The 239,304-nt window shown below is 43.1% G+C and overlaps 3 protein-coding genes and 2 long non-coding RNA genes across 8 annotated transcripts in view; 3 read left to right on the forward strand and 2 right to left on the reverse strand.

Annotated features, from left to right (window-relative positions):
* LOC109899675 (myozenin-1-like) overlaps positions 1 to 17,401 on the forward strand; it is a 17,492-nt gene extending 91 nt beyond the window's left edge. Inside the window, exons 1-6 of one of the 3 annotated variants that reach the window (XM_031835800.1) lie at positions 1 to 221; positions 7,600 to 7,693; positions 13,536 to 13,717; positions 14,588 to 14,717; positions 15,910 to 16,090; positions 16,314 to 17,401. The exon at positions 1 to 221 is cut by the window's left edge and continues 91 nt beyond it. In XM_031835800.1, coding sequence (XP_031691660.1) covers positions 7,609 to 7,693; positions 13,536 to 13,717; positions 14,588 to 14,717; positions 15,910 to 16,090; positions 16,314 to 16,551 — 816 coding nt within the window. In that variant the 5' untranslated portion in view covers positions 1 to 221; positions 7,600 to 7,608 and the 3' untranslated portion in view covers positions 16,552 to 17,401. Of the gene's footprint in view, positions 222 to 7,599; positions 7,694 to 13,535; positions 13,718 to 14,587; positions 14,835 to 15,909; positions 16,091 to 16,313 lie in introns of all 3 variants that reach the window. The other 2 variants (XM_031835801.1, XM_020495109.2) reach the window with 2 other exon arrangements.
* Positions 17,402 to 71,187: 53,786 nt separating this feature from the next.
* On the reverse strand, positions 71,188 to 78,473 carry LOC116376230 (uncharacterized). The gene is made up of 3 exons (XR_004211631.1): positions 78,376 to 78,473; positions 76,919 to 77,155; positions 71,188 to 71,239 (listed from the first exon to the last, which is right to left on the reverse strand). It is a non-coding gene; the product is annotated as an uncharacterized LOC116376230 (long non-coding RNA).
* LOC109898841 (inactive ubiquitin carboxyl-terminal hydrolase 54) lies at positions 75,268 to 139,115 on the forward strand. 2 transcript variants are annotated; one of them, XM_031835802.1, is made up of 21 exons: positions 75,268 to 75,921; positions 98,875 to 98,967; positions 103,017 to 103,151; positions 104,502 to 104,615; positions 105,052 to 105,134; positions 113,029 to 113,134; positions 114,930 to 115,076; positions 115,521 to 115,670; positions 118,027 to 118,195; positions 118,473 to 118,658; positions 119,497 to 119,673; positions 120,106 to 120,700; positions 120,844 to 120,977; positions 122,532 to 122,693; positions 123,296 to 123,415; positions 125,518 to 125,719; positions 126,568 to 127,541; positions 127,678 to 127,799; positions 134,378 to 134,509; positions 135,282 to 135,513; positions 135,851 to 139,115. In XM_031835802.1, exons 1-21 carry the CDS (start codon positions 75,775 to 75,777, stop codon positions 136,480 to 136,482), a joined length of 4,812 nt encoding a protein of 1,603 aa, XP_031691662.1. In that variant the 5' UTR covers positions 75,268 to 75,774; the 3' UTR covers positions 136,483 to 139,115. The 2 variants fall into 2 exon arrangements, with proteins under 2 accessions (XP_031691662.1, XP_031691663.1); XM_031835803.1 differs by lacking the exon at positions 135,282 to 135,513.
* Positions 139,116 to 150,650: 11,535 nt separating this feature from the next.
* Positions 150,651 to 153,688, reverse strand: LOC116376138 (uncharacterized). Its single transcript, XR_004211525.1, has 3 exons — positions 153,653 to 153,688; positions 150,956 to 152,846; positions 150,651 to 150,857 (listed from the first exon to the last, which is right to left on the reverse strand). It is a non-coding gene; the product is annotated as an uncharacterized LOC116376138 (long non-coding RNA).
* A 1,588-nt stretch (positions 153,689 to 155,276) lies between these two features.
* Positions 155,277 to 219,735, forward strand: opn4a (opsin 4a (melanopsin)). Its single transcript, XM_020494137.2, has 10 exons — positions 155,277 to 155,740; positions 177,504 to 177,649; positions 178,369 to 178,502; positions 189,797 to 190,000; positions 193,452 to 193,623; positions 193,797 to 193,961; positions 199,871 to 199,978; positions 206,413 to 206,608; positions 206,701 to 206,871; positions 218,665 to 219,735. Exons 1-10 carry the CDS (start codon positions 155,552 to 155,554, stop codon positions 218,896 to 218,898), a joined length of 1,719 nt encoding a protein of 572 aa, XP_020349726.2. The 5' UTR covers positions 155,277 to 155,551; the 3' UTR covers positions 218,899 to 219,735.
* Positions 219,736 to 239,304: the final 19,569 nt, after the last annotated feature.

The raw sequence follows: 239,304 nt of genomic DNA on the forward strand, positions 1-239,304 counted from the left end.
CCCTCAACCTCACCTCGCCACCACCGCCCCCGCTGCCCCCCCCCCCTCCCTCAAAGATCTGCCATCCAAGCTCTGGGTGGATTTCGCACTCCCTGGGATCTGAGTCCAACCACAGGTCAGAGGCACCCTGTGATTTGTAAACTTCTGACTGAGATTAACCTGAAGCCTTCATCTCCTAATGGTATTAATAGACCTCTGAACAGAAGGATTACAAAAACTGGGTGAGTGGATCATCATCTGGATTTTATTAACCAATTACACGCAGGACTTGACCGTCAACAGCAACCTGGAAAGTAAATCAAATTCTGCAAATAGCTTCACCTATAGCATTCACTTAGGATACAAATAACTGCACTTGAGAATTGAATTCATGGTTGAAGATGTTGACTCTATGAGGAAAGCATTATTTCAATTTAAGGGATATAAAGTGCTTTTGACGAAGGCACGGTGAAGTGGTCTTGAAGTTCCTTGATTGTTTTTAGAATTGACCCATGTCTTAAAGGCGCAGGCAGGCAGGCAGGCTCTGAGGGAATGTGCTGACCGCTCCCTTCTGTCCAACTGCACATTTTATATGGTGTGCAAAGCCTGGAGGGGGGAGGGGGGGGCCTGAGGTTGTGCTAATTTTACAGATGCTTTACATCTGTAAAGTCCTCCCCCACAATTCTTTCTCTAATCCCCCCAACCTCTCAACATCTTAATTCAACTTCTTAGCTAAATTTGATCATTCTCTTCACAATTGCGCCATGTGTATGTGTTTGTATATGAATGTCCATTGCGTCTCACACATCTGATAGTCCACTGACGCCACTACTAGTCGATAAAAGGTCTTGGCTGAAAATGGCGCTTAAAAATAGCTCTGGTGGATTGGGTTACAGTCAGTCAATGTGATGCGAAGTTTGCCATTGACAGGGTCTTAAAGAAGCTGCAGACTCTCAGGACATGCAGGACCGTATGGCTCAATGGAGAACTACAGTATAGAACTACAGCATATAGAAAGGGATCTGTAAGACATTAACTTCCTAGGTGGCATGGAGCTTACCCACATGAAAAAATGCTATAGTATACTACGGTATAAATACTATAGTATTCACTGTAGTGTTTTTGCCGACTTTACAGTAGTATTAACTGTTGTAGGGTTTTTGCGGACTAAATACTGTAGTATTTACTGTTGTGTTGCCGTACATGACTGCAGTATAATGTAGTATTTACAGTTTACTATAGTATAAATACTGTAGTAAAGCAAACGTGAGTAGATACTATAGTCATTACTGTGGTGTTTTTGCAAACTGTAGTATACTGTAGTATTTACTGTAGTGTTTTTGTTTTATTGTCTTTGACATAGCAGTGGGGGCTTTCTCCTTGAGGAAACCTACTGGACAAAATACACAAAGAGCTCATTTTCCATAACCTGAAGGTACTGCAGGTACAGTGCCTTTGGAAAGTATTCAGACACGTTGACTTTTTCATAATGCTGTTACCTTACAGGCATATTCTAAAATTGATTAAATCATTTTTCCCCTCATCGATCTACACACAATACCCCATAATGACAAAGCAAAAACATGTTTACATTTTTTGCTCATTTGTATATAAAAAAAAAGGAAATATCTTATTTACATAAATATTCAGACCCCTTACTCAGTACTTTGTTGAAGCACCTTTGGCAGCGATTACAGCCTCGAGTCTTCTTGAATATGACGCTACAAGGTTGGCACACCTGTATTTGGGGAGTTTCTCCTATTCTTCTCTGCAGATCCTCTCAAGGCCAAAGCGTTCAATCTTGGTTACATCAGACCAGAAAATCTTGTTTTTCAAGGTCTGAGAGTCCTTTAGGTACCTTTTGGAAAACTCTGTGTTGTTGGGAACTTTCAATGTTGCAGACGTTTTTTGGTACCCTTCCCCAGATCTGTGCCTTAACTCAATCCTGTCTCGGAGCTCTACGGACAATTCCTTCGACCTCATGGCTTGGTTTTTGCTCTGACATGCTCTTTCAACTGTGGGACCATATATAGACAGGTGTGTGCCTTTCCAAATCATGTCCAATCATTTGAATTGTACCACAGGTGGACTCTAATCAAGTTGTAGAATCATCTCAAGGATGATCAATGGAAATCAAATCAAATCAAATTTTATTTGTCACATACACATGATTAGCAGATGTTGATGTGAGTGTAGCGAAATGCTTGTGCTTCTAGTTCAGACAATACAGTAATATCCAACGAGTAATCTAACCTAACAATTACCTTATAAACACACAAGTGTAAAGGAATGAATAAGAATACGTACATAAAAAAATATATGAATGAGTGATGGTATAGAACGGCATAGGCAAGATGCAGTAGATGGTATAGAGTACAGTATATACATATGAGATGAGTAATGTAGGCTATGTAAACATATTAAAGTGTCATTGTTTAAAGTGGCTAGTGATACATTACACCAAGATGGCAAGATGCAGTAGATGGTATAGAGTACAGTATATACATATGAGATGAATAATGTAGGGTATGTAAGCATTATATGAAGTGGCATTGTTTAAAGTGACTAGTGATACATTTATTACATCAATTTTTCCATTATTAAAGTGGCTGGAGTTGAGTCAGTATGTTGGCAGCAGCCACTCAATGTTAGTGATGGCTATTTAACAGTGGCCTGATGGCCTTGAGATAGAAGCTGTTTTTCAGTCTCTTGGTCCCTGCTTTGATGCACCTGTACTGACCTCGCCTTCTGGATGATAGCGGGGTGAAGAGGCAGTGGCTCGGGTGGTTGTTGTCCTGGAAAGCAGATAGTTTGCCCCCAGTGATACGTTGTGCAGACCTCACTACCCTCTGGAGAGCCTTACGCTTGTGGGCGGAGCAGTTGCCGTACCAGGCGGTGATACAGCCCGCCAGGATGCTCTTGATTGTCCATCTGTAAAAATGTGTTAGTGTTTTTGGTGACAAGTCAAATTTCTTCAGCCTCCTGAGGTTGAAGAGGCGCTGCTGCGCCTTCTTCGCCACACTGTCGGTGTGGGTGGACCATTTCAGTTTGTCCGTGATGTGTACGCCGAGGAACTTAAAACTTTTCACTCTCTCCACTACTGTCCTGTCGATTGGATAGGGGGATGCTCCCTCTGCTGTTTCCTGAAGGCCACGATCATCTCCTTTGTTTTGTTGACGTTGAGTGTGAGGTTATTTTCCTGACACCGCACTCCAAGGGCCCTCACCTCCTCCCTGTACGCCGTCTCGTCGTTGTTGATAATCAAGCCTACCACTATAGTGGCGTCTGCAAACTTGATGATTGAGTTGGAGGCGTGCATGGCCACGCAGTCGTGGGTGAACAGGGAGTACAGGAGAGGGCTGACCCTTGTCAGCCCTGTCAGGGGCCCCAGAGTTGAGGATTAGCGGGGTGGAGATGTTTCTTCCTACCCTCACCACCTGGGGGCAGCCTGTCAGAAAGTTGAGACCCAGGGTCTTGAGCTTAATGACAAGTTTGGAGCATGCTGAGCTGTAGTCGATGAACAGCATTCTCAGGTATTCCTCTTGTCCAGATAAGTTAGGGCAGTGTGCAGTGTGATTGCGTTTCCGTCGTCTGTGGACCTGTTGGGGCGGTAAGCAAATTGGAGTGGGACTAGGGTGTCAGGTAGGGTGGAGGTGATATGGCCCTTGACTAGTTTCTCAAAGCACTTCATGATGACGGAAGTGAGTGCTACGGGGCGGTAGTCATTTAGCTCAGTTACCCTGTTTCTTGGGAACAGGAACAATGGTGGCCCTCTTGAAGCATGTGGGGACAGCAGACTGGGATAAGGATTGATTGAATATATGTCAGTAAACACACCAGCCAGCTGGTCTGCGCATGCTCTGAGGACGCGGCTGGGAATGCTGTCTGGGCCTGCAGCCTTGCGAGGGTTGACACGTTTAAATGTTTTGCTCACGTCGGCTGCAGTGAAGGAGAGCCCGCAGGTTTTGATAGCTGGCCGTGTCAGTGGCACTGTATTGTCCTCAAAGCGAGCAAAGAAGTTGTTTAGTCTGTCTGGGATCAAGACATCCTGGTCCGTGATGGGGCTGGTTTTCCTTTTGTAGTCCGTGATTGACTATAGACCCTGCCACATACCTCTCCTGTCTGAGCCGTTGAATTGAGTCTCTATACTGACACTTAGCTTGTTTGATTGCCTTGCGGAGGGAATAGCTACACTGTTTGTATTCGGTCATCTTTCTGGTAACTTTGCCCTGATTTAAAGCAATGGTTCGGGCTTTCAGTTTTGCTCGAATGCTGCCATCAATCCACGGTTTCTGGTTTGGTAATGTTTTAATAGACACAGTGGGTACGACATCGCCGATGCACTTGCTAATAAATCCACTCACCAAATCAGCATATTCATCAATGTTGTTGTTCGCCGCAATGCGGAACATATCCCAGTCCACGTGATCGAAGCAATCTGGAAGCATGGAATCCGATTGGTCGGACCAGCGTTGAACAGACCTGAGCGCGGGAGCTTCCTGGATGCACATGAGCTCAATTTCTGGTCTCATAGCTAAGGGTCTGAATACATATGTGAATAAGGTATTGCTGTTTTAAATTTGTTATAAATTAGCAAAAAAATATAAAAACCTGTTTTTGCTTTGTCATTATGGGGTATTGTGGGTAGATTGCTGAGCATTATTATTTATTTAATCAATTTTAGAATAAGGCTGTAACAACATTTGTAAAAAGTCAAGTGGTATGAATACTTTCTGGAAGGCACTGTTGGTAGGTAGGGCTGAGGTCTGAACAGATATTTCAGCGCTTCTGCTCTTTTCTATAACCTATATGGATCACAATATATGGTCTATGCTTGGCATGTAGGTTTCTCACTCATGAGTGGCACAAATTGGAACATGGGGGAAGGGAATATGCTAATTAAAAACTATAGTAATGACTGTAATGATGGTCCGACCATCATCATTGCGAACAACGTAACAGAATATCTGTCACTCCTTGACCTTAGATATCTTTTTAATTCTCTATTTGGATAGGTCAGGGTGTGACTAGGGTGGGCAATCTATGTTTTCTATTTCTTTGTTGGCCGGGTATGGTTCCTAATCAGAGGCAGCTGTCTATTGTTGTCTCTGATTGGGGATCATACTTAGGCAGCCTTTTCCCACCTGTAGTTTGTGGGATCTTGTTTTTGGTACTGTGCTGTTTAGCCCTACTAGACGTTACATTACTCGTTACTCCTCGCACTCTCCCTCAAGGGCGTTTCCAGTCAGGTGCGTCCGTTGCCTGCTCCTCGCGCTCGCCCTGAGGTGCGTGTCACCAGCCCGGTACCACCAGTGCCGGCCCCAGCATTTTGTCCACCTGTGGGTTATGGGATATTGTTTATGTTTAGTTGCTTGTAACACTGCATTGTTGCCACTGTTCGTTTATTCTTTATTGTTTTGTACTTGCTTAAGTTTCACTTTATTCATTAAAAGTATGTGGAACTCTATGTAAGCTGTGACCATTATTATTACGAACAACGTGACAACTGTAGTGTTTTTGAGGACATTATTGTAGTATTTACTGTAGTGTTTTTGCGCTCTGTAGTATACTGTATTTACTATAGTATTCTACAGTATAATACACAATTCTATAGTAAGTACTACACATGGTTGAGGGATACTACAGTGTGTATATAGCATTCTCCAGTATACGACAATTTACTACAGAATTCTATAGTAAGTACTACACATGGTTGAGGGATACTACAGTGTGTATATAGTATTCTCCAGTATACGACAATTTACTACAGAATTCTATCGTAAGTACTATAGTATTCTATTGTAAACTAGCAACCGAGACTACAGAGTTCCTGTGGCAGATTTATATGATTACAGCCATGTTCATCTCATGCATCAAATTGGATTGATCTGTTTACTGCAAATTGGATTGATCTGTTTACTGCAAATTGGATTGATCTGAAAGTCTTGGTAGTTTGTTCTAATAGCCTTATGCAGAGGAATGTGTTTACTGCACCCACCGTAGGTCTATATACTGTATGTGTTAAACCAGTGGCGTGCCGTGGGCCTGGGGGCTGGGCCTTCAGTGAGGTCCTACACAGTCCCACCCGAATTAATCCACCTCTTATTACCATCATTATGATGCCATGGCTCTCTAGACACTATACATTTAGACAGAAACGCAGTATAAAACCAGGCATTGCGTCACCTTGAAATTGACATTTTTATTCATAGAATTGCAGGGGAAGAGTACAATACCTTTTCATTGTGCAGCTCCCGTTGCCCTGCGCGCTTGTTCGTTGAGCTGTAGACCCACTCCGGTGTCCCCAAAAGTTTTCAAAAGCACCATTGCTTGTAAGTGCCCAGCCGTGTCTCATTGCTGCCTTGGTTAGACAACTCAAGTTTGCAATGCCAGTGTGGCTCCAAACACCAAATCTATCACTTGCAAATAATAGGCATTCCCAGCAGTACAGTTTGCGTGCTTCTCGGAGCCTGTGAGCCATTGATAGCGCTCGTAGTTGGAACTTTGAAAGTGGCGAACGAACCCCTTTCCCGCCTGTGACAGGCTTTGTAGCGTCGGCGTCGGGCGACCTCTCCTGACAATGTCTAACTTATCTTGAAAAGTTTGTCTTGAGAATGGCGTTATAATTATATCCAAATCGATATCTTCTCCTCCTTCCGCCATTGTTGGTTAAAAAAACAGCTTAGTAGTATGCAAATTATTAGTTTATCAAATTCAGTTTCCTAGTTCTGAGGTTTGCATAGACCTGCCCATATAGGACCTGCCTCTCGATATTGGTAATCCAATCAAAAGACATGCACGCACTACGCCTGCTAGCTGGCTCCTGTGTAACACTGGAGCCAGCCAGCAGGCGTACAATAGCCAACTCTAAAGCTGATTGGTTGACACTAAATTTTCATTTCCATTCACTTTAAGCTACAAGCGCCCGCACTGTTGATTCTGAAGGCCTGAGGGCAGATTTTAGACCCCTGGCAACACATGATGGCAAATATGATTGGATAAAAGATCTAACATAAAGACCAGCCCTCCAAATCTCAACCTGGGGCTGGAAGCAGTGCAACCAAGAGGAAAGCTATGAAATGAAGAGTATAACTCTTACTCTGGGGAATAATTTAATACATATTTGTGGGAAAATATACTAAAAAAATATATATATTCTGATGATGTTTAGGCCAGCAGAGAAGGCCTTGCTGGCCCTGACGGCCCACCACTGTGTTAAACCTATCTAATGTCTTGAGTGTTCAGACCAAACAGAACTGAAACCTACAGCGGTCTATATGTTTCCTCTTGGACAGACATCTGTTGGTTATGGGAATGTTAGGACTCTGAAGACATTGACGTGCACTTTGAACAATGAGCAAGGTGCAGTCTGCATCTAGTCTGCATGGCCTCATAAGTGTCGGTCCAAAGCAGGGTTGGTGGTTGGTTGGTCTTTAAATGGTGCAATGGTTAGAGACTATCACTAGAGGGACTCCTATCTCCTCTCTCTGTCTCCTTTCCACAAGTAGTTTTTTTAAACTATTGAGTGGCTACATATATATATTCTAAATCGGACATATTATACAGTAGCTTGGTATGTTGTGTGATCTTTTCTAACTTCCTGTTTACTTGTGTTCTCAGTCTGCAGTTATGCCTCATGGAAGACCTGCCCCACCTAACAAGAGGAAAAAGCCCTCTAAGATCATCACTGACCTGTCACATGTCACTCAAGATGGTAAGGCACAAGCATGTGAGCTCAAAAACACAATTATAAACTGGGTAGTTCGAGCACTGAATGCTGATTGGCTGACAGCCGTGGCATATCAGACCACATACCTCGGCTATGACAAAACCTTTATTTTTACTGCTCTAATTACATTGGTAAGCAGTTTATAATAGCAATAAGGCACCTCTGGGGTTTGTGCTATATGACCGATATACCACAGCTAAGGGCTGTATCCACGCACTCCGTGTGGTGTCGTGCTTAAGAACAGTCCTTAGCCATGGTATATTGGCCATATACCACACCCCCTCGTGCCTTATTGCTATATTTCTCGCATATCATTAAAGATTATAGGGACATCTTCAAAACTATGTGAGAGACCATCTAGTACCATACATTAAACTCTGCTCAGTAACATTGATCAATATGAGCCTATGGCATTATCAAGAGTAACATACTGTACTAACTGGTAAACATAGAGGGCAGGCAGGAAGACACCTTCCGAAGGTAAGAACTCTCAGGGAGGCCTGGTCTCCCTATGGGCCAGCAGCTGGTCCAAGAGACTGGATCCACTGTTGACAGCTTTTTTGGGTCACATCACAGAGAATGAAAAAAGAAGTTATTTATAGCCTAATTATTTTGTTCATTGGGGACTTTGTCAAGATCTCTGTGCACTTGTCAGAGAAGCTCCTCCACATGTTTGCACTTAACATGTCCTAATGACTAGCGCCCTGTCACACACACAAACATGTATCTCCTAGATTCCACAGCACAATTACAATCTGTCCTTTGCAGTCATTGCAGTAATGGTTTACCCTCCCCTCCCTCTCAGCTGTTGAGTCACACGATCCATACTTCAGGCGATGGCATAATGCATTTTTATGAAAATGATGACAGGTGTTTTCCCCTCCACCCATTAAGTGGTAAAAAAGTTAATATTTGTGCTGCTCTTACACTTTTTGTGTCAAGTGTCCTGACAGATATAGCAATAAGGCCTAAGCAGAAAGCTGTGTTTTAACACAATGTGGCACTGCATGCTGCTCCAAGCTGACCAGTGTTCAAACGCATTCCCCTCCACGTCTGTTAGAACTTATAACATACATAGACAGAAATCATCTTTGAATTACGTAACTAGTGTTGGATTTTAAAGGGATAGTTCAGGATTACAAATTGAAACACAAGTATTGTCCTTTTTGAACAGCAAATGTCATTGGCATGAAAACAAACAGGAATGGTAAATGATTAAATCCACCAAATTATTGAGGTTGAGTGCAGTCAAAAATGTGATTTTTCTGTGGTTTGTACAGTACCAGTCAAAAGTTTGGACACACCTACTAATTCAAAGGTTTTTCTTTATGTTTACTATTTTCTACATTTCTACATTGTAGAATAACAGTGAAGACATCAAAACTATGAAATAACACATATGGAATCATAATAACCAAAAAAGTGTTAAACAAATCAAAATATATAGCCACCCTTTGCCTTGATGACAGCTTTGCACATTCTTGGCATTCTCTCAACCAGCTTCATGAAGTAGTCACTTGGAATGCATTTCAGAAGATATCCCTATTTGGTAAAAGACCAAGTCCATATTATGGAAGGAACAGCTCAAATAAGCAAAGAGAAATGACAGTCCATCATTACTTTAAGACATGAAGGTCAGTCAATCAGGAAAACGTCAAGAACTTTGAAAGTTTCTTCCAATGCAGTCGCAAAAAATATCAAGCACTATGGTGAAACTAGCTCTCATGAGGACCACCACAGGAAAGAGAATAAGTTCATTAAAGTTTCCAGCCTCAGAAATTGAAGCCCAAATAAATGCTTCACAGAGTTTAAGTAACAGCCACATCTCAACATCAACTGTTTAGAGGAGACTGTGTGAATCTGGCCTTCATGGACAAACTGCTGCAAAGAAACCACTACTAAAGGACACCAATAATAAGAAGAGACTTGCTTGGGCCAAGAAACACGAGCAATGGACATTAGACTGGTGGAAATCTGTCCTTTGGTCTGATGAGTCCAAATTTTAGATTTTTGGTTCCAACCGCCGTGTCTTTGTGAGATGCAGAGGAGGTGAACGGATGATCTCTGCATATGTGGTTCCCACCGTAAAGCATGGTGGATGAGGTGTGATGGTGTGGGGGTGCTTTGCTGGTGACACTGTCTGTGATTTATTTAGAATTCAAGGGACATTTAACCAGCATAGCTACCACAGCATTCTGCAGCGATACACCATCTGGTTTGCTCTTAGTGGGACTATCATTATTTTTCAACTGGACAATGACACAACACACCTCCAGGCTGTGTAAGGGCTATTTGACCAAGAAGGAAAGTGATGGAATGCTGCATCAGATGACCTGGCCTCCACAATCACCCGACCTCAATCCAATTGAGATGGTTTGGGATGAGTTGGACCGCAGTGTGAAGGAAAAGCAGCCAACAAGTGCTCAGCATATGTGGGAATGTGCAAAGCTGTCATCAAGGCAAAGGGTGGCTACTTTGAAGAATATTAATCTAAAATATAATTTGATTTGTTTTACACTTTTTTGGTGACTACATGAGTTCATGTGTTATTTCATAGTTTTGATGTCTTCACTATTATTCTACAAAATAAAAGAAACCTTGAATGAGTAGGTGTGTCCAAATTTTTGACTGGTACTGTATATATTTCCACACTATGAGGTAGTTATAATACTGTGAAATTGTGAAAAGGATGATAATGCCCTTTTAGTGTAAGGGCTGTTTGAAAAGACCCCCTTAAATTTCAGCCTGTTTAAGTGGGATGGAGTTTTAGTCTGCCTGGTGACATCACCACCTACTGGGCACATACTGGTTAAATCAACATTGTTTCAATGTTTTTTGTCAACTTATTGGGAGGTGGAATCTACTTGGCAAATACATTGGATTATGCGATCATGGTAACCCATTTTCATCATAGACAAACCTTGTCAAATCTTCATTGTGATATCCACTATAAGAAAACAATAGGCTGGGCAGCATCTCCAACAGGAGAGTTGATCTATCTACGGCCATACCTTCGGTCTCCCATCCATGGTTTAACAAGGCCCAGCCCTGCATAGTTTTGATATGTTTCACTGACTATTACCAATGTGCTATCGTAAGAGTGATTGTAGAGAAATCTACACTTAATAGATTCACTGTTGCTATCGAAGTCATTCCAAATAGTATGTTCTGTAGAGAAAATGAAATTTTGCCATACTTTATCAATCATATATCATCAAAGATCCTATTTAGGTCTATACAACATTTGGAAAGTCATCAACAGCTATTGTTGAAATTCAGATTCAACCATAACATGATAGACTGACCAGTTGAATCCAGGTCAAAGCTAAATCCACTCCAATTAGCGTAGATGAAAGGGAGGAGAAAGGTTAAAGAAGGATTTTTAAGCCTTGAGGCAATTGAGACATGGATTGTGTATTGTGTGCCATTCAGAGGGTGAATGGGCAAGACAAAATATTGAAGTGCCTTTGAACAGGGTATGGTAGTAGGTGCCAGGAGAACAGGTTTGTGTCAAAAACTGAAACACTGCTGGGTTTCTCACACTCAACGCTTTCCCATGTGTATCGACAATGGTCCACCACCCAAAGGACGTCAAGCCAACTTGACACGACTGTGGGAAGAATTGGAGTCAATATTGAGCCAGCATCCCTGTGGACTTTTTTTGACACCTTGTAGAGTCCTTGCCGCGATGAATTGAGGCTGTTCTGAGGGGAAAAGGGGGTGCAATGCAATATTAGGAAGGTGTTCCTAATGCTTTGTACACTCAGTGTAGGCCTAGAGAGTGATTGTGAGTTAATGAAAACATATCGATTCACATCTCCATCTCAACCAAAAATCTAAAGTTAAAGAATAGGATTATGCCAGTGGATCAGATGGAACTATCCAAACTGTAGATATATGTCCTTTTAAATGTTGATAGTTGGTAGTTGTCAACCAAACACAGTTCAATAAGCTATTACATTTGTAAGACAGTAAATTGCCTAATATTAAGGCTACCTTACAAACAACTAATGTAATGTTATTCATTCAAACTTAAAACGAGTAACACATCAATGGACACATTTTGAGGTTAGTGGGACAGTAAATGTCTTCTGATGTAATCATAGAAAACGCTACATGTTCAGGGTCACAGGTCTGTGGAAATGTTCACAATTGCTATAATCATCTACACAGAATCTCAAACGGCGTTGCTCACTTGCACCATGTAATCTCAAATAATTGCAGTCCAGGTCATTTAGTTGTGCTATTAGATTAAACACAGTGCTAACACATTAAGTTGTTGTATAAATAAACAAAATATCTGACATTGACATATTCCCATTTGAACTTTGGTGTGCTTTGAAATGGTTGAAGGCACCGTGAGAACGAAACCAAAAATCAGACTTTGATTTTCCATTGGAATTTGGTTGTGCTTTTTTTGATGGTTGAAAGCATAGTTGACAACACAATGGGAATCAAAATAACTTTTGATTGTCTTTTTGAGTGGCTAAAAATTGGGTTGGATTCTCATTGCTCAATGTATCTACCAAATATTACTCAATTCTCCCTGTTAAAATGACATGGTGTGCTCAGTGGGCACTCGGGTAAATGAGTTAAAACAAGTCACGTAATAAGTTGCGTGGTTCACTCTGTCTAAATAGTCCAAAAGAAACAAAAAAAAGCTTATTAGCAAATAGCAATTTCTCAAACAAGAATTTTGCAAGGATTGTCTGGGAGTGGTTTGAGTGGGGAGGGGAAACTGAAAATTACCGCTTATTGGCAGAGGGGTTTGGAACTCTTTCTTACTGGCCTATTAAGCATATTTTTAATCCTGAACTTATTTAGGCTTGCCATAACAAAGGTGTTGAATACTTATTGACTCAACACATTTCAGCTTTTCATTTTATATTCATTTGTCAAAAAAACTAAAACAATCATTTCACTTTGACATTATGGGGTATTTTGTGTAGGCCAGTGATACAACATTTTAAATTCAGGTTGTAACACAACAAAACGTGGAAAATTCAAGGGGTGTGAATACTTTATGAAGGCACCATATACGTGCTACCGTAGCTTTAGAGTTGATGTGGAACCTGTGCAGTGTTATGCATTTTAGACTCTCTCCCTTCACCCATCCTCTCTGTTTCAACGCCCTGTGACTTCTGACAGATGGATCATAAGCACTGAGAACAGAACAAATGGAGATAACACAGATATGAAAATGGCTCAGGCCTTACCTCATAAAGCTTCAGTCAAAAGCTAGTCATTCTCAGCCAGGCCCAGACTTAGGGAGGAGCTGTTCTCTGCTCTCTCTCCTTCTCTCCACATTGTTGAAGAATGGCCAGTTCATCTTTGAGCAGAGTGATTTATGAATTTTCCACCGTAATGACAGCAAGAATCTGAGAGCAACCCCCTCCTACGCAATCATCTGCACTGAGCGTAATTTCTGCTCTGATGTAAAGATCACATCACATCGACACAGATGTATTTTCTAGGTGAAGGATAAATTATGCACATAAAGTACTGTAACATTTATTCAAACAATGATAAGCAAACCATGGGACCAATTCAAACCAAACAGGTAACCAAGGTTTACAGAATAAGTCAAAATATGATTCTTTCTGCATAGAGAGATACATTGTTGAGTGTCTTTTTTGTATCACAATGCAGACCTTTTTGAGTCCAGAATTCAAACTTGAACAATTGCTGCACCAGAAGAATGATGTTTTTCCATTTACCTAGTCACCTAGTTTAATTGAATAGAGCCTTATACAGAATGTGCATCCAGTATACTATAGGAAATCAATATGAGAAATCAATAGACAATGTATGAATTTCTCATCTGCAGAGTTTGAGCCTGAGGATTCAGAGTTTAACCTGGGGATGAAGATCAAGACTCCCAAGGACACCATGCTGGAGGAGCTGAACCTCTTCACCAACAAGGGCTCCAAGATGTTCAAGATGAGGCAGAAACGTGTGGAGAAGTTCATATATGAGAACAACCCTGACCTCTTCGGCAGTGAGTCTATGGTAAGAAAATGGTAAATCCAGCTGTGCCACCAGAGACTCTGGGTTCGCGCCCAGGCTCTGTCGTAACCGGCCGCGACCGGGAGGTCCGTGGGGCGACGCACAATTGGCCTAGTGTCGTCCGGGTTAGGGAGGGGTTGGCCGGTAGGGATATCCTTGTCTCATCGCGCACCAGCAACCCCTGTGGCAGGCCGGGTGCAGTGCGCGCTAACCAAGGTCGCCAGGTGCACAGTGTTTCCTCCGACACATTGGTGCGGCTGGCTTCCGGGTTGGATGCGCGCTGTGTTAAGAAGCAGTGCGGCTTGGTTGGGTTGTGTATCGGAGGACGGATGACTTTCAACCTTCGTCTCTCCCGAGCCCGTACGGGAGTTGTAGCGATGAGACAAGATAGTAGCTACTAAACAATTGGATTGTTAAAATGGATTGATAAAATTCACAAAAAAAAAGAAAATTAAAATGGTCAATCATCCAAGTCAAAATTATAAACTTGTTTTAACAATAATAAATGTTAGTGTTATAGTATAATTCATATAATATAAATGCTGTCCAAAGAGCTTTAACATAAAACAATTGCAGTGAAAATTGGTAACGGATGAGGTAAAAAAGTTATCCCATGGATAGGCTACCAATGTATATTTCAACAACCAGTAGGATTGCGGGCCGAGAGTACTTAGCACCTCTGAACAGTGTCGGACATAATTTGCACAAACCGATTCTATACGTTGAAATCGGCAGTCGCCCACCTGTGGGTGGTCCCTATAACACACTGTGCCAACAGCAAGCAAACGAATGGCGAATTAACGGCTCCCCTACTGTACAGAATGACAATCAGTCTGGTGAGTTTTCTTCTTTATATGCTTGTGTGTATTTCAGGAGAACTTCCAGAAGTTGGTCCCCAGCCTGGGTGGCACAATGATGTTGGATGCTAGTGGCCACGTGGTGGACAAGCAATCAGGCCCTCCTGCACCCCCTCCCAAACCAGGCAAAGATGGGCATGGTCATGGTAATGAACATGGTCATGATCATGAGCATGGACATGAGCATGGTAATGAGCATGGGCGCCATGGATACCAGGGACATGTACATCATGATGATGTTGCTCCAGGAGAACATGGTCATGGTCAGTATCCATTCAAATTAGCTCATGATCATAGAAAAAGTGATTTTGGAACGAGTTCTATGGACCTGCAGTCAGGGGTGTCATGCCCATAGGGGGTAAAAAGGCACGTGCTCCCTCAGATATATCCTGTTTTAGACATTTTTTGACTTAATCATCACCAGCAACATATGGGAAAATAGCTAGTTTCTATGATTTGTAGTCAAAAAGATAGAGGAAGATAAGTGTTTCTAATGATCACTATCTTTTTTATAGAATATAGAAACACGCCATTTTCACATCTGTTGATGTTGGGTTGATGCTGGAGATGATGAATATGATGATGATGACATTTTACAAATGACCTGTTAAATGAATGACTAAACAAAATGTTTAAGCCCAGTTTTATCATAATTATTCATAAAAATATCTGACTGGACGATTTTAGCTGCTGTTGATGGCCAGGAGTTATGTTTGTAAATTGATGTGATCAAGCTAAACTCAGCAAAAAAAGAAACTCCCATTTTTCAGGACCCTGTTCTTCAAAGATAATTAGTCAAAATCCAAATAACTTCACAGATCTTCATTGTAAAGGGTTTAAACACTGTTTCCCATGCTTGTTCAATGAACCTTATATGTTTATAGGTTCCCAACCTCCCAACTTCATAACTAGCTACCAAGCCATTTCAGGCTATCAATCAAGTTAGAGTAGCTTGTCTATCTATCTTAGCTGGCATGCCTGCTGGCAAGGTTGCTAGGCTTTATAAAAGCTAGCAATTACTAAATGTACTGAAAAAGACCCATCTCTTTCAACCTAGATTTTAGCAGAGATGCAGAGAAGCACGTTTTTAAAAAACAAAAAAACATTTGTTTTATTTAAAAAATATATATAATTAGGCATAATGATTATGGCTGTAGATTGCAGGAAAAAGCCATTTCAGGTGTTTGGGATATGTTAAATTATTCAACTTCCACCTACACCCCCCCTCCAACCCCATGTACTTCGTGCCCCCTCTAAAATAATGGCTGAATGATGCCATGCCTGTAGTGCAATCAATATATCAAAATTGGATATCATCTCACTGTTTTCCTCCTACAGGTAGTCATGGAGTAGAGGTTGCCTTAGACAAAGCCAAGAAAAGGCATGATTATGTTCCCTCATACGTATCACCGTGGGAAAAGGCCATGAAGGGCAACCAGGAGCTGACATCCAGCATGAGATATCATATGCCAGTCCCCCATGCCCACCTTGATTTGCCCAAGTACAAGTCCTTCAACAGGTACAGTCCCCTCTATGCCTTGCCTGGTCGACTCCATAGCATTTTAAAAGGATTTCTTTGAAATTAGTGTGAAATAGTGGAGCCCACCCATTTCCTGTAAAAATCGGACTCTTATATTGTCCATCCAGGTATGTGAGGCACATCGACAGAAGTTACCCATACAAGATCCATTTCACTTATCAGTCTGATCTTCTTTTGTTGCCCATCACTTTATCTGTCTTAGGAGTGCTACACCATTTGGGGGCTTTGATAAGGCCTCTCAGCTCATGACCTTCCAGCTGCCAGACACCCATGAGGTGGCCCATGAGGAGCCTGAACCAGCTGTGGTATACCAGCATGACATTGGCGCTCGACCCTCCTTCAACCGTACTCCTATAGGCTGGGTGGGAAGCAGTGAGCCCAGCAGCATCCACATGGAGTTGGATGCCCTGCCCTTCGATGGGGAGACTGACGACCTGTGAACAGCATGCCCCACAGACCCAGATGTGCAGACAGAGACCGCGCACAATATATAAATCTACATAAAGAAAAAACATACACTTTTTAGAAAGGTTTGTGAGCCAGTCAACTTTTCCTTGAGTTCAATTCATGAAAGAAATAGTTTATGAAAACAAACCACAAAGCTCAATATTGGGCTCTTTAAATTAGAATGCAAGATAGAGAGAGAGAGAGAGAGAGAGAGAGAGAGAGAGAGAGAGAGAGAGAGAGAGAGAGAGAGAGAGAGAGAAAGAAAGAGGGGGTGATTAGTTAGTATGTTTGCAACAAAGAAATCAATCATGAACAAAGACATCAATTGTGAGCCTATTGTTTTCAACTTCCCAGTGAACACAGGAGGCTACCATAACTGTGATTTATGCGTACTCTTATTTTTTTCCATTATGATTCATTTAGTAGGCATAGTATATTGTTCAATCACACAAGTCTCCAGCTCAGTCACGAAGCAGCAGCATAACATAGTTTGTCCATGAGGAGAGACAAATAAACAGGACCGAAGGGTTGAACTTTGTTTCGTTTTTTTTCTGTGTCAGCATGTTGCTGTGTCCACTGCTCATCCAGAAGAGCTACAAGTTGTTCCTCTAGCTATAGCCTTCTACCATCATGGTTTTTACTGTATTTCTCTGTTTTCTGTGTTTCTGTGCCACTTTGACTTTTGACAGCTTTGTCATGGCCCTGCAAATCCAGCAGCCTAGCCTAGGATGCATGCAGTAAGCGTGAGGTGTGCTAATTTCTGTTGCGTGATAGAGATTGTGATGAACTAATACAGTACTGCATCACCCAAGACTTCTCCCTAATAAACTTTTTCCAATTGTAGTTTATGTCTGTTGTACTTTGTATCTCCAGTGGAGGCTACTATAATTGTTATCGGAACAAATAATGGAAGTGACATGGGGTTAGTTTAATGAATGTGTGGGGCCCTAAAGAGGCCTCTTTAGGGCTCATCAGTGCAATTCACTTGATGGTAGACAGTAACATGGATGCATTTCAAAGGATCCTTACCTGTGACAAACAGTCTTGAAAATGTGAAATAGAATCATCAGTCTACCCCTTGCTTTCCTCCCCGGTTGCGCACTTGGCTATCGCCTTCTCTCAACACCCCGAGACAAAATATCGCGAGTATTGGTTGCCTTGGCTGCAGCACAGGGTGTCGCTAGAGGAGGTTTGATTGGGATTTAGCGGCAGAGCGTTTGACACCGAGTCACTCCGGATAAGATTACCGTTCTCCTAGCAGCGGGATATTATGCTGGCAGCAGGATATTATGCTGGCAGCACGATCGCGATTGTATTTTTCTAAGTAAGAGTCGCCATGCAAAGCCATGCTAAACTTAGTGACTATTGTTTTTTTGTGTTTTTTTTTTACTTTAGTGAAGTACAACTGTTTTTCTCAGCATCGCAACCACCTTGTAAAAAAATAAATGGAGCATTTTATGTTGTTTTATTTATTAATACCAGCATTTATTTTAAAAGTTTACAAAAAGTACAGGTATGCTGAAAGCACAGACGTCTGGGGAGGGGCTCATAGTAATGGCTGGAATGGAATGGTTAAAATGTGGAAACCACTTGTTTGATACCAATCCATTAATTCCACTCCAGCCATTACAATAAGCTTGATCTCCCCAATTAAGGTGCCACAAGCTGCCTGTGGTTGAACGCTATTGTGTGTAGGCTATAATTAAAGACATACTTCAATATCAATCTCAGCACTTTTAAAAATACACTTTTACGTCGGGAAAAGTACATGTTTTTTCTCTATAAGCCAATCTGTAATTGCTGATTTGCATTGTGACCAATGGAATGGGTGGAGTAAAATCTCAGTAACACTCCGTATTATCCAGTCCCCAATGAAATTACACCATTTATACAATGGGTGGATCTAGTCCTGGATGCTGATAGGTTAAAACTGCGTTCCAGCCAATGTCTATTTCACAAATGACCACTGGCTAAAGCTATGATGTTGAAATGCCTACTTACAGTTCCATCTCACTGTGCAATCCACCGTCCCATCAAGTCCAGCCAGGCAATTTATAAAATTGATCTCCACTGTAAAAAAGCATCTAGACATGATCTCCCCTTGCTTTTGGCTCACATTTTGTTTTATACAACAGAGATTTGCATAAACCTTGCTAACAGTGACACGAGAGCAAATGTTCTATGCCAATGATGCAAAATTATTGCTCTTTGTTATGGATGTATCCAAGTAAATGGTACTAGAAAACAGCTTAAACTCAAGCAAATGCAGCAACATTTCTGTTATTCTGGGTGGACTGTTTGATGTGACTGTGTTAACCATCGTTGGCTAGCGAACAAGCAAGGTGTAAGAGTACTCCCAACCCCACCTCTTATGGAATGAAAAATAGTTTTTTTCTCTATAAGCCAATATGTAATTAATATACAGTGTATTGCATTGACGGAAATGGAACAGGTTTATTAAAAGCCTAGCAACACTACATATTATTAGGTCCCCCATAAAATACACAAATTATATATTTTTTCTCTACAGCCCAATATTGTGAACATTTGAATATGAATGTGTAGATTGATATGTATAGCGTATATTGATGTGCATTGATACATATACAGGGCTAATAAATCAAATAAAACAGTCTGAACATTGTATTTTTCAATAGTGGTCTTACATTTGGCCCTTTAAAACAAAAACATTAATTCCTTCTTGCAAGAGCGCAGACAGTCTCTGATCATTTATACATTTGCTTATGACCAATATAACATGGCCTTTGATTACAATTTAATATATTTTTGTATGGGTTATTAACGTTGCAGTTTTGAAATTTGAGCTTTTATTTTGAAGGTTTCGTCATTACTATACAAAGTGACGCCCTCATTTGTGCTGCAGGCAGAATAGTAGTCCGGACAAGGCACAAAACAGCATCGGGACTGAAAAGGTAAGTCGGCTACCTACAAACTTGATAAATAGCCCAAATTATTAACTGGAAGGATTTACTTCAAAATACATATTTAGCGCACGATTTAACATGAACATAAACAGTCTGCAATTGCGTGTAAGTGCACGCTAGTCCTGTGATAAATTGAGAGTGACGTTCACCGCATAGGGATGCCTTGCAAGAATCCAATGTGCTGCCTTGCAAGAGAGGATGCTCTGCACCGTATCCACAGCACATTGGATTTCGACTCTGTTATCTAACTGGCTCACTTTTTGAATAGGAATGCACGCACATAGCCATAGCCAAACACTGTATATTGTAGCCACATTGCTTGCTACTACCAAGTAGTCAATCTACATGCACGATGTGCTAGCCTTGATACAGATCATCTCCAACGGTGTTTACCAGTTGAACAGGACAGGAGTGATTCACGGATACATTCCGGACCTTTTAGATTTCTTGCAAGCAATGTTGATTTATTTTAACTTAGATAGCTATAGCTAAAATCAATTCAATATGCTACTTGCTGTTATGAACACATAATAATCAAGATGCATGGACATACATACACTCTAAAAACAAAGGTTCCACGAGTATCCTTTAGGGGTCCTTCAAATTGAAACTCTGGGGGAACCCCTATAAGTTATTTCAAATAACCCCTTTTAATGGATCTTCAAATAACCTTTTGAATAACCTTTTGTGGTAAATTTGTGATCTACCTCCCTCCCCTAGTATTATTAATAATAATAATACGCATAACAATTTTAACACAATATTTGAGTTGTTAGTGTTTATTATGATTTTAGTGACAAAGGAGAATAAAAACAATCCTAAAATGATGCACACTCCCAGCAGAGCCCCAAGTCCAACGGGTATATCCTCTGGCGTGTTGATGTTAATGTGTTGATGTTCTCCGTGTCCATAGCCAGAATTATTTTAGAGTGCATGGTGATCGAATAGGTTTCCTGTGAATCCCCCCAAAAAGTGTGATACAGATTATTAACAAAACATGCACACAGCAGTATTCATACCTTGGTTTTTGTGGTAAATGTGAATGAAAAAAACTGTTTTGATAATGGTTTTCATAAACATACCTTGTCCATAATGTAGAGGCCTTTGGGATTTTCATTGAAGAGGTAAGGGAGGAGGATGGTACATGTGATCTGCAAAACATACTCATACCAATTGACATACCTTTGTATGCCTCCTCGTCTGTATACCTGCAGACACAGAAGTGAGCAGTTCAGTCATCTGCACCCAATACAGCTAGCCTTCAACATATTCTTATAGCCTACAGTACATATTCTTACCTTTTTGTTGTTGATATCCATTGAATTGTGTCCATTTTCTCTTTTAGAAAGATTTGCACGAAAATGAAAAGATAGATGGTATCCTCAAAAAACAACATAAATTTAGATCATACATACCTTGTCGTAAGTTAAAGAAATCTTTACACTTTTCAGTTAAGTGCCTGCACCTGCTGTCCTTTCAAATTCAAATCCCAACATTCCAGTTGAGCAGTTAGGTTCCTGCAAGAACCCCCACCAACTAAGGAGGTTCCTCTATGAACCCCACCTCCTATGGGGTCCTTGGATGAACCTTTTGTGGGAAATTTTCAGTGCCAGAACCTTAAGGTTCTTCTAAGAACTTTGAGGATCTTAGAATAACCCTTGTTGAACCCCTAATCAAATCAAATTTAATTTGTCACATACACATAGTTAGCAGATGTTAATGTGAGTGTAGCGAAATGCTTGTGCTGCTAGTTCCGACCATGTAGTAATATCTAGCAAGTAATCGAACAATTTCACAACAACTACCTTATACACACAAGTGTAAAGGAATGAATAAGAATATGCACATAAAAATATATGGATGAGCGATGGCCGAACAGCATAGGCAAGATGCAGTAGATGGTATAGAGTACAGTATATACATATGAGATGAGTAATGTAGGGTATGTAAACATTATATAAAGTGGCATTGTTTAAATTGAATAGTGATACATTTATTACATCCCATGTTTAATAATTAAAGTGGCTAGAGATGAGTCAGTATGTTGGCAGCAGCCACTCAATGTTAGTGATGGCTGTTTAACAGTCTGATGGCCTTGAGATAGAAGCTATTTTTCAGTCTCTTGGTCCCAGCTTTGATGCACCTGTACTGACCTCGCCTTCTGGATGATAGCGGGGTGAACAGGCAGTGGCTCGGGTGGTTGTTGTCCTTGATGATCTTTTTGGCCTTCCTGTGACATCGGGTGGTGTAGGTGTCCTGGAGGGCAGGTAGTTTGCCCCTGGTGATGTGTTGTGCAGACCTCACTACCCTCTGGAGAGCCTTACGGTTGTGGGCGGAGCAGTTGCCGTACCAGGCGGTGATACAGCCTGACAGGATGCTCTCGATTGTGCATCTGTAAAAGTTTGTGAGTGTTTTTTGGTGACAAGCCAAATTTCTTCAGCCTCCTGAGGTTGAAAAGGCGCTGCTGCGCCTTCTTCACCACGCTCTGTGTGGTTGGACCATTTCAGTTTGTCTGTGATGTGTACGCCGAGGAACTTAAAACTTTCCACCTTCTCCACTACTGTCCCGTCGATGTGGATAGGGGTCTGCTCCCTCTGCTGTTTCCTGAAGTCCACGATCATCTCCTTTGTTTTGTTGACATTGAGTGTGAGGTTATTTTCCTGACACAAAACTCAGAGGGCCCTCACCTCCTCTCTGTAGGCCGTCTCATCGTTGTTGGTAATCAAGCCCACCACTGTAGTGTTGTCAGTAAACCTGATGATTGAGTTGGAGGCGTGCATGGCCACACAGTCATGGGTGAACAGGGAGTACAGGAGAGGGCTGAGAACGCACCCTTGTGGGGCCCCAGTGTTGAGGATCAGTGGGGTGGAGATGTTGCTACCTACCCTCACCACCTGGGGGCGGCCCGTCAGGAAGTCCAAGACCCAGTTGCACAGGGCGGAGTCGAGACGCAGGGTCTCGAGCTTAATGACGAGTTTGGAGGGTACTATGGTGTTAAATGCTGAGCTGTAGTCGATGAACAGCATTCTTACATAGGTATTCCTCTTGTCCAGATGGGTTAGGGCAGTGTGCAGTGTGATTGCGATTGCGTCTTCTGTGGACCTATTGGGGCGGTAAGCAAATTGGAGTGCGTCTAGGGTGTCAAATCGGGTGGAGGTGATATGGTCCTTGACTAGTCTCTCAAAGCACTTCATGATGACGGAAGTGAGTGCTACGAGGTGATAGTCATATAGCTCAGTTACCTTAGCTTTCTCAGGAACAGGAACAATGGTGGCCCTCTTGAAGCATGTGGGTACAGCAGACTGGGATAAGGATTGATTGAATATGTCCGTATTTTATCTAACGGGTGGCATCCACACCAGCCAGCTGGTCTGCGCATGACACACATTTTTAAAGTGTAGTTTATCTTGTCTTGCCAACCCGCCTCTGTTTGTCACAATCACTTGCTGGTATAACGTTAGCTTCTGAAGACAGAAGAAAATGATAGCCTATATGGTGCATGCTCAAGAGATATTCTGTTTTATCTTTAACATTAACTAGAGGTCGACCGATTTTGATTTTTCAACGCCGATACCGATTATTGGAGGACCAAAAAAAGCTGATACCGATTAATCGGACGATTAATATATATTTTTTTGTAATAATGACAATTACAACAATACTGAATGAACACTTAATTTAACTTAATATAATACATCAATAAAATCAATTTAGCCTCAAATAAATAATGAAACATGTTCAATTTGGTTTATATAATGCAAAAAAAAGTGTTGGAGAAGAAAGTAAAAGTGCAATATGTGCCATGTAAGAAAGCTAACGTTTAAGTTCCTTGCTCAAAACGTGAGTGCATATGAAAGCTGGTGGTTTCTTTTAACATGAGTCTTCAATATTCCCAGGTAAGAAGTTTTAGGTTGTAGTTATTATAGGAATTATAGGAATATTTCTCTCTATACCATTTGTATTTAATGAACTTTTGACTATTGGATGTTCTTATAGGCACTTTAGTATTGCCAGTGTAACAGTATAGCTTCCGTCCCTCTCCTCGCTCCTACCTGGGCTCGAACCAGGAACACATCGACAACAGCCACCCTCGAAGCAGCGTTACTCATGCAGAGCAAGGGGAACAACTACTCCAAGTCGCAGAGCGAGTGACGGTTGAAGTGCTATTAGCGTGCACCCCGCTAACTAGCTAGCCATTTCACATCGGTTACACCAGCCTAATCTTGGGAGTTGATTGGCTTGAAGTCAAAAGCAATGCAATGCTTGAAGCAGTGCAATGCTTAAAGCATTGTGAAGAGCTGCTGGCAAGACACACGAAAGTGCTGTTTGAATGAATGCTTACGAGCCTGCTGGTGCCTACCATCGCTCAGTCAGACTGCTCTATCAAATCATAGACTTAATTATAACATAATAACACACAGAAATACGAGCCTTAGGTTATTAATATGGTCGAATCCGGAAACTATCATCTCGAAAACAAAACCTTTATTCTTTCAGTGAAATACGGAACCGTTCCGTATTTTATCTAACGGGTGGCATCCATCCAAGTCTAAATATACATTGCACAACCTTCAATATTATGTCATAATTACGTAAAATTCTGGCAAATTAGTTCGCAACGAGCCAGGCGGCCCAAAATGTTGCATATACCCTGACTCTGTGTGAAATTAACGCAAGAGAAGTGACACAATTTCACCTGGTTAATATTGCCTGCTAACCTGGATTTCTTTTAGCTAAATATGCAGGTTTAAAAATATATACTTCTGTGTATTGATTTTAAGAAAGGCATTGATGTTTATGGTTAGGTACAGTCGTGCAACGATTGTGCTTATTTCGAGAATGCGTTTTTGTTAAATCATCCCCCGTTTGGCGAAGTTGGCTGTCTTTGTTAGGAAGAAATAGTCTTCACACAGTTCGCAACGAGCCAGGCGGCCCAAACTGCTGCATATATCCTGACTCTGTTGCAAGAGAAGTGACACAATTTCCCTAGTTAAAATAAATTCATGTTAGCAGGCAATATTAACTAAATATGCAGGTTTAAAAATATATACTTGTGTATTGATTTTAAGAAAGGCATTGATGTTTATGGTTAGGTACACGTTGGAGCAACAACAGTCCTTTTTCGCGAATGCGCCACAACATCGATTATATGCAACGCAGGACAGGCTAGATAAACTAGTAATATCATCAACCATGTGTAGTTTAGTGATTATGATTGATTGATTGATAGTTTTTTTATAAGATAAGTTTAATGCTAGCTAGCAACTTACCTTGGCTTCTTACTGCATTCGCGTAACAGGCAGGCTCCTCTTGGAGTGCAATGTAAGGCAGGTGGTTAGAGCGTTGGACTAGTTAACCGTAAGGTTGCAACATTGAATTCCCGAGCTGACAAGGTAAAAATCTGTCGTTCTGCCCCTGAACAAGACAGTTAACCCACCGTTCCTAGGCCGTCATTGAAAATAAGACCGTGTTCTTAACTGACTTTCCTAGTTAAATAAAGGTGTAAAAAATATATATATTTTAAAAATCGGCCAAATCGGTGTCCAAAAATATCGATTTCCGATTGTTTTGAAAACGTGAAATCGGCCCTAATTAATCGGCCATTCCGATTAATCGACCGACCTCTAATTCCAACAACAAAAATCTGCGTGACAGATGTATACATTTTTATTACATACTTGTGTGTGCTTCCATCATTGATCCTAATGTTGATTAAGATAATGAATGTCATTTCACATTCACAATAATGCAGAACATTGTAGTAGAGCTGTGTTACAAAGTGTTACATAACATTGTAGCGTACCTGAGAAAGTATAGCTTAGTTGAGCAACCAGGACTCAGCGGCAGACATAACTGTCATCTGGGAATGTATGATATGTTACGTTTCATATGGTATGCATTCATTTCTGGATGTCCATCATCCATTTTATATGATATGTTACAAATTACAATTTGAATGATATGTTACGAATTGGAATTAGTATTTGCTTATCTTATGATATGTTACAAATTACAATTGGTTGTGGCTATCGTTAGCTAGGTGGCTAACGCTAACATTAGCTACGTGGCTAATGCTAACATTAGCTAGGTGGCTGACATTAGCTAGGTGTTAAGGTTAGGAGTTAGGTTTTAATTTTTTTCTATTATTATTTTACCCCTTTTTCTCCCCAATTTCGTGGTATCCAATTGGTAGTTACAGTCCTGTTCCATCGCTGCAACTTCCGTACAGGCTCAGGAGAGGCGAAGGTCGAGAGCCGTGTGTCCTCTGAAACACAACCCAGCCAAGCCGCACTGCTTCTTGACACAACGCCTGCTTAACCCGGAAGCCAGCCGCACCAATGTGTCAGAGGAAGCACCATACACCTGGCAACCGTGTCAGCGTGCATTGCGCCTGGCCCGCCACAGGAGTCGCTAGTGCGCGATGGGACAGGAGCACTGGTGCGGCTGGCTTCCCGGACGACGCTGGGCCAATTGTGCGCTGCCCCATGGGCCTCCCGGTCGCGGCCGGCTATGACAGAGCCTGGACTCGATCCAGGTTCTATAGTGCTTTAAACCACTGCGCCACTCGGGAGGCCCCAGGAGTTAGGTTAAAGGGTAAAGGTTAGGGTTAAGGGAAGGGTTAGCTAACATGCTAATTCGTTGCAAAGTAGCTAAAAAGTAGTAAGTATTTGCAAAGTTGCTAATTAGCAAATATGCAAAAGTTGTCCATGATGAGATTCAAACACTAGACGTTTGCGTCATACACCCGACAAACCATTCTACTTTAGTTTTTGTCTTCAGTAACCTTCTGTGTCATGTAGCCACACCAAACATAACATATCATACTAATTTGATTCAGAGACGTTGGATTAAATGCGAAAAGACACAATTCAGTTGAATGCATTCAGTTGTGCAACTGACTAGGTTGCCCGGATTTACTTTTATTATGTTACCTCTAGTCGATGAGACCAGGCTGAGTTGAGCGGTTTTTACACCGTGGAATAGTTTAGGCTGCATAAAGTTTAGAGCAAGGTGCAAAAGCAGACACTTGACAAAATGATGGATTTAAAAAATATTATAATTTACTGACAGATATTAAAATTCTCATGTCTTGTTGCAAAGTGGAGGAATAGAGATAATATAGCCTATACTTGTGTGGCTACGATGTCCTGTGGGTGGGGGAAATATAGACGCTTTTATGTGTCACCTATTGGGGGATAATCTGCCCTTGTCTACTGTAGGCTGCTCTTCACTTTCTCTTAACAGAGCTCTGTCATTGAGAAAGTATGTTCAGTAACATGCAGCTTTTCTGTCGTTTCATCCATTTTCAGTTGCATGTTATTGAATATCATTTCAATGACATGTATTCTGGGTAGGACTGTGGGAGATGCTGTATGTGTGATGTGGGTGTGAACATTCACCCCAGTAACATGCTCTTCCCCAGCACCCAAATTGATGTGTGTGGCACATTTATAATCAATCATTGGATTTTCTATATTATTCAGCACAGGCAGTGTTTTCTTACATAACATGATTGTAAATCTATTTTAAGCCCCCACTCTGACTAGACTCTGCTGTGTTTTCTGCTGAGGGAGAGAAAATAACAGGATTTTATCATTTCATCTATGATAGGTGGGAACGTATATAAATAGTCTGGAGAGAGATCTGAGGGATATACAGGTGTGGGATCTTAATTTGATCACCCTGTTGCAGGAGAACTTTCCTGCTATGCTGGAAATTCGAAACGTATAGTGTATTTGAGGTTTAAAAAGGCTTCTGAAATGTCTACTTGGAAATTTCAGACTTGATTTTCCCCTACAAAACCCCTACAAAAATGTCCATTAATTATAATCCACAAAATAATTCACATTTCCTGTTGCTGCAGGATTATTTGTCTGATGTAGCAAACTGGCTCAAATTAAGATTCCTACATCAGTAGCTAGGCTGACTGGTTGTGAATTGCTGATCTGTTACAACTCAAGATCTGCAGAAGTTAGACAAACACAGAGAGACTTAGGCTAGAGAAGGAGAGAGAGTTTTTCTATGCTCCCACCAAAATGTAAAACACCAGACAGTTTTTTTCCTTCCTTTGCCTTAAGTGCTTATCCCATGTGAACGCAGCATAATGAACGAAATCGTGCAGACATGCATATCTTCGTAATACTCCTCTCAACCTGTAACATAATGCATCACATAAAAAATAAATAAAAATATTTAAAAAATAACACAAGCTCTGTAAAGTATGGAGAGAGAGGGGGTGATTAGATTAGTGCATGCTTTGATATCTCTGACCAGCCCCTTCAGCTCCCTCTCTCTCTCTCTAGCAGAGATTAGCTGTGAAAATGAAATGTGAGTCTTGGCCTGCATGCCAAATTAGGCCATGGATTGTTATGTAAAATTTGGAGATGAATAACTTAACATACTGATTGGGTGTTCCCATGCATTCTTTTAGAGAAAGGGTGGGCAGGAGTGTTTGTGGATTGTTTTGGTAGGTGGTATAGCGTGCTTGAAAGTTGCAGGTGCAGCCGTTTAACTTTTATTAAAGTTCTTGCTGGAGGGGCCAACACAAACCCAGGGCAGACTATAATGTTCATTTCAAGGAGTTGAAAAAAAATATTATTCAAAGCGGTTAGGCCAAGCCTATGCTCTTGGGAGGAAGGTCCCATATGAACAAATACTATAATATACTATGCTATAAATACTATAGCATTCATTGTAGTGTTTTTGCTGACTTTATTGTAGTATTAACGGTAGTATTGTCACGTTCTGACCTTAGTTATTTTATTATGTTTTGGTCAGGGCGTGAGTTGGGTGGGTTGTCTATGTTCGTTTTTCTATGATGTGATTTGCGTTTGACCTGGTATGGTTCTCAATCAGAGGCAGGTGTCGTTAGTTGTCTCTGATTGAGAATCATACTTAGGTAGCCTTTTTTCACCTGTGTTTCGTGGGTGATTATTTTCTGTTCTGTGTTTTGTATTTCACCGTTCAGGACTGTTTCGTTCTCATTGTTTTTGTTTTGTGTTCATATAATAAATACAATATGGACACTTACCACGCTGCGCATTGGTCCTCCGATCCTTCTACTACTCCTCCTCAGAAGAGGAGGACGTGAATCGTCACAAGTATTTACTGAAGTATACTGTATTATTTACAGTTAATTATAGTATAAATACTGTAGTAAAATAAAACTATAGTATATACTATAGTGTTTTTGCAGATTGCACTATACTTTAGTATGACATCATTGTAGTAATTACTATAGCATTTTTGTTGTATTATTTTGTTTGACATAGACATGGAGGATTTCTCATTTGGGAAACTTACGGGAAAAATACTAAAGGAGCAGATGTTCCGTGAACTTTTAGTAGGTAGGATAGTTTAGAGCTTCTGCTCTTTTCTATAACCTATGGAGAACAAAATATAGTCTATACTTGGCTGGTAGGTTTCTTACTTATGGGTGGTACAAATTGCGACATGGGGGAGGGGAGTGGGCAGGGTATATGCAAATTAAATATTGTAGTATTTACTATAGTTTAAAAAAGTGTAGTGTTTTTGTGGACTGTAGTGTTTTTGCAGACATTACTGTAGTATTTACTACAATGTTTTTTTGTGGATAATACTGCAGTATTTACTGTAGTCTTCTACAATATACTACATAATTATATAGTAAGTACACACATGATCGAGGGATATTACAGTGTGAAGTACAGTATTCTAAAGTATACTACAGTTTAATATAGAATTCTATTGTGCTGTACGATTCTTTAGTAAACTGTAGTATTTTTTTCCTGTGTGGTGCCTCTTATGTTTGTGATTAGAGGATTGTGCCTATTTGTTTTATAACATGCTACTTTCTGAGGGAAAAAACAAACAGATTTTGCTTTAATTATGAAAATGCTATTCATAACATTTTCACACTCAGTCTAGGTAGTTAGATCACTACTCAGACTGAGCTTTGGGTGTCTAGATTCAGCTCCAATGCTCTCCCCTCTATTAACCAGGACCTCAGTGACCTCCATCAGGCAGGCCCGTCCTGGCAGACAGCTTTCTGTGCAAACTCAGATAAGCAGGAGAGAACACCCCATGTTGTGATGTGCTATCTACACCTATTTATAATACAAACAAGCCTGAGAACAGTGGATTAAAAAGCATCATCTCTGTGAACGTCGGCCGGTGATGCAAAAGCAGTAGTGCAAAACAGTACTGCCTCTCTTTTTGAAACTTAGAACACTCAGCATCTCCTTTGGTTTTGGATCTGTTGTATTTCTCCCATTAAAGTCCCACAAGTTATTTAATTGGAATTCTTTGGTCTAACAGATCTGAAATATGTGGCCACCCTTTTCAATTTGTCAGATAAGTGAGGATGGGTAGAAACGGGGGTAAATTCAATTCCTTTCCCAGCGGGAGGCTAGCGATGCACCTCTCTATAGCTACTGCTGCTCAGTCTACTGATCACCTGTTCCTACTGCGTCATGCTCCCATTAGACCCTCTGTGGCGGAGCGAACCAATGCCTGACACATCCATGGACCCGGAGCCAAGTTCCCTCCCCTCCCTCGTCCTGCACTCTATGCCCAGGCCTGCTTATTTTCACCAACAGCAGCGGCCGTATGTTTTCTATCAGCTGTAATCTTTGCTGCAGAAATGGAACACAGCTAAGCATGATTTCTGAGAGGGGAAGTGCCAGAAATGAGAGTTGTTGTTAAACAGGAGTAATGCAGGCAGGTTTTCAGATGGTAATGGAGAGTGTAATACAGATGTAGCCTCTGGCTCAGTCACCATGTAATGCCTAATGCATTGAATCTGTGTGTAAGCAGTTAAGCTGAGGCAGTCTAGACTGGCCATTATGTAATAAGCTAGTCTCACCCAATGATGTATATATAAACCATGGTTTGCTGATGCTGTTGGCACATGAGAGGCTTTGAAGCCACATTGGTACTCCCCAGAAGGAGTGGAAGGAATGGAATTCTACAGTATTTCAATCAAATGTTTCAAGGACAAAATTCAGTGTATTTTAGTAATACATTTGTTGAAGTGACGACAGTAATATAAAAAAAAATATATATACTTTAAGGAACTGTTTAAAAGTAATTTTAATGTTCAGTTCACATAAAATAATGTATAAGTATAGATTAAGGTGTCTGTAAAATAGATTAATATATTATATAGATTAATATACTTGCATTTCCATATCATCCAACATCTTATTTACAATGGGGGAGTACCAAAATGGCTCTGCATTGGCTTCAATCCAGCGCCATCCAGTGTTTATTCACATCATTGGTCTCACCACCTCATCCATTACCCTTTCACTTGTTCATTAAACTCTTTCTGATCTGTTGTTGTAACTTGTTTGGGTGGGATGCAGAGTGATTCCGTTTTCATTATTTAAGTATCTGCATTATTGAGAGGTCAGTCCACCTGAGCACAGGAGTCAGCACTGACATCACTGTTAAATGGATTCAGAAGAAGCTTGTTCTGCCAAATGCCTTGCCACAGCTGTTTTGTGTATGTGGAGGGAGGGAGAGGAGGGGTGCATTTAATGTTCAATGTTGCACAGGGAATGGAGGGGTGGATGCCCTCAGGCACTTGGGCTTGTGTCTCAGGCTTTTGTCTGTTTCCAGGTCACTGAACCATGCCCTCACAGGCTACAACACAGCTCCAGCCGGATCTCATCAGTGGACCATTGGCCATTTCTACTCATATCTACGTTAATTAATGGAGACAAAATTACACCTAGGTTCAGTAATAGTGCCCCCAACAATCAACCAGATTACATTATGTCCGCGACTCCCCGGGGATATTGACCATTTGATGATATGCAACACATAAAATCAGTAAAATAGGGGGCCTCCCAAGTGGCGCAGTGGTTTAAGGCACTGCATCACAGTGATAGAGGTGTCACTACAGACCCGGGTTTGATCCCAGGCTGTGTCGCAGCCGGCCGCAACCGGGAGACCCATGAGTCGGCACACAATTGGCCCAGCATCGTCCGGGTTAGGGGAGGGTTTGGCCGGCATGTCTTTGTCCCATCATACTCTAGCGACTCCTTGCGGTGGGCTGGGCGCATGTATGCTGACCTCGGTCGTCAGCTGGTGTGTTTCCTCTGACACATTGGTGTGGCTGGCGTCCGGGTTAAGCTATCAGTGTGTCAAGAAGCAGTGCGACTTGGTGGGGTTGTGTTTCAGAGGACAAATGGCTTTTGACAATCGCCTCTCCTGAGTCCATATGGGACAATTTTGATAAAAAAAGTAATAAAACAAATAAATATTTTCTGTAAAATAATTACATCAGTTACGCATAGGCTTATTTAACACGTGCCTGAAGTGCGGAGAATATGGTGGTTTATGGCTAATAGTTAGTGAGGCTGGCTCGTATGTCACATCACTGTTTAGAAGGATTGTTTTGTTTGGACCTATACAATTAGCCTTAATCACACTGCTGTTAAACATGTACTAATGTCAGCTGTCCTCTCAGTGTTAGAACAGGCAGAATGGATTAAGGCTACAGCACAACACATTACAGGTTTGAGATTTACAAAATGACAGGCAAAATGTAAGACTTTTTTTTTTTTTTTTTCCCCACTCGCTTTTCATGTGTGCTCTTCTTGTAGGAAGCAATCAAATCAAACTTTATTTGTCACCTGCGCCGAATACAAGTGTAGTCCTTACCGTGAAATGCTTACTTGCAAGCCGTTAACCAACAGTGCAGTTCAAGAAGAGTTAACAAAATGTTCACCAAATAAACTAAAGTAAAAAATAATAAAAATTAACACAATAAAATAACACTCCCCCATTGGTGACTACAAATGATCAATATCTGGGATAATAACTCAGTAACTAGCAAAGGATATGAACAAATCTGCACACATGGCTACATGCAGCTCTCGCTTTCTCAAAACAAGCACGTCTACTCACGACCGCTCATGCTGTAAGCATGGTCCACATCAAAGTGAATGGCACAGATCCTTATGGCAATGGTATATTTGCATATGGCTGTAGGCCTACTGCAGCTCTGATTGGTTATGCCACACTGGTCTGTGTAGAGTAGGATACAAATGGCTGTGAGACATAGGTTTAATTCTGGACACATGAAAAGTGGAATGTATATGGAGGATACGGTGCAACAGAAGACAAACAGCAGAAGGGCTAAGGATCTTGGAGATGGGGAAAGGGCCGATAAAATGGGGGGACAGTTTGCGGGACTCTACCCGGAGGGGCAGATCCCGAATGGACAGCTATACCCTCTTCCCAAGACGGTAGCGGGGAGCAGGGATCCGGTGGTGGTCTGCCTTTCGTCGGTACCTGGAGGTGGTCTTGAGAAGAGCGGCCCAGGCTCTCTTCCAGGTACGGCGACAGCAATGGATAAACACCTGGGAAGAAGGTGTGCTGACCTCTGCTTCTTGCTCCGGGAAGATTTGGGGCCGACAACCTAGGGAACACGAGAACTGGGGACTGCGATCGGAGACCATGTCGACTGGCAGTCCATGGATCCGTAAGACATGCTGCACCATGAGCTGGGCCGTCTCCTTAGCTGGGGGCAATTTAGTAAGGGGAATAAAATGGGCAGCTTTGGAAAACTGGTCCACCACCATAAGGATGGTGGTGTTGACATCCGACGGTGGGACGCCCGTGACACAGTCCTAGGATATATGGGACCAGGGGCGGTGAGGGACAGGAATTGGTTGAAGGAGGCCAGCAGTAGCTTGCCGCAGAGTCTTGTTCTGCGCACACACAGTACAGGTGGCAACAAGTGAGACATCAGGAACCATGGTGGGCCACCAAAACCGTTGTCGGATGAAATTCAAGGTCCGAATCCAAGGTCCGTGGCCAGGATGACAGGTGAGTCTTGAGGAATGGGCCCATTCCAGAACAGAAGCAAGGGCAGAGTCTGGGACAAAATCCGGTTAGCTGGGTGTCGTACTCCCACATCGTAGTTCCTCTCGGCAGGGTTAAGGCGATGGGAAAGGAAGGCGTAGGGATGCAGAGCGTTGGGACAGGACAGCCCCACTTCGACGCCCGAGGCGTCAACCTCCACCACGAACTGACTGAATGGGTCCGGATGGATTAAGATGGGGGCTGTAGTGAATAGCTGCTTGAGGTCAGAGAATGCCTGGACAGCTGCTGGAGACCATATGAACGGCACCTTGGGAGAGGCGAGTGCAGAGAGGGGGGAATCAAGGGTGCTGTAACCTCAGATGAAATGACAGTAGAAATTGGCAAACCCCAGCAAAGGCTGCAGGTACACTCTGGACGTGGGTTGAGGCCAATCCAACACTGCCCTCACCTTGTCACGGTCCATCTGAACACTCCCTGCAGCGATGACGCATCCTAGGAAGGAGATGGTGGTGCGATGGAACTTGCACTTCTTCACCTTCATGAACAGCTGGTTCTCCAGGAGATGCTGGAGGACGTGCTCTTGAGCTGAATGGGCATAAATGGGGATGTCGTCAAGGTAGACAAACAAAAATCGGTTCAACATGTCTCTGAGCAAATCATTGACCCGGGCCTGGAACACTGCAGGAGCGTTGGTCAGTCTGAACAGAATCACTAGGTACTCGTAGTGCCCACTAGTCGTGTTAACTGCTAGTCATGTTAAAGGCAGTTTTCCACTCATCCCCTTCCCGTATCCGAACCAGATGTTAGGCGTTTCCTGAAGGTCCAACTTGGAGAAGATGGTTGCCCCCTGGAGAGGCTCGAAGCTGAGAAGATGAGTTGTAGCGGGTAAATTTTTTTAACTGTAATGTCATTGAGAACCCAATAGTCGATACACGGACGCAGGGTCTTGTCCTTCTTCTCCACAAAGCACAACCCTGTGCTGGCAGGGAAGGAAGAGGGATGCATAAACCCAGCAGTGAGAGAGTCCTCAATATACCCTTCTATCGCTTTGGTCTCCGGACCCAACAGGAAATAAAGTCATCCCCGAGGAGGTGTAGTACCCGGGAGAAGGTTGATGGTGCAGTCATAGGGCCGATGCGGAGGAAGCGAGGTGGCACGGGCCTTGCTGATAAACTCCCGGAGGTCCAGGTATTCCGCGGAACGGCAGAGATGTTCAGGGCTTCTCCCAAGTCCACAGGAAGACGTCCCAGGGCAGGCAGTGCCGACTTCAGGCAATACGCATGGCAAAACGGTCTCCAACCCAGGATAGAACCAGTATCCCAGTCGATCAGAGGATTGTGTCTCTGGAGCCAGGAGAACCCCAAAACCACGGGTGCACGAGGGGATTCAATGGGCAGGAACTGCATACTCTAACTGTGATTGCCCGACACTCTCAGGTTAATGGGAAACGAAGTGTGGGTGACTCTGCCAATAGAGCACCCATCCAACACTCTGATGTCCATGGGAATGGAGAGGGGTTGTGTGGGGGTTGTGTGGGGTTCCCAGCTCCGACACCAGTGTAGTGTCCATAAAGCTCTCGTTGGCCCCAGAGTCAATGAGCGCCCGAAGAGATTTTGACCGGACACCCCCAACAGGGTAACATGGAGAGGGATACGAGCAATGGAGGATAGGAAACTCCCCGTACGGCTCAACAGAGTACTCATACCTACTTGATGAGCCTGGGTTTTTAAGGGCAAGTAGCTAAGAAATATTCTGTAGAGAATCCGTGAAGGAACATGTCGAACAATGCTTCTGAGTTCCAGGCACTCTCAGCCGCCAATGTTCGAAAATCCATGGTGTAGTCTGCCACACTACAAGAGTCTTGACGAAGCTGGAGCAGCTTACGAGCAGCCTCTCTCCCGGACAATGGAGAATCAAACACCTTCCGTACTATCGCCACGAACTGTTGCTCCCACACCGCCGTAGCCCAGGCGAGTGCCCTCCCGGACATCAGCGTTATGAGGTACGCTATCCTCGAGTGGTCGGAGGGGAACAAAGAAGGCTGCAGAGAAAGCCCTGGCAGGTTCCAGAATCTCCAGCGTAGTGCTCCGGAGGAGGTAAGTGTGGTTCTCGGGACACTAGGGTAGGCTGGGAAGAAACGCCGCTGGTGGAGGGTTTGCTGAGAATCTGGGGGATTACTGGTGTGGCCTGCTGCCTAGTAGGGAATTGCTCCAGCAATGTATCGAACATCTGGTTATGTATGGCATTCTGCCAGGGTATGGTCCCTCCATAAGGCATTGCTGAAATTCCTTGTGTCTTCCAATGGTGGCTCCTTGCTGGGAGACAGCATTGTGGGGCTGGACTGAGTCTGCTGGGTCAGTCATGGCCAGTTCGTACTATCACGACTCGGGATATGACCCAGATGCAGACACAGGAGGCAGAAAGTACAATTCTCAGATGATTTATTGTAAACACAGGGCAGGCAAAGGGGAGGTCGAGGACAAGCCGAGGTTCATGATCAAGTCTGAGTCAGGCAGGTACATGGAAGGCAGGCTCGGGTCAGGGCAGGCAGAGGTTTGTAATTAGGTCAGAGTCAGGTAGGTACAGGACGACGGGCAGGGTGGGGGTCAGGGCAGGCAGAATAGTCAGAACCTGGAAAACTAGGAAACAGAACTTGGAGAAAAAGGAAGACGGGACTCGAGCAGGTCCGGATCTAGAATTCGAAATAATGTCACGGGTCTCGTCGGAACTGATATTATTGTCACGGGTCTTGGGTATGTATTATTTTAACTGACTTGTCCTGAAGGGCCCGTACAGATCCAAACACGACTGCTGCAGTAGAGAGAGGGAGAGACATTTTATAATTTATGCTGCTGCTCTTACTTTTCACAAAAGTGGAATGTAGCGTGTGTAGCTTGATGTTGGCCAGTCATCAAAGCAGCAATAGGCTACAGTCATAGAGCCTCTAACCATGTGTGGCAAAAGTTGAGATACACTATATGTACAACAATACAGTGCCTTGCGAAAGTATTCGGCCCCCTTGAACTTTGCGACCTTTTGCCACATTTCAGGCTTCAAACATAAAGATATAAAACTGTATTTTTTTGTGAAGAATCAACAATAAGTGGGACACAATCATGAAGTGGAACGACATTTATTGGATATTTCAAACTTTTTTAACAAATCAAAAGCTGAAAAATTGGGCGTGCAAAATTATTCAGCCCCTTTACTTTCAGTGCAGCAAACGCTCTCCAGAAGTTCAGTGAGGATCTCTGAATGATCCAATGTTGACCTAAATGACTAATGATGATAAATACAATCCACCTGTGTGTAATCAAGTCTCCGTATAAATGCACCTGCACTGTGATAGTCTCAGAGGTCCGTTAAAAGCGCAGAGAGCATGAAGAACAAGGAACACACCAGGCAGGTCCGAGATACTGTTGTGAATCAAATCAAATCAAATCAAATTTATTTATATAGCCCTTCGTACATCAGCTGATATCTCAAAGTGCTGTACAGAAACCCAGCCTAAAACCCCAAACAGCAAGCAATGCAGGTGGAGAAGCACGGTGGCTAGGAAAAACTCCCTAGAAAGGCCAATACCTAGGAAGAAACCTAGAGAGGAACCAGGCTATGTGGGGTGGCCAGTCCTCTTCTGGCTGTGCCGGGTGGAGATTATAACAGAACATGGTCAAGATGTTCAATGTTCATAAATGACCAGCATGGTCGAATAATAATAAGGCAGAACAGTTGAAACTAGAGCAGCAGCACAGTCAGGTGGAAGTTGAAACTGGAGCAGCAGCATGGCCAGGTAGACTGGGGACAGCAAGGAGTCATCATGTCAGGTAGTCCTGGGGCATGGTCCTAGGGCTCAGGTCAGTTGAAACTGGAACAGCAGCATGGCCAGGTGGACTGGGGACAGCAAGGAGTCATCATGTCAGGTAGTCCTGGGGCATGGTCCTAGGGCTCAGGTCCTCCGAGAGAGAGAAAGAAAGAGAGAAGGAGAGAATTAGAGAACGCACACTTAGATTCACACAGGACACCGAATAGGACAGGAGAAGTACTCCAGATATAACAAACTGACCCCAGCCCCCCGACACATAAACTACTGCAGCATAAATACTGGAGGCTGAGACAGGAGGGGTCAGTGAAGAAGTTTAAAGTCGGATTTGGATACAAATTCATGAAAATCGCAAATGAAATGAAATTAATATGCTAGCTCTCAAGCTTAGCCTTTTGTTAACAACACTGCCATCTCAGATTTTCAAAATATGCTTCTCAACCATTGCAAAATAAGCATTTGTGTAACAGCTAGCGCGGCTAGCGTAGCATTTAGCGTTAGCATCAGCAGACAACATTTTCACAAAAACCAGAAAATCATTCAAATAAAATCATTACCTTTGAAGAACTTCAGATGTTTTCAATGAGGAGACTCTCAGTTAGATAGCAAATGCTCTGTTTTTCCTGAAAGATGATTTGTTTAGGAGAAATTGCTCCGTTTGGTGCATCACGTTTTGGCTACCAAAAAAAAACGAAAATTCAGTCTTCAAAACGCCAAACTTTTTTCCAAATTAACTCCATAATATCGTCTGAAACATGGCAAACGTTGTTTAGAACCAATCCTCAAGGTGTTTTTCACATATCTCTTCGATGATATATCGTTCGTGGAAGTGTGCTTTCCCCTCTGAATCCCAGGAGAAAATGCCTGCGGCTGAAGATTACGCACCAATTTACACAAAGGACACCGGGCGGACCTGTGGTAAATGTAGTCGCTTATGGCCAATCTTCCAATGATATGCCTACAAATACGTCACAATGCTGCAGACACCTTGGAGAAACGATAGGAAGGGCAGGCTCATTCCCGGCGCATTCAGGAGACAATAGAAAACAGAGCTTCGAAAATTCTGCCCATTTCCTGGTTGAAGTATCATATTGGTTTCGCCTGTAGCATGAGTTCTGTGGCACTCACAGATAATATCTTTGCAGTTTTGGAAACCTTAGAGTGTTTTCTTTCCAAAGCTACCAATTATATGCATAGTCGAGCATCTTTTCGTGACAAAATATTGCGCTTAAAACGGGCACGTTTTTTTATCCATAAATTAAAAGAGCGCCCCCTATATCCAAGAAGTTAAAGTGACTAGTGTTCCATTTTTAAAGTGGCCAGTGATTCCATGTCTATGTACTGTATATAGGTCAGCAGCCTCTAAGGTGCATGGTTGAGTAGCCGGGTGGTAGCCGGCTAGTGATGGCTATTTAACAGTCTGAGGGCCTTGAGATAGAAGCTGTTTTTCAGTCTCTTGGTCCCAGCTTTGATGCACCTGTACTGACCTCAACTTCTGCCTCCTTGATGATAGCGGGGTGAACAGGCTGTGGCTCGGGTGGTTGATGTGCTTGATGATATTTTTGGCCTTCCTGTGACATTGGGGGCTGTAGGTGTTCTGGAGGGCAGGCAGTGTGCCCCTGGTGATGCGTTGGGCAGACTGTACCACCCTCTGGAGAGCCCTGCAGTTGCGGGCCGTGCAGCTGCCGTACCAGGCAGTGATATAGCCCGACAGAATGCTCTCAATTGTGCATCTGTAAACGTTTCTGAGGGTCTTAGGGGCCAAGCCAAATGTCTTCAGCCTCCTGAGGTTGAAGAGGCGCTGTTGCACCTTCTTCACCACATTGTCTGTGTAGGTGGACCAATTCAGATTGTCTGTGATGTGTACGCCGAGGAACTTGACACTTTCCAGACACTTTCCACCTTCTCCACTGCAATCCCATCAATGTGGATAGGGGCATGCTCCTTCTGCTGGTTTCTGAAGTCCACAATCTGCCCCTTCGTTTTGTTGATAGGAATGCTGTTACTGTTATTGTGACTTGGAAACGTCTAGGAGCAACAACAGCTAAGCCGCGAATTGGTAGACCACACAAGCTCACAGAACGGGACCGCCGACTGCTGAAGCGCTTAAGCACGTAAAAATGATCTGTCCTTGCTTGCAACACTCACTACTGAGTTCCAGACGAATAAAACATTAGTTAGAAAGAGAGAAAGTCCTGAAAACTGTAGGGGAAGTAAGATAGTTTGCTGTTTTTTGTTGAATAGCCTAATTAGATGGCAGTAGTGAAGCTGTGTTGATTTCACTTCCCCCGTTAGCCACACATTGAGATGAGTCGAATCTCAAAGAAAACCACACATAATCCTTCATTTTCCAAATGTGCATATTTTAATAATTCATTGTGTTCATCTTGTGTAAGGGAGCTAAACTTGTAAATTGCCTCGTAGGGTTTTATGATAATGCACTGATCGTTTATTGTGCTTGAGGACCTGCGCTGGTTTAGCCTATTACACTGTTGGCAGAGAGCAGATTGATAGAGTACGTTGAATAATCAGCAGAGCACACTGAGATTGTGTTTTCCCCCTGGATAGACTGTGACTCATTGGGATTCATTGGGTAGTAGATGTGCCTGTGAAAACTCCTGAAGGGGAAACAACAACAGTAACAGTAGCCTCTCATATCTGGACAGATTATTTACTGCCTGTTGTTACTAAGCGTCGAATTGGATAATTTTTGCCAAAAATTCCCAACTAAGACAGAGTGAACTTCAACAGCATGAGCAGAGAGAAAAAGGCTTGCCAGAATATGACACATGGCACTCCAGTCTTTTATCCCACAGTCTATATATGCTAATTGTTCTACTGCGTATTTTTGTTATCTTTCCAGAGATCCTATTTCTTCCTCAAGGCTCTCTATCGCTTCTTTTGCATTGCTTGTGTTTTCTTCTATTTCGTTTAGGGGAGCTCTCTGATTGGATGCCTTTATCAAGCTTTTAGGACCTTGTTTCCATTTCCCTTTGCATTGCCATTGTGGGGAGCATGGAAACCAGGCTGTTTCTGGGGAGAATAACACTGGCCTACATCTAGCTGGGCTTAATATTGAAGCAAACAGTCTATAAATGAATCAGTACTTTTTGTATTCATTTTCTATTAGTCTCTGTATTGCTATTACATTGTTATTACAATATGTGCCTCAGTGGCTGATGTAGCTTACCATACCGTTCCCTAGTCACAGGATCAGGATGTCCCCCTGTTTCACACTGCGGGATTAAAGGATGAAACAGATTAAGAATGATATCATAATTATCATCACCTTCCACTGCTCTGAAAACTCTTGGCCGGTGACAGATGAGTGACATCCACTATGTGTCCAGATCCCAGATTTTTATGAGACTGTAGGCTAATGAAAGATAAATGGTGCGGGCCGGATACGGATTTAGCTTTATAATGAGTCACAAGTTCACATGACAAATCAATCATGACATTGGCCTTTCTAGCAGCTCTGAATTTAGTCATACAATGTGAGATGTATAGTAAATTTGTGTTCAGCCAAAGACCTATCACAGGAGGGTAATTTTCTTTTTTTAAATTAAGTAAAAAATTATGCAAAAACAAAGTGTTGGAGAAGAAAGTAAAAGTGCAATATGTGCCATGTAAGAAAGCTAATGTTTAAGTTCCTTGCTCAGAATATGAGAACATATGAAAGCTGGTGGTTCCTTTTAACATGAGTCTTCAATATTCCCAGGTAGGAAGTTTTAGGTTGTAGTTATTATAGGAATTATAGGACTATTTCCCTCTATACCATTTGTATTTCAGTATCCTTTGACTTTTGGATGTTCTTATAGGCACTTTAGTATTGCCAGTGTAACAGTATAGCTTCTGTCACTCTCCTCACTCCTCCCTGGGCTCGAACCAGGAAAACAACAACAGCAGCCACCCTCGAAGCAGCGTTACCCATGCAGAGCAAGGGGAACAATGTCACGTTCTGACCATAGTTCTTTTGTGTTTTCTTTGTTTTAGTGTTGGTCAGGACGTGAGCTGAGTGGGCATTCTATGTTTTGTGTTTCTATGTTGGGTTTGTTGTTTGGCCTGATATGGTTCTCAATCAGAGGCAGGTGTTTGTCATTGTCTCTGATTGGGAACCATATTTAGGTAGCCTGTTTTGTGTTGGGTTTTGTGGGTGGTTGTCTTCTGTCTTTGTGTCTATGCACCAGATAGGACTGTTTTCTTTTTTCACATTTGTTGTTTTGTAATTTGAATTGTTCAGTTTGGATTAGTATTAAACATGTTGAACACTAAACACGCTGCATTTTGGTCCTCCTCTCCTTCAACGGAAGAAAACCGTTACAAACAACCACCCCAAGGCTCAGAGCGAGTGATGTTTGAAACGCTATTAGCGCGCGCTAACTAGCCAGCCATTTCACATCGGTTACACCAGCCTCATCTCGGGAGTTGATAGGCTTGAAGTCATAAACAGCGCAATGCTTGACGCACAATGAAGAGCTGCTGGCAAAATGCACTAAAGTGCTGTTTGAATTAATGTTTACGCGCCTGCTTCTGCCTACCACCGCTCAGTCAGATACTTAGATACTTGTATGCTTGTATGCTCAGTCAGATTATATGCAACATAGGACACGCTAGATAACATCTAGTAATATCATCAACCATGTGTAGTTAACTAGTGATTATGATTGATTGTTTTTTATGAGATAAGTTTAATGCTAGCTAGCAACTTACTTTGGCTTACTGCATTCGCGTAACAGGCAGTCTCCTTGTGGAGTGCAGGTTGTTATTGCGTAGTTAACTGTAAATTTGCAAGATTGGATTCCCCGAGCTGACAATGTGAAAATCTGTCGTTCTGCCCCTGAACGAGGCAGTTAACCCACCGTTCCTAGGTCGTCATTGAAAATAAAAATGTGTTCTTAACTGACTTGCCTAGTTAAATAAAGATTAAATAAAGGTGTAAAAAAAATAAAAAAATAAAAAATAAATCGGTGTCCAAAAACACCGACTTCCGATTGTTATGAAAACTTGAAATCAGCCCTAATTAATCGGCCATTCCGATTAATCGGTCGACCTCTACACCATACATTTGAAGCTCTGACTCAATGAATCCTAATGTGTGAGATGGATATTAAAATGATTTAGACTGAGCTTGTACAAATAGCTACTTTTGAATGGGGCCAGTAGCAAACAGCAGTATCACATATGTATTCAAATCAAATCAAATCAAATTTATTTGTCACATACACATGGTTAGCAGATGTTAATGCGAGTGTAGCGAAATGCTTGTACTTCTAGTTCCGACAATGCAGTAATAACCAACAAGTAATCTAGCTAACAATTCCAAAACTACTACCTTATAGACACAAGTGTAAGGGGATAAAGAATATGTACATAAAGATTTATGAATGAGTGATGGTACAGAGCGGCATAGGCAAGATACAGTAGATGGTATCGAGTACAGTATATACATATGAGATGAGTATGTAAGCAAAGTGGCATAGTTAAAGTGGCTAGTGATACATGTATTACATAAAGATGCAGTAGATGATATAGAGTACAGTATATACGTATACATATGAGATGAATGATGTAGGTTATGTAAACATTATATTAGGTAGCATTGTTTAAAGTGGCTAGTGATATATTTTACATCATTTCCCATCAATTCCCATTATTAAAGTGGCTGGAGTTGAGTCAGTGTGTTGGCAGCAGCCACTCAATGTTAGTGGTGGCTGTTTAACAGTCTGATGGCCTTGAGATAGAAGCTGTTTTTCAGTCTCTCGGTCCCAGCTTTGATGCACCTGTACTGACCTCGCCTTCTGGATGATAGCGGGGTGAACAGGCAGTGGCTCGGGTGGTTGTTGTCCTTGATGATCTTTATGGCCTTCCTGTGACATCGGGTGGTGTAGGTGACCTGGAGGGCAGGTAGTTTGCCCCTGGTGATGCGTTGTGCAGACCTCACTACCCTCTGGAGAGCCTTACGGTTGTGGGCGGAGCAGTTGCCGTACCTGAGGTTGAAGAGGCGCTGCTGCGCCTTCTTCACGATGCTGTCTGTGTGGGTGGACCAATTCAGTTTGTCTGTGATGTGTATGCCGAGGAACTTAAAACTTACTACCCTCTCCACTACTGTTCCATCGATGTGGATAGGGGGGTGTTCCCTCTGCTGTTTCCTGAAGTCCACAATCATCTCCTTAGTTTTGTTGATGTTGAGTGTGAGGTTATTTTCCTGACACCACACTCCGAGGGCCCTCACCTCCTCCCTGTAGGCCGTCTCGTCGTTGTAGGTAATCAAGCCTACCACTGTTGTGTCGTCCGCAAACTTGATGATTGAGTTGGAGACGTGCGTGGCCACGCAGTCGTGGGTGAACAGGGAGTACAGGAGAGGGCTCAGAACGCACCCTTGTGGGGCCCCAGTGTTGAGGATCAGCGGGGTGGAGATGTTGTTGCCTACCCTCACCACCTGGGGGCGGCCCGTCAGGAAGTCCAGTACCCAGTTGCACAGGGCAGGGTCGAGACCCAGGGTCTCGAGCTTGATGACGAGCTTAGAGGGTACTATGGTGTTAAATACCGAGCTGTAGTCGATGAACAGCATTCTCACATAGGTATTCCTCTTGTCCAGATGGGTTAGGGCAGTGTGCAGTGTTGTTGAGATTGCATCGTCTGTGGACCTATTTGGGCGGTAAGCAAATTGGAGTGGGTCTAGGGTGTCAGGTAGGGTGGAGGTGATATGGTCCTTGACTAGTCTCTCAAAGCACTTCATGATGACGGAAGTGAGTGCTACAGGGCGGTAGTCGTTTGGCTCAGTTACCTTAGCTTTCTTGGGAACAGGAACAATGGTGGCCCTCTTGAAGCATGTGGGAACAGCAGACTGGGATAGGGATTGATTGAATATGTCCGTAAACACACCAGCCAGCTGGTCTGCGCATGCTCTGAGGGCTCGGCTGGGGATGCCGTCTGGGCCTGGGACCTTGCGAGGGTTAACACGTTTAAATGTTTTCCTCACGTCGGCTGCAGTGAAGGAGAGTCCGCATGTTTTGGTTGCGGGCCGTGTCAGTGGCACTGTATTGTCCTCAAAGTCTTTTACAGTGTTGTGTCGCCTACTATGGGGAGTTGGGGGCACATTTTTCATAGCATTTAGCATTACAAAATGCTTGCTGCATATTTAAAAGTGAAAAACACCATCTTTTCAGGAGAAATGACTCTTCGTACATATCCCAACCAGAAGCCATGGATTACAGGCAATATCTGCATCGAGCTAAATGCTAGAGCTGCCGCTTTCAAGGAGCAGGAGACTAATCCGGACGCTTATAAGAAATCCCACTATGCCTTCAGACGAACCATCAAACAAGCAAAGCGTCAATACAGGATTAATATTGTATCCTACTACACCGGCTCTGACGCTCTTTGAATGTGGCAGGGCTTGAAAACTATTACAGACTACAAAGGGAAACCCAGACGCGAGCTACCCAGTGACGCGAGCCTATCAGACGAGCTAAATGCCTTTTATGCTCGCTTCGAGGCAAGCAGTAATGAAGCATGCACGAGAGCACCAGCTGTTCTGGATGACTGTGTGATAACGCTCTCGGTAGCCAATGTGAACAAAACCTTTAAACAGGTCGACATTCACAAAGATTTTCAAAATATGCTTTTCAACCATAGCCACACAAGCATTTGTGTAAGATAATTGATAGCTAGCATAGCATTAAGCCTAGCATTCAGCAGTCAACATTTTCACAAAAACAAGAAAAGCATTCAAATAAAATAATTTACCTTTGAAGAACTTCGGATGTTTTCAATGAGGAGACTCTCAGTTAGATAGCAAATGTTCAGTTTTTCCAAAAATATTATTTGTGTAGGAGAAATCGCTCCGTTTTGTCCATCACGTTTGGCTAAGAAAAAAACCCGAAAATTCAGTCATTACAACGCCAAACCTTTTTCCAAATTAACTCCATAATATCGACAGAAACAGGGCAAACGTTGTTTAGAATCAATCCTCAATGTGTTTTTCACATATCTATTCGATGATAAATCATTCGTGGCAGTTGGGTTTCTCCTCTGAAGCAAATGGAAAAATACACGCAGCTGGAGATTACGCAATAATTTTGACGGAGGACACCAAGCGAGCACCTGGTAAATGTAGTCTCTTATGGTGAATCTTCCAATGATATGCCTACAAATACGTCACAATGCTGCAGACACCTTGGGGAAACGACAGAAAGTGTAGGCTCATTCCTGGCGCATTCACAGCCATATAAGGAGACATTGGAACACAAAATCTGGGGCATTTCCTGTTTGAAATTTCATCTTGGTTTCGCCTGTAGCATCAGTTCTGTGGCACTCACAGATAATATCTTTGCTGTTTTGGAAATGTCAGAGTGTTTTCTTTCCAAAGCTGTCAATTATATGCATAGTCGAGCATCTTTTCGTGACAAAATATCTTGTTTAAAATGTTTTGATCCAAAAATTAAAAGAGCGCCCCCTATATTGAAGAAGTTAGGGCTTGTAGGGTAAGCATTTCACGGTAAAGTCTACACTTGTTGTATTTGGTGCGTGTGACAAATAAAGTTTAATTTGATTTGGTTTGAAACATACATGTTAATGTTAAAACTGGGTCTTAGAAGTTTCTGTTTTCCACAGTTCCCTTTATACTGAAGCACAGAGTGAATTCTTCACCTTACGTAATGCTTTGTGTATCTCAGCGCTTGTAGAGGCAATGTAAACAGACTCATTGTATGGCGAGCCCTGTCAAGTTCAGTGTGTTTCCTTTTTTCCTGGGAGCCCCGCTGAGTGTCTGTCTCTTTAATAAGTGTAGGGAGGGAAGGGGAGGTGGGAGGGAAGGGGAGGTGGGAGGGGCTTCCTGAGGAAACAGGTGTGTGCTGACAGGGATGATGTCCTTGTTTCAGTGTCACCTGGGAAGACCTACATTGTAGCGGATCCATTATCACAGCTCACAGCTGGTAGAGAGACCAGAGTGCAGATGCCTCCCAGGCAGCATGTTGATATAAGTAAGTAAAAAAAAGTGTTGCCTGTTAATTGAAACTGCACATTTTTCAAGGTAAGGGGTTGTCTTACACCCGGGATAGCCTGGCAGTATGTTTCTCTTCCAGTAATCGCTTGTGGGGCGTGAATAAAGTATTTTTGGGGAAAGCATATTTTAGTCATAAGTATAGGTGGGATGACTACAGCTGTCTCCTGAATAAGTAACTGAATGCAAATGTGAGTGTTCAACCTTATTCAAAAATATTATTTTCAGACTTAATGTTCTTTATGTCCCTTAAAATAGTAACCTGAAGTAGAGGAGTACATGGGCCAGCTGCAGTACCCACACAATGCTCCCAGCTCACTGTACTGGGCTTCATCCAAGATCTGATTATTTGCATATTAGTAAATGTATGAAAACGTGGAAGCCAAGGAATTTCTTCCCCAATCTCAATGTTGAAAACTCTTTGTTGAGAGACACCTGCTGAGTCTATTGTTCCATTATTGTGATGAATATGGTAATATCGTTTCCTTACATTTACATACAGAGAGGAAACTAGGACACTAGGCAACTTCCCCTTGAAAAAGTGCCTCATGGGAAACCTTGAAAGAGTCTCTATGTCTGTGTAACTCAAATGACTGAGAAAATTTGTTATGCAAAAGAGTCAGAGGAAAACTCCACTATAGTCTTCTGTGTTTGCTCTGAATGATAAGGTACCTGCCAGAAGGGCAAGTGTTTTAGTTAGGCCTAATAGTAAGGCCTTTGGGGCTCCCGAGTGGCGCAGCGGTCTAAGGCACTGCGTCTCAGTGCTAGAGGTGTCACTACAGACCCTGGTTCAATTCCAGGCTGTAACCACAACCGGCTGAGATTGGGAGTCCCATAGGGCGGTGTACAATTGGCCCAGCGTCGTCCAGGTTAGATTTTAGCCGGGGTAGGCCGTCATTGTAAATAAGAATTTGTTCTTACCTGACTTGCCTAGTTAAATAAAAGTTTACTTAAATAGAGATAATAGGTTTGTTGTCTGTCATTTAGCTTATAATTGTTATGGAGCAGGGTGGTATTGAGTGACTGAGAACAGACCCAGAGTGTGTGTTTAGATACCATCATATGACACGAGGAGTTAACAGTGTTTCAGCCACGGTGGCTGACTAAGAGCTAGGTCGCATGATGTCATTCAGGAAGTGGAGTCTGTGGACACAGTAAAATAAGGTACTGTACTGTAGGTCTACGGTATCATAGGTCCTTTCACAGAGTCATATGACACATATCTCTGTTTGCAACGCTTGAGAGAAGTTAACCTGCTCATTTATTTTTTCCAAAAGCAGAACTAGGATGAGTCAGAGATGAGTTAGTATTTTTTATGACATTTTACTGTGAAATTACAGTCCACTTACTTGCAAATTTTGTGTAGTAAAAATACCCTCATTTTTGTTTCCTCACACTGTTGTTACTATTAATAATTTTGAATGTCCAAGTATTGGATTTTTATGACACAAAAGGTTCTGTGTTTCTGTTATTACATAGCGGCATATGGGCATTTCAAGTATGCTTTTCTAAGTTAACTGGAACAAACTTGTACAGCATAAAAACAACCAACATCCATCCTCTCTGCCACACACATACACACGCACACAAACACATATTTGTCCTGAGGGAATTTCCTGAATGCCGAGTTGAAAAAGCAAAACAAAATTCTTATTCATTGGTCTGGATGTGGACCCCCCCTTTGTTAGCGGGCCGAGTGGGGGCCTTTGGTGAAGAGGAAGCTCATGTTTGTACAGAAAGCCAGTGCATTGTTACGGGGCATAATGCTTTGTTTTCAAATAACAGCTATTGTCTTCTGAATGAATGGCCTGTTGTTGGAAAGTGTTCTAATTCCCAAATCAAAGCTTGCTTTCAGAGTCTCTTTTAATCTTTATTTGAAGTAACCAATGCCTTTCTTGGAATAGGGGACTCTTCTCTGTAACAGTTCTCACAGGACACATAGTAGTGTTCACACGGTACATGTTGTTTTCTGGGTTGTGCGTGTGATGTTCTCTGGGCTTTATTTCATAAATGTGCAGATTAGAGGCTGTGTTGCAGCCTTCAAAAGTCTATATTTGATCCTAGTGATGGATGCAGATAAAGAGTTGGAGCAGGCACCAGTTGTTCTGTAAATGAGCTGGAAAAGGATCAAAAGTCGACCAATCTTCTCAAAGTACAAGCCCCCAACAAAGGATGAAAGCAAAGATTTTTAAACTAAACCAAGATGGACCACAGCCTGTTGTTTCAAACGGGAACAAATGAGTCAGAGTGGGCAGAACAAGCAAGAAGGTGGGCAGAGCCAAGCACTAGCTAGCAAGATCCTATTAGTGTGTTTTAGCACAAATTAGCATATTTCTGTTGGGGAACACCTACTCTGTAGAGTGCACGTGTTCAATTACTCAATTTGCCTTTGCACTCCTTCTAAACAAGGCCATTTTTAAAAACTTCTCCAAAGGGCTATGTCTACAAAACTTAGTCCACTTTGTTCGTAATCGATTTTAGTTTTGGGACAGAAAACTGTATTGAGATCAAATGTTTCATCGATAAGAAAATGTGTAGAGTGTTGGCCAAAATCCATCTCTTTCTGTCTTCTCCCACTGCCGGCCACTTGGCTTCTTCTCACTACCATATTTGGTAGTGAGTGTCAACGCCAAGCGGATGCTTCACATTTATGCATCTTGTGAAATATCTGTATCATTGTTCTGTCTGTGATGAAAGCTTAGAACAGAGTCGAATAGGCCTTTTTTTCATGATCACATTGATTCACACAAGTGTGGCTTTTTCAATCATACTATTGTTGTTCTCAGAGAACTATGAGAAATGTTACACACAAAGTAGCCTAATGTGACTTATCACGGATCAGATTATGTTGATAAATAGTGACCATGTTCCTAGTGTGAACACTGACTTCCTAGCATTAACTCCATGTGTTTTCTCAATAGTTAGAAATATTTTGGCCTCATTTCACACCACATATAACGCTTTCTATACTCTGGTGCTAGGGAATTGTAGCAAGGAGAGTGTAGTATTTGTTGATTTAACAAGATTACTGCCTTTAACCAATCAAAATCTAATCAAATTGTATTTGTCACATGCGCCGAATACAATAGGCGTAGACTTTACAGTGAAATGCTTACTTACAAGCCCTTTCCCAATGATTCAGAGTAAAAAACAGAAAAATAAATAAATAACACAAAAGGAATAAAAATACACAAGAAGCTATATACAGGGAGTACCAGTACCATATCAATGTGCAGGGGTAGGAGGTAATTGAGGTAGATATGTACATCAGTGGAGGCTGGTGGGAGGAGCTATAGGAGGACAGGCTCATTGTAATGGCTTGGATGGAATAAATGGAATGGATTCCATATGTTTGATGTGTTTGATACCGTTCCATTAATTAAATTCCAGCCTTTACAATGAGCCCGCCCTCCTATAGCTCCTCCCACCAGCCTCCACTGGTGCCAATGTATATTTGTGTTAATTTATATAGGTCACTTAGTCTGCACTGTGTGTGTGTGTCTGTGTGTGTGTGTGTGTGTGTGTGTGTGATGTGTTTGTGTGCTCAGGCGTGCGTATGGTCTTGTCTTCCAAATCTCACCAGTGGGAGCACCCTGCTGTTGTAATCCAATTACGGGAGCATAAGCGATTTGTTAGACAGTTTTCATAATGGAACAGTTTCCCAATCAACGCTGATGTACATACAGTTGAAGTCGGAAGTTTACATACACCTTAGCCAAATATATTTAAACTCAGTTTCCAAATACATCTAAACTCAGTTTTTCACAATTTCGACATTTAATCCTAGTAAAAATTCCTTGTTTTAGGTCAGTTAGGATCACCACTTTATTTTAAGAATGTGAAATGTCAGAATAATAGTAGAGATAATTATTTATTTCAGCTTGTATTTCTTTCATCACATTCCCAGTGGGTCAGAAGTTTACATACACTCAATTAGTATTTGGTAGCATTGCCCTTAAATTGTTTAACTTGGCTCAAACTTTTCAGGTAGCCTTCCACAAGCTTCCCATAATAAATTGGATGATTTTTGGCCCATTCCTCCTGACAGAGCTGGTGTAACTGAGTCAGGTTTGTAGGCCTCCTTGCTCGCACCCGCTTTTTCAGTTCTGTCCACACATTTTCTATAGGATTGAGGTCAGGGCTTTGTTATGGCCACTCCAAAACCTTGACTTTGTTGTCCTTAAGCCATTTTGCCACAACTTTGGAAGTATGCTTGGAGTCATTGTCCATTTGGAAGACCCATTTGCGACCAAGCTTTAACTTCCTGAATGACGTCTTGAGATATTGCTTCAATATATCCTCATCATTTTCCTTCCCTCATGATGCCATCTATTTTGTGAAGTGCACCAGTCCCTCCTGCAGCAATGCACCCCCACAACATGATGCTGCCACCCCTGTGCTTCACGGTTGGGATGGTGGTCTTCGGCTTGCAAGCCTCCCCCTTTTTCCTCCAAACATAACGATGGTCATTATGACCAAACAGTTCTATTTTTGTTTCATCAGACCAGAGGACATTTCTCCAAAAAGTACGATCTTTGTCCCCATGTGCAGTTGCAAACTGTAGTCTGGCTTTTTTATGGTGGTTTTGGAACAGTGGCTTTTTCCTTGCTGAGCAGCCTTTCAGGTTATGTTGATTTAGGACTCGTTTTACTGTGGATATAGATACTTTTGTACCTGTTTCCTCCAGCATCTTCACAAGGTCCTTTACTGGTTGTTCTGGGATTGATTTGCACTTTTCGCACCAAAGTACGTTCACCTCTAGGAGACAGAATGCGTCTCCTCCCTGAGCAGTATGACGGCTGCGTGGTCCCATGGTGTTTATACTTGCGTACTGTTGTTTGTACAGATGAATGTGGTATCTTCAGGCGTTTGTAAATTGCTCCCAAGGATGAACCAGACTTGTGGAGGTCTACAATTTTGGCTGATTTCTTTAGATTTTCCCATGATGTCAAGCAAAGAGGCACTGAGTTTGAAGGTAGGCCTTGAAATACATTCACAGGTACACCTCCAATTGACTCAAATTATGTCATTTAGCTTTTTATGCCATAACATCATTTTCTGGAATTTTCCAAGCTGTTTAAAGGCACAGTCAATTTAGTGTATGTAAACTTCTGACCCACTGGAATTGTGATACAGTGAAATAATCTATCTGGAAGCAACTGTTGGAAAAATTACTTGTGTCATGCACAAAGTAGATGTCCTATCCGACTTTCCAAAACTATAGTTTGTTAACGAGAAATTTGTGGAGTGGTTGAAAAACAAGTTTTATTGACTCCAGCTTAAGTGTATGTAAACTTCCGACTTCAAATGTATAAAAAGCTAATGGTGTGTGTGTGTGTGTGTGTGTCTGTGTGGGTTTGTGTGAGAGTCAGTGTAGAGTCTTGTGAGTGTGCATAGGCAGTACAAAACAAGGTCAAGGACACACAGTCCGATCGTGACGCTGCATGGAAGAACCTATAAGTTGTATATCCATAGCGTCAGTCAGCTAAGTCTCTGTAAGTGTAAAGCATAGAATATTAGAGCTTTTCAAGTCTCTTTGTGAAGTTTTGCAAATGTCCCTTGCGATTTCTGTTTCAATTGTGGTGCAGTGGAACTTTCATCCCTTTATTAAAACGTTTCAAGTAAAGCCTCACACCCTGAGGGTTCCCACAACTATTAATCCGGCAATTTAAAGTTTAATGTTGGCCGGTCACTCTCCTCCCTTCCTTCCTCTGTGGAATTTACAGAAAATCATCCTCCACCTTTTTAGTCATGCACAGTTTCGGGTGAAATTTGTTTTCTGTCATGTTGTGTGAATCAACTCACGCTTTCATCACTGACTCCTCTCAAAGGTCAACATCTTGTTATGGTTTCACTCTCGGTTGGACATTTACCACCTTCAAAAACAACCACTTTGGGGTCCTTCTTTCGAAGGACATTGCTCAAACTCCGATTGAGCAATGTGACTGTGTTATCGCATCAGTGACACACAGGCACTGTGATGGCTTTAATCCAAAACAGAGAAACTGCAGTGTTAATTCATTTCTAATGAGCACCACTTCATACTATTTATATCGAGAAAGGCATACTCTCAGAAATAAAGGTTTAGATTAGTTCTTAAAGGGGTACAACCGCTTGTCACTGGGGTGGTATCCTGTAAGGTCATCCTTTATACCTTTCAGTTATAGGTACATAGTTGCACCCCAGTTCCTACCTCAGATAGTACCTTTTTTAAGGTAAATAAAAAACATGCTTTTAGAAAGGGTACAATTTGTCTTTATAGGGAATCACCACACTGACAAAGCCATATGTTTCTAGTAAGTGACAAATATGTACCTCTACCATGGCCACATATAATGGTACAACACTTCTACTCACGGGTGGCCAAAAATAACAAACTGATAGCCACACCCCCACTAAACCATGCCGCCAATATAATTTTCCAGTGTGCTTTGCCTTTTCGAGTGAATTGTAGTTGCCAGCCCTAATGTATTTGTTAATACAGACATGGTTGTTGAATTAATCTATCAATCAATCAATTAATGTACATGCAAAAATACAGATATTAAAAACAATTCTTAAAACACAACCTCCAGTATAGAATACTGGGAAATATGATAATGATAATGATTATGGTACATATGTGCCTTTTTAGGGTACCACTTTTTTTGAGAGTGAGAGTGAGATTATTGTACCTTTTTGTATTCAAAATATTTAGATTTTATTTTTTACAATTATACTCTTTATCAGTACCCTAAAAGGTACTGAACAACACCATGTGAGATCATTATGTGTACCTCTGAAGGTACATTATGTATATTTGTATATTTTTGTACCCCAGGGAACAATACTGTATCCTAACCTTACCTTTGTTTCCAAGAGTGTAGAGTACTCATATGGTGCAGCCACCTTTTTTTCAGAGTTCCCTGTCTGGCAGCACTCCAGCTTAAGCTGTAACATAGCCCTGTTAATCATCTATGGGTGGAGGAGGGCTATGTGGTGCATAGACACCTAGGGTCATTCCTATTATCTGGTGCCTTTTGGGACCTCGTAACTTTTGGGGAGAAATTATTATTTTTATTTATTTGATTTTTTATCAGAAAAAGGACAGGTGTGCCTTTCAGAAAAACATATTGGTTAAACTCAGGCACTTAAATCCCCGTTAGGTTCATAATCCCATACAGTCGTTGCATAATCCTAACAGGTTGGGAGCTAACAGGGTCAAAATTTGGAGCCTAAATTTGCTGTGGGTGATTGAGATTAAGCTAGTATAATGGTAAACACTTGAATATCATTTTAACCTTTACATGAAATGTATTTACAATGTATTTACAATGTATTTACATTTTAAATATATTCATTTTCTCTATAATTGTGCCTAAAATGCTGGAAATGTATGAGTGAGCTAGACTAGCATCATTAAACATGGAAAATAGATGAAACCGAGTGAGCTAGACTAGCATCATTAAACATGGAAAATAGATGAAACCAAGTGAGCTAGACTAGCATCATTAAACATGGAAAATATATGAAACCGAGTGAGCTAGACTAGCATCATTAAACATGGAAAATAGATGAAACCAAGTGAGCTAGACTAGCATCATTAAACATGGAAAATAGATGAAACCAAGTGAGCTAGACTAGCATCATTAAACATGGAAAATATATGAAACCGAGTGAGCTAGACAAGCATCATTAAACATGGAAAATAGATGAAACCCGAGTGTTTATATTTATTTAACTTTGCACCATTGTTTCCCCACCCACTTCCTGGATGTCATTGTGGGAAGGGGCTGTTTTCTTAAATTAGAATTACTACAAACTAAAAGGGTGGAAAGTGATATCAGGGACACACAGAAAATGTTAAATACAATAATAATCTTCAGCCACTCAGCCTTGTTAAAATATTCCAAACCAGGTGGCAGTAGCATTGTTTGGCAATGCATGTCTGTGTGTGTTGCTTATGGTCTAAATTCCAAGTTAGCTGGGCTGATGTTGCTATTTTGTCGAAAGCCCTTGTTTTTATTAACCAGATGGCCACAGCTAGGTAACTACCTACCAAGATGACAAAGAAACAATTGAATTTACTCTCCATATTCCCATACTGCCAGTGCCAGCCCAGAGCCAAATGTTTAGGTAGCTAACGTTAGAATATTCAGTAGCTAGCACAACATAGATAGCTAGCTAGCTAAGGACACTGCACTCGAGGTTACATTTAAAAAATACTATAGTAAGTGGCTATTAAGTGCCAAATAAAGTAACAGGATTGATCACAACAAGGTTTCTGATTTAATCTTAAATCAGCTATGAATCCCATTGTGACAGGGTGTATGGAAGCTTGTTGAGTGCAACAGGAAGTGGCAATTGAATGTAAGCTTCAATAAAGATAAACTATTGTTAAAACATTTCTAGCCTCTCTATCTAAGGATATGCTCGACCCGCTCAGTTTTCTATCACCAAACACCAGAAAATGGCCCAAAAAGAGTAGATCTAGGCCACCTGCTTTTACACTATGATTTGACTATTAGATGTATTCAATGTTTGTTGATGTCAAAATCTGAAAATACATTCAGTAACATGACAAGGCTATTCCTGAAAAATGTGGGGTAGGTGCAACATAAGACCAAATAATTACAGTGGGGCAAAAAAGTATTTAGTTAGCCACCAATTGTGCAAGTTCTCCCACTTAAAAAGATGAGAGGCCTGTAATTTTCATCATAGGTACACTTCAACTATGACAGATAAAATTAGAAAAAAAAATCCAGAAAATCACATTGCAGGATTTTGAATGAATTTATTTGCAAATTAAGGGTGGAAAATAAGTATTTGGTCACCTACAAACAAGCAAGATTTCTGGCTCTCACAGACCTGTAACTTCTTCTTTAAGAGGCTCATCTGTCCTCCACTCGTTACCTGTATTAATGGCACCTGTTTGAACTTGTTATCAGTATAAAAGGCACCTGTCCACAACCTCAAACAGTCACACTACAAACTCCACTATGGCCAAGACCAAAGAGCTGTCAAAGGACACCAGGAACAAAATTGTAGACCTGCACCAGGCTGGGAAGACTGAATCTGCAATAGGTAAGCAGCTTGGTTTGAAGAAATCAACTATGGGAGCAATTATTAGGAAATGGAAGACATACAAGACCACTGATAATCTTCCTCGATCTGGGGCTCCACGCAAGATCTCACCCCGTGGGGTCAAAATGATCACAAGAACGGTGAGCAAAAATCCCAGAACCACACGGGGGGACCTAGTGAATGACCTGCAGAGAGCTGGGACCAAAGTAACAAAGCCTACCATCAGTAACACACTACGCCGCCAGGGACTCAAATCCTGCAGTGCCAGACGTGTCCCCCTGCTTAAGCCAGTACATGTCCAGGCCCGTCTGAAGTTTGCTAGAGAGCATTTGGATGATCCAGCAGAAGATTAGGAGTATGTCATATGGTCAGATGAAACCAAAATAGAACTTTTTGGTAAAAACTCAACTCGTCATGTTTGGAGGACAAAGAATGCTGAGTTGCATCCAAAGAACACCATACCTACTGTGAAGCATGGGGGTGGAAACATCATGCTTTGGGGCTGTTTTTCTGCAAAGGGACCAGGACGACTGATCCGTGTAAAGGAAAGAATGAATGGGGCCATTTATTGTGAGATTTTGAGTGAAAACCTCCTTCCATCAGCAAGGGCATTGAAAATGAAACGTGGCTGGGCCTTTCAGCATGACAATGATCCCATACACACCGCCCGGGCACCGAAGGAGTGGCTTCGTAAGAGGCATTTCAGGGTCCTGGAGTGGCCTAGCCAGTCTCCAGATCTCAACCCCATAGAAAATCTTTGGAGGGAGTTGAAAGTCCGTGTTTCCCAGCAACAGCCCCAAAACATCACTGCTCTAGAGGAGATCTGCATGGAGGAATGTGCCAAAATACCAGCAACAGTGTGTGAAAACCTTGTGAAGACTTACAGAAAACGTTTGACCTCTGTCATTGCCAACAAAGGGTATCAAAGTATTGAGATAAACTTTTGTTATTGACCAAATACTTATTTTCCACCATAATCTGCAAATAAATTCATAAAAAATCCTACAATGTGATTTTCTGGGGTTTTTTCCCTCATTTTGTCTGTCATAGTTTAAGTGTACATATGATGACAATTACAGGCCTCTCTCATCTTTTTAAGTGGGAGAACTTGCACAATTGGTGGCTGACTAAATACTTTTTTGCCCCACTGTACATGGGTTTGAGTGAGAGGACTAACTGGTGTCTCCAAGTGGCCACACTCACCTCTCCAAAGTGTGCACAGTTCCTAAGCTATTTCAATGCACTGTTATGACTCAGCTCTCCTTGCTGTGCTGTTGAGTAACTAGAGCAAGCACACTTGTTTGGGACACAATGCTGCATCCCCACCATCACACAAAAACGGTCCATTATAAATTGCGATCTGGGTCAGGTGGGCATAATTTGAAAGCTTGTTCTATTGCACATAGAAAGGAGTCATGAGTCCATTCAAGTGCGTGTGCCACAGCAAATTTTCTTCACAATAAACAAACCGGCTCATTCTGTTCAAAACAACCCAGGGTATTATACCAGTTCATCTTGTAACTGTACATCCAAGATAGTGATCATAAACATTGACACAGTATATTGCATGAATTTTATGATTTGGAAGTGTGAAGTGCACGTTTGGACTCACGGGTGTTTGGCTTACTTGTATGATATCAAAGCGGTATTTATTATAATCCTCAACGTCTCATCTTTCAGAATATATTGAGTCATCTTAATCTACAGCATTTCGCTAAGAGGGAGAGATGGGGGCCACTTGTTGTCGTGCGCAGTGCTGAAGTTCAGAATGGCTGTCAGTCAAAACCCATACAGCGCTGTGAAGCACAGAGACAGAGCTCTGACTACTGTCCAGCAACTACGTTCAAATTTAGGTGCTTATTAGTTCCCAAATCTGCCATTTTCAATGGGCAGACGTAAATTAATCACTAGTCACGGTAAATAAATAATAATCTTCAGAAATGACTTTGTCAAAGCAACAAAATATCTAGGGCTTTACAAGGATTGTGAAATTTTGGGATTACGTGGGTTAACATCATTGTAATCAAATTGTATTGGTCACATACACGTGTTTAGCAGATGTTATTGTGGGTGTAGTGAAATGCTTGTAAGCAAAGTTCTCTAAGAGCTAGTCCTAGAAGTCACAGAGGGACATGTCAAAAATGCTGAATAGCAAGTCATTATTCATATAAAATGAAACAGATGTATTGAATTCTCCATACATGTAGTCTATATTGAAGGGCACTTAATTTTAATATAACAGGCTTTTAAAGTTCCGTATTGGTGCACAATTTCTATACTTACAATATCAAAGGGACACAAAAGGCACTCTTTTCATGGAATGAATCAGGGGCCAGTTGGTTGCCATCTATTGATTTTAACATGTGCTGCCTCTAATCATTAAAGAAATCTATAGAGTTCCCTCCATACTCTCCACTGAATACACATTAGGCCTGTGGCTGGTTAATGTCACTATCCAGACAAATTCAGATGGGTATGGTGAGACTCATAGTATTTGAGTGATCAACCATGTTCAAATGTTTTTATTTTAGTTACTCTATTTCAGGTTTACTAATATTCTTTCATGTAAAATTCTTCAATAGCCTATTTCAAGGTCGATAAGGCTACAAACTGTATCGTTACGCCTTCCTCCAACTATCAAAATCGCATATTCATTATTAGGCTACAAAATACCAACATATAGCAGAACACTACTAAACTGAGTAATATTTGTTCAGTACATATCTTGCACTGCGGTCTGCGAGGTCGAGTGTCATCAAACATGCAAAAAAAGTGTAGACTCGCCCCCTCCACTCTGATTTTAGGGAGGCGGCCTGTCATTGTTTCAGACTGCAGGTAATGGCGCCATCCTCCCCCCCCCCGCACAGCTTCCAACTCAGCAGAGACTCAGAGCACATTATTAGTTCAATGCCTGCTGAAATTGGTATGCGGAATATTAGAGGGTCCTGCAGCTGAAGCTAAGGTTAGCATGGGGGTCTAAATTGGGAAATACCGTAGGCTATCCGGATACATTTTCCCTTTGAATGAAAAGGTAAATTGTTCGTGCTACTATTTTAGAGTGTGTTTGATTTGTTGTTTTCAAAAGGAATTGAAATACATTTGGGCAAGTTGTTATTACACATGACCGTTACTGTCATACAACGTTACAGTCTTTGAAGTTTCTAGGAATAATTATCTCCGGTTTTTATCGGTGGAGCTCCAATGAGAGGAAGCGGAAACACTGAATATAAGTTTTAGCCCTTGCATTGTCTCTGAATAACGGTAGGCTAAAAGAGCTTTGGAAGTGAGCCCCGGGATTCTGCATTGCTCGGGGTCTGTTCATTGTTCTCTGGGAGATGAGTTGACAGTCAAGCCGCTTTAAACCACTCGCGAGGAATGTTTCGCAGAACTATTACATGTATCCGTTCATGAATCCATCCATGTGCACATCGCGAAATGTTACAATATATCGGTGCGATTCACAACAAGATAACGATGAAGTAAGTTATTCGCTCTGAATGAGTGGAGACTTCTGGTAGGCTACACTTGATTTGCAATTTACACAGTTATTATACTGGTAATGTAAACGTTTACCTTCGAAATAACAGAATAGCAGACGTGGCTGAATTGAGTTCGCCATCCTCTCATGTTTTCATGCACCTGCTCTTAACTTCAATTATATTTAGTGATCGGAATGAGGACAACATTTATTTTGTTTATTTTCATTCATTTTATTTGATATTATACTGAGTCCCCTGGATGCTGCATTGTACAGTGTACTCACGTAACATTTGACAGAATTGTTTGTGAAGTTAATTCAAAATAGTGTGATAATAATGTGATTATTAGGATCTTGTAGATAACAGTGTGATCTTGAACCATGATTCTTATTTTATTAGGCTATTGCTATACATGTTGACCAGTCATCTCTTTACAAATACTGTTCATAGATACAGATTGAGGGTCACTATCAGTGGGTGAGATGCTCTAAAAGCTGTCACCTCAACATCAGCACAACATCAGCACATCAGTTACATGAACTGATTTCACCATCACACGATGATTCTTCATCACGCCAGACCTAAATGTGTGGATTAACAGGCTTTGGTGCCCATGACAGGATTCGCTGCACTCTGGCCCACCCCTCCGTTGTAGTGGGGTGATGGTCTATGTGTCCGAGTAGAATAGTGATGTAATTACATAGTCATGGTGTGTACAGAGTTCCCTTTGATGAACTCTAGGCTGACTTTTTTTCCCATAAGCTTTCATAAACTCAACTTTATCATCTGACAGTGCAACTGTTGCATCAAGTGTCTGGATTATTGTCTCAGGATGACAGAAGGCATTTGGTTGACCCATATGATGACGTCACCAGGTCATCTGAAAGGCTGGGTAGAATTTCTGCCATATTGCTCAAGAATTAAGAATTTGTCCCTGAGGCAAGACGTGTCTGTGGGTTTTGGCCTTTTCATGACCAAAGCAGTTAGAGTTCTGGGTGCCAACATCATGGCATCTCTCTATCTCAACTATTCTATTCCTCACCCAGTTTTCACCCCCCTTTTATATAATGCTGATCATTTGAAGGACATAATATAGGCCTACCATTTTATGACTGACATGGTTCATGTGGGATTTCCCAAGGATTATTGTTATTGGTGGTTTATAGGAACCTTTTATTGCACTGTATAGGCTAATAGCCATCCTATTGGTCACAACGGGAAGATTACTTCCACACAAAGTATTTGTTGCTTTTTGTGATGCACGCAATTTTTTGGGTATTTCTTATGTTGTGTTTGTTAATCCAGGCAAAAAAGCAGGGGCTAGCTGTAAACACAGAAGACGCCAATTTTCCACTTAATTTATGTTATCCTCCACTGCATTTTATATGCCCTATGCGGGTTCAGAAATGGTTTAGGGTATCGAAGCAAATGTAAAAGAATTACAACTGTGAATCCATCACTTAGGCCTATATACACATAAAAAGGTATAAAAAGACTACAAAAACAATGTATTTACACATTCATCATCATTAAGCTTCTTTTGAAGTGTGGCTCCCAATGGAAAAAGTGCTGTAGGGCTGCCTTGGAAGTGTGTGTTGCCCCTGTGTTTGGGCTGTTGTGTTTCTGATGAACCTACCACTGTTGTTTTTTTGAGCTGATCCAATGTTGTGTTGTCCCATCAATCCATCCTACCCCCTGCTGTGCTGAGAGTTTAGTTCACATGGCTGCGTGGCCCGGGTTCAGGTGACCCTTTATCATGCAGATGGTAAGATGAATAAACAGGCCTAGGAGCCAGGACAAAGTGACCCGGAGTGCTGGATGCCTGCTGGAGAGAGAGTGAGAGGCAGAACCCCTCTCTCTAGTTGCAGCCCAACTCGTCTCCACTGATCTGGCCAGAGTGATTGCTGCCATTCCCTCTGCTCATCCCTCTCATCACTGCCCTGCTTTCTCTCTCTCTCTCTCTCTCTCTCTCTCTCTCTCTCTCTCTCTCTCTTAAATCTTGTATCCCATCTCTTCTTGCTACATAGCTAGGCCTATGTCACCTACCTCTCTCTTACTGTCACTTGAAACTATTGAGTGTTCTCTCACTGTTTCCCACTGCTCTCCTCTCGCACATGTATTTTCTTGGAAATATTGATAAAGAGGTAGACAGAGGTTGGAAGGGACAGAGGGAACGGGATGTTGGTACTGACCAGTGTGTCCCCATGGCATGTGTCATCATGTCTTGTGTGTTTGACCATCCACCCCACATATCCACACCCTCTCCCTCATCACAAAAAAATAACTCCGCCTGTTTCCATGGCAACGGACTACATCTTTATCTCCCCTGTTTTCTTTGGGCGCAGAAATGTACTGAATCACCCCTTTTCCTACGTTTGCAGGCTACCCCTACCCCCTGCTGTCTGCCAGAGCTCTGCTAGTGTGCAGAGAAGCAGCCAGGAAGGGGGGGGTTCAATGTGCACACTTGTGTTGTGTGTCCTCACATCACCCCACAGGATGCTTATAAATTCTCCAGCGTCTCCACACCTGTACCCATCTAGCAAGTCATCTCAATTCTAAATCACAAGTGTGTGTGAATGACTGAGAGAATCAGGTGTCAGCCATAAAAGGGGGAATTTCCCTCTGGGGGAATCTGGGCTTGTTTTCATAGTCTGAGGCATTTCTAGGACAGTGAAATGTGTTTCACACATAATTGCCCAGGAGGAAGGCAGGTCAGGGCTTTGAGTACTGAATGATACACTCTATGATGGCTTCCGGTGGGGGGGGGGATCTAAAAATGAATGTAGTCCTGCTTTGTGGCATTTTGCAAAGGCTTACAGGTTATAACATTCTTGTTGTAATACCTAGTTCTCTTGAGTTAGCATTAAAGAGTGTATTCTCCCCTGTATTTTAGAATTTGACAAATAAACAAACATTCTTTGGATATCTGAATGTCTAGCATCTGTTTGATGCTACAGAGCCCGGTACAGCTTATATACATATCTCCTGTAAATCCACCAGGGCAGACACATTTTAAAGATTGATAGAAAATATCCATATTTATTTTATGGTGGTTTTAAATCAGGACTCTCCAACCCTGCAGAGCTACCATTCTGTCGGTCTTCACTCCAACCTAAATCTAGCACACCTGATTCTAATAATTAGCTGGTTGATCAGCTGAACCAAGTTAGTTACAACTGAGGTTGATGCGAAAAACCTACAGGAGAGTAGTTCTCCAGGAACAGGGTTGGAGACCACTGTTCTACCACAGGAGGTTGGTGGCACCTTAATTGGGGAGGACAGGCTCGTGGTAATGGCTGGAGCTGAAATAGTGGAATGGTATCAAACATGATTTCTATGTGTTTGATGCCATTCCATTCACTCCGGTCATTATTTTGAGCCATCCTCCCCTCAGCAGCCTCCTGTGTGTTCGACATTGTCTTATACTGAGCCACACTGGCTGCGTTTACACAGGCAGCCCAATTCTGATATTTCTTCTAGTAATTGATCTTAATCACATCAGATCTTTTTCAGAACTGGTCAAAATTGGGCTGCCTGTGTAAACGCAGCCATAGTCCTTTACCCAACTTCGGTACACTAGCAATTATGTTCGGCATGGTGGGCTGGGGAAGCTGAGACTGTTTGTGCTTATGGCGATGGGCTTGTCCTGTCTGCGGTAAATGGCCAACCGGATAAGACTCTGCTGAAAATGGTGTAGGGCTTCTTAACCACCAACTGTTTGGTCCTCTTCGAGAAGATTTAGGAGCAACGTAGGGCAAAACGCTGGCAAGGGTAACACATTGGTAAAGGTACTGTATCAACCGAATGGGACTGGCTAGTGTATTGTTTAAGGACAATAAGGGGACATTGGGAGTTGCTTTAGAGAGGAAAATTCAGCCAACAAAGTGAATGGGCTAGGGGGCTAAAGAAGGTGTGAGAAGTAGGAAGGCAGTTCTTACACAGTATGGAGTGTTGTGTATGGGAGAAATGGCAACTCAATCGCTCTCACACACACAACAATTCATTTTCTGTCTAAGCAGAACCCTGCACATCAAAACCCCCTTCCTCATCTCAAAGTACTGTCTGTAAATCTCCCCCAGCCAATTGACTTCAACAGATCATTCTTGTCAGTAGTAGCCCTTTGCAGGGGAATTTTGTAGGCATGTCTTCAAAATCAAATCAAATTTTATTGGTTACATACACATGGTAATGCGAGTGTAGCAGTGCTTGTGCTTCTAGTTCCGACAGTGCAGTAATATCTAACAATTCCCCAACAACTATCTAATACACACAAATCTAAACGGGTGCATGAGAATATGTACATATAAGTATATGGATGAGCGATGGCCGAGTGACATAGGCAAGATACACTAGATGGTATAAAATACAATGTATACATGTGATATGAGTAATGTAAGATATGTAAACATTATTAAAGTGGCATTATTTAAAGTGGCATTGTTTAAAGTGACTAGTGATCCATTTATTAAAGTGGCCAGTGATTGGGTCTCAATGTAGGCAGCGGTCTCTCGGACTTAGTGATTGCTATTTAACAGTCTGATGGCCTTGAGATAGAAGCTGTTTTTCAGTCTCTCGGTCCCAGCTTTGATGCACCTGTACTGACCTCGCCTTCTGGATGATAGGCAGGCAGTATGAACAGGCAGTGGCTGGTTGTTGTACTTGATGATCGTTTTCCTGACATCACACTCCGAGTGCCCTCACCTCCTCCCTGTAGGCCGTCTCGTCGTTATTGGTGATCAAGCACACTACTGTTGTGTCGTCTGCAAACTTGATGATTGAGTTGTTAGCAGGCATGGCCATGCAGTCGTGGGTGAACAGGGAGTACAGGAGAGGGCTGAGCACGTACCCTTGTGGGGCCCCAGTGTTGAGGGTCAGCGAAGTGGATATGTTATTTCCTACCTTCACCACCTGGGGGCAGCCCGTCAGAAAGTCCAGGACCCAGTTGCACAGGGTGGGGTTGAGACCCAGGGCCTTCAGCTTGATGATGAGCTTGGAGGGTACTATGGTGTTGAATGCTGAGCTGTAGTCAATGAACAGCATTCTGACATAGGTATTATTTTTGTCCAGATGGGATAGGGCAGTGTGATGGCAATTGCGTCATCTCTGGACCTCTTGGGGCAGTATGCAAACTGAAGTGGGTCTAGGGTGGCCAGTAGGTGGTGGTAATATAATCCTTGACTAGCCTCTCAAAGCACTTCATAATGACCGAAGTGAGTGCTACGGGCAGTAGTCATTTAGTTCAGTTATCTTTGCCTTCTTGGGTACAGGACTGGGATAGGGAGTGATTTAATATGTCCTTAAACACACCAGCCAGCTGGTCTGCGCATGCTCTGTGTATTGTGCTTTGAGAATCTGCAGAGAGAAGAATGAGGTGGTTGTGTCAATACAGTTGTAGTTTTGATTTTATACATTTCAGTGTCCCTTGCTGTTTTCTGTCCCATAATCTTGTTGTGTTCCATAACCGCAAGGTGTGTCTGCTCCCTCATGCTTGTGTACCCAAACGGCCCTTTCAGCAGGGCACTGTGGAATGACTCCAGATAACCTGGGTTTTACAAAAAGAAAAGGTAAAAAGAGAAGAGGGGTAGACTAAATTCATTACATGGTCTGGAAGGTACTCTTCGGTCCTCAGGCAAACTTTAACCACTTGCAACCCCATAACACAAACCATACAAACACTACTCAATTCATGTGTATGTAGCCGATGCGAAATGGCTAGCTAGTTAGTGGTGGTGCGCGCTGGTAGCGTTTCAATTGGTGACGTCACACTGACCTTGAAGTAGTGGCTCCCCTTGCTCTGCACAGTTCTGTGGCTTTTGTGGAGCGATGGGTAACGATGTTTCGAGGGTGACTGTTGACGTGTGCAGAGCGTCCCTGGTTCGCGCCCAGGTCGGGGCAAGGGGGCAGACGGAAGTAAGTTATACGGTTACATTTATACCATGCTTACTGTAAATTGAGCTATCTTAGCCATCAGCTTGTAAATATTTTGGCCAACTTACCTTCACCTTGTCCAGAGCTAGGGTTGGAAGCACATTTTGGTGGAATGAGACTGGCTAGCTAAGAATACTTAACATGGACATTTCAATATTGTCAGCTTGCTGTTAGTTAACTAGTGTCACTAAATTGGCAGCGAGACTGCTAGCCATCTGAGACTGGCTGAGAACCAACCATAGACGATGTATACACATTCATCATTGCTTCCAACACACAGAGAGTGAGTTAGCTATATCGACACTTCTATTTTTAGTTATGGAGTGTTTTACAGACACGGGTGGAATCGATGGCTACCAAATTGACATACCAAATAAGAGTAGCTTGAAATAGTTTACGGTAGCTAACGTCAGTCAAAGATAGAACAAACAAACATGTTTACTCTGCTGAAGGTAGCTACCACTTCTCAGCTGTTGTAAAATGGATTCCCCATCAGTTCAGCCTGAAAATCCCTCTGATAATCTTTGGTCACCGCATCATTCTTGATAGCTGCAAGCCACAAGCAGAATCAGGGGGAATCTCTGGTAGGTAAAATGGTAAAATATTTTTGCTCTTGTTTGTACATTTTTTATTTTACTCAGCAAGTCAGTTAAGAACAAATCCTTATTTTCAATGACGGCCTAGGAACAGTGGGTTAACTGCCTGTTCAGGGGCAGAACGACAGATTTGTATCTTGTCAGCTCAGGGATTTGACCTTGCAACCTTCCGGTTACTAGTCCAATGCTCTAACCACTAGGCTCCCCTGCCGCCCCTTAGCACAACCAGGCACAGAACACCGCACCGGCATGATGACAAACAATGAAAAGCAACCATTCAAAGAAATAACTTGCCTAGAGAAGTTCTTAGAATACCTTGTTGGTCGTTCGAAAGTAAACAACGATATTATTCACATTTGTGGGCACGCCCCTTTTACCTAGTGGGCGGTATCAGCTTCCGCTATGAATGTCGGACTTTGTGGTTCACTATGAGCAGTTGTAGCTTGTGGTTTGGACAATTGTGATGTTTATGATAAAAACTCTATGTAGTTAATATAGTAATGACTATATGCCGTGGCAGAGCCAGGGTGAAATTCCCCTTTAAGATTTTAACAATAAACCAGACCCATTAATTATACAAGGTTATTTCAAGATACATTTTGCATGTCTCTTTCTCCCCCTCTCATCCTATGTTAGAACTATCTTTCAGGCCAGGTCATTTGAAATGGTTTTGTGGCCAGTACTTAATTTGAGACGGATCCTGCACCTCTCCGTTTTGGACTGTTTTTTGTTCCGTTACCTATTTGGCCGGATCAGGTACCTCTCATGGCATGAATATAATTTTCACTTTTTGCAATGTAAAAATTCCAATAAAAGGAATCAAAGTTAATTTGAGTTGCCTCTTAGGTAATTCTCCTGCCCCCACAAAAAAATACATGTGAAAAAGTAGATTTTCAGCCTAATATTCTAAAAGTTTATTTGGGTTGGGCCAGCTGAGTTTATGGTTTGCGCAACATTGTAACCAATGTTTGAGACCAACGGGTGGCGGTGGCTGTGTGAGAAGCATGCCAGCATCTCTCACATAACTAGAATGAGATTCACTTTCTATGATCTCTCTACTCTGATAGACATGCAACTCTCATCTCTCCAGCGTTGCACTTCATCATTTATTTCTTTATAGAATCATAGCCACGCGAAGGGTTCTGCACGAACTGCAGCACCCCTGATTAATTGAAATACATTAGCCAAAGTTATAGAATTACTGCTGTCTGTTCAGAAAATAAATTAAATCATTCTGAATAGCCTACTACACCACGAAAATGCCTATAATTTAGCGACAGAGGCCCAATAGTTGTGGATTGAAGCCCAATAACAAGGAACAACCTACAGTCGGGAATGTGGGGCAAATATGTCAGTGAAAAAACAGCACCGACAAAACAGGCTTTTCGCAATATTTCAAATACAATCGAGGGAAAACGCAGGTTGGAAAGCAGACTATGCTGTAGACTACCAAAATATTTGATCAACTTCCTTATATTGTTTTACAAAAGAGAGAGAGAGAGAGAGAGGCTTTTGGTACGTGCGGCTCGGCCATCACCAGCGAGTGATTGGGTGAGTCAGTGACACTGGAAAACATTTTTAGGACTATAATTTCCTCCTCATATTGTAGCCTACAATATGTCTCCACACACCTAGGCCTAGACTATTGATAGATTCAAGACAGGTTTTTATTGATCTCAGATTCTCAGTTTGTCCGTGTCAAAGAAGCCTGCCATTTCCATCATTTGTGCAGTATTAAATAAAGGTTCTGCCAAAGTCTCCAGTCATGTCAAATGACGTAAGAATTGCATGACAGCGTTTATAAAAGGCCAACATTTTACCGGACCCTAGGCTACAATTTTTTTTCTCCCATGTGTGCAACTTCTAGAAGTGACTCTACATACGTTTGGTGAAAATACGCAAATGTGATATGTTTCATTAGAAAGCTTCTTTTTTCTTCATGCGTTCCAATACCTCAACTCCCCAGGTCACCCCTCACTTTTTGTTCCGGCACCTCTCGATTTACAAATTAAGCACTGACTGTGGCTGATTACATAAATACAGTAATTCCACATTAAAACATTTATGAGGGCAGATTAAATGACCAAACAGCCCAGATTTACCAGCAATGTGAGCCGGGGACAGATGTTTTATCATTTGGCAGGTCAGAGGCCAGTTATTCAGGTTAGGCTGCTGGAATAGTTTTTCTCTACTTCAAGTGACCCTTTTCTTCATTGTGCAACCAACGTTTCATTGGCATACTATCCCACATTGAGTCTCGAACTGTTCATGCATTGATTTGCCTTTTGACTGATTCTCAGTAGTCAAAGCCAGAATCTTCCAGAGCCTTGGCTCTTGGTTTAATGGTGGTTTGATTCTCACCAGCAGGGCTCTTGTTTTCACGTGTCACACTGTTCGTTCCTAAAAAGGACTGCTTGGCAGTAGTAGGCTGTGATAAAATCACCAGTAGCTGATGACGTTACTGTCAGACTAGGGTGCGAGTTTGCTCGACGGTGAGACTGCTTACGGTCTTCATTAAGGATAGAATGTCAACGCCAGCATGGCCAAACTGTCCTCCTCACTTGTCTCTAATGAAAGTGAAACAACATCATGGCATGCCAATAGCAATTTCACATTGGAAGAGTTTCCTAAGGCATAAACCGTTTCTGGTGTTCAGACTAGGGCTGTTGCGGTCATTACATTTTGTCAGCCAGTGATTGTCAAGGAAATAGCTGTAAGTCTCATGCTGATTGACTGTTAATTAATATAAACACATTTAGCATCTCCTGGCTTCCACACATGATGCAGGCCTTTGGAACATATACGTTTTAAAAAGTCTAATAAATCCATGTAATATAGCCGACACCTTCACAATAAATCCATTATTTATTTTAGACAGGTCTAAGAAGCCCAATAGGAAGAAAATGTAGTCTGTTTCAGAAGAACAGAATAGCATATATGAGTTGTCCTTATGTTAGGTCCTGATCTGGCTATGCCATATGGCTGTGGGCTACACCAGTTCATTTAGCAGACAAGATTTGCTTAGAATTTCGTGGCATTATTTTATAATATAAAGAATACAATTGAACAAAGCTGAACAAAATAGAAAGGATATTTTCACCAAACGATTTGAGGGAGTGCGCACATGCGGCTATTCTGTGTTGAGTGGTTAACAAAGAAATATGTATTCCAATATGCTTAATTTAGAGTTATTAATCTAACTTTAGTTGTTCTACAAACGTTGGGCTATATGTTTGGATTTTTAATACATTGTAAGGCTGCATTTCATACTCTTCATGGTGATGTATCCTGAATAGGTATATGAAGGTATCAATATGCAATATCCTTATTTCACATATTTGGATATTATTCTACACACGGGCTATTATTTGAATGCGCTCCGCCCCGTAACAAGACCACATTCGGTTGTTCCGGCCAGACCAAATCTGAACCAATCATAGACGTCTATGTTTCACAAGTTTGGGCATCACAGTACAGCACAGTAGAGTTCAGTACAGTAGAGTACAATACTGTACACTGTACTGTACTGTACTCTAGTGTATTCTACTTTACTTTACTGTGCTCTGCTCTACTGTACTGTACTGGGCTGTCCAAACTTGTGAAACATAGACGTCTGATTGATCCAGCTTTGGTCCGGCAAGGGCGGACTGACCAAATTTAAACTACTTTTCAACGTCCATGGAACGTCCGGTGTCAGCTCGGTGGGTGAGGATGCTTGTTACAGTAAATGGGAAGAGGGTAGGTGGAAGTTGTCATGGTAGGTGTCAGTAAGAGCCTGGAGAGGTGACATTGACTGGATAGAGACAGAGAAAGGAGAGAGAGAAAGAGAGAGGGAGAGAGGGAGGGGTTGTGCAGACGACAGAAAGAGAAAGAAAACAGTTATGAGCTGAACATAACAGTATCCCAGTAGAAGATGAGGACAGTAGCAGGTGACCCAACTGTGGTTTGTGACAACTATGATTTCCCATTGTAACCAATTCAGTTGCAGTAATTCTGTTGCCAATTTAGTAACAGCGTTATTAGTTTTAATAATTCATAAACAAACTTGAAATCAGTAAAAACATTGGTAGGGCTACCTTTACTTGTTACTTCTGTGAACCTTCATTATCCTCCCTCCTCATGAAGGAGATACATTTGAAAATACCTTGAAAATATATGAGTTTTTGGTTACGTAATTACAAGGCACAAGTCAATGTTTCTTAAATGTACAGAAGGCAGATAATGTATCAGAAACTAAATATAAGTGTTGGATATTAGTTGGCAGGGTTCTTTACTTCAACAATATTGGTTTTGATGTATTTCTAATAAATGTTCATCATTTCGCTAGTAGATGTTGTCTAAGACCCCTTTTGCAGGTGCCTTGGTGGAAGAGTGGTGTAACATCTCACATTAAGAACTGGCAAATCTGGTGCAGTCCATGAGGAGGAGATGCACTGCGGTACTTAATGCAGCTGGTGGCCACTCCAGATACTGACTGTTACTTTTGATTTTGACCCCCTCCTTTGTTCAGGGATACATTATTCCATTTCTGTTTGTCACATCTGTGAAACTTGTTCAGTTTACGTCTCAGTTGTTGAATCTTGTTATGTTCATACAAATATTTGCACATGTTAAGTTTGCTGAAAATCAATGCAGTTGTCAGTGAGAGGACGTTTCTTTTTTTTGCTGAGTTTATATATTTTAAGCTCTTGCACTAAAAGGGTATTATCATAATGTTCACAATTTCTTAGTGTTATTTTGACCTCATAGTGTGGAAATATCATTTAAAAATCAGTGAAATTACGTGTTTGACTGCACTGCCCTTTTAAGCTTGAATTGCAACAAAGTGTCTCTTCAGGCTACATTTTCTTAATCAGGCAGTATAGGGTTCGAGGAAGTGTAACGCTCTTTAAGCTTTAACCAGCTTTTTACTCTTGTTGATATTTTTCAAGCACCCGAATGGTCTTTCCCTGGGTCATAAAGCTGTTTTCATTTCATGGGGAATCTTTGAAGATGTCTTTTCCCGCTTTATGTGTGTGATGTATGGTAGACAGAATGGATGAAATGACTGTTGAATGGTCCATTTAATGTCTTTAGGTGGTATTCTGTCTATCTAGAACTCACCTCAGTCATTTTGCCTCACGGAGTTCATTTAAATTAATAAAAATTGGCGGGTCACACTGCCACAAATGTCCAGCTTCATCCTGTGTGGTTTGCATTAGAATGGATCTTTCTTATGAAGGACCATGATTCATTTTTATGCAGATTTATGGGTATTGATTCCCTTTTCTACTTTTGATTCTCCTAATCGTTCGTATGTAGACCTACTCAAAGGCATGTAGGTTAATCTTACTCTGACTACAGAGCTCCCACTCTGGGACTTTGATATGCCATAGAGTATATTATGTTCAACAAAATATTGAAACATTTCCCAAATATTTCTTTGGGGGAGGGGAAATCAAAATACCACTCATATTTCGGAGGAAGCGGTAACACTTCATATGACACCAATTTTTCCATTGTAGCACCTACATATGAAACATTATGGAGTCTTAAATGAGGCATGGGTAAGGCCAAAATATCATAAATATGCTCATTTTAAAGAATTATTCTCAATTAGGCTTTATACTGAACAAAAATATAAACGCAACATGAAACAATTTCAACAATTTTACTGAGTTACAGTTCATATAAGGAAATCAGTCAGTTGAAATAAATGAATTAGGCCCTAATCTATGGATTTGACATGACTGGGCAGGAGAGCAGCCATGGGTGGGCCTTGGAAGGCATAGGCCAACCCACTTGGGAGCCAGTCTCACCCACTGGGGAGCCAGGCCCAGCCAATCAGAATGATTTTCCCCCCACAAATGGGCTTTATTACAGACAGAAATACTCCTCAGTTTCATCAGCTGTCTGGGTGGCTGGTCTCAGTCGATCCTGCAGGTGAAGAAGCCGGATGTGGAGGTCCTGGGCTGGCGTGGTTACACGTGGTCTGCGGTTGTGAGGCCAGTTGGTCATGCTGTTTAATCAGCTTCTTGATATGCCACACCTGTCAGGGGAATGGATTATCTTGTCAAAGGAGAAATGCTCACTAACAGGGATGGAAACAAATTTGTGCACAACATTTTTGAGAAATAAGCTTTTTGTGCGTTTGTAACAGTTCTGGGATCTTTTATTTCAGCTCATGAAACATGGGACCAACACTTTACATGCTGCTTTTATATTTGTATTCAGTACCTACAAATGTCAAATATCTGTCAACAATCCTTTATCCAAAGGACCATTCTATGGGTTAAATGTTGTGAAAATCCCCCAAATAATGGTATTTCCCCCCCCTGGTTTCATGAGGAATCACACCTATGGACTGCTAGGGCTATGCTTGCAGTGTAGTTTCACAATATACACTACATATCCCAATCTAGTGTCCCAATTAGCCTACTGGTTAGGAATCATTTAGCTCTTGTGGTCACTTCTGTGACAATGATGGCTTTTTGAGAACATTTTATCTGAGTGGTCTGTAATGAGCTCATGTGCAGGCAGCATGGACGGAGGGAATCTGATCTTATTCCATGAGTATCTGAGACTAGCTGCATGTTTACTGGCTCCCTGGGGCTGTCCCTGGCCATGAGGTGTTGTGTACCACTGCAGAAACACAGTGGCCATGGGCTATGCTGAGGGAGCCTCCTACAGCCCAGCAGACATGTGTCTGTGGTGAAGCTAATATGGGCTTCATGTCAGCGTAGCGGATAGGCTAGTCAGGTCTTCTTCCCTCCCAGGACCAGACAGATCCCTGAACAACGGGACAGACTAATCCTACGCATTGTCTGATCAGGCTAATCCACCCGCATGACCTGCCTCTTAACTGAACTCTCTCGCCCACCCCGCAGACAAAACGGTAGTTAGCTGTATAGCATGCTACGAACCCCCTTAACCTCTCCCTTGGTGGGGAACACCCAGCTGGGACGATAACGACACAACACTCCACCTATTAGAGCACCCCCAGCCGTCCTACACACTCGCACCCAGCATTGCTGATAACAAGCCACCTCATTACAGGAAATGGCTAAGCCTCCCTTTGAACCCTCTCCTCCCTGCGCTGGTGATTAGGCTGCTGCACAACCGCCCACCTATTGGGAAACGCCTACACAAGCCCTCAGCCCAGCCAGACAGTCTGTGTGTCTGTCTGACCTTCAGCTCTGGCCTACACTTACTCCTACCACAAGCGCTGAAAGTGTTGTTTTTGTCTGGCAGAGGAACTGTTTTGGACTCTTTCAGCAGCATTTACTTGGCTTGTGGGATAGAGTGGACAGGAGGGGTGTATGGGTTGTTGATCCTCCTCCTTGTAGTAAACAAGCACTTCTTACGCAGGCATGGATGTGCAGAGTAGAAACACACCATAATAATGGCTGGAACAGAGTAAAGGGAATGGCATCAAACACTTGGAAACCATGTGTTTGATGCGTTTGATACCATTCCACTGATTCCACTCCAGCCATTACCACGAACCCGTCCTCCCCAATTAAGGTGCCACCAATCTCCTGTGAGACACATACACATGCCTTAGTCTTGCTCTCAGAATTTCCTTAAGATCATCAAGTCTATGCTTTTTGAATAAGCAATGGTGATTTTATCTTTACTTGCTGACACAGTCACACAAAAAAATGTGTTGGAAAAGCATATTCATTTAGTGTGTGGAAGGCGGACATTTCCTCCCACATTTAACAGTAATAGTTTATGAATGACTCATTCGTGAATATTGATGTTTCTCTGTAAATACAAAACTTAAAACTTTGTCTGCGAGAGTCAGATAGTCTGTACACCACAGGTTGGTTGATCCTGCCAGTCAGTGCCTCGGGTCCGGGCTGTAAAGAGCAAACACAGACAGACTGTGGTCTGGTGACATCATGAGTACAGGTCAGCCTGTGACTGAGTGCTGGGTAAACACACCCGGAAGAGAGAAGAGAGGAAGAGGAGCGGAAGAGGAGGCTCGGTTCAACAAAGACAAAGTGATTGGAAAGGAATGTACTGACTCTTGCACTCCTCTGTACCTCAGCCTTATTACCTCTTTCATTGTTCTCTCACTCCTTCTTTATCCCTCTCCCATTTATCTCACTCAATGCTCTGCCCTCAAGTCAGAGCATTAAAAGCACATTGTGATGATGGTGGATATGGAAGGACTTGTGAGAAAGAGCCTAATTACAGATATAGGATGTTAATTTGACCAGTTTCTCACACCCGGACAATAATCCTGCAGTAACAGGAAATGTTAATTATTTTGTGGATTATAATTAATGGAGATTTTTGTAGGGGCTGGTCCATTTTTTGGCAAATCAAGAGACATTACAAACTTATAAAAAAAGTCTTTTTTTAACCTGGAATACACTACTAGTTTGTGTTTCCTGCTGTGCCGGACATTTTCTGCAACAACAGGGTGATGAAATGAAGATCCTACATCTGTAAAAACCACCAAGAGCTCAGAATTTCAGCCACCGAACCTCATAAATGTTGCATAGTATCATAAATGTTACCATGGGCATTAGGGTTTCATAACATCTTATGCAGCAAGCTAAAATCCTATATTATCATCACCTTTTATGTGGCTGCTCAGAGTGTGGGTGTTTTCATGCAGTGTTACTGAAGTGTTTGATTGCATTTGAATGGATGGCTGAATAAGATCACCTAATATAAAGCCCCCTAACTTGTCTTCCGTCTCATCAAGGACAATGGGACTTAAGCTGAGATGTATCATATTCACCTGTATGACAATGATAGCAAGGCTTTTTTTTGCAACCACTGTGGAATTACCACTCTCTCTACGTTGTCATCCTCACCATCACTTTCACGCGTGTGGCCGTCCACCGCGCAGACGGCGCACAGCTGTCTTTAGCCTGTCTGTAGAAGTCTGATTAGAGTGCAGATTGACGTCACACTACCACATCTCCGCAAGGCATTAGCCGTACGGGTGTGTGTGTGTGTGTGTGTGTGTGAAAAGGGGATGGGTGTCCCAGGCACATGTGCAGACAGCGTGCGGATCCCCAGTTGGCTTTGACTGAGCTGTTCCTATTCTCCTACTTTAACTCTCCACAAATGGGATGAATGTCAGGAAATCTACTACCCTTCCACCATGGTGACAGGGGAGACATCTGCATACGGCCTGTGGACATTGAGGGGGTGAATACAGAGGCCGGGAAAGGACAGCACTGGACGAAAAATGGGTCTCTGACTTGGAGAGAGGGACTTGATCATAAATATACAATCAGGTCCAAAATTATCGGCACCATTGATAAAGATCAGCATACTGTATGAAATAAATAATACAAACACTGAGCTGTATTGTATGCACAAAAAAAAAGTTGAATTATATTATTTTCTACTAATACAATCGCACATATAAAGACATTCTGTTTAACAAGTGATACAACGTAAGTGGTGGGTTTGGTGTCGAAAAACAGATACCTCATACCCACTGTAAAATATGGTGGTGGATCTTTGATGTTATGGGGCTGTTTGGCTTCCACTGGTCCAGGGGCCCTTGTTAAGGTCATCAGCATCGTGAGTTTTACTAAGGACCAGGACAAAACCCGGTTGCCTCTGCCATGAAGCTGAAACCTGGCCGCAGGTGGCTCTTCCAGCAAGACAATAACCCCAAGTACACATCAAAATCCACAATGAAATTGGTAGTTGACCACAAAATCTCAGTCTCTGGACTGTGGTTTGAATTGAAAAGGGCAGTCCATGAGCGCAGACGAAAGATAAAGGATCTGGAAAGATTCTGTCCTTCCCAAAGTGTTCTCCAATCTCATAAAACATTTGAGGAAAAGGCTCGGTGTTTTTATCCTCTCAAGGGGAGGGTGCTAGAGTATTAAAAACAGGGATGCCAATAATTTTGACCCGTTTTAAAAAATAAATACTTTATAGAGTATTTTTTGCTCATCTTTATCAAGGGTGACAATCATTTAGGACCTGACTGTATCTCATTATATTGTGACTTTAGTGCAGAAGGGTGATAAAGCCAGTGAGGGGAGGTGGTTGGAAGAGGCGACGGGGGGAGCCCACTCATAAACATATTTTTTCTTGTCCCCCTTCAGATTTGCTGCAGAACTGGGAAGCTCCGCTCCATTCAGACATTCAGGAGAGCGGGAGGGAAGATAAACTGACCCCTGACCATTTCACTTCTCTCCCCCATCTGTAGAGAGCTTCTGTCGTTGAGGAGCTAGGACCCGGCTGTACTTGGCTGTGCAGGACACACCAGTGAAGGTCGACACACATGCAGCAGAAACAACAACTACTACTGTCACCAAGGTCCCCTATTGTCAAACGTCTGGGAGTGTGAAAGGCAGAGGAGGAGTGTTGAAGACTGGACACAAGCTGCCTGATATTACGATAGGGACATTAGAGTCTCTGGACTCCATCAGACAAAGCAAAAAATTTGAAAACTGTCCCACTACCCCTTTTTACACACCCACTGGTTTTCACTCTCCGTTTTTTGTTCTGCCACTCTGCAAAGATGGCCCTGTATGTTTTGTCACGGGGGCGGACTGTTGAGTGTTGATCCGGGGGGAGAGGTGACTCACAGCCAGGACCATGTCTTGGAAGAGGAACTACTTTGCGTCCGGAAGCGGCGGGCTGCAGGGGATATTTACCCCACGCACTATGACGTCCATCGCCCCCAGTAAAGGACTCAGCAACGAGCCGGGCCAGAACAGCTGCTTCCTCAACAGCGCACTGCAGGTACGGGCACACACGTACACACAAAAATGTATATTTTTTCTTATTCGGTTTATTTTCCGCTTAGGTCTGAAGTGTTTGTGTTGGTCTTGTTATGTGTGGGCTGCAGGGTGGGATGTGTCTGTTGACAACAGGTATTCAGTGTGGTAGAGTGGAGGTTGATCTCATCACTCTGCATAGAGTCACAGACTGCTGTGAGTTTTCTGGGGAGGAGCAGCGATTACCGACATCAATTGACAGTAATAGACAAGTCCTGTGTGGCACCCTAAGGAAACTATAGTGCAACACAACTTCCTCTCGTCCTCTCTCTCTCTCTCTCTCTCTCTCTCTCTCGCTCTCTCACTATCCTCACTTGACATGACAGAGGGGGAAGCAATAACTTTAATGTAGCATGATATACACACCGAGTATGTCCCCAGATCTTCATGCTCTAAGTGTATCTTTTAAATATTTCAGTGTGGTAATGTTTTCCACTCAGTCTGCTTCCCATATTTTTGTCTTCTCATGCCCACATTCTCAGGGTCATTTTCACAGGGTTATAGTCCAATTTCCAAGCTGTCAGCGATATAAAACTATTTGATAGATCTCATTATAATCAGCCTTTGTTCTAGACTAATCCCTCTACTGATGCAATAACGTAATTATAAATGTTCATTTCGACCCAATTTAGAGATGAAACGGTATGAAAATGTCACATCACGACTATAGTGACCAAAATGATCACGGTTATCAGTATTATCGCGGTATTGTTCAATTGTGCTGGAAATGTTCAAAAGGTTTTGATACGTGCACTGAAATCATATCATCGAGTTTTATATTGAAAACCAACAAACAAATAAAATTAGCAGCACTATGCACTTTGTGTGCATATACATTAAAATAATAACATTAAAGATGGCACCATGTGGCCATGAGAGGTAAACGTTTCCCTAGTGCAGGTTTAAATGAACACAACCTTGAGTAAGCAAATCAAATGATTTTTTAAATGATCAGCACTCACATTGTAGTGAGGCACAGCAACCTCCATCAGCCACAGAAAGCCAGGCCTCTCAACAATTTGAAATGGCATCATGTCCTTTGCAATGTAATATAAAAGGGCTGCAGTGAGGTCTTGAGCATTTTTTTTGATGTGGGTGCATAAGCAGCCTGCCTTTTTTAAATGCCGGAGTGTCTGTGTCACAACCGTAGATGAGGAGGGACCAGTAGCCTCACTGGGTTTGTCTGCTGCACGCCCACTCTGTAAACAAAGGAATAACACATGTATTATTATTATTATTATTGGTGTTGTTACATTATAATAATAATTATTATTAATATTCACTTACACACACAATCTTCTGTGTTGAATTTGAGTATATGCAATGACCCCATGCACAATTGACGTAAATATAAATGAGTCTTAAGAAGACAGTGATAGTAATTGCAATGAGCCCAACAATTTGCATAAACACAGGAGTCTTGTATAGGAGTCTATAGTATTTCTCACTTTTACAAACAAGTCGACTTCTGCCGGATTTTAAATGAACAAAATATGTTGGTTGGTGATTAAACTACATAACGTGTTATCGTGTGCAATGGGCGAATAGAATCTGCAGACATACGACGCATACAGCAGCAGAACAACCTGTAGTGTTTTTACAACAGTAGGTGACACTGAAAGTGTCATTTTACATTATTGGCAAGCTATTAGCAAGTTAGACAGACAAAACATGACATTTTCCCCCATTCCGAAGTCCCCACATCATGCATTGAGCTAAAAGTTAACTTAACTTGCATTCGCTATAAAGTAGTGGGTGGTGGTCACGAAGGTGACTCAAGAGATTTGAAATGTTGCCCCCTTTCGCAGCAATTTTTTTTGTGCCTGTTCTGCAGACAGGGTGACCGTCTTCGATTAAGTTCTGGTAAAACCCAAAATACGACCACACTTCAGATTTTGTCCTCTTAGAAGGCTGAACAATTTCCCGAGCGCTGCCACTGCCTTCCGCCATGTTTTCACACAAAACAAAACCCACGTTGAATGCTGCACCTGCGTCAGACAGTTGCTAACTTTGGTTGATGCTGGACAGTATTTACTGTGTTTTTCAAACCGTGGTAATCGTTAATGATATTTCAAATATGAAATGGTAAAACTAATCTTCGGGAATTTTACAGTGGTTTATCGTGAAACCGGTAAACGTTTCATCCCTAAGTCCCAAACAACAATAACAACAATGAATTAGTTCTACAGTAAAACTATCCATTATTTAGTTGTCTTAAAATTCACCACACCAACAAGGACGTTAAGTAAATGACTGGCGAAGTAGGCTAGAGTCAAATGAAATGCCTGGTTAACCAGCTTCTCATTAGTGTACTCATAGACCCTTTACTTGACATAGTGGTTGGGAGGCTCTCGTCCACTCTCTCATCCAGAAGGATTCAACTTGAACAAGCACACAAGTGGCTTGAGAAAATGCTTACCACTGCCTTCCATGGCAACTGCTGCCCAGTCATTGACAGCTTGACTGGGAGGACCCACTCACACCGTACTTCTGAGAAAATGGGAAAGGCATTTCCTCAGCTTAATATGGTGCCTGCCAGGCAGTCAGTCGCCTCACTCGCCTGTGACTTAGGCCAAGCTTTTAGACCTCGTAAACAACTGTCAAACAGATGCTGCCACACACCATAATTACCCAGCCAAACAACCTGTCATTTAGTTTTCACTCTATTTTTGGATTACCATATAATCAACCATATAGAAATAATGTGGCTTAGCTGACTGATAATACCTCCAAAGCTACATATTAGTGTCAGTTATGAGTCAGGAGACAGATGGGGGGGAGCTGATATTGTATTGTCTGCTGCTGGAAGCCATAACAATATGCAGAGACAGCACATCGAGAGCCCGGGGGCGAAAACATTCATTTTTTTTTTTTTTGTCTGAAATTAAATGTTGTGCTTTAACTAGGCTTCATTAAGTTCTTCTCTAGTATTGTCTCTTTTTTTGCCTACACATGGCTTAACAGGCATAACTTTGTTGAAAAAGTAATAATTCTTTCAACAAAGTTTGAATATGGGTATATAGAAAGGATTCTAGGAAATAAGTTAAATTCCGAGTTGGGCGCAAGCCTACTGAATGTCAGAAGGATTGCAACCCACTGTGCATTTAAATGGGCAATCTAGAAATGTGCATATGACTGTATGGTATTAGAATGGTTTGATTTCAGTCTATTTATACTTGTTAAGTATGATTTAGCCTATTGTACTGTATCGTAATGTTAATTTGATGCAGCTCAAAACACTTACCCACCATCTTAACATTTAAAGTTCAGCCCAGAAACCACTTCTGGTAGCTGTGGTACTCTGGGTTTAATTTAAAAACCCTAAATCCCCGTCCCTGGGAGGAAGGGTTTATTGAAAGCTGAAGTACCGACCTACCTGCCATACTGCCTTAGATAAGAGGGTCTACCATGTTGCCTTAGATAAGAGGGTCTGCCATGTTGCCTTAGATAAGAGGGTCTGCCATGTTGCCTTAGATAAGAGGGTCTGCCATGTTGCCTTAGATAAGAGGGTCTGCCATGTTGCCTTAGATAAGAGGGTCTGCCATGTTGCCTTAGATAAGAGGGTCTGCCATGTTGCCTTAGATAAGAGGGTCTGCCATGTTGCCTTAGATAAGAGGGTCTGCCATGTTGCCTTAGATAAGAGGGTCTGCCATGTTGCCTTAGATAAGAGGGTCTGCCATGTTGCCTTAGATAAGAGGGTCTGCCATGTTGCCTTAGATAAGAGGGTCTGCCATGTTGCCTTAGATAAGAGGGTCTGCCATGGTGCCTTAGATAAGAGGGTCTGCCATGGTGCCTTAGATAAGAGGGTCTGCCATGTTGCCTTAGATAAGAGGGTATACCATGGTGCCTTAGATAAGAGGGTCTGCCATGTTGCCTTAGATAAGAGGGTCTGCCATGTTGCCTTAGATAAGAGGGTCTGCCATGTTGCCTTAGATAAGAGGGTCTGCCATGGTGCCTTTCAGTTGTAGGAGGACAGGAGTGCTTCCTGCCCTCCTGTTAGAAGCTCCGTGCTCCCCACACACTGGCAGATAGAATTTGACACAAGCTTTGGATAGAGGAAGGGGTGATACAAGGTCTCTTCCTCTATCTCTGTATCTCTCGCCTTCTCTCTCTCTCTTTCACACACACACACACACACACACACACACACACACACACACACACACACACACACACACACACACACACACACACACACACACACACACACACACACACACACACACACACACACACACTTCTTGAAGAAGACAAAATGGATCCATCAAACACATTTGGTCTGTCATCCTAGTGGTCTCTGAGTTGTGGTCAGATTCGTTCAAGTCAAACAAAGAGTATCCAATATCCTTTCTGAACTTAAAAGTAATCCAAGAAGTAGTCATTTCGTTTTTCAAATGTATCTGTAATCTGATTACAATCATTTTGCTGGTTACATAACTGCTTACAGCTAAACGTTTTTTATTTATTATCAGATTACATGTAACGATTACATGTTATCAGCTATTACCCCACCCTGGTTGGCAGTGTGATAATGCTGAGCGATAAACCAAAATGTAGATCATTTTTTAAACAACAAATTGACCAACATCAGTTCAATTATTTGAATTCCATTTCTTTCTTTTTTTCTGTGAGCTCAATTCGCACAATGCACAGTTTCTCTAGAGATAAATCAGTGCAATCTGGTAGGGAGATGAAGTTTCTAACAGGCCAATATTCAACATAGTTTAGCTCAGAAAACTTGGTAATTAACTACCCTGACCATAACCCGCCTGCGACGTAAAAGAGGCATAAGAATGTGCAATCGCGAGGGATAGAAAGCAGTTGCTTTGCGAGGTATTTCTACCTGAAAATACATGATCTAAGTGGTTGATAGTTGGTATTCGGCAGTCATAAAAGTATGCCTTATTTACTTTGAAGAACTACTACAATTGTGATTTTGTCAGACAGCATAGCCAGCAGCTCTATAGAGATGCAATGACTTGGAATGAGTAAATAATAAGTCATCAAATAAAACAAATGTAATATACACAATTGAAATATTTTATTCAAGTAAATTCATGTGAATAAATTATGATAAGTGATAAGCAGTAATGGGCAGTCACTACCATCATGGGACTTGTATTAATTGTTTTAGTCTGTGTTGCCACAGCATTCAACCCACATAATGTATAGTGCATTTAATGTTTATGTTGTTTTTTTCAAATCGAACAGAAACCGAACCTAATCGCTCAGCACTACAGTGTGAATACCTGCCTGACCGAACAAATATATTTAGCTTTACACCTCTCTAACATCACTGTTACAGTTTTATCTCATCATGGTCTTTTGGGTTTTTGAGGCATGCAATGCAGGGACACACAAACGGCCATTGTCTTTGAGTTCACCTTTTCCATCAGTCCCCACAGATGATAATAATAATGAATGATTTATTACATTTGTAAAGAGCTTTTCATTATACAGAATCATCTCAAAGTGCATAAAATAAAAAATGTAAATAAAAAACACAACTAGAAGAAAGAAAATGGACACAACTAGACAGGGCAACTGACACGAAGATCCCCGCTGACACTACATGTGGCGTGGACACCAAAGAACACAGCTATCAACAGAAAGCCTTCCTAAAGAGAAAGGTCTTTTAGGCTCATTTTAAAGTAGCCCAAAGCCTGTGGTGCCTTCAGGTGGTCCGGGAGTGCATTCCAGAGGCTGGGGGGGGGGGGGGGGGGGGGGGGGGGTCAAGCTGAAAGCCCGATTCCCCCAGGGAGCCCATATCTCGCTCAAATGTTTGAAAGTGAAACCTGCATACCAAGGCACATAATAAGAACCAGTCGAGTTGTACGAAATGGGAGACGGGAAAACATTAGAGGAGGAGAAATGTAGCGTCTAGAGACTGACCCCGTGTGTTTGTAAACACCTATTTGAGTGTAACTCACACCCATGACCCAGTTTAAGACTACGGACGGACCTTCTGGCCTTTTAAGTATTAGCTTCCTATCATACGAATGGAATCCAAAATGAATGTCAAGACTGATATGTACTCTTTAAACAGGATATAATAGAAACATGTCTAAAGTATCTTTAGATTGATTGCAGCCTTCTAGTGTCTCGTTTCCAAACACCCGGCATTGAACATCTACAGTGCCTTCAGAAAGTAATGACACCCCTTGACGTCTTCCACATGTTGTTGTGTTATAGCCTGAATTTAAAATGGATTAAATATAGCCGACACACAGTACCCCGTAATGTCAGTGGAATTATGTTTTTCCACATTTTTCCAAATTAATAAAAAAATGAGAAGCTGAAATGTCTTGAGTCAATACGCATTCAACCCCTTTGTTATGGCAAGTCTAAATAGGTTCAGGAGTAAAAATGTGCTTAACAAGTCACATAATAAGTTGCATGAACTCACTCAGTGTTCAACACAAGTGTTTAACATGATTTTTAAATGACTCTCTCATCTCTGTACCCCACACATACAATCATCTGAAAGGTCCCCTAGTCAAACACAGATTCAACCGCAAAGACCCGGGAGGTTTTCCAATGCCTCACAAAGAAGGGCACCTATTGGTAGATGGGTAAAACAAAGATATAAAAAAATAAACATTAAATATCCCTTTGAGCATGGTGAAGTTATTAATTACACTTTGGATGGTGTGGCAATACTCCCAGTCACGACAAAGATACAGAAGTCCTTCCTAACTCAGTTGCCGGAGAGGAAGGAAACTGCTCAGGGATTTCACCATGAGGCCAATGGTGACTTTAAAACGGTTACAGTATTTAATGGCTGTGATAGGAAAAAATCCTGAGGATGGATCAACAACATTGTAGTTACTCCACAATATTAACCTAATTGACAGAGAGAAAAGAAGGAAGTCAGTACAGAATAACAAATATTCCAAAACATGCATCCTGTTTGCAACAAGGCACTAAAGTAGGCCGCAAGACCTGAAAGACCTGACCAACAACCAATTTGACAGAGATTGAAGAATTTTGAAAAGAATAATGGGCAGAAAATATTTGCTGTATTTAATTTTCTATACATTTGCAAAAAAATGTCTAAAAGCATGTTTTCACTTTGTCATTCTGGGTTATTGTGTGTAGATGGGTGAGAGAAAAAAATATTGAATCCATTTTGAATTCAGGCTGTAACACAACAAAATGTGGAATAAGTAATATCAATGGTTTTTGAAGGCACTGTATTTAATTCACAACCTATTATGTACAGTTGAGACCGCAGTTTGCAAGGACTTATTCATTCATTTGAATATGTTAATGTGTTCTACAAAAAGATTTGCCACTCAGTTTTCTGTGTTCATTTCTCCCTCGCTCCCATCCAGACTGATCAAATGCGTTGGCTGACTATCACAGTAAATGGTTTGCTCTGTGACTGTCTGCACAAATAATTGGTTGTAAGAGATGCATTGAGTAGCTCCTATTAAAGCAATGTTGGGAAAAGAAAGGGACATGGGAGCATGTAAGTCACACTGTGTTGAACGGCTCATTGAATATCCCATAAATCCCAGGGGTAAATCATGTCACATCATAAGCTGTCCAAATTTAGCACTGAAGGACCCAGTTCCTTTTGAAATAGGAAATTCCATTTGCCAAAGGACTGCTCCACAATACTCTCTAATATTCCATATTGGAAAAGAAGTAGCCCATGGCTTCCCTCTGTCTGATTGTTTTTCAAAATTGAAAACCTCATCAGATGGAAATCTGTCCAATCTAATGGTCCTGTGTGTTGGGTATTTGGCCATCTGTCTTTCATGGGTTCTAGGGCTTGAGATGGAAGGGAAAAAAACAACTATTACTTAACCCATTTCCCGTCACGATTCACGACTGAAGCAAACAAAGCAAAGCATGCCTACTTCCTGGTGGCAGCTCAGTACTTCCTGTGACCTAATCATCCCTTGAGTTGAGCATTTGTCTGCTGTTCACAATTGCCTCGTGGTGCTTGTTTTGATTACAGTAATTACTTGCACAATATGTCTCTTTTGGATTTCGCCATGTTTCCAGCCTAAAGTTGCTTTGAGCTGTAGTTCTGATTAAGTGTTGGGAAAACACGAGGGTCACACTTTATTTGGATGGTCTGGATTTTCCATCTGTAGTTTCTCTACAGATGGTCGTACTTTCAGCAAACAATCTGTTGATAAGCAACTGCTTGCTAAGGTTCCAGTTAGGCTTAGGTTTAGAATAATGGTTAGCGTAAGGGTTACGTTTAGGGTTAGGATAAGGGTAGGTCATGGTTAGAGCTAGAGTTAGGTAGATAGTAAGTTGAAATGTTACTGATAGTCTGTAGATGATCTATAGAGCAAATAAAGTGTTACCAAACATGAGTAATATATCACCTGACATCCCATCTCAGGAAACAGATGTCCTGGGGTTCAACAGAGCCCTTCTGCCTCTCTCCCTCTTCCCTCCCTCCCTCCCTCCCACTTTCCTTCCATCAGTCCCTCTCTCCTTTCTGCCATCTCTTTTTCACATGCACTTCATGACAATTCAGAAATGACAGCGGCTCTTTTTTTCTGCTGGGATATCACTTTTCTCCAGAGCTGTCCAGTTGGGATGACTTTGTCATGCTCTCCTGCCTCTCTCATTTCCATAGAATGTACAGAACCAGGCCCGGACAGGCAAATAGGAGAGCAGCATCTGTGCCGTGTGCCTCCCTATCAACCCGCTCCACAGTCCAACAAGGACATGCAAACCTGCGAACGAATTTGTTGAGCTTCACTGACCCTGTTTACAATGGCATGCAAGTGTTGTATAATTGTGACCAAAAGTGATCAAGACGATGTATGCTTGGAATACCTCAGGGCCAAAAGAAATGGCACGTTTGTGAATTGTAGTTGTTGGGCCTGTGCTCAGATGAGGAGTAGAGTTGTCGTGTTGTTCTGACATCTGAACCAGATGAGGGAGCGGCCTGAAACATTGCAGCAACATGCAGCTCTGCCCCATGTTATCATACAGACAAACACCTGTCTTCCTTTGGCCCTCTTATCAATCCCATGTGGAGAGGTTAGGTACTATATCTTCATTATCGGCACTCTGCATTGTGCAGGACAGCTGTGGACTGGACACTATTTCCATCCTGGCCAGTGGCCTGTAAAACAAAAAGACCACCACCAAGTGAGAAGGGTTCACATACCTGGGAAGGATGTGTCTGTGTGCGTCGGTGAAAATGCCATGGTCTTGCTTTGCACTCTGCAGCGGGAGAACAAGCAACTTATTGGACCTGGGGCAAAGGTCAAGAAGGAAAACGCTAACCAGGAATTGTACTAATTGCATATTTTACATTTTAGTCATTTAGCAGATTATCTTATCCAGAGTGACTTACAGGAGCAATTACGGGTTAAGTGCTTTGCTCAAGGGTACGTCGACAGATTTTTCACCTAGTCGGCTCTGCTAGGCTACCTGATTGCTTGATATGCACATATGATCCCATTCTCTCTTTAGGCAAAATACACTCAAAAGCTATATTTTCTGTTATTCTTAACTTAGCCCTCTAAAATAACTGCAGTAACACATACTACTTGCACACAGACACAGACACCATACCAAACCAGTAAGGCAGGCACCGATCCGTCATGGGCTAAAAAAGTCATCTGTCATGCCACATATTTGGTCCTAAATCTTGGCTGAGGTGTAGGCCTGGAATGAGTTGGTTCCCTGGATGTTGTGGCACTCACCCTTCTCCGACTGTCAGTGCTGTTGGGTCTCTGGGGTGTGATTGATTGCAGAGTGTTGTATGCCTCCCTGTCTCTGCTTCAGTGTAATCTGCTAATGGTCATTTTCATGTAAAATTGGACAAATTGGGTATCAAATGAAAACTAAGAGTCTATATTTTGGGGAAATTAAGGCGTAGATACATTTTTCAACCATTTAAAAAAGAACATCTCAATTTTAAGCATTGTAAGTCTTAAGAATAAGTCTTAAAAGGTATTAGAAATATATCAAAACACTATCATGTTGAAGTAAAGACCACTAACTAATATCAACACTTATATTTAGTTTTGGATAAATTATTTGCCTTCTGTAAGTTTACAAAACATTGCCTTGTGCCTTGTAATTCCATTACCAAAGACCCACATATCTTTGTCACGTTGGTAACAATGTTTCGGGAGACAGGCGCAGGAATGCGAATAGGTTTATTTTATTACACCCGAAATTACGGTGTGCCGTGTAACAGACACGTAACAAAAACACAGGGTTGAAACCCAAACAAAAGAGCGAGGAGTACCTCGAATAAATACACACGCGCACAATGATTAACCCACGGGACGAGACCCGTAAACATCTGCGCAATCCACAATGGCACGAAAGCCCAAAACACACAGCACAGGTACTCACACGCACCAGCGGACATTGTAACATGAATCGACCGCACCATGATGCACAAAGGGAACATACAGTGCCTTGCGAAAGTATTCGCCCCCCTTGAACTTTGCGACCTTTTGCCACATTTCAGGCTTCAAACATAAAGATATAAAACTGTATTTTTCAGTTTTTGATTTGTTAAAAAAGTTTGAAATATCCAATAAATGTCGTTCCACTTCATGATTGTGTCCCACTTGTTGTTGATTCTTCACAAAAAAATACGGTTTTATATCTTTATGTTTGAAGCCTGAAATGTGGCAAAAGGTCGCAAAGTTCAAGGGGGCCGAATACTTTCGCAAGGCACTGTATATACAAATACAATCAGTGGGAATAGGGGCCAGGTGTGCGCAATGAAAGTTCCAGAGGGATCCGTGACAATCTTTAAGATATTTTCTCATTTATCTCCCTCAGGATAATGAAAGCTCACAGAAGTAACAAGTAAAGGTACACTCACACACTTAAAAAATAAAAGGTGTTGTCCAAAATGTCAACCCAACATGTAAAGTGTTGGACCCATGTGACACGAGCTGAAGTAAAAGATCCTTATTTCTCTCATATTTTGTGCACAAATTTGTTTACATCCCTGTTAGTGAGCATTTCTCCATGATAATCCATCTATCTGACAGGTATGGCATATCAAGAAGCTGATTAAACAGCATGATCATTACAATGGTGCACCTTGTGCTAGGGACAATAAAAATCCACTCTAAAATGTGCAGTTTTGTCACACAACACAGTGCCACAGATGTCTAATCGACCTGGCCGGGGTATCCTGGAAGGATATTGATCTCATCCCGTCAGTAGAGGATGCCTGGTTATTTTTTTAAATGCCTTCCTCACCATCTTAAATAAGCATGCCCCATTCAAGAAATTTAGAACCAGGAACAGATATAGCCCTTGGTTCTCTCCAGACCTGACTGCCCTTAACAAAAACATCCTATGGCGTTCTGCATTAGCATCGAACAGCCCCCGTGATATGCAACTTTTCAGGGAAGCTAGGAATCAATATACACAGGCAGTTAGAAAAGCCAAGGCTATCTTTTTCAAGCAGAAATTTGCTTCCTGCAACACAAACTTAAAAAAGTTCTGGGACACTGTAAAGTCCATGGAGAATAAGAGCACCTCCTCCCAGCTGCCCACTGCACTGAGGATAGGAAACACTGTCACCACTAATAAATAATAATTGAGAATTTCAATAAGCATTTTTCTACGGCTGGCCATGCTTTCCACCTGCCTACCCCTACCCCTGTCAACAGCACGGCACTCCCCACAGCAACTCGCCCGAGCCTTCTCCATTTCTCCTTCTCCCAAATCCAGTCAGCTGATGTTCTGAAAGAACTGCAAAATCTGGACCCCTACAAATCAGCCGGGCTAGACAATCTGGACCCTTTCTTTCTAAAATTATCTGCCTAAGTTGTTGCATCCCCTATACTAGCCTGTTCAACCTCTCTTTCGTGTCGTCTGAGATTCCCAAAGATTGGAAAGCAGCTGCGGTCATCCCCCTCTTCAAAGGGGGGACACTCTTGACCCAAACTGCTACAGACCTATATCTATCCTACCCTACCTTTCTAAGGTATTCTAAAGCCAAGTCAACAAACAGATTACCGACCATTTCGAATCCCACCATACCTTCTCCGCTATGCAATCTGGTTTCAGAGCTGGCCATGGGTGCACCTCAGCTACGCTCATGGTCCTAAACGATATCTTAGCCGCCCGCCATCGATAAGAAATAATACTGTGCAGCCGTATTCATTGACCTTGCCAAGGCTTTCAACTCTGTCAATCACCACATCCTCATCGGCAGACTCGATAGCCTTGGTTTCTCAAATAATTGCCTCGCCTGGTTCACCAACTACTTCTCAGATAGAGTTCAGTGTGTCAAATCGGAGGGCCTGTGGTCCGTGCCTGTGGCAGTCTCTATGGGGGTGCCACAGGGTTCAATTCTTGGACCGACTCTCTTCTCTGTATACGTCAATGATATCGCTCTTGCTGCTGGTGAGTCTCTGATCCACCTCTACGCAGACAACACCATTCTGTAAACTTCTGGTCCTTCTTTGGACACTGTGTTAACAACCCTCCAGACGAGCTTCAATGCCATTACAACTCTCCTCCCGTGGCCTCTAATTGCTCTTAAATACAAGTAAAACTAAATGCATGCTCTTCAACCGATCGCTGCCTGAACCTGCCCGCCCGTCCAACATCACTACTCTGGACGGTTCTGACTTAGAATATGTGAACAACTACAAATACCTAGGTGTCTGGTTAGACTGTAAACTCTCCTTCCAGACTCACATCAAACATCTCCAATCCAAATTTAAATCTCAAATTGGCTTCCTATTTCGCAACAAAGCATCCTTCACTCATGCTGCCCAACATACCCTTGTAAAACTGACTATCTTACCGATCCTCGACTTCGGCGATGTCATTTACTAAATAACCTCCAATACCCTACTCAATAAATTGGTTGCAGTCTATCACTGTGCCATCCGTTTTGTCACCAAAGCCCCATATACTACCCACCACTGTGACCTGTACGCTCTCGTTGGCTGGCCCTTGCTTCATACTCGTCGCCAAACCCACTGGCTCCAGGTCATCTACAAGACCCTGCTAGGTAAAGTCCCCCCTTATCTCAGCTCGCTGGTCACCATAGCAGCACCCACCTGTAGCACGTGCTCCAGCAGGTATATCTCTCTGGTCACCCCCAAAACCAATTCTTCCTTTGGCCGCCTCTCCTTCCAGTTCTCTGCTGCCAATGACTGGAACGAACTACAAAAATCTCTGAAACTGGAAACACTAATCTCCCTCACTAGCTTTAAGCACCAGCTGTCAGAGCAGCTCACAGATTACTGCACCTGTACATAGCCCATCTATAATTTAGCCCAAACAACTACCTCTCCCCTACTGTATTTATTTATTTATTTTGCTCCTTTGCACCCCATTATTTCTATCTATACTTTGCACATTTTTCCACTGCAAATCTACCATTCCAGTGTTTTACATGCTATATTGTATTTACTTCACCACCATGGCCTTTTTTTTGCCTTTACCTCCCTTATCTCACCTCATTTGCTCACATTGTATATAGACTTATTTTCCTACTGTATTATTGACTCTATGTTTGTTTTATTCCATGTGTAACTCTGTATTGTTGTATTTGTCAAACTGCTTTGCTTTATCTTGGCCAGGTCGCAATTGTAAATGAAAACTTGTTCTCAACTTGCCTACCTGGTTAAATAAAGGTTAAATATTTTTTAATTTTTTTAAATGACATGCTGACTGCAGGAATGTCTACCAAAGTTGCTGCCAGAGAATTGAATGTTAAATTCTCTACCATAAGCCATCTCCAACGTCGTTTTAGAGAATTTGACAGTGCGTCCAACCGGCCTCATAACTGCAGACCACGTGTAACCACTCCAGCCCAGGACTTCCACATCCGGCTTCTGCACCGCGGGATCGACTGAGACCAGCCACCCAGACAGCTGATGAAACTGAGGAGTATTTCTGTCTGTAATCAAAAATGATTCTGCTTGGCTGCGCCTGGCTCCCCAGTGGGTGGGCCTATGCCCTCCAGCGCCACCCATAGCTGCACCCCTGCCCAGTCATGTGGAATCCATAGATCAGGGCCTAATTTATTTATTTCAATTGACTGATTTCCTTATATGAACTGTAACTCAGTAAAATCGTTGAAATTGTTGCATGATGCATTTATATTTTTGTTCAGTATAGAATCCAAAAGGGTTCTTCCGCTTCCCCATAGGAGGTCCCTTTGAAGAATCCTTTTCGGTAACAGAATTACAGAAAAATCAGTAATGGAATGACTTCAATTCAATTGGCTGCAATGGGAAATCATAGTAGTCACAGGCCACAGTTGGGTCACCTGCTATTGTCCTCCCTTCCACTGGCATACTGTTATGTTCAGCTCATAGTTGTTTTCTTTCTGTCATCTGGTGGTCAAAGCGGGAGTGTGAAGACAGTCTTGACAACCCCCCCCCCCCCCCCCCCCCCCAAGTTCGGACCGGCCTTGGACAAAATCTGAACCAATCATTGTCTATGTTCCACAAGTTTGGACAGCATAGTACATAGTACAGTGAAGCACATAGAGTACAGTACAGTAAAGAAAAGTAGAGTAGAGTATAGTTCAGTACAGTACATTTGAGTAAATTAGAGTTCAGTACAGTAGAGCACACTAGAGTAGAGTACGGTATAATGTACTATACTGTACTCTTCTGTGATGTGCTGTGCTCTACTGTTCTGTACTGTGATGTCCAAACTTGTGAAACATAGACGTCGATGATTGGTTCAGATTTGGCCTTGTTTTGGGGTGAAGTTCATTACAATATTAGCCAGTGTATACAGTGCCTTGCGAAAGTATTCGGCCCCCTTGAACTTTGCGACCTTTTGCCACATTTCAGGCTTCAAACATAAAGATATAAAACTGTATTTTTTTGTGAAGAATCAACAACAAGTGGGACACAATCATGAAGTGGAACGACATTTATTGGATATTTCAAACTTTTTTAACAAATCAAAAACTGAAAAATTGGGCGTGCAAAATTATTCAGCCCCTTTACTTTCAGTGCAGCAAACTCTCTCCAGAAGTTCAGTGAGGATCTCTGAATGATCCAATGTTGACCTAAATGACTAATGATGATAAATACAATCCAACTGTGTGTAATCAAGTCTCCGTATAAATGCACCTGCACTGTGATAGTCTCAGAGGTCCGTTAAAAGCGCAGAGAGCATCATGAAGAACAAGGGACACACCAGGCAGGTCCGAGATACTGTTGTGAAGAAGTTTAAAGCCAGATTTGGATACAAAAAGATTTCCCAAGCTTTAAACATCCCAAGGAGCACTGTGCAAGCGATAATATTGAAATGGAAGTAGTATCAGACCACTGCAAATCTACCAAGACCTGGCCGTCCCTCTAAACTTTCAGCTCATACAAGGAGAAGACTGATCAGAGATGCAGCCAAGAGGCCCATGATCACTCTGGATGAACTGCAGAGATCTACAGCTGAGGTGGGAGACTCTGTCCATAGGACAACAATCAGTCGTATATTGCACAAATCTGGCCTTTATGGAAGAGTGGCAAGAAGAAAGCCATTTCTTAAAGATATCCATAAAAAGTGTTGTTTAAAGTTTGCCACAAGCCACCTGGGAGACACACCAAACATGTGGAAGAAGGTGCTCTGGTCAGATGAAACCAAAATTGAACTTTTTGGCAACAATGCAAAATGATATGTTTGGCGTAAAAGCAACACAGCTCATCACCCTGAACACACCCTATCCCCACTTTCAAACATGGTGGTGGCAGCATCATGGTTTGGGCCTGCTTTTCTTCAGCAGGGACAGGGAAGATGGTTAAAATTGATGGGAAGATGGATGGAGCCAAATACAGGACCATTCTGGAAGAAAACCTGATGGAGTCTGCAAAAGACCTGAGACTGGGACGGAGATTTGTCTTCCAACAAGACAATGATCCAAAACATAAAGCAAAATCTACAATGGAATGGTTCAAAAATAAACATATCCAGGTGTTAGAATGGCCAAGTCAAAGTCCAGACCTGAATCCAATCGAGAATCTGTGGAAAGAACTGAAAACTGCTGTTCACAAATGCTCTCCATCCAACCTCACTGAGCTCGAGCTGTTTTGCAAGGAGGAATGGGAAAAAATGTCAGTCTCTCGATGTGCAAAACTGATAGAGACATACCCCAAGCGACTTACAGCTGTAATCGCAGCAAAAGGTGGCGCTACAAAGTATTAACTTAAGGGGGCTGAATAATTTTGCACGTCCAATTTTTCAGTTTTTGATTTGTTAAAAAAGTTTGAAATATCCAATAAATGTCGTTCCACTTCATGATTGTGTCCCACTTGTTGTTGATTCTTCACAAAGAAATACAGTTTTATATCTTTATGTTTGAAGCCTGAAATGTGGCAAAAGGTCGCAAAGTTCAAGGGGGCCGAATACTTTCGCAAGGCACTGTAATACCCATACGTGCAAATAATGATATTGCGCAGTTCTACCTTTGTGGACCAATTCAGGATACATCACCATGAAGAAAATGACATTCATATCCATAATGATGATGTAGTACAGATCAGGGACCCTTGATGTAATTCTGTTACCGTAATTCTGTTATTGGGTGTAAGTCCACTTCACTCACTGTAGTAGTTCAATAACCCAAATAGATTTTTTCTTCAAACTCAAGGTGTCTATGGTTTGTTTAACTTAGAAATCAATGTTTTTTGTTTGGCGTATATATATATTTTTTTTATATATATTTTGAAAAATCTGAATCTCACCATAATTCCGTTATCGTTGAATTTCCCTAATCCTGCCTTGAGTGCTGTCATCATGGCAGTGTTAAGGCTGGAATTGTGCTCATTTTGTTATATCATCGATTCCCTTCTCTTCCAGTCAGCTTATCTCTGCCTTTCATCACGCTTTCCTGCCTCTCGCTCTTGGATCAGTTCCTTGGAACCCTTTTTATCACAAGTGATGGCTGGTATGATTGACAGATTGAAGGCCTTATCAGGGACAGGGTCACGCAGAGTGGCAACACAGCAGGGAGGGCTTATAAATAAACTGATCATACATTCCAACAATTCTGGTAAAATAAGGTTTGGGGTATTTCACACACACAGTACCATTTCTAGGTTTTACGTTGCTGATGTTTGGAATGTTTTGTGCAATGCTAGAATGTTCTGGCATATAGATTTATGGGTAGTACTTTTTTTTGTCTATCTGACGGACATTGAACCCCAACTCACAGCTCTTTTATTCGAGGTGGACCTGAATAGCAAAATATTCATCAGATAGAGGTGCTCAAAGTTGACCCATTTTGCATAACCCACCATACTATGAGACATCCATGTCTTCATCACTGGAAAAGATAAACAGTTTAGTTTAATATAATTTAAAAGCTTACGAACAGGGTTGACAACCTATTTAATAATTTCTTGAAATATATATTTTCAACCTTCAGCGTTAATTATCTTCAAACGTGTTGTGTTGTGTCCGTCATCGATTGAAACACAACATGCTTTTTTTACAGGGTGGGTAGAAATTTAAATCATAAAATGGACCTACCCCTTCAGACCACTGCAGTTTAGCTGGTACGCCATTTCAATTGAATTGACATTTTTACTTTTTCTAATTACTTCCACAAAGATGTGTATATTCTATTTTCTGTATTTCTATGATTTCCATAGGTTTCCTATGGAGGATTGACAGTATTTTTAAAACAGATATTCCCATTCAAGTAAACATTCTCTGATGTGTGGACCTCCAACCATCTTTGTGGTATCATTTAACAGTCAAAATGTCCATTTGATTCCCATTTTAGTACATTCATCAGCCAAAACACGAACCCCACCCTGTATTCAGGAGCATGTTGTGACTCAACCGATGGCGGGCACGACACATATCATTTTTAGGGCTGTCCCCAAATAAATAAAAAAATCTTGGTTGATTGCAAGTCATCTGTTCTTTCAACCAATCGATTGCTGGAAATGATTTAACGTGTATTTTTCCATATATAAAGACATGTGTTTTAATAAAATCAACTTTGTGCATTGAGTTTGTCTGATGCTTTAAGCTTACGGTTTGATGCCTCAAGAGGGTGCCAGAGATATAGATAACCAGAAGAAAATAAACTTGACCTGACTCAACTATTCTCCTCCAACTCCTGCTGGCTTTCGCATATTCTGCCATTACTGTCCTGAAGTTACTGGTACTAAGTAGATATGCTATAAATGACATTGGCTACACATCTGTCTGCAACTATTAACTTGGATCCGGCCCAAAGCTTGCGAACTTGCAACGTAAAAAATATTCTGGGCCCTCAGTTTCCAGCGCCAGTGAGCTTAATGCAGACACAGCTGTAGGCTATTTGCGCAAGGGATAAGAAGCCGTGCTTAACTTGGGCTGGAGCTCACTGGAGTTGAGTACCGGCACCTCAAATTTTCTACTGCTTGAGCTCTTGTTCCTCTTATACATTGAGGAACTATCGTAATTCTCAATGGATGTAAAAAATATACTGTTTGCTTGCTGTTTTAGGTGAAGAAAAGATGACTTTGAGAATCTCCACAGGTCATCACTGGTGGTGTGTTAAGGCATTCAGAAATATTTTTGGCCCCCAAATGGGCACATTTATATGACTACATTTGTGTGCAGGCCAGGTAGCCTATAGACTCAACACTGAAAGGAGCGCTCCAAACAAAAGACAATGAATAAATTGACACAACTCGTAAATGGAATTAAATAAACCAAAACTTGTTTCTCACAAGTGTAGCACAGGTTCTGCATTCTGCAAACAATGTGTCCACTCTGACAATGAGAAGAAGAAGACTGGAATAATATTGAATGCATAAAAAAAAATGACCTTAACCAAAGTAACAAACATTGTAGATTAGAAATTATAGGAATTAACAGTAAATGTACTACTGGTGATATATGTAATGGGGAATTGATAGACACTAACATTCAAAGGCAAACCATTCACACAATGAAGTTATGAAACAATGTATGTGCACAAATTGGTAGGAGAGAGCGCATTTTGGAGAGAGAAGTGCATTGTGCATCTGGTCAATCTGACATCTGCATTGGCCTTGCAGCATTTACGGTGATATGGCCTCAGCAGAAGTGAGGGCATTCATACTTCTTGCACTTCACGGAGCAATGCAAAGATGTTGTCATGGAAGTGAGTTTATGTTTATACAGGATGTACCGCCCCCACGTACCGTCAACCAATCATGTCAATGCGGAGCTATACAAAGCCCTCAGCATTGTTAAAAAATTTGGGAGGTGCATTCCGATGTGATACAGAGCTAGATTTAACTTCAGACGCCTCACAAGTCCTCAACTGGCAGCTTCATTAAATAGTACCTGCAAAACACCCGTCTCAACGTTAATAGTGAAGAGGTGACTCCGGGATCATGGCCTTCTAGGCAGAGTTGCAAAGAACATTTTTATTTTCCACCATAATTTGCAAATAAATTCATAAAAAAATCCTGCAATGTGATTTTCTGGATTTTTTTTCTCATTTTGTCTGTCATAGTTGAAGTGTACATATGATGAAAATTACAGGCCTCTCTCATCTTTTTAAGTGGGAGAACTTGCACAATTGGTGGCTGACTAAATACTTTTTTTGTCCCACTGTAGATATTCCATAACATTTTTTGCAGTTTCCAGCTACAATAGTCATTTACAACATTAACAATATCTACACTGTATTTCTGATCAATTTGATGTTATTTTAATGGACAAAAATTGTGCTTTTCTTTCAAAAACAAGGACATTTCTAAATGGTTTAACTTGGATCAAACGTTTCGGGTAGCTTTCCACAGTTTACATACACTAAGTTGACTGTGCCTTTAAACAGCTTGGAAAATTCCAGAAAATTATGTCATGGCTTTAGAAGCTTCTGATAGGCTAATTTGGACTGACTTGGACTGAAATAGATTGTGGTACTCATTTTGGGTGCTAGTACTCTTTATATTTAGGAGCAGGAGCTCCACAATACTTTTTAGCTAATATTCTATAAGAGGAACAAGAGCTCAATGAGCTCCTGCCCAAGTTAAGCACTGCTTCTTATCCCTTGCGCAAATAGCCTCAAAGTCAACTTAGTGTATGTGTAAACTTTTGCCCTGCTGGAATTGTGATACAGTGAATAAGTGAAATAATCTGTCTGTAAACAATTGTTGGAAAAATGACTTGTGTCATGCACAAAGTAGATGTCCTAACCGACTTGCCAAAACTATAGTTTGTAAACAACTAAACAACTATAGTTTGTTAACAACAAGAGTGGTTGAAAAATTAGTTTTCATGACTCCAACCTAAGTGTATGTAACTTCCGACTTCAACTGTATGTATTTGTTACTGCTCGACTAAAACAATCAAGGTTTGACCAACAGCCTAACGACCAAACAATCGACCAGCCGACTAATTGGGGTCAGCCCTAATATTTGTTGTATGTTTTCCTCAATAAATTGTAAAATAGTTTGACAACTATATAATTTAAGATTTTAAATGATATTATTCTCAACTGTATGTTTTTAAACACATGGATGTCTGTCTCATGGTCTGGTGGGGTATGATCAATAGATCGATTTGGAGCAACATTATCTTTTAATGTTTTGGCATTCAGGCCCAAAAGGGGTTCTGTCAATAAGTGATGGAGTTATAATGGATTTACCCCTGATCCAGGTGCCATCCTTTCACTTTCTGGAAAGCTGCTGCAGTGCAGATGGTCTGGTGTTATGAAACCTCTGGCTTCTTTCTGCCTCAGTCAGGACCTTTTGAAATCTGGAGGTTTTAATGTGTGTGTGTGGCTGACAGCCTCCCTATGGTTGTCATGAGGAGCATTACTAGCAACTTCTCATCTTAAGATTCTTCTCAAGATGGCATCCTCCTCACTTTGGGATGTTTTGATCTCAATTCAGGTATTTTCCAACCACCAGCCAAAATGTTTGTCCATAGTGTCCATAATGACAAAGCTCTGGAAGGTTACCATTTTGGGAATGTAGCCTAGTAATCAATCTGAATTTATAGGCCAATTCAAAAACCTTTTTGGGCCGCTTAAATCATGTATTTGACACATTGTCTTTTTACAGTCAGGTTGTGATTGTTGTTGGCAATTGTGAATCACGGCACATCTATTCGTTTTATAGTTCAACCTCACAGCTTTTGTACTTCTGAAATCTCAGGCAGCAGTGTCAGAACATTGTCTTCAAACCGCCTGAGCACTTTTTACTACTTCTCCCGGCAACCATCTTATACACCAGCTGTAAAAAGAAAAAGAAAAATCGAATGTACTTTAAAATGTTGTGACCATGATAGGGTTTTATCACACACGTTGACAGATTGTATATTGATGCCTGAGGAGGCATACACCGGTAAGAGTCATTGGTTCTCACTGTGCTGGAGAAGTCCTGGAGGAATCCTTTGCCTTGCAGAAACTGTCAGAGGTCAGTTATATTGACATTTGGAGTCACGATCAATGCTGTTTGATTGCTATTAAGCTGCTTCGCTGCGTACTAGTGCTGAAACAGATGCTCCAGACTTGCTGCTCGCTGAGACATGACACATGCCTGACCACGCTCACTATATCTCTACTAATATTGTTTGAGTTTAAATTGAAGCCATGTTTTAGTTTCAACACCCATGGGAAAGTTTGGATAGCTGTTTCTATCGCTGCAGAAATGTATCGGTGCACAGTATAGGGTGACAATTGGGTGGATCATGATTGATGTTTCATTTGATTGAAACCGTGTTTTAGTTTGAAATTCTTATGGAAAAGTTTAAATAGTTTTTCCACGACTGTAGAAACTAATGAAGTACTGTAAGGTATAGGGTGACTATTTTGGGTGGATTGGGATTGGTGGGAAGATTGTCAAGCATTGTTTGGTGGAATGATAGGCGAGTCGATGAGAGGCATTTTTAGGTAAAGGGATACTGCACATAGGTAGTGTCTGGGACAGGGGGAACAGAGAGAGAAGATGGAAGTTCAGGTTAACAGAGACTGACAGGCCTGTCTATAATTCAGCTCGGTGGTGTGTGGACGTGGCAGCAGGACCATGGCGTGGGCGCTGTGAGGCCGAGTTAGACACTGAACAGGTGGGGTTGGGCCCTGGACCTCCGTTCCCCTTGGGCTGCTCAGGCAGGGTGCCAGATGGAAGATGGTATGCCAGGGAGCCTCCCGACGGGAAACTGCAAGGGCCACGTTTGTTCCGCTGACACCCAGCATCTCAGCCCGACCTGGGCAAGCGTACATTCCTCAAAGTGATGGACCTGGTGCTCTCTCACACACACACTCTCTCTCTTTCTTTCTTTCTATCTCTCTCTCTCTCTCTGTCGCTCTCTGTCTCTATCCCACCTTCTCTCCTTTATCCCGCGCTCTATCACATACTCTCTTTCTCTGGCTCCCTCTCTGTCCGTCTCACTTCCCCCTCTCTCTTTCTTTCTTCATCTTCTTCCCGTAACCCCCGGTGAGGCGTGCAGGATTCCTCCCCTGCTGAGGGGATTAAGAGTCTGGGAGGCATCAGGGATCTGATTGGACAGGACCTGCTCTTGTTCCTATTGGACGGGCTTGGGCTAGTGCAGCAGTGGTGGGCTCTCAGAGCCAACAGGGGATTGGACAGGACAGCAGTGGGCTCCACTGTGGTTGTGTAACAAACCTCAAATTCAGGGAGGGACATCCTTTAGCATCAGGTACGAGTTAGAGAGGGAATTCCACTGGCTTTAGAGAACTTTAGATTACCACAGATAGACATGCCGTGCTCTCTCTAAGGGTTTTGAATCTGCGAAAAGCTTAGACTTTTGGAGCAAAGCGTTGGCACTTATGGAGGGTGGGAAAGTCAACAGCAGGCGACGCAGAGAAGCAAATGCTTGTCACACGCTCCTGTAGCGTTTCCTTCACAGCAGCTTTCTGTTGTTTGCTCAGGAGATTCCATTTAGAAATCAGGTGATCCGGAGTTGTGAGGTCCGACTTGAGGAGCATTTCTATGTCATTTTGTCTCACTCTTTCTTCTCGCCTTTTCCACAGGTCCTGTGGCACCTGGACATCTTTCGGCGGAGCTTCCGGCAGCTGACCACACACAAGTGCATGGAGGACTCGTGTATATTCTGTGCCCTGAAGGTAATTGGCTAGACCTGTGGGTGGAGATGAGAGGGAGGCCTGGGGGTGGAGAACAGGTGGTTCACTTATTAATGAATCCTTTCCATGTAATGCCTACCAAAGAATGCAGATAGAGGATGGTTATTTTGGTATTGGACTATTGTATTTTATATTCAACAGTAAATTGATCAAATACGTCATTTTTTTCAAGTTACTTCTGTGAATTTAGTTCTTAAGCATAGCTGTGCCCCCTGAGAGATGACCATGATTTTGAATGGGAGTTCTGGGATGTGAATATTTGTGTCTTCACATGTCAGTAATTAAGCCATCTCCCCTGGTGTGGATAGACAGTGGTTATGGATTATTATGGACCATTGATCTCTCTCTGATCAAGCATTTTGCAATAACATCTGCTATGTGACCAATCAAATTGGATTTGAATACATTTTATTTGAGCTGGACAGGCCACTGAATGTAGATCATTGGCTTTAGCCCCCCCCCCCCCACACACACACACACACACACACACACACACACTCTCTCTCTCTCTCTCTCTCTCTCTGTTATTTGCCAAATGACTGCGGTAATCGTAATGATCGTTCAAATAGCAAAACCGGGCCACCCCTAGTGACCAATGACCATCTCTATATGTCTCACCGCGTCTGTCTGTCTGTCTGTCTGTCTGTCTGTCTGTCTGTCTGTCTGTCTGTCTGTCTGTCTGTCTGTCTGTCTGTCTGTCTGTCTGTCTGTCTGTCTGTCTGTCTGTCTGTCTGTCTTCCTGTCTGTGTGAAGGTGGTCTCTCTAACTTTAGTCTTACTGTGTAACTGACTCTCTGTTATTCATTCCAAATCAATTTCTGATTGTCTGTCTCTTTGGCTGGCTGGCAGAACCAGACTAGCTTTGCCACTAAGCTTACTTCCATTACACCACAAGACTCATCCTGTGGGCCAGCAGGTTTTTTTTTCCTGGTTTGAGTCATTGATTCCATCTTAATGAAGAGGCAAGTTTCACGCTCTCATACGTACCAGAGGAGACAGTCGAGGGTGCGGAAATGCCTTTTGAGTGGCTGAGTGGCACTCAACCGTGTGCAATTTTCACACCCAAATGCAGATTTAAATGGGCTCTTCTGAAACTGAGTGGTTTGATGATCTGCGATGCTTAGGGCTGCATGGCCCATTGCAGGGGTTCGATGGTGATATTTGAAGGCATGTCTGGTTCCTCTGTTTCACACACGGTCTGCGTGGCAGGCATAGCTAAGAGCAGCTGGATCTGGCTAGCAGGCTGGACTTGGAGAGCGACAGAGCCCTGTGAATTTAACGAGGCCATCCTTTTAGCTACCGACTGACTAGGTCTGGTCCTTTTGACTGTGACAGGTTATTTGATTTCACACCAGTGTCTACCTCAGAGTCATGGTCAGAAATGTAGGTCTAAGTGTACTTCTGTTGCTCCCTCTGCCCTTGCTCTCTCTCTTTCACTCCATCTCTCTCCCTCTCTCTGCTCTTTCATTCTCTCTCTCCATCTCTCTCTCCCTCCCATTCACTCTCCCCTCTGCTCTCTCCATCTCTCCCTGTGCTCTTTCCCCTTGCCTCCGTCTTCCTCTCCCTCCCTCCCTTCCTGCTTCTGGTCTTTCTCTCTCCTTCTCTCTTTCTCTCCCTCTCTCCCTTGATGTCTCAACCTTATCAGAATTCACCAGGGCTCATTTGAAGGGTCGATTACAGGGCATTTCGGCCAGGCATTTAATTTGAGCAGAAGGCTATGATCATTTATCCTCTCCCCACCTCCTTTTCTGCCTCTTCTGTTCTCTCTCCCTCAGCTCACTTCACCCACCTCTTCTCTCTCTCTCTCACTCTCTCTCTCTCTCTCTCTCTCTCTCTCTCTCTCTCTCTCTCTCTCTCTCTCTCTCTCTTCCGTATGCAAGATAAGTTGAGGTGCAGCGGCAGGGCAGATGTGTGTGTACGTGTGTGCGTGCGCACATGTTTGTGTTTGTGGGTGCGCATGTTTGTGTGCCTTTGTGTGTTTATGTCCGCTTGTTCAGGGTGTTCTTGTCTGAGTAAATGGAAATACATGATTTAAAACAGGGAAGACATATTGAGACCTAGGTCTCTTTTTCAAATGTGCCCTGCAACATAAATATAGACATTATACACAAATGTGTGTGTGTGTGTGTGTGTGTATACAGTTGAAGTCAGAAGTTTGCATATACTTAGGTTGGAGTCATTAAAACTCATTTTTCAACCACTCCACACATTTCTTGTTAACAAACTATAGTTTTGGCAAGCCGGTTAGGACATGTAAACCCCATGGGACCGCGCAGGAAGGAGACGCGTTCTGTCTCCTAGAGATGAACGTATTTTGGTGCGAAAAGTGCAAATCAATCCCAGAACAACAGCAAAGGACCTTGTGAAGATGCTGGAGGAAACATGTACAAAGTACCTATATCCACAGTAAAACGAGTCCTATATCAACATAACCTGAAAGGCAGCTCAGAAAGTAAGAAGCCACTGCTCCAAAACCACCATAAAAAATACAGACTACAGTTTGCAAATGCACATGGGGACAAAGATCGTACTTTTTGGAGAAATGTCCTCTGGTCTGATGAATCAAAAATAGAACCGTTTGGCCATAATAACCATTGTTATGTTTGGAGGGAAAAGGGGGAGGCTTGCAAGCCGAAGAACACCATCCCAACCGTGAACCACAGGGGTGGCAGAATCATGTTGTGGGGGTGCTTTGCTGCAGGAGGGACTGGTGCACTTCACAAAATAGATGGCATCATGAGGCTGGAAAATATTGACGTTTGGTCGCAAATGGGTCTTCCAAATGGACAATGACCCCAAGCATACTTCCAAAGTTGTGGCAAAATGGCTTAAGGACAACAAAGTCAAGGTACTGGAGTGGCCATCACAAAGCCCTGACCTCAATCCCATAGAAAATGTGTTGGCAGAACTGAAAAAGCGTGTGCAAGCAAGGAGGCCTACAAACCTGACTCAGTTACACCAGCTCTGTCAGGAGGAATGGGCCAAAATTCACCAACCTATTGTGGGAAGCTTGTGGAAGGCTACCCGAAACGTTTGAGCCAAGTTAAACAATTTAAAGGCAAAACTACCAAATACTAATTGAGTGTACGTAAACTTCTGACCCACTGGGAATGTGATAAAAGAAATCAAATCTGAAATAAATCATTCTCTCTACTATTATTCGGACATTTCACATTATTAAAATAAAGTGGTGATCCTAACTGACCCTAGACAAGGCATTTTTACTAGGATTAAATGTCAGGAATTGTGAAAAACTTTAAATGTTCATATGTATTTGGCTAAGGTGTATGTAAACTTCCGACTTCAACAGTATACACTACCGTTGAAAAGTTTGGGGTGTGTATGTAAACTGTGGAAAGCTACCCGAAACGTTTGATCCAAGTTAAACCATTTAGAAATGTCCTTGTTTTTGAAAGAAAAGCAACATTTTTGTCCATTAAAATAACATCAAATTGATCAGAAATACAGTGTAGACATTGTTAATGTTGTAAATGACTATTGTAGCTGTGGGTTCGATTACAGGCTCCAAATAGCCAGAAACAAATAACTTTCTTCTGAAACTCATCAGTCTGTTCTTGTTCTGAGAAATTACGGCTATTCCATGTGAGAAATTGCCAAGAAACTGAAGATCTCTTACAACACTGTGTACTACTCCCTTCACAGAACAGTGCAAACTGGCTCTAACCAGAATAGAATGAGGAGTAAGAGGCCCCAGTGCACAACTGAGCAAGAGGACAAGTACATTAGAGTGTCTAGTTTGAGAAACAGACGCCTCACAAGTCCTCAACTGGCAGCTTCATTAAATAGTATCCGCAAAACACCAGTCTCGACGTCAACAGTGAAGAGGTGAAATTAGTGTTAACTTGATATAAAGGATATTGACCCCCTTCCAGTTGCGATGAACCCTATGTGAACCCTATCATTTCGTTGTACAATCCGTGAATATTTTCTGTTGAGTCCATTCCTGTTATTCCAGAGAGTGTTACGCTGTTGTTGACCCCGCTGTGTTACTGTGTCTCTTGTTGTTTCTAGAGTATCTTTGCTCAGTTCCAGTTCAGCAGTGAGAAGGTGCTGCCATCTGACGCGCTCCGCAGCGCCCTGGCCAAGACCTTCCAGGACGAACAGCGCTTCCAGCTGGGCATCATGGACGACGCTGCAGAGTGCTTCGTAAGAGACAACCCTCCCTTTGCTCCTCCACTTCTTCCTACTTTACCCCCTCACTATTACTCTCTCAGCTCACTTATTCCTCCATTACTTACCTCATCCCTCACTTCCCTACGACGTCCATTACCCTTCATTCTTCCACTCCTGCTCTCTCTCTTCTAATACACCTACACGCTTAGCAAACAGAACAGAGCTAAGAGATCAGCTAAAAGTGATCTCATAACAAAATGTTCCATGTTTAAAAATCTGACTTTTGCAGTGCCGTAACATTTAGAAAACAATGGCTGGGGACACTATTTACTTTGGGAGAACAAAGGAAAAGTGTGGGAAGTGTTTTTGTCTCTGGGAAGTTGCAGTGCAGAGCTCTCTACAAGGCTTTTACCCTGATCCCAGTGACAGTAAGCAGTCCATCCAGCCTCTACCACACTACCACAAAGAAAGAAACGTTGCCATTTTTCCCCCCTGACTAGCTCATTTTATAAGCAACACAGCTAGGCAGCCAGCCAGAGGATTGTTCCATACCCTGTACCCTCTCTGGGCCTATTCTCTCCTCTCAACCTCTCTCTCCACTTCTCTTTATGTTCTGCTGACAAGCGAGAACATACGGAAACTGCAACTTGGGTTGTTTTTTTTTATTAGTATTATTCTGGGTATTTGGCTGCGGCTGCATTCCGGAGGTGGTGGGATGGTGGGCTGAGGCAGATGCTAAGTGTACATTGGAACCTCCCCGTGGTGACCCTCTCTCTGCAGTGCTACAGAACTCCCACCGCTCTGAGGGCTCCTGCCTGCAGTTAGAGTGATAAATCACCCAGTAAATGAGCTCAGGATGGCCAACCAGAGCCTCTGTGTGTTTTGCAGAGCAGCACCTTGCTGCTTCACTGAGTTTAAAACAGTAATCCACTCAAAAACTATATTTGTGTTTATTAGTCCACTGTTGATGCAGTCCCAAAATGTTTTCCATGTCAGTGATCAAGTTTTCAAGATATAGGACTTTCAAAAATCGAATTGTAGATGCATCATCATGATGATGTGGCAAGTTACAATTTGCATTTTGAAAGTCCTATGTCTTGAAGACATGATTGCTGACGTGCAAAACATTTTGAGACTGAATCAACAGTAGATTAATTAAAAATATATATATCAAAAGATAGTTTTTATTTTTATTCCTTTAAGCAATATAAGTTTTCTCCAGATTTTCTCGAGGATATTTTCTTTGTGTGTTGGATTTGTCATGACGTAGTAATGTGATTCAGTTAACAACACATGTGGGCAAGCGCATACACACTTACTTACACACACAAACACAAACAGGAATAAAGCCAACATGACTGTCTCTAACTGTTGCCCCCACAGGAGAACATCCTAATGCGGATTCATTTCCACATCTCAGACGAGACCAAAGAGGACATCTGCACAGCCAAGCACTGCATCCCACACCAGAAGTTTGCCATGACGCTTTTCGAACAGGTCAGCACAAACACAAGCCTCAGTACAAACACGAGCCTCAGTAACTTATTTAGATGATCAGTCAATCCATTTTCTTTTCATCTCAGAATTGAGATGTCATTAACTGAAGTCAAGCCAGCTGTGCTTATCTTAGTGGTGTAACTCTTTGTGTGTTTGCAGTGTGTGTGTAGCAGCTGTGCTTATCTTAGTGGTGTAACTCTTTGTGTGTTTGCAGTGTGTGTGTAGCAGCTGTGCTCATCTTAGTGGTGTAACTCTTTGTGTGTTTGCAGTGTGTGTGTAGCAGCTGTGCTTATCTTAGTGGTGTAACTCTTTGTGTGTTTGCAGTGTGTGTGTAGCAGCTGTGCTTATCTTAGTGGTGTAACTCTTTGTGTGTTTGCAGTGTGTGTGTATAGCAGCTGTGCTTATCTTAGTGGTGTAACTCTTTGTGTGTTTGCAGTGTGTGTGTAGCAGCTGTGGGGCCTCCTCTGACCCACTGCCATTCATTCAAATGGTGCACTACATCTCCACCACCTCCCTCTGGTGAGTAATCCTTTGACTTGGGAAAACAGCATTTGAGCTGACTGGTTCTGCTTAGATCTGACTGATGTTCTGACTGGTTCTGCTTAGATCTGACTGATGTTCTGACTGGTTCTGCTTAGATCTGACTGATGTTCTGACTGGTTCTGCCTAGATCTGACTGATGTTCTGACTGGTTCAGACTAGATCCGAGGGGGTTCCTTCTGACCAGTTCGGACTAGTTGACTAACACCATACATAGGCGCACATTTTATACGAAAGTGAAAATGGATGGGCACTGCTCTCCAATTGAATTTTGCTCCATTCACTCCACAAACAGATGATAGAATGAAAAGCTTTTCCGGTCTCTTTTCCACGGAGCAGAGCAACAAAAGAAATCAACGCTCTCTCGGCCTAGAGACACAATGGTGACCGAATGTGCTTTCTCTCTCCTCCTCTAAAGAGAAGTAACCCGCTAGGTTAGATATCAGGTCGCCTAGGAACGGGTAATAGCTTTCTTCATTGTGGCAGTATGAGCTGTCCACCAAACCTCTCTGGGCTGTGGGAGGAGGAAGGAGGGATGAATCACCTGCATTCCCTCCGTTAGGCTGCGGACTAGCTGTAGTGAGCCAGGGGCTGCCTGCCTGCGTCTCCAGCTGTGGCGATGTCTGCAGCGAAGCCCTCAGGAGAGCCCAACACCAGTCTCAGTCTCTTCGTCTGCTGTAGCAGCCAGCCAGTCAGCCCAGAGTGCTTGTTATGTTATGAGCAAACTTCTTATGCAAAAGTGATGAAGTGTCTACAATAATATTCCATGTGATTAGTCTGTTAGGTGTAATGTGTGGGCTCTGTCTAATTCCTCAACACTATTTGGCCCTGATATGAGCCCAACATCCCCAACACCAGCCCCTCTCTATCTGTTAGAGACACACCCACACAGACACACGCGCGCACGCACACACACACACACACACAGACACACGCACCCACTCCCCACCACAACCCTCAGAAGAGTATGTTGTATCCTGACAACGGTTTATATGCCAATAACAGGCCTCTCTCCTGCACCAGAGCACAGAGTTACAGTATAACCCTGGAGTGTCTTTGACAGAGCCCCAGAGAGACCTGGAGAGAATGGGAACAGAACAAAGAGTCACCTTGTAGACAAAGGACTGGTCTAAGGCCCTGCAGTCACATGATCTCTATTTTAGAAGGATGTTTTTATCTGAAAGATGCTTACATTTAACACAGGCTGTAGGGTGGAGTGGGGTAAGTTGAGCCATTTTTTACATTCAGCATCACTACGTCAAGGGAAATATAGTGTTATTTCTAACAAAATATATCTACATTTGAGCCACCTTGGGGTAAGTGGGTGATAGTGTCCTGTGACAGGGGTTGGTGGTGCTGCTAGGTCAAAGTTGAATTCATGGACTGGGAGGTGTGGTATATTGTACATCTTAAATGTATGCCTACATTCAGATATACATGTCGATCTCTCTGTTCAATATCTCTTCCCCCTCCATTTCTCAACCAGTTGTATGGGACAGGGATGTTGTTTCGATGTGCCAATTCATGCATTTGAGGCTAATAGGCCCATGAAACTGGGCCGCAAAATTCTGGATATGTTTAGCAAGCTCAGACTCCATGTCATAAGACATTGTGTGCCTCTGCTACAAACATATATATACATAGCCTCTCTTTCGCACAGGTTCTTGTTCATAATTTTTGTTGTTGTCAATATACAGTGCATTCGGAAAGTATTCAGAACCCCTGACTTTTTACACACTTTGTTACTTTACAGACTTATTCGGAAATATATTAAATAAATAAAAATCCTCATCAATCTACACGCAATACCCCATAATGACAAAGTGAAAACAATTTTTTATAATATATATATATATATAAAAGATACCTTATTTACATAAGTATTCAAACCCTATGAGACTCAAAACTAAACTCAGGTGCATCCTGTTTCCATTCATCATCCTTGAGATGTTTCTACCTCTTGATTGGAGTCCACCAGTGGTAAATTCAATTGATTGGACATGATTTGGAAAGGCACACACATGTCTATATAAGGTCCCATAGTTGACCGTGCATGTCAAGAGCAAAAACCAAGCCATAAGGTTGAATAGAGCCGTAGAGTGCCGAGACAGGGTTGTGTCAAGGCACAGATCTGGGGAAGGGTACCAAAACATGTCTGTGGCATTGAAGGTCCCCAAGAACACAGTGGCCTCCATCATTCTTAAATGGAAGAAGTTTGGAACCACCAAGACTCTTCCTCGAGTTGGCTGCCGGGGGAGAAGGGCCTTGGTCAGGGAGGTGAACAAGAACCCGATGATCACTCTGACAGAGCTCTAGAGTTCCTCTGTGGAGATGGTTGTCCTTCTGGAATGTTCTCCCGTCTCTGCAGCACTCCACCCATCAGGCCTTTATGGTAGTGATCAGACAGGAGCCACTCCTCAGTAAAAGGAGCATGACATCCTGCTTGGAGTTTGCCAAAAAGGCACCTAAAGGACTCTCTGAGTGATTCTCTGGTCTGATTGAACTCTTTACATATGAAAGGAGAGCCGCACACTCTAGGAGCTCAGATGCAATCATTTAATAACCTAATATCCAACGTTTCGACAGACAAGCTGTCTTCATCAGGGACATTATTAAATGTTATTAAATTATTGCATCTGAGCTCCTAGAGTGTGCGGCTCTCCTTTCATTTTTCAATTGTTCTACTCCACTAGCCAGCACCTAGCCTAAACAGGTGTGCGTTTCTTTCACCTCCTGATTGAACTCTTTGGCCTGAATGCCAAGAGTCACGTCTGGAGGAGACCTGGTACCATCCCTACCGTGAAGCATGGTGGTGGTAGCATCATGCTATGGGAATGTTTTTCAGCGGCAGGGATTGGGCAACTAGTCAGGATCGAGGGAAAGATAAACAGAGCAAAGTATAGAGAGTTTCTTGATGAAAACCTGCTCCAGAGAGGTCAAGACCTCAGACTGGGGTGAATGTTCACCTCCCAATAGGACAATGACCCTAATCAGGAGTGACTTTAGGACTAGTCTCTGAATGTCCTTGAGAGGCCCAATCAGAGCCCGGACTTGAACCCGACCGAACATCACTGGAGAGACCTGAAAATAGCTGTGTAGCGACGCTCCCTGACAGAGCTTGAGAGGATCTACAAAGAAGAATGGGAGAAACTCTCCAAATACAGGTGTGCCAAGCTTGTAGCGTCATACCCAAGAAGACTCGAGGCTGTAATCGCTGCCAATGGTGCTTCAACAAAGTACTGAGTACATTTGCAAGTATTTATATTAAATAGCTTTGTCATTATGGGGTATTGTCAAATCAAATCAAATCAAATTTATTTGTCACATACACATGGTTAGCAGATGTTAATGCGAGTGTAGCGAAATGCTTGTGCTTCTAGTTCCGACAATGCAGTAATAACGAACAAGTAATCTAACTAACAATTCCCCAAAAAAACTACTGTCTTATACAGAGTGTAAGGGGATAAATAATATGTACATAAGGATATATGAATGAGTGATGGTACAGAGCAGCATAGGCAAGATACAGTAGATGATATCGAGTACAGTATATACATATGAGATGAGTATGTAAACCAAGTGGCATAGTTAAAGTGGCTAGTGATACATGTATTACATAAGGATGCAGTCGATGATATAGAGTACAGTATCTACGTATGCATATGAGATGAATAATGTAGGGTAAGTAACATTATATAAGGTAGCATTGTTTAAAGTGGCTAGTGATATATTTACATCATTTCCCGTCAATTCCCATGATTAAAGTGGCTGGAGTAGAGTCAGTGGCATTGACAGTGTGTTGGCAGTAGCCACTCAATGTTAGTGGTGGCTGTTTAACAGTCTGATGGCCTTGAGATAGAAGCTGTTTTTCAGTCTCTCGGTCCCAGCTTTGATGCACCTGTACTGACCTCGCCTTCTGGATGACAGCGGGGTGAACAGGCAGTGGCTCGGGTGGTTGATGTCCTTGATGATCTTTATGGCCTTCCTGTAGCATCGGGTGGTGTAGGTGTCCTGGAGGGCAGGTAGTTTGCCCCCGGTGATGCGTTGTGCAGACCTCACTACCCTCTGGAGAGCCTTACGGTTGAGGGCGGTGCAGTTGCCATACCAGGCGGTGATACAGCCCGCCAGGATGCTCTCGATTGTGCATCTGTAGAAGTTTGTGAGTGCTTTTGGTGACAAGCCGAATTTCTTCAGCCTCCTGAGGTTGAAGAGGCGCTGCTGCGCCTTCCTCACGATGCTGTCTGTGTGAGTGGACCAATTCAGTTTGTCTGTGATGTGTATGCCGAGGAACTTAAAACTTGCTACCCTCTCCACTACTGTTCCATCGATGTGGATGGGGGGGTGTTCCCTCTGATGTTTCCTGAAGTCCACAATCATCTCCTTAGTTTTGTTGACGTTGAGTGTGAGGTTATTTTCCTGGCACCACACTCCGAGGGCCCTCACCTCCTCCCTGTAGGCCGTCTCGTCGTTGTTGGTAATCAAGCCTACCACTGTTGTGTCGTCCGCAAACTTGATGATTGAGTTGGAGGCGTGCGTGGCCACGCAGTCGTGGGTGAACAGGGAGTACAGGAGAGGGCTCAGAACGCACCCTTGTGGGGCCCCAGTGTTGAGGATCAGCGGGGAGGAGATGTTGTTGCCTACCCTCACCACCTGGGGGCGGCCCGTCAGGAAGTCCAGTACCCAGTTGCACAGGGCGGGGTCGAGACCCAGGGTCTCGAGCTTGATGACGAGCTTGGAGGGTACTATGGTGTTGAATGCCGAGCTGTAGTCGATGAACAGCATTCTCACATAGGTATTCCTCTTGTCCAGATGGGTTAGGGCAGTGTGCAGAGTGGTTGAGATTGCATCGTCTGTGGACCTATTTGGGCGGTAAGCAAATTGGAGTGGGTCAAGGGTGTCAGGTAGGGTGGAGGTGATATGTTCCTTGACTAGTCTCTCAAAGCACTTCATGATGACGGATGTGAGTGCTACGGGGCGGTAGTCGTTTAGCTCGGTTACCTTAGCTTTCTTGGGAACAGGAACAATGGTGGCCCTCTTGAAGCATGTGGGAACAGCAGACTGGTATAGGGATTGGTTGAATATGTCCGTAAACACACCGGCCAGCTGGTCTGCGCATGCTCTGAGGGCGCGGCTGGGGATGCCGTCTGGGCCTGCAGCCTTGCGAGGGTTAACACGTTTAAATGTCTTACTCACTTCGGCTGCAGTGAAGGAGAGACCGCATGTTTTCGTTGCAGGCCGTGTCAGTGGCACTGTATTGTCCTCAAAGCGGGCAAAAAGGTTGTTTAGTCTGCCTGGGAGCAAGACATCCTGGTCCGTGACTGGGCTGGGTTTCTTCCTGTAGTCCGTGATTGACTGTAGACCCTGCCACATGCCTCTTGTGTCTGAGCCGTTGAATTGAGATTCTACTTTGTCTCTGTACTGGCGCTTAGCTTGTTTGATAGCCTTGCGGAGGGAATAGCTGCACTGTTTGTATTCAGTCATGTTACCAGACACCTTGCCCTGATTAAAAGCAGTGGTTCGCGCCTTCAGTTCCACACGAATGCTGCCATCAATCCACGGTTTCTGGTTGGGGTATGTTTTAATCGTTGCTATGGGAACGACATCTTCAACGCACGTTCTAATGAACTCGCACACCGAATCAGCGTATTCGTCAATGTTGTTGGCTGACGCAATACGAAACATCTCCCAGTCCACGTGATGGAAGCAGTCTTGGAGTGTGGAGTCAGCTTGGTCGGACCAGCGTTGGACAGACCTCAGCGTGGGAGCTTCTTGTTTTAGTTTCTGTCTGTAGGCAGGGATCAACAAAATGGAGTCGTGGTCAGCTTTTCCGAAAGGGGGGCGGGGCAGGGCCTTATATGCGTCGCGGAAGTTAGAGTAACAATGATCCAGGGTCTTTCCACCCCTGGTTGCGCAATCGATATGCTGATAAAATTTAGGGAGTCTTGTTTTCAGATTAGCCTTGTTAAAATCCCCAGCTACAATGAATGCAGCCTCCGGATAAATCGTTTCCAGTTTGCAGAGAGTTAAATAAAGTTCGTTCAGAGCCATCGATGTGTCTGCTTGGGGGGGGATATATACGGCTGTGATTATAATCTAAGAGAATTCTCTTGGTAGATAATGCGGTCTACATTTGATTGTGAGGAATTCTAAATCAGGTGAACAGAAGGATTTGAGTTCCTGTATGTTTCTTTCATCACACCATGTCACGTTGACCATAAGGCATACGCCCCCGCCCCTCTTCTTACCAGAAAGATGTTCGTTTCTGTCCGCGCGATGCGTGGAGAAACCCGCTGGCTGCACCGCTTCGGATTGCGTCTCTCCAGTGAGCCACGTTTCCGTGAAACAGAGAACGTTACAGTCTCTGATGTCCCTCTGGAATGCTACCCTTGCTCGGATTTCATCAACCTTGTTGTCAAGAGACTGGACATTGGCAAGAAGAATGCTAGGGAGTGGTGCACGATGTGCCCGTCTCCGGAGTCTGACCAGAAGACCGCTTCGTTTCCCTCTTTTTCTGAGTCGTTTTTTTGGGTCGCTGCATGGGAACCATCCCGTGGCGCTGGTTGTAAGGCAGAACACAGGATCCGCATCGCGAAAAACATATTCTTGGTCGTACTGGTGGTGAGTTGACGCTGATCTTATATTCAGTAGTTCTTCTCGGCTGTATGTGATGAAACCTAAGATGACCTGGGGTACTAGTGTAAGAAATAACACGTAAAAAAACTAAAAACTGCATAGTTTCCTAGGAACGCGAAGCGAGGCGGCCATCTCTGTCGGCGCCGGAAGTACGGAGTTGTGTTGTGTATAGATTGATGAGATTAAAAAATATATATATATATTTTTTAGAATAAGGCTGTAACGTAACAAAATGTGGAAAAAGTCAAGGGGTCTGAATACTTCCAGAATGCACTGTACCTCTTCAGTGTCATTCAGTCCATTTTTTCATCCCTTGCCGCTGCTTGAATGGACTTCTTCCCTTCTCTCACTTCCTTGGCTGCTCTCTTCCTTGCTTGTTTTACGTTTGTATACATGATGATGTCTGCTCTGTAACAATAAAAATGCACTATCTTGAGTTCAAGACACATTGCAAAAATATGTAATCATCATTTGTACGTGGAATGGCGGCCATTCGCTCAACTTACTCCATGGCCATTGGCTCAACTTACCCCATGGCCATTGGCTCAACTTACCCCATGGCCATTCGCTCAACTTACCCCAAGGCAAACATTTAGACTATATTAGCTCACACAGCTACAAGGATGCACTTTCCGTGCTATTTTTAGAACCGCATATTGTAGCTTATAGAGACCCCAACTGATGTATAAAACAATATTAAAACTCTACTTTGGTTTAGATATAACACAAGGCATTAATTTGACTTTGTGAAAATCCCTTTTTTGGACCTAACATGCTTGACACTTTTTTCCAATTGTTTTTTTCCTTCACACGAAATGATGACCTCTTCCTAAATATTTGGTCACATGATTCATTTTGTGTATGGTTTCCTAGTTATAAGGGTGGCTCAACTAACCCTTTGGCTCAACTTACCCCACTCTCCCCTACAATCTATGTGGCCCACAGATCATAGCCACAACCCTGGTGTTGCAAGGATTAGATGTCTGAGTGTGTGTTGTCTCACACTGTAGATGTCTGAGTTGTGTGTTGTCTCACACTGTAGATGTCTGAGTTGTGTGTTGTCTCACACTGTAGATGTCTGAGTTGTGTGTTGTCTCACACTGTAGATGTCTGAGTGTGTGTTGTCTCACACTGTAGATGTCTGAGTGTGTGTTGTCTCACACTGTAGATGTCTGAGTGTGTGTTGTCTCACACTGTAGATGTCTGAGTGTGTGTTGTCTGTGTATTCCCCATGTTACAGTAACCAGGCGGTGAGGATGCTGGAGTGTAAAGACAAGCCCACACCAGACATGTTTGGAGAGCTGCTCCGCAACGCCAGCACTATGGGAGACCTACGCAACTGTCCGGTGAGTTGGTATACAAGAACCCTTTACCACACCGTACCATTAATGTACATTTACATTTTTCTCATTTAGCCGGCGTTCTTATCCAGAGTGACTTACAATTAGTGCAGTCATCTTAAGATAGCTTGGTGGGACAACCAGATAGCACCGTCGTAGTAAGGACATTTTCCCTACAATAAAATAGTTATCAACAAAGTCAGTACTAGTAGGAAGAGACAAGTGCAGGTAATAAAGTATTTTTGCGTGGGGGTGCCGTGGGGTTTATTTAAGATACTCTTTGAAGAGGTAGAGTGTCTGGCATTTTTTTGGATGATGAACAGGGACTCCGCTGTCATGCTGTTAGGGGAAAGCTTGTTCCACACCATGGACTCTACGACAACTGTGATAGCCACTATATTACACTATATTACAGGCACAATAGATATTACACTCCCACCAGAAATATTCTTACTTATGATGGTGGAAAAAAAGTTAAATATTCATGTCCTGTAGGATTCTTTAGTCAAGAAATATATTATGACTTTCACGCTTGCGTACGCGCACACACACACACACACACACACACACACACACACACACACACACACAATCTAACTCCGAGGCTTGTGTTGAGTGTGGGCGGACTGGTTCAGAGGGACTTGATGGCGTCACATGGGCAGTAAACACCATTCTGAGGTCAGCCAAACTCACTACGGAGTCCTCAGTGCTTCGACTGTAATATCTCTGGGTTAGAAACGGAACTGAAAGGACCAGGATGGATCAACATGAGCAGCTCAAAGTATTAGCGTTTTAAAATGTGAAATCTCCCAGTCAAACATGACTCTTATAATTCTGATACTCCCTCCCAGCTTTATATTTATCAAACATTAAAGCCTCTGGTCATTCTAACGGTCAACTCCAGAGTCGACATAATCATAACGAGCTGCCCCAGTATTGTACAATTACAGGCCTTTTTCAGAAATATGTTTTTATTCGCTAAGTATAGGCTGACTTTGATGCTTCTCCCGCTGGTCTGTGTGTGAGAAACCCCAGTGCTCGCCGGTGCTGTGAGAAAGTCTCCTCTGTTTATGTCAAATTTGGCGCGTGCACAATCGTTGCCCTTCCGGGGGCCTGCCGCCCGCTTGTTTCCAGCCTCACTTCTGGGAAACGCACAAAAGAAGGGGGAATTTTGCCCCTCTCCGGCAAAGGAGGTCAAGATGGCAGGTGCATGTGGTGACATGCGTCCTTCTCCCTCGCAAACACACACATACAAACAAACAAAAACACACACGCTGTACCGCTCTGGCCCAAATCAGCTCTGAGAAAGGAGTCCTGTGGTAACCTTCTATGAAGGAACCCCACATGCTGCTGGGCCCAGTGTGTGGGTAGAGTTTCTGTCTAAAGGAAGGCTGTCTCTCTGTGATGGGCATAGAAGTGACACTTGAATTGGGGGTTGTCATTGGCCAACAGCCAGCTGACCTTTTCAGACACAGCTCACTATGAGGGGTGCTCTGAATTGAATGTAGTCAACACTGAAAAAGCTAAATGGATGAAGATCACTGTCAACTCAGAACGTAATGAGTAATGAGTCATGGTAGACTTTGTTTGAGTTTTTTTTCCATTTGTTTGAGGATTTTGGGTTTATATTTGTGATTTATTACGCTCAATTTACGTCTCCCTTTTGTCCCCCTCTTTCACTTCCCCCTTCTGTCTCTCCCACTCCATCTCTTGCCCCCTACCTTTCTTCTCCCCCTCCTCTTCACACGCTCTCTTCATCATGCTCGCTCGCTCTCTCTTTCTCTCTCTCTCCCTACCTCAGAGTAACTGTGGGGAGAAGCTGCGTATTCGTCGGGTACTTATGAACTCTCCAGAGATCATCACCATAGGTCTGGTGTGGGACTCTGACCACTCAGACCTGGCAGAGGACGTCATCCACAGCCTGGGCACTTGCCTGCGCCTGGGGGATGTAAGATGCACACACACACACACACACACACACACGGAGACACACACTCACTCTTACAGTTTTCTTCAGAAGATGCCACTAAGTTATGCCATACTGGGTTGTGTGTGCTGTAATGTTTCTAGCCACCGACTACCAGAGTGGATAGAAAGCAGTCTGATGTCTCTATACTCTGACACAACACACACAGTCAGGCACCATCTCCCTCACTAATTAATTTTTCAAGGTGTTTACCTGCTGTAAAAGCGAGCTAACCTTTGAGAACCTCTGGAGCGTTTCTGAAGTGGTACTTCTGCGAGTTGTGTTATGATCTGATACCAATATTCCCGACGTCTGTTTGGGTACCCTGGGGGGAGGGATATGATTTAACTATACAGTATTGCAGGACAGTGTATTTTTTGTTTCCCTATGGGGCTGAACATGAGTCCTCTCCGCTGTCCCCCTCAGCTCTTCTACAGAGTAACAGATGATAAGGCCAAGCAGGCAGAGCTCTACCTGGTGGGCATGGTGTGTTACTACGGCAAGCACTACTCCACCTTCTTCTTCCAGACCAAGATACGCAAGTGGATGTACTTTGACGACGCACATGTCAAAGAGGTAAAAAACAAAATAAATCAATCCATCCGGGTGAATGGTTAGAGAAGTTGCCCTTATTCACTAATGTAGGATGGGATTCCTTTACCCCTAATCCTGACCATGAACATGAACCATTTGTTTTTACTGTGTAGTTGCTGTGTTTTATTCTTCCTACGGTATTTTGCAGTTGAAAATCACACAGGCTATGTTTGGCTATACATTGCTCCTCACTTGGGTGATGTTACTGTGAGAAAGAACATTGAGCCATACACGTGTCTGTGGAATCCTCTCAGTTGAGAGTCCTCCACTTTTACAGCTTATTGTCTTTGTCTCCATCTCTCTCTCCCGTTGCTGTGTCATGTAGGAGAGGACATTCATCTTTTAACAGTGAATTACCTGATGTTTTCTTTCATTGCTAAACAGAAGTGTGGCCCGTCGGGCTCTATTCAAAGCCCTCTCTCTCTCTGTTTGTCGCTAATTTCACCCCGGCGCCATTAGTTTACATTATTCACCCGCTCGTTGACTCACTGGCGAGCTGGGGTTGTTTTTGCTCAATTTTTAATCGATGACACAGACTGCGTTGTCATCACAGCCCAAGGAGGAATAGTTGTCATAGGAATAGTTTACTTTACTTTATTATCCTACTGGGGATATTTAGGCCAGACAAAATTTACATCAAAAACAACAATCAACATGTATGTACAAAAATTCATGGAGAGACACATGTAACCTGCCACTGTCCTTATCATGGACAATGAGAGGTCTGCAGAGTTGCTGAGGAACCCAAAGCCTGTCACATCAGGTCATCTGGATGAACTCTGATTGGTGGTTCACACTGCGGCTGTGTTGTGGCCAGTCATGGGTGCGAGTTCTGATTGGCTTCTCCTTTAGTTCCAGGTCAGGTCCCCCTCTCTGTGTGACGAGGTGTGGGAGCATTGAGCAGAGGCGTTAGTTAGTTAGTTCCACATGCCTGGCCTGCTGGCCCAACTGTGGTGTGTGTCTCTCGCCACCCCTCTCCTGGGAGCGGGCGGAGGGAAGGAAATGACACACAGCTCTGTGGGCACCGGGCCTTCTCTCACTGCTCTGGCTCGCACCTATCCTTTCTCCCGTCTCTCTCTTTTCCTCTCTATCTCTCTACCTAGTCCCCCCCCCCGCCCCCCAGTGGCATGGCTCTTTCACCTTCCGTCCATCCACTTTCTTTCAAAATGTCTCCCCTCTTTCCTCTTCCCACTCCTCTATCCTTTTCTTCTCTCCCTTTTCTCCCCTTCCTTTCTCTCTCTCTCCTCTCTCGCTCATTTCCCCTCTCCCCTCTCTCCTATCATGGCTTTAGTCACATAAATGTCTGTGCTGTACGTTCACTCCTGGGCAGTGGCATACAAAGCAGCTTCTCTCTCTCTCTCTCTCTCTCTCTCTCCTCTCTCTCTCTCTCTCTCTCTCTCTCTCTGTCTCTCTCTCTCTGTCTCTCTCTCTCTGTCTCTCTGTCTCTCTCTCTCTCTCTCTCTCTCTCTCTCTCTCTGTCTCTCTGTCTCTCTCTCTCTCTCTCTCTGTCTCTCTCTCTCTCTCTCTCTCTCTCTTCCTCTCTCATCTCTCTCTCTCTCTCTCTGTCTCTCTCTGTCTCTCTGTCTCTCTCTCTGTCTCTCTCTCTCTCTCTCTCTCTCTCTCTCTGTCTCTCTCTCTCTCTCTCTCTCTGTCTCTCTCTGTCTCTGTCTCTGTCTCTCTCTCTCTCTCTCTCTCTCTCTCTCTCTCTCTCTCTCTCTCTGTCTCTGTCTCTGTCTCTGTCTCTGTCTCTGTCTCTCTCTCTCTCTGTCTCTCTCTGTCTCTGTGTGTGTAAAGCCAGCACGTGAGCCAGTGAGGGTTTGGACAAAAGTGGCCTGAAAACAAGGATATCCCTCTATTGTTTATCTGGCCAGCTGGACAGGAGGGCGTGGCCAATAGAGAGCTAGAGCAAAGCGGCCACCTCTGTAGACCCACGCACACATTTGCGCTTTCAAACACACACACATACGCTCATACGCATACACACACACACACACTTTTCTGATATGATAGGGCTATCGGGACTTCCTGTCACAGATTCCTGTGCTGAGCGAGGGCAGAGCGTTCGTTGTGTATTCGGGAAAACCAGGTTGGGGTAAGAGGGGTTGGAAAATGGCTCCTCTGGCGCTTACAGAGTCGTGTTAATGTTAGCCGTAGCTATTGTACTGTAACTGTGGTCTCCACTAACTCGCATTCTCTGTGTGTACTTTTCTGGGTGTCTGTTTGACTCTTCCTGAACAGTTTGAGATTTCACTTCAGGGATGGGCCTGAATGCGCAGGTCTAACCCCTTTTTTTGAGTTTCCTGGAAAGTCGTGACATAGTTTCCTCTCTTCCCGGCAGATCGGGCCCAAGTGGAAGGACGTGGTGTCTCGGTGCATCAAGGGCCACTACCAGCCCCTGCTGCTGCTCTACGCTGACCCCCGGGGGACGCCCGTGTCAGTGCAGGACCTGCCCTCCCGCCTGGACCTGCACCACTTCAACAGGTCCTACTACGACAGCGAGGACTCGGGTACGAGACGCCTCGCGTCACACAAGATCACTTGCTACACGCACAGAGTGGCTGTTGCATTACCACACCTGTGTTCAAATAGTATTTTTTTTCCTTCTTCTTTCAAATGGAACTAGTAGTTAAAGTAAAACAAATGCAATTTATACACCACGTGTTTCTCCTTCTTGAAGCGGTTGTTTCCTGCTCTCTGTACTGTTCTGATTAAGGGCTTGTGTGTTCTCGTTATTATCTCTGATGGCTGTCTGCATCTGTTACGCTGTCATGCTGTTGTCTTCAGGCCGCGAGCCGTCCATCTCCAGTGACACGCGCACCGACTCGTCGACAGACAGTTACTCCTACAAGCATTCCCACTCCCACTCTCACCATGAGTCCATGGCCAGCCACTTCTCCTCCGATTCCCAGGGAACCGTCATCTGTAACCCAGACAACGACACAGCCTCCCGCAGCAGCCTGGAGACCACAGGTAGTGGTAGATATATATGCACACACACAGACAGGGTAGATATAATGCACACACACACAGACAGGGTAGATATATATGCACACACACAGACAGGGTAGATATAATGCACACACACACACAGACAGGGTAGATATAATGCACACACACACTGACAGGGTAGATATAATGCACACACACACAGACAGGGTAGATATAATGCACACACACAGACAGGGTAGATATATATGCACACACACAGACAGGGTAGATATATATGCACACACACAGACAGGGTAGATATATATGCACAAACAAACATGAATATGGTCTGTAGCTCACTCAAACACATAAGTATGCACAGACACACACAGTCACATACATGCACGCAGGCGCATGCTTGCACGCATACACACACACTGACACACACACAGAGAGTATACTCCCAAGCCTATGCACCAAAAGAGGCTGGTGGGAGGAGCTGTAGGAGGATGGGCTCATTGTAAAGACTGGAGTGGTAGATTGGAACGGTATCAAACACATGGAAACCACGTTCCATTGAATCCATTCCAGCCATTACAATGAGCCCGTCCTCCTATAGCTCCTCCCACCAGCCTCCTCTTATATACACAGACTAAACTGTGTATTAATTAATGCTTTTACCTTGCATGTATGCACACGTGCAACTACTTAGGTTTAAGCATGTACTGCTCACCCAAACATACTCTAGACAGATTTGTATGTACTGTACAGAGGGTTAAAGCCACAGCCATTACCCAATCATGTTCATCATGAATTATGTGTCATCATTTTTCACATGTCGTAACCATGTAAACGGTCATAAAAAAATCTCCTCCCTAAGGCCAAGTGACGGACAGTGGGCCAGTGCAGTGCCACTCTCTGAGGAAAGGCGGAACAGTGGACAGGAAGGGCGGGGCCAGTGACAGGAAGCGGAGCTCTAGTCGTCCGAGGCGACTTGAGGAGAGGAGCCGGGGCTCTAAGACTGACGAAGCCTCGTCGGCAGGTTACCACAGCGAGGGTACGAAGGAACCAATCACACGGCAGAGCCAAGAGACTAGGGACCAATCACACGGCAGAGCCAGGGATCAAGTGACCTATGACAGAAGAGCATGATGACTCAGGAGACTATACTGTATCTAGCAGCTTAGAGCTCATCAGAATCAGTGCCTCTAGTCTTTCGCAGGTAGTTCATAGTATTTGGGTTTTACATATTTAACAAGAAGATCAGGTACAGGTACAGGAGTAGGGTATCTTGTATCTTACCATTTTTCTCTTGTCCTGTCCAGTTAGCCGTTATCACCAATGTTGTCACTCGCGTTGCACTTTCATCCTATTATTTTTTTGCTTTTTCCACCCCTCCCCATCAACACATGACATCACACCACTAATGTATTTATCTGTCTCCCTCCCTCCATCTCCCTCCTCTCTCCTGTCTCCCTGGCTTCTATAGGGGAGACTCTGAAGGAGCAACAAGCACCTCGCACCGCACCCAAGTCCTCCTCCTCCAGTCGACTGAGGGATTTCAAGGAGACCATGAGCAACATCATCCACAGTCGCCCCCTCTCCGCCTCCTCTTCGGGCTCCGGGGCCCTTGGGGGTCTAGGGGCCGAGTCAGGGGCCACCACCAAGGCCAGAGACTGGGAGGCCGACAGCACCAGCAGTGAGTCCAAGTCCAGCTCCTCGGGCGGACGATACAGACCGGCTTGGAGGCCCCGGAGAGAGGTCCTCAATATAGACAGTATCTTCAGTAGGGAGAGACGTAGACAGGCTGGGTATAGTCCCCTAGGGGCCACTCTGCCTGAAGACAGTGGGGCCCCAGCCGAGGGCCCCACAGGGTCAGTCACTGGACAAGGACAGGGGCCCTTTGGTAATATGGCCTCCTCCTGGACCCTGCCGACCCCCAGGGGCCATAACATGGAGCAGCAGCCCCCCAGGCTCATCCAGAGGATGGAGAGTGGCTATGAGAGCAGCGAGAGGAACAGTAACAGTCCTGTTAGCCTGGACATGCCTCTCAGCGAGGGACCCAATGCTGCTAATACACATAGGTACAGTAGAGTATATACAAACTGCTAGGAAAGATTCTAGATGAGAGTAACTCACATATCCGAAAAGGCTAGACTCACAAATACGGACAGCTACATGATGAACTGTGTATTGTATGACTGACTTCTCTGTCTGTCTCTCTCAGGGACACCGGTCTGAAGAAGCCTTCCAGCTCCAGCTCAGGTCCATCATGGCGCACCGTGCCCAAGTCTAAGAGCAGCAGTGCTCTCCTGCAGGATGTCAAGGCTTCATGCAGGGGCAACAGCCACATAAGCCTGGGTAGGTCTGAGTCCGTGTGTGAGTGAGTTTCCCACAATGTGTGTGGGAAAGTGTCTTTTTAGGTGTTGTGTCTGTTTTGGGGTGTATACAGTGCATTCGCACTTCTCTTTTTCCACGTTTGATACAGCCTCATTCTAAAATGGATTCAATTATTTTTTCCCTCATCAATCAACACATAATACTCCATAATGACAAAGCGAAAGAGGTTTTTAGAAATGTTTGCTCATTTATTACAAATATAAAACAGAAATTCCTTATTTACATAAGTTTTCAGACCTTTTGCTATGAAATTGAGCTCAGATGCATCCTGTTTCCATTGATCATCCTTGAGATGTTTCTACATCTTGATTGGAGTCCACCTGTGGTAAATTCAATTGATTGGACATGATTTGGAAAGGCACACACCTGTCTGTATAGACAATGTCCCACAGTTGACAGTCCATTGCAGAGGAAAATCCAAGCCATGAGCTCTGACAGAGCTCCAGAGTTTCTCTGTGGAGATGGGAGAACCTTCCAGAAGGACAACCATCTCCAGACGAAAGCCATTCCTCAGTAAAAGGCACATGACAGCCGACATGGAGTTTGCCAAAAGGCACCTAAAGGACTCAGACCATGAGAAACAAGATTCTCTGGTCTGATGAAATCAAGATGGAACTCTTTGGTCTGAATGCCAAGCGTCACATCTGGAGGAAACATGGCACCATCCCTACAGTGAAGCATCATGCTGTGGGGATTTCAGCTGCAGGTACTGGGAGACTAGTCAGGATCAAGGGAAAGATGAACAGAGTAAAGTACAGAGAGATCTTTGATGAAAACCTGCTCCAGAGCGCTCAGGACCTCAGACTGGGGCGAAGGTTCACCTTCCAACAGGACAACGACCCTAAGCACACAGCCAAGACAACACCGGAGTGGCTTCGGGACAAGTCTCTGAATGTCCTTGAGTGGCCCAGCTAGAGCCTGGAATTGAACCCGGTCGAACATCTCTGGAGAGACCTGACAATAGCTGTACTGCGATGCTCCCCATCCAACCTGACAGAGCTTGAGAGGATCTGCAGAGATAAAAGGAGAGAAACTCCTCAAATACAGGTGTGCCAAGCTTGTATCGTCATACCCAAGCAGACTCGAGGCTGTATTCACTGCCTAAGGTGCTTCAACAAATTACTGAGTAATTGTAATATGTAAGATTTCTGTGTTTTTTATTAAATTTGTCAATTTCTAAAAACCTGTTTTTGCTTTGTCATTATGGGGTATTGTGTGTTGATTGATGTGGGGGGAAAAAACATTGAATAAATTTTAGAATAAGGCTGTAACGTAACAAAATGTGGAAAAATTCAAGTGGTCTGAATATTTTCCGAATGCACTGTATATTCATTATGAACTCTGAGCAGATGGTTTATGTTAATTCATCTCTGTATCTCTTGTGTGCTCAAAGTGTGATGAAGTGTACACACTCTCACTCCTCACACCTCTTCCCCCTGCCTTGTCTTGTCAGGCTATTGAACAGGGACCATTATAGAAAGCTACGATATTAACGTGTGTGTTTGTGTCACACAGCGGGAGAAGGCCGCAGCGAACTGGACGAGCTGCAGGAGGAGGTGGCCAGGCGAGCGAGGGAGCAGGAGTTACAGAGGAGGAAGGAGAAGGAAAAGGAGGCCGCCTTGGGGTTCAACCCCAGACCCAGCAAGTTCATGGACCTGGACGAGCTACAGAACCAGGGTAAGGCCCCAGACCCAACCCCAGCATGGTTGCTCAGCTAGAGGAGTTCCAATCTGAAGCCCATGAGTAACAGGGTTGGTGACCACTGTAGTACAGCATGTGAAAATCAGAAGAGAACAGGGAGTATCAGTTGTTCTCCGGAGGCAGCCCTGCCCCACATCGCCTGGGTTTGGGTGTGTGTCTCTTTATGTAGCAGGTGTCTGAGTGCTCCATGTTGAAAGCACCCTGAGTGGGCTGACTAATGGGACTGCATTGAAAAAAAAGAGCATTGTTCCCCCACCCACACAATTGGAAGTTTCCTCATTCAGATGGTTAGAATGTGTGACTGGCCAGTGGCCCAGTCACAGCGTAGAAGGGTTAAAAAGCGTGTTTGAATGTTCGCTGCATTTTGTAGTGGAGAGAAATCGGATTGAACTAGTGGGGCTTGTACATGGATTTAGGTCAGGCGATCCTGCAGTGAACAATAAGTCCTCCATCTTCAAAGGGTTGCAAAGACATATCATTAACCCCCCCCCACGGTGTGCCTTTTTTGTTTTAAATATCTTTCTGGGTGTGTTTAAAGAGCTTTGCTTTTGGTGTGTGTGCATATCTGTGTTTCTTAGGCAAAGGGGACGGCTATGAACGCTGCGTGTCGGACGCTGAGCTACTGCTAGACCAGTCTCTGCGACTGGAGCAGGCTGGCGAGGTGGCCGCCGCTCTGTCTGTGGTTAATGAAGCTGTATGTAAGTAGCCCTGACCTGCCTCCCTGTGCCTGCTGCCAGCCTTGCCGACCAGCTAGAACTCCATACCACTACCTACCTGTGTGTCTGTCCATGTGTGTCTCTGTTGGCTTCACCTGTAGTCCTTACCACTATTGTGCATAAGACAGCTATGCTGCAAGAAGGGTGTGGTCATTTGACCTTTGGTGTGGACTGGAGGGTCCTATATGACAAAGACCCACTTTCAGGCCACAGAGTCACTTGGTTTGAACCAGTCATTTATTTATTTTTTATTTTACCTTTATTTAACCAGGCAAGTCAGTCTTATTTTCAATGACGGCCTGGGAACAGTGAACTGCCTGTTCAGGGGCAGAACGACAGATTTGTACCTTGTCAGCTCGGGGGTTTGAACTCGCAACCTTCCGGTTACTAGTCCAACGCTCTAACCACTAGGCTACGCTGCCGCCCCAACTATCTATACCCAAAAGACTAAAGATGACCTCCAGCGATTAAACAAATATTTTTTACTGTTGAAAAGCGATATCCCAAGTATAAATACAGTAAAGTACACACTGCAAAGTTCAAGGAGTAGGGCATTCAAGGAGTTGGTCTGATGGGAAGTTGTGATTTCACCGGCCTCGCCCTTTGCTTGAGGAGCAATAGAGAACAAAAGAGGGAAGGCCCACCCCACCACTTGTGTCATAACCTACCTGGTCCACCTGTTGAGATGTGCCTTTTGTTAAGTAAATGAGGTGAAAATGAGACTGGAGTGCCACTTTATGGTATTGGCAGAATACTTGCTGCAATGCGCGTGCAACACGATGCTCTATCGTCTCCTAGCAAAACCCTTTTAGTGGCCGCAACTATAGCTCTTGTTTTATCCAAATATCTTGACATTTGTGCTTTCTGTCCAGTCAGACTTACAACTAGAGTCCTGAACCTAAAATAACCCCCCCACCCCGCAAACATGAGCAGGAGTAGTCTTGAATGAGTAATGACTAGGGGAAGAGACTATTTAGTCTGTCTAAACACAAGTTTGGGATGGCTGATAAGGTCAGCAGCCCTCTGCCTACCAACCATCCCTGTCTGATGATAATGAAACGAGGCGAGTCGCCGGGATGTTTACCCATCACCGTGGTTATTATCCTGCCTGGTAGCACAGAGAGGGAGGGGTCAGGGTGGGGAACCCAGCTCTATGACAACCAAGTCTTCCCAGGGCTCATTTAGGACAATGTGGCCTGGGTCTGTTATGTCAACATGGCAGTGAGTCTGTTGTTAGTGTGGTCTCTCTGTCTGTGTTTGTCCTCGTTTCCTAATGTCTCTGTGTTTCGATGTGACTTTCACGGTTTCACTGTCTCTGTCGTGAGCGTCTTGAATGTGTGTTTGAATCTCCTGACTCGTCCACTGAGGAATGCTTACACACACACACACACACACACACACACAATTACCCTTGTCTGGCACCCCACTATCCCCTCGTCTCACAAAGCCCATTCCTCCATTTCTCCCTTTAAGATCTACAGCAAGTCAAGTCGATTACTAAAAATGTCTGAACTAAAGATATTTCGCCCGCTAACGAAGACAAAGTGTTTTAAAAATAGCCGCTATATTTCTCCGTTCAGCCGCCGTGATATGAGTCGAAATACAGAGGAACAGCCATTATTTTATTCTCAGTCTTCTTGGATATATTGCGCCTAGGGAAGGGCTCAGCTTAAAACTATCAATTGAATTGTTTTTCCTTAACACAGTTCACTTTGATTTGATTAATTTAACGTTATTCTATATGATTTAACCATTTGCCAAATGAACAGAATATTTTGTAAGGAGTCACTGTGGATCTTAATTTCCCCCGTGTGTATCATCAGCCTGTGTCCATTTTAATTTACAACACACACACATCCATTTTACTCACCAAGCGTGGTGCCTGTTTGTGTCCTCCCCCACCCCAAAACCCATCCACCCACCCACCCCTCCCAAACCCACGTCATTATTTCAACAGTCTAATCCTATGATTTGATTTTGTGCCAAGTGTTTTTGCATGCATCCCCATAACGCAGCTCTTTATTTTCTGCATTTTTCTATATTTCTTTCTTTTCTGCTTTCCTTCCCTTTTTTTCACCCTGTAGCTAAACTCAGGCTTCCCATGCATGAGGGTGGCGCTAACACCCATAGCAGGACAGTGGCTGAGGCCCGGCTGCAAAAGTGCATGAGGAGAGCGCGGGGCCTGCAGCAGCGCATGCAACAGCAGGAAGACAGACCCCAGCAACAGGATCAGGAGCAGACAGAGAAGCAGGATCAGCCCTGTCCCTCTCCCCAGAGCCCCCCCAGGTACCAGCACTGTCTCCTGTCTGTGTCCTGTGACTCCCATCCCCCACCTGACCTCACCTGTGGCTGAGCTCCTCATGTGACTCTGGAAGGAGTGGAACAAGGGATCACACAGTCCTGGTTTATTCTTTAACATGCAACATGCTTTGCAGGTAGTATAGGAAAGACACCATTGATTTGTAAGTATGTGTTCAATGTGCATACAGACAAAGGGAGAAATGCTGTTTTGTTTTCTTTAACCTAGATTCTTTACAGTAGGTCTATGTGTGCTAATCTGATTCCTACATCTAACCATTAATACAGCATAATTTTTTCCAAACACAATTTTACCCTGGTGTTTTAAGGTTTTCAAATATTTGCTAATGCCGTCTCTTATTCAGTGTAGCTCATGCTGCTGTGTTGTTTGGAGGGTTGTGTGTGCGGGTGTTTACTCTTTAGTTATTGTGGAGGTTGCTGTGAGTCCTGGTCCTAGGGGGTCCACAGACACGAGTGCCTCTTCCAGGGGTCCGGTTCTGAGCCACCCCCGTGGCTCACCTGTGCCGAAGCTCGAAAATGTCCATCTGTTACAGGAACATCACACACACACACACACACACTAACTCGCACGCATGCACAGTCAACTCACATACCCGCACACACGGACTCCCATGGACACACTGACATGCGCACACACACACACCAACTAACATTTTAGACCTAGAACATGTGTATAGTATAAAAAGTAGTATTTAGTAATGTATTGTAAACAATACAAAATCCTCCTCTGTTTCAGAGCAAAGACATGGGAGAGATGCCTCGTCATCAATCACTAACCAGCCCATAACATGAGCCTCTTTCCTCCTCCTTCCTAGTGAACAGCCTGTCCCAATCCAAATACTGTTGACAGACGCCCAGGAGGACCAACCACAAGCAGTCCCGGAAGCCACCAGAAACACGCCTTCTCCTCTCTACGTTAAGCCCCTCCCATCCAGCACAAACTCACTCCCTGAGCCCCTGAGCCACCCCCCTGTCGCTATGCCCCCGAGCCCTCACACAGGGTCACCCACGGGGGGGTTCATGGCGGAGGCGTGGGGGCGCCGGGAAGGACTGGAGATGTCAGGCGTGCTAGATAACTCTTGTACTCATGTGAGACCCCTCCACATGCACGCTACCATGTCCCTGCCTGCCCTGTGTGTGAATGGCCGGGACGAGAGCTTTACTGAGGGAGGCCATGGCCAGACTCCAGCCCTGCCCAACCACCAGCCAGCTGCACCCTCACACTGGAACAGTAACCCCCCAACCCAGACTCTGCCCACCCCACGCCCGCACTCCAGGACACCCTCTCCAGTCAGCCACACCTCAGAGGAAAGGGGCGACACCAACATGGAGGATGCCTATTCCAGACCTCCAGCCCTGGGCCCCTCTCAGCCTCCTCCAGCCCATCAGAACCACAGCTCCCCTGTCCCCATCTCCTCCAACACCTCTAGGCTCGGCCCTCCTCCTCCCCCTCCCACCCGTAACTGGTCCGGCTGGAGCCTGGACCAGCCGGCCGCCTTTGACTCCCCCTTCTACGCCCCTCCTACAGACTCCCACTGCCCACCTTCCACCCCCATCAGACCAGGGTGGACCCCTTCTCCAGCGTCTGGGAACTACAGGCCAGGTGCTGCCATGCCAGTGGAGCGCTGGGCAGAGAATGTGACCCGCTACTACAACTCCCAGGCGGTGGTTGGGTCACCCTGTGAGGAGCTGTCGGAGCTAGACTCTCTGTACCAGGCGAGCCTTCAGGCCACCAGCCTGCCCCGGGCCCCAAGCGGAGTTAGCCCCCAGCCCACTGCCAACAAGCAACGTAAGTATACTCACTGACCAGTGATGTATGGTACAACTGTAAAAAATAAAAACAAGCTCGATATGATGAGGGATAAAAATGTAAGTGGGTGAGACCTGTCCATGACTAATACTGTGTCTCTGTGTTGTATCTGCAGCGGCTAGAAAGCTGTTGTCTGGGCTGACTGCACCTGGCCGCTCCAAGACTCCCACAGCCGAGTTAGAGAGATATGCTTACAGAACGCCAGGCTACACCAGCAGCCCCACACAACACAACAAGGTTGGCATCCACAGGGTGTGTGTGTGTGTGTGTTCATTGTCCTACATGTGGCTGATTGTGAGTTTCAGGGCTGGGTGTGGTGATGCATGTTCCAAGCTGTGTGTGTTGAGGCTCCTTGGTGATTTGGTGCTGATGTGTGAAGGTTGTATCTGAGTGACGTGTGTGGGCGGACTGGCGTGTGTTTGCGTCAGTCCCTGTGTCTGTACATGCATGTTTTTTTGCAGGGCTTGACATTCAGGCAAATTTACCAGTGGCACACCGGGTCAATGGCTTTTCAAAGTTACTGGCTCCAACATTGTAACCACTGGCCCATATTGTATTGGTGTGGTGATGCAGCATAACAAAAACGGATATTCATAACTGTTTTGATTGGATGCGGTCCAAGAAATAGAGTTTACAAGAAAATATTTACAAAATAAACAAAGTAAAAAATATAATAAAATGTTACACAATAAAATAACAATAGCGAGGCTATATACAGGGGTTACCGATACCAAGTCAATGTGCGGGGGTACAGGTTAGTCGAGGTCATTTGTACATGTAGGTAGGGGTAAAGGGACTATGCATAGATAATAAACAGCTAGTAGCAGCGGTGTAAAACAGGGGGGGTCAATGTAAATAGTGTGGGTGGCAATTTGATTAATTGTTCAGCAGTCTTATGGCTTGGGGGTAGAAGCTGTTGAGGAGCCTTTTGGACCTAGACTTGGTGCTTTGGTACCGCTTGCCGCATGGTAGCAGAGAGAACAGTCTATGACTGGAGTCTTTGACAATTTTTGGGTCCTTCCTCTGAGACTAGTATATAGGTCCTGAATGGAAGCTTGGCCATAGTGATTTACTGGGCTGTACGCACTACCCTCTGTAGTGCCTTACGGTCGGATGCCGAGCAGTTATACCAGGCGGTGATGCAATCGGTCAGGATGCTCTCCATCTTGGGACCCATGACAAATCTTTTCAGTGTCCTGGGGGGGAAAAGGCATTGTCGTGCCCTCTAAACGACTTTCTTGGTGTGTTTGGACCATGATAGTTTGTTGTGATGTGGATACCTGGGGCAGGAGGGTAGCCTAGTGGTTAGAGCATTGGACTAGTAACCGAAAGGTTGCAAATCCCGAGCTGACAATGTACAAATCTGTCATTCTGCCCCTGAACAGGCAGTTAATCCACTGTTCCTAGGCCGTCATTGAAAATAAGAATTTGTTCTTAACTGACTTGCCTAGTTAAATAAAGGTAATAAATAAATAAATATTTAAAAAATACCAAGGAACTTGAAACTCGACCCACTCCACTACAGCCCCATCGATATGAATGGGGGCATGTTTGGCCCTCCTTTTCCTGTAGTCCACAATGATCTCCTTTGTCTTGCTCATGTTGAGGGAGAGGTTATTGTCCTGGCACAACACTGCCAGGTCTCTGACCTCCTCCCTATAGGCTGTCTCATCGTTGTCGGTGATCAGGCCTACCACCGTTGTGTCGTCAGCAAACTTTATGGAGTCGTGCTTGGCCAAGCAGCCGTGGGTGAACAGGGAGTAAAGGCGAGGAATAAGCACGCACCCTTGAGGAGCCCCCGTGTTGAGGATCAGCGTGGCAGATGTGTTGTTGCCTACCATAACCACCTGTGGGCGGCCCGTCAGGAATTCCAGTATTCAGTTGCAGAGAGAGGTGTTTAGTCCCAGGGTCCTTAGCTTAGTGATGAACTTAATGGGCACTATGGTGTTGAACGCTGAGCTCTAGTCAATGAACAGCATTCTCACATAGGTGTTCCTTTCGTCCAGGTGGGAAGGGGCAGTGTGGAGTGCGATTGAGATTGCGTCATCTGTGGATCTGTTGGGGTGGTATACGAATTGGAGTGGGTCTAGGGTGTCCGGGATGATGATGTTGATATACACCATCATAAATAGTGTACAGTGCCTTCGGAAAGTATTCAGACCCCTTGACTTTTTCCACATTTTGTTACGTTCCAGCCTTATTCTAAAATTGATTAAATTGTTTTTTCCCCCTCATCAATCTTCACACAATACCCCATAATGACAAAGCAAAAACAGGATTTTTTTTGCAACAACTATTTATTTAGAACCACAGATGGACAAAATGGGAGTTAACGTTAACTGGGGAACATCTACAATTTCATAAGATTGGTGCTTTGAATCCTGCGTCGTTAATGCCGTTGCCTGAGGAGGGTGAATAGCACACATGTATCCCAGATCAGATTACTCCAAAACCTAGGCCTGATTTGCAAGAGACAGCATTGGAATGGGGAAAAGTATTGTATCCAGATGGCTCTAGTTACATGACCACAGAAGGGAAGAGAGTAATGGGGTACGCTGTGTGTGATGACAGAGGAATAGCGAAGGCTGGCCCACTGTCAGCCTCGGTGTCAGCCCAGGGGGCGGAGTTACATGCATTGGCCGAGATGGACAAAATGGGAGTTAACGTTAACTGGGGAACATCTACAATTTCATAAGATTGGTGCTTTGAATCCTGCGTCGTTAATGCCGTTGCCTGAGGAGGGTGAATAGCACACATGTATCCCAGATCAGATTACTCCAAAACCTAGGTCTGATTTGCAAGAGACAGCATTGGAATGGGGAAAAGTATTGTATCCAGATGGCTCTAGTTACATGACCACAGAAGGGAAGAGAGTAATGGGGTACGCTGTGTGTGATGACAGAGGAATAGCGAAGGCTGGCCCACTGTCAGCCTCGGTGTCAGCCCAGGGGGCGGAGTTACATGCATTGGCCGAGATGGACAAAATGGGAGTTAACGTTAACTGGGGAACATCTACAATTTCATAAGATTGGTGCTTTGAATCCTGCGTCGTTAATGCCGTTGCCTGAGGAGGGTGAATAGCACACATGTATCCCAGATCAGATTACTCCAAAACCTAGGCCTGATTTGCAAGAGACAGCATTGGAATGGGGAAAAGTATTGTATCCAGATGGCTCTAGTTACATGACCACAGAAGGGAAGAGAGTAATGGGGTACGCTGTGTGTGATGACAGAGGAATAGCGAAGGCTGGCCCACTGTCAGCCTCGGTGTCAGCCCAGGGGGCGGAGTTACATGCATTGGCCGAGATGGACAAAATGGGAGTTAACGTTAACTGGGGAACATCTACAATTTCATAAGATTGGTGCTTTGAATCCTGCGTCGTTAATGCCGTTGCCTGAGGAGGGTGAATAGCACACATGTATCCCAGATCAGATTACTCCAAAACCTAGGCCTGATTTGCAAGAGACAGCATTGGAATGGGGAAAAGTATTGTATCCAGATGGCTCTAGTTGCATGACCACAGAAGGGAAGGGAGTAATGGGGTACGCTGTGTGTGATGACAGAGGAATAGCGAAGGCTGGCCCACTGTCAGCCTCGGTGTCAGCCCAGGAGGCGGAGTTACATGCATTGGCCGAGGCTTGTAGGTTGACGGAAGGAGAAAATGTAACAATATATACTGATTCTCAGTATGCATTTGGAGAAATTCATGATTTCGGTACATTGTGGTCACAATTGGGCATGTTAACAGTGACAGGATCACCAATAAATAATGGTCTGTCTCAACTATTCCAGCACCATTTCAACTTCAACATTTCAACATCATCAAATCACCTCTGCTTAGTCTATTACATTGACAACTAAAAGATACCAAAAACAATTGAGCCCAATCAACGTAAGCTAAATATAATGTGGTTGTCCATGCTTCTGATTTGTGTGTGTGTGTTTGCACGTTTGTGCAAGTAGAAACTTATGTTGACTCACCCTACATGTAGAGAAACGCCAATGCCATCCTCCTCTCTTTCATGTTGACGAAACAGTCTATCACTCTGTCATACAGTACACGTTTTATTTTTTTGTTGTCCTATGCTAACTGGCTAAAATACTTGCTCACTAGCCTAACTTCCATTCATGGGCAATGTTAGCTAGTTAACATTAGCATTCTACATATTGAACTTCCATCCTCTCAGACCAGGGCCACAGCAATGTATTAATTAATGGAGAATTCATGTATTATGGAGAATTAACCTCTCTGGGATATGTGGGACAGTAGCGTCCCACTTAGCCAAAAGCCAGAGAAAATACAGAGCGCCAAATTCAAATAAATTCCTATAAAAATCAAACTTTCATGAAATCACACATGTAAGATACCAAATTAAAGCTACACGTATTGTGAATCCAGTCAACATGTCAGATTTCAAAAAGGCTTTTCAGCGAAAGCAAACAATGCTATTATCTGAGGATAGCACCTCTGTAAACAAAAGAGAGAAAACATATTTCAACCCTGCAGGCACGACACAAAACGCAGAAATATAAATCACGCCTTACTTTTGACGAGCTTCTTCTGTTGGCACTCCAATATGTCCCATAAACATCACAAATGGTCCTTTTTGTTCGATTAATTCTGTCCATATATATCCAAAATGTCAATTTATTTGGCGCGTTTGATCCAGAAAAACGCTGGTTCCAACTTGCACAACGTGACTACAAAATATCTCAAAAGTTACCTGTAAACTTTGACAAAACATTTCAAACTACTTTTGTAATAAAACTTTAGGTATTTTTTAAAGTAAATAATCGATAAAATTGAAGACGGGATGATCTGTGTTCAATACAGGAAGCTTTCTGGTCATGCGCCTCTATCAAACAGTACACATGAAGTGACCCTCGTTTTGAACAGGGCTACTTGTTCATTTCACAAGGGAAAAACCTCAACCAATTTCTAAAGACTGGTGACATCCAGTGGAAGCGGTAGGAACTGCAAGCAAGTCCCTTAGAAATCTGGATTCCCAATGAAATCTCATTGAAAAGAGAGTGACCTCAAAAAAAAAATCTGAATGGTTTGTCCTCAGGGTTTCGCCTGCTACATAAGTTCTGTTATACTCACAGACATGATTCAAACAGTTTTAGAAACTTCAGAGTGTTTTCTATCCAAATATACTAGTAATATGCATATCTTATCTTCTGGAGATGAGTAGCAGGCAGTTGAATTTTGGCATGCTTTTCATCCAAAATTCCAAATGCTGCCCCCTATCCTAGAGAAGTTAAGTAATGCATTTTGGAGAATTAAGTAAAACCACAAGTCCAAATCCCTATCCCCATCCATGGCTAATTTAGGAAAGGGATAACTAGCTAGCTAGCTAGACACCAGAGGACAACACAATGAGATGCAACAATTCAAGTTGTTTCTGTCAATGATGTATGCTCTCAATGCGATATTATAGGAGTGACTTCAAAATCCACGCTGGCTTCCCTTGACACTTTTTTTGCTGCGTCAGGATCATTTAGTTGAGCTCGCTCAGTTTAGCTCAACGCTGATGGGCAAATTTGGAATACTTTTTTATCAAGGGAGTCCAAATGCTCGCCGGTTTCCCTTGCATTCCATTCAATGCTACGGGCGACAACAATGTCATACTCGTTTGGAACATACAACATCAGATAGATGGCCTACACATAGAAAGACAGAGGGACGCTGTTTCACTGGCTTAGATGCTTTCTCCGGTGAGATACATTCAGCCTCTTGCGAATTGAAGGAAAATTATGAAACACAGAGAGACAAAATATCCGTTATTTTATGTTTATGTATTTTTTTATTGGTCAACTTTTTGGTATCTATGAATACACGCCACCGATAACACAGCAGTTCTTGTGACAAACCATCAGTAGCGTAGAAAATGTGATGGAAACCCATTTTAAGTTGTGTTTTTCATTCAGAACATAGAAATTTAACCGCAAAAGTTATTTTGATGTGCACTACATCATTACGCACAGAATTTGATCCACAATAAGTCAGTTTGATGAAAACATCTCTGGTGGGAAAATGTGGATAGTGTTTATGCACACTGTGTGTGTGTGTCTGTAGATGAAAATCTGTCTCAAATTGTATGGAAACCTAAAGCTAGTGGTGTGTTTCCAACAAATGGACAAAAATCAGTGCGTGATCGTGCACACAAATTGTACTTTTTCGCGCACATTTTCATGTACCAAATAAAAATCATGCTGTTTGACACAAATTTGAATGTTTTGAACCCACACCTATATGTTATTTATTTATGCCTAATACACTGTTATTTCTTCCTGTATCTAGCCAACAAGTGAGCTGTGTAAATAATTGTCATGCCATGACAAGCAGCTCCATAGTGTAGTCCTAGGCCAACGTAAACCTTTCTTTGCTAATAGTGACATCGCTGTGTGGGATGCCTTATATTATCAAAGACTGAAAAGCAGGTTAAGGACTGAATTGACGGGCTTCCTGCCTCTGCTGAAATTGGTCTGGCTCGAGTAGCCTGGACGTAGCCTAGGTCACTCGAGAGGGAGAGTTTGACATTCATGCCTGGAAACCGAATGCTGATTGAAAGCAAGTGTGGAGTGTCTGACGTCGGGAAGATTGTCAAGGATGAAATATACAATATTATTTGTCTGTTTTGTAGTTTGAAAATGTACTGGCCCAAGCGAGCCATATGAAAGCTTGATTAACTGGCCCGGTGAGGTCGGCAGAACATGCCAGGCCAGCGGGCAGCCCTGAATGTTGAGCCCTGTTGTGCATGTGTGTGTGTAGGAGTGTGTTTGACACAATGTGTTTATTGTGTCCCTGTAGCCTGGGTCATGTGAGCGACCACTGGGAGATGACAAGAACTACAGTGCTGAGAACCTCCGCCGCATTGCCCGCAGTCTGAGTGGCACCGTCATAGGGGGCCGACCCGAACTCCTCACCCCCTCCCGCAGCTTTGTGAGTCACACATACACACACTCTCTCTCTCTCTCTCTCTCTCTCTCTCTCTCACACAGACACACACACACAGTGTGCATATGTCATACACACAAACACAGAGCCTCACACGTGAGCCTCAGTTCCTGACTGGGAAAGGCCACAGCTGTCAATCCCACTCAGTGCTGTCTGTGTTACCTTGGGTGAGCACATCATTACATCATCATGTCATGTACCATCAATGTACCTCATCATCATCATCACACCTCCCTCCCAGTGAATGTGATGGTTCCATAATGTCATAATGCCATCTGGTGTTCACATAATGCAACTGCCATGTTGTGCTGTGATAGAGCCCCTAGTGGCGTGATCTTCACTCTGCAAAATGCTCGAAGCGGATTTTGTTAATTTAGTTAATCCAATAAGCTTTTAACCTTGTGTTCAGCTTACATTCTTTGGCTGAAGAACAAAAAACAGCACTAGACATGGCACTGTTGCATTATATGAATAGATGGTGAGGTTTGTACTGCCATTGAACTCCTGACTATTGTTTTTTTGTTGTTTTCACTGAAGTGTGGGTCAGCGGTCCCTTGTCAACCTGTTTTAACTCATCTGTCTTCCTCTTATCCCCATCTCCCTCCTGCCTCACAACTGCTGGGTATTCTCACCTTGTGGTGGATCTCTCTCTCTCTCTCTCTCTCTCTCTCTCTCTCTCTCTCTCTCTCTCTCTCTCTCTCTCTCTCTCTCTCTCTCTCTCTCTCACTCTCACCCTGGACTTTTACATAATAAAAAGGAGCCCCCAGTTACCAGGATGCCAAAGCATGCGGACTCCCGAGTCCCCGCACGTCATCCTAGCACGTCCTCCCTGCACCCCCCTCCCTCCTCCACCCACCTCTCTCCACCCGAACCCCAACACCAATACCTCCACAACAACCACCACCACTACAGCCCCCCAGCACTGCCCCAGCACCCCCTTCAGCAGGCAGCACGGCCCCCCTCCGCGGGGCCCTATCTGGGACGCTCAGGTAACCATCAGCCTCCTTGACCTCCACCACCTCCAGTCATCAGACCATTAAATACAGTACCATGCTGGCCCTACCAGCCATGGGAAGTGGATCACATAACAGTCATTTTGACTGTTCTACCTCCCGTTGTCTCTGTATGTCTGGTCATACTACTGGGTTTATGTGCCATTAGCAATAATGAAGTATATTTGTTTTGTAGGGGGTAGAACAGTAGAATATGGCACAAAACTATGCGACGGGGGATAAGAACACATTAGCAGAACTTTGATTGTCCAGTGAGTTTCTCGGTGTGCCTCTTCTGTGGTCGTCCCCTTCTAACGATTTTCTGCCCCCACAGGAGATCACCAGAAGGGAAACCAGTTTCTGGCTGTGTTTGACCGGGGTGAAGCTTTCTCCCGTGAAAACTACCACAGTGTTGCACTGAGCTACGGCACGCTGCCGCGGGCACCTCCCAGGACACCTCCTTCCTGGTCCTCCTCTCTCCCCCGGCCCAGGGAAGGACCCAACCCGGGACCTGGGTACTACAGCCGCCCAGACATGGGCTATGCCACCCTCTCCCACCCCCGCCGCTCTGCCCCCCCTAGTGGCGCCATCAATGGCTACAGGCAGCCTCCTCAATCCAGCAGGACCAATGGAACCCTACCTTCCCGTCTACAACCACAACACCACCCAGTCCACCACCGGCTTTCCAGCGAGACCTCCAACCAGCCCCTCCGCCTGGACATACCCCCGGATGATGACTGGAGGACCCCCGACTACAGGATTGTACCGCTGTCCATGCCCATGCGGCATGCCCACCCCCTCCATCAGCCCACCCAGAGGCATGACCACCCCCGTATGATGGCATCGTCCCGTGGCCCCGGTAGTGCCCAGCTCTGTTCCCTGTGCCAACAGCTGCCCACCGAGCCATCCCGTCACTACTGCCAGTCCTGTGGGGTTTACATGGCCCGTTTCTGGCCTGCCAGGTGATCCAGCTCACCGTCACCTTGCAAATGGACCCAGTTTACTCCCAACACACACACACCCTCTTTCTCTCTCTGTTCCCCATTGGGCTATAGATGTCAGACTCTGCTGTTGTAGAATGCAGTTAAGGAGGCTCACAGCAATCTTGGGACACATTGTTCTAGCAGATTGTGGCCCTTTAGTTTCCCATCAATTGATGTCTATAGTATAACCCCAGCCCCCATCCCAACCCAACCCTCTTTAACTAGACAGTCCAACCACTATATCTGGTCATTAACCTGGTATATTTCTATAGAGTTTATATTTAGTCTTTATGGCTGCTCGTCATCTAAGGTTATTTAAAAATGATGTGATCCAGCATTGGAAGGTCACAGAGTCCAGGCTGGGTAGAAGTGGGGCTGTGTAGTGTCCACTGAGGTGGATGGCAAGAGGCACTCAATCAGTCAATCAAGTGTATTTATAAAGCCCTTTTTACATCAGCAGAGTGTCACAAAGTGCTGTACAGAAACCCAGCCTAATACCCCAAAGAGCAAGCAATGCAGATGTAGAAGCACGTTGTGAGAAGGAAAGAAAAACTCCCTAGAGAGGTAGGAACCTAGGAAGAACTTAAGTGGAACCAGGCTCTGAGGGGTGGCCAATCCTCTTCTGGCTGTGCCGGTGGAGATTATAAGAGTACATGGCCATTAAGGCACTGTGCTTCTGGGAGGTTAGGACACCCCATAAACACATCGGCACCCAACACAGCTGGAGTTTAGGGTTACACTGATGTTCCCAGGGGTCACAAATGAACCCATTGTTTGAGGAAGCCTGTTACAGACGGGAGAATGAAGATGGAAGTTGAGTTACATGGTGGGGATGAGGGCCAAGGCGGAGTGAGAGGTACAGTTGGAAGTTGTACACGTTTTATTGTCAGTCATGAAAACTCCTTTAACAGGTGTGAGAGTGAAATGGATGTGTCATAAGGCTGCTTTCTCACAGCAACCCATCTCTGTCTGCACAGAAAGAGACAACACCCTCTCCTCAATGGATACTGATGCTATTTACTTACTGTATTACTCTATTTATCATTTTTGCGCGCTCTGGTTAAGTAGTGTCTTGATGATCAAACTAATCTACAGGCCTAGCCTGTATATACTCTGCCATAGACCTGCTGTACTTTACATTCTCTCAACTAGCTAGCACTGTCTGGTGACTAGAGCCCTCTTGCAGAATGGGCCTGTGTGTGGGCTAAAGACCCTAGACGTTTCTCTTGAGGCTTTTCACAGCCCTGCAGCTATGCATGGTTGTTCAGCAGATCTATGACTGAGGGAGTCACCCCGGAGCTTAGTGTACAATATATTAAGTATATATGAGATTTAGTGCAGTGAATTTACTTAACTGCGTTTAACACACGTTTAGTGCACTTCAGAAGTGTTAAGATAATTGTATCGGTTACTGTTTTAATTCCATTGCCATTTCTCCCGTTGTTACGGGAGACTCAATGTTAGCCTATTTTTGTACTTGTGTAAGTTCGATGGGGATCCTGAGTGCTAAGGAGGTACAGTGCAGAGGTTTACGCTCTTAGAGAAAACGTAATGACAGTGTACACATCTATATTTTAGGATATTTTACAGAGAACAAAATAGGAACTGATTCTAAAACGGTCAATTCAATGGCTTTTAACAAATCTCCCGAGTTGAATCTTGATGCTAGAGCCATTTTTCTTGATCTTTTATTTTTGTGATGCACGATGGCTGGAGATGGTGAGTTTAATGTTCCTAATTCAAATCTCAACCCAGACATTACTAAGATGCTGATTTATAACTCTGGAATACAACAAAAGCCAACTTTGCCTCGTTTTTTGAGGCAGATTTTTAGATCTGATGATGTAAACTTGCGGATCATTAGAGTCCCAATTAGAGTGAAGTTGCTTTTTTTGAATTGTGAGGAAAAGAAAGCTACAGCCTTAGAAAATACACTTAGGTTATCTACAATCTGAAATGAAGGAAATCACTCAATTATGTTTTGTGGCTCTCTACGATATTGCTGATTTGTTTTGGAATATTTTTACACTTATTTTTCTACACTGTAGATATGACTGAGGGAATATGAACAGAATGGAGCTTATGGACGAAAGGTTTTGAGTGTCTTAAGATAAATAAAAAAAACAGCTAAAATCATATAGTTAATGCAGAATTTAGGATGCACAACTGCTGTGCAATCCATCAGGTGTGAGTGGTGTTGTTCTTCTTTAGGGCAAACAAGTCTCTGAAACTGAAATGTTAAACACTTAACCAAAGAGTGCCACTTTAGTGAGACTCATTTTAATGAAAAGGAATGAATCCTTCATTTGTGTACATTAAGCAACACTTCCCCCTTGTGGATTGTCAGTGGAACAGAAGGTAACTGATGTGTCCATTTTATTTTTTTAACATGCTAATCAACAGAGACTGCAAAAGCCGAACAGTGTAACTGTGTGTACAGATAATGATAGCCTTCGACCTTACATTTTAAGACGATGGGTTTTCTTAGTAGTATAAAGGAAGGGTTGACAGATTTCCATTTTTGGACTTTGTTTGTAAATGCTGTGCTAGCAGATGGAACTTGTATTTTTGCAATAAAGTTGTTATAAATTGCTCCAAACAGGAGCACAGTATGAAGATCGTCTGTTTATTTGTGACTTTGCTATGCTGCTCTAATCCCTTGCACTAAACATTTTAATTTAAGGCAGTTGTACGTTACAACTAAACCCAAGAGTTCTTCCCAGACACTCACTGACCATAAGTCAGTGTTCAAATGATTTTCAGCTTCTGCTTGTGGCCAGTAAGGGTGATAAGGAATGTACAACAACATCCTGCTTCCTCCCTTTGTAAAAACCCACTAAAGCACCCCCAATTTGAGAATTTTGGAAAAGGTCAATAGGAGGAAAAAGTAACTGAGCGCTAGCTGACTGGTACCTCGGATAACAGTCCGTGTGTGAATGGCAGTTTTTGCATGACTGCAACATTTGGCTCGGAGAGTTTTGGCAGTTCCTTGTCCTCACACCTCTGCTCTCCTCCTTCCTCCAGGTCCATCGGCAGCATTGTCTTGAGCACATCTGATGCACTAAAGCTCCTGCCGTAGTCCTCATAATACCGTAGTCCTACCATAGTCCTTATAATACCGTAGTTCTACCGTAGTCCTCATAATACCGTAGTCCTACCATAGTCCTCATAATACCGTAGTCCTACCATAGTCCTCATAATACCGTAGTCCTACCATAGTCCTCAAGCTTGTGGCTAGACATCTAGAAACGTGTTTAGATACTCGAGGAGGACCTCCCTCATTAAGATTTTGCTCCACCTTGCTCTCGTGTAGAAGTGTGCCTGAGCTACTTTATGGCGGAAAAACTCCACGTGTCCTTGAATAACTCATTTAGGGTCAGCTGGATGATAGAGAGGGTTGGTTCTCAGGCTGAACTGTAATCTTCTTGAAGGGGGCCATTTCTCTCCTGAAATGCCAGGGTCACCTGGTAAATACTGGTTGGTCCACATTGGCGTTTGGGAGCCATTGCAGATTGCACTCTGGGCCCTTCTTCTCTTGCTCGACTCCATGCTGACCCTGTCCTTTTACCTTGTCTATACGGGTAACACTATTTCCTTGAAATCAGTTCTTTATACCTATTTAAGAGAAGTTCTCCTCCACAGCTAATCAGCCATTGTCTACGTTGAGGCAAGGTGGAGGATGAAGCAGGGTGTTAGACGAAAGAAAGACCCTCAATCATAAAGTTTATTTTCATTGTAAATAATAACCCTATAAATGCAAGTTCACATGTAAAATAAAGAAGGTTAAAGAGAGGTCATCTGTAGTAGCCCAGTGTCACAGCTGATTTCCTCCTCTTCGTCTGAAGAGGATGTGTAGCAGGGATCGGACCAAAATGCAGCGTGGTAAGTGTCCATAGTTGTTTTTAATGAATAAACCAAAACTCTACAAAACAATAAACGGACCTTGAATAACCGAAACAGTACCGTGTGGTGAAACAGACACGGAAACAATCACCCACAAAGTACCCACAGAATATGGCTGCCTAAATATGGTTCCCAATCAGAGACAACGATAGACAGCTGCTTCTAACTGAGAACCAATCTAGGCAACCATAGGCATACAATATACCTAGAAAGGAAACGGCCCCATAAATACAAGAAACCCTAGAGAAGACAAAAAACACATACATCACCCATGTGACACCCTGACCTAACCAAAATAACATGGAAAACAAAGAATACTAAGGTCAGGGTGTGACACCCAGTCAAAAACAGTCGTCAAATCAGGATTGGTACCTCCATTGGTACATCCATCTTCACAGCTCTGTCTATGAATTTGAGAGGGGTTTTATTTCTCCAGAACCATCTCTTCGCTGGTGGAGTGGGGTGACCACTTTGTTGCTTTTCCAAATGCCGAATCGCCCCTTTCATCTCTCCCATTTTGCTTTTGAAGATGTGTAAAAGCAGGTTACTCTAGGGATACAGTATGTTCCCCTCTCCCAGTGAGGCTTATTGGCCAATAGAGCTGTGCACCAACAGTTCTGGGGCAAGTGGGTCAGGATACAGTCAGCCTCCCTCGTGGTGTTTATGTCAGATGCCAGTCATGCTGAAGCCCTGAGTCCACTGGGGTGGAGGGGGTCCCATTGAGAAGGAGGATCAGTACCACCTGATGATGCTATTATTAGTGCATGATGATGTTGCTGTTATTAGTGCATGATGATAATACTCTTGTTAGTGGATGATGATGTTGTAATTAGTGCATGATGATGATGATGCTGTTATCAGTGCATGATGATGATGCTGTTATTAATGCATGATGATGATGATGATGTTATTAGTGCATGATGATGATGATGCTGTTATTAGTGCATGATGATGATGCTGCTGCTGTTATTAGTGCATGATGATGCTGTTTTAGTACATGATGATGATTATGATGTTATTAGTGCATGATGATGATGCTGTTATTAGTGCATGATGATGATGATGATGATGCTGTTATCAGTGCATGATGATGATGCTGTTATTAGTGCATGATGATGATGTTGTTATTACTGCATGATGATGATGATGTTGTTATTAGTGCATGATGATGATGATGCTGTTATCAGTGCATGATGATGATGATGTTGTTATTATTATTATTATTATTATTATTAGTCACCCCCAAAACCAATTCTTTCTTTGGCCGCCTCTCCTTCCAGTTCTCTGCTGCCAATGACTGGAACGAACTACAAAAATCTCTGAAACTGGAAACACTTATCTCCCTCACTAGCTTTAAGCACCAACTGTCAGAGCAGCTCACAGATTACTGCACCTGTACATAGCCCACCTATAATTTAGCCCAAACAACTACCTCTTTCCCAACTGTATTTAATTTTAATTTATTTATTTATTTTGCGCCTTTGCACCCCATTATTATTATTATTATTTTTTTTTTTTTTTTTTTTTTTTTTAAATTTATTTCTACTTTGCACATTCTTCCATTGCAAAACTACCATTCCAGTATTTTACTTGCTATATTGTATTTACTTTGCCATCATGGCCTTTTTTGCCTTTACCTCCCTTCTCACCTCATTTGCTCACATTGTATATAGACTTGTTTATACTGCATTATTGACTGTATGTTTGTTTTTACTCCATGTGTAACTCTGTGTCGTTTTATCTGTCGAACTGCTTTGCTTTATCTTGGCCAGGTCGCAATTGTAAATGAGAACTTGTTCTCAACTTGCCTACCTGGTTAAATAAATAATAAATAAATTAGTGTATGATGATGATGCTGCTGTTATTAGTACTTGATGATGATGCTGTTATTAGTGCATGCTGATGATGATGCTGTTATTAGTGCATGATGATGATGATGTTATTAGTGCATGCTGATGATGATGCTGTTATTAGTGCATGATGATGATGATGATGCTGCTGCTGTTATTAGTGCATGATGATGATGCTGTTATTAGTGCATGCTGATGATGATCTTGTTATTAGTGCATGATTATGATGATGATGATGTTATTAGTGCATGATGACATGCACATATTCTAAGTCAGAACCGTCCAGTGATGAGAGTTGGGTGGGCGGGTGCGGGCAGCGATCGGTTGAAGAGCATGCGTTTAATTTCACTAGCGTTTAAGATCATTTGGGGGCCACAGAAGGAGTGTTGTATGGCATTGAAGCTTGTTTGGAGGTTTGTTAACACAGTGTCCAAAGAAGGGCCAGATGTATACAGAATGGTGTCGTCTGCGTAGAGGTGGATCAAGGAATCACCCGCAGCAAGAGCGACATCATTGATATATACAGAGAAAAGAGTGATAATGATGATGATGCTGTTATTAGTGCATGATGATGATGATGGTGCTGTTATTAGTGCATAATGATGATTATGCTGTTATTTGTGCATGATGATGATGATGATGATGCTGTTATTATTAACAATAGAAAAATCTATATTCAGTGTTTGCAAATGGAGTAAGGAGGTAAGGCAATAAATACGCCAAAGTAGCAAAGTAATTAGAATTTAGCAAATGAACACTGGAGTGATAGATGTGCAGATGATGATGTGCAAGTAGAAATACTGGTGTGCAAAAAGAGCAAAAAAGTAAATAAAAACAATATGGGGATGAGGTAGTAGTTGGATGGGCAGCAATCAGTGAGCTGCTCAGATAGCTGATGCTTAAAGTTAGTCAGGGAGATATAAGTCTCCAACTTCAGTGATTTTTGCAATTTGTTCCGGTCACTGGCAGCAGAGAACTGTAAGGAAAGGTGGCCAAACGAGGTGTTTGCTTTGGGGATGACCAGTGAGATATACCTGCTGGAGCGCGTGCTACGGGTGGGTGTTGTTATGGTGACCAGTGAGCTGAGATAAGGCGGAGCTTTACCTAGCAAAGACTTATAGATGACCTGGAGCCAGTGGGCCTGGCGATGAATATGTAGCGAGGGCCAACTGATGAGAGCATACTGGTCGCAGTGGTGGGTGGTATATGGGGCTTTGGTGACAAAACGGATGGCACTGTGATAGACTGCATCCTTTTTGCTGAGTCGAGGGTTGGAGGCTGCTGCTGTTATTAATGCATGATGATGATGATGCTGTTATTAGTGCATGATGATGATGCTGTTATTAGTGCATGATGATGATGCTTTTATTTGTGCATGATGATGATGATTCTGTTATTAGTGCATGATGATGCTGTTATTAATGCATGATTATGATCCTGTCATTAGTGATGTACAGCACTTATTATTTGATGTGGTATGACATGTGCTGACAATAATTGTGGCTACACCTCTTTCTAACCTCACCCTATTACACCACTGTTACATCACAGAATGAAATATCTTATGGTAAGCACATCCTGCCTGTGGCCCCAGGGACTGTAAGCCTGCACACTCCTCTTCAAAGGTAAATATAACTAATCCCATGGTAATCAGCAGTTGTTCAGTGGCTTTAATTAAAAATGTGTAGTCATGTTTGGTCTTCTTTTTTTTAATACTGAACAAAAATGTAAACGCAACATGCAACATTTTCAAAGATTTTACTGAGTTACAGTCCATATAGGGAAATCAGTCGACATAAATAAATAAATTAGGCTTTAATCTACGGATTTCATATGACTAGGCAGGGGTGCAATAAGGCCCACCGACATAGCAGCCAGGCGCACCCACTGGAGAGCCAGGCGCCAGGCTGGCGTGGTAACATGTGGTCTGCAGTTGTGAGGCTGGTTGGGCGTACTGCCAAATTCTCTAAAACGACGTTGGAGGCAGTTTATGGTAGAGAAATGAACATTCAATGCTCTGGCAACAGCTCTGGTGGACAATCCTGCAGTCAGCATGCCAATTGCATGCTCCCTCAAAACTTGAGACATTTGTGGCATTGTGTTGTGTGACAAAACTGCACATTTTAAGGAGGCCTTTTATTGTCCCCAGCACAAGGTGCACCTTTGTGATGATCATGCTGTTTAATCAGCTTCTTGATATGCCACACCTGTCAGGTGGATGGAATATCTTGGCAAAGAAAAATTGCTCACTAACAGGGATGTAAACAAAATTGTGCACAAAATTTGAGAGAAACTAGATGGGATGTTTTCTGGGACATTTCCGGGATTTTTTTTCTTCAGCAAATACAAATATATATATATATATATATATAGTTTAAATGTATTTGGCTAAGGTGTATTTAAACTTCCGACTTCAACTGTATATATATATTCAAATATATATAGTTGAATATATATATATATATATATATATATATATATATAGAGAGTCAAAGTTGGAAGTTTACATACACCTTAGCCAAATACATTTAAGCTCAGTTTTTCACAATTCCTGACATTTAATCCTAGTAAAAAATTCCCTGTTTTAGGTCAGTTAGGATCACCACTTTATTTTAAGAATGTGAAATGTCAGAATAATAGTAGAGAGAGTAATTTATTTCAGCTTTTATTTCTTTCATCACATTCCCAGTGGGTCAGAAGTTTACTCAATTAGTATTTGGTAGCATTGCCTTTAAATTGTTTAACTTGGTCAAACGTTTCGTGTAGCCTTTCACAAGCTTCCCACAATAAGTTGGGTGAATTTTGGCCTATTCCTCCTGACAGAGCTGGTGAACAGTCAGGTGGATAAGCCTCCATGCTCACAAACGCTTGTTCATGTTCTGCCCATGTCAAGCCCTGACCATAGTCAGCTGTTAATTCTCTATGTTGGTTGGGGCTTGATAGTGACTTGGGTGGGTCATCTAGGTGAATTGTATTTCTATGGTGGCCTGATCTGGTTCCCAATCAGAGGCAGCTGTTTATCTGATCATATTTAGGTAGCCATTTCCCCATTGTGATATTGGGATCTTGTCTATTGATAGTTGCATGTCAGCACTATTATTTAGCTTCACGGTTCTTTTGGTATTTTGTTGTTTTTGTTCGGTGTTCATTTAATAAAGGAAAATGTACGCCTACCATGCTGCACCTTGGTCTCCTTCTAACAACGGACGTGACAGCCCACACGTTTTCTATAGGAATGAGGTCAGGGCTTTGTGATGGCCACTCCAATACCTTGACTTTGTTGTCCTTAAGCCATTTTGCCACAATTTTGGAAGTATGCTTGGGGTCATTGTCCATTTGGAAGACCCATTTGCGACCAAGCTTTAACTTCCTGACTGATGTCTTCAGATGATGCTTCAATATATACACATTATATTCCTCCCTCATGATGCCATCTATTTTGTGAAGTGCACCAGTCCCTCCTGCAGCAAAGCACCCTCACAACATGATGCTGCCACCCCCGTACTTCACGGTTGGGATGGTGTCCTTCGGCTTGCAAACATCCATCCCCCTTTTTCCTCCAAACATAACGATGGTCAAACAGTTATATTTTTGTTTCATCAGACCATGGGACATTTCTCCAAAAAGTACTATCTTTGTCCCCATGTGCAGTTGCAAACCGTAGTCTGGCTTTTTTATGGCGGGTTTGGAGCAGTGGCTTCTTCCTTGCTGAGCGGCCTTTCAGGTTATGTCGATATAGGACTCGTTTTACTGTGGATATAGATACTTTTGTACCTGTTTCCTCCAGCATCTTCACAAGGTCCTTTGCTGTTGTCCTGGGATTGATTTGCACTATTTGCACCAAAGTACATTCATCTCTAGGAGACAAAACACGTCTCCTTCCTAAGCGATATGACGGCTGCATGATCCCATGGTGTTTATGCTTGCGTACTATTGTTTGTACAGATGAACATGGTACCTTCAGGCGTTTGGAAATGGCTCCCAAGGATGAACCAGACTTGTGGAGGTCCACTATTTTTTTATGAGGTCCTGGCTGATTTCTTTTGATTTTCCCATGATGTCAAGCAAAGAGGCAGTGAGTTTGAAGGTAGGCCTTGAAATACATCCACAGGTACACCTCCAATTGACTCAAATGATGTCAATTAGCCTATAAGAATCATCTAAAGCCAGAACATTTCAGGAACTTTGAAAGTTTCTTCAAGTGCAGTTGCAAAAACCATTAAGCGCTATGATGAAACTGGCTCTCATGAGGCCCACCACAGGAAAGGAAGACCCAGAGTTACCTCTGCTGCAGAGGATAAGTTAATTAGAGTTACAAGCCTCAGAAATTGCAGCCCAAATAAATGCTTCACAGAGATCAAGTAACAGACACATCTCAACATCAACAGTTCAGAGGAGACTGCGTGAATCAGGCGTTCATGATCAAATTCCTGCAAAGAAACCACTTCTAATGGACACTAATAATAAGAAGAGACTTGCTTGGGCCAAGAAACACAAGCAATGGACATTGTCCTTTGGTCTGATGAATCCAAATGTAAGATTTTTGGTTCCAATCGCCGTATCTTTGTGAGACGCAGAGTAGGTGAACGGAGGATTTCTTCATGAGTGGTTCCCACCGTGAAGCATGGAGGAGGAGGTGTGATGGTGTGGGGTGCTTTGCTGGTGACACTGTCAGTGATTTATTTGGAATTTAAGGCACACTTAACCAGCATGACTATCACAGCATTATGCAGTGATGCGCAATCCCATCTGGTTTGCGTAAAAGTGCTTTAGTTTTTGGGATACCCCTACCCAAGGTATAACAAAGCATAGCCATGTCTGTAAGGTGGTTGATTGAGACATGTAAAAAAATATATATCTCTAGCTTAAACACATTTTGGGGGGAATTTGGTGTTTTATTACTTTGATTTGACACATCAATAGACTGTTAATTAACTCAAGTAGTTCAGAATAATGCATGACTGGATGGGGGGGTGGGCCATACGCTCATGTAATCCAAAATTGCAAGCTCTGATATTGCTAAAATATGGAATACAAGTAGTCAATTGTTTGTCTTGCATATCAAAATCAACAGAATTAGGATATCTTAAAACTTAAATTGTAACAATAAAATAATAACAAAACTTATGAGTAATAGAATGGTCTTACCAGGCTTAATACATATCAATCAAACAAGGTGTATTAAAAATAAACACTTACAAAATATTGAGTAATAGAATGGTAGTCTTACCAGGCTTAATACATATCAATCAAACAAGGTGTATTAAAAATAAACACTTACAAAATATTGAGTAATAGAATGGTAGTCTTACCAGGCTTAATACATATCAATCAAACAAGGTGTATTAAAAATAAACACTTACAAAATATTGAGTAATAGAATGGTAGTCTTACCAGGCTTAATACATATCAATCAAACAAGGTGTATTAAAAATAAACACTTACAAAATATTGAGTAATAGAATGGTAGTCTTACCAGGCTTAATACATATCAATCAAACAAGGTGTATTAAAAATAAACACTTACAAACAAGTAGAAGAACATGTTTCAGTTTAATACAATACTCAAAAAAACAAGAATAAGATTTAGCAATAATGGCTGTTGATGACAAAAAGGCTTTTGACTGTCTTGAATGGCATTTTCTAATCATCCCATAAATCTCACAGGTAGAATAAACCTCTTTAAAATGGCATGGATGCTAACATTTTTTTAATTTATCTTCGGTAATACCAATTACCCCACCGAAGATATTCTTTGTATGGGAAAATAGAATGTATATAATACAAAGGAACGTTTTACATCTTCCTTGGTCTGAGGGTGGTTTTAACCTTCCAGACTTGGAATTGTATCACCTTGCTACCCAGGGCTTTTACTTGTGGAATATAGTTAAATGCATTAAAGAGGAGCAATGGGTACATACTGAAGATGCGCATGCTCATCCCTAGAATATTTTTACATGTCTATTTTCAAAGGATAAAGCTAAGAATATAAACAACTTCAGAGAACACTATAACAATACGAATGAAAATGAAACATTCTACGAGAACAAAAATGATTTCCTAAAAATACAACGTTATGGAACAATCGTTGTATAACATTTCAGAATTCATCGATAAATTGGTCCACATGGAAAATTAAAGGCATGTCAGTTGTGGAATAGTACCCAATTGTCATATTTCAGTAAAAATAAACATACCATAATAGAAAATGGTATGTAAAAGTGAAAGTCAGCCAGAAAAATACTACTTGAGTAAAAGTCTAAAAGTATTTGGTTTTAAATATACTTAATTAAGTATCAAAGTAAAAGTAATTGCTAAAATATACTTAAGTATCAACATCGAGAGCATCCTGACCGGTTGCATCACAGCCCGGTACAGCAATTGCTCGGCCTCCGACCGCAAGGCACTTCAGAGGGTTGTGTGTATGGCCCAGGACATCACTGGGTCGAAGCTACCTGCCATCCAGGACCTCTTCACCAGGCGGTGTCAGAGGAAGGCCCTAAAAATGGTCAAAGTCCCCAGCCACCCCAGTCATAGACTGTTCTCTCTACTACCGCATGGCAAGCGGTACCGGAGTGCCAAGTCTAGGACAAAAAGGCTTCAACAGTTTTTACCCCCAAGCCATAAGAATCCTGAATAGGTAACCAAATGGTTACCCGGACTATTTGCATTGTGTGTCCCCCCCAACCCCTCTTTTATGCTGCTGCTACTCTGTTTATCATATATGCATAATCACTTTAAATATACATTCATGTACATACTACCTCAATTGGCCCAACCAACCAGTGCTCCCGCACATTGGTTAACCGGGCTATCTGCATTGTGTCCCACCACCCACCAACCCCTCTTTCTACGCTACTGCTACTCTCTGTTCAGCATATATGCATAGTCACTTTAACCATACCTACATGTACATACTACCTCAATCAGCCTGACTATCCGGTGTCTGTATATAGCCTTGCTACTGTTTACTGTGTTATTTCTTTACTTACCTACACACACACACACACACACACACACACACACACACACCTTTTTTTCGCACAATTGGTTAGAGCCTGTAAGTAAGCATTTCACTGTAAGGTCTACACCTGTTGTATTCGGCGCACGTGACAAACTTTGATTTGATCGTCCCACTACGACTTGGGAAACCTTGCAGTTTACTAGGCTACAGATTAAATAAATTGTGATCAACTTCACGGTGGTGAAAGTGCACAGTATGAGCTTGATGCTCCTTTCCAATATCTTTTTTGTTATTTTTTAAACCCTTTTTTATCCCCAATTTCGTGATATCCAATTGTTAGGTCTTGTCCAATCAATGCAACTCCCCTACGGACTCGGGAGAGGCGACGGTCGAGAGCCATCCGTCCTCTGAAACACAACACTGCCAAGCCACACTGCTTCTTGACACACTGCTCACTTAACCCAGCCGCACACAGCTGCACCAATTTGTTGGAGGAAACACCGACCAGCTGGCGACCAAAGTCAGCTTGAAGGCGCCCAGCCTGCCACAAGGAGTCGCTAGAGCACAATGGGACAAGGAAATCCCTGCCGGCCAAACCCTGCCCTAATCCAGGCGACGCTGGGCCAATTGTGCTCCGCCTCATGGATCTCCCAGTCACGGCCGGCTGTGACACAGCCTGGGATCCAACCCAGGTCTGTAGTGACACTCGGGAGGTCCCAATAAATGTTAAGGGTCTTATTCTGGTGACATGGCGACCGACTGATGCGTGACAAATAAAAGTATTCTCACTCTTAACTATTTTAATTATCTTCATGTAAACTAACCTACCCGCAGAGCCTATCCACAATGTATCTGCCCCCCCCCCTCCTAAACTAAGTACAGCAGGGGTCGGCAATAGGTTTGGCCTTGGGCAACAACAAAAAATCTCACCTGAAAGTCGGAGGAACAGGACATAATAGCAGTCCAATTCATAGGCCTACACTACAAATTAAACACAATTTACCACATCTGGTTAGTAGGCTATACAATCAGTTCAATGTCAATATAGCCTAATATGATTACATTAATGATTTTATCAATGTCTCTATTAAATTCATTTTATATTTCTGTGTGCTTTGATTGGGGAAATAAATTTTGCAATCAAAATAAATAGTTGGGCTGAAAAAGGAGGATAATGAAAATAGAAGTGTCAGGGAAGAATATATAGAGATAGGCATTCTTACCATATGTCTTCAATGTCAAACCACTGTTTTAATTATTTGCAATCTGAGACATCCTTATCTAAGCATGGCACTTTCAAAAGTGACCTTTCCACCCAGACAGATGCTCTACCTATGCAGAAAAATGTAAGCTTCAACTGCTGGCTACTCATGTCATGCGGAGTGGAACAGGTGAACCGAAGAGCAGATGCAGACGATGAGACTGGGATGAGGTAGCCAAGGTATTTATTGAAACACAGGTGGAGGATGGGGTGCAGGCCAGCTTGGGTGGGCTACAGGAAGCCCGGTGCTGAGGTTGAGGCTGGAGCGAGGGGAGTTGGGACTGGGTAAGCAGCTCTGGAGAGGAATCCAAGAACGCAGTGGGTCCAGGACAGACGAAACGTGGAACTGGAGACAGGGGACAAAGTCAGAGCGAGCAGAACTGTACCGGAGAGGAAAACAGTGTCAGGCAAGGGAAAACAGGCATAACATGAAACCAGGATCTAAGCCAGAACAAACTGTTAAAAAATGCAGACTGACTGAGCAGAGGTTACGATCTGGCAGTGTGGAAGTGGCAGGGCTGAGTATTTGTAGAGGTTTTGATTATGGAATAGGTTGCAGCTGGTGGGGATCTGCTCTGCCTCCAGCACACCGGTCTCCACCCACAGAGAGGAAGAGGGAGAGAGTACTGGGGGAGTGGCAGGATGAGAAGTAGAGGACAAGGCAGGAGCAGATGTAACAACTCGTCCATTGCATAACCCAAAAACAGAAGTGCTTCCCTAAAAGCTGCTTGGATTTAAACAAACATCTATTTTCAGACAGTGAAAAGCTCAATAGGGACAGAATAGCATTGGTTTGTCTCCTTGAATATTATAGGCCGCAGCTCAGCTTCAGAATGTCATAGGGAGGTATCAATATATCCACATATGCAACGGAGTCATGTCTTTCGCGGGCATTTTAAAGCTTGTTTCTACCATAAGGTATCACAGAGTTAAGCATTGTTATACGACCTGGATATATAATCTGGATACTTTATGTATTTATTTCTAAATATAAAGCAAACAATAGACATCCTTTTTGCCCTTTTCTTTAACAAAGGGCATGGCATACCCTCACTCGATTTGAGCCCAAACACCCAAACACACCAAGCCCTTCCCAGACACAGAGGTATTTAAAAAGAAGCGCATGTGACAGTATTGGAGGATTTGGCTATACCGACATCTATGGATAGCATAATTGTGTTTGTCAAACAGGTAGTCCTACCACTTTTTTGAACAAGATGAAATAGGCTCCAATTATATATGTAATTCTATGAGTAGGCCAATAAAAAAAATGCTGGTGCATGTATAAGGTCCCTTACCGGGCAAAAAGGAATTTTACTTTAACCCCTGCATCGGAGAGCTACAATGTCGCAATCACTATGCAGCCAACAGCCTATAGTAGAAAACAGAGTTTCTTACTAATAATATGCCACCTGTTATCACACACGGCACGACCCCACAATTGTTACAATTAGAATAAAAATACACGTTTATTTAACATATAATTTAATATTCCCGTAGAACTGTAAAAAGAGTGAGATCATTTGAGCTTTGGAAACAACTGCTTTCATAAATGCATGGCGGGCCTTGTTTTGCTGGAGCAGTGTAAAATAGGCTTTCTGTCAATGACTCAGTCTTAACAAATTTTGTTAATTTACATATCGAATTTGATGGTCCATCAGTTACAGCATTTCTTCATTTCGTTGCCTGCCTAGAGTGGCCTCTTTCCTCTGCTTTGGCGCTGCATTGCAGTCAGCGATGTTCTCTCGGTAGCTGTCCATGGTCGTGAAATCAAATCAAAGATACCCCGCATTTCCACAAACTTGAGAAAGTTCCCATTCTTTGGCTCATTCAGCCTGTCGGTAGTCCCACAATGTGCTGGGTGGCCATTACGTGTATCAGGACCACGAGTCTCTGCATCACCTGTTGCCAATGGAGAGTCTCTCCTCCAACAGCCCGTTGGGCTTTGGCATCGATAGTTTGCTTGGACACCAGGCGGATCTCCAGCTCCTTCCACCTCTGGAAACTATCTAGGCGGTCATGCGACTTCTCATGCGAGCTGAAGATTCCAGTCCCTGGTTCCATCCTTGACAAGTGCAGATTTGCACTCGTGTGAAAAAAGTTTGCAGCAAAAGCAGAAAGCTGCATCTCCCCGTTCGCCATCCTCCTATTGTCCGAGTGCCAAATAGTAAGGTCTCCGCCGGCATTGTTTGAGGGTGTGGCTAGACTGGTGCTACAACCTGTTCTTGTCCACCCAGAGAGATGTCATCATCGGTGGAAGTGGATGGCTCGGACTCCTCCGGTTCGTCCTCTTCTCTGCTAGAACCAGTGAACGGGTGCTCGTCTGTCTCTGTGAATTTATGGCCTGTCCTTGGAGGCTTGTTGTTCACCTGATGGATGGACATTGCAGCATACTGATAAATTTTACTAGCTTTTACTAACTTTACTTTTGTTGGACCTCCAATATGTCCTATATATATCACAATTGGTCCTTTTGTTTGATTAATTCCGTCCACACATATCCAAATGTCCATTTATTTGACACGTTTGATCCAGAAATAAACAGCTTCCAAAAAATGCAACGTCACTACAAAATATTTCTAAAGTTGCCTATAAACTTTGCCAAAATATTTCAAACTACTTTTGTAATACAACTTTAGGCATTTTTAAATGTTAATAATCGATCAAATTATAGACGGGTCTATCTGTGTTCAATACAGGAAGATAACAAACCCTGCTACTTTTCACGTCTTGTGCAACTCTCAACAGTGTTACCCAGTTCCTAGATGGCCTACTTCATTGCACAAATTAATAACCTCAACCAAATTCCAAAGACTGGTGACATCCAGTGGAAGTGGTAGGAACTGAAAACAGGTTCCTAAGAAATATAATTTGCCAATTGGAACTCAGTGAACAGACCAAAAAAATCTGAACGGTTAGTCCTCGGGGTTTTGCCTGCTACATAAGTTCTGTTATACTCACAGACATGATTCAAACAGTTTTAGAAACAACTTCAGAGTGTTTTCTATCCAAATCTACTAATAATATGCATATCTTATATTCCTGGCATGAGTAGCAGAAAGTTGAAATTGGGCACGCTATTTATCCAAAAGTGAAAATGCTGCCCCCTATACCTTAAGAAGTTAAGTGAAAACTTCTCAACAAAAGAATAAACAAGCAACGAAACGTGACTTACCTGGTGCAATAAGCACAAACACAAACAATATCCCACAAATGCAGGTGGGAACAGGGACACCTTAAGTATGATCCCCAATTAGAGACAACGATAATCAGCTGCCTCTAATTGGGAACCACACTCAAACCCAAACATAGAAATATATTGACTAGATCCCCCCCTAGTCACACCCTGACCTAACACACCATAGAGAACCCAGAGGGCTCTCTATGGTCAGGGCGTGACACTGTGCCAGTTCGTCCTGTTTGTTCAAGTGAATCAGAGTTTTCTCTCAGCTCCTGCTTTTCCCCAGTCTCTTTCTTGCCCTCCTGGTTTTGACCCTTGCCTGTCCTGACTCTGAACCTGCCATCTTGTGCCTTTGCTACTACTCTGGATTATCCACCCCCTGCCTGCCCCGACCTGTTGTTTACCTGCTCCTGTTGCAATAAACACTGTTACTTCAACAGTCTGTACTTGGGTCTTAACTTAAACCTGATAGAACTAGCTGTTGCAGTGTGACAGGTACAGTTGTTGACACGGGATGTGTGTTTGAGTGCCTCTGGCCACTTTCCTGGTCTGCAGCTATCAGAGGATCAGGCCAGGTAAGGACCAGTTTTCTCCCCAGGCAGCGAAAAGAGACTGCAGGTGTGAATACTCTCTGTACTCTGCTGTTCATGCTCCCAGGTGATTTTATTGATACGTGTTGGCCCTTAGGTCTTCGGCATGGCAAGCAGTAGCGGAGTGCCAAGTCTAGGACAAAAAGGCTTCTCAACAGTTTTTACCCACAAGCCATAAGACTCCTGAACAGGTAACCAAATGGTTACCCAGACTATTTGCATTGTGTGCCTCCCCCCAACCCCTCTTTTATGCTGCTGCTACTCTCTGTTTATCATATATGCATAGTCACTTTAACTATACATTCATGTACATTCTACCACAATTGACCCGACCAACCGGTAACCCTTCTTTTTAGCTACTGCTACGCTCTGTTCATCATATATGCATAGTCACTTTAACCATATCTACATGTACATAATACCTCAATAAGCCTGACTAACCGGTGTCTGTATATAGCCTTGCTACTGTTATTTTCAAATGCCTTTTTACTGTTTTATTTCTTTACTTACCTACACACACACACACATACCTTATTTTCGCACTATTGGTTAGAGCCTGTAAGTAAGCATTTCACTGTAAGGTTGTTGTATTCAGCGCACGTGACAAATAAACTTTGATTTGATTCGTCAGGCAGTGAAGGCAAAAGGGTCAAAATGTATCAATAAAATCACCTAGGAGCATGAACAGCAGTGTGCTGCATTTTTATTTTTCAGGAGTTCGACAGATGTGAATATGTTCTTCAGCTTTTGTACATGCACTCTCCAATGTGTAGCCTATTAACTCTCCCAACTGGTCTGGCACACCGATCACTAGCTTTAAAAGCAGCTTTCAACATAATGACTAATGTTAGTGCAGAGTGCTCTATTGCCCTACATTATGAGAACGCGTGCCATCATTACAGTACAGGGGTGGAGAGTGGCAACTCAGAGCGAGCACATGGATAAAAGAGAGAGCATGTGCGGCTTTCTCACTTACGTAAATATATCCATGTACAAAAATGTGCTATTAGGGTTGCGTGACTCGCGCGCAACCGCGTATGCCGCTCCATCCTCTTCTGCGATTGTCAAACTGTTTTATACCACTGTGTCTCAACGACTACCAATATCAAGACCATAACCAACTTAAACTGTTAGTCAACATTCACATCCGGAATTGATAACTTCCCAAAACAGATTCCCACTGTGGAGCCAACGAGAAGTTCTAATTTCCTGAGTGTATTTGCCTATTGCTGGAACACGGACCGGACAGCTGTCGGATTGTGTCAGTACTCCGGGCTATTTTCTATTTTCACACCTACAACCCATGTCCAGTGGCCGGTCCGTCCTGGAGGGCACAGGAGGAGCTATGAACGGCACCCTGCGCTCGGTTCGGAAGGGCATCTCATGTCGGTTCCAGGACCCAAACTGCACGCGCAACGTGGAGACGCTTTCCTCCTGGAATGACACCGTGGTCAATGAGTACCGGCTGGTGGATCTGCCTTCTGTCACCTCTGTAAGTGTTTCACCTGTGTATTCTGTCCCGGGGAAATGGAATAAATATTCGAAGTAGCCTGATCATTCATGCAGGACATAGGTTTGAGTAGAGTGGTTTGCTTTGAGTATGGTTGTAAGAATTTGCTATGATTGTACATGTTCCTCATGTCAAATCATTTATTTAAATGACTGATGCAGCTATAATTTATGAATGTTATTGCCTTGTCTTGTTCAGAAATCTTTATCTAAGTAGATCAACAATTCAGATGGACATTTTTTGCATGATAGGCACATTAGGCCTAGAAATCTACTCTCAGCAAAAAGGCTATCTTGACAGCTGTTATGAAACGCATGAATACCATTCTTCTCTGGGTGCAGATTTGACATATAAAACATGCTTATCCATTCACACTGTAATAAAGTGTTATGTTCTACAGAGCAGATCTGACTAGAGAATGAAAAGTAAGCAAGATGTTCATTACACTTATAGTCAAATAGGATCATGTGCATCAAACATACATGGTTTGGTTAGACTGTCGATCAATAATAACTTACAGCAATGATTCAGAATGGACTCGCATATTTCAGCCTCACTCTTTGTCTGTACTGTATAGTGCCTCCCCAAGGCTATCGATTTGTCACCTATTTGAAAACCTTAATTGATGGCCCATGTCCCTGTTCCTAGCTTTTGCTCTCTCTCTTTCTGCCTGTCTCTCTCTCTCTCTCGTCTGTCTGTCGGTCTGTCTCTGTGTTTGTGTGTTTCATAGTTATTTGTGAGGTATTTAATGTAACTGTCTGGCTTGCATTCTCGTCTGTCTTACTAAATTGTTCTTAAAGAATGTTACTCACAGTGTAAATACTAATGCTGAGCTTTTTTTTATTTTTTATCAACGGGTAAATGAGGTGCAGAGGCCTTTTGGTGGGTAAATATCACCTGCCACCTTTGATTAAATATCAGGATGTCTTTCTGTACATTCTGATGGCATTTCCCTGTGTCTGTCCCTGTCCATGAGTTGACACAGCTGTGAGGGATTGCATTCAGATAAGGGGTGTCTGAGTATCACAATTAGACCGCACAACTTCAATCAGAACCATCCTGTCAGTATAGAAAGGTTTGAAACAAACGGTGTCTAATTCAAAATAATCATTTAAAAAATCCTGAATATTTTTATTCCACTTTCATGCTGGATTTTGATGTGAATGTTTTCGTTCAGTGATAGCTGACTCATTTGAGCTGCTCCCTCCTGCTTTCCCTCCCCTATCCCTATCTTAGCTCAACATACAGAATTGAATCAAATCCCTTCACAAAATTCAAAAAAATGCACTCCCCTGCATTTCCAGATATTGTTTGTTGGTCTGTTAATTTTGGGGGTTTTCCACACGCACTTAAACAACCGCCGTCAACTTTCGAGACAGAAGTCTCCACGGCATACACAGACAGACGCCGAGTGGCTCGAGCATTGCAATACGTTGTTGGGTTTTGCATAGAAAGAGCACTTCATTGATATTGTGGAACAATTGCAGGACTGTCAGTTTGATTAGATGTGCACTTGGGAAAATGCACCCATCCATCTTCATTCCTGAAGGAAACGAGGCACTGCAGAAGGTTGACAATTTATGCAGTACAAAAAAACATGAAATGTATATTAATAGACAGAAATGCATTCCGTATGTCCCATAGGCACTTGACATGTCTGATTTCTCGTGGCACTTCTGCATCTGTAGCCAGACATAATGAGATTGCCAGAGGCTGTTCGAAAATGGATTAGTGGCACTGTCTATTGTGTGTGTGATTCATATAAACATAAATAAATACAAATCTGAATCCACTTACACCAGAGTGACTAGGGTTGTTGATTCATAAAACAGGCCTTCCAGAGATGAAATTATGCCAGTGTAATGCCAACCTCTGGAATGCAATGACCCAATCCTTTTAGTCAGCTTGTGTTACAGTGCTGTAATGACACAGCTGGAGCAGCAGGTGGCACATTGCCTCCTGATAATGGCTGATGGTCACTGACCTTCAGATATGTTTTTTATTTATTTAACTAGGCAAGTCAGTTAAGAACAAATTGTTATTTATACCCCGGCCAAACCTGGACGATGCTAGGACAATTGCGAGCCGCCCTATGGGACTCCCGATCACAGCCAGAAGTGCCTTAGACCGCTGCGCCACTTGACATGTAGTCCTGTGGCCTTTCCCCAAAACTCCTCTCTTAATCCCCAATATCATATCTATCTGAAGAGTTGACAGGTGATTACTATACCCAACCGATATATTGGTTTACCGATATTATCGGCCGTCATTGTCCTTGTAACGCTATACCGGTATTGGCTCTTAATATCAGCCTCACGTGCCTTCTTCACACTCTAAATACTCCGTTATCTGTTCCATTTAGTAATTAATTTAAGCATGACCCTAAACCCCGCCCGGTTGTTGTGTGGTATTTAAGCCTTTACATTTGAAAAACCATGATGACGGGAGGAGCGGTCCAAAAAACGGCCTTAATTAAATCCCCATATCAACAGATGTTCCCACAGAGGAGGCACCGTGTGACTGTCTCCGGCACATCAATAACTCTGATGCCGGGGGCGTTGTGTTTACATGCAGGCAAACTGTCTCAATCGATTATCCTCCACTGAGCTGTACACGCACATGACAGAAAAACCAATCGGCCAGGTAATCCAGCCAGAGGCCTTCAGCACGACAGAGGGGGGGAGATCAATTCAGAAAACCCCAAGTTGAACCATCAATCATTAAATATGTATCGGAGGTGAAAGATCAATTCAGAAACAAAGGGAAAAAAGTTCACAAAAGTCATGTTCATCTCATCCACAGCCATGTTGTAGCCTGTTATACTATAAGCCTGGCAAGCAAAGCTAGTCAGGCTCTGGCTCACTGAGATTCTTATTTCTACACCACGCACAACCACTTCAAATGGTGGCTTTCCAATTCAAATCTCCCTGATTAGAAGCATGGAGGTCCATCGAGAAATGGGATTGTGGAGATCTACATATGGACACTGTGTCCACAAAGTATCCACCTCCGATAACAGATGATTAGCCTGTCAGACTGTGTCCACAAAGTGTCCTCCTCCGATAACAGATGATTAGCCTGTCAGAATGTGTCCACAAAGTGTCCTCCTCCGATAACAGATGATTAGCCTGTCAGACTGTGTCCACCAAGTGTCCTCCTCCGATAACAGATGATTAGCCTGTTAGACTGTGTCCACAAAGTGTCCTCCTCCGATAACAGATGATTAGCCTGTCAGACTGTGTCCACAAAGTGTCCTCCTCCGATAACAGATGATTAGCCTGTCAGACTGTGTCCACAAAGTGTCCTCCTCCGATAACAGATGATTAGCCTGTGTCCACAAAGTGTCCTCCTCCGATAACAGATGATTAGCCTGTCAGACTATGAAATGTCAGAATAATAGTAGAGAGAATTATTTATTTAAGCTTTCATTTCTTTCATCACATTCCTAGTGGGTCAGAAGTATACATACACTCAATTAGCATTTGGTAGCTTTGCCTTTAAATTGTTTAACTTGGGTCAAATGTTTCTGATAGCCTTCCACAAGCTTCCCACAATAAGTTGGGTGAATTTTGGCCCATTCCTCCTGACAGAGCTGGTGTAACTGAGGCCGGTTTGTAACACCTGCCTCTGATTGAGAACCATAGCAGGCCAGACATAGAAATAGACAAACTAGACATGTAACATAGAATGCCCACTCAGCTCACACCCTGACCAACCAAAACATAGAAACATACAAAGTAAACTATGGTCAGGGTGTGACAGCCTCCTTGCTTGCACACGCTTTTTCAGTTCTGCCCACAAATGTTCTATAGGATTGAGGTCAGGGCTTTGTGATGGCCACTCCAATACCTTGACTTTGTTGTCCTTAAGCCATTTTGCCACAACTTTGGAATTATGCTTGGGGTCATTGTCCATTTGGAAGAGCCATTTGCAACCAACCTTTAATTTCCTGACTGATGTCTTGAGATGTTGCTTCAATATATGCACATAATTTTCCTTCCCTCATGATGCCATCTATTTTGTGAAGTGCACCAGTCCCTCCCGCAGCAAAGCACCTCACAACATGATGCTACCACCCCCGTGCTTCACGGTTGGGATGGTGTTCTTCGGCTTGCAAGTCTCCCCTCCCCAAACCGTAGTCTGTCTTTTTTATGGCGGGTTTGGAGCAGTGGCTTCTTCCTTGCAGAGCGATATAGGACTCGTTTTACTGTGGATATAGATACTTTTGTACATGTTTCCTCCAGCATCTTCACGAGGTCCTTTGCTGTTGTTCTGGGATTGATTTGCACTTTTCGCACCAAAGTACGTTCATCTCTAGGAGACAGAACGCGTCTCCTTCCTGAGTGGTATGATGGCTGCGTGGTCCCATGGTGTTTATACTTGCATACTATTGTTTGTACAGACGAACGTGGTACCTTCAGGTGTTTGTAAATAGCTCCCAAGGATGAACCAGACTTGTGGAGGTCTATCTTTTTTTTCTGATGATGTCAAGCAAAGAGGCACTGGGTTTGAAGGTAGGCCTTGAAATACATTCACAGGTAAACCTCCAATTGACCCAAATGATGTCAATTAGCCTATCAGAAGCTTCTAAAGGCATGACATCATTTTCTGGAATTTTCTAAGCTGTTTAAAGGCACAGTCAACTTAGTGTATGTGAACTTCTGACCCACTGGAAATGTTATACAGTGAATTTTAAGTGAAATAATCTGTCTGTAAACAATTGTTGGAAAAATTACTTGCGTCATGCACAAAGTAGATGTCCTAACCAACTTGCCAAAACTATAGTTTGTTAACAAGAAATTTGTGGAGGGGTTGAAAAATGAGTTTTAATGATACCAACCTAAGTGTATGTAAACTTCCGAATTAAACTGTATACCTGTATGTCTTATCTCTATCAGAGTGTGTTTGTACAGCACTGAAAGAGGAGAGAGGATAGACGCTCAGATGCTGGTTGGACAGTGAGGCAGATAGGCAAACGTGTCCACACATAAATGCATCGTGACTCTACAGCAACGGTCATCCTTCTGTATGTATCTCAGTGTTTAGAAATAGCTTTTTGAAGGTGCCTTTCATATGAAGCTGATAGAAATCCTAACCACGCTGTGCGATGTGCCTCTCAGTGGGACTGTACCACGGTAGCTGTGTAATGATGATGTAATAACTGTCTGATGGGTTAGGGCCGCTGTTTTATCACGCAAGAGGCAAAACTCAACTAAAGAGAAAACAATTACTGCCTTGCCTTGGTCATTACAAATCACTCACTTGATATACGTTGATAATAATTAGGCCTTCAGAAAAACAAGAAGAGAGGTGTGATAGAGAATTGTTCCCATACCTCCCTCATGATTTGGAGCTGACTACTGTAGTAAGACTTGGAATTCACGAGTGGAGGAGGAGGAGTTGGGGGAAGATTGGACCGTTATTAAACAATCTGTTTCCTTTCTGGAATAGGTGGCCTTGAAAACAGTCTCCCACTGACTCTCACATGCCTCTCCCACTCATTACCACCCACCACAGCACTGATCGCTGGCTCTGATAGCGACAACTTGTAATTACTATTCTAAAGAGGGAGACCTGAACTGTCTCTGCTCCTAATTAAATGAATTGACCTCGTGTATGAGGATGGCAGGGCTTCAGCGTTCAAGCTGTCAATTCATGCAAATGGTAATCAGATATTGTTGGCGTCAGCACGTTTTTGAACGTAGCATTAGAGTCAGCACTGAATCAGTTAAAATCGATATTGCTTTATTATTTCCCTCAGGGACAATTATTAAGTCAGAGAGCACAAGAGCACAACTATATCCTCCACAAGCTAGACAGAAAGAGAGTTTGGACACACCTACTCATTCAAGGTTTTTATTTATTTATTATGACTATGACATTGTAGAAAAAAAAGTGTTATACAAATCATAATATATTTTAGATTTTAGATTCTTCAAAGTAGCCACCCTTTGCCTTGATGACAGTATTGTACATTAGAACTGACAATTAGACTGTACAGGTGTATTAAAGGATGAAACGAGAATGATTCCATGATGTAATTGATGCTGTTAGAAAATATTCAACTATAGAGACACAATGACCTAAATACTGTATACCCTGATGTATTTTATAAGACTCAAGGGTTGACTCCCTTTAGCACGCACACACACACACACACACACACGCGTGCGAGCGCAGGCACACACAATCACACACACACAGATACACACACACATACACACAAACACACACACACAGATACACACACACACACACGCGTGCGCAGGCACACACAATCACACAACAAAAACTCCCGTTACTCTGTGTGTGAGGCAGCAGTGTAGTCTGATCTCGTGTGGGAAGAAACCACGGCTGCTGCTTCACTAATGAAAAGAGAAAAGAGTCCCCGAGGATCTCAACGTTACAACAGGAGTATTTTCATCCCCTTATAGAGGGATGCTTTTTAATAAGCAAAACTATTCAGATATGATCAAACTCAACAAAACATTTTAATGAACCTCTGCAGAATAGTGGTGCCAGGAAGGAACTCTTTAGTCAGCCAGACAGATCTCAGTTGGTCTTTAGTGGCACTATGACAGAAGTCCTCCTCCTGGGCTATATGTAGTAAGCAAGCAATCTGAAGCATGTTCATTAGCCAGAATGTTTAAAAAGCTTTTGAGATTTCTTACTGTCATTTGAGTGCTGTACCTTTTTGTTCGGAAATGGCAGCCCGGTGTTGGGGATAATGACCAGTGCTCCGATCTCTTTTCAAACCTTTAGCATCAGATTATGATCAGTATTGCACTGTTTATTAGTACCTAATGGTCTCATAGCTGACCTGCATGCACCTAAATATGGGCAGAGAGAATTTTACAGCTCAGAAAGCAAAGATCTAAACAGGTGCCTTTTCAAAAACCATGTTGGGTATTTTCTTCAAAGTTTATTTTTTTCACGCTTGATGTATCACTGCTTATTTGTTCATTGAAAGGGCAAAGCTTTTATGTTTTTTTGTTCAGCCCTTCCTGTGATCCAGCGCACTTTGAGATCATGCGGAAGAATACCCACATTGACTGAACCTCCTGGCTGAACAAAACAAAATCAGGTTGTCTTCCATAGAATAACTGTTTTTTGAAATGTGTAGCCAGAGACAGTTAATATCATGAGTCATCTGTCGCATATAATTGTCACGTTCGTTGTATGGAGGAGACCAAGGCGCAGCGTGGTAAGCGTACATTCTTCTTTAATAAAGAAAGAATACTGAACAAAATGAACCATGAAGCAAATATAAGTAGTGCAGACAGGTAACTAAACATAGAATAAGAACCCACAAATAACCTAGACAAAATGGCTACCTAAATATGGTCCCCAATCAGAGACAAAGATAACCAGCTGCCTCTGATTGGGAACCAATTCAGGCCACAATAGACATACAAACCCCTAGATATACAAAACCCCCTAGACAATATAAAACTAACATACCCACCCTAGTCACACTCTGATCTAACCAAAATAATAAAGAAAACAAAGATAACTAAGGTCAGGGCGTGACAATAATAATATGAATGATGGAAACTGTCGGCTAAGTGAAATAAAAGGAAATGGAGAAATAAAGTGCTGTCCAGATGTGCATTTAAAAAAATATATATTTCCTATTTATACCATGGCATTGTTGAATACTTGTTTATAATTGGCTTGAAAAGGCATTATAAAGCGTGCATTATTTCCCTATAATAAACAGTATATTTGCATGGTAGAATTCAATGGCTATAGTTCATTCTTACATGTTCTAAGTTTGAGCTGCTTTTGAAAGCAAAAGTCGAATTAAAAACATTATAGGCATTGTTGAAATGTATTTTTTGGAATTAAGTATCTTATTGGCTGCCAACCTCTCTGTCACGACTTCTACCGAAGCCCGACTCCCGACTCCTGAGGTGGACAGGGCCTTTGGTCACCTGAGGGCTCTGTTTACCTCGGCTCCCATGCTGGCCCATCCGGATCCCTCTTTGGCATTCATAGTGGACGTGGACACGTCCGAGGCTGGGATAGGAGCCGTGCTCTCTCTCAGCGCTCGGGTACGCCACCAAAGCTTCTCCCCTGTGCCTTCCGGCGGAGCAAAACTATGACGTGGGGGACCGGGAGCTGTTGGCTGTCGTCAAGGCTTTGAAGGCGTGGAGACATTGGCTTGAGAGGGCTAAACACCCTTTTCTCATCTGGACTGACCACCGCAATCTGGAGTACATCCGGGCAGCGAGGAGACTGAACCCTCGCCAGGCAAGGTGTGCCATGTTTTTCACCCGTTGTGTTTTCACCCTTTCTTACAGACCAGGTTCCCAGAACGTGAAGGCAGACGCACTGTCCCGGCTGTATGACACAGAGGAGCGGCTCATGGATCCCACCCCCATACTCCCGGGCCTTCTGCCTGGTGGCGCCGGTAGTGTGGGAGCTGGACGCGGACATTGAGCAGGCGTTGCGTGCAGAGCCCGCTCCCCTCCAGTGTCCTGCTGGGTGTCTGTATGTTCCATCTGCTGTCCGAGACCGGCTGATCTATTGGGCCCTCCTCTGGTCATCCAGGCATCGGTCGGATGGTGCGCTGTCTGAGCGGGAAGTACTGGTGGCCCACTTTGGCTAAGGACGTGAGGGTTTATGTTTCCTCCTGCTCTGTGTGCGCCCAGTGTAAGGCTCCTAGGCACCTGCCCAGAGGTAAGCTACACCCCTTACCTGTTCCACAGTGGCCATGGTCACACCTGTCGATCGATTTCCTGACCGATCTCCCGCCATCACAGGGAAACACCACAATCCTGGCTGTTGTGGATCGTTTCTCTAAGTCTTGCCGTCTCCTCCCTCTGCCCAGTCTCCCTACGGCCCTACAGACTGCGGAGTCCTTTTTTACTCACGTCTTCCGGGACTACGGGGTGCCTGAGGACATAGTGTCTGTTCTGGTTCCTCAGTTCACTTCGAGGGTCTGGAGGGCGTTCATGGAACGTCTGGGGGTCTCAATCAGCTTTACCTCAGGTTTTCACCCCGAGAGTAATGGGCAGGTGGAGAGAGTAAACCAGGATGTGGGTATGTTTTCGAGGTCTTATTGCTAGGACCGGCCGGGGGAGTGGGCAGTGTTCATGCCCTGGGCAGAGATGGCCCAGAACTCGCTCCGTCACTCCTCCACTAACCGCTCCCCCTTCCAGTGCGTACTGTATCAGCCGGTTCGGTCTCCTTGGCATCAGAGTCAGATCAAGGCTCCTGCGGTGGACAACTGGTTCCGGCGAGTGGAGGAAACATTGGACACCGCCCATGTTCATCTTCAGCGCGCCGTGCTGCGCCAGAAAGCCGGCGCAGACCGTCACTGTACTGAGGCCCCGGTGTTTGCACCGGGGGACCGGGTCTGGCCCTCGGGTCTGGCCCATCCGCCTGCCCTGCCGAAAGCTGGGTCCGCGGTTTGTGGGGTCATTTAAAGTCCTGAGGAGACTGAACGAGGTAAGTTACAGGTTACAGCTTCCCCCCGATTACCGTATTAACCCCTCGTTCCATGTGTCTCTCCTCAGGCCGGTGGTTGCTGGCCCGCTCCATGAGTCTGAGGTGCGGGAGGTTCCTCCACCCCCTCTGGACATCGAGGGGGCCCCGGCGTGCTCCGTTCATTCCATACTGGATTCAAGGCGTCGGGCAAGAGGCCTTCAGTACCTCCTGGACTGGGAGAGGTATGGTACGGAGGAGAGATGCCGTGTTCCGGTGGAGGACGTGTTGGACCCTTCAATGCTGCGCCTCACCCTCCGGGTCGTGACGGTGCGCTTCTGGAACCATGCATCAAGGGGGGGTGGGGGGGGGGGGGGGGGGGGTACTGTCACGACTTCTGCTGATGTCAGTTCCTCTCCTTGTTCGGGCGGTGTTCGGCAGTCGACGTCACCGGTCTTCTAGCCATCGCCGATCCATTTTTAATTTTCCATTTGTTTTGTCTTGTTCCCCCACACACCTGGTTTTCATGTGTGCAACTGGTTACACACACAGTGTTTTTCACATACAATGTTTTCAACCCATTGTTTATATTCATTTATACAGTCATTATTATTCAACATGTCCTCACCTGTGATTTTAACTCTACCTCTTGACGCATGGCATTCTGATATTCCTGCTACGCCACCACGTCTATATCAGTTATCAGTTAATCTGAATATTCTCTCATAATTGATTTGAATTACTTATTTAAGCATTTTATTGTTTATGATACCTAATTATCTAATGTTAGTGGGGCATATTACTCTATTTTAATGTTACTCCTTAATCACTATGATAAATAAAATTGTTTTTCTTGAGTGTACTGTTAAGAGTTGAGGTTTACTTTGAAGTGCAAGGTGTGGCAATACAGATTAACTCAATTTCAACACAGACATGGTGGAGCAGCAGGAAGATTTAAGTGTTGTGAACTTACAGGTTTGGAGTTCAAATCCCTAGGGGAGGATGTTGAAGATTAATTACTGTATAAATGAACATTCATCATGTGTGTCAAATATGTAAGTTGAAAACATTGTATGTTAAAAGCACTCAATGTGCAACTAGTTATAGGTAAGATGCCCCCCCCAAAAAAAAGTTGAATGAACATATGAGACAATTTGAGCAAACACATCATTTTAAGTTGAGATCATTTTTGCACAAGTTTTCTCATGTTGGAGCTATGTTTGGGAGAACTAAACATTCTAACTTCAGGTAACACTTTGACCAAAAAGTTGAATAAACAAAAAAAAGTCTGTGAAACCAATTGCTTAATAATATTTAGTTGAAACCGCTATTAGTTTTTTACAGTGCATAGTCAAAATAGAAAACAAGTTGTAATACCCCTAGTAATCACTCCTGGTAAAATTATTCCAGTGGACATATCCAAGGTGTCAGTGGATCAAAATAGTGGTGTGATGATGACAGAGTAAGTAAGATTATTGACTGCCATAAAAGTTGAGATCTTCAGCTTAACATTGGCTCCGAGAGTTCAATGTGGAACCCATTGTTTTCTTTGCAAGTTGTGTAAGTTCGCTGGAGAAGCCCACAATATCCCAGACATATCTCCCTTATAACCCCTGACATATGCTGGTATTCTGTCCAGGACATATCTTTTCCATTATACCACCCTGTCTGACTGTCTGATGTAGCACCTCTGACTCTTCTTCCTGTTTGATCTGTGGACTAAACCCAGTTCAAACACTTCTCCTAGTGGTTGTCAAACACTGCCACCTGGGGGATGCATCGCAGACGGGTGTGGTTCATCTGAAGTTACCAAAGGAATTCAAGGTCTTTGTCTACAGAGCTAGTGGCCTTGGACTATTTGTTCGGGTGTATTTGTGTGTGGGCCATTATCATCATTGTTGTCCTCATAATTGTCCTACTCCTCCTCGTCATAACGATTGTCCTCGTCCTCTTCTTCCATCTCGTCCCATTCCTCCTCATAATTGACCTCCATTTCCTCTGCTACCCCTCCTCCCCCTTCTCCTCCTGTTCTTCCCCTTCCTCTTCCTCTTTCTCATCCCCATCATTTTATTTCACAATGTTCTTACCTGCTCCCCCTTCTCCCTGTTAGACTCTGTGAGAGTGGGGTAGTGTGAGACCACCATACATATGCGTGCATTCCACTCAATCTGAAGTGACTGAGACTTGAAATGACAGGCAGATTTCGCCTGGTCTTATTTATTCCATCACGCCTGTGTTGGTGGGGACATTTATCCCTGTTGATTTGTGTCCTCTCGCGGCGGCTTCAGAGCAGTCGAGCAGGAAGTTGACCCTGCGTACCCTGCGCTACTAACTCAACCAAATGCTCTCTTCATTAAAACCATTCCGGAGACCCTCCGGATGGAGAAGGATTAAAAAACTGTGATGTTTGCGTATTAATTTTAATTTGTGAGAGTGAATAAGGAAACTGTCCTTCAAGTTTTTGAATCCAAACGGCTCTTCATTCGTATTGAAGCTCAGAGAAGTTCATTTCTCAGATGGCCAGTGAATGTGACAGTAATTATTCACAGTGGAGGAAAACGAATCCAGATGATTATATGCAGAGTTAGTCTGTTTAGTGCTTTAAGGCTGGATAATCACTTAATAATTATTATTATTATCTTTTATCTTTTTTCAGCCTTGTAGAGAAAAGGAAAAGGTTGAAAACAGTGTCATGGTCTAAATCGGGGGGTATAACTCTCCAGTGGTCTACAATCACAGTCCTGCTAGTTTTTGTTTTTCCCTGGAGCCTAGTTGATGAATTAATGTCACCGACTGCCCAAGTCTAAATTAGCCACTGATTAAAATGGCAAGAGCGGAAACCAGGATGCACTACCCAGCTAACAACAAACACTCCCACAACTTTAGAGACGTTTCCTTAAGAGTCTCATTTGTTCATTACCTAAGATCTTTATAGGAATGTTCCAGTGATGTGCAAGGACTGTTTTCAAGAGACCATTCCCTTGATGTCAAATAGAACTTACCCAGAATGTGGTTGCCATGTTCTCTGAATATAAGATATTCATGTCCTAGAAACTTTTCATGGGAACCATGCAAGAACATTCATGTGTCCAATGACGTTTAAAACATAGGACGTTCTGTCATGGTCCCCTGGAGGTTTTTGTCTAGTTCAAAGCTTGTTCCAGTGTCATCCATAAAGACGTTTTTAGGATGTCGCCTGATGGTCTTAAAGAAACGTTCTCCCCCCAAAAATGTGTTTACACACCACCCCTTGTTACTGTTGCCGAGCCCATCAAGGCCCCGATTGGTGAACCACTGATCCATTCACAGCTCTTTGTCTCTAACAAGATTAGGGACACACAGAAACAGTGCTTTTAACATACAGTGTTTTCCAATTTACATACAACGAGCCCCAAAAGTATTGGGACATGGCATTTTTTTTGTTTTGGCTCTGTACTCCAGCACTTTGGATTTGAAATTCTAAAATTACTATGAGGATGAAGTGCAGATTGTCAGCTTTAATTTGAGGGTATTTTCATCCATAACGAGTGAATCATTTAGAAATTACAGCCCTTTTTGTACATAGTCCCATATCCCTAGCACACAATGATTACATCAAGCTTGTGACTTTACAAATTTTGTGCCCAATAGAAATTAATGTTAAATAATATATTGTGTCAATTTGGAATCACCTGTATTGTAAATAAGAATATAATGTTTCTAAACACTTCTACATTAATGTGGATGCTACCATGATTACGGCTATTGATACTTGTGCGTCTAACTTTGTCACTCATCATGATTCATGATTCATTCAGGATTATCCGTAATCATGATAGCATCCACATTAATGTAGTGTCATGCCTTCTCCCGCTCCTCCCCTCTGGCGTTCGACGTCGCCTGTATACTAACCACCGGTCCTGGGATCCATCATTACACACACCTGGCGTCAATCATTACACACACCTGTACTTCATCATGAGGCACACCAGGACACCATTACCACACCTATTACCTCCCCTATATCTGGCACTCCCTTAGGTTCCTTCCCTAGTAAGTATTGATCCTGTGTTCATGCAAAGATGCTACTGTTATGTTGTCTCCTTCCATGTTTGTTGTATTAAATGTTTCACCTGCTTCTCAACTCACAGCCTCTTCATTACAGAATACTGACTCAAACCATGGAAGCAGCAGGAGAACAAAATATCTCCCAGATGGTCAATGAGCAGGGATACCTTCTACATCAACACCAGGACCAGCTAGGGAGAGGTTCTTCGCAATGTCTTGAACATACCCGGGAGGCGTTGCCGTCAACTAGCGGAGGATACACTACAACCAGTCGAACCAGCAAGCCAGCACAACAGCCCATTCAGCAACCCGCTCAGGTCAGCGATGCACGTTTGTCCCTCCCGGATAAATATGGCGGCACCCCATCTATATGCCGTGGCTTCCTATTTCAGTGCTCCCTCTACTTTACGCACCAGAGGGGAGCCCCCAACATGAAAGATCCAAGGTTACCAAGGTTATTTCTCTGCTGACTAGGCATGCTTTGGAATGGGCCATGGCCGTCTGGGAGAGGAGGAGCTAGCTTCATATGAAGGGTTCATGGCTCTGTTCAAATGCATCTTCGATCATCCCCCAAAGGGCAGAGAGGGTGGTGAGCGCTTACTCCAATTACAGCAGGGGGAACAGACGGCTGCCAGACGCGCTCACCTTCCGGACAGTAGCAGCATCCAGCGGATGGAACGAGCTGGCGCTTTGCACGCTATTCCGAAGAGGTCTGCGCCTGTCGAGATGACAACCTCTCTTTGGACGCACTCATTGCAATGGCCATCTGTCTGGATAACCTACTACGGGAGCGTCGATCACTTCTCTCCCTCCCTCAGGGAACACCCCTGGATCAGAGCCTGAACCCATGGAGGTAGGGGTCTCCCGCCTCCCCGTGGCGGAATGATGCAGACGGAGACAGCTGGGGCTCTGTCTGTATTGTGGTCAAGGGGGGCACCGGTTCCAGCAGTGTCAGGAACTTCCTAATAGGGGCTCCACAAGAGCAGAGGGACGGTCATGTGATCTTCCACCTCACAGGGCAGGAGTGAGTATTCCATCTTCCATCACTTTCTGCTAAACTCTTTTTGGTGTCCATCACACTAGTTGACTGTCACTCATGTACTATGTCTACAGCGTTAGTGGATTCAGGTGCCGCGGGGAACTTTATTGACCAGACCCTTGCCTCCTCTCTTAACATCATCTCATACCCACTCTCCTCTCCTTTCCCGGTTCAAGCCCTTGATAATCGGCTACTAGGATCCGGAATCATCACACACATCACCCAACCACTCACCCTCACTGTGGAGCCCATTCATCACAAGATCATCCTCGGCCTCTCTTGGCTTCAACTCCATAATTCCACCAGTTCATGGTCAAGGATGAGAATCACAGACTGGTCACCCAAATGCCGGAGGACCTGCTTCCCCATCCCCTGTGGTTCCACGTCGGTTGAGAGTCCTGTGCTTGCCCTTCAGCCTAACTTCCCGGAGGTATACCAGGACCTGCGGGAGGTATTCTCCAAGATCTGCACCACCTGTCTTCCCCCTCATCACCGCTGGGACTGTGCCAGTGACCTGCTGGCAGGGTCTGCGCCTCCATGCAGACGCATCTACCCTCTGTCGGTGGTTGAGACCCAGGCCATGGAGGATTACATCCAAGAGGCACTCCAACAAGGTTTCATCCGCACGTTCACTTTTCCTGCGTCGACTAGTTTCTTCGTCGTGGACAAGAAGCCTGAGACAAGAAGTCCCGCAGATGAGCAGGGACCCTGGGCATCTTTCTTTTGGTGCTTTTCAGAGTCAGTAGAAAGGCCCCTTTAGTGTCCTAAGCTTTCATAACTGTGACCTTAATTGCCTACCGTTCCACAGGTGCATGATCATGAATTGTTTATGGTTCATTGAACAAGCATGGGAAACAGTGTTTAAACCCTTTACAATGAAGATCTGTGAAGTTATTTCGATTTTCACTAATTATCTTTGAACGACAGGGTCCTGAAAAAGGGACGTTTCTTTTTTTGCTGAGTTTATTTATGTAAAAAATAGAGACCAAAATGGAAATAAGTCCCTGACTTTATTGTGCAATCCCGGTCACATTTATAAATCTTTGTGGGCCACGGTCGTATGGGAGAGAGGAGAGGAGCTGGGTTCCTATGAGTGGTTCATGGCTCTATTCAGGGGCTCTTCGACCATTCACCAGAGGGCAGAGAGGGATGTGAGCGCCTACTCCAACTACGGCAGGATGGCCCGACCGTGATGGAGTACGCGCTCACCTTTCGGACAGTGGCAGCATCCAGCGGATTAAATGAGCCGGGGCTTCTCACCCAAATCAGAATTGTGCGAAGAGGTCAAGACGGAGTTGGCGTGCCGAGACGACAACCTATCCTTGGATGCCCTCATCACGATGGCCATCCATCTGGATAACCTGCTTTGGGGGTGTCGGTAGCCCCATCGCCTCTCTCCCTCCTTTGTTGACCGTTCTGAGTCAGAAACTGAACCCATGAAGGTAGGGGCCACACGCCTCCCTGTGGCCGAGTGACACCTTCGGAGACAGTTGGGGCTCTGTCCCCATTGTGGTCAGGAGGGGCAGTGGCTCCAGCGGTGTCTAGTGTGTCCCAACCTGAGGTCCATTAGGACATGCTGCAAGGAGGCATGAGGACTGCAGACGTGGCCAGGGCAATAAATTGCAACGCCTAAGACAGCGCTACAGTGAGACAGGACGTACAGCTGATCGCCTTGCAGTGGCAGACCATGTGTAACAACACCTGCACAGGATCGGTTGGCCTGTTGTTGGCCTGTTGTAAGGCAGGTCCTCACCAGACATCACCGGCAACAACGTCGCCTATGGGCACAAACCCACTGGACCAGACAGGACGCTGGACCAGACAGGATTGGTAAAAAGTGCTCTTCACTGACGAGTCATGGTTTTATCTCACCAGGTGTGATGGTCGGATTCGCGTTTATCGTCGAAGGAATGAGCACTACACAGAGGGCTGGAGTGGGATTGATTTGGAGGTGGAGGATCCGTCATGGTCTGGGGTGGTGTGTCACAGCATCATCAGACTGAGCTTGTTGTCATTGCAGGCAATTTCAAAGCTGTGTTACAGGGAAGACATCCTCCTCCCTCATGTGGTACCCTTCCTGCAGGCTCATTCTGACATGACCCTCCAACATGACAATTCCACCAGCCATACTGCTCGTTCTGTGTGTGATTTCCTGCAAGACAGGAATGTCAGTGTTCTGCCATGGCCAGCGAAGAGCCTGGATCTCAATCCCATTGAGCACGTCTGGGACCTGTTGGATCGGAGGGTGAGGGCTAGGGCCATTCCCCCCAGAAATGTCCGGAAACTTACAGGTGCCTTGGTGGAAGAGTGGGGTAACATCTCACAGCAAGAACTGGCAAATATGGTGCAATCCATGAGGAGGAGATGGACTGCAGTACTTAATGCAGCTGGTGGCCACACCAGATACTGACTGTTACTTTTGATTAATGTGTCCCCTTTGTTCAGTCCCCTTTTTTCAGGGACACATTATTCAATTTTTGTTAGTCACATGTCTGTGGAACTTGTTCAGTTTATGTATCAGTTGTTAAATCTTATGTTCAAACAAATATTTACACGTTTTCCGAAAATATTTTTTTGCTCAGTTTCCCTATACAATTACATAGATGCAGAGACACAGACAAAAAAATGCTCAACCTCAATATGAGTATGAGGGGGAAGTTTAAGTACAAATCTTACAAGCTTGCTTGGCTGGTCTGTAGCTTATTCTTTAGATGTTTGGGACTGCTGGTGGGAACCATGATGTACCGGCATAATCAATGTGACACTGGACTAGCGCACTTGCCAGAGTCTTGTGAGTGTCTATAGCTAGGTTTCACTCCAATTGGTGACAGATTTTGATGTGAATATTCTAAAATCTGCATAGAAACCATTTGTGCATTTCAGAGTTTCCTTTAGGAAAATTTGGCGCCGTGACCATCAATATTTTAAATGTTAACTCTGTTCCTTGGGTTTCCATGTGTAGCTTATGTCAACCTTTATAGCCTATTTTTTGGGGAGGTGGTTTTAGGCTACTTTCATAAAGCAATAATTGTCCACCTCAAGATTCAGCTGTCAGAGATTTGAGCACTAAACGGATTAGGGCATTGCATGCATAGGCCTATAGGCTTAGGTGTCCAATGTATGATGTTAATATAAAACAATAGTATACAGTATATAGCCTAAATAAAGGAAGAGAAGCTTAGCCCCAGAGAGATTTTTTTTAAAATCTTTACTTAACTTGGCAAGTCAGTTAAAGAACAAACTCTTATTTTCAAAGACAGCCTAGGAACAGTGGGTTAACTGCCTTGTTCAGGGATAGAATGACAGATTTTTACCTAGTCAGCTCAGGGATTTGAGCTTGGAGCCTTCCGGTTACTAGTGCAACGCTCTAACCACTAGGCTACCTGCCACCCCATTTACACATATACATACAGTGCCTTGTGAAAGTATTCGGCCCCCTTGAAGAGGGGAAGAAAGCCATTTCTTAAAGATATCCATAAAAAGTGTCGTTTAAAGTTTGCCACAAGCCACCTGGGAGACACACCAAACATGTGGAAAAAGGTGCTCTGGTCAGATGAAACCAAAATTGAACTTTTTGGCAACAATGCAAAACGTTATGTTTGGCGTAAAAGCAACACAGCTCATCACCCTCAACACACCATCCCCACTGTCAAACATGGTGGTGGCAGCATCATGGTTTGGGCCTGCTTTTCTTCAGCAGGGACAGGGAAGATGGTTAAAATTGATTGGAAGATGGATGGAGCCAAATACAGGACCATTCTGGAAGAAAACCTGATGGAGTCTGCAAAAGACCTGAGACTGGGACGGAGATTTGTCTTCCAACAAGACAATGATCCAAAACATAAAGCAAAATCTACAATGGAATGGTTCAAAAATAAACATATCCAGGTGTTAGAATGGCCAAGTCAAAGTCCAGACCTGAATCCAATTGAGAATCTGTGGAAAGAACTGAAAACTGCTGTTCACAAATGCTCTCCATCCAACCTCACTGAGCTTGAGCTGTTATGCAAGGAGGAATGGGAAAAAATGGGGAAAAAATGTCTCTCGATGTGCAAAACTGATAGAGACATACCCCAAGCGACTTACAGCTGTAATCGCAGCAAAAGGTGGCGCTACAAAGTATTAACTTAAGGGGGCTGAATCATTTTGCACGCCCAATTTTTCAGTTTTTGATTTGTTAAAAAAGTTTGAAATATCCAATAAATGTCGTTCCACTTCATGATTGTGTCCCACTTGTTGTTGATTCTTCACAAAAAAAATACAGTTTTATATCTTTATGTTTGAAGCCTGAAATGTGGCAAAAGGTCGCAAAGTTCAAGGGGGCCAAATACTTTCGCAAGGCACTGTATATATTCATTGCATTGTGGTGTTGTAGGCTAGTCCAGGTAGGATAATTGTATTGTCCCTAAAGAAGATCAATAGGGGAGCTTTTTGAGCTGTGTGTCATGTCTTTGCTGTTATTTCATGCGCACATGGCCTCTCCGCTATTCCTATTTGTACTTGTGGATTCATATTGGAAATTGCAACAACAAAAAAATGTAATGCTTTTATGTGTGGTATGATTGCTAATTAGCCTATTGCAGATCTGCACAAATAATCCACCTTGCACTATTGTCACTATGAATGGTGGACAGAGGGCAGGATGGACCGTTAGACTGGTAGACTATACTGACCTGTGGTATAGTAAAAGTTAGCACACGGAAAGTACCAAAACACCTTGATATAGGGGAGGAGCACGCAAGCAGATGAGTACATTTGGCGAGGATGGAAGAAATTATATAGTAAACCAAGGAATAAAATGCACTACCCTCCACTGTGCCCAATAAAACATCACACAACCCTCCTCAAAGCAAAAAAAAGTTTGTCAACCCTCCCCTATTTTGAACCACCTCTCCCCCAGTAGATTGCGACATGTCCCTTACCCTCAGAAAACTTGACACATGAATGTTGTTGCAACGTCCCATGAAATGTGTCTAGAACATTAATATTGGATATTCAGAGAACATGGTAACTACATTCTGGGTAAGTTCTGTTTGATATTAAGGGAATGTTCGCCTAACTCGATCGCCAAAACATGCTAAATAAGTTCTCTGGAGGTTTTTGCTAACAAACAGCACCAGACAAAAGTTTGGTCACACCTACTCATTCAAGGGTTTTTCTTAATTTTTTACTATTTTCTACATTGTAGATTAATAGTTAAGACATCAAAACGATGAAATAACACATATGGAATCATGTAGTAACCAAAAAAAGGTTTAAACAAATCAAAATATATCTTATATTTGAGATTCTTCAATAAGCCAACCTTTGCCTTGATGACAGCTTTGCACACTCTTGGTATCCAGCCTGAGGTAGTCACCTGGAATGCATATCAATTAGCAGTTGTGCCTTGTTAAAAGTACATTTGTGGAATGTCTTTCCTTCTTAATGCGTTTGAGCCAATCATTTGTTGTCACGCCCTGATCTGTTTCACCTGTCCTTGTGCTTGTCTCCACCCCCCTCCAGGTGTCGCCCATCTTCCCAATTATCCTCTGTGTATTTGTACCTGTGTTCTCTGTCTGTTTTTTGCTAGTTCGTTTTGTTTGGTCAAGCTTACCAGAGGTTTTCCTGTCAGCGCCTAGCTGTTCCCAGCCTCTCTTGTCACGTCCTCCTGGTTTTTGACCTTTGCCTGTCCGGACCCTGTACTAGCCCGTCTGACCTCTCTGTCTGGCCTGTCCCTGAGCCTGCCTGCCGTCCTGTACCTTTGCCTTACCGTGGTTTATCAACCCCTGCCTACCTTGACCTGTCTTTGCCTGCCTCTGTTGCTACAATAAACATTGTTACTTCTACAGTCTGCATCTGGGTCTTACCTTGATTCCTGATATTTGTGTTGTGACAAGGTAGGGGTGGTATACAGAACATAGCCCTATTTGGTAAAAGACCAAGTCCATATTATGGCAAGTTCTCAAATAAGCAGAGAAACAACAGTCTATCGTTACTTTAAGACTTGAAGGTCAGTCAATATGGAACATTTCAAGAACTTTGAAAGTTTCAAGTGCAGTCGCCAAAACCATCAAACGCTATGATGAAACAGGCTCTCATGAGGACCACCACAGGAATGGAAGACCCAGAGTTACTTCTGCTGCAGAGGATAAGTTCATTAGAGTTACCAGCCTCAGAAATTGCAGCCCAATAAATGCTTCACAGAGTTCAAGTAACAGACACATCTCAACATCAATTGTTCAGAGTAGACTGAGTGAATCAGGCCTTCATGGTCGAATTGCTGCAAGAAACCACTACTAAAGGACACCAAAAAGAATAAGGGACTTGCTTGGGCCAAGAAACACGAGCAATGGACATTGGACCGGTGGAAATTTGTCCTTTGGTCTGGAGTCCAAATTGGAGATTTCTTTGCTGTGTGGGTGAATGGAGGATCTCTGCATTTGTATTTCCCACCGAAGAGGAGGAGGTGTGATGGGGTGGGGATGCTTTGCTGGTGACACTGTCAGTGATTTATTTAGAATTCAAGGCACACTTAACCAGCATGGCTACCACAGCATTCTGCAGCAATACGCCATCCCATCTGGTTTGGGCTTAGTGGGACTATCATTTGTTTTTCAACAGGACAATGACCCAACAAACCTCCAGGCCGTGTAAGGGCTTTTTTACGAAGAAGGAGAGTGATGGAGTGCTTCATCAGATGACGTGGACTCCACAATTCCCCGACCTCAACCCAATTGAGAGGTTTGGGATGAGTCTGACCGCAGAGTGAAAGAAAAGCAGACAAGTGCTCAGCGTATGTGGGAACTCCTTCAGGACTGTTGGAAAAGCATTCCAGGTGAAGCTGGTTGAGAGAATGCCAAGAGTGTGCAAAACTGTCATCAAGGCAAAGGGTGGCTATTTGAAGAATCTGTTTAACACTTTTTGGGTTATTACAAGATTCCATATGTGTTCTTTCATAGTTTTGATGTCTTCACTATTATTCTACAATGTTGAAAATAGTACAAATAAAGAAAACCCATGAATGAGTAGGTGTTCTTAAACCTTTGACCGGTAGTGTATATTTCAGTACAGTACAGTAATTTGAAAACATTGTTAACAAATAGATTTACTTACAACCTACCAGCATTTTTGGGTTATACTATGCATTCCTCTTCCTACATGATTAAGAAGTGAATACGGTTCATTTCTCACAGTTTTGTTATGCCACCATTCTCCTGTTTAAATACCGTTATTTTGTTTTACCTGTAGATGGCCATGGTGCAGGAAGCCTCTCGCCACCCCTTCCCAACTGTGGATGTACCTGACCATGTCCATTACACTATAGGGGTAGTCATTCTGGCTATCGGCATCACCGGCATGGTGGGCAACTTCCTGGTTATCTATGCCTTCAGCAGGTAAGGTACAGGAGCTTCCCATTGTACCGTAACTATCTCTCTCTCTCTCTCATCTATAATTTGATCAATCATAATTCTGTGGCAGTTTCTTGCAGCAAGAGAATGTGGAGTTGATGCTGAGGTTTTGTCGTCTCACTGTCTCACTATCCCTCCATCTGTCATATGTGGCTCTGTCGTCTCAGTTGTTTATCAGTGTGTCTCAGTTGATCCGCATTGTGTAAAATAAAAGAACCTGTCACACAAGCTGCAATTGCAAGTGTTTTCACATTCGTAGTTGTCTTTCCTTCATCCCAAACACACTATTTGGCTTGACATTACATTGTTCTGGGTTGTGTGTAATGCGCTTCGCTTTCAATGCTTTGTGTGGAGATGCCATTTCTCTCCCACCATGATGACTCATTGTGTATATAGACAAGCACAGATACACACACACACACACACACAATCATTTGCCGATATACTGTAAGTGGTACATGTTGGACAAATTGATGGCACAAGCTCTTTCCATAGATAAATAGTTGTTAAAAATAACTTATTCACCAGACAGAGAGGAACTATGTCATTTCAGTACAATAACACTTTGATTACACTGACCTACCATTTGTGGGAATGTTACAGCATTATGCTGGGGTTTGTGTGTGTGTGTGTGTGTGTGTGTCAAATTGAATCTGAATACTGTATCCTGCCTTTCCCTGTGCTGTATGTGCTGTGTTCTACAGGAGCAGGTCACTGAGGACTCCGGCCAACATGTTCATCATTAACCTGGCCATCACTGACCTTCTAATGTGCCTCACACAGGCACCCATCTTCTTCACCACCTCCATGCATAAAAGATGGATCTTCGGAGAGAAAGGTACTCCACACCACCTTCTAACTCACCTGAGGTCAATTATTTTCCAATCAGACTTTTCTGAGAAAAACTGAAAAAATCTATACATTACTTGAAAGAAAAAACATAGAAAATTGTGGACGCACACTTGGATGGAAACCTAGCTTCTTTCTTATTATTGACTGGAAGGAGGTGGAATGAAGGAATTGATTCCAAGGTAATTAAGTTGAACAGAATAGGTGGGGAATGGCAAGAGGTAGAAGTCTATGATAAGAGAGAAAGAGGAGAATGTGTTTATTTTTTACCGTAAACCATGTTTCCTTCCAACCATTTTATGCAGAGGAATTAACTGAAGCATAAAAAACTCATGACAGGCCTGATGGAAACAGCACATTTTTTTGTAAAAACATCCTAATGTCGACAAAACAAAGTTCGCTACACAAGGGAGGATAATTTCTTTGTCTGTGAAATAGATTGTGACAATTGCGGTGGAAAATGCTTTTACGTGCAAACATTGATATAATTACCATCATGTCAAAGTAAACTTAGTCACAATGATATGTTATCCTCCCACCACAACGTGAAAAAAGCATGAAGAGTTTATTAGGCAGATGGATTAAGTTGTGATGAACACACATATGGTGGTTAAGTGTACGTTGACCAGCCTGATGCAAATGTCCAAAACACATCAAAGGCGTTATTTGTATGCTGGTGACATGATGATCGGTGCTTGGCTGCCAATTATCAAATGCTCTTATCTCAACATGTAACCTACACTCTTTTGCGACCACAAAATGTGAAGGGAACACATTGAGCTTCTGTTTATTATTAACTTCCTGGAAACTTACGCGATAAAGTGCTTTTTATTTGCACTACTTCAGGATGCACAGCTTTTCAACCGCAACATGCCAGTTTAATGGAAACAGGCCAACCCATTACAATGTGCATGCCTTTTTCTGCAAATACTTGATAACTCGGCTTCCAGTCTTTCAAATGTGAATGGAAGCCTAGTTAATGAGTTGTTGCCTAGAGATACAGACAATGAGGCAGACCTTGAGGCTTTTTATCTGCATCCATTTCAATCAAAGACAGCTTTGGATGAACACTAAAGCCCTCCTCGCGGGGGATTCATTTTACTGGGGGAGATAGGTTTTTATGTAATTATGTGCACAAGCACAAATCACAACATCTGTAATTTAAATCCCATCCCAATCTGCCATGTCGGTCATTTTTGCATAGCAGGAGAGTAATAATCCCACCTACTGTTTTTCAACTAAGTGACTGTACATTATTAATTATGGGGGATACCTGGAGAAAAACAGATCTCTCTGAAATGAAAATGGATGGCCCTCTCTTTCAGTAAAATATATTTTTACCCGACACTCCCTGAATGCTTGAAAAAGGGTGTCCCTCCTGTCGTGTCTTTACTATCATTAACTGAAGACTTATAGTTTTTATCAAAGATTCTCTGTAATTAGTTATTACGCGATCAACTGATTAATCACATAACTAATTAACTAGGAAGTCGGGGCACCAAGGAAAAATATTCAGATTACAAAGATATCATTTCCTTAAAATAACTTTTCACATATTTTATCTGATCAAATTAGTCTTCGAATTAATGAATGATTTACTTTACCTCACGTTAGTCTCATTCCAAACATCGTAAATTGTTGGTTATTGTCACGCCCTGGTCTAAGTATTTTGTGTTTTTCTTCATGTATTGGGTCAGGCCAGGGTGTGGCATGGAGTTTTTGTATTGTGGTGTGTTTTGTCTTGGGGATTTGGTGTGTATGTATTTGGGATTGTAGCTAGTGGGGGTTATCTAGCAAAGTCTATGGCTGTCTGGAGTGGTTCTTAATCAGAGGCAGGTGTTTATCGTTATCTCTGATTGGGAACCATATTTAGGCAGCCATATTCTTTGAGTTTGTTGTGGGTGATTGTCCTTAGTGTCTTTGTTCCTGTCGCTGTGTTAGTTGACAAGTATAGGCTGTTTCGGTTTTCACTTTACGTTTATTGTTTTGTAGTGTTTGTGTTATTTCGTGTTTACGTTTGTTTGATTAAAAATGGATCGCAATCTACACGCTGCGTTTTGGTCCGACTCTCCTTCACCACACCTAGAAAGCCGTAACAGTTATCTGCACGAACCCAGTCTTCACTATGAGTCATCCATACATCAATTGTCTTAAATCATTTATTTATTACTAACTAAGTAATTCACAGAAATGGATAAACAAACAAACAAACAAACAAACAAGGCAAATGTGGTTACATGAAATGAGAATGTGCCCTAGTGGGCTGAACCGGCATGGGGGCTTGTTAGACAAAAGGGGAAGTGGGGGTCGACTAAGAAGTCACTACAGAGTGATAATTATAACAATTGAAATGCTAATCCTTTACACATGAACGCTCACTCATTCGGGAACAATTGCAATCAATATATATATTTACGCTCAATGTTTCGTCTTGATCGCTGGTGAAAGACTTGTTCTTATTCTGTCGGTATCGATAGTCTAAGAGTTTAACCACGTGGTATGGTTAAAAGATTCAGCAATGGTCTACAACCTTTGTCCTTCATTTCATGAATTGGAAGAAATAAACTCCAACACAAAGCCCTCTTGTTGTTAGTAGCCTAAAGTCAAAGTAAAATGAAGATTTTTTTCCTCCCCTTTTTCTCCCCAATTGGTAGTTACAGTCTTGTCCCATCACTGCAACACCCGTACAAACTCGGGAGAGGCGAAGGTCATGAGTCATGCATCCTCCGAAACACAACCCTGCCAAGCCGCACTGCTTCTTGACACACTGCTCACTTAACCTGGAAGCCAGCTGCACCAATGTGTCAGAGGAAACGTTGTACAACTGGTGACCGAAGTCAGCATGCATGTGCCCAGCCTGCACAAGGAGTCGCTAGAGTGCGATGGGACAAGGACATCCTGGTCGGCCAAACCTTTCCCTAACCTGGACAACGCTAAGCCAATTGTGCACCGCCTAATGGGTCTCCCTGTCGCGGCTGGCTGCGACACAGCCTGGGATCAAACCCGGGTCTGTATTGACACCTCGAGCACTTAAGTGCCTTAGACCTCTGTGCCACTCGCCCAAAGACTGTTTATATGGATTAGTACTTCTAGAAGACACAGAGACAGGAACAATCACCCACAAACATACAGTGACACCCAGGCTACCTAAGTATGATTCTCAATCAGAGACAACTAATGACACCTGCCTCTGATTGAGAACCATACTAGGCCGAAACATAGAAATACCCAAATCATAGAAAAACAAACATAGACTGCCCACCCAACTCACGCCCTGACCATACTAAATAATGACAAAACAAAGGAAATAAAGGTCAGAACGTGACAAGTAGGCCTAGTCTGTGCACACAGATATTGCATTTTTTGGCCAGGGCTCATGATTGGCATAGCGTTTCCATTGCAGTGTGTAAGTGCATTTTATTAGAAATACAACTTAGCCCTGTGCTTCTCCGAGCATGCTCTTCGTATAGCGTTTGGGGCGGCAGGGTAGCCTAGTGGTTAGAGCGTTGGAACTGGAAGGTTGCAAGTTCAAACCCCCGAGCTGACAAGGTACAAATCTGTCGTTCTGCCCCTGAACAGGCAGTTAACCCACTGTTCCTAGGCCGTCATTGAAAATAAGAATTTGTTCTTACCTGACTTGCCTGGTTAAGTAAAGGTAAAATAAAAAAAATAGCCTAGGCCTATAGCTAAGAGTATAGGCTATGTATCATTTGATTGGGACCACACTAGGGACTCTTGATATTGCACACCCAGTAAAGAATCAGGGATAAGGGGCAGCATATAATAAGCAACTAATTCTCAAACACTGAGCAAGAAGACATCACGGCTCTATTTTTGCCTGACCTTATTGCCTACCTTCTTTACTCTTCTACATTTGCACTCACTGTACATAGATTTTTCTATTGTGTTATTGACTATATGTTTGTTTATGTGTAACACTGCGTTGTTGTTTTTGTCGCACTCCTTTGCTTTATCTTGGCCAGGCCACAGTTGTAAATGAGAACTTGTTCTCAACTGGCCTATCTGATTAAATAAAGGTGAAATAAAACTTTTTTTTAAATGATTTTCATGAGCATGGCCTTATTTCTATCACAGCATGTTGGACGACTGTAATTCATATTCCATTCACCCAGTTCAATGTAACATCGACAGGTTTAGGCGACTACATGATCCTCAAATTGTCCCTATACCCGTCATGATGTTGCTACAACCAAGCCTATGAATGAAAGTTTACAACGCAGGTGCACAAAGGTCGAGAGAAATTTGAGATGACAGACAGTGACACATGGACAGACAGTGACACATTCAAAACCGCCTTGCACAGTCTTGCCTGCATCTAGCTTATCTAGGGTGTAATCATTAGTCCAACAGTTGCAAATGATAGTTTCTATTGGATAAATTCAAGTATTTTTATCGCCGTTTTGTTTGCTTCCGTTTACGAAATGCTTTTCAACAGAATCGGTGGAATGAATACACCCCTGATCCCACATAAACACAGTTCACTTTCATAGCAGTCACGTTGTACTCCTTCTATCCTCTATGCACTCTCCTCCTCTCACATTTTGTACAGTCTTCTGTTCCCAATGGGTTAAAGTCGTTAGGTGATGTGACCTACCTAAAACAGCAGCGTCCGGGGCTGGTATGAGGTTACAGCTGTATACTTCTGAGTAGCACTTCAAAATATCCTGCCAGTGTGTGTGCAGTTTGGGGCATGACCAGAAGAGGTGACCTAGGGTACCCTCGGCAGACTTGCACTTAGGGCATATGGGCAAGACCGAGGGGTAAAATGAGTGTAATTTGGTACAGGAATAGTGTAGTCTGTGAAGTTAATATCTCGAAGGCAATCAGGTCAACTGTTCCTCCCCGGTCTCCTTCAAATGTTGTGTGGATACAGAGTAATATGCTGTAAAGTGATCTACAAATCTGGAGCTAAAACTCTTGGAGTCGGGGGCGTGGTTCATGAAAATATACAGTTTGCGGGCAGGTGTGATTGCCTCAAAATTTGGTATATTTAAGCGGGCGTAATTTCTTATCTGAAGATATCAGAATAAATTAGATGCAGGGAGTTGAACACTTCCCTCAACTGTGCGAATGTGGCAAAATAATTATTGATGTAAAGGTCTGCAATAGTAATGCCCTTTCTCTTCCATAATAGAAAAGTATTGGCATTCATTTACTTTTCTCCCAGTTTATGGTATACCTAGACAGTGGTGGAAAAAGTACCTAATTGTCATAAAAAGGTGAACCTTCATCCCAGTCTCAAATCTCTGGAAGACTGAACCAGTTTTCCCTCAAGAATTTGCCTGTATTTAGCGCCATTCATCATTCCTTCAATTCTGACCAGTTTCCCAGTCCCTGCCAATGAAAAACATCCCCACAGCATGATGCTGCCACCCCCATGCTTCACTGGGGATGGTGATCTCAGGGTAATGGGAGGTTTTGGGTTTGCGCCAGACATAGCGTTTTCCTTGATGGCCAAAAAGCTACATTTTAGTCTGTGACCAGAGTACCTTCTTCCATATGTTTGGGGAGTCTCCCACATGCCTTTTGGTGAACACCAAACGTGTTTTCTTATTTCTTTCTTTAAGCAATGGCTTTTTTCTGGCCACTCTGCCGTAAAGCCCAGCTCTGTGGAGTGTACGGCAATGGACAGATACTCTCCTATGGACAGATACTCCAATCTCCGCTGTGGAGCTTTACAGCTCCTTCAGGTTTATCTTTGGTCTCTTTGTTGCCTCTCTGAGTAATGCTCTCCTTGCCTGGTCCGTGAGTTTTGGTGGGCGACCCTCTCTTGGCTGGTTTGTTGTGGTGCCATATCCTTTCCTATTTTTAATTATGGATTTAATGGTGCTCTGTGGGATGTTCAAAGTTTTGGATATTCTTTTATAACCCAACCCTGATCTGTACTTCTGCACAACATTTTCCCTGACCAGTTTGGAGAGTTCATTGGTCTTCATGGTGCCACTTGCTTGGTGGTGCCCCTTGCTTAGTTGTGGTGCAGACTATGGGGCCTTTCAGAACAGGTGTATATATACTGAGATCATGTGACAGATCTGTGACAATTAGATTTCACACACATTAGATTTCACACAGGTGGACTTTATTTAACTAATTATGTGTCTTCTGAAGGTAATTGGTTGCACCAGATCTTATTTAGGGGCTTCATAGCAAAGGGGGTGAATACATGCATGCACCACTTTTCTGTTGAATTTAAATTAAAAAAATGCAAACAAGTTTATTTTTATTTTTATTTCACTTCACCAATTTTGACTATTTTGTTTATGTCCATTACATGAAATCCAAATAAAATCCATTTAAATCACAGGTTGTAATGCCACAAAATAGGAAAAACGCCAAGGGGGATGAATACTTTTGCAAGGCTCTGTATTGGCAGAGAATAAAGACTATGGGAGTCTGCGAGTTTCAATAGAGTATTTAAATAACCTCAACATAAGAGTAACCTTTTCTGAATGTGCTTTGTAAAACTCTTAAACCAAATCCATCAAAGCCATGCGCTTCACCTTTAGGGAAGGAACTACTGTGGAGACAACCTCTTCTAAAGTTCTCTCTGCATTTCATTCCCGTTGAGCAGCAGCGCATAATTTAGGTAGGGAATGGGAACGGAGGAAATCAGACATTTGCGCGGTATCTACAGTAGTCTTAAGTGTAGAGGTCTTGATAAAACTTTGTGAAACATGCATTTATTTATTTTGGGTCCGTAGTAACAGCTCCTGTACTAGATTTGGCCTGTATACCTCTCAGCTGGCGCGCCAGTAGTTTATCCGGTTTGTCACCTAACTCGAAGTGTTTTTGTCTAATCTTTAATTGCGTTGTGTTTAATTGATTAAAGAGAATAGTATTGTATTCATATTGGAGTTTTATTAAGTAATTCAACTTGGAAGATAAGGGCGCTTCCATATAAACTCTATCAAGCACCTGGAGCAGTTCCTCGCTTTCTAATAATCTTCTCTGCCTACATTTTTTCATGGTAGCCTCATGATATTATATGCCCACGCATTAAATGCCTCTCACAAAGTGGAGTAGGATACCACAGCACTGTCATTCTGGGACATATAGTCTGTAATTAAATTGGCTGTTTGTTGGTGAAATCGTTCATTGATGTATTAAATCACAAACTGAATTGAGGCTTTGTTCTGCCAAAATCCATTTTTTATAATGAAACGGAACTGTGATCATATATGATATTATGGTAACGTTACTTGTTAGAGGTGACTTTAGAGTCTGTTAATGATTTATGCACATGTGAGAAGAAATAATCATCCTTATTCCCGTAGGGTGTTGTAATCTCCAAACATCGACACGTTTCATTGTTCCAATTAGATAATGCAACACAGTGGAGGAATTCAGTGAAGGGGTGGGGCGAACAGGAAGCCTATCCGTATAAGGATCCAAAAATGCAGTTAATATCGCTGCCTGTAATTAAATGTGTGGTTGATCAATCTGGTAAGAGATTGAAAAATGTCCACATTTTGTTACAGCCTTATTATAAAAGGGATTCAATTGTTTTTCCCCCCTCAATCTACACACCCCATAATTATCACGTTTCAGGTAAGACCCAAATGCAGACTGTGTTGAAATAACAATGTTTATAACAGCAACAGGGGCGGGCAAACGACAGGTCAAGGCAGGCAAGGGTCAATAATCGAGAGTAGTGGGACAAAAGGTACAGGAAGGCAGGCTCAGGTCAGACGGAGTGGTCAGGCAGGCGGGCTCAGAGTCAGGACAGGCAAAGGTCAAAACCAGTAGGGCGAGAAAAAGAGAGACTGTGGAAAAGCAGGAGCTGTGAAAACACTGGTTGACTTGACAAACAAGATGAACTGGAAACAGACAAACAGTACACAGGCATAAGTACCCAGGGGATAATTGGGAAGATGGGCGACACCTGGAGGGGGGTGAAGACAAGCACGAAGACAGGTGAAACAGATCAGGGTGTGACAATAATGACAAAGCAAAAACAGGTTTAGACATTTTTGCAAAATTCAGACTGTTTACTCAGTACTTTGTTGAAGACTCTTTGGTAGAGATTACAGCCTCGAGTCTTCTTGGGTATGACGCTACAAGCTTGGCACACCTGTATTTGGGGAGTTTCTCCCATTCTTGTCTGCAGATCCTCTCAAGCTCTGTCAGGTTAGATGGGGAGCGTCGCTGCACAGCTTTTTCAGGTCTCTCCAGAGATGTTCGATCAGGTTCAAGACAGGGCTCTGGCTGGTGCCAGTCAAGACTTGTCCCGAAGCCACTCCTTAGTTGTCTTGGATGTGTGCTTAGAGTCATTGTCCTGTTGGAATGTGAACCTTCGCCCCAGTCTGAGGTGCTGAGCGCTATGGAGCAGGTTGTCATCAAGGATCGTTGTCCATTCATTTTCCCCTCTCCCTGACCAGAGAATCTTGTTTCTCATGGTCTGAGAATCCTTTAGGTGCCTTTTGGCAAACTTCAAGCGGGCTGTCATGTGCCTTTTACTGAGGAGCGGCTTCCGCCACTCTACCATAAAGGCCTGATTGGTGAAGTGCTGCAGAGATGGTTGTCCTTCTGGAAGTTTATCCCATCTCCACAGAGGAATTCTATAGCTCTGTCAGAGTGACCATCAGGTTCTTGTTCACCTCCCTGACCAAGGCCCTTCTCCCCCGATTGGTCCGTTTGGCCAGGCAGCCAGCTCTAGGAAGAGTCTTGATGGTTCCAAACTACTTCCATTTAAGAATGATGGAGGACACTGTGTTCTTCGGGAACTTCAATGCTGCAGAAATGTTTTGGTAACCTTCCCCATATCTGTGCTTCGACACAATCCTGTCTCGGAGCTCTACGGCCATTTCCTTCGACCTCATGGCTTGGTTTTTGCTCTGACATGCACTGTCAACTGCGGGACCTTATATAGACAGGTGTGTGTTTAAGGAAATGTTGTGATTTTTTTACCCAGTTATTATTAGCAAGTAATGCATTTTACCATTACCTAGTCATTACCGCCACACAGTCATTACCACCACAATCATTGCATATTTGTTTCCATTACATTCAATTATTTTATTTTTCATTTTTATGTTGAATTTTTATTTTATTAGGCAAGTCCGTTAAGACCAAATTATTATTTACAATGACGGTCTAGATATCACACTTGTGTCTTCTTCAGGTGTAAAGCACTTACTTGTTCTCCATATAACTACTTAAAATGTTGACATACATACCATTTTCAACAGGTAATTGCATTGTTCAACAAGAAATTGAATATTTATGCAATAAGGAATTCAAATAATTATTTCTAAATGTTATATTACCAAATCCTATAGGCAGACAAACCAAATTATCCCAAATCCCATTGTGTTTGTGATTAAGTTTCAAACTAAAATGGAATGTTTTATTATATGATGGTAATGACACCTGCAGAAGGTGTATTGGGGGAAAGGGAGTCAATTACATGTATTATTGAATAACATTTTCACAGCCAATATCACATTTATGGTTCCTGATAAAAAGAGAAAAGTATTTATGTTGATAAAATAATTTTTCAAGAAAAAAATATTTTTCTCCAAAATAAGACATGCGAAAAGTTCCCGTAGTTGCAAAATCACCCTGGTAAAGCCAGAACCAGAGCTGTACTTATCATGTGTTCCCACTTCTGCCATTGTTAAACCCTATACAGCCCAGTAAATTCAGCCGTCTAAATCTTCCCTGGCATAACTCACCAGTGAAGGTGTGTAACAACAGCCTAAGCTACTGCCATACAGCACAAGGTATAACCCCAGGGAAGGTGTGTAACAACAGCCTAAGCTACTGCCATACAGCACAAGGTATAACCCCAGGGAAGGTGTGTAACAACAGCCTAAGCTACTGCCATACAGCACAAGGTATAACCCCAGGGAAGGTGTGTAACAACAGCCTAAGCTACTGCCATACAGCACAAGGTATAACCCCAGGGAAGGTGTGTAACAACAGCCTAAGCTACTGCCATACAGCACAAGGTATAACCCCAGGGAAGGTGTGTAACAACAGCCTAAGCTACTGCCATACAGCACAAGGTATAACCCCAGGGAAGGTGTGTAACAACAGCCTAAGCTACTGCCATACAGCACAAGGTATAACCCCAGGGAAGGTGTGTAACAACAGCCTAAGCTACTGCCATACAGCACAAGGTATAACCCCAGGGAAGGTGTGTAACAACAGCCTAAGCTACTGCCATACAGCACAAGGTATAACCCCAGGGAAGGTGTGTAACAACAGCCTAAGCTACTGCCATACAGCACAAGGTATAACCCCAGGGAAGGTGTGTAACAACAGCCTAAGCTACTGCCATACAGCACAAGGTATAACCCCAGGGAAGGTGTGTAACAACAGCCTAAGCTACTGCCATACAGCACAAGGTATAACCCCAGGGAAGGTGTGTAACAACAGCCTAAGCTACTGCCATACAGCACAAGGCATAACCCCAGGGAAGGTGTGTAACAACAGCCTAAGCTACTGCCATACAGCACAAGGTATAACCCCAGGGAAGGTGTGTAACAACAGCCTAAGCTACTGCCATACAGCACAAGGCATAACCCCAGGGAAGGTGTGTAACAACAGCCTAAGCTACTGCCATACAGCACAAGGTATAACCCCAGGGAAGGTGTGTAACAACAGCCTAAGCTACTGCCATACAGCACAAGGTATAACCCCAGGGAAGGTGTGTAACAACAGCCTAAGCTACTGCCATACAGCACAAGGTATAACCCCAGGGAAGGTGTGTAACAACAGCCTAAGCTACTGCCATACAGCACAAGGTATAACCCCAGGGAAGGTGTGTAACAACAGCCTAAGCTACTGCCATACAGCACAAGGTAAGGGAAGGCATGACCTATGGCGTGTATAATTTGTATTAATACAGCTGTGGGGTGGTCTATAGTTCTATACATATATACAGTATGTTGCACAATGTCTATATTCTGTGAGACATTGGGGCTTTGTTTGCGGTATATGTTCAGCTCTGTGCAAAGTGGAGGTGGGTGGGTGTCACAGCAGGGTGGGTGTTGGGTGTGAATCTGAGATAAGGTCAGTATTACCCCCTGCAGCTCCCACTGTCTCCGCAGGCAGTCCTTCTGTTTGACCTGGTTCTGGATCATTATCCAGGCTATGGAGTGGACTATCACCCACAGGGGGCATTACAACACACCAACCGACATGCTGTTTCTCTTTCACCCTCTTTCACCCACCCTTTCTATTTTTCTCTCAGTCATTAACTGTACTCTGACTCTCTCGTATCTCAGTAATTAACTGTGCTGTCTCTGTGTCCTCTAGGCTGTGAGCTATATGCGTTCTGTGGGGCTCTATTTGGGATCTGCTCTATGATCACTCTGATGGTGATAGCAGTGGACCGCTACTTTGTGATTACACGTCCACTGGCCTCCATCGGGGTGCTGTCCAAGAAACGAGCCCAGCTCGTCCTCATGGCTGCCTGGGTCTACTCATTGGGATGGAGCCTGCCCCCTTTCTTTGGCTGGAGTAAGTCCACACACACACAGAGAGGGAGGGAGGGAGAGGGAGGGAGAGAGAGAGAATAATCCTGGGTCATGAGCCAAGCTTGGGATGAGGTTGTAGGATGCCAGGGCTGTATACACTGTATGGAAGAGTCGTGATTGTGTCAGTATGTGTGTAAAGGATGACTCGCTAAGCAAGCAGCGTGAACCACTTCTTCACGATACGGCCCATACCTGACGCAAACTCACAACCTCTGCCTTGCTAGAACAAGTGACCACCCTCCTGAAGCGTCTTACCAGTGGGCACCACGTGAAAAGCTAGCTGTTCGCTGGCGCAAGTGGGAACATTTCAGGATGAGGAGTACGTTTCATACATCCCCATGTGCTATATATGCGAAAGAAAGACAGCAAGAGAGAGAGAGAAAGACAGCAAGAGAGAGAGAGAGAAAGACAGCAGCAGAGAGAGAAAGACAGCAGGAGAGTGAGAAAAACAGCAGGAGAAAGAGAAAGACAGCAGCAGAGAGAGAAAGACAGCAGCAGAGTGAGAAAAACAGCAGGAGAGAGAGAAAGATAGCAGCAGAGCGAGAAAGACAGCAGGAAAGAGAGAAAGATAACAGGGGAGAGAGAAAGACAGCAGGAGAGAGAGACACAGCAGCAGAGAGAGAAAAACAGCAAGAGAGAGAGAAAGACAGCAGGAGAGAAAGAAAGACATCAGCAGAGAGAGAAAGACAGCAGCAGAGAGAGAAAAACAGCAGCAGAGAAAGACAGCAAGAGAGAGAAAGACGGCAGCAGAGAGAGAAAGACGGCAGGAGAGAGAGAAAGACCGCAGGAGAGCGAGAAAGACCGCAGGAGAGCGAGAAAGACGGCAGGAGAGAGAGAAAGACGGCAGGAGAGAGAGAAAGACGGCAGGAGAGAGAGAAAAGACAGCAGGAGAGGGAGAAAGATGGCAGGAGAGAGAGAAAAGACAGCAGGAGAGGGAGAAAGACAGCAAGAGAGAGAGACAGTAAGAGACAGAGAAAGACAGAAAGAGAGAGAGAAAGACAGAAGGAGAGAGAGAGAAAGACAGCAGGAGAGAGAGAAAGACGGCAGGAGAGAGAGAAAGACGGCAGGAGAGAGAGAAAGACGGCAGGAGAGAGAGAAAGACAGCAGCAGAGAGAGAAAAACAGCAGCAGAGAAAGACAGCAGCAGAGAGAGAAAGACAGCAGGAGAGAGAGAAAGACAGCAGCAGAGAGAGAAAAACAGCAGCAGAGAGAGAAAGACAGCAGCAGAGAGAGAAAGACAGCAGGAGAGGGAGAAAGACAGCAAGAGAGAGAAAGACAGTAAGAGACAGAGAAAGACAGCAGGAGAGAGAGAAAGACGGCAGGAGAGAGAGAAAGACGGCAGGAGAGAGAGAAAGACAGCAGGAGACAGAGAAAGACAGCAAGAGAGAGAGACAGTAAGAGACAGAGAAAGACAAAGAGAGAGAGAAAGACCGCAGGAGAGAGAGAGAAAGACAGCAGGAGAGAGAGAAAGACGGCAGCAGAGAGAGAAAGACGGCAGCAGAGAGAGAAAGACGGCAGCAGAGAGAGAAAGACAGCAGGAGAGAGAGAAAGACCGCAGGAGAGAGAAAGACCGCAGGAGAGTGAGAAAGACCGCAGGAGAGAGAGAAAGACAGCAGGAGAGAGAGAAAGACGGCAGCAGAGAGAGAAAGACGGCAGCAGAGAGAGAAAGACGGCAGCAGAGAGAGAAAGACGGCAGGAGAGAGAGAAAGACGGCAGGAGAGAGAGAAAGACGGCAGGAGAGAGAGAAAGACGGCAGGAGAGAGAGAAAGACGGCAGGAGAGAGAGAAAGACGGCAGGAGAGAGAGAGAGACAGTAAGAGACAGAGAAAGACAAAGAGAGAGAGAAAGACCGCAGGAGAGAGAGAGAAAGACAGCAGGAGAGAGAGAAAGACGGCAGCAGAGAGAGAAAGACGGCAGCAGAGAGAGAAAGACGGCAGCAGAGAGAGAAAGACAGCAGGAGAGAGAGAAAGACCGCAGGAGAGAGAAAGACCGCAGGAGAGTGAGAAAGACCGCAGGAGAGAGAGAAAGACAGCAGGAGAGAGAGAAAGACGGCAGCAGAGAGAGAAAGACGGCAGCAGAGAGAGAAAGACGGCAGGAGAGAGAGAAAGACGGCAGGAGAAAGAGAAAGACAGCAAGAGAGAGAGAAAGACAGCAGGAGAGAGAGAAAGACCGCAGGACAGAGAGAAAGACCGCAGGACAGAGAGAAAGAGAATGACGGTAGTAGAGAGAGAAAGACAGCAGGAGAGAGAGAAAGACGGCGAGAGAGAGAAAGACGGCGAGAGAGAGAAAGATGGCGAGAGAGAGAAAGACAGCAGGAGAAAGAGAAAGACAGCAGGAGAAAGAGAAAGACAGCAGGAGAGAGAGAAAGATGGCAAGAGAGAGAAAGACAGCAGGAAAGAGAAAGACAGCAGGAGAGAGAGAGAGAACCGCATGAGGGAGAGAAAGACAGCAGGAGAGAGAGAAAGAACCACAGGAGAGCAGGAAAGACAGCAGGAGAGCGAGAAAGACAGCAGGGGAGAGAGAAAGACAGCAGGAGAGAGTGCTACCCCTGGCTCTGTGTTCTCTCTTTGAACTCCAGTCTGCAGTAGCTTAGTTTAAGCATGAGGATTTGGGCATTGGATCAGATATGCTGAGCTGCCTGAGATCTCTCAGTGAGAAGAAAGAGAATGAAACTAGCGGGCAAACTGGCTGGAATGGGCCCCTCATAAGCCTCACATTGGCCTGGCCTTACAGTATACTGTACTCAGAATGACTCACACCCCATGACTGTGCAAATCTCTGGCAAATAACAAATTGATCCAGGAGCTCCAAATTGACAACACTATTCTGTCTAGCACGCTAATGGGTGACATGCTGGAAAGGGCCTTAAGAGCGACACACTAACTCAGACAATGTGGAGGGTGGAGGGGATTTGGGAAGAGAGGTCGCAGATCATGGCCTGCCTACCCCCTGCAGCCGTTTGTGGCTGGAGTCTGCGTGTAAGCATGCCACCCCAGACATTGCTCCGCTAAACAAAACTGCACCATTATTCACTTTGAGGCTTTGATCGTACAGAGCATTTAGATCACCAGAAGTGCTTCCTTGATGCAAGCTTTGTTGTTCCTGCGTCTTCCAATTGATGTGAGTATCCTTAACTTTCCCTGGCACTCTGACAGTTTTACCATAGCAGGGCTTCAATAGATGACGCTTGAAGGACAACTTGTAGAAGTTGAAGTAGAAGTTGTATTGAAGAAGAAAGGTTTTGACAATGTCGTATCCCACAACTTATTTTCTGCCCTTTCCCCCCTTTCTATGTCCCATCTCTCTTTTCCTCCTTTCTCTACCACTTTCGCACTTCTTCCCCATCCTCTCCCTTTTACCATCCTCTCCCATCTCTCTTTTCCTCCTTTCTCTACCCCTTTCTCCCTTACCCCCCGCCCCCCTTTACCTCCCCCAGGCGCCTATGTTCCAGAGGGCCTGTTGACCTCCTGTTCATGGGACTATGTGACCTTTACCCCATCAGTGCGTGCCTACACCATGCTGCTCTTCACCTTTGTCTTCTTCATCCCCCTCATCGTCATCATGTACTGCTACTTCTTCATCTTCAGAGCCATACGTAAAACTAACAGGTAAGTGGATTGGATACAAGAGAGCTGCTCTAGAGATAACACTGAACGTGTGTCCAATTAAATTAAATTGAATTAAGAAAGTGTGTTGTAAGTTACTGAAATTGGATTCTCTGAAACATTTCCAATTTCTCACATTTCACATTTATTTTTATGTGTGTGTGGTTGTCTCATAGGGCTGTAACCAAGATCAATTGCAATGGGAGCACCAGAGACTCAATTAAGAGTTTCCGTCGGCTGAAGAATGAGTGGAAGATGGCTAAGATTGCTCTGATAGTCATCCTCCTCTATGTAATCTCTTGGTCCCCATACTCTGTTGTGGCCCTGACTGCATTTGCAGGGTGAGTGCTTTTGAGAGGTTCTGTATTTTAACAAAACAGGGACTGTCTTAATGGAAATCTAGAAAGCTATTTGGTATCACATGCACTTACAGTGGGGCAAAAAAGTATTTAGTCAGCCACCAATTGTGCAAGTTCTCCCACTTAAAAAGATGAGAGAGGCCTGTAATTTTCATCATAGGTACACTTCAACTATGACAGACAAAATTAGAAAAAAAAATCCAGAAAATCACATTGTAGGATTTTTTATGAATTTATTTGCAAATGATGGTGGGAAATAAGTATTTGGTCACCTACAAACAAGCAATATCTCTGGCTCTCACAGACCTGTAACGTCTTCTTTAAGAGGCTCCTCTGTCCTCCACTCGTTACCTGTATTAATGGCACCTGTTTGACCTTGTTATCAGTCTAAAAGACACCTGTCCACAACCTCATACTGTCACATTCCAAACTCCACTATGGCCAAGACCAGAGAGCAGTCAAAGGACACCAGAAACAAAATTGTAGACCTGCACCAGGCTGGGAAGACTGAATCTGCAATAGGTAAGCAGCTTGGTTTGAAGAAATCAACGGTGGGTGCAATTATTAGGAAATGGAAGACATACAAGACCACTGATAATCTCCCTCGATCTGGGGCTCCACGCAAGATCTGACCGCGTGGGGTCAAAATGATCACAAGAACGTTGAGCAAAAATCCCAGAATCACACGGGGGACCTAGTGAATGACCTGCAGAGAGCTGGGACCAAAGTAACAAAGCCTACCATCAGCAAGGGCATTGAAGATGAAACGTGGCTGGGTCTTTCAGCATGACAATGATCCCAAACACACCGCCCGGGCAACGAAGGAGTGGCTTCGTAAGAAGCATTTCAAGGTCCTGGAGTGGCCTAGCCAGTCTCCAGATCTCAACCCCATAGAACATCTTTGGAGGGAGTTGAAAGTCTGTGTTGCCCAGCAACAGCCCCAAAACATCACTGCTCTAGAGGAGATCTGCATGGAGGAATGGGCCAAAATACCAGCAACAGTGTGTGAAAACCTTGTGAAGACTTACAGAAAACATTTGACTTCTGTCATTGCCAACAAAGGGTATATAACAAAGTTTTGAGATAAATTTATGTTATTGACCAAATACTTATTTTCCAACATAATTTGCAAATAAATTCATTAAAAATCCTACAATGTGATTTTACAGGCCTCTCTCATCTTTTTAAGTGGGAGAACTTGCACAATTGGTGGCTGACTAAATACTTTTTTGCCCCACTGTATATCAGTCATATTGCATCTACAGAACTGACAGCATAAAAGCTTAGTGCTTAGTAAGTACAACATAATCAATTAACTAGAATGACACTTTCACCCACGGTTTGTCCAAAGAGAGCTAACCCAAGGCCACGCCTCCAACAAGCCACACCTCCAGATCCTATTTTTTTCTTAAATTAACTAGGCAAGTCAGTTAATAACAAATTCCTATTTATAATGATGGCCTACCAAAAGGCCTCTTTTGGGGACAGGGGCTGGGATCATTTAAAAAAAAATGTAGGACAAAACACACATCACGACAAGAGAGACACTGCAACACTACATAAAGAGAGACTCAAGACAACATCACAGCATGGCAGCAACACATAACAACACAGCGTGGTAGCAACAGAACATGACAACAACACGGTAGCAACACGACATGGCAGCAGCACAACATTATAGCAGCACAAAACATGGTACAAACATGATTGGGCACAGACAACAGCACAAAGGGCAAGAAGATAGAAACAACAATACATCACGTCAGTAAGAGTAAGAGTGTCAATGATTGGTCTTTGAATGACGAGATGGAGAGAAAACTGTCCAGTTTGAGTGTTTTTTGCAGCTCGTTACTGTCGCTAGCTGCAGTCTAATAGGCTGCTGCCGCTACATTTCCCCCTCCTAAGGGTTAGTCATCCCTGACAACCCCGAAATCTAACACAAAGTCCTGAAACCTGGACAAAGGGTCTTCAGTGGCTGCGTTGTGATTGCCGTGGGGTTGCCATCCTGACCTTGAGACGGGAGCCTGCGGCAGCAGCACCCTGGTGGCCGAAGGGGTGTCCCATTCTGACCTTGCCCCTCAGGTGAGGAAACCGCTGCGTTGTCCAATGGTCCAGGGCTGTGAGGAGTAACCGACATCTCACCCTCTCTTTCCACTTCATGAGGTGTATGAGGTTGGTAAGGCGCCAGATGATCCTGATAGAGGACGATCACTCGTCCATGAGTTCAAAGCTGGCTGCGATACACCATGTCAGAAAGTCGCTCCGGAACCTTGCATAGGCCTTCCCAGTGACTCATTTGTTTCGGGCTCAGACCACGCTTGCGCCGGGGGCTGTATACCCACACTTTTTGGGCAGTCTGGAAAGGCTGACCTCGACAGAGGGTGTTGTATACCTTCTTCTGCTTTACCCCTGCTTCTGTCAAGCGATGCCGTGCAAAGTCGTGGGCTGTTTCCAGGCGCTGCTGAAGGTGGTGGAGGTACTCCAGGGGGTCTTCCAAAGGACTAATCTACTGGAGTTCGTAGTTTTCAGTCAAACATCAGAACTGTTGGGGTGCATCCAGTGAACACCTGCACTGCTGAACGATAGGCCCACAAGACCAATGGCAGATGTCGGTCCCAGTCTTTCTGGTCATTGAAGGTAAGAGTGGCCAGCTGTATCCCCAAAGTCCATTTCGCCAACATCCTTAGCTTCAAAATGCCATCCCAGATCATTGTGGAGTTCTTGCGGTGCTCCATACTGGCAGAACATCTCCTCCACCAGCTTGTTGGCAGTGGTTGTGGTGCCCTGGTCGGGGGGCGCGTAGGCCTCTGGCCACTTGGTAAAATAGTCAACGGACACAAGTACGTATCGATTGCCTGCCTCTGTCACGGGAAAAGGACCCAGGATTCCACACCAACCTGACCCATGGGGGCCCCCCACCTGATTTTGCTGCAACAGGGCATATGCGCATACAGGTGTCATAGACATGCACATACTGTTCCGTGTCTTGGCGGCAGCCAGCCCAGTAGACTTTCCTTTGGAGGAGTTAGAGGGTCTTTATGTACCCGAAGTGGCCTCCCAATCCAGTGAACAGCTCTGAGGTCATGGGCACACATGGAATAAGGCACCAGCAACTGCCACACCACAGAGTTGTGTTGTGTGTTTGTTCCATTCATCTTCGAAAACAACACCCCTTTGTGAATGGCAAGGTTGTCCCACTGGGAGTAGTAGGCCATGGTTTCGGGCGACAGGGGTAAGACTCTGTTCCAGGCAGGCTGCTGGCTGAGCACCAACCAGCCCCGGACAGTTGCTAACACCGGGACACCTTCCTGCTCCCTCGTCAGGTCTTGGTCATTCCAGCCCTCCAAGGGTGCTGAGCTTCAGTCTGCTTCTTGAATTGCCACCGCTGCGGGCAGGAAACCCTCCTTTGTTCCAAGTGTGGGCAGTGCTTGCAGTCTTGCTCTTCACATGACCGGCGAGACAACGCATCAGTGTTTGTGTGGATACGACCAGCCCGGTGCTGCATCTGGTAGTCATACTCCTGTGCCTCTTCTAACCAGCAAGCCACCTTGCCTGTGGTTCTCAGAAGTTGAAGAGCCAGGTGAGTGAGGCATGGTCCGTACAGAGGAGGAACTGGGTCCCATAGAGGTAGGATCGGAAATGATGGTGCATTGACCACAGCCAACAACTCTCGCCGGGTGACACAGTTGTTGCGCTCAGTATGGTTGAGGCTTTGACTGTAGAAGGCCACCACCCGTTCCCCACCCGGCCAGCAAAATAATGGCCCCAATGCCCACATTGCGGGCATCTGTGTCCACAATAACTGGGTGCTGGGGTTTGGGGTATGCCAGAACTGGAGAATTGAAAAGGGCCTGATGCAGTTTACGAATACTGCCACGCAGTCATCATGCCAGTCGAACCGCTGATCCTTGTTTGTAATGCGGTGTAGAGGGCTGGCTACTGTTGCAAAGTCCTTGATGAACCTCTGGTAGTAAGAAGCTAGGCCAACACAGCTTCTTAATTCAGAGAGATCCTAATGGTTCGGCTAGTGCTGAACTGCCACCAACTTGGCTGGATCAGTTGCAACTCAGTCTGCCCCAATAACACATTTTATTTTTTTTTACCTTTATTTTACTAGGCAAGTCAGTTAAGAACAAATTCTTATTTTCAATGACGGCCTAGGAACAGTGGGTTAACTGCCTGTTCAAGGGCAGAACGACAGATTTTGTACCTTGTCAGCTCGGGGATTTGAACTTGCAACCTTTCGGTTACTAGTCCAATGCTCTAACCACTAGGCTACACTGCCGCTCTTGGGGTGGAGCTTGAATATTGTGTGCCGAATGGAAAGTAGTTCCTCACTCAGATTTGCCAGAGATCCATACGGCATGCACAAGGAGGTTGTTCAGGTAGACCACACACCTGTTGCAGGGGATTGTGACTGGCACTTGCTCCGTAAGACGCTCAAAGGTTGGTGGAGCGTTGCAGAGCCCGAAGGGCATCACGGTGAACTGCCACAGTCCTTGTCCAATTGAGAAGGTGGTCTTCGGCCTGGCTTCAGGGGCCGGGAGGGGATAGGAATCCTTCCTGGTCACATGGTTCAGCTGCCTGTAGTCTGCATAGAAGCACCATGAGCCGTCCTTCTTCAATGACAAGAACTACAGCGGCTGCCCAAGGGCTGTTGGATGGCTTGATGAACCCTGTCTCAGTCATCTCCCGGATCTTCTGCTTCGCTATCTCTCTTTTCGCCAGTGGCACGTGATGGGGCCGCAAACGGATTGTTGCCAGTATCGATAGAGTGGTGGACTAGAGTGGTTCTCTGGCATTCTTTGTCTCGTGGTGCAAAGACATCCACCAACTCTGCAAGCAGTGCTTCCACCTTATCGCACTGCTCAGACTCCAGCCCTTCCGAACACCTCTTCCCTAGTTCCTGCACAGCTTGTTGGGTAGCTTCCGAAGGTACGTCCATCGTGCAACTGGTCACCTGCTGGGGCTCACACAACCTCTTTAGCTGCTCCTCATCTGGGGAAGGATCTTTGTGGGGCCGTCTGCCACAAATTCATGCCGAGTCACCTGCGGCTGCCGTTGCCTTTTTCCACTGCTCTGCAGTCCCATAACGGAGTCTTTCATCTGGGGTTTAAGCATTCCAACATCTAGGCATGCTCCCACTTGACTGAGGAAATCCAACCCTAGGATGTGGTCATCTTGAATATCGGCCGACCAGAGCTCCTGCTCCACCGAGACGTGGGATCTGAATTTGAGGCAGTTTTATACAGCATGAAAACAATCCTGCAGCAATAGGAAATGTGAATTATTATGTGGATTATAATTCATAAACATTTTTGTAAGGATTACTACATTTTTCGTAAGGGAAAATCAAGTCAGAAATATCAAAGAGGAAATTACAAACTTCAGAAGCTTTTTTAAACCTCAAATGCACTTTAGGGTAAAAATGTAATGTGTTGCAGGAAAGTTCTCCTGCAACATGGTGATGAAATTAAGATCCTACATCCGTATAGTGTCTGTATGTCCGTGAGCTCCCCTGTCACAGTGCAAAGACACAGGAAATGTACAACTTGTAGTGTATTTGAGGTTTAAATTGGCTTCTGAAGTATTTCCACTTTGAAATTTCTGACTTGATTTTCCATTATGAAAAATGTAGTAACCTCTAAAAATGTGTTGTAAATTATTATGTGGATTATAATTAATAATTTCCTATTGCTGCAGGAGTGTTTTCATGCTGTAGAAAATTACATCTGTATACACCCACTTATAAAATCACTTCTTTCTATACAAATACTACAATGCCGCAGCGACATTTTCAAACCTTGACCATTCAGGTACTTTATATATTGTATTATTCTGCCTCACAGCTTACCAGCCTTCTCTTCCTGTCTTCTCCATGTCTCCTGTAGGTATGCAGATTTTCTGACCCCATACATGAACTCAGTTCCTGCTGTGATCGCCAAGGCTTCAGCCATTCACAACCCCATCATCTATGCCATCACCCACCCCAAGTACAGGTACCGCAGTCTTGCTGTCGCAAAGATTAAAGATCAAACCTATTGGTTTCTATTCTTTCTATTGTTGCATTATGAGTCAAATCTTCTATTTTTTTGTTTTTTTATTACTACCCCAGTGAACCATTCCATCCCATGAGAATCTATCAAATCTGAGAGACAGAAAGGGTATAGCCCCTGTTAGCTAGCGATCATACTAAACTCTCCACTCTACAATCACTCAAAAACCTGGATATTAACTCAACTGGACATCATTATAATATTCTCACCACACAGGAAGGATTCTAAATGAATATATAGGGGACCTAGATTCTTTACCACTGTGTACTTTTTGGTTTTTAGTCATTTAGGTTCACTGCTCAAGGTAAATGATTGCTTATGTGTTGGATGTACACTACCGGTCAAAAGGTTTAGAAAACCTACTCATTCAAAGGGGTTCCTTCTTTTTTACTATTTTCTACATTGTAGAATAATAGTGAAGACATCGAAACGATGAAATAACACATATGGAATCATATGAAAAAAAGTCTTAAACAAATCAATCAATAGATTTGAGATTCTTCAAATAGCCTTTCCTTTGCCTTGATGACAGCTGGCATTCTCTCAACCAGCTTTATGAGGTAGTCACCTGGAATGCATTTCAATTAACAGGTGTGACTTGTTAATTTGTGGAATTTCTTTCCTCCTTTAATGCAATTGAGCCAATCAGTTGTGTTGTGACAAGGTAGGGGGGCATACAGAAGATAGCCCTATTTGGTAAAATACTAAATCCACATTATGGCAAGAACAGTTCAAATAAGCAAAGAGAAACGAAAGTCCATCATTACTTTAAGACATGAAGGTCAGTCAATACGGAATATTTCAAGAGCTTTGAAAGTTTCTTCAAGTGCAGTTGCAAAATCCATCAAGCGTGATGATGAAACTGGCTCTCATGAGGACCGCCATAGTAATGGAAGACTCAGTTCATTAGAGCTACCAGCCTCAGAAATTGCAGCCCAAAGAAATGCTTCACAGAGTTCAAGTAACAGACACATCTCAACATCAACTGTTCAGAGGAGACTGTGTGAATCAGGCCTTCATTGTTGAATTGCTGCAAAGAAACCACTACTAAAGGAAACCAATAAGAAAAAGAGACTTGCTAGCGGCCAAGAAACACGAGCAATGGACATTAGACCGGTGGAAATGTGTCTTTTGGTCTGGAGTCCAAATTGGAGATTTTTGGTTCCAACCGCCATGTCTTTGTGAGATGAGGTGTGGGTAACCGGATGATCTCTGCATGTGTATTTCCCCACCGTAAGGCATGGAGGAGGAGGTGTTATTGTGTAGAAGTGCTTTGCTGGTGACACTGTCAGTGATTTATTTAGAATTCAGGCACACTTAACCAGCATGGCAACCACAGCATTCTGCAGCGATACACCATCCCATCTGGTTTGAGCTTAGTGGGACTATCATTTGTTTTTCAACAAGACAATGACCCAATACACCTCCAGGCTGTGTAAGGGCTATTTTACTAAGAAGGGGAGTGATGGAGTGCTGCATCAGATGACCTGGCCTACACAATATCCAGACCTCAACAAAATTGAGATGGTTTAGGATGAGTTGGACAGCGGAGTGAAGGAAAAGCAGCCAACAAGTGCTCAGCATATGTGGGAACTCCTTAAAGACGGTTGGATTCAGGGTGAAGCTGGTTGAGAGAATGCCAAGAGTGTGCAAAGCTGTCATCAAGGCAAAGGGTGGCTATTTAAAGAATCTCAAATATACAATATATTTTGAGTTGTTTAACACTTTTTTGGTTACTACATGATTTATAAAAAGTTGCAAAATCCATCAAGCGTGATGATGAAACTGGCTCTCATGAGGACCGCCATAGTAATGGAAGACTCAGTTTATTAGAGCTACCAGCCTCAGAAATTGCAGCCCAAAGAAATGCTTGCGTTCTTTCATGGTTTTGATGTCTTCACTATTATAATGTAGAAAATAACAAAAAAATAAGAAAAACCCTTTAATGAGTAGGTGTTCTAAGGCTTTTTTATTTTATTTTATTTTTTTACCTTTATTTAACCAGGCAAGTCAGTTAAGAACAAATTCTTATCTAGGAATAGTGGGTTAACTGCCTGTTCAGGGGCAGAATGACAGATTTGTACCTTGTCAGCTGGGGGATTTGAACTTGCAACTTTTTGTTTACTAGTCCAACACTCTAACCACTAGGCTACCCTGCCTCCCCATTTCTGACTGGTAGTGAACATGCAGTATTTTTATTAAACTTTGATTTAATAGGCAAGTCAATTAAGAACAAATTCTTACATACAATGACTGCCTACCAAGAGGCGAAAGGCCTCCTGCAGGGACGGGGGATTACAAATAAAAATGTAGGATAAAACACACATCACGACAAGAGCAACACCACAACACTACATAAAGAGAGTCCTAAGACAACAACAGAGCATGGCAGCAACCCATGACAACACAGCATGGTAGCAACACAACATGACAACAATACGGAAGCAACACAACATGGCAGAAGCACAACATGGTAGCAGCACAAACATGGTACAAACATTGTTAGGCACAGATAACAGCACAAGGGCAAAAAGGTAGAGACGACAATAATCACAAGGTGCAGCCACAAGTGTCAGTAAAAGCGTCTATGATTGAGTCTTTGAATGTAGAGATGGAGATAAAACTGTCCAGTTTGAGTGTTTTTTTGCAGCTCGTTCCAGTCGCTAGCTGCAGCGAACTGAAAAGAGGAATGACCCAGGGACATGTGTACTTTGGGGACATTTAACAGAATGCGACTGGCTGAACGGGTGTTGTATAATGGAGGATGAGGGTTGTAGTAGGTATCTCAGATAGGGGGGCATGAGGCCTAAGAAGGTTTTATAAATAAGCATCAACCAGTGGGTCTTGCGTCGGGTATTCAGAGATGGCCAGTTTAGTATAGAGTGCAGAGATGTATCCTATAAGGAGCATTGGTGGATAATCTGATGGCCGAATGGTAAAGAACATCTAGCCACTCGAAAGCACCCTTACCTGCCAATCTATAAATTATAAATAAATCTCCGTAATGTAGCATGGGTAGGATAAGTCATCTGAATCAGGGTTAATTTGGCAGCTGGGGTGAAGGAGGTATGATAGAGGAAACCAAGTCTAGATGTAACCTTAGCCTGCAGCTTGGATATATGCTGACGGAAGGACAGTGTACCATTTAGCCATACTCCCAAGTACTTGTGTGAGGTGACTACCTCAAGCTCTGAACCCTCAGAGGTAGTAATCACACTGGTAGTGGGTATTCTTCTTACTGAATCACGTAACCTTTGTTTTGTAGGTGTTCAGAACAAGGTTAAGGGCAGAGAAAATTCGTTGGACACTAAGAAAGCTTTGTTGAGCGCTTCCTACTGTCTGAGCTATGTTGTTGATGTTATTTGAGAAGAGTGTGGGGCCTAGGATCTAGCCTTGGGGTACTCCCTTGGTGACAGGCAGTGGCTGAGCCAGTCCGTTGATTATTGACACATTTTTCCAACACTTTTGATAAACAAGGCAAGATAGAAATTGGCCTATAACTGTTACGATCAGCTTGATCTCCCCCTTTAAATAAAGGACCCACCGTGGCTGCCTTCCAAGCACTGGGAGCCTCCCCAGATAGGAGAGACAGGTTAAAAAGGTGAGAGAGAGGCTCGGCAATGGTAGGGGCTACAACCTTAAAGAATAAAAGTTCTAAACCATCTAACCCAGATGTTTTTTGGGTCAAGTTTATGGAGCTCTTTTAGCACCTCAGACTCAGTGACTGCCTGCAGGGAGAAGCTGTGCATCAGGGCATTAGAAGGAATGGGAGAAGAGGAAGTGTTGGACGGGCAAGGAGGCATGGCTGAGTCAAATAGGAATCCTGACTTGAAGTGACGATTAAAGAGCTCAGCCATACACTCCTTGTCAGTAACAACCACATCATCAACATTAAGGGACATGTGCTCCTTGTCAGTAACAACCACATCATCAACATTAAGGGACATACGCTCCTTGTCAGTAACAACCACATCATCAACATTAAGGGACATGGGCAGCTGTGAAGAGGAGGGTTAATTCTCTAGGTCTTTCACCGTTTTCCAGAACTTCTTGGGGTTAGACCCACAGAGAGAGAACTGCTCCTTAAAGTACAGTAACTGACTTTGGCCTTCCGGATAGCCTGAGTGCACTTATTTCCTATTTGCCTGAACTTATTTCCCATTTGCCAGTCAGCCTAAGTATTTGTGTGCCGAGCCTTTCGCCAAATAGTGTTGAACAAAAATCTGAACCTGTTTTTAATTCTAATTTTCTTTATGGGGGCATGCTAGTTAACAAAACCACTGAAAGTATAAAAAAAGAAGGTCCAAGCATCTTCGACAAAGGGAATCAAGCTGATTCTTAGGAGGTGTGCACACCACCCACCGCTTCCGAGTATATTATTTGCTAATGTTCAGTCTTTGGATAACAAAGTTGATGAGCTCAGAGCAATAACATCTGCTAATCACGTGTATGTGACCAATACAATTTGATTTGATTTGAACACCCAGCAACAGTCAACAAAGAGCTATTTGAAAGATGAATGCTTAAAACCAGCAAATCAGATTGTTTGGGGACAGACTTGGTGGAGACAACCGAGCACTGAAGGTGTTCCTTGGTAAAGATTGCCACTCCACCACATTTGGAAGATCTGTCTTGCAGAAGAAGGTTATAACCAGAAATATTCAAATCAGTGTTTTAGAACACTCATTCTTAATAATGTCTCAGTAATGACCAACACATCTGGATTGGAGCTGTGAACCCAGACTTTCAATTGATCCATTTCAGGTAATAAGCTTCTAGTGTTAACTTGAAGAAAACCCAAGGTTTTCCGAGGGCAGAAATCTGTGAAGCCCGAAATCTGAGAACAAGTCAGAATTGGGTCTAGCAACAGTAGACAGGCCAGGGTGTACATGCAAATTTCCAGATATCATCAGCAGCAATACAATTTGGGCATGGCAGAGAGGGAGAGCTTTGCTGTGTTCATTTTTTTTTATGACATTTGACTGTGCATCAGATGGCAACAAGAATATATTGTATAGCAATTTCATCAGGTAACATGAATACACAGCCGGTGAGAGGGGGTTAGAATGGAAGGCCACTGAAGTACTGAATGTCCAGAGGATTTCAGTGTTAGTCATAATTTCCTCTGACATGATACATCAGGCCCCTGGCTAGTCACTGACCCTACGCACACTCACTAGACTATATATACAAACCATATACACACTCACACACACTACATTGACACTCCCACACAAAACCCACACACATATGCTACATATGCCCACACACACTCAGACCGACACAAGACAAACACTAATATTACACACACATTTTTACACTCATCATTTGCTGCTGCTGCTACTCTGTCCTTTATTTTACTCTTATTAATATCTATCCTGATCATGTGCATAAGCTCTAATATGCATATGGTTGTTTTGAATGAATCATCATCTTAGAAAGCACTGTCCATTTCGTTGTTAGGCTTTGAAACAATATGTTTTACACTCAGTTTCAACCTGCTGTTGAAGTTCTTTCTTCAAATTGATTAGCCTTCAGTGAGGTGAGTTTTAAAAGTACTGTAGGCCTACTGTTTTGTTGATCTGTGTTTGATGTGATTTTCGACAGCATTTGCATTGATGTCAGAGTGGTTAGAGGGACAATAGAGAACTGAGTTCCAGCCCATTAGGACCTGATGGTAGTCAGCAAGTTGGGCACTAAAAAAGCATGTCCAGAGTGCATAAGAGGATATTACAGTGACTCATCGGTCACGTGGAATTTTACTGCGGTCATGACTCATGACTGCAGGTGTGGCAGTAATATGGTCACCGCAACAGCCCTAATCCTGATGCCTAGTCACTTTACCTTCATGTACATACTGTGTCTACCTACAATACCTCATATTGGCATGTACGTTTCTCACTTATGGGTGGCATAAATTGTGATATTTGCAAATGCAATATTGCAGTATTTACTATAGTTTAAAAAGTGTACTGTTTTTGCGGCCATTACTGTAGTATTTACTACAGTGTTTTTTGTGTGGATAATACAGTAGTATTTACTGTAGTATTCTACAGGAGTGTTTCCAAACCCTGGTCGTCGAGTACCCCCAACAGCACATTTATTTTTATTGCAACCATGGACAAGGACACCTGATTCAACTTGTCAATTACTCATCAAGCCCTCAATGAGCTTAAGGAGGTGTGTTTGTCAAGGGCTACAACAAAAATGTGTACTGTTGGGGGTACTTGCGGACCAGGGTTGGGAAACTGACATTCTATAATAAAAGTACTACACATGATCAAGGGATACTAAGTACTGTGGTATTCGATAGTAAACTGTAGTATTTTTTCATGTGGGTACATCTCCTTATTTTCCCCGCTCCCTTCTGTCTTCAGGATGGCCATAGCCAAGTACATCCCATGTCTGGGTGTGTTGCTGTGTGTACGTAGACGTGACCTGCGCTCCACCGACAGCAGCTTCATGTCCACCAGACGCTCCACTGTCACCAGCCAGACCTCCGACATCAGCGATCGCTTACGCCGCACCAGCACCGTCAAGTCCCGCCTTTCCTCCGCCTCCGACAGCGAATCGGTACGGATAAATATGTCCCGAAACATGTATGTGTCTGTTTGTCTGTCTGTCCAGGTGTCTATCTGACGGTTATGTAATGGTCCTTCTCCCAGGGCTGGACAGATATTGAGGCTGACCTCTCCAGTATGGGTTCCAGGCCTGCTAGCCGCCAGGTGTCCTGTGATATCAGCAAGGACACAACCGAGCTACCAGCCCTCAAGCCTTACAGCTCCTCCAGCTTCAACTCCAAGATGAAGAGCAACGACTCTGGCATTTTTGAGAAGGTAACTAACACATCAGGGCAAGGTCAAGTCAAGCGGCAAGCCTACTCTCTGTTCCCTTCCACATGTTTGACAATGTTCTGAATGCGCGGAGGATATTTTGGGCTCTAAAGGCAGAACAGTGTGAATGGTTGTCTAACACAGTAGAGGTCAGTAAGAGTCAACATCAAGTTTTAAAAAAAAATCTCACCTCACTTGCACTTATGTGTTATAATCCTGAAGTATAGAAATACATCACACAGAGATGTAGCTTCGGCTTCAAGTCACTTGTAATGAGTGACCTGGGAAGCCCCATGCGCCCCTATATGAATTCCTAGGTATAACCAATCAAACTCAGAACAGATATCAGACAATAGAGCACACAGATCATATTATCAACATTTAGATTAATGAATAGCATATTACTTACTGGTATACATTATGATTCTGTATTATTATTTAGTTATTATTGAGACACTTTTAATTCTATCACATGCTCTACTCCTAACATCAATACACGTTAATCTCACCAATGGTACCTAATATTCAGTGCCTCTACCTGAGAAACACCTAATCAAACAGTAACACACTTGAAAACAGCTTCACCAATCTGTCTTTACTGTAATGCAATAAGACTAGGCAAGAACTAAGTCCAAATTTCCATCAGATAGGATTTCTCTCTAATCTGCCACAAATCTAAATGCTAAGCCGTTGGCCTTTATAAAATATTGAATTTAGCCTTTACTACTATAGCCCATAGAAAAGTGTTAAATAACACATTCATAAAATAGAAAAAGAAAATAAATCGTAAGTAATACGGTTTTGAAGTGTATGTCCTATATCTAGGAGATATAATAAAGCCCACGAAATATTGAACCCCTTTTTCTTTTTGGCACAAAACTATTTCCATACTTCCATTCATTTGTATGGGTTACCTTTAGTTTGTAGCCCAAATGTTTTGGATGCTACAGACAAAGGTTGGCACATCAGCGTTACCGACTTCAGACGAGTCCTGTAGGGCTTGTGGGGATCGTAGAACAAAACGGTGAACACCACCATATTTGTGAGAGTCTCCCCTTTCAATGGAGTGGTCATATTATTAGGCCAAACCGCTCAGATGCTACAGACGTTTTCGCGCGAATACAGATTTTCGGGATGTCTTCTGGGCTGACAAACAGCGCTGTAGCTCTGTCATTTTCCACATCAGATTGCGGAAGGGCGACATAGGAGGATGTGGTGGATTGAGACGCAGCCCATGCAAAAAAACAGCTATCTAACTTAAACTGATGGATTTTGATGGGATCTTTTATAATGTTTCTTACATTGACACACCGGTCCGTTAATAGATTTTAGGGGGTTAATTAAACCTTATTTTGGCTTGGAATGCAACCCTGGATTTGTGTGAGCCAATCACATGACTCCTAAACTAATCTGGCACCTCATTACAGACAGGATGTTACAACGGATCAACTGAAAATCACACCAGGAAATGTCTTTACAACATATTGTTATAAAATGATGATACAATTATTGACAGAGATTCGATCTCACTGTTCATTAACTGTCCCCCTTTGGTGCATTTGCCCTTGTTCACTCACTCTGAAAAGCCTTTCATCTGGGTTGGAGCCGCAGTATTACAGTATTCAGAGGTTTGACCCCCCCAAGGCACTAGATTCTATCAGATCCGTGCTAGCCGACATCCACATATCAGTTGATCTGGAGGTGGAGCCGTGTTAGAGCCGTCACAAGCAGCTCCTTGCGTTACCATATCGCAGACACTGCCATTGGATGCAGTGTCCATGACAAGGTAACGAAGCCACAGCCGACATTATACACTCAAACACTCAAATACGTGATGTTCTATTGTCTACACTTTGATTAGACTGATAGGCTATAGGCTATCACACGACAACATGCATTAGAATGTCATTATTTCTATCATCGATAGAGCCTACACTTTCTATCTCCGATTTGAACTTCTAATGGGGTAGGGTTCGGCCAATGCTGGTTTATGCTCTATCTGAAATGCATTAGAGCACCAGCTTTTCCGGACTACTGTGTGATCACAGTCTCCGAAGCCATTTTCTGCAGTCAAATTACCTAGTGGCCTCATGGGTGAAACATTATTAATATATTTCACAATTAATAAATATTCTCTCAAAAAAGCTGCTGAAAATCCGGTGTTTCAATGTGAAACGGTTTTGTTATATTTCAGTCTTCTGAGATGTATATGAAGTGTATTATTGGGATGTAATACATTTCAACTCTATATCCGGTACAGGTGTCTTCTTTTTTTATAGCCCATAACCATATGTCTGAGGTGTTTTCGTTTGTTTCAAAATAGATTTGTTTAAGACCACCAAGAAATACTCTGTGTGACCCTGATTTAGCCCATTGCAGTAAAAAGTTAAACAGGTTAACATTAACAAGGCCACAGAGCCAGACGGATTACCAGGACATGTACTCGCTGACCAGTGTCTTCACTGACATTTTCAACCTCTCTCTGACCGTCTGTAATGCCTACATGTTTCAAGCAGAACGCCATAGTCCCTGTGCCCAAAAACACCAAGGTAACCTGTCTAAATGACTATCACCCCATAGCACTCGCATCTGTAGCCATGAAATGCTTTGAAAGGCTGGTGATGGCTCACATCAACGCCATCATCCCAGACACTCTGGACCCACTCCACTTCGCATACCGCCCCAACCGATCCACAGACGACACAATCTCTATTGCACTCCACACTGCCCTTCCCCACCTGTACAAACAATTATGTGAGAATGCTGTTCATTGACTACAGCTCAGCGTTCAACACCATTGTACCTTCCAAGCTCATCACTAAAATATGGACCCTGAGATTAAACACCTCTTCCACATCATCAGGAAGGCAAAGGAGCTGATCGTGGACTTCGGGAAACGGAGGGCCGAGCCCGCCCCCATCCACAACGACGGGGCTGTTGTGGAACAGTTCCAGAGCTTCAAGTTCCTCTTTGTCCACATCACTAAGGAGCTATCATGGTCTACACACATCAACACAGTCGTGAAGAGGTCACGACAATGCCCCTTACGCCTTTTGAGGCTAAAAAGATTCAGCATGGGCCCTCAGATCCTACTGTATGTGCTATGTGCACAGCAAAACAATTGAAATTATGGACTCGACTTCCACTTTACTTCCCTACTGCAGTGTGCTGGTGGCAAACTTTCCAGATTTAATTATTTGAAAGAGTCCATTTATAAAGTATAAAAGTCAGGTAAACAAGTGTATAAGTGTCATTTTATATATATTTAATTCAAGCTCACTATCGTTAGCTAGACAGACCTACTAGTAGGCTAGTTCCGTTATGATAATAACGTTACTTGTGTTGTGGTAGAGTTCTTTAAGGCCCAGGCCATCCAGCAAGCCAATAACTGTAACAATAACTATAATGATAAACTATAGGCTACATAACTATATAACATTGGTGAGCATCCATACTAGAGGAACGTTTATCCTTTTAGAGTCCTGCACCTGTCAATCAACTGATCAATGCATCCTACTTGCCTCTGCCTATAAGGAAGGTACCACAAGAAATTCATGAGGTCTCCAACACGTTGCGTGTGCGAGCATTGCAAATGTAAATGTAAATGTATACATACATGTTATTCAATCATTTCATCCAAACTGCTCGTGTGCGTATGCGTAGCCGGTCACTAAAATAGAATTTGGTTCTATTTTTGATGCATGACGTGCTGCAAGTCCCATCTCTGCCATTTCCTCATTGGTTTTTAGGAGCATATACCCACGTGGGGGATTGAAATATGTACTGAGGTCCACACTCCAGTCCAGTTGGTAGTGGTTGCCAACCGCCATATAAAGTCCACAGAAGAAGAGATTACTAGAAACTAACTAGGTTTCCCCTTTATCTGTAGATTAATTAGTAGAGAACACATGATTTTGTGTTGACTCAATGGGTAAAAATTCTACAAAGATACAGAAAAAAAGGACCTTGTGCATTTCAGGTAAAAGAACAACCCAATGTTTATATCCCTGGACAACTGCAAATAATACTTCAATGCAGTAGGATGCATGTACATCTAGGCTTAATGAAAAATAATATAGTAACTTATATAAATGTAACAATTCAAAAGCAAAAATGGCCATTTAGCCTGCATCTTTCACAGCATGTCATTGCATCATTGCTTAAGTGGTATAAGTGATTTCCATTTTTCTAAAGCTTGTCAATTCCTTTGGGTCTTCTTTTTCACTGTGCTCATCTCTGTATGTCCTGTGCAACTATTTGCAATGCATCGGTACAACGTTATCACAACAATGCACTTTCTCTCCTCAACTTTCCCCAACATGCATTTTCTATGCTGCTGTAGGCCTGTTTTACATTCAGCAATTGGCAAGAGCAAGCCTGCTTCTTTCCCCGAATAGGCTATTAGGTCTAGTATAAAACTTTTTTTTTAAATAAATGTCCCATAGCTTTTGTAGCCTATCACTATATACACAAAAGTATGTGGACACCCCTTCAAATTAGTGGACTCTGCTATTTCCACAGCCGTTGCTGACGAGTGTATAAAATTGAGCACACAGCCATGCTAGAGCTTCTCCGGTCAACTGTAAGTGCTGTTATGGGGAAGTGGAAACATCTAGGAGCAACAACGACTCAGCCGCGTGGTGGTAGGCCACACAAGCTAACAGAATGGGACTGCCGAGCGCTGAAGTGCGTAGCGTGTAAAAATCGTCTGTCCTTGGTTGCAACACTCATTACCAAGTTTCAAACTGCCTCTGGAAGCATGGGAAATGCCTCTGGAAATGGGTTTCCATGGCCGAGCAGCCGCACACATGCCTAAGATCACCAAGCGCAATGTCAAGCGTCGGCTAGAGGGGTATTATTGGACCCTGGAGCAGTGGAAACGTGTTTTCTGGAGTGATGAATCACGCTTTACCATCTGGCAGTCTGTTTGGCGGTTTGGCGGATGCCAGGAGAACGCTACCTGCCCGATTGCATAGTGCCAACTGTAAAGTTTTGGTAGAGGAATAGTGGTCTGGGGCTGTTTTTCATGGTTTGGGCTAGGCCCCTTAGTTCCAATGAAGGGAAATCTTAATGCTACAGCATACAATGACATTTTAGACGGTTTGTCGAGGTCGGTATGGAAGAACTTGACTGGCCTGCACAGAGCCCTGACCTCAAACCCATTGAACACCTTCAAGATGAATTGGAACGCTGACTGCGAGCCAGGCTTAATCACCCAACATAAGTGCCCAACCTCACTAATGCTCTTATGGCTGAATAGAAGCAAGTCCCCGTAGCAATGTTCCAACATCTAGTGGAAAGCCTTCCCAGAAGAGTGCAGGCTGTTATAGCAGCAACTCCATATTAATGCCCATGATTTTGGAATGAAATGTTTTACAAGCAGGTGTACACATACTTTTGGTCACCTCAAACCCTGTCCTGCACTGAAATCACACCTCTGAACACCTCAACTCATGCCTCATACCCTCATACAATCACTGCTGTGATCCCTTCCCAACTAAATGTAAGTAGCCCTCTCATTCCTATTCCCCATAATATGGTACTATTAATTTCTTTATTAAATGCTTTAGGTTAAAATAATGAGTCTTTCACAATTTTTGAAACATGCTTTGTCGTCTCTGTGCGGTCCTAGATTATAGCGTGGGTCACCCATCCTCCTGTTTTTTTAAGTCACCAGCCTCCACTGACACATACACAGTCACTATTCTATTACCAATGGCAGTTAGGGATATGTAATATCTGACACACAAACATATTGCAAAAACAGATTAAACCTATTCAATTATGGTCTCCCAATCAAACAACTGAGGCTGCCGTCTGGCAAAAGCATCTCCAGCCAATCTGTAGAAATAGGCAGAGTTGAGGCAGTGTTCAGCAGTGACGCACAAAAAAGGGAGTTGCTATTACTGGACATTTGTGATCACCTCATCGTGGATGTGTTCAGTGCCAGGTCTCGCTGCATCTCATGCATCTGTGAACACAGTCACTGTTCTATTACCAATGGCAGTTAGGGATAGATGACACACACACACACACACACAGAGCACTGATCACATTATCAATGGTGGTTTTGAATAACCTGGTGGAACCAACCTGATCACTGTGTTTACCTTTCTATTTCACTTCAGACAATCAGGCTGGTTCCACCAGACTAGGTTAGGCCCTGGACATTATATGCATCTAAAAAGTAAAAAAATAAGCAACGAATAGTGTCTTTTTAGATGAAATTATGTTTCACAATTGGGTTATCAAATGTATCAAAGAAATTAAGTGGGTTACCATCTGTATGTGTACAAATGATGACCATGTGAAAGCTGTTGCCGCTGACAGGTGAATGTTGCTGGCTGGATACTTGCCAACATGTGGCTACTGCTCCATTCAGAGGAACGCTCACAGAGAGGGTGTCTGCATGATGCTGATGAGTGCCCCCTTGCTGGTCTTCTCTATGCTGCATGTTCGGCTGCAAACTGGTCATCTCTCGAACAACTACAGAAGACAATTTTATGAGGTGGTGTTGACTGGGAGTACCTATGATAGGGTGATAAAATAGACAGCCAAGTGGTAAATTGCATTTTGTTCTTTAGAAAGGACAACGCTTTTTGCAAATACATTTCACAGCCAAAAGTATTCTACTAGTTGTATCTGCTTGGCTGGGGAATTAACCTACTAGTTTATCAAGCCAGGTATTTTTTAATACAACGTTTTACACAAGACAAATGACCAGCCCTTGTTGGAGTCACTATCAGAGGCCTCATAGTGGCGTGTCCTTTTCATAAGTCGAACGAGACAACAGAGGAGGTGTCACAAGGGTACTTGTGTCGCATGACACACTTTTATTCTGAGGTCTTGTCTGACAAGTTGTGAAAATAGCGAGTGAAACAGTGAATGAAATGATTTTCGGAGGTCGGTAAACCGTTGCAATCACATTGACGGACATGTTATGATACCCACCTTACTCCTTCTGGTAGGTCTCCTTCTGGTAGAATCTGTTCATGACCAGGAGATCAGCAACCAACTGTGACATATTTTCCTATGGCTCTGGGTTGGTTTGAGTTTGTTGCTGCTAGTTAGTCAACTGTTGTAGTCAGAAAAGAGCTAGCTAGTGGCAACATGGCTACATCCAATATTTATTTCTGCCCTTCACATGGGTTGCACCTCGGTGGCTAATGTGACTGTTTCGTCTAAATTACACTAACTTAGTGACATGGAAATACAATGATATTGCTAAAGTAGGCAAATTAGTAGGAAACAACTTTGCCATTACTGTTACTAGCAAAGTTAGTCAAAAATAGCTAGCAATACTAATGTTAGCTAGCTAAGATACAGTGGTTCCCTCAATCTTAGTTAGCTGGCTAAAGTTATAGTGCATCTAAAGTCAATCTGGCCACATCACAATCATGACAAAAAAAGATTATTTTGAAATGTTATCATGTTTCCAAGCAAAATCTGAGTTGTATTGAGTTAGGCTAACATTAGCCAGCTAGCTAGTGAACTTCAGCTATGCTAGCGATGATAATGATAATGATAATCAAAATCCTGCATTTCATGGTCATTCGGTGTAGGGCTTTTCAGTCTAAAATGGCCATGATCCTTTGAACATGTTGGGGGCGATGAATCAACGGAGCCCAATTCAATGAAGGGAAGTGAAGAGGCGATTTGCATGTGGAGCTTGGCAAAAGGGGGCATGATTTGTTGACATAATTGTAATCCAAACCCAACCTTCATTTACTCGTTCCAAACTCTGTTTTAGGCGAGAATGTCTATGACCAAAATGATCCTTTTTACAGTACACTTTGTAGTCCATATTTACACTAGAATAAATGTTTCTGACTCATATTGATGCCGCATAGGCTATTTTCAAAGGGATTAGTTGGTTTTTAGGGACATTCGCTCTTTCAGGTTGAATTAGAAAATTCTCTTTGCCTCTTGATTTAATGGTTGAGTTAAACCTGAGTGTTTTAGATGGACTAAAAGCTTTGGGCCTTGGTAGCAAGTGATCTGTGGTGTGACTTGATAGATGTTTGGAGATGCGTAATACCGTGTCACATGGACTGATTATTGTGGTCGCCATCCGCCCATTCAAGATAAAATATTTGATGAAGGCTAAATTGTGTTAGAAACCCTTGTGTTAGAAACCCATGTGACTGGTATTTAATTGAGTGTAACATTGAAGTGACTCACAGCATAATTACAATATGTCACTCATTATGATAGCAGGAACCAACCTCAAAGTCCTGAATTGTGTATCTTCTAGAGCTCTGAATGACATTTCCATGACAGGTATAGGCCACAGGGACTGCAGCTTGCCTCTAGCTGTAAGTACTCATAATGAGTCAAAAGTGTCAGTAAATTCTGCTTGTTTTGTATCGACCAGTGTGGCCATTACCTACCTCCAATAGACAAAAAAGCAGCACTACTAAACCTTGGCTGAGTCTGCAATATAACATTACATGTCTTCCCTGTTTTTTTAGCCCAGCTAGGTGATGGTTTCCCATAGTGTCTTCCTTGGCCAAAGACGATTCATCATTTTTATTTCCGCCCTAGCCTCAGTGTGTTTAGTGTTGACGGATGCTAATGCATTCCTGTGAGGTCTGGCAGGGTTTGGCCATGAGCAGACAGCAGTCATGTGGATGACACAGCCTTATTAAATCACTGCAGTTTAATCTCAAATGTCACAGCAGATTAACCATCCTTATCAATGAGAGACATAATTAACTGTTCTGTGACATGCCTCATGGCAGGCTAGGCCTACAGGGGGAGAAATATTGCCACTTGCTCTTTAATTTGTAGTCAGTGCTGATAATGTCAGAGCAGGAACGGCAGTGGCAGATTGTAATGACGTGAGACAGACTTTCACTCTGAGCTGCAGAGACAACAATACTTTCTCACACTCATTCACATTATATTACTTTTCTTGAGTCCCTCCATTTCTGATGATATATTACAGTACTTCCTCCAATTTTATGATATGTTACGAATGGTCCGGTGGTGTAAAAGTAGTCTTACAGTATCATACGTCTTAGTTACAGTCTGGTTGCCGTTAGCATTTGTGGCTAATGTTAACTAGGTTAGGGGTAAGGGTTAGCTAACATGCTAAGTAGTTGCAAATAGTTATGGCTGTGGTTAGCTAAAGTTGTTAATTAGCTAAGATACTTAAGTTGTCCCTGACACAATTTGAACATGCAACCTTTGGATTGCTAGAAGTTTGCGTTATGTGCCCACCCATTCTCCCCAACAAACCTCCCTACTGTTGTTTCTGTAACCTTCTTGTCTGACAGGGATACTTCGGGATTTTGACAATGAAGCCCTTTTCCTACTGCCCCAGAGTCAGATGAACTCATTTTTGGTTTCTGCTTTACCAGAAGCATACCACCCTGCATCCCACTGCTGGCTTGCTTATGAAGCTAAGCAGGGTTGGTCCTGGATGGGAGACCAGATGCTGCTGGAAGTGGTGTTGGAGGGCCCGTAGGAGGCACCTTTTCCTCAGGTCAAAAAAAATACAAATAATAATAATATCCCAATTCCCCAGGGCAGTGATTGGGAATATTTCCCTGTATAGGGTGCTGTTTTTCAGATGGGATGTTAAAACGGGTGTCCTGACTTTCTGTGGTCACTAAACATCCCATGGTACTTATTGTAAGAGTAGGGGTGTTAACCCTGGTGTCCTGGCTAAATTCCCAATCTGACCCACCTACCATCATGGTCACCTAATCATCCCCAGCTTACAATTGGATCATTCATCCCTGTAACTATTCCCCAGGTCATTGCTGTAAATGAGAATGTGTTCTCAGTCAACTTACCTGGTAAAATAGGGGTTACATTTTATTAAAAAAGGAAGTTGCTAACTAGTGTTACGCAATTGCTAAATACTGTTAGCACAATGACTGGCTTCCAGTTAGCATTGGCTCGTCAAACTACCTCTAACTTCCTTCATACTGGATGCAGAGACATACAAATAGTATCTATGTGTTCATTTGACTCTGGGGAAGTAGATAAAGGGCTTCATTGCCAAAGTATCCCTTTAAGTAACCAGAGCATTGTTACATATACAGATTGTAGGTGGAGGAGAGTCGGAATGAAAGTAAGGCGGGTGAAAGTAACACTTTTCTCAGATAACATAGAAGCTAGAATGACATAGTGAAGTCATCCCATTCCTAATGTGGAGGACGAGGTCCTTGCAAAAAACACACAAAAAAACAGCCAAGTCTACCCATGTATCGCCAAATTATCAACAAAAAGTGGTTTTGAGCGAGTTTTTAAAAAAGTTGTAAAAAACGGACCTGGAAGGGTTTTTTGGTTGTAGAGTTGTTAACAAAATGGACATTTTCTTATGTCATTTTCTTAACTAAATGACAATAGGTTTAAAGTATTATAAAAGCTAGTCTTGGGTGTTAGCCTGGGAGAAGTTACAGGAGATACGGGTGGGACGAAAGTAACACAATGTTAACTGATGACCTGGAATAAAATAACATTTAAGCACAGGCCAATGTCTCCTCTAGTTCATAATGCTTTTGTAAAGTTAGCAAAATATCAACAAGTGACTGAATGTTGGAAAATGACATATGGCATCATTAGAATAATGCCTTAATCAATTGACTTGATCGATCAGCTTCTCGCATAAGCTTTTATGGACAGGTTAGTGGTTAAAAAATATATATATATCATTATGATTCTGGTGGCCAAACCATAGAAATGTGATGAGCATGATGAGTTGCCGTTTGTGAAAAGTATAAAAACGTTTATTCTATCAAGACATGAGTAATGCGCATGGCAAGGACAGCTGGAGGGCACCTAGTTGGTAGGACTAAGCATGAATAGTAATTGAAAATTGTGAAAAACATATCTTACTACATTCCCATTGAAGTGAGATGATGTGATTAATTTTAGTCCAATTAATATTGTAAGGCGATGTTGACGCATGGTTTATTTTAAATTAAAATGTCTAACCTACAGCATGAATTATTCAAATCGACAAACATGAAATTATTTCTAATAGTACATTTGTTTAAAGTAATGAGCATTACAAACCATAAACATGGCGATAAGACAGATATTGTGCACTTCTTGCCAGCTGTTACTTCCGTCCCAAAGCTGTGTTAAAGCCAATTTATGCTTGATCCGAAATGTGGTCTGACGCTCCTTATAGAAGGTGTGACGCAATTGAGGAGTCTGGAGGCATGCAGAGGCCAAATTGAACTCGGTACTGTATCCCTGTGCGCCTCACAAATGTTGTAACAATGCCGAGGGCTCCATTGACATGATTGGTTGACTATAGGTGGGGGTGGGTGGTACTGTATAAATACGAACTCACTCCCTTGACAACAGTTCTACTCGACAGCTCTGCGCTGCGCTTCGAAGCGCCATAAGTCTGAATGCCCTGACTTCTGTAGAGGCTGTATCACCGTAAATGCTGCATGGCCAATGCAAATGTCGGGTTGACCATGTAGCGCCTTTAATACCCGCCCCGCCGTCAGGCACAAGAACCCTAGAAAGAAAATTACAGTTGCTAATAGTAGAGGACATACTGTATATAAATTGTTTGTCATAAAATATGGTGTTTCTAGCTCTATCTTTTGTCCCTTTTCTCCCATACCCCAAAAACATGACTTTGCTGGAGACAAAGGAAAATATATCTTTGAGATTTGCTTCGAAGGATACAAGACCATCTTTTAGGGAAAATAATATGAAACCAGGAATCCAAATTGCCATGTTGCATAGATAATTGGGTGCAAAAATCTATCATTTGGCATTTTATGTTCATTGTTTCTCATCTCACCTTTTGTTTGACTTCGACAGGCTGGTGATTCGTCAGAAGCCATCGTAACGAGAGGAATGATTGGCCAGATTCCCAGCATCGTCATCACCTCCGAGACCAGCCCTTTCTTACCTGTCCTTAGGGCCAGTTCCCGTGGTTCCCGTACAAGGCCATCCAATGGCAGTATAGATGTGGGGTCTGTTATTAAGGAGCCACAGGAGAGTGTCCAGCAGAGGTCAACACTTCCCAGTGATGCCTCTACACCACTCATCTGATCACAACCACAGTACATGATAAATTATAATAAATGCCAGGGTCTGTACTCAACATGAAACTTTTCTACAAGTCAAGTTAACCCCCATGTGAATACTCTTGCTGTACGTTCTTTACTGAAAAGGTTTTGTTTTGTTGCTTTGTTAATGTGGTACAACCAGGGCCGGCTCCAAGCATGCGACATAAGCGGTCGCTTTGGGGATCCAGCCGCCATGGGGCCCCCTAGCCAGGAACTAATTTCAGGTCTCAACATACTGTTCTCTACACCACATTGCAAAATGTCAGGGAAAAGTACCATAAAACTAAATCAATGTACTCCGCCATCAACAGGGAGGCGGGGGGCTAGGTACCAGACAAATTACAGAAATGGGATTGGTTGTGTCGTCTGCTAAGCTTTCACCTGGTCCTCTTGAGTGAGCTACAATCGTAAGGACGTCTGTAAAATCAGACAGAAGCCCAACTGTTTCAAACCCATTTCAAACATTTCCCCTAGCCCAGGTCCCCTCATCTAAGATCTGCTAAAGGCTGAAACTGATTAAGTAGAACTATTGTGTGAAGTAATACAGACATGACTAAAAGAGGCTGAGCTGGAAATGGCTATCTGAGGGATCTATCTTAGCTGGGAGATGCTGGAAATGTCAGGCTGTCTAGGGCAGGGGTTCTCAAAACTCTCACCGGGGACCCCCAGCTGTTCAATGTATTTTAACTATTCCACAGCTTGCACACCTGATTCAAATAGTAAATTAATCATCAAGCCCTTGACTATGTGAATCTGGTAAGTTACAGTAGTTCAGGGTTACAACATAATTGTGAAGAGTCTGGTGTTCCCCGGGGAGAGGTTGGAGAACCACTGGTCCAGGGTATTGATTGAAGTCCTTAATGTGGGTCTAGGCTGTAGTCAGCCCAGATTCTTTCTCGAGGCCCATGGCCTGTGTGACAGGATCTGGGCTGACTACAGCCTGGACCCACATTAAGAACTTCAATCAATACCCTGGCCTTAAATGTCTTGAGCATTAGAATGTGTAGGACGCTGCACAATAAATCCACCACTCAGGGCTGAATTCGATAGAACCTGCAATTTGATTGACACAATGGTTGAGAGTGATTGATAACACTTGTAATGAGAACACAAGAAGTGGTATTCATATGTACAGGTAAACAGTCCATGTGCATCTGTTGAGTGTCTGGTCTCCTATTTATTATGGTCTCCTGCTTTTTAGATTATGCTTGTAATAACGCAGTGTAAAATTGAATTTGCTTTGTAAGAAGCTACATTTATTACCAGTAAGTATTGAATGTCAACATTTTCAATATTTTAAAAAGATTTCCACAGTAAGATAATCATACGTATTTATATTTCTGTACCGCGGGGGTCTTTGTGATTGTAATTCATGCGAGAATCGGTATCAGACAATTCATTATGGAGCTAAGTGCTCTAATGGAACAGTTGAAATAACGGATGATGGATCCAATATTCCCTGTGCTTGTATGGGTGGGCAAAAGGGATATTATTGTTGATTATACCTCAGCTGTTAAATAGCTTACACTAAAATGTGTCTGTAGTGAGTTTCAATACAGAGCACAACTATAATACATATGACTATAATGATATTATAGAATATGAAAGATTTCACCATAGTCTATAATAGCTCAGAAACATAAAACATAAAATATTGAGCGAAGTGCAAGAGGTGTTTGTTTTGTTTTCCAATTTGGAATGGTCGAATGCCCCCCCCAGTGTTTGCAATTTATCTGCCTGTATGAGCAGATAAAACACCCTGTACCTCAGTGAGATACAGGATGTTTCCCACTGAGCCTTGTCCCCAGGAAGTGGGAAAAACACTTCCTGCTGATTGATACATCAGAGTAAATATACCCTTGATTGCCCATAGAATTACTCCTTGGCAATTGCATTGGCGCTCAATCATGAAATCCTGTTTGTCAGATCTTGTATGCTTGGTTATGTTTTAATGGCAACTCAGTGGGCAGTGGCATCCATATACTGTTTTGGGAAAGGGAAACTGTCCTACATGGTGACCCACCATTCTGAGGTGTGAAATGTATTATTTCACTTATTACATGCTAGCTAATATGATTAAGCACCACAGTGAGGTGGAAATAGTGTTCCCGGTGGCCAGGTTTCCATCTAATTGGTAACAGATGTTCATGCAAATATAAAAAAATCCACATAAAGAAAATTTGCATTTATTTTTTTCATCAGTGGAGTGTTTCTAGCAAAGGGACTTGTTGCTGATTTTAAAAAATCAGCATGTGATGAGGTAGTGCTTAAGTTTTCATTTACCGAATCAAAATCCAAAGTTCAATGTGTTTCCATCGCATTTTAAACTCTTTAAAAAAAATGTTTACATGAGATTAAATGGATACTTTTTATTTGTCAAACGGCAGTCAAGCATCGATCATCATATCACCCGAATAAGACCCTCGTAATTTATTGGAAAGGCGTTTGAAGTTAATCAGAATTTATTTAATCTGTAGCCTAATAAAACTGCATGGTTTCCCGAGTCGAAGTGGGAGGACCATACACCATATGGCATGACTCCAAGTTTACTCCGATATGATGGTAATTATATCAATATTTGCGTGTAAAGGCGTTTTCTCCGCCATTTCTAGCATAATTAGTTTTCCCAACACAAAACGATCCCACCATGTCGAACAAACAAATGATCTGTCAACATTTATACCATTTTACCAAAACTTCCTAATTACATCACAGGCTCACAACTGTAGTGATTTATTTTATATTGTATGACTTTACTCGCATAAAAACTGGATGGAAACGTGGTTAGTGATTCACGACTTCGCATGGCCAGAAAAGTAGGCAGAGAGACTTGGGAGTTCAGCTTCATTCCAGATGGAAAAGGGTTGAAAGGTTGATTCAAAAGCAATCCTAACGGTGAAAACTCATTTTCACCCCCTGCTCTCAGTATCTCAGAGGTGAAAGTGTTTCTAAAATAGATTAGATTGCAGTATGTTTTCCAAATAAATGTTATACAGTCTTATCAAATGGCAAGTTGCAATCTATTTTGTTGTTCTGTAGTATAATGGTGTTGAGCTTAAATCCCGTTTTAATTCTACATTTGTTTGTGTGTTTGCATTATTGACAAGCATCTATCTTACAGGAAAAGGACGATATGTTTAGAAAAATGAAAAATAATTTATTGTACATTTGTTACTTTGCCTATAGTATGTCCAATCAGTGTTGTTCTAATTTATTTTTCTAAATAAATACATTTTACTCAATGTATCCTTCACCTTGTGATGCATCAGTATTTCTTAAGTATTGTACAAATACAAAAGGTAAATAAAAGATAATAAAATATTCAATGTGAGAAGTTTTTACAGCTTAGGTCCACATATATCTCATAATTACTATGATTTCAAATGTAAAATTGCAATTACACCACTCTGCACAGTATGTGGTTGTTGCAACTTCCTCACCATTAGAGGTTTCTCCAGTCTCTTTTTCCCCCGTTCCCCGCTCCCTGTCAGCAGTCATTATCTCATTGACTTCACTCCCTGGAGGTCTGGTGTGGAACGCTGTTATCAAGAGGCTGCTGTGTGAAGACATGCACACACACACATGCACTGGCACGCACACACAAACACAGAGGTCTTCCCTTAAAACCTCTGATCTCCTGAGCAGGGTGAGGGACGCTTCTGGGTGGCTGGGCCTTGTGAAACAGCAGATTTATGGCCCCAAGTAGGGAATTTAGGGATGAAGAATCATGTATGGCTTTGTTATCCTCTTTGTTCTCATTAAATACACTCTGAGCCCAAAGTATGTGGCCATTGGTCACTTGCAGAACTGACCTAATCTTCTTTGGTAGGAGGTTGAACTGCAAAACACCTATAGGATCAATACTCAGAGCCATACAGTTGATGAAAAATAGTCTTTGCGTGTATGACTACAAATGCGTGAGGGAATAGGACAGGGTGAGAGGGAGCGAAAGAGGGACAGAGGGTGAGAGGGAGACAGGGAGCGAAAGAAGGACATAGGGTGAGAGGGAGACAGGGAAAGAGAGTTATGTAGGTTCTTTTTAAAGCATTCCCTCTGTAGATAAGTGACAGGAAATCTCAGATGACAAAAGCAGTGGACCTGTACACCCTTAAGTGTGTGAACTGATAAACGTGTGCGTTTTTCAATGTGTATGATAAAATGAGTTTCCATTGCACTTGACATTGGCATCCTAAACCTTTTCATGTTGCTAATTGAACATTGACCAAAGAAGGAATGTGTTGATGTCGGATACGGTCTCCTGACAAATAATGGAAGGTATTTGAAGATGGTGGATGAAGATATCCCTCTAGTGGTGTGGGGGCTGTGCTTTGGCAAAGTGGGTGGGGTTATATCCTGCCTGTTTGGCCCTGTCCGGGGTTATTGTCGGACAGGGCCAGAGTGTCTCCTGACCCCTCCTGTCTCAGCCTCCAGTAATAATGTTGCAATAGTTTGTGCGGGGGGCTAGGGTCAGTCTGTTACATCTGGAGTATTTCTCTCGTCTTATCCGGTGTCCTGTGTGAATTTAAGTAGGATCCCTCTAATTCTCTCTCTTTCTCTTGGAAGACCTGAGCCCAAGGACCATGCCTCAGGACTACCTGGCCTGATGACTCCTTGCTGACCCCAGTCCACCTAGTCATGCTGCTGCTCCAGTTTCAACTATTTTGCCTGCGGCTATGGAACCCTGACCTGTTCACTGGATGTGCTACCTTGTCCCGGACCTAGGGGTGAAGAATTATGGATGGCTTTGTTATCTTCTTTGTTCTCATTAAATACCCTCTGAGCCCAAAGTATGTGGCCAATGGCCAAAGCCTGCTGTTTTGGCCTCTCTCTCTACCGCACCTGCTGTCTCTAACTCTGAATGATCGGCTATGAAAAGCCAACTGACATTTACTCTTGAGGTGCTGACCTTTTGCACCCTCTATAACCACTGTGATTATTATTATCTGACCCTGCTGGTCATCTATGAACGTTTGAACATCTTGGCCATGTTCTGTTATAATCTCCACCCGGCACAGCCAGAAGAGGACTGGCCACACCTCAGAGCCTGGTTCCTTTCTAGGTTTCTTATTAGGTTCTGATCTTTCTAAGGGAGTTTTTCATAGCCACTGGGGTTTTAGACTGGATTTCTGTACAGCACTTTGTGACAACCGCTGTAAAAAGGGCTTCATAAATACATTTGATTGAATGTGATTGACTGATATTTCACCAACAACAGTTTTCACCGACATCATTAAAAAAATCTATAAAATAAAGCATAGCTTGATCCAACTATGAAGATTTATTTAACTAGGCACGTCAGTTAAGAACAAATTCTTATTTACAATGATGGTCTAGGAACAGTGGGTTAACTGCCTTGTTCAGGGGCAGAACGACAGATTTTTACCTTGTCAGCTCGGGGATATGATCTAACAACTTTTTGGTTAATGGCCCAACACTCTAACCACTAGACTACTTGCTGCCTCCCATGACATGCAGTCATGACTTCTCAACAATATTGCGATAAAACTATCTGGATACATCGGTTTTTACAAACCACTAATTTCATCAGATCTGCCTTGGCGAGTCTGTAACATTCAAATTCTACTGAATATGCAAAATTATTTATTTCAACACATCTGCACATGTACATTGGGGCTCTGGTATTGCTTGCTTGCTTGCTGCTTGCTTGCTAGTCATGTCCCTGATAATGGATTCACACTATCAGTCACACATTACAGAACATGGGATGGGAAAATGAGAGAGATTGCCTAAGGGCTGAACCTGCCAATCAACTGTCCATTTATATGTAAGAATGGACGGACACAAGGACACAGAGGGTCCTCATATTTCAGAAATCAGTTGGGATCTCAACCAATGTTCCCTCCTAAGCTGCGCGTCTGCGGGGGGGGGTGTGCAGTAGCCCAGAGACTGCCCGAGGCAGAGTGCAGAAGAAATATCAGCCAACAGAGAAGCACGGGACTGAACATCACTCAACTTTCTATAGTTTTTCCTTTTAGTTAACAATATCAACTTTTCCCTTTACTGTGGAAGTTGTGATCGAATCACCACAATATTAGCCACCTTCAATGCAACAAACCAAAAACAAAACAAACTATGTAAGATATTGTGTTGTAGGCAGAACGAATCAGAGTAGGATTCCATTGCACACAACTCAGCCCATACTATACACAAACTGGTGTGACATAACCAATCAGAATTGGAGTCGGTCTATATGCAAATAGACCATTGCCATATATGGATCTGTGCCATTTACTTGGAACTGGACTGTGTTTACAGCTGTGGTGGTGAGTAGATGGGCTTGTTTTGAATTCAAAGCAAAAGCTGCATGTAGCCACATGTGCACATTTTTTTCATATCCTTTGCTAGTTAGTGAGTTATTATCCCAGTTATAGATCATTCGTAGTCAGCAATAGGGGAGTGATTGCTTCTTACAAGAGCACAAAACGTGTACATTTCTAGACATCTTTGAAAAGCAGGTCAGGTAAAGAGTTATTTTTGTCTTAAAGGGGCGGTGTTGTATATTGAGACAGGCTTGAATAAGATAATTAGCCAATAGGCAGAGGGTAGCATAATTTGACTGATTCTCTGTAATAATGATATGGGAATAATAATGGATTTTTGTTTTGTAGTGTTTTTTTGCATCAAACAACACAACATTTTCAGCCACCTCATTGTCTGAAGGACAAGTGGATAAACAGTTAATGTCAAGCCCTGCATGTTTTTTTCCAAAAGTCTCATGGAATTTAGGCCTACATTGAACACTACACATTGACTGCTACTGTAGGCTGAATGATAGAACAGCTATTTCCATGTTAAAATGTTATGGGATGTATTTTCTCCATTGTTTTTGATGGTAGGCCACTCTGGTAAACCTACATTATGATCAAATAGCCACAGTATGCTACTTGGCCACTCTTAAAACTGTAACTTAAAGCGCGTACAGCCTCAGTATTCACAGTAAGCGCATGCTGGAAGTTGCACAGAATTTTCACAACTTTCAAGTTTGCGCTCAGCAGACCTGAAATTTGCTAAGTGACGGAAAAAAATGACAGAGAACATTGGTCTCATCTTAAGATCTTAGTATTGAGAGTTAGAATAGTAAAATACACAAGGTGCAATTTCGAAACTTGGTTGCAGCAGTTTTCCTCACAGGCAGTCACTCAATTAGCCAATGTCAGCTAAACATTTTTAGATTGGCAAATTAGTCTAGCTAGCTATCCCCCCATTGATTTTGGCAGTCACTCTCACTACCATATCATTCCCATCAAAAATCATGGCAAAATGTGTAGAACTGAGGAAAATTATCTTTAAAACTGCTAATTAAATTGTTCTTTAAAGCAAACTAATTTGTTGATCTTTTGTTAATAAAATAATTGTTTTGCTCCCGGATCCCTTAGTATGATTTAAATTATAGTTTTTTCTATCCCGGTGATGAGTTAATGTATAACGGCTAATTGTACAGCTAATAGGCTATGTGTTTTTAGATCGACTGAGGCGAATTAAGTTGAATGAAGCTACAGCAACTAATATCCGGACCTCACTAAAACTCAGACCCTGGCTACGGCCCTGCACACAAGATATACTGAACACTTCCTTTGACAAATAACATATGTACAGTGGGGCAAAAAAGTATTTAGCCAGCCACCAATTGTGCAAGTTTTCCCACTTAAAAAGATGAGAGAGGCCTGTAATTTTCATCATAGGTACAATTCAACTATGACAGACAAAATGTATTTGGTCAATAACAAAAGTTTATCTCAATACTTTATTATATACCCTTTGTTGGCAATGACAGAGGTCAAACGTTTTCTGTAAGTCTTCACAAGGTTTTCACACACTGTTGCTGGTATTTTGGCCCATTCCTCCATGCAGATCTCCTCTAGAGCAGTGATGTTTTGGGGCTGTTGCTGGGCAACACGGACTTTCAACTCCCTCCAAAGATTTTCTATGGGGTTGAGATCTGGAGACTGGCTAGGCCACTCCAGGACCTTGAAATGCTTCTTACGAAGCCACTCCTTCGTTGCCCGGGCGGTGTGTTTGGGATCATTGTCATGCTGAAAGACCCAGCCACGTTTCATCTTCAATGCCCTTGCTGATGGAAGGAGGTTTTCACTCAAAATATCACGATACATGGCCCCATTCATTCTTTCCTTTACACGGATCAGTCGTGCTAGTCCCTTTGCAGAAAAACAGCCCCAAAGCATGATGTTTCCACCCCCATACAGTAGGTATGGTGTTCTTTGGATGCAACTCAGCATTCTTTGTCCTCCAAACACGACGAGTTGAGTTTTTACGAAAAAGTTATATTTTGGTTTCATCTGACCATATGACATTCTCCCAATCTTCTTATGGATCATCCAAATGCTCTCTAGCAAACTTCAGACGGACCTGGACATGTACTGGCTTAAGCAGGGGCACTGCAGGATTTGAGTCCCTGGCGGCGTAGTGTGTTACTGATGGTAGGCTTTGTTACTTTGGTCCCAGCTCTCTGCAGGTCATTCACTAGGTCCCCCTGTGTGGTTCTGGGATTTTTGCTCACCGTTCTTCACCGTGAGATCTTGCGTGGAGCCCCAGATCGAGGGAGATTATCAGTGGTCTTGTATGTCTTCCATTTCCTAATAATTGCTCCCACAGTTGATTTCTTCAAACCAAGCTGCTTACCTATTGCAGATTCAGTCTTCCCAGCCTGGTGCAGGTCTACAATTTTGTTTCTGGTGTCCTTTGACAGCTCTTTGGTCTTGACCATGGTGGAGTTTGGAGTGTGACTGTTTGAGGTTGTGGACAGGTGTCTTTTATACTGATAACAAGTTCAAACAGGTGCCATTAATACAGGTAACGAGTGGAGGACAGAGGAGCCTCTTAAAGAAGAAGTTACAGGTCTGTGAGAGCCAGAAATCTTGCTTGTTTGTAGGTGACCAAATACTTATTTTCCACCATAATTTGCAAATAAATTCATAAAAAATCCTACAATGTGATTTTCTGGATTTGTTTTCTCAAATTTTGTCTGTCATAGTTGAAGTGTACCTATGATGAAAATTACAGGCCTCTCTCATCTTTTTAAGTGGGAGAACTGGCACAATTGGTGGCTGACTAAATACTTTTTTTGCCCCACTGTATATCGACTACCATGGGATGTTCTTTTTAAAAGTAATTATTTCCACATTCAAAATGGTATGCTCAGTAATAAGTGGTTATGCCCATAGGCCTAGAAGAACAAGAACATTACAGCTACTCCAGGATAGCTCAAACTCGCACTATTACACATGAAGAATGATCAACAAGAACATTACAGAGTCCAAAGGCATTGAAGTCCATGCCTCGACTGACAAACTGCACATCCTCGGTACACTACTTTTCTGTGTGTCAAGTAACACAATGGTTTTGCAATTTCAGCTGAAATCTCTATGCGCTATCTTTGACTACAGGAAATAAGCTCATCTTAGACAGCATCCCATCTAGCACAGTTGGTAGAGCATGGCACTTGCAATGCCAGGGTTGTGGGTTTGATTCCAGTGGGGGACCAGTATGAAAATGTATGCACTCACTACTTAGTCGCTGGATAAGAGTGTCTGCTAAATGATGTAATGTAAATAGAAGCTCTTATTCACTGAACAGACAATTTGTTCTTGCCTGTCTGTGAGGCCTCTTGCTATTTAAGCATTTTTAGGTGTTTTGAAAAATTTGACAGTATCCTCCAGACAAACAAAATTACATATGTATCTGTGATACACTGAAGTCCCCCCTGGTCTGTTATTTAATGCAGTTATTATTTACAGTTTAATGATAGCAATGGACTCAGGACAATTGATAAATATGTGTGATATGGCTCTTTCTGCAGTGCAAATTGCCTCTGTTGTTGTTGGCTATCTAGCCCCACTCTCATCCAAGGGCATTTATCATATTGTGACACATTATCACATATATTTTGTATTTGTTTTTGTAGATTCAGGGTCCATTTGTGAATTTTACAGTGTTCCAGAGCTATTCATGCAAACCCAGAACAAGGTCAATATAAAAGGTTGGACAGAGGCTGAGAGTAACATGAGAGTAACAGGCCTCATTTGATGGGGGTATGTTTGCATTGGTGTACCTTTACAATGGTTATATGTATAGCATACCACTGCATTTACTGTACTAGAGCTGGGACGATAAAGTGAACATTTTTGACACCGAACAAACCGACCACTTATCGTAGACATTTTGCTGATATCATTCATTACGATAAATAACCTATAGGGCCCTGCTAGAGAAATCTGAAGTTTGAAATGAAATAACTTTGTTAATATGGGTGATTGTTAATGGGACAATTGATAGCTAGTAGTTTTAAGGGTAATATAAAAAATAACTGTGGTGCACACCGTTATAAACTTTGCGTTCAATTTATCGTTGTCGTGATAATTCAGTCAGTTTATTGTGATATGGATATTGGTCCATATCGCCCAGCTCTAGTGTGTACACCCTCACTCTCTATGAAGCAGGAGAAATACATGAAGAATCATGGCTTTCCTTCTCTGTTTGGATTCCCCCCACAGAGAGAAGCTCAGACCTCAGTGCCTGCGAGGCAGGTGATGCATCCAGGGTTGACATGGAGGAGATCAGACCCTGTGCACCCCTGTGCACTTTCATTCCTCATTGATCCCAGGTCTGCTGTGACTGACACTTCTGGGTTCTGCTGGCATTTATGAGGAGGTGAGCTATACAGAATCAATGCATGAAAAAATTCAGGCATTATTTTATGTCATTATCACACCTAGATTAGAGAATATTCAGAATTTTCTTGACATACCATTTTCATCAAGCTGACAGTCATCTCCCCTGCAATGAGATGAATAAATACTTGAATCTATACCTCTACTGAATTGACCTGCCTAGTGCCTACTGTTAATTTGACAACATTAACACCAAACCTGCATACTGTAATCTCTTTGAACAGATTCTCGTGGACAGATGAAACCAGTAAATGACTAACATTCACGAGAGAATTTTACTTCTGGGTAACCGAGATTATGTATAAAGTGAATCTGAAGCGTGGTTATTGGGATTAGCAATTTAGTCCTAAATCTGATTTGATAGGTGTGAAATTGTCTGATTTCTATCTATATCAACAGTGTGCGTCTTTTTGCATGTATGTTTTGGTGCTTCATTCAACATGTGTCTCTGATTTGGCCCGTAGATAAAGGACGACTGTCGCTTTAATAATTCCACTTTAATCAAAATCCCCAGTTAATCCCCCTCCCCTTTACCAGGGGTTCACGTAGCCCGTGGTCCCGGGGATCGGATGAGGCTGTCCGGAGTGACATAGCTGCGACACAAGAGGGGACGGAGAGGAGAACCGCAAATAACAACGGCAGGTAGTAAAAGCCGTCAGCGTGTTTAGAGCGTTTAAATGGAATTTGAAGCAGTTGTAGCTCTTTACAATAATCTGTCTCGTATGCAACAGGCTCACTGCACCGGACCTCATGTTTGTTTCTCACAACAGCCACAAACCTTCACTTTCTCCTGTTTTACATGCAAGAGTTTGAACTGAAAATCCCATTAAATTATTCCTATTATGCTGCATCTCATCTAGGAATTCTTTGGCGTCACCAACTGTGGGATGGTGCACGTGCCACCTGTAACTTTCAGTGTGTAATATTCTTCTTCGTTGGGGTTTTATGGCGGTGTACATAACAGTATTACATGTTGACTAGACCGGGCACGCATGTTGATTTTGTTAATCCACACCAGATGCGATCAAGCCATGCAGGTTGAAATATCAAAACGATCTCTGAACCAACTATATTCATTTGGAGACAGGTGCACATGAAGCACGTGAAACGTTCATGGACATTTGGCTAGCTAGCATGTTGTTGCTAACTAATTCGTCCTGGGATATAAACATTGGCTTGTTATTTTACCTGAAATGCACAATGTTCTTTTTTAGTGGATCTTTGTAGAATTTTGAGTCAACACAATATCGTGTGGTCCCTACTCAACAATTGATCCACAGGTAAACAGAGGAACCTATTTTGTTTCTAAGACTTTCTATGACGGTTGGCAAACAACTTTAATAAGGTGCATTACCACCACCAACTGGACTGGAGTGTGCACCTCAGTTCATCTTTCAATGGCAGAGGTGGGACTTGCAGCGCCTCAGAAATAGAACCAATCTCTATTTTAGCACCTGGCTGCGCAGAGGGCGTTGGCAGTTTAGATGCAATGATTGAATAACATGTATATGTACATTTATTTTGTCATGCTCTCGCACTGTGTTGCATGCCATGTGGTCAGCATGTAATCTGCATTCTCCTTCAGTATGGAATAATTGTGTTTACGGTGGGGTGGGCACTTCTTGAGCGGGGTTGAACTGATTTCCATGTGTGCACTGCAAATCAAATGTCATTTGCCACATGCTTCATAGACAACAGGTGTAGACGAACAGTGAAATGCTTATTTATGTGTCCTTTTCCAACAACGCAGAGTTAAAAACAGAGATGAAAAATAGAACATTGAAATAGTAACACGAGGAAGAAATACAATAGAAATAACTTGGCTATATACATGTTATTTCTGAGTCTGAGTCGATGTGCAGGGGTACGAGGTAATTGAGGTAGTAGCTATGTACATATAGGTATGGGCAACAGGGTAGATAATAGGCTGAGCTGGAGCAGCAGCATATGTGGAGTGTGAAAGTGTGTGTCATTATGCATGTGTGCACATGTTATGTGTTTGTGTTGGGGTGTCGGTGTAAGTATGTGCAGTGTGTGCATATAGTCAGTGCAAAATAATTAGTTTAAAAAAGCGGAGAGAGAGCAGTCTGTGGCTTGGTTGGCATGAGTCTTTAAATATTTTGGTCAGGGAGCAATCCTTTCAGACTCCTGAGGGGGAAGAGGAGCAGGCGGGCCCTCTTCACAACTGTGTGTGTGGACCATGTTAATTCCTTAGTGATGTGGACACTGAGGATCTTGAGGCTCCCGACTCGCTCCACTACAGCCCTGTGGATGTGGGTGTGCTCGCACCTCCATTTTCTGTAGTCCATTAACAGCTCCTTTGTGTTGCTGACGTTGAGGGAGAGGTTGTTGTCCTGGCAGTCTGACATCCTCCCTATAGGCTGCCTCACCATCGGTCAGTAATCAGTCCTATCACCATCGTGGCGTCAGCAAATGTGATGGTGTTGAAGTCGTGCATGGCCATGCAGTCATGGATGAACAGGGAGTACAGGAGGTGACTAAGCACCCACCCCTGAGGGGCCCCCATGTTGATGGTCAGCGTGGTGGATGTGTTGTTGCCTACCCTCTCCACCTTGGGCTGGCCCGTCAGGAAGTCCAGGACACAGTTGCAGAAGGAAGTGTTCAGTCCCAGGGTCTTGAGCTTAGTGATGAGTTTGGAGGGGACTATGGTATTGAATGCTGAGCTGTAGTCCATGAACAGCATACTTACATAAGTATTCCTTTTGTCCAGACAGGTGAGGGCAGCGTGGAGTGCAATAGCGATTGCGGATCTGTTGGGTTGGTATGCAAATTTGGGTCCAGGGTGACTGGGATGATGGTGCTGATGTGAGCCGTTCAAAGCTTTTCATGGCTATAGATGTGAGTGATACAGGGCGATAGTCATTTAGGCAGGTTACGCTAGCATTCTTGGGCACGGGGACAGTGGTGGTCTGCTTGAAACAAGTTGGTATTACAGACCGGGTCAGGGATAGATTGAAAATGTAATTGAAGACACTTGTCAGCTGGTCAGCGCATGCTCTAAGTACGGGTCCTGATATTCCTGTCTGGCCCCACGGCCTTGCAAATGTTAACCTGTTTAATGGTCTTACTGACATCGGCTAAAGAGAGCAAGATCACACAGTTGTCAGGAACAGCTGGTGCTCTCATGCATGGTTCATTGCTGCTTGCCTCGAAGCGAGCATAGAAGGCATTTAGCTTGTCTGGTAGGCTCGTGTCACTGTTAATGGGCAGCTCTCTGCTCTTTCCCTTTGTAATCAGTGTTCGTTTGCAAGCCCTGCCACATCCGACAAGTGTCAGAGCTGGTGTGGTAGGATTCCATTTTAGTCCTATTGAAGCTTTGCCTGTTTGATGGCTCGTCAGGGGTCTAAATGGAATTTCCTGAAAGGGTCCAGATTTTTGTCCTGCTCCTTGAAAGCGGAAGCTTTACCCTTTAGCTCAGTGCGGATGTTGCCTGTTATTTATGGCTTCTGAATACTTCGGAAAGTATTCAGCCCGCTTGACTTTTTACACATTTAGTTACGTTACAGCCTTGTTCTGAAATTGATTCAATCGTTTTTCCCCCCGTCATCTATCTACATACAATACTCCATAATGACAAAGCAATAACAGGTTTTTAGATTTTTTTTGCTAATTTATAAAAAATATAAAATAACATTTACATAAGTATTCAAACCCTTTACTCAGTACTTGGTGGTTCCCAATTTCTTCCATTTAAGAATGATGGAAGCCATTGTGTTCTTGGGGACTTTCAATGTTGCAGACATTTTTTACCCTTCCACAGATCTGTGCCTCGATACAATCCTGTTTCAGAGCTCTACGTACATTTCCTTCGACCTCATGGCTTGGTTTTTGCTCTGACCTGCACTGTAAACAGTCAGAAGGTATATAGACAGGTGTGTGCCTTTCCAAATCATGTCCAATCAATTGAATTTACCACTGTTGGATTCCAATCAAGTTCTCAAGGATGATCAATGGGAACAGGATGCACCTGAGCTCAATTTCGAGTCTCGTAGCAAAAGGTATGAATACTTATGTAAATAAGGTATTTCTGTTTTTTTATATTTAATACATTTACTATGTCTAAACCTGTTTTTGTTTTGTCATTATAGGGTATTGTGTCTAGATTGAGGGAAAAATTAATTTAATCAATTTTAAAATTGGCTGTAACATAACAAAATGTGGAAAAAGACCAGGGGTCTAAATACCGTCCGAATGCACTGTAGGTATTGTACTGTCATATTATTGCCGGTCACCTTTTGTTCGTCGTATGTTATTCAACCTGTCCCCAAGAATAACAAAATCATACGTTATTCTTCATTAAATATTCCTTGTCGATCACCAAACATTTCTGTAAAAAAAAAACGATAAAACCTTGCGTACCTCTTTATCCCCCCCCCCCCCCCCCCCCCCCCCGCTGTTGGTGGTAGGTGCACTTGATGCAATAGCGCTGGCGCCGGGAAGGCAAAGTGTTCCCATTTTAAACCATTTAATGTCTCTGAAGGTAGAACTCCACCTACTCGGCAGGCCCAGAGAGCAAATGAAGTGCACCTATAGGCCTACCGCTGTTCAATCAGATAGCTTAGAGCACTGTCTACACAGTTTCCTTGAGCCATAGGCAATAAAGAGAAGCCTCAAACGCACAGCTAAGTTGATACTGTGAGATTTCAAAACTTTTAAAACCCTGACTAGAGACAGACTCAATGCATACCGCAAAGAGCTGCTGTTTTCAAGAGTAAGGTCATGTTTAAGTTGTTGTTCAGCACTGTCAACACTTTTATAAGCCATAAAATGTGTGTTCTCCCTACTTCCACTTATGCTACAACCAGCACTGCAGCTGCAATGAGTGAGTATAGCAAAGTGTTCCGATAAGCTTGCGTTGTTATTGTTAGCGGCTTGTGTCTTTTTTAATATCGAAGAATATTTTACTTATAGAAGTAACGACATGAATTGGTGCATGAGGCAGAAATAATGCAATGCGACTTCAGTTTTGCCATCAGCTGGAAGATTGTGTCCCCTTTTCTCAGCGGGGGGAGAGCTGAGGAACAGCCTGACTGCTGCTCCCTCCCACTCAGACTGACAAAAAATAATTATTATGCTCACTCATCTGTGCCTCACAAGTAATGCATATATTTTCTATTACCAGTGTGATCATATACAGTACATTTTCTAAGTATAAATTCTAATTGGTCTGAGAAGAACAACATTGGCAGGGCAATTCAAGCATAGCCAATATGCAGTGATAATGTATTGGGCCTATAACCTACTGCACAAACCTCATTACCACAGAACTGGTTTTAATTGGTTAATGTCTTATAGTCTTATGTTTTTTAAGTAATGTTTAAAAAAAAATCAGAGCGGTAGATCTTGTCTTCCCTTTTGACTCAAAGTGATCTTAACTCAGAAAACGTCGGTGACCACTGATTTACATGATGTTTGTAACTATAGGCAGAGAGGTTCTGAGTGACAAGTCCGCCTGTCGTTGCAGACAGAAATGGAACATGAATATAGTGATAGATGATTGTGCAATGTGGAGGGAGCTATTGAATTCTAGTCAAAAAGAGGCAGTCAAGTAGATAGACCAGTGCTTTCCCACTCCCACATGAAAGAATCTGCTCCTGGCTCTCTCTCAGGAGTTAGCAGTCCAGAGAGACTGAGCATCACCCCCCCCCACCCCACCCGTCTACCATCGCATGCCTTCAACTGTCTGATAGTCACCTCATTGTGGATGACCTCACAGGCTGTCACACGCCCATCGCTGCTCGCCTGACCAGAGGGTTGCTATAACAGGAGAGGACAAGAGTTGCTAGAAAATTTGCTGCGCTCGCAAACAACTTCATGTTCTGCATAAATGAGCCAATAGCTGTCCTCATACTCAGCGAGTGTTATGTCATCGAATACTATATCCACCTAATCAACTATCATATCATGTGCCTCAGTCTAAGTAACAGAGATATTTTCCAGTCCAGCTAACAAGATAATTCTGATGCTGAGGATGTCTCTATTATTAGCTTAGCTAAGTGCAACAGCCCAGTTTGTATATTTTGTTTTATGATCACATTCTACTTAAGTCACAGATATAGTACTCACGTGAGGGATACGTCACGTAAAAAGGCATTTTTGGTTTGCTCTTAAAATACTTCCAGAAAGGAATACCTGAATTAGCAAGCTTCAGTTTTTTTGGGGGGTGGGTGTTATGGTTGACGTGTCTGTCAGACACAATTACCTTTGCCTAAACAGCAGGTGGCCTATCGTTCAGAGAGTCTCAGAGACACAGCCGATTGAGAGACTATAGCTCTGAGCTTGTTTGACTTGTCAGGAATAGGACCACTGGTACTAGCTCTGCACTGGGTTTCTTAAGAGAGTGAGATCCAGGGAGGGCACACTGTATCCCCTTAGGAGCCCTCCTCCCTTTTGTGTTTGTCCTGGATGGTGGGCCAGCCCGGAAGGGTGTTTTAAAGTTTTATTAGTCGTATGTACAGGGATACACATGGTACACACCGTCTAACGAAAATGCTTACTTGTGGGTGGATGTGTGCGTGAGTGAGTGCATGTGTGCTAAGGTTCGGCAAAGCAGAGCAGGTGGTCAGTAGTCTGATTTTGTGTGTGTGGATAGGGATCCTGGGGAGATACATAGGGTTTAAATACACAATGGTATATGGAAACTCAGGCGGACCCTTCCTTTTAAAAGCTTTTGTTTTTGACCATTTTTATTTGTTTTGTTATTTTTTGTTTGGGGGCTTTACAGGTACATTATCCATGTTAAAGTATCCATTTCTAAAGGCTGCCACTCAAAATAAAATAATAAAAATACATAGAGTTTAAGTGATAATAATTTAAATATAAACAGGAAAATAGAACAAAAAAGGTGGCGGCCTCCATCCCCAAACTTCCATCCCATTCCTCCAACCCCACCCTGCCAACATGTCTTCATCCAACTCCACCCCCGGAAACCATGTTTCCCACCCCTCTTAGCAACTAGGGTTGCTTGTCAGTCACCCACTACCCCCCCCCCCCCCCCCCCCCCCCCCCTCCCCATCCCCCCCGGCTCCATTCCTGGCGACCAGAAAAAACCCTCAGAATAGCACCATTCCCCGTGGGCCTGAAAGCAGAGGGAAAAAAATGGGTTAATATATTGTTTGCACGTATGTGTTGGGCTTTGGCTGAGATTAGTATATTTCTCCAGGCGTCAGTTGTTCCTTGACTAGCACCATTCATTCTCGCTGTTTGATCATTCTGATGTCATAACTTCTAATAGGAACTGTATCCACTGGTGAATTGGGAGAGCGTGAGATAATTGCCATCTAAGAGCAACATGTTTTTTTGCGGCAGTGCTGCGTGCCAGCAGTAACAGTCTCTGATATATTGAGAGATTCAAGGAGCTATCATTAAGTAACATAATTCCTGCCTCGGGCGGCAGGTAGCCTAGTGGTTAGAGCGTTGGGCCAGTAACCGAAAGGTTGTTTGATTGAATCCCCGACCTGACAAGGTAAAAAAAAATCTCGTTCTGCCCCTGAATAAGGCAGTTAACCCACTGTTCCTAGGCTGTCATTGTAAATAAGAATTTGTTCTTAACTGACATGCCTAGTTAAATAAAGGTTAAGTAAATAAATAAATGAATAGATGCAAAGCATTGAATATTTACATTCTTGCACTTTGAAATACATTTTGTAACTTTGCCCCATAAGCATTTACCTACAGGGCTCTCCCACATCATATGGAGGAATGTGCCTACTTGATTCAGGGGACACAGTGAAGAGTTTAGTTTACATTGTTTAAGGGATATGGCAGTGAGGACCACCTCTTCCAGGGCAATAACACACCATGTTTCTCTTTTATACTCCGACAGGGGGCCGAAGATTCGAATCCTGGCTAAACCTATTTAGGATGGTACGAAATCCCAGTGTCTGGAAATAGAATTTAAAATTTGGTACGGGTAGTCCTCTTACATCTTTCCCTCTTTGCAAGTTTGTTAATTTATCCCAATAGCCAAAAGGGGAGACGAGGGAAGCATTGAACTACAGAAATTCAGCTGTCACAATATATTCATTTTGACAATAGGTATTCTGCTGGTTAAAGCAACTGGGATGTCCATCCATCTACTGAGGTCGGATTTAATTGATTTGTAAAAGTTTCTGGCAATGGTTTTTCCAAGGACGGTATTAATTATATCTATTGCTAAATATTTCAAATGGGAAATGATTGGGATTCCATAAGTGGAGATGGAGTCCTCCATCAGGGTCTTGATAGGCAGGTGGGCAGATTTTTTTAATAACTTGAGATGGAGCTGGATCTGTCTAGGATCTTTTGGGAAGGATTAAGATGCGTTCTCTAGATAAAGTAAGATATTGTTGGCGTATAATGAGATGAAGTGATCTTTAGAATCAAGAGATATTTGTGAAATGTCTTTAGATTGTCGAATTTCCGGGGCCAGGGGCTCTTATACACAAAAAAAATAGCAGAGGTGAGATAGGATCACCGTGCTTGCTACTTTTAGTTATTCTGAACGGAACAGAGCAGGTATTGCCTGTTATTACTATGGCTGTGGGATTGGAATATAGTATTTTAATCATATTCATGAAATTGCAGCCAAGTCCCATATGTTCCAAAACCAACCAAATATATGAAGATTCTAGTCCATCAAAAGCTTTTTCTGCATTGAGAGAGAACTGCCCAAGAAGCATTGGTTTCTGATGAAGCATGAAAGATATGTAATAGACAGCGGTTATCTGAGGATAGATGTACCAATTTGGGTAAGTAAGATTTGAGACGACATGACAGATTATTATTTATTTTTTTAATATCTGTGTTTATCAAAGATGGAGGGCAATAATGAGAGCACTGGGTGGCATACTTTAAAAAAAAATCAAATCGGAATTAGTGGTATATTTACATCCCTTCCAAATGAACCTTTGTGAATCATTTCAAGTAAACAGTGGACCTAATTGGTTAAAAAAAATATTTATTTCCTTTATTCATGTTAACACCCACCCGCTTAACCCGGAAGTCAGCCTGCAGGCACCTGGCCTGTCACATGGAAATCGCTAGAGCATGATGATTTCCATGTGGCAGGCCAGGTGCCTGCAGGCTGACTTCCGGGTTAAGCGGGTGGGTGTTAAGGAGCGGGGTTTGACGGGTTTCGGAGGACGCATGACTCGATCTTCGCCTCTCCCGAGCCTGTTGGGGAGTTGCAGCGATGAGACAAGATCGTAATTGGATATAATGAAATTGGGGGGAAAATATAAAATAAAAGGAGAATCTTTGGTTGATTTAATTTGGGTTCTGATAGTAATTCACCTGATTCAGATTCAATAGTTGCAATATCTGCAAATTGGTCATTACTGCGAAGCTTGCTTGCCAGTAGACGACTGGGTCAATTACCCTGGAAGCAATGGTTGAGTCTCACTCGATGGATGTCAAATTCTACTGTCTTATCACTATATTTAGAATAGTGTTGACTTTTAAGAGAGTAGTCGCTACCTTGTCTAAAAAAAAAAAGTGTTTGTTGAGAACGCTGCAACGTTGTTAACAACTTTTCAAGTACTGATATCTTCTTTAATTGTAATTTATTCAGCCCAGATGCAAATGCGGTTGCATTATTTTTAATAAAACTTTTAATGCCGTCCCATGAATTTTTGTTAATATATTCATTCAATTTCTAAACAGAAATTAGGATTTTGTAG

The sequence above is a fragment of the Oncorhynchus kisutch genome, linkage group LG11 (genome assembly GCF_002021735.2).
Source record: "Oncorhynchus kisutch isolate 150728-3 linkage group LG11, Okis_V2, whole genome shotgun sequence".
Taxonomy (NCBI): Eukaryota; Metazoa; Chordata; class Actinopteri; order Salmoniformes; family Salmonidae; genus Oncorhynchus; species Oncorhynchus kisutch.

Excerpts from the sequence above, each read along its gene's own strand:
- LOC109898841 (XM_031835802.1), top strand. The coding sequence starts at position 75,775 with ATGTCTTGGAAGAGGAACTACTTTGCGTCCGGAAGCGGCGGGCTGCAG. Across the intron at positions 120,701-120,843 it reads AATGCTGCTAATACACATAG|GGACACCGGTCTGAAGAAGC; the intron begins GTACAGTAGAGT and ends TGTCTCTCTCAG. Across the intron at positions 135,514-135,850 it reads GCCCTATCTGGGACGCTCAG|GAGATCACCAGAAGGGAAAC; the intron begins GTAACCATCAGC and ends CTGCCCCCACAG.
- opn4a (XM_020494137.2), top strand. The coding sequence starts at position 155,552 with ATGTCCAGTGGCCGGTCCGTCCTGGAGGGCACAGGAGGAGCTATGAAC. Across the intron at positions 177,650-178,368 it reads GTTATCTATGCCTTCAGCAG|GAGCAGGTCACTGAGGACTC; the intron begins GTAAGGTACAGG and ends TGTGTTCTACAG. Across the intron at positions 190,001-193,451 it reads GCCCCCTTTCTTTGGCTGGA|GCGCCTATGTTCCAGAGGGC; the intron begins GTAAGTCCACAC and ends TACCTCCCCCAG.